General features: G+C 41.4%; 1 protein-coding gene across 2 annotated transcripts; it reads right to left on the bottom strand.

Annotated features, from left to right (window-relative positions):
- Window positions 1-5,610: 5,610 nt before the first annotated feature.
- MICU1 (mitochondrial calcium uptake 1) lies at window positions 5,611-208,913 on the bottom strand. Of its 2 annotated transcripts, none has more exons than XM_061635302.1 (12): window positions 208,755-208,913; window positions 175,813-175,974; window positions 148,646-148,829; window positions 144,534-144,696; window positions 133,913-133,956; window positions 111,852-111,966; window positions 98,770-98,852; window positions 94,471-94,668; window positions 67,540-67,677; window positions 49,936-50,044; window positions 12,580-12,669; window positions 5,611-6,732 (listed from the first exon to the last, which is right to left on the bottom strand). In XM_061635302.1, the coding sequence occupies exons 2-12, from the start codon at window positions 175,971-175,973 to the stop codon at window positions 6,572-6,574; spliced, it is 1,446 nt and encodes a 481-aa protein (XP_061491286.1). In that variant the 5' UTR covers window position 175,974; window positions 208,755-208,913; the 3' UTR covers window positions 5,611-6,571. The 2 variants fall into 2 exon arrangements, with proteins under 2 accessions (XP_061491286.1, XP_061491287.1); XM_061635303.1 differs by lacking the exon at window positions 208,755-208,913 and adding an exon at window positions 200,865-200,949.
- Between the last annotated feature and the right edge of the window lie 60,638 nt (window positions 208,914-269,551).

The raw sequence follows: 269,551 nt of genomic DNA on the forward strand, positions 1-269,551 counted from the left end.
AAATGCTATTGTTTCATAATAGTTTCAACCACTAGTGGTTGGAATGATAAGAACGTTTAGTCCACGTCTTTTCTCAAGCTGCAGAGGTGAGAATCCCCCAAGGAGGCACAAACAGTTGCTGGAGAAAGCAGGTTTCATGAACAAGTGTTGATCAGTAGTGACATTTGTTGCTGTGGATAAGACATGAACTTCACGCATGTCACTCTGAGCTCTTACAGAAAGAGTGGGATTTTAAAAAATGTAACAAATAAAGAAGCCTAACTCCTCCAATACAGAAACAGGATTGACCACATTAAGAAGTTAGATTATTCCATTTAGCAATAATTAATTTATCACATGCTAATAGAAGAAACAGCATTCTACTACAATGGTTTGCAAACTTTAAGTCTTCAGTAAACACTGTCCACATCAGTTTTGTCTGCTGAGGTAGCATTATATAGCTGTCCTGGAAACCCTGTGCACTGCAGAAGATTCTTGGAAGAGGTGTGTTCTGTGGGGTGCACAGTCAATTCATATGAGGGGCTAAGTCTATTGTGCCTCATTGTTTCCCTGTGTATATTGAAAGGCTGCCCTACGCTACAGCACAGGTGGGCATAAGGTAGATCTGGATCTATGTTGGCCACTGGGGAATTCACTGTAGATCAGCAAGGATCTGACTCCCAACTGTTTCACAGCAGCAGCAACAAAATGACCCCCCAAATTATACTGCTGAAATGGAAAAACTTGAGCTAACCAGACGTGATCTTTTATGTGGAAGGACTCTGAGCTCCATTTAGCGATGGTACTGAAAACAAACTCAAGAGTCCCAGATTATGGTCTGAAGGCACATGAGGCCAGCACCCTGCTGAAGCTAAGCAGGGTCAGGTCTGGTCAGTGCTTGGATGGGAAACCACCTGGGAATCATATGTAAGCCGCCTTAGGTTTCTATCATGGAAAGGCGGGGTATAAATGTAATAAATAAATAATAAATGAATAAACTCCTTGGCTCAGAAGTCTTTGAGACTACTAGAGTATGACTCAGGGTTCTAGTAAAACACAAAATGGAAGCCTGTCCCCTCCTTTCCTAGAACATATCTCTGTCTCCTGTGGCTGCACGTGGCAGATTGATATTGGTGAAGCTGTCTTTCATCACAACTGCATGCCTGCCATTTCTGATCTTCAAAAGAATGAGAGCTTAATTGCTACTCTAGGATCAAAATGTTTAAATATGGTTCCTTTGTTTTACTTGTAGGATCTGCTGGCCCATCCTTTTTTCCAGTCCAGTAAGTATACCTAGAGGACTATGTATATGTATATAATTCCTTGAACAAACTCCCCTGGTTACATCTGTTTTCTTTTTCTAAGAAATACACTAGGCTACACACAACCTTGTTGCAAGACTCTCTGTTCAGAAGAACTGGAATCAATTAGCAGTATAAGGATCTTATTAGAGATGAGCTTTGTTGAAGTGGGGAGAAAAAGGCTGCTATAGTAAGAATATCGTCAAAACGGACAAAAACAGTGTTTTATCAAAAGAACTTCAGCTCCCTGATGGCTGAAAGCGGCATTTGTCCAGAGTGTCTGTGTGCTTTTTCAAAGGAGGCCTGCAAAGGTCAGCCCTGCTGGAGGGATAGCTGCCAATAATTTGCTGTAGGTAAACAGATTCACCTTGCAGAAAAGTGTGTGTCGTCTTTGTAATCACGGAGAAAATTCAGAAGCCCATGTTTACAGACACGCAGTAGTTTATTATCTGCATCCAGTCCAACTTCCTGTCAGGGAGGAGGGCAGAAATACTGTCGGAGGCAGAATGCTTAGACATCTTACTGACTTGATTCACTAAATGCCGTTACCATGTTCTAAAGCAGTGGCAACTCTGGCAGTCGGCAAGTTACCCCCGTGTGATTTGAGTCTCCTATCTTTCTTAGCCAGCATATTTTAAATGCATACCAAAAGGGACAACTGAACAACAGTGATACTCCTGTGCTATGGGGAAGCAGGCTTACAGGTAGCACACAGGGAACTATTTTTAAATGAGCCTGCCTAAAGATCATTTGTTGGGAGGTAAGCAAAGCCTTACAGTTAAAATGCAACCCTATGCATCAGGATTGGGGAGCCGCTTTCAGCTTTTGAGCATCTCCTTCTGGGCAACCTTTCAGGGGCCACATGCCAGTGGTGTGCAAGTGGTGTGCAAACATCTGTGGAGTTTTAATGTAATGTTCAGGAGGGTGTGAAGCAGGGCTAGTAGGGGTGTGGCTGGGGAGAGTCCCAGGGGTCACACAGAGCAGCTTGGGGGGCTATATGAACTGAGGCTCCCCACCCCTGCTATATACAATCAGAAACAAGTCCCACTATATTCAATGGGGCTTCCTCACAATAGGATTGAAGCCAGAATCTATTAATTTGAAGGTTCATTTGCACCTGGTAGTAGACTCTAACTTGGACCGAGATATAGCCTGAGGAAGAATTCTCTGCAGGCCATCCAGAGGAGACACCTGCAGGACAGGCTATTGTATTTGAGACAGACCTGGCAAAGTGCCCTTTCGTGGGCCCCCTCCTGTCATTGGGCCCAGGTGAGCATACCTGCCTGGGATAGCAGTGGTCTGAGCAGTGCTAGCTGGCTGGGTGTAGCTACTGGGCTGCTGCTGGAAAGGCAGGATATAAATCAAATAATAAATAAAGTAAAATAATACTCCTTTACATTTCCCACAATTCCTCAGGAGTAGCGCTAGATTGGAGCATTGTGGGATATTAAAATGGTGGCTGGCTCCAATGACCTGACGCTGCTCAGAATGCCAGGCAAGGAAAATCAAAGGGAATCCAGGACAGGAATCAGCAGTGGTTCTTGCTAGGGTCCTGGCAGATGCCAGGTGCTGACAGCAGCCTTGGAAACTTGCCTGTTTCTCTGAGGTTTGGACTTCAGATTCCTCAAATGAGGAACCAGAATTCATACCTTTACCATGTTCCCAATTGCTTCAGGCTCTTCACGCCTTTGTAAGTTCTTGGCAGAGGAGGGAGAGGTGCAGGTTGAGGCTGCCCAGTGATGCTTGAGTTCCAAGGTTCAAGGCAGAGGGCTGCCTCTAAATTCTTGCTCAGATCCTTGGAAAAGCAAGTTCCATTGCTCTAGGGAGTTTGCCTTGGGAGTTGTTCCATGTCCTGCCCTGCCAGACTCAAGTAACTTTAAAAAGAAGATGAGGTGGACTGAAGTTATCAAAAGCCCCAGCCGATCAGTGCTGTGCAAAATCACTTTCTCCGAAATGGAGAGGGCACCTCTGTATACAACATGGCGAATGCCCTTCCAGAACAGCTCAACCAAAAATCCTTTCATTGACCTACCTGGATAGTTGCTGCTGGACTCATGTTATAGACTGATCTTCTGGAACAGTAGAATAGGGAGAGATCATGCTACAGAACCATCTCCCCAACGACGACAGTGACATTTCTCTTAATGTCATCATCTCCTTGGTTACACATGCAGGAATCAAGAATGGAATGGTCATCCTGAAGAAGTGCACATGAGGAAGATGTGTGCATGAGGGAAAGTAAAAGGCCCCAAATCTTTTCAGTATTCTGGAGTGCAAGCCCAGGCCCCTTGTTATTTTGTTGTTATTTTGCAGTGGGGGAGAACAGGAGAGGAACAGGTTTTCCTTCTTTTACCATTTCTCTCCTCTCCAGCCATTCCTTGCTCTGTAACAGCAGTTCCAGCAACCAGCTGCTTCCTTTTCTATTTGGGTGTCCAATGCCATTCACGAAAGGTACACTTCCTTCATATAGGAAATTACCTCCATGGGAGACCTGAAGCAGCTAAGAACCTCCTGACCTGACTTGGGTTGGTGCATTGGTGTTTGGCTCCGTGGAGCTGAGCCTAGGGAGACTTGCTGCAGCAGCTCCAACTGCTTGAGTTGGGCACTGTTCAGCTTGTGCAGATGGTGTGGTTCTCTGAACCTGGCTCTTGCAGACCTGGCTGCCAACACAGCCGCCCACTGTGCTAAAACTGGATTGCTGAGGACATGTTCCTGAGGACATATGTCCTCAGGATTTCATCCCCTCTGCATTTTAGGCCCAACACTGAAGGAATGCAAGCAGCAGATCCCATGTTTCCTTCCGGCCTAGTGTTCAAGGCCAGCTAGTGAAGGAATTCAGAAATGCACGGCTCACTCTCTTTGCTGCCAACATCCAGAGGTAAGAAGACATTGAGCACATGCAACCCTCATTCCTAGCCAGCCACTTTTCACTTTTGGGGAGAGGCTTTTTTCTTTTGAAGGAGCAGGGCTTTTTTTTTTTAGTACCTCATGTTTCTCACCATGTCTGTGGGTACAGTCTTGCCCTCTCGTTCCCCTTGTCCGTGTGTCCGTATGCAACATACTCATTTTCAGAATGCAGGGAATGATCGAGAGCACTGAAGCAACAGAAACAAACATTTCCCATCAACAGCCATGGAGGCTATTGAGAGCTGCCACGCTGCATCCCTCAAGGTAAGAAATACACGCCAGCTAGGTGGGTCACTCAGTCGAATGGCCAAAAGGGCACTTTGAAAATCAGGCCACAACTGAGCAGCTGGAATGTGTAGGGCATGGGTAAGGACCACAGCCGAACGGTAGAGCGTCTGCTTTGCACACAGAGGGTCCCAAGCTCAGTCCCTGGTGTTTCAAGGTAGGGCTGGGAGTGACCCATTCCAAAAACGCTGGAGAGCTGCTGCCAGTGAGTGTTGATAATACTGGACTGAATGGACCAATGATCTCACTCAGTATAAGGCAGCTACCTACATTTTCAATGATGAACCCGAGTTTTGCCATGAGTTGGCTGGCCTTACTCTTGAATTATCTCTGCAATCACTAACAGTGTCTGAACTGAAACAAACTGCAAAATAATAAGGACAATTTTCTCAGGTAATGAAACTGAACACCCTGCCCTACTTGGCTTTAAAACAAATGGGCTTTTTTCTCCAGCACAGCTTTTGTGGTTCTTGCCATCGCTCCTGCAATGGGGCACAAGAGCTTTTAAAGCAAAGCTTGAGGACAATGCTCGAATTTATATAGGCTGAAACACATCTTTCATACATCTAAATAGGTGATCATGGAGCAGGCCTTTGAGTCTTGCCAGCCTTTCAAACGAGCATGGGAATGATAGACAGGTTAATACAGTGGGCAGGAAGGCTTAGATTGCAAAGATGAATGAAACCTTGAGATAACTGACTAGTATTCAACATTGCATTGATAGTATCAACCCAACTGTTTTGAATGAAGGAGACATTCTGTGCCCATAAATCAGAAACTGCTTCTGAGACTATAAGCCCATTCTATTGCAAAATGCTACTAGCAATTCTGGCTAGATCTTTACTGTTGAAGGTTTTTGATGAGGGATGTTACAGACTCAAGTTGGAAATATCAGAGTTTTTGGTATTCCAAGGGTCCTCACAAAGAAAAGCTCATCGTCTCCTGCCTTTCTGATGAAAATGGGATTGTTGGTTGATAAACCCAGAAAGCCATTGGCTGGCCTTAAATTGCCCCTCCTCTCTTTTGCATTTGGCAGCAAGACAACGGCATTTTATGGATTTGCTGCCGACAGACAGTCAAACCTGGTTAAATTCATGAGGCTTCCCAGAAAGAGAAAGATGACATAGGAACACTTGACTGTTTGTTAGGAACCATTATAATTAAAGTAATATTTTACAAGCTCTCAAGAACTCTGTCAAAAGCAGCTACATGGAAGAATAAATCACAAGGAGCAAACACCCTCAATTTAAAGGGGGGAATTTACAGATGGGGGAATATACATTGGATTGCATGTTCCAGTCGGGACTCTTGAGGAAGAGGTTGTGGGGAAAAGTCACAAATGCTTACTCAGTCCTTTAAATGTTTAAAAGAAGATGAAACAAGGGCTATCCCACTCTCGTGTTTTCATACTCTTCTTCTGTATAGCATGCTGAGAAAAGGCTGACATTCTTGCAGAAACAGGCCTGTTACAGACCCCCCCTTTCTTAAAAAGAAAACCAAAACACAAAATAAACCCAGTAACTTCAAATCAGCTTCAGGATCAGGACAAGAAGAGTACTGAGTCAATCTGACGGGCATTATTTGCCCCAACAGTACTTAAAATTCTAACTGTTGCTGATGCAAGCGCTATTGTTGTTAATTTGAAGTATCCATGCTCAGCTGTTTCATTAGAATGCAGGAGTTTATTCTAGCGAGACAGAGAGAGAGGCTGCCATATTCAACACTAATTATTCTGCTGGTCTGCTCAGGTTTTCTTCCTGAGACAGAAAAATTAAGGAGAAAATGTGAAAACAGTGTGTGGATGTGTGGTGGCAGGGGGGGAGATGTGAAGCAGTTGCTGAGACAGAAGTCAAAGGCAGAGTGCACTCAAATGTCTGCATAGATATTTTTAAGGGAAAATCCTCAGTTGTCAACAGTCTTTGCCAGGGTTTGTTTTTTCAGCACAGCAACAGAATGCTGTCATTCCATCAGCGGAGGCCTTCATTCAGGGAGTACTAACATGACGGTATGGCGACCACTTATCTGGAGGAGGCAGCACAGCAGAATTCACAATCCTCATTTGTGTGTGTTGCAGCCAGATCTTCTCTCCTGGCCTGTGGCTATTGTTTGGGCATGGCGAAATCCCACGCTGTCTCCTGTGCACATTTCCACATAGCCCTCATGAGCCGCGTAAACCCCATGTCTTTTGGTTTCTCCAAGCCTCTCATAAGCCTCTGCTTCATAATGGCAACAAACTCCTTATTGCTTAGTTCTCCATTCCCTATTAGAAGAAGGGAAGGGGGAATCAGTTAAAACAGTCTTAAACAAATTGTTCCAAAAGTCTCAGAGGGCAACAGATAAAAAGCTTTGAGATAATTATTATAGGGCTTGTCTATAATGGTCACTTCAAGACTATCAATATTTTGTGAGAGGGATTCAAGCACATACCAGAAATTTAGGTTTGTGCAATGAAAGTACGTTAATGCACCAAATCTACTTTAAAAAAAAATGGATTTTTTGTGGTTACAAAAGTGATGGGGAAACGCATGATAAACAGGGAAGGCTTTTAAACACTGTACAAGCAGATCAGGATAAATGTTTACTGTTATATAATCTCTCTGCAACCAAATCAGAACGGAGGCTCAGTAAAGACCAGACATAGTCTACCTTCTGCATAAGCTATGTGCAAGCAAATCAGGATGAATGCTAAATAAACAGGTCATCTGGAGGTGCCCATTGACATAGCTACTAGACATTTATTCCACTTTAATATGGATTTAATTGCACATCTTACTGATGCCTGAAAAAGCCATTCGGGGTGGGGGGAGAAGAGACTGGCATACACTTTCAAACCTTCCTGGAGGTTTGATGTTCACTGAAAGCAATCAGCACTGACAGAAATTTCATTTAAACCCAGGGAAGCTGTCTATCATGTCTTCCCTCTGTTGTCTGGGTCTAAAAGACATACTGACCTTCTGGTTTGTGGGTTTATTCTCTTATGCAGATTGTACTTTTTGGCTGTTGTGCAAATGTGAAATTCTTGTTAATATCAAGGAGAGAAAAAAGGGGGAGATGTATTTAAAAGAGCAACTGGCAAGTAACCCTAATATATGCAGACCTGCGGGGAAGAACTAAGATACAGGTGTTTAAGATGATTCAAGGAGTGTCTGGCCCTTTAAAAACTACAAAGTGTTCAGATTTCACAAACTGAAATGTAGACAAGTTCTTTAATCAAAATAATTCCCTATAAACATGGAAAAGGTGTTATTACACGCAACAGTTAAGCCGGACTAAAGTTTTTGAAAACTCTTAGCTCACGGCCCCCACCATAGAGTTAAGCAGATACATTAGAAGCCATGTCCAATTTACTTTCCTCATTTTTCTAACTCCACTCAGAAGTGAGGATGGAATTCCTGACTGGGCTGAACATGCCAGTAACTTAATTCATCTACATCTTCATCTTTACTGTCTACATAGTAAGGGATTACCCCAAACACTCACAACATAAACCTTACTGAGGCATTATGGAAATGTGAAAGTGTCACATGAAGGGGGACAATGGGAATGAGTTTGCTAGCTCTGCCCCCCATGTGCCCTTTTTTTGTCACCTTCCACAAGTTGAAGGGCAGTTGTCTCCCTGCACATTTTGGAACCCTGGGTCCCAAACCAAAAAATGTGTATAAAAATGCACGTATTGGGGGAAAGTGTGCATTAAAATGTATGTATTAGTGAAAACAACAAAAAGCTGCATTCTGTCAGGGGAAGTTGCTTGCAAAAATGTGTATGTTTTTTGTGTCTGTGTTGGAATTGCTTTTTAATATGTTTTTAAACAATATGTTTTTTAACCTTTTTAAAAAAATGTCTTGAAAGCATTTAAAAATGTTTTTAAAGATGTTTTGTTTTAATGTATTTTAAAGTCTGTTTCTATGATGTTTTAAAGTGTTTTTAGTGCTTTTGTTTGCCGCCCTGGGCTCCTGCTGGGAGGAAGGGTAGGATATAAATCAAATAAAACAAACAAACAAATAAATATGTTAGGAGAAAGGTGCACTAAAATGCTAAGAAATTATTGTGAGGACCTTTTCAGAAAAAAATGGCAAACTGGTGTGGAAATGAAGCAGACCTGGCGTGACTCCTGAAAGGTCAGGAAGGGAAAAGTATCTCTTTTGCAACAGTATAGCTATTAAAACAGAAGTTTCAGGACCTACTGAGATCAGCTGCTACACAGCTGGTGCCCCCTCAGCACAGCTCTTAGTAGGATGGCAACTGGTAGCACTAAGCTTTGAAATCACAAGTTTGAAAATAACTTCTGCTTGTGTACATGCATAATTCAGTTTACGGTCTTTTAAAATAAAGCATGCTGAGCAAAACAGTTGCATGATCTCATTTGTAGCATTTATTACCCATCAGAAGTTATAGTTTCTGCACCCTTTTTGGACAAGTCCAGTCACTTGTTTTTAGATATACACTTGGTTCATTGAGCCTGTTATCTCAGTGGCACTCTGCTATCTTAGTCAGAAATACGTTGGTTTGGATAACAATCATGCATTATGCAGGTAGCAGGTTATTTAGAAAGCAGCTTCTGCATTCCTGAGCTGGATGCTAGACTGCATGATCATTAGAAGTACAGAACAATGTATATCCCAGGGAAAGGTGAGCCTCTTCTCCGCTGCTGGTCCAATGCCAGCCCCTTTTAACAGTATAGATTGGTAAGCCAAATCCCACACACCTTGATTGGAGGGATCAGCAGTCCTGCTATCAAGGCCATTTGGGACACATGCTAACCAGTTTTCCCAAGTCATGGGTACTTACACCACAAAGGTGATATGATATTTGCTACCATATTTCTGACGCAGCTTGGGAGCAGAAAAACCTTTCCTATTGTATAATGGCCCAAGTAAGTTTCTATATAACCAGTGGCAGGCAGGTTTTTATTTCTGAAATTCTTTATGAGCAAACTCTTTTTATGCTCTTATTTGGACACTGGGATGGCCAGAAAGAGTGCCCTCCTGTCTTAAGACCAAAATGGATTGGAAAGACATTCTAAAATGAAATTAGAGGGAGCAATTTCCAAAGCTTGGGGGAGAAGGAGGAAAGGGGGGTTTGCTGTGATCTTGGAGTTCTTTAGTATTTCAAATACTACAAATGGATAGACAAAGGATGTTAAGCTAAGGAAGGTTTCGGAGGTGATTAAATGAGGCATAATAATACTAGGAAGTATCAGCTTGAATGTATATTATGTTAGACTTGAACTGTTTGAACAAGGCTAGAATTCTGAGACAGAATTTAATCGATTTGTTACATTTTCCCTAGTCTTTACTCATAACAAGGATGCTGCAGGCTTCAGAACAGGGCAAGACAAAATATACAAGGGTCTTTTGGAAGGGAATGATGATTCTTTACAAATCAGACATCCATTTTGTCATTGCTCCCTGAAAATCTTTGTTCATGTACAACCCAATACAGCTGTACTTTCTAATCACAGATAGTTCTTTAGCTCAGTGCAAGAAGTCCTTTTGAGAATTTAGATTAAATTCAAAAAGCTATTAGCTGAGTTCAAATTAAAGGCAACACACATAATGAAATGGTGGGTCCTTTCTGGAAATTGTAATTTTCTCCTTCCTACTATAAAAATGGAAATGGACTGCCCTCAAGTTGATCCCAACTTATGGCAACCCTATGAATAGGGATTTCATGGTAAGCTGTATTCAGAGGGAGTTTACGATTGCCTCCCTCTGAGGCTAGTCCTCTTAGCTGGCTAGGGCCTGCTCAGCTTGCCACAGCTGCACAAGCCAGCCCCTTCCTTGTCCACAACTGCCAGCTGGGGGGCAACTGGGCTCCTTGGGACTATGCAGCTTGCCCACGGCTGCACAGGTGGCAGGGCACGTAACCCCTGAGCCACTCACTGTGGGGGTGATCTTTAGCTGGCTCTTGACACCCAGGAGACATGAGCGGGGATTTGAATTCACAGACTCTGGACTCCCAGCCAGGCTCTCCTCCCCACTGTGCTATACCAGCTCTCCCTTCCTACTGTACCTATGTAAATATACCCTATGCAGCACTGCCTCTTGGGCATGCAAGAACAAACAAGCTGGAAAACCGAATCTGCAAGACAGCTTTCAAATGAAAAGTGCCTGCACAACAATGGCGACACTTTATTATAATGAAAGATTGGAAACAGCAAATGCAGAAGTTTCAGCAGGAGGGATGCAGCTAGCACAAAAATAATTTAAGGTGAGGCAGAAGGCATACCATGTGTTGATTTCAATTATCTCCAAGATTGGGAATTGTTCCTTAGTTAAGTTTTACTTGCAAAAGATTTTAATGGGGGCAATTCAATATTTCTCATTCTAAGACAGATGAAAAAGTTACCAACTAGACAAAACCCATCATGCATTGCTTTTGTCATCCAATGAACTGCTCTGGAATCTGGTCTTTGAAATCCCACTCCAATTTACTATCACTTTTCTAGACATGTTTCCTTCTCCCAGGCCTCTTGACAGGGAAAGAAGATACAATTTGTGTGCCCTAATCCCAGTGCTTTTTGCTCATCACTTGGAGTCTCACCTAAGAGGCAATGGGCTATGTAGCTATCTGAAAGCCGACCCTGAAAGGCTGAGCCGCTTTGAATGGTCTCCAAATTGCTCACTTCCATTGTGTCTTCCTTGACTTAACATGTATAGAGTGAGCAAGAGACCTTTTGCTGCAAAGAAATAATTTGGAAGACAGTTCTGCAGTATCACTTAAATCTTTGCTGCTAACTTCTCACCCTGTCCAAAGATAGTTTCAACTAATCCATTTATTCCATGTGTATTGGAAACCTAGAAATTTATTGTAGATTTCAACTTCTGTCACAGAGAAGCTAATGCTACATGTATCTTTCAAAGGATGATCCATCCTCTTGACCCAAGCACACTTTCCTGTAACAACTTAAAAACATGGCAGAATTAAGAAATAGCTCCAGATTCAGAACATGAACAAGCCAAAGAAAAACTCAAGCACTGCGATGCTGGACTAAAAGGTATAACACCTAATCCTATATAGCCAGATGTCATCCCTGGCAAGCTTGCAAGCAGAGCAGAATGGCTACAGCCACCTCATTTGTCCCTGATCCATAGTATACTGCCTCTGAATGTGAAGGTTCCACTGCTAGCCATTATGACTAGCAAACAAAATGTATTTTTCAAAATAAACTGTAGGAAACTCCTCAGAACCTCCTGGAGAGTTCTCTGGCAGGTCTCAGATACCTCTTTTGTGAATGAGCACCCATTGCTTTGGGACGCAAATACTGTATGAGGGAAATAACTTAGTTGGGATGTAGCGGTTCGAGTGTTTAACATAAGAAGAGCCTGCTGGATCAGGCCAATGGCCATCTAGTCGAGCATTCTGTTCTCACAGCGGCCAACCAGTTACCCATGGGAAACCTGCAAGCAGGACCTGAGTGCAAAGAGCACTCTCCCCTCCTGTGGTTTCCAGCAACTGGTATTTGGAAGCATATTGGCTCCGCCTTGCCATTGATAGCCTTTTCCTCCATGAATTTGTCTGAACATGTTGGCTAGGATCTGGGTGACCATGAAGCTCACTGAGTGGCCTTGGATCAGTCACAGTCTCGCAGCCTAACCTATCTCACAGGATTGTTGTAAGGAAAAATGGGAAAAGGTACAAGCATGTATGTCACCTTGAGCTTCTTGAAGGAAAGGTGGGATATAAATGTGATAAATATTAAGGGATCGGTGCCAATTTAGTTCTCTGCCCATCTTTCCAAACATATCTAGATAAATGAAGCTGACTCGAACATATTGCAGAGCACTCTATTAGAGAGATACAGTGAAATGAGTCTTAGCACAGATTAGAATCCTAACCATGACAACTCAGAGGTAAGTCCCACTGAATTCAGTAGGGCATACTCCCAGTAAGTGGGGTTAGGATTGCAGCCTTAGCCTATGTATATTTACTCAAAAGGGCTTACTTAAATTCATAGAGCTTACAATGAAGAGAGTGTCGACATTCAATGGAGCCAAAACCCAAAGCTACCAAATTAACACTTGCTATAGGCATCTTTCCTCAGCCAGTACCCAATAATATGGAAGAAGAAGAAAGGGAAGCACTGAGTTAAATGTAAAGCACTCACCATCACAGTCGAAAAGAGCAAACACCACATCGCACACATGGTCTGACAGCTCCACTTTTGCCACCGTCTTGCCTACCTGCTGCATGGTATCTGAAAAATTAATGAGAACAAAGTGCAAATCAGATGACAATACAGGAGAGGAGATGGAAGGACCACTGCCTGACCTGGCCCTACTGATATCTCTGGTCACTTTACCATTAAAGACAACAGTCAGGATTTTCTGTCCCCCAACCTACCCACCCATCCCCCACTTTGTCCTGAAGTGACAAGTACTCTTTATACTAAATGCACTTGGTAGCTGGCAAACGTGCTGAAACTAGCATGTAATTTCTCATCCAACTGCACTGCTGAAGCCAGTCCTACCAGATGCTGCCTGCCTGTCGTTCTTCTGATGGGCATTTCACTACAATCCATTGGACATGGCAGTGGAGAGAAATTGGGAGAGTGATGGGTGAGTCCAGCAAAGACAATGAATTAAAGCTTTGTTAAATTTCAGAAATATGCAGGCAACACCCCCCCCCACCTTGTAGTTCAGCAGGCTACAGATGGCTTGTTCCTAGAAGACCTTCCCCTGTCAGCTAGCTTAACTGACATGAGTGGGAGCACCCCAATACTCCTGGCGCAGCTCCAACTTGTTTGAATAAGAGCTGCACAGGAGGCAATCTTGATGGATTACACCCTGTGTTAACACATAGACATCCAACAGCATACCCCTAACAACTCTTTAAACCTCTTTAAATATGTAGCTGCCATAGATGAACCAATATATTATCTTCCTATATAATATTTTTGTAAGTGTCATGCTACACACTATGCGAGGTGTGATGCAGCACGGCACAGCGGTGGTGGCAATGCCACTACTGCGTGCATCAGTCACCTGGTGGCAGCGCTGAATTGCAAGAAACGCACAGTGATGGCGGTGTGTGAATTGACTGATGGTGGCGTAGCATGAGTTGCCTAGTGGCGACATCACCCAGAACAAACAGATGAACAAGCGAGTGGGTGGGGCAGTGGAGGTGAGCGAGGTGCCTGGCAGTAGCTGGCCCTGGCCCTTGGTGGGTGAGTGAGTGGGGGCCCTTGGTGGGGGAGGGCTGGTGACCCTGCAGGGGGGAGGGGGAGGGCTGGTGACCCCAGCAGGCAGGGTTGGCAAGTGAAGCAAGCAGGGGCAGAGCCCCCAGTAATCCAAACAAACAAGACAAAACTGTATGTCAAGGATAGGGAGAAAATAATAGATCCTCATTAGCAATATGACACCCCACTCCAAGGATTGTATTCAGTGTTGTCTCACTCAGAGTAGGCCTAATGAAATTAATAGACATTAATTTCATTGGGTCTACCCTAACTTGGCTGGATGCAACCTCAAGTGTTTATTGTGCATATACACATAAACTCATCTGATGACAGATTCTCCTGCTCCTTTTTTGAAATTCTGAGAGAATTTCACCCCAAACGTCTAAGGCATAATAATGAAAATGAAAAATTAGAAGTGAAGCCTATTCAGTTCTTACTGAACCCATGAAGGAAAAACAGAAGTGATCCCCAGGGAAATGAGAGCACACAACCAACAACTTTCATAATGTTTGCAGTTTGTACCATTGAAGGTTGTAACTGTAGATCTAAAATGCCCAAAGATAGCTAAGTATGTTCACAAACAATTTTGCCAGGAATAACTGCTGTGTAAGAAGTGGAATATATTTTATGATCAATACTGAGATTCAGTAAAGATTTCATATGTCATTTTTTAAAAATTGGAATCCATAAAACAAGATAGCACATCTAAGACATGAATGAAACATAAGTCTTCAGCTACTCTGCAGCTACTTACTCTGCACATTGGTAAGTTATCTATATGACCCTTTCCAGACTACATATCAAGTAAAGAGTAAAGTGGGGCTGAGCCTGCTGGCCTCAACCCCACCATCACATCTCTTCACCCTTGCTATCCAGGGGATGGTCTGAAGAGGGGAGCCTGCACTATGCACATCATAATTCTGTGCTGCGGTGGCTGTTGCTGATTGGGACTAGTAGGGCTGAAGGCAGGAAGACCAACTATTGGTGGGGCCAGTGCCAATGACAGGCAACGCCAAGTAATTCTAGTTTTGTCTCCCTGAGTTCTACAAGGGGAAGACTGAGACTAAAGAAGGAAGAAGCTGGTAGCCAGTGCCATTCTTTAGATGGGTATGATTCAAAAGGCAGGCAGGTGCGGTCTGGCTGCGGGCAAAGTGAGGTTGGTAGGACAGTGCCCCATTTGCCCTAATGGACCAGACTCGCTGTTCCTGCACAATCAGGCTTCTAAATCCAGGGGAAGCCTACATGCATTAGGCAGGCTTCCTTCTTCAGATCTCCCTCCCAAACACATGAACAGGGCTGGGAGGAAGTTGTTATTATTATCTGTTAAATGTGTTCGTGGCTTGTTACCCAAAAGTCCCCAAGCAACTTACGACACTGTTAAACAAGTACAGTAGGGCCCCGCTTTACGGCATTCCGTTTTCCGGCTTTCCACTGATGCGGTGGCTTTCAATTAGGGGAAATTCCCTGTTTTAAAGCCGATTTTGCGCTTTTGCGGCATTTTCGCGCAACGCGACCCATTATAGTCAATGATTTCTGCTTTACAGTGATTTCTGCTTCATGGCGGGGGCCTGGTCCCTAACCCGCCGTATAAGCGGGGCCCTACTGTATATCACACCATAAAACAGAATAAAAAACACCCCCACAACAGCCACAGTAAGCTGTTACAGGGACGAGAGAGTGGGGGCAGAGCCAGCAAGTGCAGTCTTCCCCATCTGGCAATGCTAATCGTGAGTGGGTAACATCCAAACAAGGCTCATATTAGGGCTGATCTTAAACAGTGTGGGGCTATTCTTAAGTAGCTTTGTACTGTGCCTCACAGAGGGCTTGTTCTGTTGGGGTAAGCAAGCTTGCTTTAGTAGGGAGATATCCTGTCTAGCCAGAATTTGGGGACAGTTTTCTGCTTCTTTACTGTGATGTAACTTCCTGTTGACAGGTGTTACTTCCCCCTTCTCTTCCTCTTTTTTGTTAAGAGTTGTTCTCTTATACACATCCACTGTTAAGCCACAAGAGAGAGAAGCTTCCAGAGCCTCTCTCTCTTTCAGAATATGCCAATCATGGACTAAAACCTACTACCTACTTCTATCTTTTTCTCTCCAAGCTAGAACCTATGTTACCTGCACATGTGAAAGGTTGTGTGTAACCATTTTAAATACTTTTTACCACAGTGTATGTTGCTTTTATTCAGCTAGTCTGTTTGAGGGGAAGGTGGGCTGGTTAATTCTCATTCTGCTTTGCTAAAATACTCTGCTAAGAGATAGAACTACTAAACTGTTTCTCTCATTTAAGCTCAACATGTTCAGGCAATGCTTCTCCCTTGGAATTATATCCAGTGAAGAACTGCAATGGGCTCATAGGCTTCCTTTGCTGCCCCCTCCTCTACTCCCCCCCGTGCGGAGAGAAGTGAATGAAGTCACAGGTAGATCCCTGTCACAAGTTCAATGTAGTTTACTCTGATGTGGGATCTTCCCAATTCATTAACTGGCTTTTTCCTGCTCTGAGGGAATGGAATGGGAGAAAACAAGCATGACTTGAGGCCCACTCTCAGGCAGAAAGCCAAACCATGGTTTGTTATGACAATGAACAACACTCTTCACTTCCACTGCAGGAGTCAGGATCCCAAACCAGGATCCATCTGTCCATCTGCAGTTTCTCAGAACTATGGTTTGCTGCTAAGTGGAAGCAGAAGCTTCTAATCTTCTCCTCTTACATACAAATGAAGGGGGAAGGAGAGGAGTGTAAGCATGAGTCGAAGGCTAGCTGCTTTCCCTCTCCCTTTTGTCCAATAAAATAGGTTAAACTTTAGAGGATCATTTGAATGTGGTCATTGCCTCTCGAGGTATAAGCTCCCCCCCCCGGCAATCCTACCAATTCTCAGACAGCTCTATGTCTTTTTTAAAACTAGCTAGCTAATTACTTTTAAAAGAGCAAGGAAAGCTCAATGCCGGGTTAATTGCTAATAGCTGGTGGATGAACCAACTGTCTACTTAAAGTAGTTTCTTATAATGGGAAAGATTCATGGTCATATAATCTCAAAAGATAATCTCTTGAGAAATGCCTATTCAGGATTTTTTTTTGTTCTACCTTCACTTTCCCAGAATTGCTCTCATTAGTTTTCTTCCACCCACACCTGTGCTAAGGAGACCAGAGACATGCTGTTTCTTAACAGGCTTCATCACAACAAAAAGCAAATCCCTGCAGAGCCAGCCATGACCTAGCCTGTTTTGGTTTCCTCTTGTTCAGTGGTGTAAAGCAGGCCAGTTTCTTCCTTGAGCTTAAGAGCCTATAGACTGGGCCCCTTGGTTGGCAAGGAGAACAGGCAACTTGCTATTTAATAGAATGGAAACCCTTAACCTGCCAGGAGCACCAATACTAACGTTTAAAAGCAGGGCTACTGAAGAAAAACAACACATCCCATGGTCACATTGGTGGTTTTATCTGAGTCCTGTTTTCAGGGTAAATGAATAAATTCGTTTGCAATTCTTCTGCTACATTCTCCAGGTAGGCCGCTCATATCACAGGGTTTTCTAACTTTTATTATAGGGGTGGCAAACCTGTGGTCCTTCTTATGCTGGACTACAAGGGTTGCCAATCTGTTGCCTGTGGGCACCACAGTGCCCGTAGAGGCCTTCAGTGATGTCCCTAGCAGCTAGCCCAGAATTTGAGCTTTCATTTGAAAAAATTAGTCTAGCCCTCCTAAAAAGACAGTTATGGAGCAAAATGTGGGGTTACCCTTCTAACCCATTTCTGTGAAATGAGTCAGCCTGGCTACTCCTGCCTGTCAGTGTTATTAGCCAATGAATGCAGTCATAGCTGTGATTGATAAGCGAGTTGTTTGGACATCAGGAAATAGGAATCCCGTTCAGGTCTTAAAAAGCTGCTGTTTTGCACTTTACCTGCTTCTGCCTTTTTTTGTAGTCACTGGAATCTCCATAGTTTGCCCTTCCTGTTTCCATAGCAACCAGGATGAATATTTCCTGTGCTGAGTCCACCCAAGAGCAGGTAGCACCTAGAAATTATTTTCTGCTCTTACTACTACACAATAAATGTGAGTGAATGTTAAAGAATCCTCCTCTCCCCAAAGGACAAATGTGAAAACTTTGCAAAGAGGCTCAGGCATGTCTCCTGCTTTGCAAAAGACCAGGGACTCATTAAGAAATCATCATATACTTAAATTATAGTACAATGGTATATATGTCTACTCAGAAGTACATCTGTGTTTAAATGGGCTTACTTCAAGGTAAGTGGGTACAGGTTGGCAGTGTAGGCTTTGGTTTAGGGTTGGTATTGGGGAAAAACAGGGTTCTTGTCCCTTTAACAGCTGTATGGCAGGCAGAAATTCAACAGGTCAAGCATCTTCTAGTATGGAAATACAATTATAGGAAAAGCTTCCCTATAGATACTTTCTAATTTTGTGTTAGGAGCAGCCATTTTGTGAGAGGTGCCCCCAGCACTCTCTCAAAATTTGAAATGTGTCTTCTGGTCTAAAAAGGTTGGCGACCCGTGGACTACAACTCCTATCACTCCTGACTATGGCCATGCTGTCTGGGGATGGTGGTAGCAGTAGTCCACCAATATCTGGAGGTCAAAAGGTTAGCCACCCCTGCTTGTTTAAGTCTGGTCTAGATTCACATTCAGTGGAAGCATATATATCCAGTGGCCAGACACACATTATCTCCACAACTATTGTCAACTGAGGGTAAAGTTTGAGGTCATCATCATATAGATGGTGTTGGGATAAGCAAGCTTGCAAGCTTTAGTAGGGAGATGTCCCTTCTAGCCAGAATTTGGGGACAACTTTCTGCTTGTCTACTGTGATGTAACTTCCTTGCCCAAGTGGTATTTCCCCCTTCTCTTCCTCTTCTTTATTAAGAATTGTGGTTTTCTTATGCATGTCCTCCATTAAGCCACAGGAGAGCGAAAACTCCAGAGGCTCTTGTGATGTTCCTATATATTAGTGTATATATGGTAAGTGCTGGTTGTTTAGAGTATACATGGTAAGTAGTGAAAGAGGAAGGGGAGTGAATGGGCAATAGAATGCTTGATGATTGGCTGAATGTTTAAAATGGCTGACAGTATAAATGAAAGGATGACAGGTAAATCTGGGTAAATGTGAGGTGGTGAATTGTGGAATCTGGGGGGAGAAGAGAAAGAGTGGATTGCTTGGTGGGGTTTAGAGAGTTGTTTACCAGGAGGGAGGTGGAGTTCGGATTAGTATTGAGTAAAACCATATGCTTATGTGCCTTAAGAAGAAATCTTGTTAATCTTGTTAGCTTTGTTATCTGTAATAAATACTTAATTTGGTTCACCAAAGGCCTGATCCTTGGCTGGGGTTTCACAGACCAGAAGGGAGGGTAAGGTAATGACCAAGGCTGAAGGGGAACTGTAACAAATGGTGGCAGCAGTGAAGAGAATAACAATACCAGTATTCAGAGTCTCTGGGAATACTAGTATTGGGACGTTACTGGTGGTTGCCTAGCAGGGGGATCTGTTGAGATCTGTGCTAGAGCGGGGAGAGAAATCATAAGAGAGAGCGGTCTGGACTGGTGGAGTCCCTGGTGGTGCCTAGAGACAGGCAGTAACCACGAGCAGGTAGGAACCTGACAGGGAGAGCCAGGGAAGGACGCATCACAGCTCTCTCTCCCAGTACATCCCAATCATGGACTAAAATCTACTTCCTACTTATTTCTTTTATCTCCAAGCTAGAGCCTATGTTACCTGAACATGTGAAAGGCTGTGAGTAAACATTCTTAATACTTTTTACCAAAGAAGACTGTCTCTGTTGTTTTTATTCAGCTAGTCTGTATGAAGGGAAGGTGGCCTGGTTAGTTCTCATTCTGCTTTAGTCTGCTAAGAGAGAGCTATTAAACTGTTTTTATCTCATTTAAGCCCAATAGATGGAGCCTCACCCAAATTGTAAGACAGAGCACACTGAATTACAACCTCTTTTTACAATGCATAACAGGACTTCACCTTTTCTAGCAAAGGCAATTAAAATACATTTTGAGAGAAAGGATGCAGTCCTTACTACACTTGCAGATGCATAGAAAAAACCCTAAACATCATGCTTCACCTCCCACCCGACACCCTTTGGCCAGTTTCAAGACAAAAGCAGTTGAATAATCAGTGTGTGTGACCCTTAGAGGCTACATCTCTTTTTTAAAACTGCAAACATGCTATCATTACATCACACCCATGTTTAAAGATAAGAGACAATATCACCTCCATAGCATCCCTTTCCTCTTTTGTCAAGAGAAGAGGTGGAGGGAGGCAAGCTCTGGAGGTTGTACTTTCCTCACCAAGACAAAGACAAGTAATTCACCCACTGCTTCTTCATACATATTTAGGCACGGAAGTGTCATGGGTGTGCTTCTGTGCATTTCGGACATAAGGCTAGGTACAGCCCTGATGAAGTCACCTGACATGACCCTCTAAACGTTTGCCACAATTCAGAAGACCACAAGCTGCACGGCATTTCTGTTGTCAGCTATGGAAGGGCAAGTGGAGGCAGATGGGTGACAGATCACATATTTTACATACCAAAGGTCTCAGGTTCAATCCCTGGCATGTATAGTTAAAAACCAGCTGGTGATGAGAAGTACCTCTGCTTGAGACCCCAGAGAGCAGATGCTAGTTCCCATAGACAAATTAGACTAGATGGAGAAACAGTCTGTTTTAGGCTAAAGGCACCTTCCTAGGTTTTTATTCCCTAGCTGAAAAGTGGGAAAACCTAAGAGGTACTTACAGTTGTGCTTTACTTGCTGCACTGTGATCTATTTGTTTTTGACCTTCAGAAAAAACAGGCTCTGAATGCTCTAAATCTTTTCTCCTTAAGCCCAGGTAAAGGTCCTTTATATACAATCAGGAAGAAAGAAAGAAAGAAAGAAAGAAAGAAAGAAAGAAAGAAAGAAAGAAAGAAAGAAAGAAAGAAAGAAAGAAAGAAAGAAAGAAAGAAAGAAAGAAAGACGCCTCCATTGCATATCCCCTACAGGCTCTTTAGCATATATTGATATATTTGTGAATGCTTGTGAGTGGGCAGACAGTGTGTGTTAAAAAAAATTCTGGAAGCAGAAAAAGAAAAAAAAACTTATTTTCCAAGTAATTTCTGTAGAAATTTTGGCTCAATTGGGCCAAAAAATTCTGAATCAAGACTTTTGCCAAGTGAACAGCAGGGAAACCTCATTATGCATAACCAACGCTCACATGGAGACACATGGTACATTGTGCTGCATCATTCAAGGTTTCAAGGAGAAAACATGTACATATACATTGAGGGAAACACCCAACTCCATTTACAGCTTGCCAGTGTTTTAAGCTATTAAAAATGATAGGACATGCACACTTGATGTATCTGAAAACATGCCTTTCATTGCAGTGCTCCCTTAGGCAAAAAACATACTTGGATCATGGCAAGGTATTTGACTTGAAAATGAACTATAATTCAAGAATGGATGCACCAGATGAAGGCAATCAGTCCTACAAAAAGGAATCAGCAAATAGCCTTTTGTGACACAATCCATTTGCACACACCTCAAACACCCATGAATCATAATTAAATTAGAGCTTGTTTTGTCTTAGATCCTCTGTGGCGCAGAGTGGTAAGCAGCTGTAACGCAGTCGAAGCTCTGCTCACGGCCATCAAATCTCCGGTAAAAGGGGTTGAGGTCCACTCAGCCTTACATCCATCCATGGTCGGTAAAATGAGTACCCGGCATATGCTGGGGGGTAAAGAAAGGCCAGAGATGGAACTGGCAATTCCACCCCATATATACGGTCTGCTTAGTAAACGTTGCAAGACGTCACCCTAAGAGTCGGAAACGACTCGCACTACAAGTGCGGGGACACCTTTACCTTTTGTTTCTCTTCCCCCCCATTTATGTGGTAGTCAGTCAGAGCCAATTCTTGTCAGTTCTTGCATATATTGCCACATAATCCTCAGTCAGGTTTCACCTTCCTATTAAAGTTGATAAGAACATGCCAACAACAGCAGACAAAACCAGATAAAGTGTTGATGTTCTTTATGCTCTAATCCTCCTTTCCACAGTGCCGCTGGAGCACATGAGCAAAAACAGTTTGTTACTGTCCTGATGCCTTAATGAATTTTAGGCCCAAGCTGACACAAAACAGATGGGATAAGCACACCTCTGCATAATATTGTTGATGACCTTCTATTCACAGCTAATCACTTGCCAGAGACTTGCTGCAACCACTGCTCTTGGGATGGATTTCAAATTCTACAATTTACAAGTATCCTCTGTACCATCTAGCGATGCCTAGGACCTAGCGATGCCTAGGACCTGAATTTCAGGTTAATAACATGCTACTTAAAGTAGCCTGCATACATACCAGTCAATTCATGCCCTAGAGCCAGGATGCAAAAATTAACCTGAGTTGTTGTCCAGGATCTAAAGAACTGTTTAGGCTCAAGCAATTAGCTTCCACCAGCACAGTGCAATTGGCATTTTTGAGCAGCTGAATTCCATGCCATAAACTGCATTTGAAATGCCCCCGTTTCAAAGGAGCTTGTCATGTGTTATATCAAAACAGCATTTGAGAAAAACCAAATCCTTCAGGGCTCACACAATGAATGTGATGGTTTGGGGGATCCCACCCAATCCGCAATATAAATGCAATGTATATTTATGCCCATGTACTTAACAGGTCCAGTGGAGTGTGGCAGTTAAGAGTGTTGGACTAGGGCCAGGAAGACCCAGGTTCAAATTCCACTTAGTCATGAAGTTCCCTGGGTTAGTCACTAATTCAGTCTGTCTCACAACGTAAGAAGAGCCTGCTGGATAAGGCCAGTGGCCCACCTAGTCCAGCATCCTGTTCTCACAGTGGCCAACTGGATGCCTATGGGAAACCCACAACCAGGACCTGAGTGCAAGAGCACTCTCCCCTCCTGCAGCTTCTGACAACTGGTTTTCAGAAACATACTACTTCGGACTATGATGGCAGAGTACAGACATCATGGCTACTAGCCTTATCCCCCGTGAATTTGTCTAATCCTCTTTTGAAGCCATCCAAGTTGGTGGCCATCACTGCCTCTTGTGGGAGTGAATTCCAAAAATTAACTAAGCACTGTGTGAAGAAGTACTTTCTTTTGTCTGTCCTGAATCGTCCAACATTCAGCTTCATTGAATGTCCACGAGTCGTAATGTTATGAGGGAGAAAAACTTTTCCCTATCCACTTTTTCCATGCCATGCATAATTTTATACACTTCTATCATGTCACCTCTGACTCACATTTTCTCTAAACTAAAAAGCCTCAAATGCTGCAACCTTTCCTCATAGGGGAGTCGCTCGATCATTCCAGTTTCCCTTTTCCAAACCTTTTCCAACTCTACAATACCTTTTTTGAGATGAGGTGATGAGAACCATATACAGTATTCCAAATGCTGCCACACCATAAATTTATACAACAGCATTATGATATCAGCAGTTTTATTTGCAATACCTTTCCTAATGATCCCTAGCATGGAATTTGCCTTTTTCACAGCTGCCGCACACTGGGTTGATATCTTCATCCAGCTATCCACTATGACCCCAATGTCTTGTTCTTGGTCAGTCACCATCAGTTCAGACCCCATGAGTGTGTATGTGACATTAAGATTTTTTGCTCCAACATGCATAACTTTACACTTGTTTACATTAAATTTCATTTGCCATTTTACCACCCATTCACTCAGCTTGGAGAGATCCTTTTGGAGTTGTTTGCAATCCCTTTTTGTTTTAAGGACCCTAAACAAGTATCATCAGTAAACATGGCCACATCACTGCTTACCCCTAACTCTAGAACATTTATGAACAAGTTAAAAAAGCACAGGCTCCAATAACGATCCTTGGGGGACTCCATTTTCTGCAGACCTTTATTGGGAGAACTGTCAATTTATTTGTGTTCTCTGCTTCCTTCTACTTAACCAATTCCATGACTGCTAAGCTTACTCATGCTGGCTCTGCTTCAGCAAGGCTTGTTCTTCTATACACTTGGTTAATTTGTCTTTAATAATACTTCCTACCAGTTTTCCCAGGGCAGACATTAAGCTAACTGGCTTGTAATATCTGGGATCCCTCCAGATCCCTTTTTAAAGATTGGCATTACATTGGCCATTTCCACTCCTCAGATATGGAGGCAGATCCGAGGAACAAGTTACATAATTTTGTTAGAAGATCAACAATTTCACATTTGAGTTCTTTGAGAATTCTCCGGTGGATGTCATCTGAACCCAGCGATTTGTCAGAACCCTGGGAGACAAGGGTTCGAATCCCCACATAGCCATGAAGCTCACTGGGTGACCTTGGGCCAATCACTGCCTCTCAGCCTCAGGGAAAAGGCAAACCTCTGAATACCACTTACCATGAAAACCCTATTCATAGGGTCACTGTTAGGTTGGAATCGATTTGAAGGCAGTCCATTTCCATTTTAAGCCTACAGCTTAATCTCTTGTCACCATTATTTGTTTCAGTTCCTCAGACTCCCTTCCTGCAAATGTTAGTTCAGGTTCAGGGGTCTGCCCTATATAATCTATTGTGAAGACAGATGCAAAAAATTCATTTAGTTTCTCTGCAATCTCCTTATCCTGCTTTAGCATACCTTTATCGCCGCCCTAGATGGTCTCCTGCTTTGAATGTATTTAAATGTTCTGTTGTTGTTGGTTTTTATGTTTTTAGCAATGTGCTCCTCAAATTCTTCTTTAGCATCCCTTATTGTCTTCTTGCATTTCTTTTGCCAGAGTTTGTGTTCCTATTTATTTTCCAGACAAGACTCCCATTTTTTGAAGGAAGCCTTCTTGCCTCTAATAGCTTATTTGACTCTGCTTGTTAACCATGCTGGCATGCTTTTGGCCCTGATCTGTGGTATACACTCCAGTTAAGCTTCCATTATTGTGTTTTAAACAACTCCCAAGCATTTTGGAGTTATGTGACCCTCTGGATTTTCTCTTTCAACTTTCTTTTTACCAATCCCCTCATTTTTGGGAAGTTTCCTCTTTTGAAGTCAAACGTGACTGTGTTGGATTTTCTTGGCAATTGGCTATTTACATATATATTTAATTTAACAGCACTATGGTCACTTTTCCAATTGGTTTGACAACACTGGGTGCAACACAATGTTGCAAGGATAAAATGGGTAAGGGGCAAACAGATTGTGCTGCCTTAAAACTCATTGGGAGGAAAGGCAAGTAAAACATACAGGAATTATCCACACAATCATCCAAAGCATTGCCCAACTGCATTTTACCCACTCCCAAACCCTTCTGCAACAAATTCAAATTTTCTTTTACAAATGCATTTTATCCTACCTGCACAACTGCAAACTAAAAGCAGTAAGTGGGGTGTTCCCCTTGGCCTTTGGATCGACTCGCTTCTGTTCACTGTTCCCCTATCCTTCTCACTGTCGTCCACCCCCCCCTGCAAATGATTTAGATTCACACCCAAACTATGTTGCAGCCATGACAGTAGCAAACAGAAAAAAAGACTGGGCTTTGGTTACTGCAGATTTCTCAAGAGGCTGATAAAAATTACAAGCATGTCCTGTAAATTGGGTCACTGTGTTCTCTGAGCGCTCTTGCTAGGCTGCCCTTGGAAGAGCTGTTAAGCTTTTCTTCACATGATGGCTTTTATAATTAATTAAAAGCTAACATGTTTTCAGCTAACCCACACTAATGAGCTTTCCTCAAGATGTTGAAACAGAAGCCAGCACAACAAGTGAGCTGATTTGGGGAATGCCCTTCAAAGCATTAACAAGCAGAAAGTTGCTGTGTGCTTGGTCAAGTGTTAGTACTGTAGTTTACAGCTTTCCTTACTCATGGCAAAGGAAGCAACAGCTTTGATATAGCTATTACAACTGCAGAACATTTTCAGAACTACCAACTTGAAAATCTGAAAGCAGAAGACTTGGGGCTAACCTGGAGAGATGCACTTTTGCCTATAAATAGATGCTGATAGGATGTTGCAAAGACTGCATAGGATCTAAACTGCTTTGCTTTAGCAAGCTCTGATCTAAGATTAATCCTTATAATAATGTTACTGCCAATTAATATGAAGGTAAAGCAAAGTCAAAGTCAGGAGTTTAAGAGTCTGACTGCATGTAATGCAAAAGCAGCTATGAAGACCACTGATCCAGACCGCAGTACAGGAAGAGCGAGGTTAAATCAACCCCCCATGCTATTTTTCTGTTTAAAATTGCCCCAGAAGCAGGTGTTTCTTAGAAATAGCAACTGGGTGATGGTGGCTTGATTTTCAGTAGGAAAACCACATGGTGAGGGGTTAACCCTTTCCCCTCTGTGCAACAGTTCAAATTCAGATTAGCTTTGCATGGCTGCTTTTGCTCAAGAATGAGTAGACAGTTATAAGTATATGTTTAACATAACATGTAATTTGGCCCTCAAATTTCAAAGCAGAAGGATGATAAGGCCTAAAAACTCATTTCTCCTGCTGAATCCGAAAGAATGAGCAAGTCAGCATTTTTGTAGTAAATAATGATAATGGACAGAAAGATATGCTCCTATTTCACATTATCTACAAAAAAATGTTGTTCCACACACATTAACAGTGACAAAATTACCAGGTAAACATACACTTGCTGCCAAGGATTGTATGAAGTGGGCCTAAGAAATCACAACAAACCGGTGATATTTAATTATTTTTCTAAAAAAATTATTCTGATTTACAAATGGAAACACACTTATCAAGACAGTCTCGAATAGACTATCTTGAAAATTATTAAAGAGTCATTGTGCAGAAGACATGGTGAGATCACAAGCTCAGAGAACAAACATGTTATCAGCTGACAAGTGTAAGTGGCTTGAGGAGCCACTGTGTTTCTTTAGGCTGCTTAGAGCAGACAAAAACAGAGACCATTTGGAAATATGCGACTCTGAATACAAATACAGGCAGTCTACTAAAGTAACCACTGGTTGCTGATGAGCACTGGATGTGCTAAATGGTTGCTTATCAATGTAGTTTGTTATCAGTATTCAAGCCCATGGTCTGGCCAAAGTATGTTTGGCAGCACACAAGCTGAATCTTTGTGGACTCAGGCAGAAAGGAGGAAAACTACACAGAAACCAGTCAAATCAAGAAGGAAGGCTCTTAATAGCAACAGACTAAAGTAGGTCATGGGGTATGGTTTGGCCCCTACAAAAGCTTCTAGGTCAGGCTTGCTAATTGGTCCCACCAACACAAATATTCTATTGATGTTCCCTTTTATGATAGTTCATACCACTTTAAACAGTCATGGCTTTCCGGGGAGTGTAGTTTCTTAAGGGTGCTGAGGATTGTTAGGAGACTACTTTTCCACTCATAGAGTTACAATTCCCAGGGTGGTTTAACAGTCAATCCCTCTTTCCATAGAACTCCGGGAATTGTAGCTCTGTGAGGGAAATAGGGGTATCTTAATAAATCTCAGCACCCTTAACAAACTACAATTCCCAGGGCTCTTTGGGGAAAGCCATGACTTTAAATTGGTATAATACTGCTATAAATGTATGGTGCAGATGGGGCCATAATCTTGCTCACCATTCCTACAAATTCAGCAGGAGCTGGGTGCAACAGGAAGTGCATAGTGAAGCATTACCTCAAAACGTATCCAATTCTCTGCCAGTTAATTTTGTTCCATTATGGGGGTGGGAAGGCGGGAAAAGATGGAAAAGGGAAATTGTCTGCAAAAGCGCACTGAACACACAGAAGGCCTGAAGAACTATGAGGGATGTTTTAGTAGGCCCAGATTTCCGCAGGCAGAAAAACAAGCCCATTCTAGGGTCTATAGTTGTCAAGCAAAACCAGCAATGAAATTAAATGCTGAAATTAAGAGTGACCTTGGAGTATTTTTGTGTTATTACTTTTGATGCAAAGCCCTTTTCAGTTATGGCAAGCACGATATAACCATCTTTCTTTTCACATACAGCGGTGGTAGTGGTGGTTGAGACTCTTGAAAATATTTCCAACTAACCTAAATGATTTTAGGTTTAGCCTAAATTAGATTTTAGCCTGTTCTAAAGGAGGTTGATGAATCCCCTGCCCACAGAAAAGCTATCTGGAAGGTTAAAGGGACATTTGTACAACAGGAAGCAATCAGTTAAACACCACATTACACGCAGTTTTGTACATTTCTGAATGCTCGAACAAAATTCCATCTGTCTCCATACACACATTTCGTGCCTGCTCTCACTTTATTCAAATATAAAGTACAAATACTGGTACAAACAGAGAAAGAACAGCTTAGCCAGGATATTCTAAGTACAAATGTCTTTCATCAAAAGCCCTGTCTGAACTCCATCAGCATGTAAAACACAGAATGAAACTCAACAAGAAAAAACACATCAGTGCCTACAATACCCGAAAAAGGCCTCATTCAAGCAAATGTACGTTTAGTCTTCATTCAAGAATCAATAACATTTCAAATAATCCAAATATTAATGTAGTGAAAGTGCAGATGTTAAATCATACACTTTGCCAATATATATGTGCTGAGAGTGGAAGTAACTAGTTACAAGTAACGAATTACTTGTAATTCATTACTTTTTTGAGTAACGAGTGGGTAATTCCTTTACATTTTGATTGTAATAGAACTAGGAGTAATTTTAGTACTTTTGTGGAGTAATTGTAACGTTTCCAGAATTACTTTTGGGCATTACTGGGGGGTGGGGAGCAGGGGAAGTCTTCTGCTCCTCTGATTTGTGGATGAAAATCATGTGCCTCAAACTGGGCTTCTGTGCAGTGTCGTTCTTTCCTCATGCTCTGTGGATGGGCAGGAGGCGACGGAGGAGGCGGAGAGTGAGACGGGGTGGAGTGGAGAAAACAAGTATTTAAAAAAACTGATAGTGGTGGTGAAGAATGGAGTGAAGGAAAAAAGGATCCAGAGGTCAAGAACATGGATAAAGGAGGAGAAGAAGGCAGCAGCAGAAGGGAGATTAAGAAAAAGGTGAAATATGACAACATGTGTGAGTGTGTGTGTGTGTGTGTGTGAGAGAGAGAGAGAGAGAGAGAGAGAGAGAGAGAGAAGAGAAAGAGAGAGAGAGAGAGAGAGAGAGAGAGAGAGAAAATACTGTGTTTGCACTTGGCACACACCACCCTCTCTGGCTACTGTGGTGCATTTGCAGTATTTTAACTTTTTTGCATCTCAGGGGAAAATGTTTGCTTGGGTGATTGTCCCTTAGTTGGTGGCAGGGCAGGGTCTGGGAGGTGGTTAAGAGACAGAGATTATGCTGGCTGGCTAAGTGGGGTTGCACTTGGTTTGATGTGCAAAGATCTGAGTAGTGGCCTCTGCCTTCCTCCCCACCACCCTTACCAACGGAGAGACCACCATTGCTATCTTATGAATAAAAAGAATTATTCTACTACCTCTGTATGTGGTTGTTTATTTTTAATGTTGTTTTAGGCTACTCAGATGTGCAGCAGCCAAGGCCAGCACCTTGTAGGCGTTTTTCTTAAAGTAACTGAATTGTAATTGTAGTGATTACTTTGGAGGAAAAGTAATCAGTTACTTTCAGAGCAATTGTAATTGTAATGGCAATTACTACTTTTTGGGCCATGTAACTGTAACTATAATTTATTACTTTTTAAAAGTAATCTTCGAAGCTCTGTATATGTGATATAAATCAAAGCATTATAAAATCACTCTTGGATAACTTTATGTCAGGGGCAGAGAAGCTGTGGACTTTCAGATGCTGTTGGATTCCAAACTCCCATGAGCCCCAGTCAGCATGACTGGGATCTTGGGAGTTGCAGGCCAACAACATCTGGAGGGGCACAGTTTTCCCACTTCTGCTTAAGCTATAGTCCATTCCATACGATGGTTAATAAAATTCAGGAGTTGACAAGCTCAGTTCAGTAAAACTTCAGCCCAAGGAGTCCTAGAGAACAGAACAATGCCAAACCGGCTATTGCTATATAATATAGGTTTCCTTTGATCCATAACTTGCTGCTTATTATCCTACGTAGTTGCCCAAGTTAAGATATTCACTTACTGAAAAGCAGGTGCAGACCTATCTCTAGTCTGGTCATCCTTCAGAGCATAGCCTCCATTAATACAACAGGCTTCATGCTCTGTATCTGGCTCTGCCAATGTTCAGGGAGTGCAACTGTATATAAGGCTGGTGGTTCCCAAACTCCTCCCCCCCCCACGGACCACTTGAAAATTGTTGAGGGTCTTGGTGGACCACTTAATGATTTCTGCCTGTTTTAGCGTTTGTAATGCATTGTGCTAGATGCTGTAGGCTTTTTAATTGTATTTTTATTGCTTCTTTTATTTCTTCTAATATTGTATTTTATTGCATTACAATTTGAATTCCATAGAATTCAAATTGTAATACAATAAAATACAATATAAGGAATCAAAGAAGCAATAAAGATACAATGAAAAATCCATATGAATATTTAATGCAATGATGTGCCATCTCCTGTCTTCAACCACAAATCCAGACACACCTGCAGACTGCCTAAATGAAGCTTGTGGACCACTGGTAATCTGCAGACTACAGTTTGAGAACCCTTGGTATATGGTAAGAGTTTCTGAAGGGTACAGAGAGAGAACTCAATGGACCAATGAACTAAGACATTGAAGAGCCACTGCTGCCTCAGTGCTTGTGCCACGTTAAGGCAGCAAAACACTTATATTAAGAGGTCAGGGGGATTTTTAGGACTCTAGACCATTCAATCCCACTTGTCAGGGACAGGTCACTTAGGCTACTGTGAGCTGTCCACATTTGTGTCATGCAACTTTAAAGTGGTACAATATAATCAAGCTGTAAATTATTTGGTATAGCAGAATGAAATCATTAATTGAATAAAATTTCAGTAATTATAACTCACACTTGTTCTGCTGAGTTTTCATTTCCGCTTCTCAAATGTTGTAGCATGTTGTTTGATTTATCCTTGCTTTTAGTCAATGTGAGTTTATTTTATTTTCACGGTCATGGCTTTCATAGCTTTAATTTGTACTTACCGCAGTCAATTACAAGAGCCTCTCTTTCTTATCTATCTGCAGAAGATTACTTTTGCTTGCTTTTGGCATTTATTAATTGATACACTTCCATACTTAGCTGTAAGGCTCACAGAAATCCTTCTAGCCTCTCCCGAGTTTCACTCAATTGCTAAAATATTTTTTTGCCCATTTTCTTTCCCAGTCTATTTACATTCTTCTGACAGCTTTGTTATTTCCCCCCCTGATCAGCAATGATGAATCCCACAGCAATTTGATTTTACCTTTTATGCACACTCTCTAAATCATGCAACATTCTTGATAGCAAAGATAAAATTAAAGGGAGCCCTGAGACAGACAGAGGGACTTTCAGGATTTATGCAACAAAATCAGGTTTCTCTAGAGAAAGGTTCTTCATAAAACAAACATGTTCACATTTAAGGTTTCATAAGTACAGCGTCAATCTTTTCATACAAAAGCCAGTTTGAATCTTAAGCTATTTACATTTTATTTATTTATTGGATTTCTTAGTCGCCCATCTGGCTGGCTAACCAGTCACTCTGGGCGACGTACAAAATAAGCAAAATAGCACAAAATGACACATCAATACAATAACATTAAAATCTAAAAGCAATGATGTTAAAATCTAGCCCACCCCAAAGGCGTGCCTGAAGAGCCAGGTCTTCACGGCCCGGCGGAAACTTGTTGTAGAGGGGGCCTGGCGGAGATCATTTGGAAGGGAGTTCCATAGGGTGGGGGCCACAATTGAAAAAGCCCTTTCTCTAGTTCTCACCAGTCTAGCTGTTTTGACTGGTGGGATAGAGAGAAGGTCTTCTGAGGCCGATCTTGTTAGGCAGCATAGCTGATGATGCTGGAGGCGCTCCTTCAGATAGGCTGGGCCGAAACTGCGTAGGGATTTAAAGGTCAAAACCAACACCTTGAATTGGGCCCGGCAAGCAACTGGTAGCCATTGCAACTCTTTGAGCATTGGAGTTACATGATCTCGCATTCTGTACCAGTTGCAGCTTCCGGACCATTTTCAAGGGTAGCCCTACGTAGAGCGCATTACAGTAGTCAAGGCGAGAGGAGACCAGGGCATGTACCACCGATGGGAGCAGATGATTGGGAAGGTAGGGGCGTAGCCTCCGTATCAGATGGAGTTGATACAGTGCTGCCCGGCTCACAGCCGAAACCTGAGCTTCCATGGACAGTTGGGAGTCAAGAATGACCCCGAGGCTGCGGACCTGGTCTTTTAGGGGCAGTTGTACCCCATTGAGCACCAGGTCCAAGTCCCCTAACCTTCCCTTGTCTCCCATGAACAGTACCTTGGTTTTGTCAGGGCTCAGTTTCAGCTTATTCCTTCCCATCCAGGCACTCACCGACTCCAGGCACTTGGACAGGGTTCTACAGCCAACCTCAGTGAAGATTTAAATGAGATAGAGCTGCATGTCATTCGCATATTGGTGACACTGCAGCCCCAAATCTCCTGATGATAGCCCCCAGTGGCTTTGTATAGATGTTAAATAGCATCGGGGAGAGGATGGAGTCCTGCGGCACCCCACAGGTGAGAGGCCAAGGGTCCAAAACCTCATCCCCCAGTGCTACTCTTTGGTACCTATCAGAAAGGAAGGAACGGAACCACTGCAAAACACTGTCCCCTATGCCTAACCCCTCCAATCGGTCCAAAAGGATACTGTGGTCAATGGTATCAAAAGCCGCTGAGAGATCCAGGAGGACGAGGACGGTGCATTCACCCCTATCAAACGCTCTCCTCATATCATCCACCAAGGCTGTTTCAGTCCCATGTCCAGGCCTGAAGCCCGACTGAAATGGATCCATTTTGTTCTAAAGCCTGTATATTAGAACTTACTTTCCATCAATGACTAAACATGTTGCCAACATGTGCAGTGCCTGATTTTACAAAGAAGCATACAATCGTAGAGTTGGAAGGGGCCTATAAGGCCACTGAGTCCAACCCGCTGCTCAATGCAGGAATCCAAATTAAAGCATACCTAATAGGTGGCTGTCCAGCTGCCTCTTGAATGCCTCCAGTGTTGGAGAGCTCACCATCTCTCTACGTAATTGGTTCCATTATCGTACCACTCTAACGGTTAGGAAGTTTTTCCTGATGTTCAGATGAAATCTGGTTTTCTGTAACCTGAGCCCATTATTGTGTCCTGCACTTTGGGACGATCAAGAAGAGATCCTGGTCCTTGTCTTTGTGGCAATCTTTCAACGACTTGGGACCAGGATACCTGAAAGACCACCTTATCCCTTAAATACAGAGTTGATCACTGCGCTCTGCAGGTGAGGGCCTCCTGCAGATACCATCTTATCAGGAGGTCTGTTCCGCGCAACATAGGAAATGGACCTTTACTGTAATGGCGCCCCTTAAATATTAGACAGACACCATCTCTGTTATTTTTTCGGTGCCTACTGAAGACCTTCCTATTTCAACAAGCCTTTTAAGTAGAGACCTTATCCCAGTCTGCGTCTGTGTTGGAAATGCTTTTTAATCTATTTTTAAAGCTTTTAAAAAATGTTTTTAAAGCTTTTAAAAATGTTTTTAAAGCTTTTAAAAATGTTTTTAAAGATGTTTTGTTTTAAAATGTTTTTAATGGTTATGTTTTAATATATTTTGAATGACAGATGCTCTTGGAGTCGCTCATTCATAGGATCACCATAAGTCGTAGTCGACTTGGAGGCACATAACAACAACAACAACAATATATTTTGAAGTTTGTTTTTATAATTTTTAAAGTGATTTTGGTGCTTTTGTTTGCCGTCCTGGGCTTCTACTGGGAGAAAGGGCGGGATATAAATCAAATCAGATCAATCAGATCTCCCCTCAGTCTTCTCTTTGCAAGGCTAAACTTGTCCAGTTCCTTCCGTCTCTCCTCATAGTGCTTTATTTCTAGTCCCCTGATCATCCTCGTTGCCCTCCTCTGAACTCGTTTGTCTGCATCCTTCTTAAAGTGTGGTGTCCAGAACTGGATGCACTACTCAAGATGAGGCCTAACCAGTGCCAAATAGAGGGGAACCAATACTTCGTGTGATTTGGAAACGATAACTTCTGTTAATGCAGCCGAAAATAGCATTTGCCTTTTTTGCAGCCACATCACATTGTTGGCTCATATTCAGCTTGTGATCAACAACAATCCCAAGATCCTTCTTTCATGTAGTATTGCTGAGCCAATTATCCCCCATCTTATTACTGTGCATTTGGTTTATTTTTCCTAGGTGTAGAACTTTGCACTTATCCCTGTTAATTTCATTCTTTTGTTTTCAGCCCAATGCTCCAGCCTATCCAGATCCCTTTGAATTTTTTCTGTCTTCCAAGGTATTAGCTATTCCTCCCAATTTTGTATAATCTGCAAATTTGATAAGCATTCCCTGCATCTCCTCATCCAAGTCATTAATAAAAATGTTGAAGAGCACTGGGCCCAGGACTGAGCCCTGCAGTACCTTGCTCGTTACTTCCCCCTAGTTTGAGACGAAACCATTCATAAGCACTCCTTGAGTACGATTCCGTAGCCAACTGTGGATCCACCTGATAGTTGCTCCATCCAGCCCACATTCAGCTAGCTTGCTAATCAGAGTATCATGGGGCACTTTGTCAAAAGCTTTGCTGAAGTCGAGATATATTATGTCTGTAGCATTCCCACAGTCTACGAGAGAGGTTACCTGATCAAAAAACGAGATAAGACTAGTCTGGCAGGATTTGTTCTTGATAAATCCATGTTGGCTTCTAGTAATCACTGCATTGTTTTCAAGGTGCTTTCAGATTGACCGCTTTATAATCTGCTCCAGAATTTTCCCAGGGATTGATGTCAGCCTGACTGGTCTGTACTTCCCAGGTTCCTCCTTTTTTGCCGTTTTTGAAGATTGGGACATCTGTGTGCATTGTGAATCTATACGTACTGCATTTTGCCTCCTTCAAATTCTTATTGTAGCTTTAAAGCTAATACTTCAAATCTACTGTATACACCTTAGAAGATTCTAACTACATCTTAAGCTGTTGTTAACAGAAACTACATAGTGTGACAGCTGCTAATTGCAGCAGGTTTTATCTCTCAGGGTCAGACAGTAGTACTGCAATACCCTGGGAACAAATTGGCTATTAATTTCTCCAGCCAATTAACGTGTAATCATCCTGCCTATGTGAAATTTTCAAGTACAAAGTATGAATTTCAGTATAATTCCCACTGAAAGCCAATGCAGTGTACTGGTGTAGAGGAAATTAGTTTCACTTTTATCAGTTGGTCAAGTAACTCAGTCAGTTCCACATTTCTTCCATTCTACCACATTCATACATATGGTTATTTAAATAAATAAATAAAGACTAGTTCCAAAGGCCTAAAGATCCAATTAGCAAACAGCCTGTTTGCTTGGATGTGTGCGTGCACACTCAAGTCTGTCATGCAGTAGGAGGCATCCCCAATATCTTCCCCTTCATCCCCCTGGTTACCCTGTTTTTTTGGGTAATGTCATTTGAGGCATTGGAACAGCCACCCTCCTCTGAGCCAGGTGTAGATTCACAAGTCACATGGTCAAGGGAGGTCATATCTTTCATAAAAGGCAGGCCACTCCTACTTTTGAATCTTCTTTTATGATTGGGAGTTTAATCTGTTCCTGCACTGGGAAAGTTTCCCAATTCTTGTTTTCATTGGTCAAATCTTTTCTGCCTGACCAATGATTAAGGTTTTCACTCCTAAATAATATTTTAAATTTGAGCATTTTTCAAGACCATAAGAGCCCTGCTGGATTAGACCAGAGACCTATCTAGTTCAGCATCCTGCTTCCCACAGGGACCAATCAGATGCCTGCGGGGAAGCTCACAAGCAAGACATGAGGGTACTTGCCCACTTCTATGGTTGTTCTCCAGCAACTGGAATTCAGAGGCATACTGCCTCTGATCCTGAAGGTGGTATGCAGTCGTCAAAAAGTCCTCCCCAAGTGAAGCTTTGTCTTGCCTAGAGAGTTTAAGTGTGTTCCAAATGGAGTTGACTACTTGAGTGTTTATGCCTTGGTTCTGAAAAGGAATGAGCTCAACTCCATTCAAAAAATTCAGTGAAGAAAAATATGTTTTGTGAACCTTTTCCCCTTTTAATGCGATGTAAACTGGTGATTTCCTTCAATAAATTCGGTTTTACTTTTGTAATAATGTTTTGTACCAGTCCACCCATGCCATACCAACTGGTGACTAAAAGAGTTTACTTCCCATATATGTTTAGGATTAAAAAAAAATTTTTTTTAAATATCTTGAGTATTCTTGCACCTGCACCCTGTTACTAATAATCACAGCTGGCTGGAGTGCTGGACATGAACTAGAAGACCAGAGTTCAAATCACTACTTGACCATGAAGCTCAACAGACAAAAAACCTTAAAACTCTTATGACCAATAACCACAGTTTGTCGCTTTTACCACGGTAAGTTCCTAAACATACCGTGAAACCATGGTTTAGCTTGCCTAGATAAGTCCTGCCTTGCAGAGAACATATTTGGGGAAATACCAGTGAGACTTGCTTGTCACCTTGCAAGCAAGAGACTAGGGAGGCAGGGAAACTGCTTTAACCGTGATTTGCATGGTTTAGCAACTCGCCTCAGACTATGGTTTCATTTTTTAATTTTCAGCCCATCTATAACCATGCTTTAGGTATTCAAAATATTGCTCAAGTCAAGTTACTGTGCTTAAGTAACGCATCTATATATGTCTTAAACAGCCTTGGGCAAATCATACTTTTACACTAACCAATCTCAGATGGTTGTTATGGGGATAAAAAGCCCTAAGATTCTTGAAGGAAGGCGAGATACAAAAGTGAAAAATAATTAAAGTTCTGACAAATGGAGTGGACTTTAGATTGTCTTCTGGAGCAACACTGTTTTCTTGATGCTGCTTCAGGGGAGGAAAAATATCTTAATTTATAAAGAAAAATGTACTCTGGCAGATCACACAGTGATCACTTCCAAATTGTGAGCCCTGGTTGAGCTCTTTGCAATACTGGATGCCAAAGGTTAAACACTCAAATTAATGTGACCTGATTTGTCATGCTGCTGGGCAGATACACAGCTAACAAATTCAATGTGCACTCAGCAAACCAGAAAGTTAATTAGGATTTTCAGGATTTAAAATGTGTAATCTGACAGTAATATTTAAGTCTATAGGCCAGTTTTTTTAGGCTTTTAAAATTAGTCGATTATACCATGAGATTCTGTTCCAGACAGACCCAAGTTTAAAAGACAGAAACTACTAAAAAAAGGAAAATATATTTAGGGCTAAATTGAATTTTTGTATCCCAGCATTTTCACATCAAATATTGCTCTTTTGATGAGGTAGGAATGAAAAAAATTCACCATACACCCAAATTCAGCAAAAAAAAAAAAGGGGGGGGGAACCTCTGTTTATGCTATGCAAAAAATGTCTGTAGTGGTTTCAGCTCAGCCACAACAACATATGCCTCATACACATTGAGCTTGTGGGAAGTTACCATAAAGGTTTCTACAAGAAGAAAAAAGTTAAAGCAGATATTGTAAAAAAAAAAAAGGGCTGAGACAAATACTGCTGTGGTCTTCCTCTTTTTAAACCACAGACTGGACTCATTACTGATTCCAGGGTAGGGAGCAAAATAAAGAATTCTTACCAACAGAGATAATTTTCAGTTTGCTAAGAAAAAATTAATTAGCAAGAAGCTCCTTCAAGGTCACTGATTAGAATGGTAAATGCATTACCAGCAAGGGTTTTGGCTATCAGTCTTCCCTCTGTATCCCCAGCAATTTTAGTCCCCTGCAGCTGCAATCCAAACCTTACATTTTCCTCTCTAAAGGAACTGTAAGAACATGAGTTATGACTAGCATTAGTGTTTTCTAGCAAATGTTCAATTGTCCTCTCAGCTTGTGATGGGTTATGACTATAATTCTATGTTCACTAGAGCTAAAGACAGAAGAGATCCAGCTGTGCTCTGCCTGTATCCTGCAATTGTGGCAAAAATATTCCTCCACAGGGTACTGCCAGCCTCCCTCAAGAAACAAGCATCTGTCAATGCCAGTTATGAGAAGTGTTGCTCAAAACAGCTAAACATAACAAAATAGATGGCATGGAGTGCTACATTTAGGCATGGACACAAGAGTGTGCTACATTCTAGGATGCATTTGTGCACACCATGTACAGTCACGCACTACAACACTAATTTTATTAATCACAAAAAAACTTGGACAAAAACAGCCGCAATGTGACATGGAATGCAGGATGCGTCTCCTCATGATCTGGAGTGCCGTGGCTGCACACAGAGCCTCACCATCAGAATCAGCTGTTGCTAAGGGGGTGATTGGAAAACAAGTTAGATATAGGCCCCTGATTCTTCCGAAAGTTGTTGAACAGCTTCCCAATAGGCTGCATGCTTAATTAGACACCGTGCTTTTGAATGCAGCCATCTTCCCAAGAGTCAAACCTTTGTAGTGTTTTGGCCAGCTGGTTCTCAGCATATATTCCACATCCTCTGACTTTGCTTATTACAGGGTCAAATGATGGCTAGAGATTATTGCAGTGTCTGCTGTATACTGAAGGGCTTCAAGGGTTCTCCTGTCATATCCAACAGAGTAACAGGCGAGTAGCTGTATCTCAGAGACAGAGCGCATGCTGTGCAGGCAATCTCCATTTAAAGATTCTTAGGTGGTAGGTCTGACAAAGACGCATAGCTGAGATATTGGAGAGCTTCTACCAGTACTGGATTAGAAGGACTTAGCCCAGGGGTAGGGAACCACCAGATGTTGCTGTTGATGTTGGCGGTTCTTGCGTGACACAGCATACGTTACTTTGGAGTTAAGTTGAGCAAGAAACTTCTCAGATGCATTAGATCAGGTTAAGAGTCTTTATTAAGACATTAGGGCCAACAGGCTTAAGAGTAAATACATGTAGAGTTTCTTCAGTCACCCCCTCTTCTGGCACATCTCTCTCCAAAGGTAAACACAGAAGACAACCTCTCAGTTCAGAGGCAATATACAGAAGAACACAACTTACAGACTCTGTTAGAACTTTCCCAGTTGCTATCTCACGTTACCATGACAACGGCTGGCCTTGGAGTGTCTGCTCTCAAGCCAGCAAAGACATAACAGTGTTACTTCTCCAAACTTACAGGCTTTATGGAAAACTACTAGAGACAGTAATGCCTATGAGTCAACAATCCAACATACCCCCCTTTTTTCCATTAAGACTGCATAATACACATAATGTTTAGCAATACATCTCCACAATATATTGGAATACAGTAATATTTTACATTGCATCATACATATCCAAATTACATCTCAATACATTGCAGTACATTTCAGAACATCTCTGTACATTTAGCTAGAACTTTATTCAATCAAATTTCGGCTGAACACAAGTCAAATACAGTGTATCAGGATCCATTTCAACTTGTTTATGCATACCTGGGCTGGTAATTACCCCCACAGTAAATCTTTCAGGCGGTTTCCCTATGTTTGATCTTGTAGAACGTCTTAAAGGCACTAGGGCTTCTGCTCTCTCTGCCCCCCCATTTGAGCTTGTGCTTGGCACAGCGTGCCCAGGATCCTCCATTTCCTCAGCCTTACGTTTCTTCGATCTTCGTTTCCCACAAATGAGTTCATTTAAAGCATCCCTGAGAGGAATTTGTGTGCCTTCCACTTTTATGTCAAGATCTGGTTTAAATGTTTGCGCTTGTGTTTGTGTGTCACTTGACCCTGTGATAATGACTGTTTGCCTTTGATCCCAAGGCTTCTCTGCAACTTTAATGCTTCTGCTCAGGATTAATTGCTGTGTTTCTGGACACCAAACTCTGAAATATGCATTCTCTTGTGCTCTAGGTGCACGTTTGCCACGTCTCTTACCCTGTGGCTTGTAAACTCGGCTGCGTGGCACTCTTTCAGGCATCAGCCTGACTGCATTACATGAAGATTCCATGTGAACAGTAAACACTGACTGTGCCTTTTACAGCTGTCTTTTTACAGCTCTGACCGTCATTCCCTTTCCGCCCCATTAAACTCAAGGCATCAGCACACTTCACACCCATGGACATTCTAAACTGCCCCTGTGTCATGACTGCCTGGCAGACAACTTTGCCTCTTCTCTGCACAAAACATTTTACTCTGTCAAACGTCACAATACCCAGAATTCACCAGTTTTCTAACTGACAATACGTTATGAGCCAATTCTGGTACAAATAAACAATCTGACAGTATTCCAAGTTTATCAAATCTCACCAGTCCTCGAGCTTCCACGTTCTTACGCGATCCATCCGCAAGTAAAACAAAGTCCTGCACATCTTCTGAAGTGTAAAACAAACTCCTGTCTGTGATTAATATATGGCTCGCCCCGCTGTCAAGAATCCAGTTAACAGGTCCTAAATCTTGAGACTTCTGTTTACAAACAAAGTTCACACTTCCCTGTTTCCAGCCTCCGTCCTTGGTGTTTCGCTTGACTGCACAGTCTCTCTGGAGATGCCCACGAGCTCCGCAACCATAACAAGCCTTTAGCTCCTGCTTGCTCCCGGCTGCCTCCTTCGACACGGCACTTTTCTTTGCCTCCTGCCTCCGCTGCCATTCCTGGGTCAGCTTTTCTTCAATAAATTCAACGTTCAGGCCTCCATCAGGCATGGCCTTGATTCCCATAACAAAATTATTCCAAGTCCCATCAAGTGAAGCCAGGATCAAATAGGTCTTCTGAAGGACAGAGTGTTCCATGCCTCGAACCTGCAACTCAGCAAATAGGCGCCTGAATTCCGTGAGATGCTCACTCATTTCGCACTCACCCGTGAAGCGCATCTGGTACAGCTTCCTTGCCAAACACAGCTTAGATCCCGCGGTCTGTTGCACATGAATGCCTTCCAACCGGTCCCACATCTGTTTGGCGTTTGTAACATCTCTCACGTGTAGAAGTTGAGAGTCTGATAGAGCCAGAATAATAAAACCTTGAGCTCTCTCATCGTTCCTAGTCCAAGCCGCTGTAAAGGGTGCAGGGGGTGTTCCATCAATAGCTTCCCATAAATCCTCCTTTACTAGGAAAGCACGCATCCTTGGCTTCCAACTGCCATAATTCTTTTCATTAAGTCGTTCCATCGGCAAACCTCCAGACATGTTTACAGCAGCCATCCTGCTCACCTCTGTCTGGCACAATCAATCAAGCTGCCCTCTCTGGAACTCCGTCTGCCGTTCAGACCAGCAACATACTCTTGTGTAACACGCTGTGGATCTGGGCCCATAACCCTGTTGACGTTAGCGGTTCTTGAGTGACACAGCATACGTTACTTTGGAGTTAAGTTGAGCAAGAAACTTCTCAGATGCATTAGATCAGGTTAAGAGTCTTTATTAAGACATTAGGGCCAACAGGCTTAAGAGTAAATACATGTAGAGTTTCTTCAGTCACCCCCCCCCTTCTGGCACATCTCTCTCCAAAGGTAAACACAGAAGACAACCTCTCAGTTCAGAGGCAATATACAGAAGAACACAACTTACAGACTCTGTTAGAACTTTCCCAGTTGCTATCTCACGTTACCATGACAACGGCTGGCCTTGGAGTGTCTGCTCTCAAGCCAGCAAAGACATAACAGTGTTACTTCTCCAAACTTGCAGGCTTTATGGAAAACTACTAGAGACAGTAATGCGTATGAGTCAACAATCCAACAGTTGCTGGACTACAATCCTACTATCTCTGCCCTTTGACTATGCCATCTGGGCTGATGGGAGTTGAGTCCAACAACATCCAGAGGGTCAAAAATTCCCCACCCCTAACCCAGCCTGTCTGAGGCTTCATACACATCATACATTTAAAGCACATGACTTCCCCCAAAGAATCCTAGGAATTGTAGTTTATTCCTCACAGAGCTACAGTGCCTAGCATCCTAACAAAATAGAGTTCCCAGGATTCATTAGGGGGAAGTCATGCGCTTTACATGTAAAGTGTGTACACAGCCTCACTGTAAGAGCACTTTCTTTTAACTTGCCAGTGGAGAGAAAAATAACAGCAGCAAAAGTGATGATTTCCAGGGATCCCTTCCCTCACTGAGATTGTTCCTAATACTCCTTCCTGGAAGTTGCAGTGTTTCTTGCTGGAATTATTTCTTGATTTCAGCGAACGGGGCTATATTTTATCACAACAATCAAAATCGCAGAGGGTGGAATGAATCAACACAGCATTTGGTGTTCTTCATGAAAAACACAATGCATACTGGTGCTACAAGATGGGAAAATGGCCAGATTCTTGCTTTCTTCAGACTTAAACATCTTTGCACTTGCTTTCAAAATACAGATTCCTTGCCTCGCCCCCGATATTTGTAGAAATTATTGATTCACACTCTAATCAGACTTCTCTGAAATACATGTTAGTTTTTTGCCCCAGAAAGGCTTTGGAAATGATGGTGTTTTCAGCCCAAGGACTGCATTCCCTTGTGGACAACCTTTTGAGAGCCACATACCAGAGGCAAATGTGGACACAGTGGATGACAGCAGGCTACCTTCCAGCCATACAGAAACCAGAGGTTTTCTCTGTAGCCCCACCCCCACCCCCAAACCTCTTCTCTCCATCCAGGCAAGCAAGATACATTATCACAGTTCCAACCAGGGGCAGGGTTGGCAAGAGGTGTGGTCTGAGGAAGAGTGTAGCACAGGCAGAGTCCCAAGGCTCTGACAGAGAGGCCTGGAGCACCACATTTGCGCCCCAGGCCTGAGGTTCCCTACCCCTGCTCTATGGTTTTCAATGTCTCATCCAAAAGAGAACTTACCTCTCCTTGCTCAAGAAATATGTGCAAGTTTCTAATGCACTATTAGCTCATACATCTGTCCCTGGACGGTGGAATGATATACAAAAATGCTATTTCAGACAAGCCAGAAGTGTGGAGATACAAAGCATGGGAAAGTCACCCACAACAGTTCATCATGTATATTTTTGTTTGGAAATTACTTGCTAGCAATGCTTATATTACAATTCTAGGGGGGGAAACTTTTTTTTTTAAAAAAAAGCTAAACCAAGTTAGTGGAGTAGATCCCAGCAACCCAAGTTTCTGTTTTTATTTATTTAGTATGATCATTCATCCATCTTATTGGTTGTTAAGTCTACCAAGTAAAACAGGACACTTTGGGGATGGATACCTAATGCAAGCAAATACTTTGCAAGGCATAATGAAGACTTTTTTTCTTTTAGAAACGTGCATGTCTTTTGCATAAAACTGGGTTGCAATTAAGAAAGAAATGCCAAAACCCTGTCATAGCAAAAAGGGCTAGAGGCAATCCAGAGTGTATATATGCATCTGGATTTTACTGAGTGTTTCTTTCTGGAAAGCTGCTTCCATAGAAAGCCCAGCTACTTTTTAAACAAAAAACAGAAAGGGGGAAGATCTGTTTTGTATGGGTAGTAGGAATGGAGAAGTAAATATATCATGTACACTGGCAACATTTCTCCTTTATACAAGTTTGTGTTTCTGCAGAAATGGGGTGGATGGTAGAGTTCAAAGAGCAGTTTGGTGGTTCTGCAACAGGAAAGAATCTCTCAAAGAAATTTACATATGTTTCACCTGTCAAGATCATGACCCTTGTATTCAGAACTGTAGCACTTGAAAGGTAAGATGGTTCCATATATTTAGAACTATATACACCAAACTCCATTGACTTACCAAAGGTATTTGCTTTTGAAGGGTGGTTTTTTTTTAATGGTGGCTATTTCATTGTTGGAAATTATACCTAAAAGATTTAAAGAACTGGACTGGCATATTATTTTATTCCTATGTATATATTTTTTGTTGGGGTGGTGGTGGAAAAATATCAGTGATTATGGCTAAGGGAAGGAAATGGAAAGCAGGCAATAGCATTTTATACTATTTATTTCCCATCCACTCTTTTCAATTTTCAATTCTAAATCTTCACAAATAGAGCATACTACCATGGGTCTGGGAATAAGAACGAATGCATTCCTAGATTGTATTTAATGATCAAACAAAAAAACGATCAGACAATTAACGTCTTATGTTATTTAGATACGTGTGTGAGAAACAGCAACATAGATTTTCCTTTATTTAGTGGAACTGATGATTTGTTTGGGTGATCTCATTTATAACCTTGGATAAATATACGATGTCATCAAACTGAGTAGAGCTTGCCTGAATAATAATTACTATTAATCCTCATCATAACTGTCCCCAATTCTGATCATCACCATCAAAATTGCCTTTCCAAAATTGCACCCAAATCCAACTTCCATTTTCATAAGATTGAGCTTTCCTCTGTTATGCCCACATCCACTGACAACATGGAACACTCGCACAGAATTGGGACAGTGTAAAAAATTAATGTTTACATCAGCATGAAGTGCTCCTACTGGGAAGAAGGGTGGGATAAAAATAAAATAAATAAATAAATATTGGGTTTTTTATATTTATTTATAACCTGCCTCATTTCTATTTCCACTAGTATCATTCACTGTCTGAAAATCTTGCAGCAGCTTTGGGAAAGTTTAAGAGAATCTGCTGTAGCATACTTTAGCACCGAAAACAAGATGTGCAGTGAAATTTAAGTTGATCTGCAAATGACATCACTTTTTTTATAAAGTCTGCTGCAAACATTGTCTGCATGCCAACATGTGATGTTGGCTGGATAGGAAATTAGCACACTCTACATTTTATAACAAGTGTTGCAACAAAAAAGGCACATCCTCCGCAAGTGGGAGTCCAGCTGAGCTGGGTGATGACCACACAGAGCACTGGGAGAGAAGCATCTAAATGCAGCACTCCCATAGTCACCCAGAGATGACAATTATTATTATTATTATTATTATTATTATTATTAGTAGTAGTAGTAGTAGTAGTAGTAGTAGTAGTAGTAGTAGTAGTAGTATTACACCCTTCCTGCCAGTAGGAGCCCAGGGCAGCAAACAAAAATACTAAAAACACTATAAAACATAATAAAAACAGACATTAAAATATATTAAAACAAAACATCTTTCAAAACATCTTTTTTAAAAAAAAAAACACTTAAAAAACATCTTAAAAAGAAATTCCAACAGACACAGACTGAGTTAAGGTCTCTACTTAAAAAGCTTGTTGAAAGAGGAAGGTCTTCAGTAGGTACCAAAAAGATAACAGAGATGGCGCCTGTCTAATATTTAAGGGGAGGGAATTCCAAAGGGTAGGTGCCACAATACTAAAAGTCTGCTTCCTATGTTGTGCTGAACGGACCTCTTGATAAGATGGTATCTGCAGGAGGCCCTCACCTGCAGAGCTCAGTGACTGACTGGGTATATAAGGGGTAAGATAATCTTTCAGGTATCCTGGTCCCATGCTGTATAGGGCTTTGTACATCAAAACCAGAACCTTGTACTTAGCCTGGTAGTTAACAGGCAGCCAGTGCAATTCTTTCAGCAGCGGAGTGACCATTTGCACCACTGCATTTTGCACCAGATGCCGCTTCTGGGCAAACCTCAAGGGCAGCCCCACATAGAGCACATTACAGCAATCCAACCTGGAGATTACCAGGGCATGGACAACAGTAGTAAGGCTATCCCAGTCCAGAAATGGCCACAGCTGTCTTACTAGCTGAAGCTGGTAAAAAGGTACGCCTAGCCACTGAGGTCACCTGGGCCTCTAGCAACAAAGATGGATCCAGGAGCACCCCCAGACTACGAACCTGCTCTTTCAGAGGGAGTAAGACCCCATTAAAACCAGGCAACTGACCAATTATCTTAACTCAGGAACCACTAACCCACAGTGCCTCCATCTTGTCAGGATTCAGACTCAGTTTATTGGTTTATCCAGCCCACTGCCGAGCCCAGGCACTGGTCCAGGGCTTGCATGGCATCTCCCGATTCAGATGTTATAGAGAAACAGACCTGGGTATCAGCATACATCTGACACCTCGCCCCAAATCTCCTGATGACCGCTCCCAAGGATTTCATTTCAATGTTAAACAGCATGGGGGACAAGATGGTACCCTGCAGCACACCACAGCACAACTGCCAGGGGGCCGAAAGACAATCACCCAATGCTATTCTCTGAAAATGATCCTGGAGATAGGAACAGAACCACTGTAAAACAGCGCCTCTGATACTCATCTCACCAAGTTGGCCCAGAAGGATACTATGGTCAATGGTATCAAAAGCCACTGAGAGATCAAGTAAGAATAATAGGGTCGCACTCCCCCTGTCCTTTTCCTGATAAAGGTCATCCATCAGGGCAACCAAGGCCAATTCAGTCCCATAACCAGGCCTGAACCCAGATTGGAATATGTCAAGATAATCTGTTTCATCCAAGAGCACTTGCAATTGCTGCGCCACAACCCTCTCGATCACCTTCCCTGATAAGGGAATATTTGCGACTGGGCAGTAGCTGTCACAAACCAATGGGTTCAGGATGAGCTTTTTCAGGAGCGGTCAAATTACCGCCTCTTTCAGGGTGGCTGGAACCACTCCCTCCTGCAACAACATGTTGACCACACTCTGGATCCACTCTGTCAAACCCCCTCTGTCATGAACTTGCAAATTTGTTAACCTAGGTTTCTTGTAACATGGCTCAGATACAGGGAATTGTGGGAGTTACATCTTGGAAGGAGACAGGACTCTGTGAGGAAAATTTTAAGTTTCGTTTCCAGCTGCAAGCAGTTGGGAGGCCTGAACAGAAACACCTGTTTATCTCTGCTAATCTGCTGGGAGCCTGGTACTCAAGGCCATGCGGGCCTGAGAAGGTTGAGATCAGAGAAGGGAGGGGGGCCTGCAAGGCGTGAAAAAATGAAGTAGCTTCGGGAATATGATTGCATCAGAAAGCCCCCTGATTGGCTGATTCATCCTGAACCGTTGTGTGCCTTTTTCCTTAAGTATAGGGGGAGAGACCCATAGCTTTTGTTCCCCTGGGCGTTCTTGGAATGTTCCCCTGCTTGTTCTTTGGATGCCATGTGGGGTTCCACTGCTTCTTACTATGTTGGTGTCTCTCTGAGGAGAGATGAGATTTACCAACAACTACCTCTTCATTAAGTAGAATAGGCTAGTTAGTTTATGATTTTCTGTTATGTGTTGAACTCTCTTATGTTATACCTGAACCCCTGGTTGGGTGTGGTTTTGAGGAATTGTTTTGCTGCTATATATTAAATGTGCACTTATATTTTTATTAAAGCTACTTCTTATTATCCTTGTGTATTCATTGAGTGCGACCAATTTGGTTCTGAATCCAGTACCTTGACCACTGACCATAACTACCAAGAAGAAGGGATTGATTTTGGCTTTACCAGAGGCTTCTGGACAAGGAGTGCTTGTTTGGCTCTTTAGGAATCCTTGGTTTACCTATTTCTGGGCTCTGGGTTCCCCTAAACTCAGAGTGGAACCAGATGAAGGGGTGGTGGCAGCCTATCTTCTACCTTGCAGGGTTGGTGTTGGTTTGCACAGCCTTGGCAAGGGGAAATTGGGAATTGGGTTCCAGATCAATTGCCCAAGGTGGGGGAATTGGGTCTGAAGCATGCACCCCTTGGCTCCTGAGGGGCCGAGGGCATACCCTTGGGAAGCTTTAAAAAGCCAAGAAGGGCAAGGGTCGAGAGGACACGTTGCTGGCAGCATTGTCACAAGCACCCTGTCTATGTCATCAGGCTCATCAACTGAAATCGATTCCAAGAAGTTGCAGCAGACATTGCACTGGACACCTCATTGGGGACTACAGTAGATGTGGATAGGGCATCAAGATGGTTACGGTGGTGAGCAACTTTACCCTCAAAGTGCCTTGCAAACAATTCACAGTGGGCCTCCAAAGGGTCTAAAACTCCATTTCCTGGAGTTGATGTCAACAGACCCCTGACAATATGGAAAAACTCCACAGGACGGCTACCTGAGGATGCGATAGTAGCAGAGAAGTGGGCCTTCTTCGCTGCCCTCACTGCCACACAGTAGGCACAGTTATGTTTTACTCGTGCCAAATCAGCCTCACAGCACGTCTTTTGCCACTTGTGCTCTAGTCGTTGTCTAGCCTGTTTCATTGCCCTTAGCTCACTGGTGTACCAAGGTGCAAACTGGGCTCCACCATGCCAGAGAGAGCACACAGGGGCAACCGTGTCAAGAGCCCAACGCGTCTCGTTGTTTCACAGTGTGACAACAGGTCATCTGCTTTATCAACTGGGAACTCCCCCAAGGCATTCAGGAATCCTGTGGATTCCATTAGTCTCCTGAAGTGGACCATCTTAATCTGTTCACCATCCCTGGAAGAGAGGATTGGAGCCTTAAGTCTAAAGTTCACCAGGAAGTGGTCTGACCATGACAATGGGGTGACATCCACTCTCCCTATCTCCAGACTACCCCTTCCTCCATCTGGAGGAAAAACCAAGTTGAGGGTGTGCCTGCCAGGGTGTTGGGCCAGTGACAACTTGAAACAGCCCAATGGTCATCATGGAGGCCATGATATCTGAATCTGGAACACTAGAGGCAGCCTCAGCATGGGCACTGAAATCACCCAGGACCATCATTCTGTGCTCCTCCAAGCACATCCGAGACAGTCTCTGCCAGCTTGGCCAGAGAAGCTGCCAGGCAGCAGAGTGAATGGTACACTAGCAGCAACCCTAGCTTACTGTCTCCTTGGCCTGACATTAGGTGCAGGCCTTCACAGCCAGCTCCAAGATAGAGTGGTTTCCTGGTGACAGAGATGGAAGTTCTATAGACTACAGCAATCCCTTCCCCCCACCCCCCAGCCCTGTAGCATGCGCTGGTGTTGCACCGAGTACCCAGGTGGGCAAAGCTGTGTCAGATCAACTTCTCCCAGCTTACCCACCCAGGTCTCGGTAATGCACACCAAATTAGCATGATTGAATCATCAATAAGTGTGGTCTTATTGTGTACTGATCTGGCATTTAGCAACAGTACACACTGGCCAGTGGGCATGGCAGATGGACAATGAGAAACCTGCTAATGGGAGGAGAGGAAGCAAGGAATAAGGTGTAGATAGCCTTGCCTTTGACTTCTATGGTAGCTCACTACCTTCCCATGGCTATACCTTCCTCAATCCAGGATCACTGAAATTGGGGTGGCATCACCCATGCCCCTCCTTACTAAGACTCCTCCTAAACACTTGATATGGACCCAGCAAGAGCCCACCAACAAAACCTACCTGAACCAATTATCCCAGTAGGTTTCTGAGAGAACTGAGAACAGTCAGACCCACTCATTATCTTCACACAGGACACATCTACTCCTCCCGCCCCATCTCAAACACAGTGAAGGCCAGCCTTCTGTCAGTTACAGACTTTCACTCTGAAGGCATCCGGTGACTTTCTCCTAACATTCAGTTCAATGCACAGGGTCTCACCCTGCACATGAATTACACCCTCCCTACTACCAGTCTCCTCTAGATTTTTTTCCTTTAAAAAAATAGAAGGGGATAGCGGCCTCGCCCTCAGGACTCCTCAAGAGACAACTCCCTTTGGTGTCACTCCTTTGGTGGCAGACCTGTCGGTGACAGACCCACTGCCCAATGGCAGTCAGGCTTTTATGCCCAGCCAGGAGCTGATGCAAGAGGCTGCAAGACTGACTGTAGCCTCTCTCTGGATTCAGGGTCAGGTAGGGGGTCCCAGTCCTTGCAGCACTTACCAGGGATCTCAGCTGTCTTGAGAGACAGCAACCCAGAGGAGTGAGTAAGCAAGCACCCAGAAGCTTAAGTACGCACTCCCAAGGCAGGTCAGTCCCTCAGTGCTGCAGCTATTTGCCATATGATCATAACTATATGGCCTCCAGCTAATCTGGAGATGCTGAGGGCTGAGTTGGAGCCTGGCTCGTCCCAAATCTTTAAGAGGTTAGAAACTAGGATGAGCATGTGAAGATGCTTTGTAAAACTTCCTTAACCTGGATTATGACATAACTAATTACTGCTCACTACAAATTCATGAGGTACAGTCTTTCCTAGAGTGTACCACTTTAGACTGTAGGTAAGAAAACTAAAAAAAACCAACCAGCTTTTTACTTCCTATGAGTACTTCCTATCTTGGTTCTCAAAAGAAGAACTCATTTTCCAACTAATTTTTGAAGGTTGGCCTGCAAAAGACAAATCCCAGCATGTATAAAACTAGCATATTAACAAGATGGGTTGCTCTCTCCCTGATCTGTTTTCTACATGCAGGGAGCTCATGTGTAATGTCACCTCCAGCGGTCACTAGTTGGGAGTGCTGAGAGATCAGAACAGGTAGCCTGCCAACTGTTGCTCTATCAAGACTAAAGTTCTGCCATCCCTGTTTTAATACGAGCCTAATGATGATTTCCAGAGTTTTCAATACACTAAACATCACAAATATTATAATTTAAGAAAGGTGTGGTAATGTGAGCATGTACATGTGGCCTTCTGTTAAAGAAATGAAAACATCAGGTGCATAAAATGTTCAGTACCTTTATCAAGAGATGCTCCAGCCATGTGATAAAAACTTAAAGCAGTATCCACATCATTTATATTTTTCAGGAAAGTGAAGAAGTTCTCGACCTCCTCAAATGTCAGTCCCTGCAATATGAATGAATATGCTTTCAGTTTAGGATTTAAATAAAGAGAGAGGATAGTGAAACTGTTAAGTGTTTTCATTATCATCACAGGCAAGGAGTGGCTAACCATTTTTCACCCTGTCACACACTACTAAAGGGAAAAATAAGTTCTTGGAAAAACCAAAGCTTAGCATGAATGTGGGTCATAAAGTAATTTCTTTAGAGGGGAAAAGCAATATGAAACAGGAGGATCAAAGCTACAAAGAATGAAGAAAGAAATAAGATTTTTCTGATTAAATATTTAGTTATTACTATTTATTAAATTTCTTACTTGCCTTCTACAGTATCAAGGTGACTTACAGATGATATTTACAAATATTTAAACATCATAATATAATGTAATGTAACAACAGTATTTATGTAAATATTTATAAATATACAACATTTATAAATTATACAACATTTGTACTTACAAGGATAACCAGTGTGGTATAGTGGTTAGAGCAGGGGTAGCCTATATGGTGCCCTTCAGATGTCATTGGATCAACCAGCCCCAACCAACATGGCCAATGACAGATAATGTTGGGAGTTGTACTCCAGCATCATATGGAAGGCATCACATGGCTACTACTGTTGGAGTAGGACCTGGGACACCAGGGTTCAAATCCTAACTCAGCTATGGTGCTTACTGGATGACCTTGGATCAATCACCATCTCTCAGCCTAATCTACCTCACTGGACTCTAATCACCTGAAAAAGCTCTAATAGATAACATCAATGGTATGCAACAAAGGTGGAAAGGAAAGATTTCTTTACTGCCTCCATTCTCCCGAGCAGGCATGAACAGCAACATTCTCCACTGTTCGGCTGCATTCATTGGGTTTTTTTAATCTACCTGAGCTCAAGCTGTCTCCCAGCCTGCTTCATTGCTCTTAGCTCCAGGATATCACATGGAGCTCTCTAAGTTCTGCTAAGTGACAGAGTATGCTCAGGAGCAACTGTGTGAATTATCAGGGTCATTCCACAAGACTTCTGGCCAGGTTTTCATCTGGAGAGCCTGCCTTATCAGCTGGAAAATCCTCCAGAGCCCTCTGGAAACTATTTGGATACATTAGCTTCTGGGGGTGGACTATCCCAATGGGTCCTCAGAGCTGATTTTTTTTTAATGGTTATGGTTCCTTTAGACAAAGGAACCAGTGTAATCCCCTCCGTTTCCAGATCACACTCTCTCATCCCAGCCAAGAAAATCAAATCCAGGGAGCGTCCCAGTGCATGTGATGGTCCAGTTACATGTTGGGACAGCCCAATGTCTGTCATGGCATCCATGAATTCCTGAGCCACCTCAGACAAGGCAATCTTGGCAAAACTGTTGACATCACTCTAATAAATAACCTGGGGGTCCTCAACACCACATCAAAGATTATCTGTCAACTCAGGTAGGGAAACTACTGGGCAGGAGGATGGCTGGTAAACCAGCAGTATCCCCAATTTGTCCCAACACAAGACGCAAACATTTGAGATTGAATTCCTAGAGATCACAGTCGCATGCCTCTCCCTGATGCTGAACTGAATAGCCAAGTGGGCACAGCTGAGAGAGACTTACTCCCTTGCTAACGCGCCCATGTCTCAGTTATACGTATCAGGTTGGCCAACTGATCCACTATCAAATCATGCATGAAGGAGATTTTGTTATAGACTCTAGCCTGGCATTCAAAGCAGCATCAGAGACCCAAGAGCTGGTTGGGTGATAGGACAAGCAACAAATCTCCAAGTGGGGGAAATCATTAAGGGATTGAAGCAAAAGAAGAAATATGCTGGTTACAAGCATTTTGTACACATAGAGCTCCGAGGCAGGCAGATAACCATAAATGTTAGCATGGACAACCAAATCCAGACAATGAGCGGGAATGACAAGCACTATCTGTAATAGATGGCTCCTCTAATTTAATTATTGTATAACTCTGCAAAAAGCTGTCAAAAGTTTGCTATGTGATGGTAAATACAATTGGCTACTCTTGCATTTGTGCTAAAGTCCATTTCAAAGAACAATTTGCCCCAGAGGTTACTAATGAAGTGGCCTTCTAGTATACGGCCTTGAACATTAAATATTTGTTCTTCAGTCTTGGATGTTATACAATTTATAAAGAGATTTCTTGTAAAAGCAGCCCACTTTGACTATCTCACACACACAGTGACAATGAGGGGCTGCTGTGGACTTGTCCATTAAGATAAGTTTTACTAAACACAACAGTAGGATGGTCATCTCTCCAATGACAATTGAAAAAGTTTTTTCTTTTTTGAGGTATGTTGGTTTTCACTCTCTTTCAATGAGAGATGGAACTTGGCTGCTTATTAGAGGTCATACACTTGCTTTCCTAGCCCTACTCTCTCTCATTCCACCCCACCCATACACATACACACACACAAACACCTCAGTGTTATATTAATATAAATTTCACATAACACAAACCCAGGGGCACAGAAAACAAACCATGGCTAAAGTCACTGAGATGTCATTACCTAACCATGGTAAAGAGGCAGAGGAAATCTATTTTTGAGTGGGGAGGCGTTCTCTTAACCAGGATTGGAAAACCTGTGGCCTTCCAGATATTGTAGGACTACAACTCCATCATCATTAATCATTGGTCAGGATGGCTGGGCCAATGGGATTCAGAGTCCAACTGGAGGGCCAGAAGTTCCCTATCCCTGTTCTTACCTCAACTCTTGGCCAAACTAGCAACATGACTACAATGGTCCTGAGGGCACTAACAGTCACACGTTACAAAAATATCAGGTATGCAACGAAGCAGAAAAAGGGTAAAAACCTGGAAGAAAGCGAGAGCTGTTCTTTGTAAACAAAGCACACAATTGCCCCAATAACTGAAGCATTAGGGAGAAGCGGAGTCATATACAAAGAGAGGATAGAGCTTCCTGGCATAAAGCATAAAGCAAGCTCACAAAAAGAAACATTAAGTAAGGGCTCTGGCTAATCCAGAGAGAGAAAATGTAATAGCAGGGATGACTTCCAGATATTAGCTGATAATGAATGAAATCACACATGCTTTCATAGTTAAAAGCAGACAAGACCTCTGAACAGTCCTGAAAATACCATGCATTAGTTGCTCAAGAAGACATAGTCCTTCCTACAAGCTATTAATGAACCACCATTCCAGTCAAGTGCCAAGAATTGGAGAATTACTGGAGAAATATTTTATTGATGCCATAAAGCTAAATGGACCTTCTGAAGAACTGAAGTCATCACCGACACTGAGACTCTTCCAAACAGGTTGGTTAGCTCCAGTTTAGAGAGGTACATTTTTTGCCTTGTAGGCTTCCCTGCAAAACCATTCAAGCCTAGAGATGCCAGGAACAGTATATTTCAGGCATCATTAGCCTCCACTAGCTTTATAGGATGATCCCCAAGTGACTTTGCTAGTACCGGTATTAGTTCAGTAAAATGCAGCCTGCGCTTGCAGAACTGTTTAGGCAATGATGCCATATAGCCCAAGGTATTTTTACTTGGCACCAATTAAATTTGAAGGAGTCTTAATTTTGCCTGTTGTACAAAAGGCTTTGGCAAGCTTGCTTGTGCCATTGTTTCCTTCAGGCACTTTTGATGTGTAACTCTATATAGCAAGTTATGATTAGAATATGTAAGTTAATCTTTAGGGGAGAGTGTTAATGTGCAGAGGAGGTGCAGCTTGGTATGTGATTAGTTAACACATGCCCTGTTGTAGGGTCAGGGGTTTTCAATCTGAGTACCAGAGATCCCTCATTGAAGGATTATGTAAGGGTGGAAAAAGCTTCCCTGAAAGGTCTTGCCTGAAGTTGAAGTGGAGGCTTGGGCTCATTCTGAGTGCTCTTAGTGGACAGATGATGATGACAACCCAATATAAACTGAGTCGGTGTCTTAGAATATTCCCCAGAAATTCCTTGGCATATATGCTGGGTATTCTCAGCAGATAAGTTAAGCAGACAAACTTTTTTGCTTTGAGCAAAAAGTTTGAAACCCACTATTTTGGGGCTCATCTACATGGTTTACTGTGTATTTGGTCTACTCACACCTTTAAATTTGCATGGTTCACATGACGTTACTGTCATGGCGTCTTCACCCCCACAGGGCACAGAGACCATGCTTCAGACCCAATTCCCACCCTTAGGGCAATTGTTCTGGAACCCAATCACCACAGTCCCCTTGCCAAGGCTGTGCAAACTAACACCAACCCTGCAAGGTAGAAGATAGGCTGCCACCACCCCTTCACTGGTTCAACTCAGAGCTAGGGGAACTCTGAGCCCAGAAAAATAGGTAAACCAAGGTCCTATAAGACAAGAGCCAAACTTACATTCCTTGTCAAGAAACCTCTGGTAAAACCCCACAAAATAGAATTAGGCTTAACTCCTTTTTCCTTTGGTAGTTGCGTAGTCGAATGGTCAAGGTGCTGAATTCAGAACCACCCTTACCCTCAAAGAACACACCAAGTTAAATAGAAGTAGCTTTATTCAAAAATATAAGTGCACATTAAAATATAGCAGCAAAACAATTCCTCAAAACCACACACCCAATCAGGGATTTAGGTATACACAGAGAATTCATACACACAACAAGAAAATAATAACCTAACTAGCCTGTCTACTTACTTAGGAGGTAGTTGGTTGTAATCTCATCTCTCCTCAGAGAGGATAGCATCAGGTACAAAGCAGTGGAACCCTACTTAGGTGGCCACCAGCAAGATGGACACCCATAGGCATCATCCAGGGAAACCCTCCAGAGGGAACAAAGGCTATGGGTCTCAAGCCCTATACTTAAGGAAAAAGAAACCCAATGGTCCAGCATTAATTAACCAATCAGGGGCTTACTGATGTAATCCCTTCTCGATGCTTCTTCACTTTTTCACGCCTTGCAGGCCCCCCTCGCAACTGTGTTCTTAACCTTCACAGGCCTGCATGGCCTTGAGTACCAGGCTCTCACTGATAAGCACAGATAACCAGGTGTTTCTATTCAGGCCTCCCTAACTGACTTCAGCTGGAAACGAAACTTAACATTTTTGCCTTTCCAGAGGCCTGTCTTCTGACAAGATGTATCTCCCAGAGTTCTTTGCACTGAGCCATGCTATTAAACATCAATTTAACAATTCATAGAAATACACAAGTTCATGACAGTTACCAGCTAACAGAAGCTATCACATAGTTTCCCCCCTGTAAATCTGTACTAATCCAATCCACTGATAATACAAAAAGGGAAGAAAAAATGTCTTCAATCCCTTTCTCTAGTGCTTGCAGATGCTTTGCTCTTTAGGTGGGTGTGTCAATTGTTCCCCTCTCCACACCCATTCCTTCATTTTATTTCCTGTAGGCTGACAAGCAACTCTCCTCCATTCTACTGGCCTTTTTTATGTTGCTGCAAACAGCATCTTTATTTTCTTTCCCCCCTAACTTGTGTGCAAAAGTATAACATTGCTCAAAAAAAGATTTGTATTTCAACTGTATCGTACCAGGGAAAACACATATATTCACACTTCTGGGTTGTTTTTAAAGCAACCTACTGCAACTGGTAGAACAGATGGAGCAGCTCGGTCACTTTAGCAATCAGAGGGAGTGGAAATGTATAATTAGAGGGTGGGGCCACAAGGCAAAAGAGACACTAATCCTCCCCAGAGGAATACCCGCTTGTGTGAATGGGAAAAAGCGATTGGCAGCTAACATTGAGCAGGAACTGTCGACAATGCAAATGAAAATCAAAGGTAAAATTTCCTACAAAGAAATGTTCTCATGTAGATGAGCCCTTGGAATAATTCCCAACCTTCTGTTTCGTTTTTAGGCAGCAATTTTACGCACATTCACTGGGAGTAAGACCCACTGAATACAGGGTGATTTAATTCTGAATAATCATGAATATATTTGCTCTGCTAATGAATTCAGTATTTATGTTGATATACTCAATGATTCAGCTGCCTTCTACCTTCTCTCCTTAATCTCTTCCTTTGGTTTGAAACTTGCAGCAATTATCTCACTTGTCACCATGGTTATTCTTTTCATCTTGTTGTCTCCAGGAACCACTCAGACCTTGATCTCCCTACTAAAGATCTTCCCCTTTCTGACCATTGCTTTGTCACTTTCAGTACTGCACACTCTCTGTTGTCCCTGTGCTCTGCTTTCTATGACCTGCAATATATCAATGCAGTGGCGTTCTCTGAAATACTGTTCCCTCTGATCTCCTTTGCCACTTTCAGCTTCATAATCTCAACCTTTGACTTGTTTGCCCAACTCTCCCATGAACTGTTTGCTCCGGTAGTGCCTATCCTTGGCTTACCACCTCCACTCAACATCTCAGTTCATGCTCTTGAGCTGCTGAGCACCTTTACAGGAAACAAAAAGATCAGGCAAAAAAAGAGAGATTTGTTATCTCTTCCTTCTCCTCTGCCATCTAACTGGCCAAGCACCATCACTACACCATCCAGGGTGCACCCCATTCATTTGAACAATAGGGGCCTTTTCTCTACCTTTGATATGCTTTTATATTGTACCAAGGCCTACTCTTCCACCTCCCTCTTCCTTACTTTTGATCAGGACCCCACTGCCCTTTCATTAATAAAAATAAAGCTATCCATATTTCTCTTGCCTCTGCAACAAATTTATGTGGTGGCCTTAGGGTAAGCTGCTATTTCAGGCCTTCAGCCTAATCTCCTGAATCTTCAATAATTCTGACCTAGTTTGCACACAGAGCTTGGAAGATTACTTTAAAAAAGTAATAAATTACAGTTACAATTACATGGCCCAAAAGTGTAATTACTGTTACAATTACAATTGCTCTGAAAGTAACTGATTACTTTACTTTCCCCCCAAAGTAATCACTACAGTTACATTTCAGTTACTTTTTAAAAAAACAATGCCTACAAGGTGCTGGCCTTGGCTGCTGCACATCTAAGTAGCCTACAACAACATTAAAAATAAACACACACGTACAGAGGTAGTAGAATAATTCTTTTTATCCATGATAGCAATGGTGGTCTCTCCGCTGGTAAGGGAGGTGGGGAGGGACGCAGAGGCCACTACTCAGATCTTTGCACGTCAAACCAAGTGCAACCCCCCCTCAGCCAGCAAGCATAATCTCTCTCACTTAACCACCTCCTGGACCCTGCCCTGCCACAAACTAAGGGACACTCACCCAAGCAAACATTTCCCCCTGAGATGCAAAAAGGTTAAAATACTGCAAATGCAGCACAGTAACCAGAGAGGGTGGTGGAGGCCACTTTGTGTACCAAGTACAAGCACACACATGTTGTCATCTTTCACCTCCACAGTTCTTTATCTCCATTCTGCTGCTGCCTCCTTCTCCTCCTTTATACATGTTCTTGCCCTCTGGCTCCTTTTCCCCTCCACTCCATTTTTTTAAACAATTGTTTTCTCCACTCCACCCTGTCTCACTCTCCACCTCCTTCCTTGTCGCCTCCTACCCACCACAGACCATGATGATAATGAAAGTTAAAGAGTAAAGCACAAAAGCAGGACTATATAGCTCAATGTCAAGAAGACTAAAATAATCACAATAGAAGATTTATGTAACTTTAAAGTTGACAATGAGGACATTGAACTTGTCAAGGATTATCAATACCTCGGCACAGTCATTAACCAAACTGGAGACAATAGCCAAAAAATCAGAAGAAGGCTAGGACTGGGCACGGCAGCTGTGAGAGAACTAGAAAAGGTCCTCAAACGCAAAGATGCATCACTGAACACAAAAGTCAGAATCATTCAGACCGTGGTATTCCCGAACTCTATGTATGGATGTGAAAGTTGGACAGTGAAAAAAGCTGATAAGAGAAAAATCAACTCACTTGAAATGTGGTGTTGGAGAAGAGCTTTGTGCATACCACGGAGTGCGAAAAAGACAAGTAATTGGGTGTTAGAACAAATTAAACCAGAACTGTCACTAGAAACTAAAATGATGAAACTGAGGTTATCATACTTTGGACACATAACGAGAAGACATGATTCACTAGAAAAGACCGTAATGCTGGGAAAAATAGAAGGGAGTAGAAAAAGAGGAAAGCCAAACAAGAGATGGCTTGATTCCATAAAGGAAGCCACAGACCTGAACTTACAAGATCTGAACAGAGTGGTTCATGACAGATGCTCTTGGAGGTCACTGATTCATAGGGTTGCCATAAGTTGTAATTGACTTGAAGGCGCATAACAACAAACAAAACCAGCAAATTCAGGTCGCATAATTATAATTGATTGGGAGGTCTGGTGCAACAAACATGCTCCCCCACCAAAAAAAATCAGATCTTTTGAGGAAAGTTATGGGAAAATGCACTGGAAAAGTGTGGGAACACACTTGCTTTGACAGAACATTATCCCACTTTCCTGCAAATAAATGGGAATGAACATTGTCTAATTTCACTGCAAACAAATTGGGATGAATTCTCAATAAACAGGTTGTCTGGAAGTGCTCCTGATTCTGATAATCTAGAGATGTACATTTCTGAAGTGTTGATAACTGAGAATTTACTGTATTTCTAAGAAGCATTCCATGCCAAGCTTGGAAAACCAAGGAGATATAAAATGTAGACAAAAATACTTTTGACAAAATGCTGTTTATCCTTTATATCTATAATTAACAATACAGCTGAATGATGTATGTAAAGTATTTTTTCTCTTTCCCTTTTCTTTTTTATTAGTATTGTAGAATGCCTACTGATTATTTGTTATCATTTTGGGCTGATTACCTTCAGCTATTATATCACCAAAGCTGCATACACATGATAGATTTAAAGCACATTTCCACCCCCACAAAGAAGAATCCTGGGAATTGTAGTTTGTTAAGGGTGCTGGGAATTGTAGCTCTGTGAGGGGTAAACTACAGTTACCAAGATTCTTGGGGAAAAGCCATGTGCTTACATGTATGGTATCTACAGGGAGACTCTTACGGACTGATCCTATACTTCCAGAAGTAAATCTCTATGACTCCTGTGGGAATTACTCCCAAGTAAGTATGCTTGGGATTGCAGCTTTTAGGTCATGCTTAACAGCCACCTTGTATCAAATTGAACAGATACAGTTTCACAATCAGATTTAAACACTTTAGCCACTTAAACTGGTCAGAGTGTTATTCCCTCTATTTCTGAAGCTCAGGCTGGAAGTGTTGTTGCTTATGTAGCCATGGTATCACCATCCATACCACAGCATAATGAGTATTAGTGGGCAAGACGGAATACAAAAAAAAGTGAGAGAAAAAAACAGAAAGGGGATGACTTCCAAAACAGCCCAAATGAGTACTGAGCATACTCTGTTATGGAATGCTGAGTCTCTGTCTCTGTCCCTCTCTGTGTGTGTGAGTGTGTGTGAGAGTGAGAGAGTGAGAGAGTGAGAGTGAGAGAGTGAGAGTGAGAGAGTGAGAGAGAGTGAAGAGAGAGTGAGAGAGAGTGAGAGAGAGTGAGAGAGTGAGAGTGACCGAGAGGAGAGAGAGAAAGTTTTTTATTTAAGCCACTCAGAGACTGGCTGAAGAGGAGAACGTGTTTTTTTTTAAGTTCTTGAAATTAAAATAGAACATTGCATAGGTTCACCGGGAGGGGGGGGAGCTTTCTACATATCTCAGCCTATATAGCTTAGTAACTGGGTAGATGGTGTCTAGGGAAAGGTGAAACAGGAAAATCAATCTGCTACAGATGGCACCATGAAGAGGGATAGGTGAAGGTAGAAACTGATGTTAGAGACTTTAAAGACATTTTGAAATCTAATTTGGTCTAATTAAGCAGCCTTTGTGAGAAGTTGACTTCAGATGAGAAGGAACCAAAGAGATCTAAATGCAAATGAACGCTTAGGAATTTGGTTTTAAAACAGAGCTTGGAAAAGTTACTTTTTAAAAAACTTTTTGAACTACAACTCCCATCAGCCCAGTCCAGTGGCCACGCTGGCTGGGTTGATGGGACTTGTAGTTTAAAAAATTAACTTTTCCAAGCTCTGAAAATTAACTTTTCCAAGCTCTGGTTTTAAAGGGCCAGCAAGAGAGAAAAAGCACATAAGCACAAGCAGTGGCGTACCTAGTGTATTTGACACCCGGAGAGGATCATTTTTTAACACCCCCCCCATATGACAAAAACTTCCTCCAAGTTCCTGCAGAAAAAAGCACAACCATTTATTCAATAGTATCGACTTGAATTTATTTATTTATTTATTTATTTATTTATTTATTTATTTATTTATTTATTTATTTATTTATTTATTATATTTCTATACCGCCCAATAGCCGAAGCTCTCTGGGCGGTTTACAGCATAAAAACATCCAGCATACAATTAAAAACATATATCAAACACACTGAAACAATATAACAAAATAACTAAACATAGTTAAACACATGGACACGACAGACACAGTCCTAAAATGTTAAGTATAAAAACGTATTAAATCAGTTAAAATATTAAGCTGTTTAAGATGTTAATGTTAAAATTACTAAAATTAAGATTGTGAGTGATAGATGTAGGTGCTAAAAGTAGATATTAAAATGTTAAAATGCCTGGGAGAACAAGAAGGTTTTTACCTGGCGCCGAAAGGATAACAATGTTGGCGCCAGGCGTACCTCATGAGGGAGAGAATTCCATAATTTGGGGGCCACCACAGAGAAAGCCCGTTTCCTTGTTGTCACCTTCCGGGCTTCTCTCTGGGTGGGTCCCCGAAGGAGAGCCTTTGATGTTGAACGTAGTGTACGGGTAGGTTCATATCGGGAGAGGCGCTCCATCAGGTATTGTGGTCCCAACCCGTGTAAGGCTTTATAAGTCAAAACCAGCACTTTGAATTGAGCCCGGAAGCATATAGGCAGCCAGTGCAAGCGGGCCAGAATCTGTGTTATATGTTCACATCTCCGAGTTCCTGTTAACAATCTGGCCGCTGCGTTTTGCAAGAGCTGCAGCTTCCAAACCGTCTTCAAAGGCAGCCCCACATAGAGAGCATTGCAGTAGTCCAATTTTGAGGTTACCAGTGCATGGACAACTGAAGCAAGGTTTTCCCTGTCCAGATAGGGGCGTAGTTGGGCCACCAACAGAAGTTGATAGAAAGCACTCCGTGCCACCGAGGCAACCTGTGCCTCCAGTGACAGGGATGTTTCTAAAAGAACTCCCAAACTACGAACCTGCTCCTTCAGGGGGAGTGCAATCCCATCCAGGACAGGTTCTCCCATCTGGTCAGGAGAACCACCCACCAACAGCATCTCAGTCTTATCTGGATTGAGCTTCAATTTATTCGCTCTCATCCATTCCATTACTGCAGCCAGGCATCGGTTCAGCACCTTGACAGCCTCACCTGAGAAAGATGAACAGGAGAAGTAGAGCTGCGTGTCATCAGCATACTGGTGGCAACGTACTCCAAAACTCCTGATGACCGCACCCAGCAGCTTCATGTAGATGTTAAAAAGCATGGGGGATAATACTGACCCCTGTGGGACTCCATATTGGAGGACCCAGGGTGCCGAGCAAAACTCCCCAAGCACTACCTTCTAGAGACGACCCGCCAAATAGAGCAGAACCACTGCCAAGCAGTACCTCCAACTCCCAGATCAGCAAGTCTCCCCAGAAGGATACCATGGTTGATGATATCAAAAGCCGCTGAGAGATCAAGGAGAATCAACAGGGTTACACTCCCCCTGTCTTTCTCCTGACAGAGGTCATCATACAGGGCGACCAAGGCTGTCTCCGTGCCAAAACCGGGCCTGAACCCGATTGAAATGGATCTAGATAATCGGTCTCATCCAAGGAGTGCCTGGAGTGCATTGAAGGCAGTGCATTCTCTCATTATTCAACAGTTTGAACTTTGATCCTTTGGTTACAGTCTGATATAATAATATTTTATGTAAATAATTGTCCAGTAACTAGATAAGTGAATTTTAATAAAACCGAAACATCTGCAAAAGGTACAATTTAGGCAACTACTAAATCGTAACCACTGATGCAATGTTTTATTTTCTTGATTTGTTCTTTAGTTTTAAAACAATTAACAATTAAAAAGAAGAATAAATTTCAGTTTTAAAGATATTATTCAAATTCAGTAAATGTATTTCATGTATGAACTAAAATGTGCATTTACCAAACAAAAAATATTACACCGCGCAGTTCGCACTGTTTTACGTGTTTTAAATTTTAAACACAAATAAAAACTAGTGGTCATATAGAATGACAGAATTGAAATAACTCAAGTTCTGTTTCTTCGTCTTTACAATCACTGTGCTATCATTGTTTATTTTGAATCTACTGTTTAAACGCAGGAATATGTAGTACCAACTACCACAGAGAGAGAGAGAGAGAGAGAGAGAGAGAGAGAGAGAGAGAGGAGAGAGAGAGAGAGAGAGAGAGAGAGGGAGAGAGAGAGAGAGAGAGAGAGAGAGGAGAGAGAGAGAGAGAGAGAGAGAGAGAGAGAGAGAGAGAGAGAGAGAGAGAGAGAGAGAGGAGAGAGAGAGAGAGAGAGAGAGAGAGAGAGAGAGAGAGAGAGAGAGAGAGAGAGAGAGAGAGAGAGAGAGAGAGAGAGAGAGAGAGAGAGAGAGAGAGAGAGAGAGAGAGAGAGAGAGAGAGAGAGAGAGAGAGAGAGAGAGAGAGATGGGGAAAGCTTGCCATCAATCAAGAGCTCAGAGTGATTCATCATACAACAGATACACATTGCTATGTTTAGTCACTATATAAATGGTTTCTCCCCACCACCCTAACAGGAAGAGAGGCGCTAAAGGAGTGGACCATTATGAGAGAAGGAACAGATTTTTCCAAAGGAATTTGCAGCAAGGGAAATGACAAGGGATGGTGATTTGTGATTAAAGTTCCTCACCAAGGGCTGAGGGAGAGAATCAAAGAGAGCAGAGGCCCCTTTGACCCCCTGCCTTAACACTGCCTCTGAAGGCAGCACTTTGTGGGAAGTAAGACCCACTGGACTCAACTGACTTACTTATTCTTTTTTTGAGTTGACACATACAGGATTGCACCGTAAACACAGACATTAATGTGATTTCATTGTGAGGATGTTTTGGAAGCTATTTTAGGGGCTATAAAGCAAGGTAGAGTTTATTCTGAAAAACCTTGAAATCATGATGTTATTGCCAAAGCTGCAGGAGATACCTGCAGGAATACTGTATGTGTTCAAGCTACAAAGGTTTGTTGGAGTGGGGAGCAGAGAAAATGACTGGAGACCATTGCTGAAGAGGAGGAATGAAGTGAAAATAAAAGGCAAACTCAATAGTAAGAAATGTTGGATGTTGTATCTGCGCAAGCAGATGCCCAGGATGCAGATCAGTATAGTGACAGGCTAGATGCCAGTTGAAGCAATGAGCCGGACAAGCAATAAGTTTTAAGAGTTACTTTACTGACAATATATTACAACTCTCTCTGTACAAACTCCTCGACCCCCACACTCACAAGTGTCTGCTGGCCCTCTATAATAGATAAGGCCCAGCTACCCGAGCCTAGGTTGCTTAGCAACGTGTCCTTGAAGATGGCTCGAGCTCTGCCAACTTTCGCTTCTAAGTCACGTAGCTCACTTGTGGAAATTTAACCTCTGCTTTCTCGGTTTAATAGCCAACAAGAAAAAATGTCCCTTGATATTGCATCCAAGACCAAGTCCTTGAGCATTCAAGGTCTTGCCACTGAATGTAAAGAAGGTAGATTTTTTAAATTAAAACTAGGGAAGGCTTTAGACGTGGTTTTTGGACTGAATGAAGGCACAGAACCAGCTCAGGAGCCCAAACTTAACAGGAAGCCTTTCCTCAGAATCCTAAGTAGGGTGAGAGGTTAGTCATCGTTACCCGAGAGGTAATCTGCACATGCTCAAAGATACTCCTTAACATTATTTATTAACTGTAATACTATGCTGCCCCATAAATTAGAGTTATCTGGATAGTGTATACAAAAAATTGTTCATAAACAAAAATTAGCAATAAAAATTAATTACATTATGAAAAACAGTGCAGCCAAGATGAAGCAATTAAATTAAACTCAAAAACTGGTCTTTTACAGCTTTTCTATTTTTTTAAGAAAGCCCAGACCTTAAAATTCAAATGCCCCAATGCTGGCACAATAACCAACATTTTTAAACCTAAGCTCTGGTTCACACTAAACTTTGAAGGCAGCAATGCCTAACATAGAAATGTAGACAGTACACATGCTAAGCCTGATTCTGGAGTATACGAGGAATAGCCTGGCAAGCGTCAGAGGCGAAAGGGGAGAAACTCGAGAGAGTGCTAGAAGGAAGTCCCTGAAGAGGCAGAAGCTGCTGGTGAAATAGAAGTAGGCTGTCCAGGATGGGCTCATTTCCTTGGGCAAGCCTGGCAAGTGTGCAAGTTTAACAGACTAGATCAGCCACACAGGGCCTTCTCTCAGTCCCACCAACGAAAACAGCTAGGTTGGTGGGGACTAGAGAGAGGGCATTCTCAGTGGCGGCCCACTCTCTGGAACTCCCTCCCGTTCGATCTCCGCCATGCCCCTTCCCTGGATACATTTCGCCGAGCCTTAAAAACCTGGCTCTTTGGACAGGCCTTCGGGATCCCGGGGTGGGCTAATTTTTCTACGATTGTTTTAAATTGTTTATTGATTGCCCTACATTGTTCTATACTGCTGCTATTTAAAATGATTATGGTTGACTGCATTGTATTTTATTCTGTATTTATATTGTATTTTATCAATTTCAATGTGTACGTCGCCTAAAGTGGCTTCGGCCAGATAGGTGACACAAAAATTAAATTTTACTTACTTACTTACTAAAGAACTGGGGACGGGGTGGTCGTGTGTGCCAGTGGAAGGAGGGCGTGTGGAACTGAAGCTGGTAGGAATAACGTCCAAGTCAGTGCCCAGCTGGTTTCAGACTAGCATTTCTGAGCCACTGAGAAGCGCGATACAAATGGATTCAGTACTGGTGGTGGGACCGAAGCTGGGGGACGGGACGGTGGACGGTGGAGAAGCGTGTTTTAAGGCCACACTGGACGAAGCGGAGCTTCCTTTTGAATAAAGCTTGTGCACCCAAAGAATTGCGCCTAGGGGAACAATCCTGTACACACTTATGAAGGAGTAAGCCCCACTGAACTCAGTGGGATGTGAATTTAGTAGGCACGCCTAGGAATACTGTGTTCAAGAAACTGTTTTTTTAATGAGAGTGGAGCTCTGCTGCACCAGATGAGCCGCTTTTGCAGAACAGAGCTAGAAAATGCGGTCATCACGCAAGCGGGACAGGGTGCCCACTGCTACCAGAACAGAGGGCATAAGTCATCCAACAGTTATCTTTGAGCCACAGTCATAGGGGATGGGCGGCGGCGATGATGATGGGTGGTGGCGGTGATCGGTGCAGGGGGATGGGCGGTGGTGGCAATCAAGGTGCTGGGGGGATGGGCAGCGGCGGCAGCCGGAGGTGCTGGGGGGGAATGGGCGGCGGCGGCGATCAGAGGTGCTGGGGGGATGGGCGGTGGCGGAGGCAATCGGCAGCAGTGGGGGGATGGGCAGCAGTGGCGATTGACGATGGCAGCAGGGGGATGGGTGGCGGGAGGGATGGGTGGCGGCAGCAATCAGTGGCGGCGATCGGCAGCAGCGGGGGGATGGGCGGGGGCGGCGATCGGCAGCAGCGGGGGGATGGGCGGGGGCAGCAATCGGCATGGGGGCCAGCAGGATGCGCAGAGGACAGCAGGACACGCAAGGGGGGTGGCAGGAGTTGCGGGGAGCACGAGGGGGGTGACAAACAGGGCGGCAGGACACATGGGGGGGCACACACACACACACACACACACACACACACACACACAAGCACACCATCATCACTTACCTCCACAGCTCTTCACCTGCATTCTGCTGCTGCCTTCTCCTCCACCATCCATTTTTTTTCTCTCCAGCGCTCCGCGACTCCCTGCCTCTTCACCTCCTCCCTCGTGCCTCCTGACACAGAGCATGAGGGAAGAGTGAGGCTGCGCAAAAGCGCAGTGTGAGGCACATGTCTTGTGTCCACCAGTCACAGGAGCTGAAGACTTCCTCTTGCTCCCACCCCAAGTAACGTCCAAACCTAACGCTGTAAACGTTAAAGTCACGGCTGAAAAGTAGGGAAATTACTAGTCGTTCTATTACTTGCAAAACGTAATGGAATTACCCATTCGTTAGTTTAAAAAGCAATAAATTACAAGTAACTCATTATTTCTAACGAGTTACTTCCAAGCTCTGTTTGCACATCATGCTAAGCCAAACCACAGTTTCGCATGAATGTGTGAGTGTGCAAACTGCCAGAGAGGAGATTATGGCCACTTCACTCCTCCCCTGTCATTTTGCTTCTGCATCATGCTGAGCTAAACTATGGTTTAGCCTAGAACATAAGAAGAGCTCTGCTGGATCAGGCCAAAGGTTCATCTAGTCCAGCATCCTGTTCTCATAGTGACCAGCCAGATGCCTGTAGGAAGCCCACAAGCAGGAGTATAACAGCACACTCCCCTTTCGTGATTTTCAGCAACTGGTATTCGGAGGCATACCACCTCCAATATGCTTGTTGCCCAAATCTGGGCTCATGGTTTAACTCTCTAAGCCAGCCTTTCCTAACCAGTGTGCCTCCAGATGTTGTTGGTCTACAACTCCCATCAGGCTCAGCCAGCATTGCCAATAGCCAGGAAAGATGGGAATTGTGGTCCAACAACATCTGGAGGCACACTGGTTGGGAAAGGCTGGTCTGTAGACTACCCACAAGGCGTAACTAAGGTTTGTTCTTGGTTTATAGCTCATGGTTTGTCCAGGAGAGCGAAATCATATCGGGTGCAGATGATAAACTAAGCCAAGCTATTGCTTAGCTCAGTGTGGAGCAGCAGCAAAACAACTGGGCAACAGCAAAGTGGAGGGTTGTACTGACCAAATTTGGGTTTCATCTTAATATATTATGTCTCTGGCATTGGATTAAAGCAAAGGAGGAATAAGAAATGGTTGCTGAGTCCAGAAATAGAGGTCCTTAATCAGTTCTCATTTGGTTTTAATTGTTATGCCCAGATAACGGTTAATCAGAAAACCAGTACTATTGTCATGACATTCTTGCAGCCATAACTGAGTACCTTCATTAGCAGATTAAGAGATGTCATTTCACTTTTTTATTCAAAATCTCTTAGTATGCATTCTTTTGCAGCAGCTCAGTTCTTTCCCCCTTAAAATTATGAGTCTAGTTTCCATAATTTATTTTCCCCATGGAAGTTCATAATGTATAAATGACAAATCACCCAGTCAAAATGGATAATTAATTCAAGATCACATCAGTGGTTATGCATCTTTCCCTGGTTAACTCAGGCAAAAAAAGACCAAGGGGCTTAGTGCTATGTAGGAGTGTGAGCTTTGAAGTCCACATGTTTGCAACCTTCCATATTTTTTTCCAACTGCATGGACACATTTTCTTCTGGCATGGTATGCCCATATGGTAGTTATCCATAGGTGGTGGTGATCTGTTCCTTGCATACATTTCAGTCAACAATCCAAACATTATTCATCATCACAAAAAGTTACAGCCTATCTCCATTTCACTGCCCAAAGGCTACTCACCTCTCCATCCTGGAAATGCTTTTTTAGTTGCTTCAGCATAAGAGTGAGCTTTTTTGATTGTACTCCACTATAAGCCAGAAGCATGCTACCAAACTGACGCTCTGTGATCCGGCCATTTACAGGATCATGCCTTTCAAACTGGAAGAGAAAAGAAATAAGATAATCAGCATTCAAATTCACACACAACATCAACAATGTTCATTCAGAATCCCTTTTCCATATGAAAGAATACATCAATCAGAAGAGGTAAAGGCAGGTAAAACATAGCTTCTGCTAGAAGGAATTATAATAATGGACACCACCTTCAACATCACTATAATTTAATTTGTAGTACTCATAAGAGCTGGCACATTTTACCTTCCTTTCACCTTTTTGGCACTGTTTTTGCATGTGGCCATAACTCCAATTTTATCACTGCTGCTATAATTAATGCACTCTTTTATAAGGACTTTATTTTCCAAGAAAGCCTTTAGAATACATTATCCTCAAATGTCTGAAATTTTAACCACATTATGGGTTAAATGAATACTGAGAATCATTATTATACTTTAAGGAAAGAAAACATTGTGATTCCTACATTGGGCTACACCGTTTACGGGTATTGTATGTTAAACATCAGTTACGGATTTGCCACAAGAAGATACAGGGGCATTACTGAAGACCCTAACTAGGCTTATGTTAATACTTACCACTTCATATAGTCATAAAACGAATAATTTTAATACAAAAAGGGGTTTTCTAATGTTGCCATATTTAATGTTCTAAACGAAACATTATGACTTTTATAGGTAAAGCTGGTTACTTGTCAGATGTAACTTAATTCTGCTTCTCCTGCTATACAGTAGGGCTCCGCTTTACAGTGCTTCGCTTTATGGCGGTTCGCTAATGTGGCGGTCTCAATTAGACGCAATTAGACTAAAGCCCCACTCATACAGCACTTGTTCCACTTTTATGGCGTTTTTTTTGGGTTGCATGCCATTCTATTCAATGCGTTCCACTTTTCAGAGGTTTTCACTTTTCGGCGGGGGTCCAGAACGTAACCCGCCGTATGAGTGGGCCCCTACTGTACTGTAAAGCGTTCAGTCTCATTAAGGGTCAAACTGTATATTGCAGTAAGCAAATACCATGCTAGGACTACCCTCTTTTTTCACAAAAATTAGCTGGAGGACCAAAGGGGTAATCTTTTCCCCTTGTACAATTTTCTCACTGAAAATTGGCTCTCAATAGTGGTGCAAGTCTCACACCAAAAATAATCAAGCACAGGTGAGAGTGCATAATTGTGTCTACTCTGTGGCAGTAACAGCAGCGAAGAAAGCTTCTGTGCCACCATTGCATCCTCAAATAACCATCCTGCAGAGCTTTTCCAAGTGAATGGGCTAGTGGGATCCTCCATTAAGTCTGCAGAAGCCTGCTGTGACAAGATTTGCAATGCACTTTGAGAACACAGTTGTTTGCATTCAGGCTGAGCTTGTCTTCGCTGTTGATTGATATGGGTTAGGTAGAAGTATCTCAGATGCTTTTATGTCCCGTTATTTGGGATTTACTCCAATTGCAGTGGCCCATTGACAAGACCAAGATGTTTGCAGGGTGTGGCCTACTACTTGTAACCTTGACCCTTGCCCACCACGGCTTTTAAAACCTAGCCAGAGAGGATTGACTGGGTAAGCCCAGGGAGTGGTGGCTGCATCATTGAGGGAAGGAGTGGTGGCACCAGCCTTGGAGACTGCAGGATACCCCCTCCTTAAGAAGCACTCCCTGGATCCAGAAATGTGTGATAGCTTTTACCCAGTTGCTAGTATCCCCTTTTGGGGCAAGGTGCTCGAGATGGTGGTAGCTGGTCAGCTCCAGGCAAGCTTGAAGATAGTCAATTATTTAGACTCATTTCAGTCCAGCTTCAGACCTTATTTTAGCACTGAAATGGCTTTGGTCACCCTGAGTGATAATCTGTATCAGTAGGACACAACAAGTGCAACCCTGTTAATTCTCCTTGATCTTTCAGCAGCTTTTGATACCGTTGATCATGATATCCTCATGGACAGGCTCTGTGGGTTGGTAGTCAGAGGCACTGTACTATGGTGATTCCACTTTTACCAGCAGGACCAATTCCAGACAGTAGCTTTGAGGGATGTTTGCTCGGCCACATGACAGTTGTGCTGCAGGGTCCTGCTGCTGCACGGATCTCACCTGTCGTCCATGAAGCCATTGGAAGTGATCATCAGGGGATTTGGGATGAAGTGCCATCACTATACTAATGGATCCCAGCTCTCTCTCTTTCCCTTTTCCATCAGAATCAGGTGAAGCTGTGCACATGTTAATCAGTGCTTGGGAGCAGTAATGGGCTGGATGAGAGCCAACAAACTGAAGTTGAGCCCTGATAAGATGGAGGTGCTCTGTGTAGTGGTTCCTGAGTTCAAGAACTGAGTGATTGGCCTCTTCTGGATGGTGTTGCAAATCTCTTGGAGAATTAGGGGCATAGTTTGGGGAAACTCCTTGATTCCACCTTTTTGCTGGTGGCCACAGTGGCATGGGGTGCCTATTTCCAGCTCTGGCTGGTTTGTCAGCTGTGACTATCAGTCCTGGAAACTGATAGCTTGGCTACAGTAATCCATGCCCTTCTAACCTGCAGGCATGACTATTGTCAATGCACTCTATTTTGAACTGCCACTGAAGTCAACTTGGAAACTGCAGTTAGTGAGGAATCCAGCTGCAAAAGTGTTGTCTGGCACAGCTATACAAGACAACATGACACTAGTCCTGAATGTGCTACACCAGCTGCCTGTTCACTACTGACCCCCATTCAAGGTGCTGGTGTTAGTTTCTAAGCCAAAGACACGGTTATCTGATTCCCGCTATACTTTTCAGCCCATGAATTGAGATCCGCTGGGGAGGCCTGTTTAGTCACACCATCACCTAGTGAAGTCTGGACAATAAAAACTAAGAATAGGGCTTTCTTGGTGGTGGCACCCCAATTGTAGAACAGTCTGCCCACAGAAATTAGGCTTGCATTGATGAATTTTTGGCACTAGGCAGACACTGTTTTTTGCCAGGCCTTCTGAAGTTCAGCTTGTTTTATGATAGTTATTGTGAGAGATGAACATCTGGATTGATTTTAATGAGATTCTGCTGTATCTGGATGTGTTGGATTTGTTTAACGTAATGTATCTGTTTGGGGGATTTATATCTCACCCTTCACCATTAAATAGTCACAGGATCGGTCACAACAAACACAACATGTATTTGTTTTAAATATAGTTATGCTGCCTTTCAGGGAAAAGACTTTTCAAGACAGCCTGTGTACAAACATAGATAAAAAATAAAAACTGAACTCCTTGCCCCAAAGATGCTACTTGCAGCAAATGGCACCTTTCAGGAGGCTGCTTTTCAGTTAGAGCATCTGCCTTGCATGCCGAAGGCTCCAGGTTCACTCCCCAGCATTTCCAGGTAGGGCTGGGAGAGACTGCTGCTTGAAATCCTGGAAAGCCACTGCTACCCTACTCAACAATACTGAGCTAGATAGGCCAATGGTCTGACTCAGTATAAAGCAGCTTCCTATGTTCCTATGATAAAGGAATGCAAGTTTTAGCTGTCACCCACCCACACTACAGTTCCAATCCAGACCGGGGGCCTCTGTCATTGCTTTTTATAAAAGAGTTTATATTTGTGAAGTGTTTGCATACTGTATCATGTCATATTAATAAGACAATGTTCTTGTAAGAATCTTAAGTTGGGGAGAGAAGAAGAAGCCTAACTTCCCACCCACCCTGTTCATTGCTCAGAGCATATTTTAAATCCTGTCTTACTAATTTGTGAAGGTTCCATAAAGGTTTTCATTCAATATACAAAATAACACTTAAACTCTTAGTTTAATAATATAAAAAGTCTAATTTAAGTATTAACGTAAACTTAGTTAGGGTAATGAACAAGAAAAATAAAAACACTACACAAGTCTTTGGCAGTACTCCTAATCAGTGTTGCCAGGTCAGAAGCATCCCAAACCCTTAGATTTCAGTGGCGTGCTCTAGTGATGTCGTAGGGGCGGCCCTTGTGACATACGGTAATTAAACATGATACATTAAGCATCAATCACAGTTGCTTGGAGCGTAGCACACAAACAAAAAAGAAATCTCTGATTGGAAATTAAGATAGAAATCTTAGCTAAATGAGGGTGCTTCCAGGTCCAGTTGAAGTGATGGGACCATTCCTTCTCACCTGCTTAGACAGCCTGGGTAAGGAACATTTAATCTAGCCTACTTGCTTCTAGCAAGAAAGGTTTAAGTGCCCCCAGGCCAGGACAGTCACCAGAAGGCCACTGTAGGAAGAAAACCTAGTGTTGTGGAGATGTTAAATGGGAGCACTCAGAACTAAAGCAAAACTAAAAAATCCTGGCAGCCAGTTAGCCAAGGTCAAAGAAATCCCCATGCAGCCCGCCTGACCTGGGGGCTGCAGTTAGAACAGAATTCTGCGGCACAATTGCTGACATGAGTGAGACCCTATCAGCACATAATACCTCTGCTCTGAAATCTGCACTGGTTCCCAATTTGCTGCCAGGCCAAGTTCAAGGTGTGCTTTCCATGTTACGGGTTCGATATAGTACTTGTTCTGCTCTTGTAAGAAATTGATCCTTTAGGGTGGCAGTACCTATGCTTTGGAACTCCCTGCCTATTTACATTAGGCAGGAGCCTTCATTGTACTCATTTTGGAATGTGCTAAAAACATTTTTGTTTGGGCAAGCCTACCTAGGCATGTAGAAGCTATTACGTTTTTTACTTGTTTTTAACTCATTGTTGCTCTTATTATTTTGAATGTTTTTAAATACTGTTTCTGCCAATAATTTTATTATTTTAACTCATTCTATAAGCTGCTTTGAGGATTTTTTACAATGAAGCGGTATATAAATGTTGTAAAGAAAATACATAAATAATTTTTGGAGTCACTGTGGCCCTTGGGTCTCTTTCCTCTTTTAGGCACAAAGGAATCTGCCTTATAACAGGCCATTTGATACTATCTAGCTCATGACTAATGACATGGGCTAGCATTGGCTCTCCAGGATTCTAGGCAATAGTCTCTTCCAGAGATTGAATTTTGGACCTTTGCATGCAAAGCATGTGCCCTACCACTGAGCTACAGCCCTGTTTTAAAAAGTATCTTTTAAGATTGTTCTTCACAGTTCACAGCATAGCATACCAGGGCAGATTCACACCATGCATTTAAAGCACATTCAACATACATTTGAAGCACATGATCCCATCACATAATCATAGGAACTGTAGTTTGTTAACGGTGGTGGGATCTATAACTAAGGGGAAAACTACACTTCCTAGGATTCTTTGGAGGATGTTAGGTGCTTTAAATGCGAGTGGGATGTGCTTTCAATGTATTATCTGGATCTGCATTACTTCATAAACTTTGCCTGCATGTAAATCATTTTAATTGCTAAAATGGAAATAAGCTACAATGTTTACTGGGTGACCATGGACTACACACCATCTCTCAGGCAATCTGCCACTCAAGGTGAAAATAACAGAGGGGGACCATGACCACTCCAAGGAAGAAGAGCACACTTAAAATGTAGAGGAAATAATAATTAGGAAATAATGTAAAGTAATGCTCAAGATTCTACAACAAAGGCTCTTACCATATATGGAGCAAGAAATGCCAGATATTCAAGCTGGATTTAGAAAGTGAAGAGGTACCAGAGATCGTATTGCTAACATACATTGGATAATGGAATGGACTAAGGAATTTCAGAAGAAAACCACCCTGTGCTTTATAGATTACAGCAAAGCCTTTGATTGTGTAGATCATGAAAAATAATGGAATGCTTTAAAAGAAATGGGGGTACCACAGCATCTGTTTGTTCTGATGCGCAACCTATACTCTGGGAAAGAGGCTACTGTAAGGACAGAATATGGAGAAACCAATTGGTTCCCCATTGGAAAGGGTGTGAGACTGGGGTGTATTTTATCACTCTATTCATTTAATCTATATGCAGATATCATACGGAAAGCAGGATTGGACCAAGATGAAGGAGGTGTGAAAACTGGAGGGAGAAATATAAATAATTTAAGATATGCAGACAGTACCATACTACTAGCAGAAACTAGTATTGATTTGAAACGAATGCTGATGAAAATTAAAGAGGAAAGCGCAAAAGCAGGACTGCAGTTGAACGTCAAAAAGACTAAAGTAATGACAACAGAAGACTTATGTAACTTTAAAGTCGACAATGAGGATATTGAACTTGTCAAGGATTATCAATTCCTTGGCACAGTTATTAACCAAAATGGAGACACTAGTGAAGAAATCAGAAGAAAGCTAGGACTGGGGAGGGCTGCTATGAGAGAACTAGAAAAGGTCCTCAAATGCAAAGATGTATCACTGAAAGCTAAAGTCAGGATCATTCAGACCATGGTATTCCCAATCTGTTTGTATGGATGTGAAAGTTGGACAGTGAAAAAAGAAGATAAGAGAAAAATCATTTGAAATATGGTGTTGGAGGAGAGCTTTGAGGGTACCATGGACCGTGAAAAAGACATAATTGATTGATAGATCAAACTAAACCAGAAATATCACTAGGAGTTAAAATGATGAAACTGAGGCTATCATACTTTGGACACACAATGAGAAGACAGGATTCACTGCTGGGGAAAACAGAAGGGAGTAGAAAAAGAGGAAGACCAAACAAGATAGATCAATTCCACAAAGGAAGCCACAGACCTGAACTTACATGATGTGAAAAGGGTGGTTCATGACAGATGCTATTGGAGGTCGCTGACTCACAGGGTTGCCGTAAGTCGTAATCGACTTGAAGGCACATAACACACACACACACAATAATTTACAACCATAGTGTGATATCAGATATGTATCAAGACACAGTATGAAGAAATATATATATAAGCATGAATGTCAAAGATGTTCATTATTTACACAACTTGTAAAGATACTTATAGTGCAATCCTATGCATGTTTACTCAGAAGCAAGTACCAATGTATTCAATGGGGCTAACACAGACAGAGAAGCATGCATAGAACTGCAATCTCAAATGATAAGGAACTTCACTCACTCAACTCAAAATTTAGAATCATGCCACTTTATGCTGTTTTGCAAATGTTTTATACTTGTTTTATGATTATTGAATTTTAAATGGATTTATTTCTTGTTGTGAGCTGCCTTGATTTCCACCCAACCTCAGAGGGCTGTTGGAAATATTCCATATACACACACACTGGAGTTATAAAAATACATACACCCCATATAGTAGTTTATTGTCAAAACCAGTTGGTTATTGCAGAACTTTTTTAAAAAAAGTATTAGTTTCCTGCCAAATAAAAACAGCGACACCTAAGTAAGCCCTGCCTAACTGCTTTTTTTTAAAAAAGGATTGGGGGGGGAGAGAAAGATTTACAACACAATCCTTTTCTATGTTCACTCAAAAGTCCCATTGATTTTCAGCACAATTCTAACCATGTCTACTCATGTGGAATTAGCATAGCAGCTTTACTCCCAGAAAAGCTTCATATCTGGAAGGTTTTCAAAACAGATTATTATTTATTTATTTGTTTATTTATATCCCACCCTTCCTCCCAGCAGGAGCCCAGGGCAGCATGAATAAGACAAATAAACTGCCTTCTTCAACAGTCCAGTAAATTTAAACTTGTTTGCTCCTTAAACAATGCAGCATGTACACTGTTTAAAACTTCTATTCAAAAATTATCTGAAAGATAAAATGTATAATATGCCATTTTTGCAAGTAATTAAAAAAAACCCTGCATGCACACTTTTATTATAATTATAACTAAAACTGATTACTGTGAATGCCAACCAAGATCCTGCTGTGTTCTTCTGTTGTAGTGCAATCCTATGCATGTTTACTCAGAAGATTCTTTCTGCTGCTGAAAGCTATAAATTTACTGAATTCCTGATGTGAGACAAGCAGGAAAAGGAAACTGTTCTCACAACTTGAAATCGGATTTAGGTATTGCCAGGGATCAACAAATCTTGTCAATCACAACCCTGACTTCACATATTAGCTAAATCGTGAAAGGGCAGGAATTAGAGCAGCCGGTACTAACAGAAGTTGGGGGAGGGGGAGCTGACATTTTGGTTTATATCTTTTGAACCAGACCATCTAGAAACTTTTTTTAAAAAAATGAAAGGTAAGGGTCTGGAGATTAAGGTGACTCACCCGGAGATGACCCCCCAAAACCGGAGTCTCTGGGCAAAAACCGGACACCTGGCAACCCTAGCCCTAATGGTTACTGGTTTTCATCCTAACATCTGGCTCTCTACAGTAAACATGCATATTGCAAGTTGAGGGCTTATCAACACTGTAATTTCAATTGAAAAAATGGGAGCAATGTAATGGGAAATCATTCACCAATAAACCACACCTTTTAATGCCCTTTCACTTTTGCTGGAGCAGTGTCAGAGAAAAGTCTTGATCTTTCAAAATGAAAAAAGGGAGCAATCTACATTTCTCAATGATTCTGGAAAGGAACAATGCCTTCACAATTCCCAGCAGCCATGTAAAATATTCATTTCAATTTTATATCCAGATTTCCTAATGGTGTGTTGCCATTAGGTCTCGATTACCCTCACACCTACAACTATTATTTTCTCCTAGTATATTTTTCAGGACGTAAGGCATTATTTTATTAGCATACCACAATGGTCTTCAAAGCTGGCTGGCTGGACTTCGAATGGTGGAACATGGTTTTCTTATTGGTTTTGGTTTCTAAATGCATCCAATATTTTCATTAATGCTAAAAAACTGAGAAAGTGCATACGTTTCTTTAATCTTATAATACATTGCTCACAACAAGCCTGAAAAACATAGCATTCTACACATTAATGTGAAAGGGGTGGTCAGACACAAAAACTTATTCTGTCTTAGTATCTACAGTGTTAGTCGTATTGAAATAATGCTCCTGAACTCTAAAACTGAACCAGATGAAAGAGGAAGATACCAGAGGATTACCTCCTTCCACAGTATGCTGCCTGCTCTCTAAGATCAGAAGGAGAAGCCCTTCTCCACAGCACACCCAGGTGAAAGCAAATATTGCGCCCCAGGCACAAGGGGAGTTAGATCAGCGAGAGGAGTCAGATGAGGAGGAGGTCCCTGGGAACATTATAGGAGGGGGGGCTCTGTCAGCCCGCAGACTTCCTCGCCCATCCCTCTTGCCAAGGCAGATCCCGCCCTGTCTGAGCCATTGGGAAGCGCCCCACCACATGCGCCAACCCTGCCCACACCGGAATCCCCGCCTGGCACTTCAAAAGCTTCCCTGCCAACCAGCTTCCCACTCCCTGAGGTCACGCAGTCACCTAGCGAAACCCCACTGTCTGATGGGGTGTCAGAGCTTCGCCCCCCCCTCACCTTGTGCAAGAAGCGGGACTCCCAGAGGGTGGAACTGCGGAGGAGCCATCGGTTACAGGTGAAGACCTTCTCTACTTAAGCAGGTGCCCACCCAGACTCCAGTACTGAGTGAACTCTCCCCACATGCTGCAGAGACTGTTTAGGTAGCTCAGCTAGGGAAGTAGTGAGCTAGAGTAGACAGGTTTGTGAAGTGCACTGCTTTGGATCTAACCATCAACCTAATAAAATGAGAATTAAACCAAGCCTCACCTCCGTCTTGTGTCTTGGGCTCTGGGCAGGACAGCAAAGTTGATAATGACAACAAGAGATAGGGCTTTCTCAGTGCTTTCACCAATACTGTGAAATATCTCACTTTCTGGTAGAGATGCTTTTGTTCTGGCAAGCTTAAATTTATCTGTGAAGGTCATTTATTTTTAATGTTGTGCATTTTATGTATTCTTACTGGTGTATATTTTTGTTTTTGTTGTATGCTGCTCTGAGTGGTGCATAAGCACTAGAAGGGCAGGACAGCATTTTTTATATAAATATTTTTGGAGCAATCTCTTACAGCCACTAAAAAAAAATACAATACAGACACTGTGGGTTGTATTCATTTAAAACCTACTCAAAGTAGGTTCATCAATTTCAATGGGTCTAAGTTAGTTACGTCTATTAACTTCAACAGATCTACTGTTGAATACCACCCCCTAGGGCATCTCCACTTCCTCCCCTTAACACAGAGGCAGACTGCATAAAATTTACCCAAAGTAACATATTTGTTTAAATCATTTACATTGGTGTACTTAAACACAAATGCCAAGATTTTGTTTATTCCATTTAAATCCCATCTTTTGAGAAAAAGACAGTTGGGGGCAATTAAAAAAATGCCTCCAGAGTCTTTTTTAAAAGACCTTTAAAAGAAAAGAAGTGGGGGGGGGAGAAGTTACAGTTCTGGTATTCTTTCCTGGTCCCTTCTTCAATCACAACCACAAGCTATTACTCTGTTTATACTAAGTTGTGGTGTAATGTAGTTGTTAGTGCCTGTAGAGCAAAAGCAATGTCCTAGGGTAGCCTATATCACCCAACTATGTCTTAAAGTAAACTATAAAATAAAATAATGCAATCCAAAACATACGTTTCACACAGTTCCTTCAGCTATATGAAATATAACTCATTAATGAAGACATAAGCCACAGAAATATAACAATCCCAATGCTAGCCTGACAAGTGGCTCTTCAAATATATCCCTTCATATTGTCAGATCCTCTCTAGAATTCTGCTGTATCATAAAGACAGAACTGCAAAACTGAGAAAGACTGCAGTAAGCATGCTGCATTTATGCCTTGTGTAACTGGTAGCCGTGATGTACTCTGTATTGACATAAAAAAATATACAGTTCTCCAGTATTTGACAGGAGAAAGCTAGAAAACCCCTTAACAGATACCATGGATTAGAATTCTGTAAGTATGGGAAAATGTGACTTTTTTTTACCATATCCCTACAGCCAGTGTGGCATAGTGGTTAGAGTGTTGGACTATGACCTGGGAGACCAGGGTCCAAATCCCCACACAGCCATGAAGCTTACTGGGTGACCTTGGGCCAGTCACTGCCTCTCAGCCTCAGAGGAAGGCAATGGCAAACCCCCTCTGAATACTGCTTACCATGAAAACCCTATTCATAGGGTCACCATAAATCGGGATTGACTTGAAGGGAGTCCATTGCCCTTTTACAGCTCACTAGGACAGCATAGCATGGATGTCTCAAAAAAGAAATCTAGGATTTAGGAGTTCACCTGACCCTTCTTCAGTTGCTGCATAAAGACAGGCAATACTTTTGCATTACCCAAAATGTATAAAAAGGCATAAATGCTGAGAACAAGTATTCTCCAACACTCCCAATCGAGCTCTGCTGCAGGAGAAGAAGAACTGCTTCTGGCTGTCTCTGCCTGCACCCACAACCTCTACTCCTGCTGCTCCATTCTGGCACAGAGCTCCTCCAGACAGCCTGTTTATTCAGCATTCATCCTGATTTGATTCCAAATAAGGGTTAGCAGCAGTAGTTAGATTATGTTCAGTCTTTACTGAGCATTTCTTCTGATTTGTTTACAGACTGGTTATATGGCAAGGAGAATTCATCCTGATTTGCTAGCAGAGAGTTTGCACCTGTACACATGAATCATTTGTTCATCCCACACTTTTCAATGCATTTCCTCATCACTTTCGAAACCACAAAAACTCCAATTCTTTTTTAAAGTGGATTTGGTGCACCAGGGCAAAAGTGTGCTTCAGTTTTATTTATCTATTTACAAAAGGATTTCTATACTGTCATATCATAAAATGTCAGGGCAGTGTACAACAATAAAATATAACATGCCACAGGGTTGTAATCAACTAGGTATAACTGAAACTTGGTGGGTTGACTCCCATGACTGGAATACAGCGATTGAAGGATATTACCTGTTAAAAAAGAACAGAAGGAATAGAACGGGAGGTGGAGTCATGCTCTATGTTAAAAATATATACCCCTGCAGAGAAATACAGGAGGATGAGCTGCACTAAGAGTATCTAGATTAAAATAAATGAGGCAGGGAATAAAAGGAACATGGTGGTTGGAGTCTACTACCGACCACCCAATCAAGGTGAAGATGAAGATGAAACGTTTGCAAATCAAATTGCCAATGTTTCGAGGAGGCATGATGTAGTAATAAATGGGGGACTTCAATTACCCTGATATCTGTTGGGAGATAAATTCTGCCATACAAGGCCCCTCCAAGAAATTTCTGACTTGTGTTGGAGATAACTTTCTCCTACAGAAAGTGGAGGAAACAACTAGAGGATTGGCTATCCTGGACTTGATTCTAACCAACAGAGATGACTTGGTTGATGAAGTGGCAGTTAGGGTAACTCTGGAGGGAAAGTGACCATGCCATACTAGAATTCTTGATTTTAAAGGAAGCAAAAGCTGAGAGTAGCCATACTTGTACCCTGGACTTCAGAAAAGCTGATTTTAATAAACTCAGAACAATGGTAAGTAAGGTTCTGAGGCAAGCGACCCTGATGAGAAAAGGAGTCCAAGATGGGTGGGAGTTTCTAAAAGAGGAAATTCTAAAGGCACAATGGCAAACACTTCCGTCAAGGAAAAAAGGGGGAAGACAGCAGAAGAAGCCAATGTAGCTTCACAGAAAGCTTAGAGATGACCTGAAAACAAAAAAGAGCACATACAGAAAGTGGAAGGAAGGCCGGGCCACAAAGGAAGAGTACAAACAGGTAGCACAGAATTGCAGGGATGGTCTCAGGAAGGCTAAAGCTGAGAATGAGCTGAGGTTAGCGGGGGATGCTAAAAGCAACAAAAAAGCTTTCTTCAGGTAAATCCAGAGAAGACAAAGAAAAGAAATGGTGGTACAGCTCCTCAATGAGGATGGCAAAATGCCAACAGATGACAAAGAAAAGGCAAAAGTGTTCAATTCCTACTTTGCCTTAATCTTCTCCCAAAATAGGGTCTATGACCCTCCTGGCAAACATGAAGTTGAAGGGGCAGGTTTGGAGCTTGAGATTGATAGACAAATGGTCAAGGAATACCTAATTACTTTGAACGAGTTTAAGTCTCCAAGGCCTGATGAACTGCATCCTAGAGTATTGAAGAACTCTCGGTACCACTGTATTATTTTTGCGAAATCGTAGAAGATGGGTGAAGTACTGGACGATTGGAGGAGGGCTAATCTTGTCCCAATCTTCAAAAAGGGCAAAAAGGAAGAACCTGGGAACAATAGGCCAATCAGCCTGACATCGATCCCTGGGAAAATTCTAGAGCAGATTATAAAGCGGCCAGTCTGCAAGCACCTTGAAAATAATGCAGTGATTACTAGAAGTCAACATGGATTTATCAAGAACAAATCCTGCCAGACTAGTCTTATCTTGTTTTTTGATTGGGTAACCTCCCCCGTAGACTGTGGGAATGCTGCAGACATAATATATCTCGACTTCAGCAAAGGTTTTGACAAAGTGCCCCATGATATTCTGATTAGGAAGCTAGCTGAATGTGGGCTGGATGGAACAACTATCAGGTGGATCCACAGTTGGCTACAGAATCGTACTCAAAGAGTGCTTATGAATGGTTTCTTCTCAAACTAGGGGGAAGTAACGAGCGAGGTACCGCAGGGCTCAGTCCTGGGCCCAGTGCTCTTCAACATTTTTATTAATGACTTGGATGAGGTGATGCGGGGAATGCTTATCAAATTTGCAGATGATACAAAATTGGGAGGGACAGCTAATACCTTGGAAGACAAACAAAATTCAAAGGGATCTGGATAGGCTGGAGCATTGGGCTGAAAACAAGAGAATGAAATTTAACAGGGATAAGTACAAAGTTCTACACCTAGGAGAAATAAACCAAATGCACAGTTATAAGTTGGGGGATACTTGGCTCAGCAATAATACATACGAGAAGGATCTCAGGATTGTTGTTGATCACAAGCTGAACATGAGCCAACAGTGTGATGTGGCTGCAAAAAAGGCAAATGCTATTTCAAGCTGCATTAACAAAAGTATAGTTTCCAAATTGTGTGAAGTATTGGTTCCCCTCTATTCAACACTGGTTAGGCCTTGTCTTGAGTACTGCATCCAGTTCTGGACACCACACTTTAAGAAGGATGCAGACAAACTGGAATGGGTTCAGAGGAGGGCAACGAGGATGATCAGGGGACTGAAACAAAGCCCTATGAGGAGAGACTGAAAGAACTGGACATGTTTACCTTGGAGAAGAGAAGATTGAGGGGAGAGATGATAGCACTCTTCAAGTATTTGAAAGGTTGCCACACAGAGGAGGGCCAGGATCTATTCTTGAGCATCCCACAGTACAGGACAACAATGGGTTCAAGCTGCAGGAAGCCAGATTTCAACTGAACATCAGGAAAAACTTCCTAACTGTTAGAGCAGTACAACAATGGAAACAGTTACCTAGGGAGGTGGTGGGCTCTCCAACACTGGAGGCAATCAAGAGGCGGCTGGACATCCACCTACTGGTATGCTTTAATTTGGATTCCTGCATTGAGCAGGGGGATGGACTCAATGGCCTTATAGGCACCTTCCAAATCTATGATTCTAAGTCCTACTCAGACCCATTGAAATGAATGAACCTAAGTTAATCATGCCAATTAACTTTAATGGGTCTACTCTGGGTAGAATACCACCCTAGTAACCCACTTTAAATGAACACACCTGAAGTTCCAGTATGCGCTGGAATCCCTTCTGCAAAATGTGGAGTCTGTAGGCACTCAGAATGAAAGGGTTGCAAGGTACCTCTTAAAGCAGGAATACTATGACACAGGACACTTACACTGGTCAAGATCCTACACAGAGACCTGGACAGTAGCTTCAACAAAAGAGCTTTGGCTATGGGGCGGTATACAAATGCAACAAACAAACAAACAAACAAGGATCAGACTAGTACACTGCCTAGATTACAGTTTAGGGGTACAGCACATGCTTTTATGCAGAAGGCCCTAGGTTCAATTACTCACTGAAAGCTTTTCAGGTAGTGGGGCTCGGAGAGACCCTTGCCCAAGACCTAGGAACATCTCAGAGCTCAAGGGAGGAAGGTGGATGTGATAATGCAGTAGCAGGCGTGCATACAGAACTACCCTTCAGAGGGGCAGATGTGTTAGTGGGAACCCAGGACACCAAAGACAAAAAAAAATAATCTATGAAATGATATGCATTTGTGCTTATATCTTCTCTTCCCCCCCCATTTCCCCTTTTGTTGCCACCAGTTGTATTGCTTCCTTCTTCCGGAAACTTAAGTCAGTCTGTTATATACCTTGCCACCTCCACAGACAGCTGGTAAATTCCTCTGAAGTCTCATGAAGCCTCAAACAGTTGAGAGAGGCAGAAGCTCAAATTAAGTCTTTCAAAGGCTGCTTTGCAGAAAGGCCCTTTCCATGTGGAAAACTGCATAATTCTAAACATCATCCTGTGCAATGAATCTCTCTCCAGCCCCCTCTCTCTTACCAAATTAGGCTTCCTACTACAAGTACTCGGAAAAAGACATGCTTATGCTCTGCACATGGGATGAGTTATATACAGGACTCGCACCATGTAAAACATGTTAGAATAAGCAAATTTGCATGTTCCCTTTAAGAGATATTTGGGAAATATCCCATGTACCTGTTTACCAGTGATGTAATTTCCTAAAGGGTGGGGTTACCTGGCTTTCTCTTCCTCCTCCTTTGTCTGGGTTTCTTGCATATTCTCCATTAAGCCTGAGGAGAGTGAAGCATGCACATGCTCCTCTTCCAAGATGACCATTATCATGGACTGCGACTTCTTTTCTATCTAAGCTAGAGCCTATGTTTCCTGAACATATGAAAGGTCGTGAGTAAACATTCTTTATCTTTTACCTAAGAAGATTGTGTCTGCATTTGTGTCTGAGGGAAAGGGTGGACTGGTTGATTCTCATCCCGTTGCTTGTATTTATATCTCTGCTAAGAAACAGGACCACAAAACTATTCCTATTTCACACATATTTTTTAAAATACCAAAGAAAGCATGTGTCTTGTGTGACATGGTCCTCAAGGGTGTAATCCTAAACTTACTAAGGTTGAAGACCTATTTGACTCAGTGCAGTTTACTTCTGAATAAACATGCTTAGGATAACAGTGCAGATTGTTTATAAACAAAGCACTAGAAATTTGTGTCAAGGAGAAGCCATGAAAGAAGTAAGAGCAGCCCATGATTGGTTTCACACACGTAAACATTCTTTAACATAGAGATTGAAAGGAGAGTTGTTGAAGTTTAAAATTAATCTAGCAGAACATAATTTCAATATGCAGAAGGCAAATACATCAGAAAAGCACTTAAATATGTAATAAAAATGGCTAGTTAAAACATGTCGCTATGGATGATCAAATCCAATTTATTTTCTAAGATAGTATATCTTATTTCAACTACTTGTCTTCCTTTTTAGTTGTACCCTTGTAGGAATGTAAAACACACACACACACACCTGGAGATCAAACGTACTTTGAGACTTTAAATAATAAAATGTAGAGATCAGGGATAATGCCTTTTCACTGAAAGTCTTCCACGGCTATTGAATGAGAGACATTAAGGTGTTTTCTAGTTTTGCACAAGATAATGGTGATGAGCCAAGGCACAGAACTAAACATGTTAGAACAGTATTATAATAAAATTGTATTTTTCAGTGTCACTTTTGTCATTTTCTCAATTGCTTATCACCCAGTGGGCAAGGACACTTTCAACAGAACAAGATAACAAGCTGGAAATCTATGCTTCCTCCTTTTATACGCTGGCAACTCTTCTCTCAAACCTCTGATTACTGAGAACACTTTTCCTGAATAAAAATGGAAGGCACACTGAACTCTTATATGCTCAAAGGTTTGCTTTTCCAGTGGGTAAGCATAAGAATGACTGAACCTCAGAAAGGCACCCACTTCCTATGCTTCTGTGAAGCTCATTTCTTTAGACTGGAAGCAACTGACACAGAGATACAACAGACAACTTCCTCCAAGGACACCTAATTTTTACTCACTACAGATGAAGAAATGTGTGGCTCAATCATACTCAGTATAGATGTGCAATATTATTACTTTGGACATATAATGAGAAGACATGATTCACTAGAAAAGACAATCATGCTGGGAAAAACAGAAAGGAGTAGAAAAAGAGGAAGACCAAACAAGAGATGGATTGATTCCATAAAGGAAGCCACAGACCTGAACAGGGTGGTTTATAACAAATGCTATTGGAGGTTGTTGATTCATAGCATTCGCCACAAGTCGTAATCAACCTGAAGGCATGTAACACACACACACGGGAAGACTTTAGGCTTGCAGAATCTACTTTTCTGTTTCCCCCCCACTATAATGTCAATGTTCACTAAGAAGAGCCAGATACAAAATGGTGGCTCAGTTAGCTACTGCAACCTATGAGACATACACTGGGGATGACTTGCATATATAAGTACAAATCTGCATCCAAGGTACTATTGGTCAGAGAGGCTAGTAGCCTAAATGTGTGTGTGTACGCACGCTTCTTCTATTGCTCTTGTTGAACAATTGGGAATCAGAATCTCTTGCTGATCTACTGATGGCCAAAACATACTGTTCCAGACAACCTTTAAATTATTACCTGTGAGGATATGAAACTGTTTTCAAATATATATTTTTGTTTTTGTTTTTTAAAAAATCTATTCATTTATTTGCCACACTGGGATCCTTTGGGAGGGCACAAAAGAAGTAACGACAATAATCTGAAAATCATTCAATAATCTATCTTCTGCCCACCGCTGCTGAAGAGATACTGCAGGCAGCCTGTGTGTGGATTTGGGGCTCATGGGAGCCCTTAATTATTTTAATTCCTTGTGACATTCTTGAGCTCCCAGCACCGAACTGAGGAATGACTACAGCAGCACACCCATCCTGCAAAGACTGTCAGCATACCTGAGGGAACAAGATTTATTATTGTCTTTTGCTCTTGTCTATTTATAAGGAACACAGACAGAAAAGACCCACTTGCACACACATATTGGTTAAGAAAACATAAGCTATTTTACTCTAAAAATGTGTTTGAAATAATAATCTTGGAAGTTTGCTGTGCCAGGGGAAGTGGGCCTTGAAGTGGTAGAAAATAATACTGGCAAAAGTACTAAGAATGATGGATTCTGTTTAGATGTACAAGCATCAGCATTTTTGAATGTCTCCTGTCTGTTCTGATCATTATAAAACAGCAAAATCAGGGAAAGCTCTTCATAGCTTGGACCAGATCTACCCTATAAAGCAAAAGAGTTCTGCCCCAATAGCTCCTATTTCAAATGAGAACAACAGAATTTCCAGGAGCCCGGCTGCTGTGAGAAGATGAAATCCAACATAGCACTTGGGTGACTGACACTTAATTTGCTTTATATTCCATAATGTCAACAAAAAGAAAGGGAGACAAAGGGGGGGAACCATCTTGAGCAAAGCAGAGCAGCCTGGAAAAGCATTAAGCCGGCAGTGGTGCTTTGCGGATCTCAAAAAGCAGCTGAAAATTCTGGAGCCAGGCAATGCAAAGTAATAAGATGCCCCAAGGACACTTGCAGGAACATTTCAAAGCAACTGGATCTACCTACTGTCACTTCTCACACTGTGCTAGGGTGGTAGAAAGGGGAAACCTGCAAAAACAAAAATAAATTTTCATTATTTCCAGCTGCATAGTGATGTCAGAAAGCAAAGATGAAGAAAAAATCTCCTGATAAAGCCACCACTTGATATTTCAGAGGCATTCATCGCCGTTGTAAACTGTTCTATTGAAAGTGATGGGAGGTGGGAACAATAAAGCAATGTCTATTGTATGAAGACCACAAGCCTGAGACTCAAAGAGTATCCAATGACGTTTTCCCTGTCTGTGCAAGGACTTGCGCAATGGAATTTCTCTTCTTTCTCCTCTTGTTGCAACTTCTGTTTTGGAGTTTCCCCTCTAACCCTCTGGAGCAATTTGTGGGCGGTGCATGGGGAGGGGAGAGAAGAGGGAGGGGAAGTTCCATTGTGCGGGGAGAAGTCTTTGCACAAATGGAACAACTTTGCTGGATACAACCCAAAACGTTTGCAGTTTTCCACCTGGGGAAGCCGTAACATGAGACTATAATGTGAACTCCTTGAGAGGGCTGTTATGGCCCTGAATAAAAATACTTAAATATAAAACAGAAATTCCACAATATTCCCTATATGCCACTTCGTAAGCATGTCTTCCCCTTACCCCTACTCCAAGAATCTTTATGGCATAGGCCAATTCACTGCCATGCATCCTCCCAAACTAATGTTTGAGGTGATGCCATTGGTCTGAAGCAGCAGATGCAAAGCTCCAGAGTGTCTATAAATAGTGCAGCCATACTTTCCAGTTCACCTACAGAAAGACTGCAGACGCCTCAAATGAACGTAAGAAGCTCCCTTACACCAAATCAGACCACTGGTCTATCTAGTCCAGGATAGCCTACTCTGATTGAAGCAACTTTCCACACTCTTGTGCAAATATGTTTTTGAGCTCTTCTGTCCAAGATTCTTTAACTGAAAAGTCCAGAATGAACAAGGACTATTGCACTCACGTCCTACCTGTGGCCTTCTCGTAAGAATGGGTGGCCACTGTGGGAAACAGAATGTTAGGCTAGTTGACTCCTTGGTCTGATGCAGCAGGGCTCTTCATGTGCTTAATGTGGGGCTTTATACCAACACAACATCTACTTTACCACTAAGCTACAGCTCTTTGTTAACATTTTCTAACTTACAGACCTGCTGTACTCTACTCCTGCCAATTGCATGCACTTTTGGACAGCTCTCAGTTTTAATTGCATCTGCACAAGAATAACTTTTGACAGTGAAAGACTAATTAAATTATTTCAACAAGTAAAAGATGTGAATGTGAAACGTAACAAATCTACATAGAGACTTTTTTTTCAAGCTAACATTCAAACTTGTTGCACCTTAAGGAACTATCATTTATTGTAGCATAAGCTTTCATGGACCAAATCTCACTTTGTGAGATATAAGAAAGGCTGTCCTTAATTGGTAGAAAAATATACATGGGTACAGAGAAGGAAAGATGGAAGAACATTCAGGAATAACACCACCACCTCCATTTGCACTACGTTCCTTCTCTAGGTACCCACATATATACATATCTGCCAACTGAGGATAATACTTTGTGGATCTCATGGAAGTACAAGACTTAGTTGTCTTTACTGTAGTAGACTAACATAGTTTCCCCTCTGGATTTTTTTTTTTAAAGGTTACTGCTGAACACATGAACTATGAGGTTTGATATTTTGCAGCTGGAAATGTGCACAATCTGTTAAGTCCCTGCAGTTTCTAAAGCTATGTCAAGTTTGTCAACACAACTTGTAGTTTGTGCCTAAAAATGCTGTAGCTTTCCCTGAATGCAGTATCAAATGAAGACTGAAATGTCAGGTTCTAATGCAGACCTTATAGATGTTTTTAAGGTAACTCGGCCACACACATACTAGTTAAGCATAGGCTCCTTTTTTCTGCCAATGAGATGGGCTAGCCAAAGAAGCACAAGGACATTTAATTTGTAGAGAAATGCATAGAAATGCATGCCCTTTGTCTTTTCCACCCAAGAGTTACCATTTAGAAAGAAAAAAAGCTAGTGACAAATCTAATGCCAAATCTGTATGTGCACAAATGAGATGTTAATAAGCCGTCAAGGAGATTGGACACGCTGAATTTTTGTGTTGAGAACTGAATTTGGAATGTGCAGTTCTGATTTGCAATATATGGTCCTGAAAGAAGAAGAATTTGTTGAAGCACTATTTAACATGCACTAGCACATTATTTATTACAATTCTGAAACAGCTCTCTGGACTGTTGTAAAGTTGCATGAAGTGAGGGTTTGTGCAAGGCAGAGAAACGGAACTAGGAACTTGATGAAAAGTAGTGAGGACAAGATAAGACAGCTAACTGATACCAAAGGTGGGTGAAGCTGGATGGATATCCAGTGAAGGTTTTGTTTTTTTAAAAAAGACAGTTTTGAAAAGGAAGAGGGAAATGATTTGTCACATATCTTTCTGCTATCTCCAACATTTCCATATCTACTCCTAGCTCCTAAAGACCACTCTTGTTAAATTAATGGACAGTAACAGGGTTAGAAAGTATGTCTCCTGGACACAGCAAGATCCTCATGAATGACAGGTGTCTGATATTTTTGACATACCACTGCCCTTGCAAATGCATTGCAGTCTGGAATGGAATGATAGAATTAATAGCAGCTTCTGGCAGTTTCCAACACCTTAACGAGCGATTTAAAAGGTTATGTAAAGAAGCATTGCACTTTTAGCTTTGAAGTCATGCATGAAAGTAACTTAGTCTGCAAGAAGTAATCCAGAGGTTTTTTTTCATCTGCAAGCTTCTTCTCCTGCAGCTCTAGTTAGAGAAGCAGGGCAAGAGTTTCTCAAGATGGGAAGAAGTTACAAGTGAGGATTATGAAAAAAGATATGACAGAAAGCAGAGTGCTTCTGAAACACCAATTCATATGCTTGTTTGCAATGGTCTCCTATATGCTAGTCTAAGTGATTCATGACTTAATCTCTATTACTGTTACATAGGGATAAATGACGAGAGGCCCTCCAAGTAGCGCTTCAGTTGCCACTCCAGATGTAAGAAAAGTTTGTGGAGCAAGTTGTGGCTGTGGCCAGCAGTTTCAAACTGGCTTAATATCCTACCTTGTTCTGAAGCTGAATCATAGCTTCAGAAACTATGGCTGATGAGAGACTTCTTGGCTTGACTGCTTGCCCCACAAAAGGAGGAATGAAAGGACTGTGTACATGAGCAAAAAGATTCTTCATAAGTAGAAATATGATTGTCTGAAGCAGGCCAATATATGTTACAATCTCTTTCCCCCATAGATATTCCACAAGCTGTACATTCATACAAGGCATCACTATGTAGAATGAAATCACATACAACTTTCTCTCTTATCTGAAATTTGTCACTATCAGAAAAATGGCATAGTTTTCATATTCAAAAAATCTGCCAACAGATGAAGAAAATGCATCTTGCACAGATGGAGCACTTGATTTTAAGAAATGCATCCCAAGAAGGATAATGCCACATGGGAAGGGGCCATATGTATGTTTCCTAAAATTAAGGTAAGTGTTTGGCAAAACCACAGAAGTTGCTCAGAACATCTGTTTGCTGTGATATATATTGGAAACAGACCATCAAAAATTGAAACCAGCTATTTAGGTCTGCTTGTCTGCATAATCTTATACGGTGTCAACCTAAAGAAAACTGAAAAATACAACATAGCTCTATAGTAATCATAATTGCCCACTAGTTCAAGTGTGCAATGAAAGTTGTGCATTCTACATGAATCCATTTAAAATCACAACCAGCAACATAAAGGCTTTGAGAAACAATAATCAACCAACCTAAACTCACCATTGAGTTTAGATTTTCTCACTGTATGGGAGAAGAAAACATTTGTTGGCTCAATTCAAAACTGAAAAGAATAAATTAATCTGCACACATCTGCAGGATTGCGGTTACTTTCCTCCTCTCTCCTTTCATTTGCAAACACTAAGCTCCTTTGGGAGGAAGGGCAGTATAGAAATTGAATGTATACAATAAATAAAATACCTCAATTATATTTTTCTTTGCCAAGGTCAGTTTTTCTAACCCATTCATTGAATTGGTACCCCTTGAAATAAAGCCACACACTTTACACACAAATAATGTTTAATATGTAACTTCAGATTTATTGTGGTTTTCATTGCAACAGCTGGGGCATTTTCCTATTCTCTCAATTCTGTTTCTCTGTTTTGTCGGGGACACCGTCAAAATTTATATGCATTAATTATTGATACATTTGGGCAATTCTTCTAATATCATGTTTAACTTTCCAGTTTCAAAACCTTACATATTTCAATTAAGATTTGCTCAAACATTAATCCATAGTAATCAATAATGACACAGAGAAAAACAGTTAGGTCAATGTGTGTGTCTGTACTTTATACCTATTGAGAGAACGCAAATAAACCAATGCAGCTTTAAAGATACTCTTAATTATTTAGATGAGTCCTGATTAGCTGACACAAGCACTCACTCTGTGAAATGAACTCTGGGCTTTGTCAGCAATTTCCTTGCCTGAACTTAAGGCAGACGTGCCCTTTGTAACCAATTGTCATTCTAACATATTGATCTAAAGTTCAAGCAATGTTAAGTTTAAGTTTCTTGGTCTGCAATCCCATTTATTTATTTATAAATATATTTGAATACCGCTATTACATTAAAAACATCAAAGTGGTTTATAACAAGTTAAACACAAAACAAACAACCATACAATAAAAACATTAAAGTTAAAACAGAAGGCACCTGCTGAATCTCTGTTGGCAAAGCATTCCAGAGAACTGAGCAGATGACACTGAAGGCTCAATTCCGTGTTGATGTTAAATGAGCCTCACCAACTCAGAGGATGGCTAAGGACTCTTCCAGATGGTTTCAGTAATCGATCTGGGATATAAGAGTTCAGGCAGTACCTAAGATACCCTGAACCTAAGTTGTTCAGGGCTTTGGTAAAGTAATACAAGGACCTTGAACCTGGTTTGGAAGTGAATGGGCAGCCAATGCAGGTGTTTTAAGAATGGTATTGCATGTTGTACACCATATGCTCCCATCAGCAATCTGGCTGCCACAATTTGCACCAGATGGAGCTTCCGAATCAGAGCCAAGGACAGCCCCACACGGAGAGCACTGTAGTAATCCAGCTTTGAGGTTACCAACGCATGGACAACAGAGGTCAGGCTATCCTTGTCCAGGAACAGCTGTAGCTGGAGAACCAGACAAAGCTGGCAAAAGGCACCCCTAGCCACAGAGGATGCTTGGGCCTCTAGTGACAAAGGGGAATCAGGAGTACCCCTACGCTATGGACCTGGTCCTTCAGAGGCAGCAATACTCCATCCAGAACAGGTGAGTTGCCTATCTCTCGGACATGGGAACTACCTACCCAAAGAGCCTTCGTCTTCCAAGGATTCAAGCACAGTTTACTGGGCCTCATTCAGACACCAATCCAAAGCATAAGAACAATCTAGCTTTCATTTTATTCTCTTTTTACTCAACATTTTTGTTGACTTTGTTCAGGATTTGAAAAATCTACAACCTCCCTTAAAAGAACCTTCCTGACTTGCTTGGTTGGGTTCATGTTTAAAAAGGCCTTATGTCCAGAGTATGGATGGGTGGCTTTTAACACCCTGGGAAAGATATTCTGAGGGGGATCAGATTGTCCCTACCTTTTGGTAGGCCGCTACTCACTCCCCTCCTCCCCTCCCCCCCCAATCCCCACTTTCGGCCTCTTTGGGAGAGCCCTGCTGTCACTCCAGCTCACAGTTCTTTTTAAACTTTTCTCCACAAGGTGAAAAAACTCCTTGGAAGACCTGCTAAAGGCAGCATAATTACTGCATGAAGCCATCTGGATAACTTCCACTAGCATATGGATATGCTTTTTCCTTGACAAACATAATGCATGGCAATATAATCTTCTTTTCACAGCATCTAGAGATGAACTGGTATATTCTTGATTACATTTCACAAAAAAAGCAGGATTAATTTCAGACAATTATACGCTAAGTTGTACATGACAACCCATTTTAATTAACAAATATAGCACTAAATTACAACTATCATATATAGCTTGAAATCTGATTAGCATATGCTCTTTTTGGCCCTGTGAGACTTATGACTATATTAAGAGAATATTGATTTAGACATAAACCAGAGACTACACGTAATACAGATTTCTGTAAAACCCACTCAGCCACTTTCGACTTGACACATCCCTTTTGTGTATAAAATCGAGCAGGTTTTGAGCTCATGGGGGGGGGGGAAGAACTATAGTTTGCAGACACTTCTGAAATCTGGGTTCAGGTGGGGCAACTAAAAACAAGGCAATCCAGAACAAGGCCTTATTAACACAACTGCAAACCAGAAATCTTTCTCTCATGATGAAACTCCACCCTACTTTCTTTTAATTCGTACCCATGACATCCCCCCAGCATCTACCACACAAGCTATCTGTATTTTCAACAGCTGGCCCAAAACAGAATGGGGTGTGGGAAGAAAGATGAAAAAATTGCAAGATATGCAAAAGTTGTATTTTCAAAATGGAAGTAGGCAGGGGAAAATACTAGGGATGTACTTGGCAGATATGTCAGAGGTACCACCCAATAGGTGCCTGCCAGCCAGATCCAACTACTGCTCTACAACCTACCAAGGAGGTGGTGTCTGGAAAGCAAAGACAGCAACTGTGAGGAAGCACCAAAAACAAACAGAAGCTAGGGGAGGAAAAAACCTCCAAGACCATGGACATACCACTAGTAACCTGATTTTTTGGGCTGTAGAAAACATTCACAGTTCTAAAGATAAGGTCTTACTGCAGAGAGAATTGTTTTGGATTCTTCAACGGAAAAGTTTATCCCCTATTAGTTTGAATTTGCAACTTTGCTGTAGTGTGTCTCCTTAGAAAATATGGATATTTTTTGCAGTTATATTATGAAAATAAAATCCTCAAAATAATGCCTCAAGAGTGGGCTAATATTGAATGTATTTCTCATGCGTATGAAGACCAAACGAGATGGACTGATTCCACAAAGGAAGCCACAGACCCGAACTTACAAGATCTGAACAGGGTGGTTTATAACAGATGCTATTGGAGGTCACTGATTCATAGGGTCGCCATAAGTCATAATTAACTTGAAGGCATATAACAACAAATGCCTGTCTTTGGGTTCAAAAATGTTTTGGGCTCACCATGTCTTTCACTATTACCAAAGTTGAGTCACTTAGATCAGCTTCTAAAGTATTTAAGAATCTTTTCTGAATTGGAAGCCTGTTTGTACTCCACCTGCATATCCTGGAAGGAACAACTGTCAAGGTTTTAAGGTATTTTTTTTCTGGGAATACTCCCCCCCTTCCCTTTTTAAAATTTGTACGGGTTATCTCCTCTATGTTGTGTAACTTGATTGATAAGCAGTTTGTAGAGTGTTGGCATATAAGGAGTATTTAACAATATGTATTGTTGGTTTTGTAGTTATTTAAACTTTTATGGTTTTATTATTTTATGGTTTATTAATATAGTCCGTATTTGATTGTATGTTGCCTTTGAAGAAGGGTCTGGTTGACCTGAAATGCGTTGGGCCTGAATAAACATTTCAACAGTTTACATTCTTGCTGACTTCTGCTTCTTGTTTGACCGTGGCACCTTAAGGTTTTTTCTGGGTGTCTGGAAAGCATCTCTGAGCTTTAATACATGTAAACAGGAGCACATACAATGAATTGGTCCACTCGTTGCCTAAGCACTTATGTCACTGTGTCATAATACTGGGCTCCTACTGGGAGGAAGGGCGGGATATAAATCTAATAAATAATAATAATAAATAATACAAAGAAAGAGCCATGTTTACTAACCACAGTTAAAGTAAAGTAACTGATGGCCAAAGCCACAGTAAGATTTGTAGTGGTAGTGGTGATGGTGGAAAGAGGTAGTATTCACAGATCATATTTCAAATTAAAGCAGAGCTCAAAGTAATCTGGTTTGTCAATGCTAGGTTTTGCCCATGGGACAAGTGCGGTAATGACAAATAACGTCCGAGCATGTCGAGTGTAAAATGTCCCATTGTCATAGCTAGTTCCAGACATCTGGAATTAAGGCTTCCTGATTATAGAGTAATAGGATTATAGAGTAAACAGGGCCCCAGTGGGCCCTCCAGCTTAACTTGTGGCAACCACTATTTCAGCATCTGGAAGTCAGCATTTTCGTTTCCCACAAAACCTCTGATGTAGAATCACACTGGGGAATTGTGGGAAATAGCTGCTGGACTCAATCACTTTTTAAATGGGGGGCCCAGGACATGTACTGGGGATGGGCCCTGCTGGGATACTGGGGACACAGTAGCTGCCCAAAGATGCCATGTATTGACACTGGGCCAGTAATTAAATTTTGGCTCCTTTCCTTTTCCAAAACAGAGCACTGGTTAATGTACCCCAATTAAAAATATTATTCATGGTTCAGACACTAACCTCAAGTTTCAGGATGTCATGCTGAAGTTTGCGCTGGAAATCCAAAAAGTGAGAGATGGTCAGTTTCCCCTTCAAATCAGCCCCAAAGAAATAAGTAGTCAATGCAGAGCTGAAGCCTGTCTTCAAGGTGTTCCCTGTAGTCGAGCGGTCCCTATGACGCATGCCCATGCTAGTTTGGGAGCGAATGATGCTCTGAACCTAAGAGATTGCAAAAGTTAACACAGATATAACAAAGGAGACTGTATCACATACCCCCAAATCATCATTCCCACATCATGACCTGATGAAAAACAAAGCTCTTATTTAACTTTCCCCACACTTATTGTGCAGCTGAATTTCTTTAAAATCCTCTAATGTTAATGCAGGGGTGGCCAACTTCTGTATTCACGGGAAGCATTATCTTCTCTAGAATGTTACCCAGTTGGTAGTGAAAGGGTGGCAAGGAAACTTATTGTGTTGCACAAACTGACCTCCTCACATGTGATCAGCCTACATAATATAGCTAGCATCATGTCTAAGAGCTTCACAGATATACATATCACAGCATTAAATTCAAACTTGTGCATTTATGTTAATGCATGGTAAGTTACAAAAACTACACGTTTTTAAAAGTATAGAGTACCTCCTATTACCTATAATTTGAACGCATTGTTCTTTGCCTTTTGAATGAGACTGTGGACAAACCTTTTACTATGCCTTTATTAAAATTTGAAAGGGCTAGCAGGGGCTTGACAGAATTGTTTCAGGGGTTGGGATTTGCCAGTTGGCCACCCCCTGTTCAAATGCTGGAGCTTTCAAACTTTATCCCAGGAATAATTCAATGCTCAAACTCATCTGTTGCGTGACCTTAGCAGATTCCAAAGAAAAAGGATGGAAATGCATGAGATTATACAAGTGTCCAATATGCCTTCACAAAGTCCATGAAGAAAGGACACGAGGAAACCAAAGCTTTGTTAAAAGCAACCCCACAGAACATAGCATGTATCATCAGCCCAGAGCAGCAGTCAACATATATTAAGCTTAAGGTCTCTTCAAGACATATAGAAAACCTGGGCAGGCATACTGGAGGTCACATGAAGGGCTCATTTTTCCCCACAGCAAATGTGTTCCTTAAGAGCTCTTCTAACAAAATCAAAGCATATAGGAATATATAATCACACAAAAGCAATCATTAAGGGGGTACAGAGAATTCTACAATTGCTGACAAGCCACATGCAGGGAAATGAGCAAATGTTGAAAAATTATTCTTGTCCTCAGACTGTAGATCTCAAATCTGATAGTAGGTCCCAGTGACAAAAAACACCAGGTTATTGACAAACTTTAGATTATCATTGACTAACAACAACAAAACGAGTCAAATCCTGCCTGCTAGCAAACTGTGTAGAATCTAGATACCAACAGCAATCATATTTAATCACCAGGATTAGAAAACACAACCTGCCAAAAACAAGCTGCTGCTCCTCCCCACATGTAGTTTCTAGTTATCCAGCACTTAAGATTTACAGAAAAGGGGATGGATGGAGAAACAGCTAGGCTGAAAAGCAATTAAAGTAACTGCCAAGAACAGCTAAGTTGGCCAAGGTAAAATGGCTTAGCCCTGAGGAACTGTGGGGAATATCTTGTATGGGTTTCTAGGATGCATTAAGCTGGGAAAAATTACGGCATCTCATACAATTCAGCTACAGCTCATTAAGGCTGGAAGGCAGCTGCATCTTATCCATAGTGCCTGGTACCCAAGGTAAGAAGGCCTGAATAGCTGTAAATCTGTAGAGCTGTAAATAGCTGTAGGCTTGCCCTTGTGGTGAACTTCTGGACTATTCCATCACCAAGAGGTGTCATGATTGGCTAATTGGCCTTCTTATTGTTGCTGGGCAAATTCCCATAAAAGAAGGGCTGTCCTTCTGCTAGTTGCCCCATTCCACCCTGACTTACCTGCCAAGGGGGCAGGCTCTTATACTTTCCTGCTTGTGAGTATTTAGCTTAGGTTAAGTAAGCTTTGTTATTTTGTGTTTTTGTTGAACTCTCTCACTATATTTGTGTATGGGTGTTGCTCATGTCTAACCTGTTTAAGAGTGGTGGGCTTAAAGGAATTGTATGCTGCCCTTTCTATATGCACTTATATTTTTAATCAATAAGCTACCTCATATTAACTGTTATGTGTTACCTGAGAACAGGTGGCTCAATCCAGCACTTTGACTACAAAGCTACTGACCTCTGAACTGGGTTTGGCTTGAGGCTCCAGAGCAGTGAGTGTGAGGTTTTGCTCTTTGGAATCTATGCCAGTCTATAGGCACTCTGGGTTTCCCCTTGAACCAGAGTGTATGACCAAGCTAAGGAATGATAGCAGTCTACCTACCTTACAGGGTTGGTGTTTGGCTTAACTCAGCCCTGGTAAGGGAGGCACTGGTTGTGCCTGACCAGGATCAATTACCCTGGGGTTGGGGACTGACCCAGCAGTTTTTGACAGGAGCCAACACATAGTCATAGTAGGGACAATGCATCAGGTCCTGGCAGCATTCTTGGCCAACTTTATTAAGGGGTTCAGCAGGGAATTCTTTGGCATGTGATCTATGTGATTCTGTGATATGTCTTATTTTGATTCTGTCATACAAATGCTACCTATCCTTTGACAAAGGAATGGCTACAATCCTAACAAAGAAACATCTCCACCTGTGTGCTGACTGCAGTCTCATCATACCATGGGGAAGACAACTTTCCATATTGGTCAGAGGTGTCTCAATTTTAAAATGTTCTAATGCCATGGAGATCATTTTTAGTAAGCAGCTACAATACGCTACATTCTCCCTGTGAGAAACGAGACACGCTACAACTTTGAAGGGAGTATTTTGATAGCTAATGTCATTATATCATCTGAGTAGGAGGATTGGGATAATACACAGGAGAAGGATGAAAGGACCAATAAAATCACAGGCTTGTCTGCTTACTTTCAGACAAAAGCTACCCAATTTGCATTTTTCATCTTTTTAAAAAAAGATTGCCTTGAAAAGACACTGCTGAACTTCTCCCTACCCAAAAATATTTTGCCTAAGTGCAGAAACTAAGAATGAATGAAACACAGATACCTCATATTGAAATACATTGATTAACAAGATGAGCCCCATCCATTTATCTATTTTGGTTGGTTTGTTTCTCACCTGCACACTTGGCAGGCTTTCTTACCCACTTATGAAAGAGAGTAAGCTCCACTCTCTTGAACAATCATTCCCTCAGACAGCAAACTCTGGTAGTGAATGCTGACTGGATTAGAGCCAAACGAGTGCCATTGAAAACAAGAGTGAGGTACTGGTATGCTTAGAAGAACCTTGCAGAAGTACAACAACAAAACCTTTTTTAAAGAAACCCAAAGGGTACAAACCATCCTCCCACAAAATTGCCCAATGGGTACAAAACATGCTTGGTAGTCATGAAATGTTGATTTTCAGTTTGAAAAGAAAAAGAACTTTGGAGATGGGACGGTGAGACAGAATGGAATAGCTTGCTGGGAACACCCAAGCTGGAAATCTGAACAAGAGCACTTTCTAATGGAAGGTGAGCCTATTGTTTTGTTTTGTTGCAGAGCCCGTTAACTGATCCTCTTAAAAGGTTTTATTGAATGTGAGATATTACAACAACAGCAGAAACTGGAAAAAAGTAGATAGAAAATCTCATTTAAAATTATCTATTGAGGGCTGGCCTAATGTCACTTAAACCCTGCAACACATACTTATATTTATCACAGAAAAGTATTTCTCAGTGATGTAAATATGTATTTCCTAGGTATTCTTACCCTTCCCTATCTGATGTTGCATCTTATATGAGACTTTTCATACTGCCTCAAAGGAGTCTGTGTGGAGCTTGTTCATATGAAAAACATGTAACTTTCATTTGATCGCTCATGATGTACAATGCACTGAGCATGCCCTAGTTTTGAATCTGAGCAATAAAAGTCACTATGCAGCGGGGAGATAGCTGTGAATTAAGAGAATGGAGAAAGCTCTGTTTTTTAGGTAAATTATGGGGGAAATTGTCAATCAGTAACAGAAAAAAAGGACAAATAGAAGAGTGATTGGTACACAAGTCCCTAGTTACAGGGTATTCTACCACAATGTGAGGCATCCATCTAACTTTCCCCAGAAGACTCTTTAATGGAGTGAGACACTCAGTCATGACTTTGCAGATGATATATGTGCTTTTAGATAACGAAAGGGTGCTACATATAATATAAGAAAAAGAGGGAATGGTAGCATCTACATAAATCACTATTCTGACAAGGTAAGGTTCCAGGGGGAAGGGACTTGCCTGTTCAAACTCTTCCATATCCACTTCTCCATCCCCATTTAGATCAAACATCTTGAAGGCAATTTCAAAGTTCCTCTGAGGCGCTAGAGAGAAAGAAATACATTATATATCAAGTGTTATGAAGAAATAAGGCAGCAAAATAAGCTTGATCTAGGAGTTGTATCTATTAAAACATTGATTGTTAATGATTTGATTGTTAATATATTTGCCAGTACCCGTCTTCAATATGTTTCTTGTAAGGACTTGCTTCTCCTCCCGGAATTATGCTCTTATTCATTCTCATTCTAAATTAAAGTCATGCTACATTTGGACAACTCTAGTTACTTATCCATACACAAAATATTTGATGCAAACTCCCACCAAAAGGGAGGTGGTTAGAGAAAATATAAGAAGGAATGAAGAACCTTCTTTTGCTAAACAAAATATATTGAATAGGAGCATGAGAAAAATTGTGAATGGGCAACTGGTACAATGGCATATAATAAAACAAAAAGGGAACAACTTTTAAACAAGACATAAGCACATGCATAAAAATATGACAACCTAAATCTAGTTACTTGGAAGTAAGTCCTACTGAATTCACAAGGACTTACTTCTAAATAGGTTTTATAACCTACACCTCTGAAAAGTGACAGATGAGATGCAGTACAGACTATGCCACCTCCTCCCAAAAACATAATTAGTGTAGTACCAAAAAACTCTGACAGTCTTGGACATACAAGAATAAAAAGGCCTTTTTCTCACTTCTCTACATATCTAAGTAACAGTCCGAGAGGAAAAAAATGGGGGAAATTCCCTGTAGGGACTAGTCCATTATAGCAGGCAACTACTGCTACTCGATTAGGGCAAAGCGTCTCTACCATCTGTACCATGACTTTCCTAGACAAGGATTTTCTTGGAGGAATAAAAATTAATGCCCCCTAGCATTCTGCTGGGTGTCATATCTTGCATAAAAGCTGGTATTTGTATTCTCACACCAATCATCACCATATACCTTAGTCCCAGTGAAAAATATTTGCCTTAGGATTACCATCTGGATGGCTTCAAACCAGCTGAATGAGGGGGCTTTAACAGCCCCAACACTTGTTTGTAACTAGGCATTTTAAAATTGGAGTCTATTTGAGTTTAGTGTTTTTTGTCCACCTGTCCCTTTCAGAAAAATGGCAAGCCTAGCTTGCCTCCAGCACCATCGGTTTTGCTGTTGAATGTAGTTAATGTTGTGCATTTATCAACTGAGAATTCCTGTTTCTGTTGGTTAGTCTTTCAAACAAATCATCCATCACTGAACTACAAGAATACAGAGTTATGTGTCCCAATAGGGCTTATTAGCACCAAGCACACACACAAAATAACCCTGGTGTCTGTCTACCACTTTATTTTCTATTTTTCTTGTTTGACTTGCCAGGTTTAAGCAACAGTGCTTTCAGCTCCCCTGTGTACTGTTAAATTTCCTGCTTTTATATGAAATGTGAAAGCAGTAAAAGAGCAAGTATAATACAGTTCTGAAGTCAACAAACAACCGTGACAATTAGCATTAGCAGCATTGTGTATTTTCTCCTCCCCTTTGGGATCAAATGCCCTTAGCCTCAGCAAGTACTTCAAATTCTGAGTTCACTTATTGGCCGCAAACCTGAAAGGGCGGCGTTAGCTACAAGCTCATTTAACAGAAGTTTCAGGGGTGTGTGTGACATTTTGGTGTATATCTCGAGAACCAGACCACCTAGAAACTTAATTGTTTTTAAAATGAAAGATGGGAGTCTGGAGTTAAGGTGACTCACCCAGAGAGGACCCCAAAAATCTGGAGTCTCCAGGTGAAAATTTGAGACCTGGCAACCCTAATTCTCACCCTTTTAGATACAGACTTGCAATATTAGAGACTAATTTTTTAAAAGAAATACCTGCCAAACAGCTTTATTTGCAAACCAGTACTTAAAGGAAAAATTGTTTTGCATATGTTTGAACAGAGTTCATGGCCTGCTTGTAACAGAGCACTGGCTCCCAGCAAACCATAGTTTGCAGATTGGAAGCCGACCCTGCGAATGCATGCTCTCTCTCTGCCCTTCCCAGAATAATTTTCTCCCCCAAATCCATCATCTTCTGGGGTTAACCATGATTTCATGTCACACGTATACAGATGCAAATCATGGTTCTCTTGTAAACCAGAGATTGTTACCATGATTTGAGCGGGATTATAAACCATGGTTAGCATGAGATTTCAAGCTTAGTTTTTCTTGAAATAACTTTATGTTCACCAGCTAGAGCACTGTTCTTGAGCCTTGGGTCCCCAGATGTTGTTGGACTACAATTCCCATCATCCTTGACCATTGGCTAAGCCAGCTGGGGCTCATCGGAGTGATAGTCTGACAACTCTGGGGACACAAGGTTGAAGAACAGTGAGCTAGAGCAGCCAACTAGACTATTATGTTTTTTTCTTGAACTTTCCGTCTCTAATTTTTCTCACTTGTCAAATGCCTGAAAATGTCTGATTCCCTTGATAAATGCACTTTTAAAAAAATGTTTACACCCTTATTCTGTGCCTAAAAGGGTTTTAGACTGCCCTCTAAATCTACCTGTCCCCATGCTCAGCTTCAGCCCCATGCCCAGTTTTGGGAATATTCCTTAAAACTAGGAGAGTCCTTTGTTAAGTGTCTGTGGTTGGCTACCTACACATCTTGGGATTTGCTCTTGGGTCTTGTCGTGGAAGTTACTGCACTGACTAAAGGAAAATGGAGGCAGTTGGTTCATTAGTTTTTGGACAGTGTTTTGTGCTTTAAAGGGATGCCCTGGTATCCGGATACTCATGCATGACTCAGGGGCTTCACACCCATATTCACAAAACTGATGGCTGATTTGCAAAACTATGGTTTGTAATGCTGGCATTTGCATCGTATCTTATAGCAAGGAAAAAACTAAGGTTACACCTGCGATATAGGAGGAGGAGTACAGGGAGGGAAACAGATAAGAATTTTAAAATGGGATTTGGACTTCTCAATTCCAGTCTGCAAACGCAGGTTCCTGAAATGATTCTACAATTACTATTTATAGTATGTTTTTAACATACAAGGGACTTCACAATCTTCATTGTGTTTAATTTTTTATTAATTAATTTATTTATTTATATCCCACTCTTCCTCCCAGTAGGAGCCATGGGCAGCAAACAAAAGCACTAAAAAAACAACACTATAAAACACTGTAAAAACAGACTTTAAACAGGCCATGCATATTTGGTACAATTTACATGTTTTAGCTGTTTTTACGATATATTTGTAAATCGCCTTGAGATGCACGTGAAGGGAGATTTATACATTTTTTAATAATAATAAAAATAATAATGACAATGTAGCCAGGTAGGCTAGCAATGCATATTAGGTCTCCATTATGTGGGTTGCCTGGGTAAAGTGGGCAATTCTCCTTTATCAGGGTTGCTGAAGTTTCTGTGGGAAGCATCTAAACTATAGATCAGAAACCTGTTGGAATAAAACTCTCATCAGGCCCAGCTAGCATGCTCAATAATCAGGGATGATGTGACATGTGGTACTACAACATCTGGAGAGCCACAGATTCCCAATTTCTGGTATAAACCTTCAAAAAATAAATATTTGACAGGGAAATCCATACCAAATATTTTTCTAGCTGATATCAGTTAGGTCTCTGCAACATAGGGAACAACTATCAGCACACTAACAGTCCTTAACGTATCCTGGGCTCTGTATATTAACACAAGAACCTTGAATCTGGCCTGCTAGGGTATGGGCAGCCAGTGCAGATGATTTATCAGAGATGCCACATGCTATTGGCCCTCTGCCCCTATCAACAGGCATTCTGCATCAGCTGGAGCTTCCAGACCAGACCCAATTAGAGTGCACTGTAGTAATCCAGTTCTGATGTTACGGATGCATGGACAACAGTGGCCAAGTGGTCCAGATACAGCCATAGCTGGTATACCAGACGAAGCTGGTAAAATAATACAGTCTATGTGTGGATTATATGTTCTTCAAAATGGTACAGATCTTTGATACAAATGAGACACAGGTAAGACTACAAAGCCCTACATGGCTATATATTTCCTTCCTCCTTCTAAAATGTAATAGAACATGGTTAGAGGTTTCTGGTGAATATACTGGATTTACAGGACAATCCTATGCATGTTCATGCAGAAGGAAGTCCCATCGAGTTCAAGGGGACAGATTTACCAGTAAATTAGTTTAGGATTGTAACTTGAGTCAGAATTTTCTAGTACAGTATCAGCACTTCAACAAACATTAACTCCAGAAGAAAAAATAGATCAGCACTCCACTGGTTTAAGAATCTGAGCAGTACGAACAATTTACAGGCATGTATAATACCGTATTATAATTTAAACAGACAAAAAAGATAAAGGGAAAAAGACAAAATTGTTTCTTTACGGCTCATCCTTATAAAGTAATGAGATGTAAAATTCCATTAAAGGAACTTTAAACATATTAGACTTCCCACCTCCATATTCAGAAAATAATCAATTCATATTAGCTGGCATATGACACTTTGTCTTATTCAGATTTATATGCAAAATGCCCTTTATGGAAAAAGCAAGAGCAAAGCACCTTGAAGTAACAGAATTATCAAACTGAAATTCCAGATGAAAAGATGGGTTAAACTGGCTGCAGCAAGGCAATCCCCCCCAAACCCCACAACCACTAGGACTCTTTACAGTCCAAAGCACTGGTGGCCAGACTTCTTGGCCAGTGTGCCACTAGTCAAATCCAAATATTATATAGTGTCCACCTTCAGTGCACATGAATCCTCATTTGTTTTGCTTTAAGCATGCAAAAACACTGGATCTTCTAAAATAGTAAGTACATGCCCAGAGCCACCCTGAGAGTCTCGTCAAACTTACAAAGATTCCAGATTCTGCATGAAATTCTCTTCCAGAACTGAAGACAGTTCTGCTATATTCCACTGAAACATTTATGGTTAGCTCAAGTGGACTCTTTCATGGGCACTCAGGTCCAAACTACATCTAGTGCCATTCAGGCAACTGGAACAAATGGGAGCTCCCCACCTTCATACACATAGCAAATCCAGATCAGTTCCACAGTGGAGGGAGGGCAAAGAAACACTAGCCCCCACATCAGGGCCAAGGGCCCTCACACCTGCAATTTGCTTTCTAAAAAGCCATTGCAAATTGCATGAATGCAATGTAATTTCATCTAATTTGCTCCTCAGAAGAATCCTCAGTGGCTATTAGTTAGCTATGGGATTGCCATCTCCTGGTGATCATGCTGGCCATGTTGCATTTGACGAAAACCAAAACCCCATTTGGAGGCAACATAAAACATTTTTGTTTGTGCATACATTTAGTGCAAATTATTTTTTTTTAAGATATATTTAAGAATACAAAGGAGATACCAGGTTAAATAAATGGCAATAAATTGGGGTTTTTCAAGTGCCAATGATGAATACAGTTATACTTATCTTACCTTTGCAATTTGAAGAATTAAGACATAATATTTAGAAGAGAGTACAAGGCTTATCTTTTAGGAACATTATATCAGTTATAGGCCGACGTTCAATGGACAAAAAACAAAACACAGACAACAACTTCTATAGTAAACTCCATGCTCAAAATGAAGTCTTGACCCAATTATATAAATTGTGATTCTGAACTTGGCTTGCTAGAAGGCTAGAATCTGTCAGGCTGGCATGATAAAGATTACATTATAAAGGCTTCATGTTATATAGAATAATTGCTATGGACTCACAATTACTTTGTGTCCTGGAACTGCAATTACCATTGCCAGTGATTTGGCAGATCACCATTTATGTTGCATAAAGCATATTACTGATATGTGGTAACTGCTGCATGTACCAAAATCCTCAGTGAAGATGCCTTTGAGATATTGAAAGAACTTCCAATTTAGAAAATGCTTCTGTTCCCATTAGAAGAACAAACACCTTTTAACATTTCCTTTTTCATTATCCATTTGTGAATCTATCCTGACAATATGCCAATGACTGAGGGTAGAAACACACTCACTGTTCAGCCAGTTCCAGTGTGTCTCCACCTCTCTCTTCTGAAAACGGGGACACAAGACATTAGTCAAACATGCTCCTTTTTACTGTAAAACCTGGTGGAAGCAGCTTGAGTGCATTTTTTAAAATTAAACTTCAAAGAGATTTTGCACCTGATCAGCAGATCAACTTGTTCCCCCTCCAGGTAATGTAAATGCTTTGATCTGGCAACTAGTGTGTTTACAGCCTGACTTCCACAAAACCCTGGTCATACAAATGTGCAGGGTTTGTTTATTAATTTATACATTTTGCTCAAACCAAAGCTTGATGGGAGATCCCCAGTTGGAATCTCTCACAATGTTTAAGTTTTTAAAAAGCTGCTGCAGAGCCCCCTGAGGCATGGTGCTATGGGAGTGGGGGTTAACCCTTTCCTTCTGCAACATTTTCCCAGTCTAAATCCTATTTGTCTATTTGTCCCAATATAGATCTCAGTATGTTCTCACAGAATTAATAACTGGTGGTGGTGGTGGTGGAGAACTGGCTTTGTTGGATTAACATAATGCCCTTACTTGCAGCTTCACCAGTCAATGGCATTACCAATGAATCAGATTAAATTGAATTGGCTGATTACCAATGAATCAGATTAAAACAAGTGTTTCTCTGGTCAGAAATACAATCCTATTCAATACCATTCAAGTTTGTACACACTGGTACACAGCATCTTCGTTAATTCTCATATAGTAATTAGGTTAATGGGAATATTTATGGAACATATCCAACTGTACAAGAAAAGATGGGGGGAAGTATAGATAGGTACTAGGAATTGATGTGGGTAGGTAGAAAAGGGCTTCTCAGGCTAATGGGTCTTGTCCATCACTACGAGTGATACAGAGCTTTCTCCACATGGAACTCTAAAAGGAAAAAGGGCCAAGGATCTCCAACAGAGAATTCTCAGCATTTTCTACAATTACAAATAATCTGGATTTATTGGGAGGATGGAAGATACACCATGGCTACTAGCCAGTTAAGCCATGGTTTAAATCTGTAGTGCAACTGCTCACTTTCATTTCTCTTTTTCTACAGTAGAGAGCATCAGCAGAAACCTATTTAGACTATCTGCCTTTCTTCCACTTCTCCCATTAATATGAACTATGGGAGACTAGGACATGGCTTGATCATAGAATGGTAACCTAACCTGGCCTTAGAAGTTACACTAGAGGGCTACAATCCTAAACATCCTTACTTAGAAGCTACTTAATTGATCAATGGGATTTACTTCTAGTAAATATGGCCATTTTAAAATTACAGTGTTTTCCCATGGTGGCTATACCATTTTAACAAAATTTAAAACCGTTAAGAAAAGCAACAGACCTATATTTTTCTGTTGATTTTATCCGTGTCAGATTTCCAGTATCACTTTGCTACTATCACTTTCCCAACAAATATATCCATACATCAGTTTGAATGCAATTTCTCCCAACATATTTTTAAAGAAGATAAAAAGGAAACTCCATCTCATTTTGTTCAACTCTAGTATCTCATCAGTAAGGAAATTTGAACCGTGCTGATAAACATTCAAACTGGGGAGCAGCTGAAGCAATGAAACTGGTGCAGCAGCATCCTCCAAGCTGCTTTGCTACAGTGTTCATTTAACACAAGACTAGAAGATATCAACACAATTCTATATGTTATTTTATTATCAGTTTTTGGGGTGTGTGAAGGAGAATCATAGAAGCACAGAGCAGACTAGGAAACAGACTGCATGAGAGCAGTAAATTACTTATAAATAAAATATGGTGACAGACTTCGTTTTCAATGCAGTAGGCAAACAGCTCCCTGCTTGTAAAATGCAAATGAGTTTTATTTAACATTTGGCCAGCTGATGGGCCCTGTGGTAATAAAAAAACCCTAGAACACATTTTCTTGATTTTATTGGTCTAATACTTCATAACTCTACTCTTGGGGTTGCAAAGGATATCCACTTGAGAGACCAATATACTTAAAAAAAAAAAATTCCTGCAAAGGAGCACAAAAGAATGAGAATGGACTGATATTTTGAAACAGAAAGAAGTGGAATTGGCAGAACAACAACTGCGGATAACATCAAATATCTTAATTTTGGCACTTAATTTTCCTTGCTTGTAATTAGGCTTTCAAAGACTAGCATAGATGCTTTGGGTAGTGCCAAAATGGACAGAACGTAACTAATTAAATCTGAATTAAAATATAGCTGAGACAAGCCCCATTTTTCATACCATCTATAGAAGCATTTCATGATGCTGTTCCACTAGTTTTGATTACATATATTCTCACTTTACCAAGGATTCCAGCTCCACTGAGTTAAATGGATCTTGCTCCCAGGTAAGTGCACACAGCATTGCAGCCTAAATATGTAGCCATCTTCTAAGCATATTTATTGTTATTTTAAAACATTTTATAGGTCACATTTACGAGTAAAAACTCTCTCAAGGGTGTTTCTATCATAAAATATTAAATAAATAACAATGATCACACACTAATAAAACCAGTGGGAAAACAAATGCATCCCACCCAAAACATAGTAACGGCCAGACTATTTGTTTTTGAACTAATTTGTGCTCTTTAAAAACAGCTAAGATTCTGCAATTATAATTACACATAAGTAGTTTAACATTCTATTACTTAATAACATTCCATTTTACTTTTTCTTAATGGCTTATTTTATTTACATGCAGTAACCAATTATTTCATTAGAGGCAGAAACTAATTAAGTTCTCACAGTTCAAAACTAATTAACAGGAGCTATGGAACAAAGAAGATGTCTCAAGTCAGAATTCATGCCAAAACATGGTTAAGGAAGCTAAAGGATACAGTCATAACTGTGCCAGCCCCATACCACGACTCAAACATGTAACCCTGGCACAACTGGGTAACGCAGCCTCGCTGTAGCAGTCATCATAGACAACAGCAGCATTGCACAAATCAATAACATGAAAGGGCAGAGATAAAATGTATGTAAGAAGGGCAAAATAAAGATACAAAATTCCTCAAGCTTTGAAGAGAATTCAACTGCATCACAGAATTCACATCAGGATGAGAAATTAAGCCCGAGTTAAGGGAAATAAAAAGATTCTGGCTTGGATCTTAGACAATGACCTGCTATCTACCAGTCTAGTACTGAAACAGAGCAGTTCCTAGCTCAAAACTGAACGCATGTGTGCAACTGAAATATGGAGGCTGAATAGAAGAAAGTATGATGTCTTAGAGCTCCTACTGGGATATCTGAGGTGAGGATGACTACAGTTATAATACTTCTCGTTAAGTGCAATATAGAAAACCTAGTCGCCTGAGGACAAAGTTGTGGCCAATCTACATGTTACATTGCTAGACTTCAATGTTTTTAATACTAGGCACCAGCATGTTCTTGTCTCCAGGTCATTGCGTGGACACTTAAACCTTCATAGACCTGTATCAGCATAGAAAATGTAGTAGAAAGAGTAGTAGTGAACAAATCATATACTTTAACACTTCAATAGGCTCCAGGCAGAAAGTCTTTCCTGCAAAAACATGCTTCATAATTTGTTTGCAGCTTATTAGCTTCTTAACTAATCCCTCTAGCATTTCTTTTCGGTTCTCCTATTTACTCTCCTTCTACCTGCTCACCTTTGCCCTGCGCATGGTGACTGTGCGTTTCTGAGACTATTATACATGGAGGGTTTGACTACAGGTGTTTTATGTCTGCATATGAGATGCAAGAACTTTTGCATTTAGCATCAAGGTAGATGTTTATGAACATTCCATGACAACATGAAAATTAGCCAATCACCACAAAATCCCTTCATTCACTATAGACAATGTTTCTTAATTTTATGGATAGCTCTACAGAATCCATATGCCCCTTCAGTAAGGAAAAAGATAAATGTTACAACAAAAATAAAGTTGGGTTGGGTGCGGAGAAAAACCAAAATAGCATAATTAAAAACTCAGTTCATAATTATTCATTGACAACATGGTTCAGGGATGGCCAAGCAATATCTTAGGCCTAAGCCATGTCTTATTTTGTTCAGCCTCTACCACATCCCTAGACCACTTGTTGCTCCTCAACTGACAGGCTCTCCTTCCAGCAACAAATAAGAGGAAACCTCTGAAGCTTCCATGATTGATTTTTTTGTTTTTCACTTTTTTTAATTCAAGTGCTCATCGGGTTGATTCAAGTGCTCATCTGCTTGATACTGTTATCTGAAATAAATCCCAAGTGGCATCTATACATCTCCCATTCATATTATTAATTTTTATATCTGAGTTACATCCATGGGATCATGGTGGGCAATGGAAACATCTAGTGGCTCATCAAGCATCAAAAGAGTATCCGGGGGGGGGGGGGAAAGGATAGAAAAAATAAAACAGCCTTTCCTAGTTTATAAAGTAGCTACATATACTGTGTGAGGTAATCCAAAAGCCCATTTACACTGAATTCTGCAGCAAGTTCTTGATCATTTAGTTGGACAAACTACAATTTCCCTCTCTGCACTTTCCTGGGCAAGAAAAAAATTAATGTGGAATTGCTATTTGATGCCTCAGCATTTCTCAGTAATATGCTGAAAGTGCGAACTAATAGATATGTATTATGCACAGCAGAGAATGGGGAAGAAACTGTCATATTTATAGATTTGCTTTTCTTGCCAACAGACTATAAACTTAATAATTTGAATATTTTGAAACCAAAGAAAATTTCTAACACACATTATTAGTACAGACGGTGTTTGTGTATAGGGGAAAGATTCAGGCAAACATCTGCCAGCTCTTCCACTGAATCAAGTTAGCCTAGTTTGATCTGAACTCACCTCCTGCTACTTTTGGGAATCAAATCTCCTCCCTTCCTGTTCAGCGACTTGGCAAGATGAAACAAAAGGTCACAGTTTAAGCCTGAATATCCCAGTAGAAAGTGGAAGGATAGGAATATAGATTTACATGCAGAAGTTTGTCGGTTTAATCCCCAGCATCTCCAGGTACAGCTCCATTGTCAGTGTGTGTAAGACAAACTGAGCTAGACTGACAATAGTATGACTTGGTGAAAGGTAGCTTCCTATGTTTCTATCAACACAATCTATGGCACTTTCAGCAGCAGCAACGGGTTATGAAAGTGTTTTTGCTCAAATCCAGACATATGGATTGATGTCAAAAGTAATCTGGGACTGACCTACATAAACCCACTGATCAGATGTTCTTGATGAGTTACTTATTTATTATTTTATTTATTTAAGCCATTTCTATACCACTTAATATATATAAAAATCTCTAAGCGGTTTACAGACAATAAAACAACAGCAAATATAAAAATATACAATAAAGCCACAATACAAATGCATATGTAATACAAATTAACAAATAAATATTAAAACAATTGCCTTGCACTTCTCCACTCAACATCTCTCAACCTCCTGGCTCTCACCCAGGACTCCACCCATCCACTCTGGCTCTCACCCAGGGTCCAACACACACAAATCGTCTCCAAAGTCTTACAGGCTTCCCAGGGGATCCCAAAAATGGTGAACAGAAGGATGCGGGGGGCAGCTGGAGGCCTAGGCTGCCCCTGCGCTGGAAGGCGCTGTTGACAAGGACGCCGTTCTTGCCAAGGCAGCGTAGGTAGAAACTACTTACCTGTGAACATTCAGATTTGTTATACAAACTGACTCTCTCTGCTAGCATATTCAGAACTATGTTTCTAAAGGGTTAGATACTATTAATTACTGATGGAAGAGATTAGTCTTCCAGACCCAAAATAGTTAAAACAGACAATTGTTTGAAGAACATAAGAACAGCCCTGCTAGATCAGATCAAAGGTCTATCTAATTTCCCACAGTGGCCAACAAGATGGGAAGCCCATAAGCAGCACGGGAGGGCAACTTCTTCTGGTGTTCCACAGCAAATTGATTTTATATATCTGATTGTTGTTGTTTCTCAATTGTTACTATTGTTAGTCAAAGGGCGGATCAGGGAATAGGGATCCAACTTGTGCTGGATGGGGTTACACTCCCCCTGAAATCACAGGTTCGCAGTTTGGGAGTTCTCCTGGACTCGGCCTTGAACCTGGAGGCACAGGTCTCGGCTGTGGCAAGGAGTGCCTTTGCTCAACTAAGATTGGTACGCCAACTGCGCCCGTTCCTTGACCTGTCAGACTTGACTACGGTGACACATGCCTTAGTTACATCCCGATTGGACTACTGTAATGCGCTCTACGTAGGGCTGCTCTTGAAGACTGCTCGGAAACTTAAACTGGTACAAAGAGCTTCAGCCAGGATGTTAACTGGAGCTGGGCTCAGAGAACATACAACCCCGCTGTTGTACCAGCTCCACTGGCTTCCAATCTGTTTCCGAGCACAATTCAAAGTGCTGGTTTTAACCTATAAAGCCCTATACGGCTTAGGTCCAGGCTATCTGTTAGATCGTGTCTCCCTCTATGACCCTGTCCGAGCTTTGAGATCATCTGGTGAGGCCCTGCTCAATATTCCATCTTTCTCACAAGCTTGCTTTGTAAAAACACAGAAAAGGGCCTTTTCAGTGGCTGCCCCTAGATTGTGGAATTCCCTCCCTAGCGAGGTTCGACTGGCTGCCTCACTTTCATCCTTTCGTGCCCAGGTTAAGACTATTTTATTCAGATGGGCTTTTAACTAATATTGTCTTTTTTAACTTTTACTGATTTAATCTATTTTTAATTGTTTTAAACTGTATATTGCTTGTTTTTAATTGATTATGTTTTTTATTTGTAAGCCGCCCTGAGTTCCTTGGAAAAAGGGCGGGGTATAAATATTTTAAATAAATAAATAACAATGACAACAACAACGCTTTGTTTTATATAGTGATCAAAAGTTTTAATCGGATTTTGCTGTTGCTCTACAACATCAAATAAGAACTCACTAGAAAATGCTCTTGTCAAGTAGCTTCAAGTATCATATTTGACGCAAAAAAATCTAAGAACCTCTAGTTTAAAGGATTGGATAGACACTCTAAGAAAGAGTGAGTCATGCAAATGTACATTGCCATCATTTAAGGATTTTTTTAAAATAAAACCCATGGTGTCAATTAAACAATAAGGACAAACATGTACTTACTGGAAAGGACTGTAGTGAGGAAGATATAGTCAGAAAAGGAGATCAGACCACATTCTCCAAGTGCATAAAATATGCTGTCTTCATCTGCAAACTTTTCACGTTCCTGAGAAATTCTCTATTTTAAGAAATCGAAAGCACCACGATCCCAAGAGAAGAAAAAACAAACTCAATTAAAAAGGCCAGCAGTAAAAACAGGACCACAGTTTTTACATTTTTAATACTGTTGCCTCTAACCATCCATTTTCCTAAATATATCCCCCCTATTACTATTCCATATACCTTTGTGGCCTTTAAATCTATCAATTGTTTCTTGAAGATTAAAAAGATCAAAATCAAACTTTATTCTATATCTTGCAACACAGTTTTCAACCCAAAAGAGTCAACTCAAAAGTTGCCTCCTTGGACCTTCCACCAAGCTAATAGTTAGAAGAATGATAAGGTATTCCTAGGGCTCTTTATTGCCATTTTTTTAAATAGTGACCACAAGGAATTTCACTCACAGTTTTGTGTTTCCTTCATTTTTAAAAAAATTGCAACATACTAGTACTTGGAATTTTCTGCTTTGAATAAGCTAAACAGCAACATTTTCAGCAAAGCTTCTCACTGAAGCTATATAAAGCAGTTACTTCGGTTGCAACATGGGCAAAGTATGGATCCAATGATACCCATTTCTTAGCCATGGTAAAGAAATGGGAAGCAAGTTGCAGTATGGTTAATAATGTTTTTGGGATACATGTACATTGATACAAGCCATGTTTAATGCTAACCATGGTTCCCCTAAAACTAAAAGTTGTAACTATGGCTTGAAGTAGATTTGCAGACCATAATATCATGAGTTACTCAAGTCTCAGTTTGTGTCAGTGCACGTACAACAGAAAACCCTTGTTAACACTAAAAATGGAATGGAGAGTAGAAGTTGCTTCAAGAGGAAGAAGAAGTGGGATAGAGAGCATTAAGCCTATGGTCCACTCCTAATCTCAACACCACAGTTAAGGTATCAGCAACATCACATCCGCATTGGACCATGGTGAAATAAAGCATGCTTATAGTCATTGTAGTGCAGACAGGAACCTTTTAATTATCTGACCACAAGACTGTTCTCCCTTTACCCTACAACACACACAGGATGAAGTGCTCAACTCAAGAACATTAAATCATTTTGACATCTGAAGATTTAAAGGCCAAAAAGGATGCACAAAGTGGGTTAGAGGTTGGGTTCCAAGTTTTCAAAATTGTGAACTAGTTCAGAAGTATTACTAGACATATCACACAAAGACACACACACACGGGAAAAAATATTAAAAGGACAAGTGGAATTGTTAATCTGTATGAAATCATGCAGCCACAGAAGCACAGAAATTGCAAGCTTAAGTTTTAGGAGGAGTATTAGGGAACAAAGAAAGACATCACCAACAGCACACCAGGGTCCAGTTATACAACTGTCTCTTATCTGTTACCTCTGTCTAGCGAGGATCCCATCATATACAAGATAAAGGAAATACAATTTGTTAAGTAATGACACTTAAAGCACATCAAAAGCACATTGAAAACATCATAGCATATTTTGTTCTGCTACATTTGAAGACCCAAGGGAAATCTGGAGCAATTAACTAGTTCTGGTTAATGTATGTTCCTAATTAAGATATGTGGACAAGTGCACCATGAGATATTGCCTCCAGGGTCCTCATCCCATTTCTGTCTTATAAAACACATTGTACTTAAATTGGAGAGTCCATTGAATTTAGATAAAAGCTAGGCATTATCTGGTTCCCAAAGTTACAATGGAAAACAGTAATTACCCTGATTGAAAACTGCAACTTCTAATTAAACCCCAAATATATGAGCCTTACACAAATGTGCACACAGTTCTTATTTTGTCAAAGAGAGACTGTCAAAATGTCAAATGAGAGATCATTAACAAGAATCTGAAACATTTATCTGCGCAAACACTTATAGGGAAGTTCAGAAATATATCCTAATGCTAAGAAGGGTGCCTTTTCAGTAAACAAGTGTTTTGGTCTTGCCAATCCCATTTTGATATTGTTTTGTAAAAAAATAATGTTGCTGAAGACTTTTTACACAGCATTGGTTCAGAATAGCTTCAGGCTACTAATTACATTAATGTTGCATATTTATCTCTCTACATGAAGTTCCTACAGCTATGTCTGTGTGATTTTGCATCTTATAACATGTATTTAAGCAACCAATGTACTCATTATGATCAAGGGAACCACATTTTAACACCAAATGTAGATGAAGACTGAATGTGCCAGGTCTGGTATGTGCTATCAATGATATCTGGGAATATATTCACAGTACAACACATTTGGTCTGTAAGAATTATATCAAGAAAAAACCCGCTTTTTAAATGGCAGATCCCAAGGCATTTCACCAACTGCTTCTGAAACTCCCTTCAGTTTCAAGCAAGGTTTAATATGCAGCATGGAAGCCTGAAATTCAAGAAACTCTTCCAATGTCTCCTTGGACACATAGAACTAGAACACAACATTCCTTAGATCTAAGGCAGGAATTTAAGCCACCAAGATTTCTTAGCCTTTGTCACTGCAATTCTCTTTAAAGAAGGATCACATCTGTATCCAGACAGATGGGAGGGAAATAAAAGTGGAGGCCCCTTAACCTCAAGAAAATGTAACTGGACCTCCCATTCTTAGATCAGGCTCTGGGCAGATTTCCGACTATGCCATTCTCCTCATTCTCCTTCCAATATATCTAAATGACTCAAGAATTTAGACAGTTGTGATCCTAAATGCATTTAACTTACAAGTTTCAGTTCCAACAATATATTTCCCATAGAGAGTGGGTTTGTTTTGGCTGATTTAGTGATACCAATTGGGTAGATGTTGTTTTTAAGGGGGGGGTGTTTTTAGAACAAAAGCACTAGAAATGCTTTAATGTCCATGCTGTGTTTTTAGAAAGTTAACATAAGAAATAAAACACAAGAGAAAACCCCACCAATAATCAGAATGTACTTTCTTGTTCCAGAAAACTTTTAAAAGACACATGGTATGTGAGGTGGGAGAAGTCTCTTAGGAAACCATTAGACTAGTAAAAGAACAATCTTCACCCATAAATATTAAAACATTTCTTATGTCACACTTTCACTAGAATTAGTTATATATATTTTCCTTGCACTCAGAGCAACAGCTGTTGATAGACAATTAGTATTTAAACATGGTCAGAATACAAAATGCACATTTGTCTATAGACCTGAGTATCACTGAGTGAGCTTCCTGTTCCCTCTGCAATTCTGTAAAGAGTATTAATTCTACAGGTATAAAATCAATCACTCAAGCACACTCCATTAAAATGTATTTTCTCTTGTGTATAAAACTAAGTTCTATGAATCTCAATGCCATCTTCCCCTGATTGTCTTTGCTGCTGTTTTATCTTGCTTTGCTGCTGTTTTATCTTGCTGCACAATGCATTATTACACTTCAGAAATCTAATGCAAGGTATTGAAAAAGCAAAATCAGCATGCAAATTGTGATACAAACAAAAGCAGTAAACTGTATTCTTGTTAGTGTTAATATACTAGCTTCTTCTCAATATACATGAGGGTTATCCTTACCATCAATAAAATAACTTCAGCACAATCCTCATATTGCAGGCCCTTTTTGCACCTGGATGCTAAATAAATTTTCAGTATCCAATGCCAATTTAGTTTATTTGTCTAATTAAGAGACGAGTAAATACTTCTGTATATACATAGCTTCCACTTGCTTTTGGGATGTTGCTCCAAATGGGCCCTGGCTATGAAAGGCAGTTAAGCCGACTTAAAAATTTTGGATTTTTGATTTGGAATCAAACCAATATGGCCTCTTCAGAGTATTGCCTGAAGTTCACAACACAGCCACTGTAAGTTAGGAAAAATGAGCAATCCGTTAGGAAAGAGGTTATGTACAATAACATTTCTGGAGATGAGATGTCCTGTTAGACACCAGGATACAAGGCAAGCATACAGACATATACATACTTTAGCTGAATATCCATTCATTGTATATAACAACACAAGCAAGAACGTATACAGAAGAAAAGGTGAACAATTCCATTTCCACCAAATAGATTTAGACCATCAGCTCAGTGAACAATCAAAGCAATGCTTCTTGCAGATGTAGCTGTACATGGATCATGCAGGAAAAGTGAATAACTAAGACAGAACAAAACTAAGACATCTGTCAAAAGGAGAGCAAGTAAGACTGCAAATACACATTTTGTCCAATGGGTTAAATAAATCATGGAAGGCAACATTTTGAAGTGTCTACATTCTAAGGTACTATGATAATGTTGCATCAAATACAACAGAAAAAACCACATCTATGCTCTTGAATTCATTTCAGAAAGTCATGACATGAGAAAAATGTTGTCGGAACTGGCCCTCTATGAGAAGTGAGGTTGGATAAATGTTTTTTTCCCCTCTGCATTCCTAAGTACTTCAAGTACAGGAGTCCTTCTAGCTTCCTGTTGATGACGGAAGAAAGAAATAGCAAATGCACTGTCACAATAGCAGAACTCTAAGGGTAGTCCCAGGCCCTGGGCATACCACACCACACAATCATAATATCAGGCTTACTGGCTGGACCATTCAAGTCAAAATTCCAGTCCTATACTGACAAGAGCTAGATATTTACAAAAGTGGAAATATACACCCACCCAAATATATCTGGAATATTCTGCCTTACTTCCTGTGTAAAATTAATGAGTAAAATTAATTGACATTACACCACGTCAGACCACTGGTCCATCTTGCTCCATATTGTCTAGCTGCATTGACTGGCAGGGGCTCTCCAGGGTTTCAATACACATATATTTACTGGCTAAACAAACATGTGTAGAGATGCTTTATCTTTCTGTTCATCTGGCTGTTGGAAGGTAAGATATGTACACTTGGATAAAGAAATATTATTTTTTACAGATATAACTGTACAGAGGGTGGTATTCAACGCTAGGCCTATTGTCAGAGTAGACCCAAAGAAGTTAATAGGCATGACTAACTCAAGTTCATTAACTTCCATGGGCCTATCTATGTTGAGTAGGAGTTTGTTGAATACAATTCTAAGTGCCCTCTGTACCAAGGAAGAAAATGTACGAGAATTTCAAAGCTAGTTTAAAGCAGAATTGCCACTTTTTTACTCCAACAAATTATGGACACCAGGTTCATCTTCACATAAATGGAACAAAGTAAGTAGGATCCCCAAAGGCCTTACTGTAAGCACTGTCATGTGGTTTGAGTTCTCTGAATTACTGAACACTGAGTAAGAAAAACACTGCTTACCAATGTCTAAAGGTAATTATAGTATTTTCTTGCACAGCAATTTCAGCTTTCAGAATAGGTATAGCATGATATCATGAATGAGCACAGCATTGCCCAATCAACAATTTACCCTGATTAGTTAGAATTTTAAAAGCCATACTTGGTAGAACGTAAGTTTGAAATGGAAGGCATAACTGACATTAATTTGGGGGGCCCATTTGGCCTTCAGAGAATACATGTGTAGAACTCTGCCCATAATATGTTTTCAACTCATTATGGGCAAGGTTCCCAAATATGAACACATAAAAATTATGAGCAGTGGCAATCCTAGTTCAAAAGTCACTAGCATGAATTTTTAAGAGCTTGGATAAACCCACAACTGTATTATTTGACACTTAAAAAAACCCTGTTTAACAGCAGTTGTGCACCTCAGACAATTTTATTTCTGTAAAGTCATGTAAAATTGACCACTGGTTCTGCAACATGAAAGAAGGAGGTGAATGTTCAGCGATGTTATCCATGCCATTAATGTTTATGCTTCAATACCATTTGTGTGTGAGAGAAAAAGTATGATAATCTTAAGCAATCACTGCATAGCTTCCTTCTCCGCATCTAAACAATATGTGCTATATATAATTAAGTGGCAAAAATTATATTCCGTTATTTCTATAAATTGAACAGCACAGATGTTTCCAATCCGTGATAATTTGGATCTCGGACAGCTTCACTCTACAGTACTCTGTGCATTATTTCTGATTGTAAAAGCTGCATAACTATTGAAAAATATGAATGCTTAAGATTGTGTGTGTTTGGAGTTTGCTGTAATGCCATTTTCTTTCAGTCCCCACTGACCACTCTAAACAGTACATACACAGAATTCAAAATTATTTCCTTTTCATTGGCAGCTAAGGGCAAAGTCCTCAGCATATACTTGGGAGGAGGATGCATTCAACTCAATGAGAATTGCACCTGAGTAAATATGCATAGGAGTAGGCTGAGAAGTTCAGAGACGAAGTAATGTATTTTAAAAAGATTGACTGGTTCAGTTCTGTGAAGACTTGCCAGGAAAGAAGGATTCCAGTTTTTATACGAGAATTTAAGGAGACACTGCATCTTCACTTGTACCTCTTTATCACTATCCATATCTTCTTGCCATTTAGCAAACACTTTATTCAAGCAAGGTATACAGCTATCCTTTTCCAAGATGCTTAACACATTTTAAATTAATACATTTTATGATTTAGTAGTTTCTACAGACAGAAAAGAAACACAACACCATTAAAAATTCCTTTCATCAGCTCTGTGATGTGAGGTTTTAATGGGTGTTAATTAAAATGTGTTTCACTAAATATTTTAAATATTATCACCTGTATTTCTGGTCTATTATTTTATTTATTTTATTTCTGGTCTAGACTTTACTTAAGTCTAATTATAGCTTATAGTTATAGCAAATGCACATAAAGGTTGCATTTGGATATCATTATAAATGATGGTTTTCATGAAGGAATGAGTCCAAGCAAGCCTCAAGCTAATGCACTCTCCGCTCTCTCTTCCAGCATGGTCGTGAGGACAAGATTGGAAGCTTTTGCTTTCAATTTCAATTAATCATAGTCTAGTGCAGCCTGCTTCAACCTGGTGCCCCCCAGTTGCTTTGGATCTCAACTCCTATCAGCCCCAATCAGCATGGTCAGTGTTCAGAGATGATGGAGCTGTAGTCCAAAACAAGTGAAGAGTATTACATCTTGCTGGGAAAAAGTCAGTTGCATAACCTAAGGTTTGGAGCTGGCTTATTTCAAAACAAACCATAGTTAAGATTAGTCACAGTTTGTCAGAACTGGACAACAGACCAAGTTAAGGCAAAGCAAAAATTAAAACAAAAGCTTTCAAACACCTCTTCACAGTTAGAAGGGGAGAGTATCCAAGGCTGAGGCTCACCTAGGCTTGTTCCCGTCATTATAAATCACAGATATAGTGATGTCTAAATGCAGCCATTATGCATCTTGGTTTATTGTTCAGTCTGAACTCAGCCTTTAATTATGTTCAGACGATCGTATCAGCTTAATAAGCCGAGAAGCAAGCAAGCATTTTGCTCATGCACGCAGACCTTCTGTGGCAGAAACAATTGCAACCCATTTCTCATTTAATCAGAAACAGGAAACTATGGTTCAGAACAAGCAGGGATATTAAACCAGCATCAAATTGGCTTGAGATCATCCAAACAGGGTCATTCTCTATTAATATTGATCAATATCTATTTAAAGTTGTTTCAAAGGTGATAAAAATAGCTGGAGGCATAACAAAGCTGTCAGGTTCTTAAACAACTTATCTGAGCAAGTACCTTGCTGTTTTTTCAAAAAGGCAGGCAAACCTTGTGTGTTCTGATAACATTAACGGGTCTAGGTTGCTGTAGTAGTTTTTAGAGGATGCTCTAAAAGAAAACTTGTATCAGATTGTTGCTGTGATTTTTCTAAGATTGTATTTGTTGTTTTATGGTATAATTTTGATCTTTTAATTGTTGAACACAGCCTTGATATTTTGGGGAAGGGCAGGATACAAAATAGACCAAGTAAGTAAACTTATACTTATTTAAAAATATGATTACTTTAGATCAAGGATGGCTCTTTCTGAAGGTCTATCAGAGGTAGTTCTTAAGAAATGCCATAAGGAATTTCTATGGAATTATGCAATTAAAAAAAATTCAATGGTTCTGTGACCAAGACATTTAATTTGAAGATATCAAAGGCAGAACCACCACATCAGGAAATGTAACCTTGCATCTAATTTTAAGAAATAAAGAATCCAAGGTCTCTGCTGCTAAAATTGGCTAGAGAGGTTTGATGCAGTAAACAAATCCTTAGGGACTCCCAAATGTAGAGATCCTATTGCATCTTACACTCCCCAATTTTTTTCACCATAAAAATATTGCATAAGAGTCTACTGCATTAGGCCGGTGGCCAATCTGGTCCAGCATCCTGTTCTTGCAGTGGCCAACCAGATACCTAAGGGAAGCCCACAAGCAGGATCTGAGTACAACAGCACTCTCCCCTCCTGCGGTTTCCAGCAACTGGCATTCAGAAGCATAGTGCCTTCAACTGCCCAATCTGCCCAAAGTATTTTGCAGATTCTCCTCCTCAAGTATGAACCTTACTCTGCCTTTCCCTTATACCACTGAGTTCACAAAAGGGTTAAAGCAGAGCGTGGTCTACTGGTGGTCTTCAGAGGCTAGAAAGATAAATGTACATGCACCCTTTTATAGCAACAGAATAAGTATCCATCACCATTTAAAAAAAAAAGCTGCACCTGAAATGCAAGACTAGTATTCTACAGTCAAGAGGAATAACAAAACAAGACACCAATGTCCCAAGACCCTTCACAGGCAGCAGGAACCGAGCATGCAAGGGCAGAACCCTTGCAAAGAAAGCAAGAAGGAACAGCCTCTTAAAAAGGGACAGAATATATTTTGCATTCCCCATTACCAGTCTCTCTGAGTAGTCACAAATGGTTCTGGAACTTCTATTCAAACAAATTATTTCATCTAAAGAGTAACTTGTGCCATCATAATACCATAGTTTATTCATTCATTATACATTCACTTCATTTGCTCACAATGCCAGATACACGTTCAAATCTAAAGTGTGCTTAAAAAACAACATGTGCAATAAAGGCATTTGAAATATAGAGAACACTGTCCACATGGTTTCTTCTGAAATTAATGTATTTTTATGTGTCCGAGACTAAAAGGTCAATGACAGAATTGTCACTGAGCTTTGAACATCTCAGAAAAAGAATGAATAATTTACTTAACAGTGAAATGTAAGAAAACTAGCTGCCTCCAGTGCTCTGTTCCAGCATGAAAGATAGCCACATTACATTTCATGTGAGGCTGTGGAGAAATACTATGTGTCCTGTGTTTAAAGAAATGTTATACTTCACAGAAAGGTCTCTGTGACTGCCACAAGGCCTTGTGTTATTACATTGTTGCAAGCCTGCTTGGCAGTGGTTGCTTGGTGACAGGTTCTGTGAGGTGAGAGACACAATTGCCTTAAGATTTTATTAGAAGGGGCCTGGGAAAGGTGAATTCTTTTTGATTGGCTGGTGGTTCCAGACAGTAGAGAGTTAACTGTCAGTCAGGTTAGAAGTTAGAGAGAGGAGTTGGTGTTGGTGATGTCAAGAATGCTTGAGTTCTAAAATGCCTCAGAGGCAAATAATTGTGGGGAAATCATCTTGCTTGAAATGGAGCCTCTGTGAAGGCTATGACTTTGTAGTTTTCATAGCTGCAGCTAGTTTATTAGGCCCAAGCAAGAACACCTGCTTAACAGTGGAGAATGGTACATCAAGGCCACAGGCCTGGGAAAGTTTGGGGAGTATGTGACCATTAGGTGCAAAAACTCCAGAAAAATTTCATCATCTGAAAGCCCCCTGATTGGTTAACTAATTCCTGGCTGTTGCTGGGGATTTTCCCATAAAAATAGGATTCAGATTTGTTCCCCAATGTCCCTCAGGGTTTGCTGATGCTACCTGAGTGGGGTTTCACTTTACCATTTGCTATCCAGGCTATACATCCCTGGGGAGATGTGGAACCACAAAGCTATTTTGCTGTTTATCTCTTTGATAGAATAGGCTAGAGTTTTGTTATTTTTGTCTGTGACTATAATTCTCTGTGTTGTACCTGGCCCTCAGGGGTGTGGGCTTTAAGGAACCAGTTTGCTGCTATATTTGTGACTTATATTCTATTTAATAAAGCTACTTCTTATTTACCAGTGTGTGTTCATTGCAGGAGTAGTGTGGCTCTGAATCCAGTACCTTGACTACTTAACCACATACTATCATATAACTGGATATTTTGCCTAAGGTTCCAAGACAAGGAGTGTATCTTTGGCTCTTGTATTCTGGAATCCATGGCAGGTCTATTTCTGGCACTTTGGGTTTTCCCCTTGGCCCAGAGTGGGTGACCAGGTTAAGGGGTGGTGGCAGTCTACCTACCTTACAGGATTGTTGATGGCTTACTCAGCCCTGGTAAGGGAAGCACGGGTTTGTGCCTTGCCAGGATCAATTGCTCTGGGTTTGGGAATTGAGTCCTGGGACTGAACTGGAGCTGGTTCATGACAGGTGATAGTTGGAGCGAGGAGTTAATTGGTGAGAATAGCTGAGGAAAGCCTAGATATCGTTACCCACAGTGTCATTAATAATTGTCATCTGGTGGAGATCAGAAGGGAGCTGGCCACCCTGAAAAAAGGTCTTGCCAGAGGGAAGTGGCACAAATGGGGGTATAACATTAGCTAAACTGTCCAACAGCCAGGGGCACAACCAGAGCACAACCAGCTTTGGGGCACACAGGCAGATTAGCTCCATTAGCTGGACTGGGTTGTGGAAGTAATAGGCTTGGGTGGAGATTTAGGGAGACTGGCCTGGAGGGAGAGCCACTTAAAAGGCTGGTGACAACAAGGGTGTCTCTGGAGTTTTTGGAACCCATCAGCAAGCACCTTTAAAGACCCAAAATAAATAACAGCATTCCCTTTTGTAAATAATTTCCCTTTAATAAACCAAGAAAAATAGTTTAACAGTTATACTGTCTCTCAGTGGTGGCATTATCTCATACCTAAAGCCTTTCATATATGCTCCTAGGAGAGTTGGAAAAGTATTCCATGTGAACTGGTGGTAGCAAAGAGTTAAAGAAGCCTGTTTTTACATGAAGTGAGGCTGAATCCCTGACAAAGGCTGCTACAGCTGTAGCTGACTGCCTGAGTGAAGTAAGGCCCATGAATCAAGAATTACGCTCTGTGTTTTGATGCATTCTCCATTTGCCTAGGGAACAATGGCTGGCCAGATCACCAGCAAATGATTGCATCAGAGTGTGGTAGTATCTACAATGGCCACTGAGGAAGAGCTCTGTCTCTCTTTCATACCAAGATGTCTTTTGATGCGGATTTTACTAAGGCTGTAAATCAGTTACCTAGAAGTAGTAGTCTAAACTTCCTGCTTAGACAATGGCAATGCACTGCACGTTGTGCTGACTTTAGAACAGCACAGTTGGTCCAGAACAAGACTTGAAGATGAAACTGGGACCACACCACGCTTTGTCTTATAAGTTGCACTGCCCCCCAGCTGGTTTACACACCTAATTTAAAATGCTGGTTTTTACCTTTAAAGCCCAAAATGGCTTGTGACTAAGCTACTTGAAAGACCATATTTTCCCATAAGTATCTACCAGAACCTTAAGATTCTCTTCAGAGGTCCTGCTGTGGATGCTCCCCTCCAATGAAGAAAGGCAAGCAACCACCAGGGAGAGGGTCTTTTCAGTAGCAGCACCCAAGTTATAGAATAGCCTTCCTAAAGCCTGGCACAATATTTGTGATCTTTTTGTCTCCGGGTGAAAACCTTTCTGTTCACCCAGGCCTTTTAAGTAACTTAGGTAATCTGTGCCTGTTTTTTAAATCTTTTTAATTTGGGGGATATGTGAAGTTCTGTTTTTTTTGTATTTATATACTTCTCTTTATGTAAATTTTACTTTGTATTTCAATAGTTTCTTACTGATTTATTATAAGCCACCCAGAGATTATGTCATACTTACTATTTAAAAATAAAGTAAAATGGAAATGGACTGCCTTCAAGTCGATCCCAACTTATGGTGACCCTATGAATAGGGTTTTCATGGTAAGCGGTATTCAGAGGAGGTTTCCCATTACCTTCCTCTGAGGCTGAGAGGCAGTGACTGGCCCAAGGTCACCCAGTGAGCTTCATGGCTGGTGGGGATTCGAACCCTGGTCTCCCAGGTCATAGTCCAACACCTTAACCACTGAAAAGTAAGCTCCCCTGAAAACAATGAAGCTTGTTTTTAAGTAAATCTGTATAGGACTGCACTGTAATTGCTATAACTGGATACAGAAAAGAAGTGTTGAACTTCAGTCTTTTGGTCTTGCTTCTTTCTCACATATGAGTAAAACATGACAGATATCTGCATTGCAGCAATCTTCCAGACTAGATAATAAATTAAACTTAGTGGGACCTTAGCTGGCCTATAGCAGGGGTAGCCAACATGGTGCCTCCAGATGTTGTTTACAACTCACATCAGCCCCAGCTGGCATAGTCAATGATCCAAGATTATGGGAGCTGAAGTCCACAACAACTGTAAATATATCTGAGATATATGTTAAGCTAACCAGCATGTAATTTCCTAAATCTCTATTTAAAAACTGGTGTTACATTGGTACTAGTTACTTGCCAGTCCTCTGGTACAGAAGCTGATCTTAGGGATTTTGTTACAAGATCAGCAATTTTACATTTCAGTTTTTTAAGAACTCTTGGGTGGATACGATCAGGACCCAGTGATTCATCTGTTTTTACTTTGTCAACAAGGCCTTGAACTTAGTGTCTTGTCACCACTATTTGTCCCAGTTCTCAAGACTCCCTTCCTGAGAAAGTTAGTTCAGGCACAGGGATCTGTCCAATGAAGACAGATGCAAAGAATTCATTCAGCTTCACTGCTCTCTCTTTATCCTCGTTCAGTACACCTTTGACTACCTTGTCATCCAAGGGTCCACCTGCCTTTCTAGCTGGTCTCCAGCTACCAATGAAGGTTAGAAAAAATGTTGTTGGTCTTTATGTTTTTAGTAATGTGCTCCCTTCTTTTTTTTTGCATACTTTTTACCAAAGTTTGTGTTCCTTTTTGTTTTGATTCGGACAAGGCTTTCATTTTCTCACTGCATTTGTAATTGCAATTCAGCACCTGTCAGTACAGATGTTCAATTGTCAGAGAATAGATGAGCTTCTCACAACAGGCCTTTTAAAGTCTTCAAATGCTACTGAAGATTGCCCTATTTGCTTAGGACAAAATCCTTCGTATTAAAAGAGGGGGATTCCTTGGGGGAATGTTTTGTCACTGCTCCTTCTACAACATGCACATGTGTCAAGTGAGGCAACTCATGATACTGCTGAATTTCAAAACTGTGCAGCCTTATTTAAGAGAATTTGTCAGCATGGCGGACTCTTCTCTCTTGAAAATACCCCAAAGCGTTAGAAGAGCACTGTAGGCATAAACATCAGCAAATGTCAGAGCTACAGAGCTTTATAAGATGATCACTGCATTTAATTAGAAACATATTTTGTCATTATCCTGCTTTTTCTTTAATTCCCTCAGTACCTTTCAGTTAAAATCATGAGATGAGAAGCATAGGGAATGCATTTTAATAAGCTAAAGTATTAAATTTGCAGCCAGACAGGCTTTAGCACTTTATTAACCTAAAGAGGATTGTCCTTGAAAACTACACTATTGATTACACTGAATACATTATACAAAATAGGTAAATAATACATCTGACTGGATCACTCTTCATTCATGTAGCGTGCACCTTTCAAGTTACACTTAACTGTCTCCCTTCAGGGTTCAGAAAAAACTCTCATTATGCTTGATGAAAAATTCTGCACAGCTTGAAAATTCTTATGGTCCAGTCAAAGTTATCACCTTTATGACTGCTTGTCTTGAAATTTACACAGATTCACACAGTAAATCTAAAGCCAGCTTTATCCTACCTTTACATTTATCTGCAGTTAATTTTCTACATACTACATACAGATATGTTCTATATTTTAAACAGTTTACACAATCAACACTCAAGGGTGGTCTCAGGGTAGCTTATTTACATTTTGAAGCCCAAAATAACATGACCAAGACCAATTCCATGAATCTTTCCCACTGGATCACCACCTAGTCAGATGGGAAAGACCCCCACAATCAGCCTCATCCATGTGATTCCAGACTTCTAACATTAATGAAACTATAGATATGTGGGTCCTGAGCTGCTATGGGAACACAGGACTCTGGGATCATGTCCCGGGATGAAGAGAAGCACATTTAGGGCTAAACTAAATGTTCAATGCATTATTGCATTTAACGTGCAGGTGTTTTTTTAAAAATGCAAGTTGCACAAATTGGGAGGGCTACTCATTTTTGAGATCACAGCAGACAGGAAGGGAGAATTTAATCCTGTCTGTTGAAGCTGGTACCTACGTTGGGAAGAAGTCCCCCATTGGCACCAGTTCAATACCGGCTTCAGAAGTGATTTTGCTGAGGACTGTAGCAGAGGAGGAAAGTGTGAAATTCCCCTTCCCTTATGACATACACCCCCAGCTGCTGTTGTTTGCATTTTTTTAAAAACTGCACATTAAATTTAATGGCCACTTTTGCATGTAACACTGGCCATAAGATAAAAGAACAAGGAAATATAAACCCAACCTACATAAATAGATAGCAATACAGAATTGGGTTCAGGTATTCAGATATAAAAACTACTGATACCAAAGTTAATAAAATAAATAACTATATCCAACTTTAATCTCGAATAGTATATATATATATATATATATATATATATATATATATATATAAATACAGTATGTATGTGTGTGTAACAAATAAAATCAAATATCTAAAAGCTAATATATCATCAACTAATTTTTTAACATGTTTCTACCCTAAATGGGTGGTCAATATCCATACAATCTATGATTCAATTTTGTCACTACATGCACAGTTCGCTGTTGTAACAATGCATAATATAATTACCTATAGAGAGAAAAAGATAATAAAGAAATCAATAAACCCACCAGAACTGGGGGGGGGGGGGGAAATGACTAAAAAAACTAAACTTGTTTTTATACTATTCACCTATCTATTCGTAAGAATATATTTGTATCCTTTAATGGATCTGGATTTATCATGTAGTTTGCCTAATCTGAAAAACAGGTATTAGCTGGTACAAAATTGTCCAAATTGTATGTGAGATGATACATCCAAGTATCTTACCAGTGGACACTCACCATTCATACTTGTAGGGCCTTTTCCAAATTCTCTCACAGGTCAGTCAGCAAACACTATGTAGGGTGGCTCAAGGTTTACTTGATATCGAGCCCAAACCAGGTGTTACACTAAATTTTGCCCTGTCATTTTTAAAGGACTATATTCCTGAAAAAATAAATAGCCAATCCTAATCCTGCAGATACTACATGTACAGTAGGGCTCCGCTTTACGGCACTTCACTTTACAGCAATTTGATAATACAGCGGTCTCAATTAGACGCAATTAGACTAAAGCCCCACTCATACGGCTCTTGTTTTGCTTTTATGGCGGTTTTCGGGCATAGTGCACCATTCTATTCAATGAGTTCCGCTTTACAGTGGGGGTCCGGAAGGTAACCCGCTGTATGAGTGGGGCCCTACTGTATATATATTCAACTTAATATATATGCAAAGCATATTTCATTCATTACATAGGCCAAGAAAAAATTATATCCCTTGTCAATATATTCTTAGATATCAAGTATGAAGTTGCTGATAATTTATCACATCACTGTCCAGCTGATCTCTTCATTAAGTCCATGTGGTGATACTGTACTTAATGTATATATCCAGTACAGTTCAACCAGGGTTCGAATCTCCGCACAGCCATGAAGCTCACTGGGTGACCTTGGGCCAGTCACTGCCTCTCAGCCTCAGAGGAAGGCAATGGTAAACCCCCTCTAAATACCGCTTCCCATGAAAACCCTATTCATAGGGTCGCCATAAGCCGGGACTGACTTGAAGGCAGGCCATTTCCATTTTCTTTCTGCATAGGTTTCTGATGTAACTGTTGTCTTTTTATGTTTATCTTTTCTAGACAAACAAACTGTAGAGCCTCCTGGACATGTCCAAGTTCTTAAAAGTGTTGGACCATGGGGTATCCTTCTCCTCCTTATGCAGCTTTAATGTTCAGAAATCCGAACTTTGATGGCTCTTGTGCTCATTCCCATGTAAACTTTCTTACATGGGCATAAAACAGCATAAAGCACCTCTTTTGTGTTACAGCTGCAAAACTGTTTACAGATATATCGTTTGTTATCACTTGGGTTTACAAAGTACTTTCCCACTAAGAGATATTTACAAACTGAACAATGTTCACATTTAAAATTGCCTTTAACTGTATTACCTGATAGGGTCTTATTTGATGTGTTAGATCTACATGTGCTGTGTACCAGCATGTCTCTAAGGTTTCTCTCTCGCCTATACTCATACAAAGGGCTCACAGAACATCCAGGTACGTCCTTCAGCAGATGCCAATATTTATTCATCACATATCTTATTTTATTAGTATAGCCATCAAACGTTAAGGGAATCACCATGTTGTTTGTTGTTGTTGAGGAATTCTTAAATTGCAAGAGTTCTTTCCTGTCTCTATGTAATGCCTTATATATAGCTCCTTCTACAATTTTTTTGGGGGGTATCCCATATATGTAGCTGTTCTGTAAATATAGCTGCCTGCTTGCAAAAATCTCTTATGTTACTACAATTTCTGCATCAATTCAACATTTATGAGTATGGTAAATTGTATTTCATATGTGAAGGATGAAAACTATCACATTTAAAAAAAGAATTAACATCTGTCTTTTTCTATACAAATTGGTATTAAGGAGCCCATTGGACATGCTGACCTAATCTAAATATATGATAGCTTACGTTAAATTTGATGGTGTCATGTCTGGTATTGATGTCCAGAAGGAACTCTTTAATGGTACTTCTGGACCCTTCCATACCATAAAAATATCATCCAGGTATCTCTTGTACATAATAATATATTGTCTAAATCTATTGTCTTGCTGTAGTACATGAGTTTGTTCAAATTTGTCCATAAGCAGATTGGCAAGTTCAGGGGCAAATCAGTATCCTATTGCTGTTCCTGAAGTCTGCCAAAAAAATTCTTCCTGAAATTGGAAAAAAAACTTCTTGAGGGCCATCTCCGCTAAAGAACACAGAAAAGATGTTGGGGGACCACTTTCGCCTACTCTGTTGTCTAAAGTATATTCAATCACCTCCATAGCTTCCTGTTGAGGAATGTTAGTATACAGTGAATTCACATCCATGGTGATCAACCATGAGTTTTCTGTATCCACATTCAGATAGTTATTAGTTGACATTATGATATATTAGCTTTTTTTTTCAAGGGGGTTACCCTTGAAAACGACCCGGAAATTACAACTTATACAGAATGCAGTGGCGCGCTTACTTACCAACAGCCGCCGACGGGACCACATCACGCCAGTATTATTTGACCTACACTGGCTGCCGGTTGTTTTCTGGGCCCAATTCAAGGTGTTGGTTTTAACCTTTAAAACCCTGTACGGTTTCGGCCCAGCTTACCTGAAAGAGCGCCTCCACCACCACCAATTATGCCGCCCAACTAGATCAGCCACACAAGGCCTTCTCTCAATCCCGCCAACCAAAACAGCTAGGTTGGTGGGTACTAGGGAGAGGGCCTTTTCTGTGGTGGCCCCCACTCTCTGGAACTCCCTCCCATGTGATCTTCGACATGCCCCTTCCCTAGATGTATTCTGCAAGGCCCTGAAGACGTGGCTATTCCAGCAAGCCTTTGAGGTCATTGGGTAAATCACCATGATTCTGTCCTTTATCGTATGTTGTTAATATAATTGCTTTTATATGTATTGATGACTGTCCAGTATTTTACCTATTGTTATTAATGTGATTACATCTGTTATTATTGTATTTTATCTCTTTTAATGTACGTCACCTAGAGTGGCTAATTGCCAGATAGGCGACAAACAAATTAAATATTATTATTATTATATTATTATTTTAGATATTTGATTTTATTTGTTACACACACAGACACACACACACAATTTGTTTGAGATTAAAGTTGGACATTTTTATTTATTTATTTTATTAACGCTGGCCATAAACCAGTTTTCCCCAACATGGTGCCCTCCAGATTATTTGGACTACAACTCCAATCAGCCTCAGCCCATATGACCAATGACCATGCTGGCTGGGGCTGATGGGAGTTGCAATCCAAAGCATCTGGAGGGTACCAGAGTGGAAAAGTCTGCCACAAACCATAGTCTGGAGAGAAACAAGCTACACACACTGGTTTGTGAGCAATGCTAAACCAGCTGCTCTGTGGTTTGTTTCTCCACTCTATGAATGGAAGAGCAAAGTGGAAAGTGCTCCAGCTGTGTACACCAGGATGCAGCTCACGTACAATCTGATTTCCCTAATCATGGTTTATGACTAGTGCTACACGCTAATATGGCAATTATCATATCTAGTTCAGCCCAAATTCACCTCATCTTGGAAGATGTTGATGCTTTCATAACTCAATGAGAACCAGCGACTCATTCTTAGCAGAGGTTGCTATCTCAAGGAAACTGATAACATAAACTGGTCCTACATCACTCAGTTATGCTGAACATAATTCAGCCACCTGTTTCTTCTTTAAACAGTTTAATGGTAGATAGATGAGATGACAAAACGGTAACTTAATAACGTAGGCAATAAGTGGCTAGCCTCCATAGGCATGAAAAGAATTAGTTTACTTATAAAATTTGGAATTTGAATTTAAATATGGACATAAGCCAATATCTCCCATTCACAAAAGATATAAATTAAATAGTTGTATAAGGCAGGGTTTTTTTGCATCTTTTACCACAAAAAAGGTAATTGTTTGATTTTGTTACACCAAAATAGAAAATCAACCATTGTTGCTTAGTAAAGAGCAATCACAAAAATGAGAAGAAATCTAGTTGCTTTATAAAATGTAGGTAATTCTGCATTGAAATGGCTTGATATTGAACTCTTGCTACAACTTTTTTTGAGGGAAAGTTACGTTTCCACATTTTAAAAATAAAGCCCCTTTTATATTCCAAATTATGAAAGCAAACACTGTTTATAAGGTAATGGCGAAAGAGAATAAATATATACTGTCCCTTTTAAAAGGAGGTGCACATGGGATCTGAAGCACAAATTGGTTGAAGCACATGCTGACAAGTCAGTACCTGCCAAAAATCCTGATGAGGGGAAAGGTTAGGAAGAAAGGGAAGAAAATGAGCAAAGGTTTGGTTAAAAAAAACAAACAAAAGTTAAAACAAAATAATCACAAATTGTACATTGTAAGAGGAACCGCAGAACAAAAAAAATCAGTGTTTCAGGAACAAGACACTGCTGCACACCTTAGAACCAAGAAATAAAAGGAGGCACAAAAGGTCAGTAACATTTAGGAGTTACCTGCCAAAAAGTTTAGAAAAATGAAATTAGTAGTTACTAAATAAGGGAAAGAAAGGAAAAGACTTCTATAATAATTCCAGTTTGTGCTAACAAAATCAATATGCACAAAGCTTTGATAAGAGCTGGGAAGCGGTAGAAGGCAGGCTGTTCACAGATATAAAGCATCCTTTGTACAAACGGGGCAGTGTTTCCCACCAACATCACCTATAGTATTCTTATATTGCAAACATAAACCCTTAACCATACATTTTCTTATATTTAAAGGGAGGAGTCTTCCCTGATGCGTAATATCTGTTCTTGGACTGAAGCATAAACCAATTAACCATTGCACTTAAAAATTAACAGCTAAACCCAGGTTAAAGTCTAAGATCTAAATATATCACAGAAAGCTGTCCAAATCCTCATGCAGGACTAACTTATTAGAATGACTGTTAACAGCTGAACTTGAAGTGGGCTGCAAAGAGCACAGGCACATTTTATCAATAGCTACTTTCCCCTTAAAGATATAGTGGCCTGGTTCACATGCAACACTAAGCCAAAACATGGCTTAGTGTGATTGCATGACTGTGCCAGGTCCCAGAGAAGATACTGCAGGCACTTTGCTCCTCCTCCAGTCCTACTGTTGTAAGGGAAGCCACGGTTTGATTTAGCATGTCGCCCAAACCCAGGCTTAAGATTTGACTCACTCCAGACAAGCCACAACCTGTAACGAAGGTTTGCTCTTGGAGGAGAAGCAAAGTGCCTGCAGTCTCCTCTCTGGGAGGTAGTACACTCATGCTAAGCGTTACCTATAAACTAAGCTACAGAAGCTGAGCGCTACATGCTGATCTTTTTCAAGTTGCTGTATATTTAAAAGAGAACAACAGCAGTTTTATACAGACAGACACACACACACTATTCACAACTTGTATTCTGGATTTGGTTTTTTTCATACCCAAGAAGCCACCCTAACTAAATCAGAACAATTTATGGAAGCAAATTACAGAAACAAGCAAAAAAAGAAGCCAAGAAGTGAGTAACTTTGATAGAGAGAGGGTGAGCAAGGGAACACAGAAAACTCTCTGTATATTCCTTTATGAAAAAAATATGTTATTTTAAGTAGTCCAATGGAATCTATCTCAGGTTAAGTTCTTAACAGTTTGAATTTTCTGTCAGTCAGCTGCAGAGTAGTACCAATAAATAAATCTGTAAAAAAAAAAAGATCATCAAAAAGATCTGAAACTATTCTGCAGCAGAAAATTCAAGTTATCTGAATAGATTCAGACATATTTCTCATGCTATAAGAAGAACTGCATTATAAAAGCACCCATAAAAAAAAGATCTGCAAGAAGATTTTAAATTTCAGACCAGTCATGTTATTGCTAATACAAGAAAATAAGCTTATTACATATTGCTGCAATGTGAACTAGACACTACATCCCCTTGAAACATATCCTTGTCAATGATACCATAAACAGCAGGGTAGACTGTTGCATTCAATGGTCTAATTCAAAACATTAGTCATAAATGCAGCTGGTGCCTCTTGATCAGGTTCCAGGATGACCAAGAAATAGAAGACGGTGCAAATTAAGGTGCGTGAGCATGCAGAGAGGATCACTGCCCAGTTCTGCAGGCCTACCCATAGCCTTTCCATCACTGTAGTGCCTGGGAACAGCTTAAAGTGAGAGCACCTCAGTCTAAGCCACTGCTAGTATTGCCAAGTCAAAACAGTCTTTCTTCCATCTTCAGCTGGAGAGGACCAGAGGCAGAAGATACCCACATGTGCAATGAGTAGACTAGGATGGGAGGGAAGAAGCACATTCCACACCACACAGCTGCACAGCAGAAGGCTGATTTCCCTCCCATCCCTTGGCAAGCTGGTGGAAATGTCAGTCCACCTCCAGAATGAGCAGAGTGGGTCTGCCTTAGAGGAACAGGGAGGGAGAGTGACAAGCCGCATTCTGTAAGTCAGCTCTTAAAAATACACCAGCAGTACTGCAGTTCATTAAAGTGACAGGTCAGCCAGTACTGAGATAAAGCAGGAAAATAAAGGTAGTAAGCAAATTTGCTCGCCTGAGAATGTTACCCAGTAAGATAAGGAACAAGGTGGAGGGAAAGCAGGTGAACACAACTTGGAATTCTGCACCTCTTCCTTGCATGTAGTGAAAGCAGTTAAAAAGTGACCAGGGGTGGCAAGGAGAGAGAGTCCCATCTTCCCATTTCAATTTTTAAGAAATAAGGATGATTTTACATGCTGTATTTCTCTGACAGAGAAAAGACACACATGTGAACTTATCCTGAATGAGAAAGGCATCAGTTTTGCAACCATGTGTTTGGAAGCTGCAGGTGTTTAGGAAAAATGTTGTGCATAAAACAGCCTGAAGAGTGGAGGAACATAAGTATGTAAGAACAGCCCCGCTGGATCAGACCAGAGGCCCAACTAATCCAGCATTCTGTCCTTACAGTGGCTAACCAGATGCCTATGAGAAGAGGTATATTTATCATTTTAAAGTATGAAGATGCTACTACAGTCCTGGTACTATGCACGCTAGGCCAAGAGAGGCTGCTTAGAATATAAGATTTAGTTACCTTCTTCATAGTGACCCATAAACCTCTGCCATCAAATCCCTGCTATAATCACCTCCAAAATTAACACAGCTTTGCTTACTGCTAGACAGTTTCACAGAGAGAGGCAAAAAGAAATATCCCCTTAGTAGTTAAAATGGCAATTAGCATGCACCCACAGGTTTACGAATCTCACCTTCCCATCATAGCGTTTCACCACAAACTGATCAAGGCCAAGATCTAAAAAAAAAGAAAAGTTTATACAGTATCACTTGAATAATATGACATAAATTCACAAAGTTAAATACAGTTTGTAAACACTATTGAAAACGCTCTAGCCAACCATAACACAGAAAGTATAGGAAAGCTTAGCTTAAAGTAATTTTATTTTATATCCTATGAAATATTTACAGATCTGGGGAATAATATATATATCTGTATCAACACATAATGGTAGTGCTATATCCAACACCCTACTTCACCAGGACCTTAATATACAAGTTCTCTCTCTAGCCCTCCATATTATCTCTATCCTTCACTATCCATATTACCTTAAGCACTAGATGCCATTAATAGATTTCAGAATTGCTTTCAATCTTTAAGTAACATTCATTTTATACAACTTGAAAGCAACTGATGTTCTATGATCTCCAGACTAAGTGGGTAGAAAAGGTACATTTGCAGGATGCTGAAGGGAAAAAAACAGTTATTACATAAGGAGGAGAAACCACAGAGCAGACACGGCTGTAGATAAGGGTACTAGAGATTATACAGTAACCTGTCATCTGCCACCATGAAGTAGAGCACAAGAAGATTGGGAGGGGGGCAGGACAAGACCAAATATGTTATATTCACTATTCACAACCCTGAAGCTTCCAGCATAACCCAATCCATTAGACCAGTGTTCCAGGTGCAGCAACTAAGCTGAGAAAGAACCCACAAATGACACTTTCCCTGCACTGTAATAAAGTTGCAATGGATTGGAAGCTGAGAACAATGCAAGGAAGAAAATAGCTGCTAACATCATTCCACAAATACTATCAAAAAAGTTTGTGCATGAATTCACACAGTACTGCAACAGGTAGGCTCTATAAGTCAGTCTCTTGCTTTCACTAGAAGTTGTTCTGCTTGTACAACGGGGCCACAGCATCTTTGGATGTAGTTTCACATTTTCTCATCAACAATGTAGATGTAAAACAGCCTTCCATAAGCAGAACTCCACAATAGATTATAAGCAGTTCCAAATGTTTGTCACCAGAAGGGTGGCAAATGGATTTATTCTTCAGATTTGAGGGTGAAAAAAGCTGCTTGGACATATACAAAATCTAGCTGAATTTTAAAAAAAGAATAGTTTTTCTTAGGATTGAACCCCAAAAGGACCAGAAGCCAGAATTAAGTAGAAAGCTTTGAACAAAATACCGTATGATGAAATATTTGAGCATCTCAAAAGCAGACATAGTTGTTCAGAAAAGCACACATAATTATTTGTATTGAATTTTGAACCAGGAACCGGGGTGGGCAGAAGGAGAAAGAAGACTTTAAACTGATGGGAAATTCTGACATTGTCTTGGTTTGGCCACATAACTACTTTAATAAGCTGAAAGTTGCTAAATTGTTATTCCTGTTTACTACATTACACCCTGTTTGGCACGACCCTAAGCATTTCAGATTTTGTCAAGGTGAAAGACCCAGCAAGGATCAAGCTTGAAATACTGTAGAAGAAGGAAATTTATGGAGAGGTTTCATTACCAAAAACTTAACTCTACAAACCCACACAAATAGCTGCAGTTATAGAATGGTTTAAGACAAGACGATTACGGAACATCAACGAATCTCTGTAACACTGGAAACTAATTCCATCCATGAAGGGAAGAGATAAAACAATTCAGTAAAGATAAACTAATCCCACTCCAAGTGAGAAAAACAGAGCATAGTCTGTTTATAATTTGAGAATACGATCTGCATACTTAGAATAATTTGATTCATGTGTAATACTTGCATATGATAAAATAGACCAAAATATGCAGGGCGGTTATCCACGTTATTATTGCCTACAAAATTAGACATTTCATTACTCATAGGTGAAAGAGAAGAAGGCTTGTATGGATCAACCAAATTTATCAAGATGCTTGTTAATTACCATTTGACCCTCAAAATGTCTAAAATATAGTCTGTTATTAGAAAGGGAAATGAAGATTTTAAAAATAACTGATGGGCAAGCTTTACACATCTAGAAACAAAAATATAACTACGGTATATTCTTGAGATGTCAAATGATTTTCGTTAAAAATCAAATTCAAACACACAGCAGTATAAGATAATTCATCAGTGGTATTAAGTCATCCCAAAAAAATCTTAACAAGATATATATAGAATGAACATAAAAGGCTGTTGAAAAACTAATATTGTAAAAGTAGACTCTTCCATTTATGGTGGCTATGTCTTCCAGTTACTTTTAGTTGTCCTCTTCTATTTCTATACAATAACTATTGTAATAGTTCTCTTTGTCCCTTTATACTAGTCACTGTATTATTGCATTTAGAGTTTTGACTGTGTTTCTGTCTCCTTTTGCTTTTGCTTTCCTTCTTTCTTTAACCATTTTAAGAGTTTCATCAGACATCCATTGAGGTCTTTCTCTCTTTTTAACTAGAGGTATTGTCTTTTTGTATTCATCCCTGATAACGTCTCTGACTTCAATCCATATTTCTTCTGGTTCTCTATCAACTAAGTTTAAAGCCCAAAATCTGTTCCGTATTTGATCTTTATATTCTTCTGGGATGTTATTTAAATTGTATTTGGTATTATAATTGCTTTGTCCTTCTTTAGCTTTACGCTGATTTTCAATATTACCAGTTCATGATCTGTACTACAGTTTGCTCGTCTGGTCTTGCTTTCGCAGAAAGTATGGAACTCCTCCATCTTCTGCTCCCAGTTATATAATCAATTTGATTCCTATATTGACCATTTGGTAATGTCCACGTGTATAGTTGTCTTTTCGGTTGCTCAAAAAATATGTTTGCAAGAAACAAACTATTGGCTTCACAGAATTCAGTAAGTCTTTCTCCTGCTTCATTTATATCTCCTAAACTCCATTTCCCCACAATTTCTAGTTGTTCTCTATTCCCTACTTTTGCATTCCAGTCCCCCATGATTATCAGCACATTTTGTTTTGGCGTGTGATCAATTTCTTCCTGTACTTCTGTGTAAAATCTTTCCAATTCCTCTTCTGTGTTTCCCGTAGGAGCGTAGACTTGGATGGTGGTTATGTTAATAGGTTTCCTGTTTAATCTCATTGATATCACTCGCTCAGACTTTGCGTTATAGCTCCTAATTGCTTTTGCTACATCACTTCTCACTATTAAAGCAACAGTTTCTTTTTAATTTCTCATTTCCTGCATAAAATATTTTGTAGTTGCCTGATTGAAAGTGTCCCATTCCCGTCCATTTTAATGCACCAATGGTCAGACTTGGTATAAGGCAGGAGATTCTCTCCTAGTCCTGCTTGGAGGTGCAGGGGGATGAACCTGGGATCTTCTGCATACAAGGCAGATGCTCTACCACTAAGTTATGGCCCTTCCCTCATGCAAGATGCATTTCTGCTTCTAGGAGGCACTGACATAAGAGAAGGAAGGAGGATTCAGTGCCTTCTCTGTTTGCGTACATAGTTGGTGAATTTGTTTGTCCTTTTGACTAGGCCCCAAAGGATTAGGAGAGGGAGAACGTACAACACCAAAAAGGCAGAAACTGATAGTGATAAAGAAAACGCAACTTATTTAATTTCATGTAGCATTCATTGAGCCTTGGCTCTCCTGCCCACTCCTTTTCTATGCTCTTTCTATGGAAGTGAGTGCTTTATGTCTACTTAACACTGTAGGGGACTGGAGGAGACATAATAATTTTCTTTGTTGTACTTTTTAAAAGATGGTTTTAGATGTTTTATTGCTTGTGTTTGCCACCTTGGGCTCTTTGGGAAGGAAGAGTAGGATATAAATTTAATTAATAAATAAGTAAATATATATAATGTTGATGGTTTCTTCTGTTTTTATTGTTTTTTACCTGCTCATAAACTGGAAAAACCAAAGAGATGCTAGGTTCCTTACAGTTCAGCAGTTTGTAGCTCAATTTGTAACAAAAATATTTTAAAGAAATTAGTAATTACTGTCTGATAAACTAGACTTTTAATATACCAAACACGATCATTTTACAGGCAAACCAAGTCATACATAATACATTTTATGTTCCTAAAGTAACAAAAGGACTTTCAATCTGTAAGAGATGCTAAAAAAAGTATTGCATGTTTTCCATTTTTCCTAAAATTTTGTTTTTTTCCTGGAAATTTTGAAGCCATTAGTTTCTCCACCATGGCATCACAATTTCAAGGAATTTTACATCTCTAATCCCAAGACATCCCTAAGATTGATTTTCGCATACACTCACCTGTACAAAGGCTCCTTGCTCCCTCAAAAGTCGTCATACTAAGAAATTATTATAATACAAAGGAAAATGGATGTACTCTATATTTTCATACCTTGACTTCTTTATTGTTACTGTTAGACTTGTTTGCGTAAAAAGCTTAAACAAAATATTAAAAGTGACTTCAGACATTCTACCTTGCTGCCCTTTATTTATTACTACATTTATATCCAACATTCCCTCCAAGGAGTCAAAGTTGCATCCATAGTTCCCCCACTCTTCATTTTATCCTCACAACAACCCTGCAAGGTAGGTTAGGCTGAGAGGCACTGACTAGCCCAAGGTCACCCAGGGAGCTTTATGGCTGAGTGGGAATTTGAACCCTGGTCTCCAAGTCCTAGTCCAACACTCTAACCACTACACCACACTGGCTTTATGTCTATCTGGAACTAGCTCCGTGAGGTGATCTGTCTTGCTTGAAACCCACCTTTACAGCACAATCCTACACATATCTACTCAGAAGACAGACCCATCAAGTCCAATGAACATTCCTCCCAGGTAAGCATGGAAAAGGTTTCAGCCTTAATACATTTCCCTGAATATTCCTGGGTTTCAATATGACGCCCGACAGGGTAATTGGAAGAATAAATAACCGAGTATCATAAAGCCACGTGTACACAAAGTTCTGCAGAGATTAAATTTCTGTATTCTACTATCAAACAAATTCTTAAGAACATTTATATAATTTATATAATTTATATAATTTATATAAATAGCTACTTCTGCCCAAGATATAGAGTCTTCAGGAGATGTACATAGTTAATTTAAAGCATGCTAAACAAAAGAACTGAAGTCAGTCAAAATGCATTGTTCACACATTGCACTTTCATTCTTTAAAAAAAATAGCAGCAGTAACATCGGATATTTCGGTATCTCCTTAGAAATACTTAAGTAGAGCTCAAGAGGTATAGAGGAGGTTTCAAAGAAATGGCTTGCCAACGATCCTTTCACAAGGGTTATTCAAATCCATCAGACAGTAACCCTAGGTCACTAACAACCTGCATCTTCCATAGTAAAGAGCCTCTCACAGTTCTTAATTACTTCCCGTAAGCATCCCTCTCTTCCTATTACATGCTCCCTCACATTTTCTCTTAAGTATAGCCCGCCATTATTCTGCAATAACTTAGCTTTAACCATAGTTGCCCATTGGCAACTATCTAGATGACAATGCTGTGATTAGTAGGAGCCAGCATGGGTTTGTCAAGAAAAAATCCTGTCAAACTAATCTCATCTCTTTTTTTGATCGGGTCACTAGCTTAGTAGATGGTGGAAATGCTGTAGATGTCATCTATCTAGATTTCAGCAAAGCGTTTGACAAAGTCCCCCACGACCTGTTGATTAGCAAACTGGTCAAATGCGGACTAGATGGAAATACTGTCAGGTTGATTCACAACTGGTTGGAAAACCATACTCAAAGAGTGGTCGTCGGTGGCTCTGCTTCGGACTGGAAGGAGGTTTCGAGTGGAGTGCCACAGGGTTCTGTCCTGGGGCCGATACTCTTCAACATTTTTATCAGTGACTTAGATGACAGGGTGGAGGGAAGCCTTATGAAGTTTGCAGATGATACGAAACTGGGAGGGATAGCTAACACAATGGAAGACAGGAATAAAATCCAAAGGGACCTGGATACACTAGAAAATTGGGCTGAAATTAATAAAATGACATTCAATAAAGACAAATGCAAGATTCTGCATTTAGGCCACAAAAACAAAATGCACAGGTACAGGATGGGAAATACCCGCCTTAGCAGTACTGTGAGAAGGACCTTGGAATTGTAGTGGATCGCAAGTTGAACATGACCCAGCAGTGTGATGCTGCAGCAAAAAAGGCAAACGCGGTTTTGGGCTGCATAAACAGAGCTATAGTTTCCAGGTCAAGGGAAGTAATAGTCCCACTATATTCTGCATTAGTCAGGCCTCATCTGGAATACTGCGTTCAGTACTGGGTGCCTCATTTTAAGAAACATATAGACAAGTTGGAGCGGGTTCAGAAGAGGGCGACGACGATGATAGCCGGTATGGAGAACAAGTCTTATGAGGAAAGGTTGAAGGAACTTGGCATGTTCAGTCTGGTGAAGAGAAAGGCTGAGGGGTGACATGATTGCACTCGTTAAGCACCTGAAGGGCTGTCACATAGAGGAGGGTACAGATTTGTTCACTGCTGCCCCAGAGGGTAGGACTAGGTCTAATGGTTTTAAGTTGCAGGAGGGTAGATTCAGATTGGGCATTAGAAGGAACTTCTTGACAGTATGGGCAGTTCGGCAATGGAACCGACTGCCTAGGGAGGTGGTGGGATCCCCTTCACTGGATGTCTTCAAGCAGAGGCTGAACAGCTATCTGAGGGAGATGCTCTAGCTGTGGATTTCCTGCTGTGAGCAGGGGTTTGGACTCGATGGCCTACAAGGCCCCTTCCAACTCTATGATTCTATGATTCTATATGTCTGGAGCAATTGCACTGTCCAGAGACAACACTAATGTCTGACTCAATCTCTGAAGTTTTTCTTCCTTGTCCCAGAAGATTAATTTATTCAGCACTGCCACAAATCTTTAAAGACCTTCTCTCCCTGCTCCACTTCCCAAACTTCTCTGTCTCTGGACATCTTTATTATTCATTTATATACCGCCCCATAGCTGAAGCTCTCTGGGCGGTTTACAGCAATTAAAAACAATAAAAACAAATATACAAACTTTAAAATACAAAAAACAATTTAAAAACACAATTAAAAATAATAAAAACAATTTAAAATACATGCTAAAATGCCTGGGAGAAGAGGAAAATCTTGACCTGGTACGAAAAAGATAACAGTGTTGGCACCAGGCGTACCTCGTCAGGAAGATCATTCCATAATTTGGGGGGCACCACTGAGAAGGCCATCTCCCTTGTTGCCATTCTCCGAGCTTCCCTGGGAGTAGGCACCCGGAGGAGGGCCTTAGATGTCGAGCACAGTGTACGGGTGGGTTCATATCGGGAGAGGCAGTCCATCAGGTACTGTGGTCCTAAGCTGTGTAAGGCTTTATAGGTTAAAACCAGCACCTTGAATCAAGCTCGGAAACATACAGGCAGCCAATGCAAGCGGGCCAGAATCGGTTTTATGTGTTTGAACCCTCTGGTCCCTGTTACCAATCTGGCCACTGCATTTTGCACAAGCTGCAGCTTCCAAACCGTCTTCAAAGACAGCACCACGTAGAGCGCATTGCAGTAATCTAGCTTGGAGGTTACCAGAGCATGGACAACTGAAGCCAGGCTATCCCTGTCCAGATACGGGCGTAGCTGGGCCACCAACCAAAGTTGGTAGAAGGCACTCCGTGCCGCCAAGGCACAAGTGACAGAAATGGTTCTAGGAGAACCCCAAGCTACGAACCTGCTCCTTCAGGGGAAGTGCAACCCCATCCAGGACAGGTTGGACATCCACCATCTGGTCAGAAGAACCACCCACTGGCAGCATCTCAGTCTAGTCTGGATTGAGCCTCAGTTTATTAGCCCTCATCCAGTCCATTGTCGCAGCCAGGCACTGGTTCAGCACATTGACAGCCTCATCTGAAGAAGATGAAAAGGAGAAATAGAGCTGCGTGTCATCAGCATACTGATGGCAACGCACTCCAAAGCTCTGGATGACAGCACCCATGTAGATGTTGAACATCATGAAGGACAGAACTGACCCCTGTGGAACCCCATACTGGAGAGTCCAGGGTGCCGAGTAATGTTCCCCAAGCACCACCTTCTGGAGACGACCCGCCAAGTAGGAGCGGAACCACCACCATGCAGTACCTCCCACTCCCAACTCGGACAGTCTTCCCAGAAGGATACCATGGTTGATGGTATCGAAAGTCACTGAGAGATCAAGCAGAATCAACAGAGTCACACTCCCCCTTTCTCTCTCCTGACAGAGGTCATCATACAGGGTGACCAAGGCTGTTTCCGTGCCAAAACCAGGCCTGAAACCCGACTGAAAGGGATCCAGATAATCAGTCTCATCCAAGAGTGTCTGGAGCTGGCCTGCCACCACTCGTTCAAGGACCTTGCCCAGAAATGGAACATTTGCTACCAGCCTATAGTTACTAAGATTTTCTGGGTCCAGGGAGGGTCTCTTCAGGAGTGGTCTCACTACTGCCTCTTTCAGGCAGCCAGGAACCACCCTGTGTCACAGAGAGGCATTAATCACTTCCCTGGCCCAGCCGGCTGTTCCATCCCTGCTAGCTTTTATTAGCCAAGAAGGGCAAGGATCCAGCACAGAAGTGGTTGCACGAACCTGTCCAAGCACCTTGTCAACATCCTCAGGTTGTACCAACTGAAACTTACCCAAGAAATTGGGACAAGATCTTTACTCAGCACACAAGGAATTGCTTGCACTACCACTGGCCCAATCAAAAAGCTATGGCACGGCTGTAACATGGAGGCCCACCTGAAAGTAGCCGAAGGCCAACTGTTTGAGAAACACTGACTTAGAGAGGTGACTCCATGAGCTTCATTCAGGTGATCTGCTGTATGTCTGTGAAGAATAGCGGGAGCTGCAGTTGTGAACAGTGCCTTAAATATGCATATTTTAATTGTATTTTTATTTCTGCTTTTATTATTTATTATTATTTATATTACATTTTATTATTCAATATTTTCCAGATCGTATTATATGGAATTCTAATTGTAATATGAGAAAAAAATAAAAGCAGCAGGAAAAGTACAATTTAAAAATCATACAGCATCTAGCACAGCACATTACAATTGCTACAACAGGGAGAAAAATCATTCAGCAGTCTGCAAAGTCTCTTGGCAATTTTCAAGTGGTTTATGGGAAAGAATGTTTGGGAACCACTGCTCTAACCCATGAAAGTTTATATCATGTTACATCAGTTAGTATTGAAGGTGGCTATAGTAGTTAAGATACCTGAAAGACCGTTTTACACCTTATATATCCAGTCGATCACTGCGCTCTGCAGGTGAGGGCCTCCTGCAGATACCATCTTATCAGGAGGTCCATTCTGCACTACATAGGAAACAGACCGTTAGTGTGGCGGCACCTATCCTGTCGAATTCCCTCCCCTTAACTATTAGGCAGGCGCCATCTCTGTTGTCTTTTCGGCGCCTATTGAAGACTTTCCTCTTTCAACAAGCCTTTTAACTTGAGACCTACTATCCCAGTCTGCTTCTGTGTTGGAATTGCTTTTAATATGTTTTTTTTAAAACAATATGTTTTTTAACCCTTTTTGAAGATGTTTTTAAAATGTTTTTAAGGTCGTTTTGTATTAATGTATTTTAAGGTCTGTTTTTATGATGTTTTGATGTGTTTTTAGCGCTTTTGTTTGCCGTCGTGGGCTCCTGCTGGGAGGAAGGGCGGGATATAAATAAATGAATGAATGAATGAATGAAGGAAGGAAGGAAGGAAGGAAGGAAGGAAGGAAGGAAGGAAGGAAGGAAGGAAGGAAGGAAGGAAGGAAGGAAGGAAGGAAGGAAGGAAGGAAGGAAGGAAGGAAGGAAGGAAGACACTGATCTGTGAACAGAAATGTTTCAGTTCCAATCTCATGTATGCCAGGACATTGCTTAATCACTTTAGGCAAATCAGTATCTCTCAACCTCAGCCTTGACGTCTGTAATGACCTGCAGGATGGTTGTAAGAATTATTGAGATAATGTACATGAAATGCTCTGAGTCAGTGTTACCCAAACCTTTTCTTTTTGGGGTCTGAGCATTGTCTGTTTATTTTCTGTAAAATGGTTATTTTTTGGTGCTCGCAGCAGTTTCTTACATTTCTAAATGTGCCTCTAGGTTCAAAAAGATTGGGGATCTTTGGGCTAGAACAGTGGTTCCAGTTCCCTAACTCCCCCACAGACCACTTGAACATTGCTGAGGGTCTTGGTGGACCCCATAATGATTCTTCTGTCTGTTGTAGCAACTGTAATTCCATAGAATTCAAATTGTAATACAATAAAATGCAGCACAAGAAATTAAAGACGCAATAAAAATACAATTAAAAATCAATATGAATATTCAGTGTGATGGATGTGCTGCCTCCTATTTTCAACCACAAATCCACAGTCATGACACGGACCGTCTCAATGAAGCTTGTGGAACACTGGCAGTCTATGCACCACAGTTTGGGAAACCCCTGCTCTATAGTGCGAAAAGGCTTGTGGGCTCATAACCAGGTGCTTTCGAATATGCTTTTACATTGTAAAAAAATTCAATTTAGTTGCAGATTGATATAGCTTAGTGGTGCTAGCAATCATGAAGTGTTCATTTTTTTTCAAGAAAAATATGAATTACAAAACTAAAAAGTTGATTTTAAAAAACCCAATCCACTACGTATTGCTTGCATGCATCTAGATATATACACACACAAGGTCACTTACTTTCTGGTTGCTTTTCATTTGGTGTTATAGATCGTACAAAATCTTGTGGGGTCATAAATACTTCTGATTCTCCATGCTCATTTATTACTTTCAAGGTAGCAAAATATCGAAAGATTTTATCAGGAGTCGAATAGGCTCGGATCCTGTTTTCATACTCCATCACCTAAAAAGAAATATAGAACATCAGATTCCCCCACCTGAAACACCACAGCCATTTCTAAGTCATACAAGTGTTGCTTTGACACATGTATATACTTCCATATACAGCCCCTGCAAAATACTAACCAACAAAACAACTTATTTATTATATAAAGAAAAGGGAAAGATACAGAGATGGGCAGTTATTATAAAACACCATCCCTTCTTCACATTGGGACTTCCATGCTTCAGTTTTCTTTCTATTCTTTACTACTACAGTCTCTGTTAAACTCTCATGGATGATAATTTCAACAACTCTTTATTAGTAATAAAGAAGTAATTAATTCACTCAACAAGTCCATATAGAATACATCAGCAAAAAGTGTTTACTTCTGTTGCAGTAAGGTGCTGCATTTAACAACAACTACTAGCAAAATGGCCATTATGATAGGCAGGTGCTGTGTTGAGAAAGTGCTAATAGACAAAAGACACATATATACCCATCCCCCTAAGGTTATTTATTTGTGGAGATTCTGGGCCATTCAGTGGATCACTGGTTTTGCCAATATTGCAACCGCTTCTCCACGTGTAATGCTTCCCCCCCCCCGAAAGGAGCAAAAGGCAATCATCCACTTATATGAGAGAAAGAAAACAGGTACACTCAGGGAAAACAGCTAGACTGGAAGCTAAACCGTCTCCCTGATCTTGATGAGTCCAATGTCTGGGACAAGTGGCAGGTTCAGACCTCTCTCAACTGTGGCAAGATTGTGTCCAGTATGTTGTTCTGGACTGAACGTTCAGAAGTAGCTTTTAAGATGCATAGTTATAAATAAAGACCACATTCACACCAGACATTTATGCCACTTCAAACAGTCATGGCTTCCCCCAAAGAATCCTAGGAAGGTAGTTTGTGAAGGGTGCTGAGAGTCATTAGGAGGCCCCTATTTCCTGAACAGAACTACCATTGTTAGAATTCTCTGGGAAGAGGGATTGATTGTTAAACCACTCTGACAGTTGTAGCTCTGTGAACAGAATAGGAGTCTCCTAACAACTCTCAGCACCCTTCACAAACTACCTTTCCCAGGATACTTTGGGTGAAGCCATGACTGTTTAAAGTAGAATAATACTGGAATAAATGTCTGGTGTGAATGTGGCCTTAGCGAGAACATTAAATGGTGTGGTCCTTATAACCCCCTTGTATTATTATTATTTATATAATTCCTATAAATATTATATTATTATATAACTCCTGTAAATATCTGGAAGCAATTAACAACAAAAAACCATTACAAAACAATTTCATACATAAAAATTTCAAATCCTATCTCTGCTTAAAATCTCCGCTCAAAAAGCCTGTTGAAAAAGAAAAGTCCTCAAGGAGTGCCAAAAAGACAATTGAGACAGCAACTGTCTGATATGTAATGGAAGAGTTTTTTCCTAAGGCCAGCCATCAAATTCATTTGAAACAGGTATCTCCCAGCTCACTCATGGTTACTATGCTACCATCAGCTCTTAATTAACCAAATGGCCACTTTACAATACTATCACTTATGTCTACCTCCATCAGGATTCACACATTAGCTTTAAGAACTCTGATCACGGGCAGGGTGGTAGTGCTTGAATGTTTTATGGGTGGTGGGGAATATCTTAACAGGTCATTCCTCCAATCAATATTATATTTCAAAGGAATCCAATTCAAGGCACATAACAGCCCAGCAAAACAACCTGAATGTTCAGCTTATGTCAGCTTCCCATCTGTGGCATTCTTAATACACTGCAGCTTGAGATCAGACAAATCAACTGAAAAGGAAGAGAGCACTAACAACTCTTCCAGCTGTTTATCTTAATTTAGCATGGATCATACCTAGTTAAAATTTGAAAAATAAGACAGGGAAAAGCTGACACAACAATTTCATTATCAAATGCCATCTCCAAGGTTCTCTAAAGCCTAACTGTGCTTTCTACCTGCCATTAAAATTGCTTTTTAATATTTTTTAAAAAAATGCTTTTAAGACGTTTTATTTTTAAGATGCTGTTAGTGTTTTATCCCTCATTTGTCGCCCTGAGCTCCTTCTGGGAGAAACGGCAGGATAGAAATTTAATAAATAATAATAATTAAAAGCCAGATAATGCTACAAGTACACACCTTATGCAATTTGATTCAGAATATTGCTGGAATCTGGGTAAATATTTTCCTGCAGCTGTCACTTATTGCGTTCCAAGAACTCAAGATAGCTTACATAGGGCTTTCCCTGTTTTTGGCTCACAACAACCCAACGAGAAATGGTTTGGCTACTCTTTCTATTAACACAAAACGTCTGAATCCTTCAGAAAACTCATAGGAAATAAATAATACAATTAAAAAGTGAAGCTAGCCGTGTTGGTCTATAAGAAAAAAATTCCAAATCCACAGTTGGGCAACACCTTCATTGGGACTAAGGAGGGGGAGCGGGATTCAATTCAGTTCATATTTCAAGACAAATCTATCAAATGCTCACTTTCTAAAACAATACAAGAACTGAAACACGGCCATCTTTTGAAATTCATACTTATCCAAACTTTGCAATGTTTACAAACATGAAACGTGTGCTTAAAAATAAATACATTAGTGATTTTTAGAAATGCATCATATTAGGAGAAATTGCTTGCAAATATATATATATTACTTAAAACTTCATAAAAGGAAAAATTAGCACTAAAGTATTGAATTTTCATGAGGATTTTTAAAAATTGCAAATTGCTGCAGAGATGTTGAGAACTGAATTTAATATCCGGGGAAGGAATGAGAAACTGAGAGAACTGAAATTGACAGATCCTTTCATCTCTAATTGGGACCAACCAAAATGTCACAGAAGTGTGGCAAGCTTTTGAGTTCTCCAGAATTCTTCTTCAAGCAAAATGTTACATAAAGCAGAGAGCAAGCGGGATGAAGAAAAAAGAATTAGGCTGATGTTGCAGCCACAAGGTCAGTTTGTGGACTCTATTCCAAGGAATCTGTAGGTTCAGTTCCAAAATGGAGGCTGCAGACTGTAAAAGTCCCTCAGGAGAGAGTAGCCTGCAGGAACCGTGTGCTTTAGAACCCTTTGGAGCTCTGTGGCAGACCATGTAGACAAGGTTTCCTAGTGGTATAAAGTTTTTTGGGGGGTAGGGTGGGGGGCAGAAAGAGTTTTCAAAGGAGAAAGTAAAACATTCTACTAGTTCTTGGCTCATGTAACACTCACACACCAGCTTTGGTTCAGACAAAACACTGAGCAAGTGAAGTGTTACGTCCAAACAAGGCCCTGAAGAAGCTCTTTGGATTCCAGCCACTACTTCCTACTACCCCGGTATGGGAGAAACCACGGAACATCAAGTTTGTACTGGGACGAACAGAACATAAAGCTTTCTATTAATGACTGTCTTAAGACTGTCACAAGAAATGACATGCAAAATAGTAAGTTGCATTTATTTATTTATTTTATTTGTATCCCGCCCTTCCTCCCAGCAGGAGCCCAGGGCAGCAAACAAAGCACTAAAACACTTTAAAACATCATAAAAACAAATCTTAAAATACATTAAAACCAGACAGCATTAAAAACATTTTAATTTTTTTAAAGGGTTAAAAACATTAAAAAACATATTAAACAATTCTGACAGATGCAGACTGGGATAGGTCTCAACTTAAAAGGCTTGTTGAAAGAGGAAAGTCTTCAAAAGGCACCGAAAAGATAGCTGATACAAGTGTAAAATGTAGCTTTACAGCTTGGATGGGGAATTTGTGTCATTCAAGATGTCGTTGGGTTCTAACTTCCTATCAATCCCAGCCAGCACGGTGCGTAGTCCAGCATCATCTGAAGGGCAACAGATTCCCCATCCCTGCTTTACAGTTCGAGAACTGCTTCAGCAATTGAAGGGCAAAAGCTATTTCACATTCTTTGATAGTTATACTAACCGCAGTTTAACAACGGATCTTCCAGTGCAACAAGCATACATACTTTACGGTCCCGAAATCCAGAACGCTTCTTCTTCTTTCCTTCTGCCTGCGCATCTTCATCACTTGACTCTACAGCTTTCCTGTCATCATTCCCTTCATTCTCTACTTCTTCTCTGTTCTTCACCTTTTCACCAGGCTCTGCCTGTATATCATGTTTCACAGATGATGACGCTTCTGCATGTGCTCTGAGATAAGAAAACAAAAAACTTCTGATCTTTTAAAAATGTCCATGGGATTTTTTTTAAAAAAACTGTAACATTAACAAGATTTTAACTTTGCACAGTTAGCACCAATCAAAGCTTTCTGCAGAGATGTGAAAAATCTCGTTCTAGGTACCTACAAGCATCTTTTGTATTTAAGGAAAATCCAAATCCAAGTCAAAAAAAAGTGTGGCCCTTAAAAGCCAAACATAGGATTTCACAGTGCAAGGCAGGAGGATGATCAAGAAAACATAATTCTACTGTCTCCAGTGAATAGGAGCTATTATACTGGTGCATATTCTCATGGACCTCAACAGTATCCAATAGTCTCATTGAGTAAGTCTTTAAAAGTGGTGGAACAAGTTTCAAAGCAGATCTTTCATAGCTGCCTGCAGAAAGGGCCCGTTATCACCTGTGATTTCCATGGGAATCATGGGATTAAGCTGCTGAATGTAATCAACTCTCTTACCCCCCTTTCTCAGAAATGCCACAAACCATATCAGAGGATCCACAAGCTTCTTGCAGGTACTCTGCAGCATATCTGCATTAAATACTTGTTTTGATTTTTAACTGTAGTTTTATTGGTTCTTCTACTTCTTATATTTCATTGTATTACAATTTGAATTCCATAGAATTCAAACTGAAATACTGTATCACAACTAATGAAATATAATATAAAAAATGAAAAAGCAATAAAAATACAATTAAAAATCATATGGCACCTAGCACAGCACACTGCTACAAAAGACAGAAAAAAATCATTCAGTGAGCCACCAAGACTCTCAGCAATTTTCAAGTGGTCCAAGGGCGGGAAATGTTTCCTAGCCAAAGGGTATAATACAGGAGCGACTGCGCCACATATTGTATATTGTACAATCCTGTATATTACACCAGTCAAGAAAAAAAATCAATTTTGGGGAAGGGGGAATTGGTGTCTCTCACCTAACCCAAGTAAATAAACTGTATTAAAATTAATTTATTCTGTTCTTTCCAGACTACTTACTGAGCCCAAGTGTTAACAGAATTTCACACTTCTTCCTCATCTACTCTGTTGACTACTGAAAGGGAGAGAGCATTAGTGCTTTTCCCCCAGAAAAAATATTGATCAGAAAATGCTTCTCATACAAGCCTGAACATTCTTTTAACTTTCTCTGCCCCCCAATAAACAAGCAGTTAAAGCAATAAAGGAGGAATCATAAAATTGTTTTTATGAAACAAACTGCAGCATTCACAACAAACAACACCCTTGGCCTCTGATCTGCTGATTTATGTTTGATCCCCAACAAGTGATGAACTGGGCTCCATTCCTTTCCTTTATGAAGCCAGGGAGCCTGCAGTGCAAAAGGATTGATGATAACAGTAATTGAAGTTCTTTAGCCACAAGCCATGAAATCAGGGCCCAGCTGCATGGCACAGGGTTTTTTCTGCTGCACAAACACAATTACTGATGTCATTGGGGGGGGATTTTCAAAGGCTTTCACAGCATAATCCTATGCATGTCTACTCCGAAGTAGACCCCCACTGAGTTCAATGGGACTTACTTCCAGGTAAATGTGTATGTGATTGCATCCATTCTTAACCGTAAGTGTGTATTGTACACTATGATATTACAAATGACCACACACTACAATGGCCAGCTTCAGAACTGGGATCTAGATGGTTAAAAAATATGTTCTCTCAGATTAATTTTTTGAGGAAAAAAACCCATAACCCAAACTGTAAAGAGGGTAAAGGACCATAAAAATCCTAATAAAAATATCTGAAAGCACTGTGATCTTCCCCAGCTTCAAGCAATAATTTCTCATGCATACAAGAGAAACACCATATATACTGGGACTAACAAAGGTTCAAAACAAAATCACACTTACAAAAACGGTACTGGAAGCAGGCAGGCATGTTATATGCTAGCTCCCAGCCTCATACTTCTGGTCGAAATGAACCAGTCACAGCTAATGCATCACCTTTGATTTTTCCTGGAAAATAAGGAACTGGTAACAGCCACCCAGCATTTCATACTCTTGAAGACTGAGTCTCCCTAGTCAACCACTTCAACAGACAGGCCCTCACCAAGAAAGTGGTGCCCTAGCTCTCTTCCGACAGCCAGAAAGTTCATTTCAAAAATGAATCATTCCCTCCCTACCCCTTCACGGAAAGTCCCAGGGCGGAGTACAATAAGAATAAAAATGCAGTCGTATCTAAAAAAACCCAGGCTCACTACCAGAGTACCCTAACTCAGGGGGAAAAGACAGACTGGGGAGCAGGCTGTTAATGGAATGAATGTAGGCAAGGTCTTCGGTGCAAGAAGGACACCCCTATATGTATTCTATGCACTCAGCATTGAATGAAAAAGGCATTTGGTTTCTGTTTTGGCCAGATAAACTTTACTGTGCCCCTATTCTTAAGCAACTTGGAATATTTATCCTTTTAAACCACTTCAAATCCAGGCTGATGCATTAGCCCTGGCAGGATAGAGCTTTCACAGTTATGAACCCAGTTCTATGGAACTTCCAGCCCAGGAGGCCTGCCCAACTCCAACTTTGTATATTTGGGGAAAAGCAAGCAAGCAGGGGCTATTTATTACACTATAAATGTCCATGGTGCTTTGTAGAGTAACGTGAGCAAGAAGGCTCATATCCCCGTCCTGAGCAGCTTACAATCTAAAATGCAATAGAAGGGGTGCAGTGGGCAGGACAAAGAGAAACAATAACTGTGTGAATGCAAATGCATGTACCCAAGTTTAGTTTCAGGGTAACGGACTAAGGGTTTAAAACCAAACCTTCATAGAAAGGGTGGGTGTTTTGGCACCGCATAGGTGTTCTCGAAGGATACTCCAGGCAGAAACAACAGCAAGGGGAAATGGGCAGAGTAGTTTAAGGGAGCAAAATACAAGACTGGGTAGGAAGCTAGTCCTCAATGTATTGTTAAATTATAAATGTTTTTTCCGCAAATAGTTGGAACTTGCTGGATTTTCAACTCTGATATGGAGTCAACTCTGATTTAAGTTTGCTGTTTAAGCATGTATAAGATGGCAGGACTTTACTTCACAGGTGAAAAACAGCTAACAAAAACAGACACGTCAATATATACATGTGCACACATACATACATACAGAGAGAGAGAGAGTGCTGCTATTAAAACGTAACAAGATAAATATGCTCTCATTCTGAGAACACCACAAGGAAGCCATGAAGACCAAGGCAGTCTCCCAGGAATGATGGGCTCTCAAGTCCAGCTCTTTACACATATTTCCTCATTGCAAACATATGAATTTTAAACAGATCTAAGGCAAAAAAACTACGACATCTGCCTCAGAAGTAAAAGCAGGAGGCAAAACCCACACACCCATTTCTCTTCATGCTAGCTCCTGATCAACCTCTGACAGCTATTCCATGTGACAGGCTTGAAAGTACTAATAAATTTAGGCACTCTGCAGAACACTAGGGAAGCACTAAATTGTACAGAAATGCTGCGAGCGTCCTTTAAACAAAGCCAGCATTGTGAATACAAATTAACATATGCCTAGGTTATAATGATAAAACAGCAAATTATCTATAATAATGTAAATCATAAAAATTTATGAAGCTTCTGCTGAGAAGTAGTGCTATTGGCTTATAGACTACTGGACAAGCAATATAGGAGAAATAGATTTACAGCGCACTCCTTTGCATATCTACTTTGAAACAAGTTCCACCAAGTCCCAAACAAACATTAAAATGCAGCCTTAGGGTGCAATCCTATTCACAGTTTCCTGGGTGTAAGACCCATTGAACTCAACCAGACTTAACTTTTGAGTAGACATATATGGGATTGTATAGTTAATCACTTGTATTAATTTGCCTACCTATCTATCAACAGCAAAAAAAGGGGGTGCCTCTGTTTGAAACTAATATTTATTTAGGAACCTGCAATGAACTGTGTCTCTTGGAACAAAAAAAAGCTTCTCTGAATGAGTTCACTAAAACAGTAATTCCACATATGGGCCTATCTCAGCATTTTTAATACTCTTACAAAAACAACATACTTGTAATTGAAAATACTGGGGAAATTATGCACTGAATAATCAATCTTAGATTTACATTACAAAACATCCTGCACTATTGCCACCTATAAAAAAATTGTGTTGATATTGTTGCTTCAGCAAAGATGGCCCACAGAATTTGTTCTGGACTTCAACTTTACTATTGGGCATCCCTAATAATGACACAAAAATTCATTTTATATAACACTTACATAATAGCATTATTCCACTGTTTTGATCTGGGCACGCTGGAGCTTGACTCATTATCACATCAGTAGCACAGAAACACATAGAGACTTTATAGTGTTCCCCTTTATAGGTCCTATTTTGATCAGCTCTTTCCCTTGGTGGCAATAATAATGGAAGGTAAAGTATTGTTGTCTCATCATAAAGCTTATGCACTAGACATTATAACATCCAAGATCTCTCTCTTTCTGTCTCTCCCTCCCCACCCCACCCCCATGTATCTGATCACACTTACTATTTTAGATATGAACAAGGTCCAATCCTCTCTTCACCAGGTTTGGGAGAAGGCTGCTTACATATGACAGACCATTTAACCATCAATTTCTGACCCCTTCAGCTCCATCTACCCACCTGACTATATTGTTTTAGGCTCAAAAGCCTTTCGTATTTGAAATAAACTATTATTACAAGCCTGCCAACCAACCATTTCTAGTTGATTAGATGGACTGCTAGTTAATATTTACTTAAATATTTTATTTATTTCAGAATTTATAAACTATAATACATTCAGAGAATACCTGAGGTGTATAAAAACAGAAAAATAAAATGTAATACAAATCATAAAGCAATGGTGAAAACAAGAAGCCAACAAGAATTAAAAGTTGCAGAAAAAAATGGACTAATCTGAGAAGCCTTAACAAGGTAAAAGGAAAAGTTTTCAACCAACACTGAAAACCTAACAATGTTGCAGCATACTTCACTTCTAGGGAAAAAGAATTGCAGAGAAATGGTTCTACAAGGTTAAAAGAACATACTCAAGCCACAGCTGGCTTGACTGCGGAGGGTGTGGCAGCATCAAGAAATCTTTATATCCACAGATGTAAGTGGGATGCAGGGTGAGATATGGCTTCTCAAATATCCTGGTCCAGAACTGAATAGGGCTTTATACACAAGTAGTAAAACCTTGAATCTAGCAACTCCATCCAGAATCTAGCAAGTTGGCAGCCAGTTAAATGTTGGCAGCCAGGTGTAGTGTGCTGTTGATGGGTTGCTCCACAAAGCAATCGTGCAGCAGCATTTTGCACTAGCTGCAGCTTCCGGACCAAATTCAAGGGCAGCCCCAATAAAGTGCATTATAGTAATCAAGCCTAAAAGTTACCAATGCATGGACCACTATTATCAAGCTATCTGTGTCCAGGAACAGTTGTAGCTGGCGTACCAGCCAAAGCTTCTCCTAGACATTGAGGGCACCTGAGTCTTCAATGACAATGCTGGATCAAGGGAGGAGCCCCAAACTGCGCACCTGTTATTTCAGAGGGATCACAGGCAGCCAATCAATTTCCTGGACCTGGGAACTGCTCACCCACAAAGCCTCCACCTTGCTGGGATTCAGCTTCGGTTTATTGGTTCTCATTCAGCCTATTAATGAGTCCAGGCACTGGTTCAATATTTGCACAGCACCTCCCAATTCAGATGTTACCGAGAAATACTGATGATGCTGTGCTTCAGATCTCCTAAGGACTGATCCCAGGAGTGGCATACAGATGTTGAACAGCAGTGGGGACACAATAATACCCTGCAGCACCCCACAGTGCCTTTCAGCCTTCTGAGAGTTGCTATCACCCAAGTTACTCTCTGGAATTGTCCCGCCAGGGAGTTAGGTTTGAAGACTCAGAAACAAAGAGAGAACTTCAAGATGGCTAAAGGTAAAGCACCTTGGGGGTCCCAATTCTTCTTTGGGGGGAATGGACATGGGGCAGAGGATCTGCTGCCTTGCAGAAAGCCTCTACTTCTGTTCTCCTTGTATTATTTTTTGTATGCAAAGTTAATACAGTAGGGCTCCACCCATACGGTGGGTTACGTTCCAGACCCCCGCCAAAAAGCAAAACCCGCCAAAAAGCAGAACTCATGCAATAGAATGGTGCCCGACGCCTGAAAAACACCCTAAAAGCGGAACAAGCGCTGTATGAGTGGGGCCTTACTCTAATTGAAAGCCGCCATATTAGCGGAAAGCTGAAAAGCGGGCCACCGAAAAGCGAGGCCCTACTGTATTACAAAGACACCACAAGTCTCCAGCGCTCTTGTATCAAAAGAAAACAATCCTAGTAGTACTGCCCCTGTATGAGGCCTAGCAGAAGTGTACCCTCTCCTCCCTCCTAAAGCCACCTGAATTACAGGTTCCTCCCTCACTGCCAAATAAAGCCAAGCTGGGTTCCAATAAAATAATGCAAACCAAGCAAACCATAAATAATAAACACACAGCATTTATTTTATTTTATTTATTTTATTTAATTTATATACTGCCCTAAGCCCGGAGGCTCTCTGGGCGGTGTACAGAAAGATAAAAACAAGCACAATATATAAATACAATAAATACAATGAATCAAGAAACAAAACAAACAAACAATAAAAGAACCAGACAACATCCAGAATACAAAATAATGATGAAAATGCTGTTAAAACACACTTTAAAATGCCTGGGAGTATAAAAAGGTTTTCACCTGACGCCGAAAAGATAGTCGCGTCGGCGCCAGGCGCACCTCATCGGGGAGGCTGTTCCACAGTTCGGGGGCCACCACGGAAAAGGCCCTAGTTCTGGTCACTGCCCTCCGAGCTACTCGATGGGATGACACTCGAAGGAGGGCCTTAGATGTTGAGCGCAGTGTACGGGTAGGTTCATATTGGGAGAGGCGTTCCACCAGGTATTGCGGTCCCATGCCGTGTAGGGCTTTATAGGTCAGAACCAGCACTTTGAATCTAGCCCGGAAACAAATAGGAAGCCAGTGCAGACGGGCCAGAACAGGTGTTATATGAGCGAACCTTCTGGTCCGCATCAACAATGTGGCCGCTGCATTCTGGACTAACTGTAGTTTCCGAACAGTCTTCAAGGGCAGCCCAACGTAGAGCGCATTGCAGTAGTCCAGTCTAGAAGTTACCAGAGCATGAACAACTGAGGCGAGGTCATCACTGTCCAGATAGGGACGTAGCTGGGCTACCAAACGAAGATGGTAAAAAGCATTCCGTGCATACAATAAGCTTCATATACATTTTCTTAGTTATCCTTACCATACAGACCTTGTCAAGTAATCAGCCTTAGTGCCCCCATATTGCAATGGGGGGGGGAGAGATAATCTGCTAATCTAAGGCAACTTCTCTTAGCCTCAGCTAGGAAGTGGTGAGATGCAAATTGGGCCTATCTGGTTATAAATGAGGCTCCATCTGCACTATACGTTTAAATCACCATTATACCACTTCAAACAGTCATGGCTTCCCCCAGAGAATCCTAGTAACTGTCATTTGTTAAGGGTACTGACAGTTCTTAGGTGACCCCTATTCCTCTCACAGAGTCACCATTTCCAGAGTTCCCTGGGATGAGGTGTTGATTGTTAGACCACTCTGAGAATTATAGCTCAGTAAGAGGAATAGGGGTCTCCTAACAACTCTCAGCACCATTAACAAACTACAGTTCCCAGGATTCTCGGGGAGCAGCCATGACTGTTTAAAGTTGTATAATACTTCTTTCAATGTACAGTGCAGATAGGTCTCAACTCTCTTAATCTTCCTGCCAACCCCTGAATAAGTTCTTGAATAGGAATCCCCATAAAACAGGACAAGAACAATAAACATTCAGTCACCAGCCAGGCTTTTGTATTCCTTTTTTAAATGATGCTTTAATTTAATTTAATTTAATTTTAAAAATTATATAGAGAAACAGGCAAGGTGACTATGGAGGTTCCTAGGAATTGTGCCAGAGGTTTTAAATAGGAACACGGCACAACTTCCCACTGAGAGGATGTAAATTCTTCCTTTAAAATGCTCTTGCATCAAAGTGATAAAAGCCCATTAGTACATTAAAACACAAAAGCTTTGTGTCCAAAAGGAAAGTGCTCATTCTTCAAATCCAGACAGAGATGCACTTGGCTATGCTTGCCAAGACAGTTTCAAAAAGAAGCACAACGGGCCCAATTGCCTTACAAATAGGCAAGCAGAAAGGAAAGCCACTGCGTGTCAACAGGGCTCATAAAAAATGAAGAGTTGCTATTCAAATATGTTTTATTTTCTGCAGTCTGTTGTATTTAGGCTTACATGACAGGAAATTTCTAATCTGTATTCTTGAGGGAGATTCCACAAGTCAAACTCACAGTTGGGCAATACCTGTTTTAGCACGAAAATGTCACAGAACTGTATATACAATTCACTATGCGAGATCAGAGCTGGCTATGAAGCGCCTTTGGACATCATTTACCACCCCTGGGAAATGCCTTAAAAGCCAAATATTATATTATACTCCATGATTTCCTCCCCATATGTACTTTGTAAGCCTTTTTTTCCTCCTAGCAATACACATTTTCCATTTAGTTCTCATCCTAGTGCAATAGCTCAGAATGACACACAATATTTTTAATTTTAATACTGAAAAAGAATACAGCCCACAACCATGAACTGTTTTCTTATCCTTTATTACCTCTGAAAATACTTAGATCAGCAATTCCTGTAATCAGCAACCCCTTTGTATACCAACCTCTTTGATGATGTGCATTTACAATCTAGTCATGATGACTATATATTACCTCCAGGATCCAAAGCAGAATGTCTCTGAATATCAGTTGCTTGGGGAAGAAAAGTTGCTGGCAAAGAACCATTGTGCTCATACCCTGCTTTTGGGTTTCTCAGAGGCATCTGGAGGCCACTGTGCGAAACAGGATCTAGACTATAAAGGCCAGGTGTGGGGAACTTTTGACCCTCCAGATGTTGGTGAAGAACAACTCTCATCATCACTGGCCACTTGCCATGCTTGCTGGGGCTGATGGGAGTTGTAATTCAGCAACATCTGGACAGCCAAAGGTTCCATACCCCTGATACAAGCCTTTGTTCTCATCTAGTAGGGCTCTGATGTTCTTGTACAATAGAACCTCTGCAAAGGGCCATGTATTGAAGGGCACACGAGTATTTTGATGTACACACGCTAGTTTATATATGGAACACTGAGGAGGTCTTTTTGACCTTTCCGCTATCCCACAACAACTGAAACTGTGCTGTAGGACACACATAGAAATCTCTCGAAGCTGCACATTGCAAGTAAAGATCAGTAGTATTGGTTAAACTCTTACAAGGAAGCTTGCACCACTACCATCACTACTTTGCTGATCTAATTCAGTATTTCTCATGTGTCTATTGTGTGTCACTCATTGCGTCATACTTTGCCTAAGGCGCTGTTTCATTTCTCTCAGTACGCTGCTTTGTGAGGATTTGGCTCTGAATAAAATAAAATAAAACTGGAATAAAATTAGTAAATAACTGATCTACTTACCAATATTTCTAAAGAGCCAGAGTTCCTCTGATAACAGCATGAAGCCCACTGTATTAAACAATATCCTTGAATTTTGAAATCCTCTTCCCATGAGATGAGATATTAGCCATACACAGAGGTCTCCAATTTGTGACCACTGGCATCCTTTAAGGTGCATCTTTCCACCACCAGTCCCTTGGTCTAGACCCACTCACTGGTGTCAAGAGATTTGGAGGAGTCATCCCTGAGTAGCCCTACCTGCTCTTCATTGCTATTGCCCATTCACTTGCCCTGTGTCTCTCTGGACCCAATCCACATCACTAACCAGACAGAGAGGGCACACACCACATGGATGTTCCTCCTCCTTTTGCTCTTGTCACTGTTCACTCCCATGGGGGGGGGCAGCCGAAAAGCAACAACAAAGCAAGAGGAACAGTTGGTTAGAGGGCTTTGGGGGTTGGCACTGAGCTGTGAGCCTCAACAGATGCCCAATAATGATGATCCCCGACACAGCCACGTATAAATAAATTCCTCCTCCTAACATAAACATTGTTCATATTAAAAGAAATGAGAGGGAGACCATTTAAAAATAGATGCAAAGCAGCCAAGTTGTCTCCAGCTAGGAACGAAAGTGGAAGAAGGCTTTGTGGAGAAGTCCAGCTGCTGTTGTGTCAGAGCCAGACCAGATTTCCCCATTTCCCTTACCACTACTTTCAATTTACCCTAACACTTTGGTGGGAAGAACCATAACAGCTTCATTTCAGTTTCAGGCCATGCCTAATGTGATAGCTAGCTGATCTCACTAATGAAAGACAGCATCCAGCCCATCCATACACTTTCTTGGCCTATGTCTTAAGTATGTAGTGTAAACCAGTGATCAGGCTCTTGGGCAGTCTAGCTACCAAAAGTACTTAGTCAATCCTAGACACAAAGTAAATAAGATTGACACAAAATAAATAAGTTTTATTAACATCATGGATGGACAGCAAAAGAAGGAAACAGACTGGTAGTATAAAAGAAACATTACCGTTATCTCTATGTAACGTAAGCAAGGCAGGTTAACAGAATCTTAAAATTATTTGCAGGAAGCAAGGATCACCCACGATGTTCAGAAGATGACAATTTACATAGGGAATAACACACATTTTAAGTGCTGAAAACGCAGGGGAGGAGTTGATGGCAGAATTGAATCCTCCCATCAGGTTATGCCCATGTGGTTTACTTTGGATACACCTGGAGGGGCAGCATTTTTGTACGAGGAACATGACAGGCTCAATACATACACAGAGGAATATTTGGGGAGATGGGCCAATCCAGGAAGGTGCAAGAACGAGGTGAGAACTAGAATATATTCACTAAAAGGCAAAAAAAAACCCTTGCGGTTTAAGAACATACCTATAGCCAACAGACATTTCGATCAAACTTTAAAAAGGGAAATTGGGCAGTTATAGTGAATGCACCAAGGGAACAGGAGACCTGACCTCCTCTCTGAGATATTGTACTTCCCTACAAATTTGTCAAAATGCAAACACAATTTGGGTTGGTCTTTCACAGTCCAATCCATTTTCTGTGTAGCTTGAAAGAATTTAGTAACATGTGCCTCTGTGCATATAGGAAGTGGTGGCAACACCTGTAATCAGCTCAAATAAATACATGTGCTGTGCTGATCTTGTTTTAGCAGGGAGAAAGCAACAATACTAAGACAGTTGATATCGTTCAGACACTTTAAATATTTTGATTTTCTTTGCAATTTTGGTGACGTTTCCTATAGCAAATAATTTTCTTTTGCTTCTGTTTCTGTGAATATGTGAAGTACAACAACACTTTGCATAATTTACATTAAAAAAAACTCCAAAAACAATTGCGGAATAATGGCACTGCTTTTTAATCCAGGAGGTAAGAAATGGTATCCTGTGCAAGAATCCTTGTTGAAAATAGATTATTTAAATGCTTGTTGAGGTCAATGGAATTTACTCCCCTGCAATCATGCTTAGGATAGGTGAAACTGACCATGGGGGAGGAGGAGAATGGGGAGGGGGGAAAGAAGGGGGAGGGGATAGGAGGGAGGAGAAGGGGAGGGTAGGCTTGATCATTTGCATGCTTATTGAGTTCAATGGGATTTACTCTTGTGCAGTCATGCTTAGAACAGGTGAAACTGACCTGGGGAAGGGGGAGGGAGGGGGAACAGGGGGAAGGGTAGGGGTAGGAGGAAGGGAGGAGGGAAGGGAGGCATGGGCAGAAGGAAAGCCCATTTCCTTTCCAAAAGGAAAACATTGTTAACAGTACCATTGTTTTTTAGAGTTTTCCCCTACCTTCTACAGTAGATACATGTAGTCTCCCACCCAGATTTAAACCAAAGCTATCCCTGGCCACATCCACACCAGACATTTACTCCACTTTAAACAGTCATGGCTTCCCCCAAAGAATCCTGGGAAGTGTAGGATGCTGTGAAGGATGCTGAGAGTTGCAAGGAGATGCCCTATTCCCCTCACAGATTTACAGTCACTAGAATTCTCTGGGAAGAGGGGCTGACCGTTAAACCACTCTGGGCATTGGAACTCTGTCATGGGAATAGGAATCTCCTACAACTCTCAACATCCTTCACAAACTACACTTCCCAGGATTCTTTGGGGGAAGGCATGACTGTTTAAAGTGGAATAAATGTCTGGTGTGGGTGTGGCCCCCGATTAGCCAAGCCAAATAGCTGTGAGTCTGGCTTTTAGAACACTGACAGTTAGTTCTTACTGAGCATGCCCAGGCTTATCACTGACTCTAAAGTTAAATTGCTTAAATTAATTAAAAATTAGCCATCCATTTTTTTAAACTTTTAAACTGCAGACGATGAAGGTCAGAGTATGCAGCAAGGTCAGTAATAGGACTACAGATACTCTGTGAACATGGCTGATTTTTAATTAATTACAACAAATTAAGACCACTGCCAGAAAAAAGTCCAACAGGGGTCTGGATTTCCCCCCCCTCTTGTTTTACACTTTGAACTCTGAGTGTTTTGTGTATTGCCATGAAAACTTAAGAGGGTTGTTAAGCAAGCGTTTCTGAGTTCAGGACTATACGTTTTGTAAGATTTTGTTTTGAAATGAGCTTATGAGAAGCAGCAGAATGGCTTCTCATAAGGCCATGAAGGGGGTATTTTCCATTTAAATGTGAAAAATTTGTGTGAATTTTTAAGTGAAAATTTATGCAGAATGTGAAAAGTCCATGCTGGCTATAGTAAACAGCCACTCTTGTAGCTATATAATTTCTAATCTAGAAGTCACGACTATGTTGGGGGGGGGGGAATCCTGCCTTGTGCACAGAAGTTGCCCAAAACATGATTTCTGTGAAATGGGGATCCTAAGCCATCAGGTACACTGGATTTTCAGAGATATGCACTTAGACTAAGGTTTTTCTTCAAAGACTTGCAGCGGTATCACATTACTGGTAAAAGAATTTATCTTACACTGTATATAAAATTGTCAAATGTGCAGTAGCCCTCCTACTCATTAGGCATTTCTAAGGTGTTTCTTGCTGACAAAGATGCCTAATCTTGCTAATACAGAGCAAGTTGAGAAAACAAAAACATTAGGTTATTATGCACAGCTTAGATGGGTCTAACACAGGCCATGAAGTTAAAAGCTTAGCTATCTAACCTTGAGCAAAAAAAGTTCCTTACTCACCTCAACTACATTATTCTCAGAAAACAGACATTATGCTGTTATCTCTGCTCTGCCCTCCCCAGTTTCCAAATGTACATTTGCAAAGCTCAACAACTAGCATTGCTGTTGACCTTCTATGAAGTGTACCTTTGGGTTGTGAGCACTAACACAGCATTAGAGAATTAAACAAAACTAGATTCATTTGAAGTTGTAGAATTAAAATTACAATTAAAATTAGAATTAAAATTACAGACTGATGTGCCACCTACTAACTTTAAAATTCATGTTTTGAGGGTCAAGGCAAAGAGCACCACTTCTCCCTTTATTCTTTTCTATTTTTTGTTTTGTACATTTAAATTCTTATACAGCAAGCCGAAGCTCTGCTCACGGCCAGAGTTCAATTCCAACGGAAGGAGGAAGTCGAAGCTCCGGTAAAAGGGGTCGAGGTCCACTCAGCCTTCCATCCATCCGTGGTCGGTAAAATGAGTACCCAGCATATGCTGGGGGGTAAAGAAAGGCCGGGGAAGCAACTGGCAATCCCACCCCATATATACGGTCTGCCTAGTAAACGAAGCAAGACGTCGCCCTAAGAGTCGGAAACAACTTGCACTATAAGTGCGGAGACACCTTTACCTTTACCTCTGCCCCAATTTCTTCTATAAGGTACAAAGAAACGAAGAATTCCAAAAGATTTTCCCATCATGGCTCAGCATAACTTCCTGTAAGATCCAGAGGAGAGGCAATTAAGGACTGCTTTCTATGCAGAAAGCAAACAAATGGATTCAACTCTAGCCAATGCTGCTCAGAATCAAAACTAAAACAAATTCTTAATCTGAAAACCTGTTTTACCCAGTGGGTAAAACCCACTGTTTTACCCACATGCAATGTCAAAACCATAGTTTAGCGTTACCCGAGTAAGCCTTGGGCTTGCACACTCTCCTTCTTTAAACACTCAACCTACTTCCTGTTCAGCACAAACCATCTACCTGGTTTGATCAGACATTACCTGAGCATGTTTGGACTACTAGGCAAGGGTCTCAGATAATTATAAGGCAGCTTCAAATTTGGTTTGAAACCAGGGAGAACAGTTTGATGCCACAACTGAACTGGTAAACTTTGGTTTGGTCTTGTCTTCCCCAAAAAGGTACCGGAAACCACATTCAAACCACAGTTTCCAAGTCTGACTTACAGGGCAAATGCAAGCTATTGTTTGTCAGTTCAGAGGTAGAGGAAACAAGTATTTAAAGTAAAAGAAATAAAATAACCAAGTACAGAAGGAAGAGGATAACATGAGCCCAAGGCTCACACATGTAACACCAGATTCACAGTGAACCAGGTCTATCTGGCACAAAGCAGCTTGACCAATGAAACGCTGAAGAATTCTTCAGTTATATCTAGTAAGATGTAAAACCTAGGACAGTGAACAAGAAAAGGAACTAAGGGAGTACCTTTGCCTGTAGCAACATAAAGGAAGGTAGCAACAGTGGAACTCAGTTGACTTTCAAATACTACAACTGGAACTTCTGTCCCTCCTCCTAAATCTATATTAATCTGACACTTGCAAATGCATAGCAGGGCCACACAGCTCATTAGTCATTAACTGGATGAACGAACACATGCTTGCTTCAGCATGATGTGTTCAATTATGCAATTATGTCATTGCCTTAAATGCCTCTGAAACGGCACTGAAGGGCTTTGCTTACACACCCACACAATAATTAGTGATGCTAAGGCAAGATAGTAAATAACTTGTCTGTTTGACCAAAAGCCAGAGGCAGTCTAGGAATTTCCTCTTTGCCTCTCTCAAAATAGGCTCAGGTCTCAACAGTACCAAACAGTGCAGGGGTGGGGGACCCTTCTTCTGTTAAGGGCCACATTCCCCTAAGGGTAATCTGTCAGAAGCTGCATGTCTTCCCTCTCTCCCTCCTCACCCAGCTCTGGTCAGAGGTCTGAACTGGTTCCTTTTGAAATGAGGCAGAGGGTTGCACACAGCCTAAGGGCCATATTTTGCCCAGCCCTACAATAGCGGGGTGAACATAACACAACCATGGGATTCTTATAATGCAGCAGTCAGGAACATTTTCTAGCCTGAGGATGGCATTCTCTTACAGGAAACTTTCCAGGGGCTGCATGCGAGTGAAACACTGAAATGAATGGTAAATAAATAGTTGTCTAATGTCACATTATTCAAATCAATGTCTTTTCCCAGTGATAGCAAAGGAAAGAGAATAGTAGAAATCACTTGCTCAACCTTCTCCAAGGCCCAACACATTCCCACCAACCCATACAAATTGTGACATATCCCAACACAGAAGGACCAGATTGAAAAACCTACACTTTGTACACTATAAGCTTATGAATGCAGATCATGTGATTGTCTCCTGAACAGAAAGAAAAGCCAGAAATATTGTGGAGAGGTAAACCCAGGTGCCAGAAATCAGGAATAAATGTGTGGACTGTCATAGCAGAAATAAGAGATGGGAAACGCCTCAGTAAAAAAGGAAAGACAATGACATGTCCTAGGAGGAAGAATCAGTAAAGGGATGGTTAAGAGACAGATTTCCCAAGGAGGACAAAAAAATTACTAAAACTTTTGCTCTACCAGCAAAAATACTAAGACTGTGAGACCCACTTACCCAGAGCCAGGACAAATTACACAATCTTTTTTAACAACCAAAACCCCCCACAAAACAGCAGATCAAATCAGCAAGTGCCAAAGTAAGCGGGAACAAAACAAGGGCAGATCAGGATTGAACGAAGGACTATCGGAATACATGTGGACCCAGAGTGTGGTCAATGCATCATTGCGGGAGGGAATGGTTCTGGGCGCCTTGAAGGAGGCGCTGATCCGACCACTCCTGAAAAAGCCCACCCTAGACCCATTGCTTTATGACAACTACCGACCGGTTGCAAATACCCCCTTTTTAGGAAAGGTGATTGAGAGGGTTGTGGCGCAGCAATTGCAAGTACTCTTGGATGAAACAGATTATCTTGACCCATCCCGGGGTTCAGACCTGGTTATGGGACTGAATTGGCCTTGGTTGCCCTGATGGATGACCTTTATCGGGAGAAGGACAGGAGGAGTGCGACCCTGTTAGTCTTACTTGATCTCTCAGCGGCTTTGATACCATTGACCATGGCATCCTTCTGGGCTGACTTGGTGAGCTGGGTATTGGAGGCACTGTTTTACAGTGGTTCCGATCCTATCTCCAGGGTCGTTCTCAGAGAACAGCATTGGGTGACTGTCTTTCAGCCCCCTGGCAGTTGTGCTGTAGGGTGCTGCAGGGTTCCATCTTGTCCCCCATGCTGTTTAACATCTATATGAAGCCCTTGGGAGCAGTCATCAGAAGATTTGGGGCGAGGTGTCAACAGTATGCTGATGACACCCAGCTCTATTTCTCTGTAACATCTGAATCAGGAGAGGCCGTGCAAGCCCTGGACCGATGCTTGGACTTGGTGGTGGGCTGGATGAGGGCCAATAAACTGAGTCTGAATCGTAGCAAGACGGAGGCGCTGTGGGTTGGTGGTTCCCGAGTTCAGATAATTGGTTAGTTGCCTGCTTTGGATGGGTTGTACTCCCTCTGAAAGAGCAGGTCCGTAGTCTGGGAGTGCTCCTGGATCCATCTTTGTCGCTAGAGGCCCAGGTGACCTCTGTGACTAGGAGTGCCTTTTACCAGCTTCGGATGGGACAGCTGCGGCCATTTCTGGACCGGGATAGCCTAACCACTGTTGTCCGCTGTAGGCTGGATTACTGTAATGCGCTCTATGTGGGGCTGCCCTTGAGGTTGGTCCGGAAGCTGCAGCTAGTGCAAAATGCAGCGGCAAGACTGCTCACTGGGGCAAGGTATCGCCAACATGCCACCCCGCTGCTGAAAGAACTGCACTGGCTGCCCATTTGCTACCGGGCCAAGTTCAAGGTTCTAGTTTTGGTGTACAAAGCCCTATACAGCTCGGGACCAGGACACCTGAAAGACCGTCTTACCCCTTATATACCCAGCCGATCACTGCGCTCTGCAGGTGAGGGCCTCCTGCAGATACCATCTTATCAGGAGGTTCGTTCTGTACAATATAGGAAATGGACCTTTAGTGTGGCGGCACCTACCCTGTGGAATTCCCTCCCCTTAAATATTAGGCAGGCGCCATCTCTGCTATCTTTTCGGCACCTTTTGAAGACTTTCCTCTTCCAACAAGCCTTTTAAGTTGAGACCTATCCCAGTCTGCGTCTGTGTTAGAATTGCTTTTAATATGTCTTTTAATATCTTTAACCCTTTTTTAAAAAAGATGTTTTTAAAGTTTTTTTTAAAATGTTTTTAACGTTGTTTTGTTTTAATGTATTTTAAGGTCTTTTTACGATGTTTTAAAGTGTTTTTAGTGTTTCTGTTTGCCGCCCTGGGCTCCTGCTGGAAGGAAGGGCAGGGTATAAATAAAATAATAAATAAATAAAATAAATAAACTAGACAGCAAACCCCATCCCTAGGCTGAACAAACTTCAAAGTTGCTGCAACTTCTTGGAAACAGTTTGTTGATGTGGCCCAATGATGTGGACAAGGTGCTTGCGATGATGTAGCCAGCAACGTGTCCTCTTGACCCTTGCCCTTGTTGGCTTATTAACGCTTGCCGAGGAGGTTTGACTGAGTGGGTTCAGGGTGTGGTCAACGCATCGTTGTGGGAGGGAGTGGTTCCAGCTACCCTGAAAGAGGTGGTGATTCAACTGTTCCTGAAGAAGCCCACCCTGGACCCACTGGTTTGTGACAACTACCACCCAGTTGCAAATACCCCTTTCTTAGGAAAGGTGATTGAGAGCATTGTGGCACAGCACTTGCAAGTACTCTTGGATGAAACAGATTACCTTGACCCATCCTAGTCTGGGTTCAGGCCTGGTTATGGGACTGAATCAGCCTTGGTCACCCTGATGGATGACCTTTTACAGAAGACCAGGGGGCCTGCAACCCTGTCATTCTTACTTGACCTCTCGGTGGCTTTTGATACCATTCACCATGGTATCCTTCTGGGCTGACTTGGTGAGATGGGTATTGGAGGCACTGTTTTACAGTGGTTCCGATCCTATCTCCAGGGTCATTTTCAGAGAATAGCATTGGGCGACTGTATTTTGGCCTCCTGGCAGTTGTGCTGTGGAATGCCACAGGGTACCATCTTGTCCCCCATACTATTTAACATCTATATAAAGCCCTTGGGAGACGTCATCAGGAGATCTGGGGCAAAGTGGCAGCAGTACACTGATGATACCCAACTCTTTTCCTCTGTAGCATCTGAATCAGGAGAGGCCATGCAAACCCGGGCCAGTGCCTGGACTCTGTGGTGGGCTGGATGAAGGCCAATAAACTGAGTCTGAATCCTAGCAAGACAGAGACGCTGTGGGCTGGTGGTTCCAAAGTTCAGCTGCCTACTTTGGATGGGGTTGTACTCCCTCTGAAAGAGCAAGTCTGGGGGTGCTCCTGGATCCATCTTTGCCACTAGAGGCCCAGGTGACCTCAGTGGCTAGGAGTGCCTTTCACCAGCTTCAGATGGTAAGACAGCTGTGGCCGTTTCTGGACAGGGATAGCCTGACCACTATTGCCCAGTCACTGGTAACCTCCAGTCTAGATTACTGTAGTATGCTCTATGTAGGGCTGCCCTTGAGGTTGGTCCGGAAGCTGCAGCTGATGCAAAATGCGGTGGCAAGACTGCTTACTGGAGCAGGTTATCCCCAACATGTCATTCTGCTACTGAAAGAATTGCACTGGCTACCTATTAGCTACTGGGCTAAGTTCAAGGTTCTAGTTTTGGTGTATAAAGCCGTATACAGCTCGGGACCAGGATACCTGAAAGACCGTCTTATCCCTTATATACCCAGTCAATCACTGCGCTCTGTAGGTGAGGGTCTCCTGCAGATACCATCTTATCAGGAGGTCCATTCTGCACAACGTAGGAAAAGACCTTTAGTGTAGTGGTGCCTACCTTTGGAATTCCCTCCCCTTACATATTACACAGGCGCAATCTCTGTTATCTTTTCGGCGCCTATTGAAGACCTTCCTCTTTCAACAAGCCTTTTGAGACCTTATCCCAGTCTCCATACGTGTTGGAATTGCTTTTTTGTAAACTGTCCAGAGTGCTTTGGCTATGGGGCAGTATATAAATACAATAAATAAACAAATAAATAAACAATATATTTTAAACCCTTTAAAAATGTTTTTAAAGCTTTTTTAAAAAAGTTTTTAAAGATGTTTTGTTTTAATATGTTTTTAAGGATTGTTGTGTTTTAATATATTTTGAAGTCTGTTTTTATGATGTTTTAAAGTGTTTTTAGTGCTTTTGTTTGGCGCCCTGGGCTCCTACTGGGAGAAAGGGTGGGATATAAATCAAATAATGAACAACTGGCTTGTCTTATGGCCACGATTATTTGTTATCAGGCTCACAGTTTCATGAACCCTATCTGGCTTCCATAAGGAAACTTTTTTTAGCAGTACAAAATATGTTAAGAGATCTTACCTGGACAGAGTGGACTTCAAGCCCTTGAAGTTTTCCTCTCCCCATGGCTCAGTAGGTGCATAGCGAAGGGCCAGTTAGGGAGGAACTGGGGAAGGGAAAGGAGTCTATTGCCAGGCAGAGTTAGGAGTGGCGTCATTTTCAATGAAAGTGCAGGCAGCAACTGAGCAATGCTAAAGGTTTGCTTTCCCAGCCACTCTTGCCTAGCAGCCCTGTTGCTCGTTAGGTGAAATGGGTGGATCAAACAAACCAGCCACGGTTAAGGACAGGTAGAGTGGAGGGTTCACACTTAACCCTTAGCCATAGTTTAAACAAGCCAAGATTCATAATTCAACAGCAAGCTATGCCTTTAGATCGTGGTTTCTTATTTATTTATCCTGCCCTTCCTCCCAGCAGGAGCCCAGGGTGGCAGTTAACCACAAATAAGCCGCTGGGCAGGGTTCACTCACAACGCTTGTTAAACTATAGTTTAATAGCTTAGCGTTGTGCGCGAACCACACCTCTGTGTTCTTTTGTAGGGCTTCCAGCTTGTCCAGCTTCAGTTTCCATTCTCTTGGGCTGTATGTTCACATATAAACAAATAAATGTTGCTAGTAACTTTACACTACAATTTTATCATTGGCCTTGCCACATATTATTCTGTCACACAGCCAGGCAAGCAAAGTGTCTGCAAAAGCCATATAATTATTCACGATGTGTTGACAGGTTGTTTCCTGGATTATTCTGGAAAAATGCAATTAACCTCACAAGGCCAGATACGCATGCCACAGGACAACACAATTAAATGCAGGCAGCTGTAAATGGCCAATTGTTTCAGTAGAACAGATGCTACGGATACCCACTAGTTGATCAGATCTAAATCCTGTTATGCTTATGCACGTATTACAAGCAAACATTATAATTTTAGGAGTCGCGTGGATAAGAGCAATACATGGGTTTTTACTTGCAAACAGCCTGTCACTTCAGCTCCCCAGTTACATAATAAAAATCTAATAAAACCACCAAAAGAATAAATTCGCTATTTTCCTGGAGGCTATATGCAAATGTTAAGAAGCAATGCGGTTGAAATAAATGCCAGCCATCTGCAGAATGGCTGGGATGCACAAAAATTGGTTGCCAACACTGAAACGGGTTACAAATACTCAAGATTCACTGAAATAAATGCATCTTATGGGTGAACAACTGTCTGATTGCACCTACTGCATATTTATTATGCTTTGATCAATCTGGATTTTTTGTTTATGAGCCTTTTAGTCACTCAGCTTCCCTTGGCAACTGGAAACGCACAGCTTCCTTTTAATAAGCAGAAGACCTATGTGACAGGGACACAGTGACAGACGATTCATGGTAGAATGTCTATAGTACACCAAGACCATAAGCATATTTTCCTACAGGTCAGAGTGCAACAAGCTTGACTCTATCCTTAGTATTACTATTCAGAACAAGAACAGCAGGCTGAAACGCAGAGGAGGAAAAACTCCTCTGGATTGGAAGACAGTAGGTCAAAAAGGGAAATAAGGATGAATACATTTTGTGAGTACATTTCCAGGCTTGATTGAAAAAGACTTGTTAAGTAGCATAAGGGTCTTCTGGAATGATTAACATTTAGTACTACTGGGTTTATGGGCATTATTTCAGCTCCCTAACAGTTGACCTACACACACTACTTTGGAAGCTACACCCCATGCTCTCCACCAGAGGGTGCCCGTGCTGCTTTAGAAAAACCAATAGACAATTAAAAGTGACATGTACGAGCTTGAGTTCTGAGTTCAAAGAAAATTCATTTGTGGCTAATACATGGGGCATGAACATTTTCGTCTTCTAATTACTTGCAGTGGTTTCCCGCTTCAAGTAAATAAACTGGCATGGCCTAATTACCACACCTTCATACTTCATTCTAATAACAAAACACCAATGATGCTAGTGATTTCAGAATGAGTCATTAAAACATGCACAACCATAAATATTCAAATGCACCTAGTAAAATTCCTCTGCTGACAAGGAATACCTATCTGTTGAGTCAGATGAAATTGCGCTACACACTAAGACTTCTTGTTTTCATTTGGCAACGTACAAGTAAGTCTCTCGCCCTCAGCTAACAGAAGCTAAGTCACCAGCAAGAGATGCCTTAGAGTTTCAGGATGCTCTTTGATGCTCTCTGAACCCTGAGCTCCAGGAAGAAATGATAAAGAAAAAGCCTGAATCAGCTGCTATACTTTTTAACAGATTTTGCAAAGCCTGCTCACTTTTCTATTTATTTTGGAGACGAGGCAGAGTATTTACTCAAGATTCAACCGTGTAGCAAGTCTGAGGAAGCCCCAGGCTGCCAATTCAGGGCAGGGCCAGAATAAAGCGGATGCTAGACTCTGCAGATGCAGGACAACTTTACGAAAATAGAGGTGTCCACAAACTGTATCTGGAGGATGTCAGCAAAGTTTCAGGAAGGGATACAGACACAAGGGCCAGTTCACACAACACCTTGTGAAGGGAAGTGTCTGTAAACCAGGCTTGAAAATAGCCAATGGCCCAGGTCGCTTGTGATAAGGAAGAATCACCTCGAGGCTGGGTGAGCTGGCTCTTTTGTTCTCTCAGGTGATCTATATGCCACAAGTTTAACATACATAGGTACATGCAGCCAAGCAAGTCTGGAATGTTTGTGGGCCAGTGAGAATTTCTTTAAAAGGCAACTAATAAAGCCTATGGTGGACATACTTTGAGCAGTCACAATCTATTATTATCATTTATTAAATTTATATCCCGCCCTTCCTCCCAGAAGGAGCCCAGGAAGGCAAACAAACACTGAAAACACTCCAAAACATCTTTAAAATAGGCCTTTAAAATATATTAAAACAAAACACCTTTCAAAACATCTTAAAAAAAAAAAAAAGCTTTAATCTAGCCAGCCTAGTGGGGTATGTCCACTGAATGCCATTCTTTGTTTATAGGACAACTCTGAAAATTTTGTTCACTAAAAACAAAACTAAGAACTGGAAAGGCAGAACATCCATCTGCCATGCAACATGTGTATTAACATTCAGACAGAGGCTGAAGGAGTGAACATGTGTTACAGTGAGAAACAGAGCTAGGCAATTAAGAGCAAGTACTCCTTAGCTGCAGCAGCCCTAACTCTTGAAGAAGCCCAGGAGCAGTGAAGATAGGGAGAGGGCATGGAATTGAAGAAAACCTAGAGCAGTAGGCACTGCACTGAGGCAAGGCTAAATGCCTTTCAGCAACGAACAAGCAATATGCAAGACTAGTATACCTGTATGTGTCCAGGAGCCTTAATTCACATTTATAGAAAAACTGCCCTCAACTGTAAAAGTGTAACTGCTCTCACTTCAGACTCATAGCTGCAATAACAACTGGCTTGGGATTTCTTTCTCTCTTGTAAAAGTAGGTCCCTCAATATCCATATTCCTAGGTTATTTCTATTGCCATTATGAAACCTCAGGGGGGAAGATCATCCCTGCATTATGTGCCCTCTGCAAAATCACTTCCATTACTGAAAGGCAACTTCCATTTCAGCCAACTAGAATATCAGAAATGCACAGCAAGTGTCATGTTGTCAGTAACATCTACTCCCCATCAACAGACCCCATATTTGTAGCTGGTAACGATCAGGCACCACACATCACCATTGATGCAACAGCTGTCTATGTAGAAAGCAGTCTAGGAAAAATGTATAAAGAGCATCATCTCTTTACTTGCTTGCATTCCCCACCTTCAGCCTTATCTCCTAATTACTATCCTACAGCTACGCCTTGTTAAGCCACAATTGGGAAATAGTTATTGTTTTGCCTGATGCTGAAAAGACTCGGAACCCAAATGCTGCAAAAAAAAAAACCCATGCCCAGCCTCCCTAACCTAGGGTGGAGGAGGTTGCACTCTCTTCTGAGCAACCTTCTCAGGGCCACATGCCTATGGTGAGTGAGGCCAGTTGTAAAAGTGGACAGAGCAACTAATGCAAATTTTACCTTTGTACAGGAGGCTACCTTCTATGCATATACACACACTCCTATCTATACTCCATTCAGACAAGAAAGAGGCATTATCAGACTTCAAGGACACATTCCAGCCAGGCAGAAATAGTCATGGTGTGAAGCCAGGCCAGTGAGGGATGTGACCTGGGAAAATTTCTTCACATAGCAAGGCCCGGAGAACTACATTCAACCCCCGGCCCAGAGGTTCCCCACCCCTGCTGTATGCCATTGGTCTTCCAGATAGTCGATCCCCTGCTGGCTCACAGCCTGACGTAAGGTGGATCAGAATAGTAGCACTGCCACCGTAAAATTATATGCTAAAAAGTTATTCAGCTAGTCCCCAAATGCATGTCCAGGCTGGAAATGGGTGTGCTACTCAGTTAACATAGCTCTCTAGCATACCAGCTGCATTGATGCAAGAGTCCAAATTTTAACTCTTTCTTTAAGTTAATGGAGAGAGCTAGCATACGGCAGGAAAGCAAGAACGTGCCCAGAACTGGGGAAATCCCTGGCTCAGGTCTCACTCGTGCCATGTGCATGCTGCACTCTCAGCCTCAGCCCCCCACTACATGAACATGGAGTTCATCATAATGGCCTTCTACTGCTCACAGGGTAGCCATAAAGACTATTGAGAATGATCCGGTAGCACATGAGGATTTTGGAAAAGGATGTATAAGTATTACTTCTTAAGTGGCCATGCAGTAAGCTTCACTGTTCCTTAACCATCACACAGATTTTTAAAGTTGAACCCAAGTATTTTCACACCAGGCACACACGTGCACTATGAAATGAACACCCCCCCACCTGCTGTGGTTATTGTCAAAAATAACTGAAATGAAACTAACAAAGGTGACCTCTCACGCTAGTTGAGATTCGATTTGTACTTCTCGTAAATTATTATTTCAAGACAATCATCCACCCAATGGGAGAAGCGTTTGAACACGCAATTTTTAAATTAAGAATTTAGTATCAAATTTAACAAAGAAGAAAAAGGAAAAACAAAGAAAAAGAGGGGGGGAAGGGAAGAGATACAAAAAAGAGACAACCGACAATTCAAACAGGGCAGTCACTATTGTGACACTGGGTGCTTCTAGACAGGGAAGTACTCTGCAATTGGGTAATTGGCAACAAATATCAGGGTTGCATTTGTTTACATATTGGGTTTTCCTTGGAAAGGGTAAATCCAGATTAAATAGGGAAAAATACAGGCCGACATTTTTATGCCTACAGTGTTACATGGCGGGTGCAAAAAACCTGCATGCATGAGGAGCATAGATCCCACAATATATACACTTCTGGAAGCACCCTCTGTTTGAGATTACAAAAGTCAGGCACCCAAAAGTTTGCTCCCATATTGTGCTTTATCTCTGGGGTTAGAGACCACAACTGTTAACATGTGAAAACGCATGTGTGGCTGAAGTTAATTCCTATTGTGAATACAATTTCTGATTCAAATTAACTAGTAATACTAACTCCTGGGAAGCCCATAAAAAAAAAAAGAAAAATACACACAGCACCTTCCAGAGTGGTTAAATGTGTTTTCCCCAAGAAGCTATGAAGAGCTGCTGTAGAACAGCCTGTAAATCTAATTCATCTTCAGCACAAAGGGAGCCCCCTCCTCCGCCCCAGCTGACAAGGATGACTATCATGGGCCTTCTCACTGAACTCTTGATGAAATGCCACAACTCTAGAAATAGACTATTCAAGGTTAACTGGAATATTGAAAGCCACATGCTCCTTATTAGTGTCACATATCATCACAGACTGTGCAATGCAAGAGAAGCTTTGAAAAAAGAAAAAACAACTCACTATCCTCCCACTCCTGAGGCTGCAGCTTTGCAGCACAGCAAGGATTCATACACAAATGAAAGTATATTTGCTTAACTGATTGAGAGAAAACAAGCCCTGTTTTATCGCCTGTGCAATGGGTGAACTTCCCTGATAGAATATTTATGCAAAACCTCACTTTGAATTAGTTACTGTTCCCAATTAGAAGAATCCCCCTCTGGAGGATAACCCTGAGAGCTTCTGACTTTACCTTCAACTGTGTAAACAAGTACTTGTGTATTCCATTTTATTATTCCAGTGTTTTCAGTGTTTGCCTCTGTCCCATCATGGTCTCTAACACAGACAAGGAACACACTCTTAAACATCTGTCAAATCAAAAGAATACAGAGGGGTATTTTTATAGGCTGCCCAGCTATGGATTTCCCTTCTCTTAAAGTCACTGAGGCTGCAATCCTAAATACACTTACTTGGGGTAAATCCCACTGACTCAGCAAGACTTATTTCTGAGTAAACACGCATAGGACTGAACTGAGAGTCTTCTAGAAAGGATGAAATATCTTTTTAGTCAAACTGGCTTTTATGACCAGGCCTGTTAAAATAAATGACATTCAGACAACTAGTTTTCAGTGGATCACTTCAAGGAGAAACTGGGGGGCAACAGAAGAGCACCTTGGCCCCTTCCTAACCCACAAACAAAGTGTCATGCCTGCACCTTCCACTGCCAGAAACACCATTTTCTCCACAACTCTTTTCTAAGTTGGAAACTGGAACTAAGTACAGCCTTTGAGGGAGGCATATTTGGCTCAAGGGCTTCACTGATTTCAACAATAACCATACTGTTACCCAGACAAGTTACAGAAGGAGCTATTTTCAAGGGAAACCACCAACATTATATGTACTTAGATACTATGCAGGTAAGATCCGATGCCAGACTGCAGATGAGACAGGACTCCGGTACTTCTCTTTGTCACACAAAAGGGGACATATGTAAAAGTGCGGTAGTCCTGGCAAAAGCTTCACTTCCAAGTCTATGCAATTAACTAGTAAAGTGGCTTATTACACAGGCAATCTGGCAACCCTAACAGAAGACCAGTCCTGACATTTTTTTAAAAAAGTTATCAACTCTGAAATATATTTTCTTTAAAATGTTTGAACTATAGAGGGTAATCTATCTATCTATCTATCTATCTATCTATCTATCTATCTATCTATCTATCTATCTATCTATCTATCTATCTGTCTATCTGTCTATCTGTCTATATCCCGCCCTTTATCCCAGTAGGAGAAATATAAAATACCACTAACACACGCACACCATACAGCTAGCATGTAAAAGATGGATTGTGAAGAATCACTGGGGATATAGAACACAAGATACTCAGGAGGTGCTTTCTCTTCCTCATCTCAAACAGAACTATAACAGTGCCAGCTACATTGTGCAATAAAGGAGCAAGGTTCATTCAGAAACAATTTAATTACTATTAGACAATAATTTATTATTAAACCAACAGCCTGGCATTTTGTTTTAAAGCTAAAGAAAGCTGCAGTGACAGTTCAAAGCACTTACCTTTTCCAAAGAAGTCCAACACTTGCCGTTATAGCTGTTGTTCCTGCAAAAGCCACCATCATTAGCCTACGCCGGCCACGGAGGGAATGTGCTGTCCCATAATGACGCCTAGAAATGACTGTTAAACCTGCCACAGCAGGAAGAAGACGGGAGCGCAACATCCTGGGGAGGAAGCAAAGAGTACAGTAAGGAGGGCACCACAGAGGAGGCTGAAGGCTTTCATTATAACTGTCCAGTTGCCTTTCAAGAGACAAGTAACTGCATCTTTCACCCACTTGTAACTCCATGGGCTGGCAGCTGAAGACAAAGCAGATGAGAAGTTTCAGAACCTGCCACTGACCTTCCTAAAGGTTAGAGCAGGGCTGTGGAGTCGGAAGCAATTTTGGGTAGAGTCGGAGTCGGTAGAAATGTACCGACTCCAGCTTCAAAATAAAAACTTTCATAGGAATTTAGGAAAGTTTTCTTGTTCAGAAATTTTAATCAAATAAATATATTTTATGTTCCGTCAATCTAGCCTGATGATTGTGCTACCATTTTACTACAGTAAATTTGTTATTACTAGTTAATATACATTTGCCATTTATAAAGGAGTCGGAGTTGATCAGTAGAAAAATAGAGGAGTCAGAGCCGAAAGTTTGGTGTACCGACTCCACAGCCCTGTGTTAGAGCTTCCACTCTGGCTCAGGGCAAAAAGTGCATGTAACTACTAGCTGTGGACTAGGGAACCTGTGGTCCTCCAGATGTTATTGGGTCTCAACTCCCATCAGCCCCAGCCTGTGTGGCCAAAGGTCAGAGATGATGGGAGCTGTAGTCCAACAGCCTCTGGAGGCCCACAAGTTCCTGCCCCTCCTCTAGGCTGTAGGCAGCCAAAAACATAGAACCTGAAGTACAAGTCATCACAGCACTGGGAACAGACTTAGATGGAAATCTGGGGAAGATCCAGAAGAGGAGTCAATCCTGAGGTAAAAGCAACCAGAACCTGAGGTCTGGAACATGAATTCCATCTAAAGGATGGTGGCTGGGTTGAGGAAACAGGCAATGCTACTCTAGCACTGCTGGCACAGGAGCAGCAGGAAGGCAGGCTGACAAGCAGCTTCATCTGGGACAAGGCTAACAAGGCATAGCAAGGCCAGATTCTCACACAGCGGCCCAGGCTGGACCAGAAAGCATGAACAGACAAGACAGAGGAGCACTGCCTCAGTGCATAGCTTCAAAGAGGAGTCATTGGTACACAGTCCATGAGGCTCCCGATTTGAATCTTGGCAATATGAATCTTTAGCCTATATTGCACAGTCACGGGCTGCAGCATCTGCTCTGAAGTAAGAAAGCCTGATGCCACTCTAGTGGCACACATTTCTATCTAGCACTCACGCCACGACCCTACTATTACAATGGTGTGTTGTCTTGTCAAGCACATGACAAGGCAGGAAGAGGCACTGCCTCAAACACATCCATCTCCCAAGATGGAGAGACAAGACACTGGCATGCAACTATCAAGTCTTTGTCAAGCCTCCAGCCCTCAGGAGCCCAGAGCCTCAACAAGCGTCACGTAAGGGCACCAGCACTTGCAATAACTCCACTCTGGGGTGTGCTTTTTCTTTCATATTGCAGATTTTGACTCTCAAACACACTTTTATTTTCATTTTGCATATGATATTCTTTTAAAGCATTGAAATACATAGTGCAAATTAAGGAGGGTAATTTTGCCTAAAGGACAAAGTCCACGTAAGAAAGAAAATCCATCCATTCAGTTGAGAGTGTAAAAACATAACTGGGTGGTACTACTCTGTATCAGGATTTATCTGTAATTAAGATTTTCTTTTTATAAAAGCTCACCTTTTATAACCAACAAAAATTTGCTCACTGGCCATATACTGTATAAAGAAAATTAGAAAGTCAGCTATTGATCTAAGTGGTACTTAAATATTAAATCTTTAAAGTGGAAACATCATGTCCAAGCACAAACAACAATCTATTTAAGAGGCACCTGTGAGAGCTGCAAAAATGGAAACAGTTGAAATAATAATGACTCCAATATGTAAGCACCTTTACCATGAGACATTGTGTTTCCATCTTGCTGAATACCCATAGGTGCCAGCCTTTTAAATAGCAAGGCCACCATAATGCACTCAGCTTACTAAAATTCTTTACACAGTAATCTCCTAGGGAATTTTACAGACTTTTTGGAATAAAGCCTCTTTTTACTGAACAGAAAGTTTCTCAATATTTCCAATATAAAAATGAAGCCACTGCCATACCCTGAGGCCCAGTATGCACACAACGTTTCCTAACATCTTAACCATGTGTAAGAGATTAGAAACAAACAGTGGGTGTGCACAATCCATTTCCTTCTTGCCCAGATTCCCACCTTTCCCCTTTTCATCATTAACCATAACTGGAATTACCATCACCAGCATCTAGATTAACACTATCCATTACTAACTTTATTAATCAAATTTGCAAGCCAGCTTCTAACCATGGTCCAAACCCTATTTTTAAAGCTAGCATTAACTTTGTAGTATGAACCTTGATGCGCATTACACCATGGTTAATGCTGAAACAGGATGGGAAACTTGGACAATGAATAGGGAAAGGGCATGTGCAAGCCCACAGGGTGTTTCCAATCTTTTTTATCTGAACCGCTGACAGCTAAAGCAAGATGCAGATGCAACACTGTTGCACATAAAGCTAACCTTCAAAGATTAACAAGACTCTTATATCGCTAGCTTTCTTATGGTAGAGCACTATGCACAACAATGCTCTCCCACCTAAGAGATGAAGAAACATTACATCTGCACTTCGCACCAATTCTTTTTTGTACCCCCCCCCCAAAGTTGCACCTACAAACCCAAAATCTACCACACATACCTCTACGGTATGAGTCTGCATTTCGAAGGCACAGCATTAGCCAGCGCGTTCCTTGCCGGTAACGTGTAGATCAAAAAGACTAAGAACCACCAGTTTTTTAAACATACAGACATACATCCAACTAAATATCATGATCTGTCTGAAGGTCTTGGTGCAAATTAGACAGACAACTTTAGCTATGTCTCCCTACCCAGCCACCCACAGACAAGGGAGAATCAATGATCAAGCAAAATACTTGAAGTAAAACGGTAAGCTAAATGGAGACAAATACTGGACTCCCGACCTCAAAGCTGTGAGAACGAGGGAAATTCTGAGAGCTACTTGAAGGAAAGGAAAAGCTATACAATTCCACAAGTTAAATGGGGGGGGGGGGAGATGGACACCTGGTAGAAGTAAAGAAATTACAAGATGAGAGAAAGGGGGAGGTAAAAATGAAGCAACACAGCAACTCACAGCTTTCAAACTGTTCACGTTTGCATCTGGAACACTACTCTTTTTCCCTTTGCACCAAATCTATCTTTCATTCTGTTCCCTTAAACCCCACTATTCTCCTACCGTTTAGGTTTGAAGTGGAGCAGGGTGGGAACCTGGAGGCCCTCTGGATACTGTTACACCCCCACTCCCGTCAGCCCCAGCCAGCATGGCCAATGGCTAGGGATGATGGGAGTTGCAGTTCAGCAACATCTGGAGGGCCACAGGTTTTCCATCCCTGCAGCAGAGCCTTAAAGATCAAGTTCTTGTGTTGAATGAAATCTATGACAGATGGGTTTTAATTATAGTAGGAGGAAAACAGAATTTTAAGACGGCACCACCTTTTTTGTAGTGAGGACCAGTTTGTTTTTTTAAAAAAATGGCAAGCCTCTTAAGCAGGCAATAATAAACTAATAAACTGAGACTCAATCCTGACAAGACTGAGATGCTGTTAGTGGGTGGGCTCTCTGCCCAGATGGTTGATGTCCGACCTACCCTAGATGGGGTTACACTCCCCCTAAAGGAGCAGGTCCGTAGTTTGGGGGTCTTATTAGATCCGCTCCTGTCACTGGAGGCTCAGGTAGCCTCGGTGGCACGGAATGCGTTCTACCAGCTTCGGCTGGTAGCCCAACTACGACCCTATCTGGACAGGGAGAACCTCACTACAGTTATTCATGCTCTGGTAACCTCTAGATTGGATTACTGTAATGCACTCTACGTAGGGTTACCTCTGAAGATGGTTCGGAAACTTCAGCTGGTGCAGAATGCTGCAGCCAGAGTTCTTATTTGGACTAGAAAATCTGACCATACAACACCTGTCCTGGCCCAACTGCACTGGCTACCAATATGTTTCCGGGCCAGATTCAAAGTGTTGGTTCTCACCTATAAAGCCCTTAACGGCATCGGACCGCAATACCTGGCGGAACGCCTCTCCCACTATATACCTACCCGTTCGCTACGCTCGACGTCGAAGGCCCTTCTCCGGGTCCCAACTCATAGGGAGGCCCGGAGAGTAATAACTAGATCTAGGGCCTTCTCAGTGGTGGCCCCCGAACTATGGAACGCCCTCCCTGATGAGATACGCTTGGCGCCTTCTTTGTTATCTTTTCAGCGCCAGGTAAAGACCTACCTCTTTGCCCAGGCATTTTAATTTTCATTTTCATTTTCATTTAATTTCTATTTTAAATCTACTGTAATTATAATTTTATTTGAACTTTGGTCTTAATTTTGTTTTTAAAATGTTTTATTGTTGTATTGTATCCACTCTCACCTGTATTTTAATGTGGTTTTATCCTGTTGTTCACCGCCCTGAGAGCTTGTTGCTAAAGGGCGGTCTAAAAGCACAATAAATAAATAAATAAATAAATAAATAAATAAATAAATAAATAAATAAATAAAAGAGCTTAGTCAGTAACATGCTATTTTTAAAAACAGTTTTATGAACAAAAATTTATTCACATGCAGCATTTTTTAGCAGACCTCTGTCTCTCTTCAGTTTGCTCATTCTTCATCATAGCTCTGACAATACATTATGTGCTCTTGGCCTCTTTAGCACAGCAACTTGGCAGACAGCTCTGCACTTTATAAGATTAAGCCTTCCAATAATACCAAAGCCCATATTGACTTTGAAGTCAACACTGGCAAGCTATGTCAACAAGAGCCTGAAAATTACAAGACCATCATAAGTTCAGATAAAAGTAACCCAGGTACGCTTTTTATCTGTCAGCTGCAGACTCAAATTTCCCTTTCAAAATATGCCTGTAATATAAGAACATAAGAACATAAGAAGAGCCTGCTGGATCAGGCCAGTGGCCCATCTAGTCCAGCATCCTGTTCTCACAGTGGCCAACCACTGTGTTTGTATGTATGTGCTCATGTATGTACACAAGGGAATACTATAGTCAATATTGCTGACATTTCTCCAAAATGTTCACAATCATGTTGGTGTCCCTGGGAATAAGCAGTCTTCTCCAACCTGGTGCCCTCCAGATTTTTTTAAACTAAAACTTCCCAGACCATTGACCATGCTGGCCGGTTGTGATGGAAGTTCTAGTCCATCACATCTAGAGGACACCAGGTTGAGGAAGGCCAACCGGGCACAGGATGTAGCCACCTCGCTGAGGCTAAGAAGACTCTGGGTCTTGTCAATACCTAGGAATCCTATGTACACCACCTTGAATTCCATGTTGGAAGAAAGGTGGGATACAAATGTGTCAAATATATCAATAAAACATCTTGCCAACCTGCTTAGTCAGGTTAAAAATCCTGAGTGGGCTACAGCACTGCTTGATCCTTTTCCTTTTTTGGGAGGACTCATTTTCTCCTGCAGAGTCTGGCCAGACCTGGGTTCCTGCTTAAATTAGGATCTGAAAGTAACTGTGGTGTCAGATTATGGACTAAGCAGAACTCTGGTTAATTAAGTGCAGTTAACATCAATGCCATGTAACAGCTAACCGGTAAGGACCTGCAGGGTGAATTTGCACTCCACATGGGTAAAGGAGCATGTTATCTTGCACCCTGTACCCTATGATTAAGCAGTCAGGCAGCATCACACCCGCACTGATTTTTGCCAGTTGCATGCATCTAATACACACACAAGGTCATTATGAAAGCCCACCACAAGTAAAATTACCATAAGGAGATCATGAAGAAACTGAACAAGTTAGCACAAGTGGCCTTCCTAAGGGAGGAAGGCAGGAACGAACGAACACAGGGGTACAAGGAAAAAGCTGTGGAGAGAGCCAAGAGTTTGTGACGGAGTGGAGCCCAGAGATGCTAGAACAGGTCCTTTGAATCTAAAAGGCAAGAGTTCTCTAGGAGCAGCTGGTGTGCTGGTTGCTAAAGAGGTAAACAACTGAAGGGAGCTCCTCCCTGCCCATTGAGCAGCTGTTGAATTCTTTTGCTTCCAGCAAGGCTTGTGCCCTGCACTGCAGCTTCTGCAGGCAGCCTTGTTTGGTCAGCCCCAGAGATCAGGATTTTAAAAAACAACACACGCATATTACAATGGAGCAAATTAAAGCAGCTTCTCCGATGGCTGCTTTCTCCAAGGAAGAGAAAGCCATGCATAAACTAAAGGCTACTGCATTCTTGTCCTCAGCAACTTCTTCAAAGCTGGGGCATACAAGGGTCACCAGAAGCTGCTTCTGATGGGAAAGCGGGAGGGGGGGGTGGCAGTGGCAGGGAAGAAAAAGAAAGGAAGTAACTTTTGCCTGGGGCTTAACTCCTGAAGAAGCAGAGATGCAGAGCTCAAGTCATACTCACTGACCATCAGGTTCTTCCCTGTGGTAATCAGATATAGGGAGAGGACTTGTGGTTACTTGGTGGCCTGTTTTCAAAGGCTCTCTCCATTTATCATTTATCATACGGTGGGGGGAGGGAGACCTCTCGCTCACTTGGCCTCCCCATTTGGCTTGCAAGGTTGTTTTGGGCAAGTCACACCCACCTTCCCTGCACCTGACATCATTCATGCCATCAGGCATGGGGCAAGTAAAGGTGGGGCTTGGCCAAAAGAGGCTTTGCTAGCACTGCTGATTGTGCAGCATTTCCAAGCCCCTGACAACCAACGGACTGTTGGGCACTTGGGACATGCTGTGCCTAGCATCTTGCCAGCCCTTGGTGCTTGAGAAGTGCTGAGCAAAGGACCGGCAAAGCTCCTTGCCCAGCAGTGCCTAAGGGCCTGACAATCAGCTGGTTGCCGGGTGCTTGGGAAGCAACACTGCACAAAGCACTTTCCAAGCTCGGGGCATAGGGGAGGCAAAGTCCTTTACACTACAGTTCCCAAGTGCCTGAGAGCCAGCTGGCTCTGGGGCATTTGGGAAGTGCTGCACAGAGGACTTTTGACAGGTGGGTGGGACAATCCACCTATCAATCAAAGTAGGCCCAGGGGGATGGACGCAGATAAAGACTTGGCCCACAGGACCAAAAAAGTTCCCCACCCCTGCTGTAGAGGAAAGCCATGCCATTGAAAACCCACTCTCGGGCTTAGCCATGCTGCCACGGAGGCATGCAAGTTCTTTTTATTTCATTTGTATCCTATCCTGCCTCCAAGGAGCTCAAGGTAGTAGCTATGGTGGTAACCCAACTGAGAGGGGCTGTGGCAAGATCTCCCCACAACAACCCTGTGAAGCAGATTAGGCAGAGGTGAAACAACCCCAGGTTACCCAATGAGTTTTGCGCCTGAATGGGGAACTCATGTCTCTCCAGTCCAAGTGCAGCATTTGTAATTATTCAAATATTTATATCCCACCCTTCTATTGTGTTTGCATTATTCAGTGTAGCTTACAATTATCAAAATATCAAAATCTGTAACGTACACACAAAAATCCCCAAGCTATATGAAAAAACAAGCTTAGCAAAAAAAAAAGAAAACCTGAACAAGGTTTACTACATAAAACATCATCTGCCCAGGATGGCGAAAGCACACTGACCATCCACCAATCAATGGAAAGTGGCAAGCAAAACGGAACTATCTACACCAGTGAAGTAGAGGCTGTGGTCTTCCAGTTATTATTGGACTCCAACTTTCATAATCCCTAACTCTCACCTAGACTAACTGGAGCTGATGAGAGTCCAGCAATACCTGGAGGGCAACAGGTTCCACATCCCTGTTCTAGACCATACTGGATCTCTGTATTTACATGAGAAATGGAGCGCACATCAATTTTGGTGACTATCATTCATGGGTTTATCACTGACAAGTAAATTTCTATCTTTAAAAAAAAAAAGGCTCCTCATCACTGTCCTACAGAAAGATCTCCACCAGTAGCTAAGATTCATATATCCCTAAATATTAGAAACACAGCAGTGATGATAGTAGTAGAGAGAAACAAACAAGATTGCTTAAGAACCAACATAAGCTATTTTTTTAAAAAAATCCAGAGAATACTTGTACTCTCCAACAGTTTTTGCAGTATTTAGCCTCAGTCTATAAGCTGGCTGAGATCACACCAAAATCAATAACGACCTTCTGGGTAGTTCAAAATAGGTCAAGAGAAGCCTGCCCTTCTTCCTCCTATATATCAGCCACACACTGGGATTTGGGAATTTGTGGAGCAGGGACAGGAAAGAGATAACAACTGCTGGGAGATTTCAGAATGGGTTATATTCAGAATAATTGGGCTGAAGAGGTCGGGTTTTGAAGAACTGAAAAACAGGAATTAAGATTGCCCTTCTCCATGGTGTAAATAATTTGTAGCACTTCCACTTTTTCTCTTTGTTAAAGAAAGAATAGATTGTTTAGAGGAAGCTCTAAGCACTCAAGTCAACGTTTAGTGGGGAGAACAGGGTCACTCTTCACACTAGTGTGCGTGGCCCATCTCTGGGCCCACTAGATGTCATGCGTATTTGATAAAATATTTGTATAGGGCCTATGTAACAGAATAGTTTTTTGTAATTTATTTGGGGTAATGACCACATAGTTCAGTCTCACTCATCATTCTTGCCCTGGGAACTGCAACAAGTCCAACGTTTCCTCTCAGCCTTGGAGCTACAAGGGAAAGGATGGTCACTGCCCACTCCCTAAAGGTCTGAAGATGTCTGGGATTGGTCTTGGCTATGTGATCCAAAGTAAGCTGCCCCCCACTCCAGTCCGGCTCCAATCTCATGTGTGTCTGTATACATCAGAGGCATCTTGGCTTGGCTCCATGGTTTCCAAGTGCCGAACAAGCACAGAGCCAAAACAAGCCTCACTTTGCCTCCTGGATCTAAACTTGGAACTGGAGAGGGGAGCAGGGAAATGTCCCTGATATCACATTGTGCTTCATACCATCAAGGAGAAGACTCCACAGTGTGGTGGTCCACAAACTTTCAATTGCCCTTTACTCCACTAGCTCTAATATATGGATACTTAAATTGTAATACTTGGGTGGCAATGGAGAAGTTGGGTGGGAGGGCAAATAAAAGAACAGAAATTGCTGTGTCCCTCAAAAAGCTCATAACTCATTTCTACCCTTATAAAAGAGCTATCTTGTATGGCATTGGACCAATCGTCTGTCTAGCCCAGTATTATGCAACAGTAGTTCTCACAGGATATCAAACATTGGTTTTCCCCACTTGCCCTCTGCCAGAGATCTCAAAGCTACAGCCCTTTTTAATCCTATTCAAAATCCTGAATATTATCACCCATGACGTTTAATATGGCATTATATGCCCTCCTCCTTTTTAAGCTCATAACCAGTGGCAGATCAAGGAGGATTATCACTGTGCTATAGCTGCACCCAAGGGAGCTAATCAGCAATCGGGTTCCAGTGCAGTAGATGTTGTGTGTGATACACTCTTTTGGAAAGACAAATTATTGTCTCACTTAGAATTTGCAAGCCAATTACCTTCAGCAGACTGATAAGCAGAATGCATGCAATGCTATTAAAAAGCATGTTAACTCAATTTAAAGAAAAACCAAACACTGCATTAGATAAACAAACTGTTCTGCATTTTTGGATGATTTTAACTGCTTTACGGCCAAACGCAAGTTTATTCTTGAAATGCTAAGTTTCCAGAGTTTCTAGTCCTCATGGTTGGAAAAAAATGAACAAACATGGGGCCAATATTAAAAAGTCAGAGAACAAGGTGCAGATCCATTCCTTCAGATCTCTTCAAAATGCACCACTCACTTTTGAGGCCTTGGGCACTTCCAGATTGTCATTATTTTGTGAGTGGGATTCAATGGCATATCAACAAACTCAAATTGCAAAATTAAAATGGATTTGGTGCTCTTGCATAAGAAACCTAATTCCAAAAAAAAAAAACCTGGAGTTTTTGTGGTGAGGAAAGTGATGGGAAAATGCACAGAAAAGTGTGGAATAACAATTACTTGATGTGATGTCTTATAACCTCCCAGCAAATCAGGATGGATGCTCAATAAACAAACCACCTGGAAGTGACCTTTGTATGGCAGGATATGCATGATATATTTTATGTGAAGGTGGTCTGCATTGGAAATAATGCATTTGCCTGCTCTTGCTTCTTCCCAGGTTTCTGATTCTAATGTTGTGTATGTGTCCCTACATACTTCCTGCCAGTAAAGTAGCCTGTCCCAAAGGATGCATGGGTGGAGTATAACTGCGCATCAAACTTATAGAAATCCTCCCCCCCTTTTTTTTTAAAGGAAGATTCTTGTCAGTAAAGTTGACAAGCCACAACTTGGAAATCAATTTCTTTAAGTGCCCTGAAGCTGCAAAAGAGCATGAATCTCTGGATTCTCCTGCCCTACTTTCCCCCCAATCACAGGATCTACCTTTCTGCCTGGTAAAAAAAACCAACAACTTCATTTAACCCAAAGCAAATGGGAAGATCAGGATAGGAGAGGCCATGACTGCATTAGCTTTCATAGCTACATGGCTGTTAAAAAGAAATCTAGCAACCTCACTTGGCTAGATTGCCTAAAACTGAAATAGCTGCAAAATGAGACTGCGTGACCCTCAAATGAAAGAGACTACACGCCCAGCTTCAGACAGATGATATTGCACAGGTGCATAGCCTTTTGATTTATGAATAAGTATTTTTAAAGCAGAGGCGGTGGCAGGGATAACAGGCAAGAAAAGCAAGTAGCACAGCATCTGCTATACTCCATTCAACCAGCACCACGGTCAGGTCCTTCAAGGCTTGCATGTGGCATATCCATGAAGCAATCTATTTTTCAATAGTAGTCTTGGGCAGAACAACTTGGGCATGCATCCATTCTCCATTGTGCAAGTACCACATTTATTTATTTTATTTATTAGATTTTTATACCGCCCGACTAGCAATAGCTCTCTGGGCGGTGAACAACAGAAATACAATAAAATCACACAATATAATACAACAAAGCATATAAAATAAAACAATCTAAAAACAGTTACAGCAGATTTAAAACTAAGTGACTTAAATTAAAATGCCTCAGAGAAGAGGAAGGTTTTAACTTGGCGCCGAAAGGATAACAATGTTGGCGCCAAGCACACCTCCTCGGGGAGACTATTCCACAATTCAGGGGCCACCACTGAGAAGGCCCTAGATCTTGTCACCACCCTCCGGGCTTCCCTATGAGTCGGAACCCGGAGGAGGGCCTTCGTAGTAGACCATAGTGTACGGGTCGGTTCACATATGAGAAGCACATTAAATGCACGTTAAATCTGCATTCATGAGCAGTGAGGTAGCAGCCCAGAGAACCTAGTATAATATATTTGTAGAATGCAACAACGACAACAAATGAAGCCAACTGCAAGGGAGCTATTTCAACAATATTTTGGACCTCCAATATTTGCAATTTACAGTTCTCACATTCAGCACAGCAATTCATGTGAAGGTATCTGAGTGGGCAGCGGTCTGCAGGACAGACTCTCGTTGCTTGTTAAGTTGTTCAGAGCTGTCTTTTCCAGGATTGCCTCGTAGCTGCTTTCACTCATCTTGACACTTTTTCAGCATCACCAGATGAAAGATTACTGACCGTGTTTATGTTATTAATCTGAATTAGATTTCTGAAGATGATAAAATTTTGTACCAAGGCAATTTCTTTCATGGAGCTCAGGCTAATATTTCATCATATTAATTCCAACCAAGCTGGAAATTCCATTTGTTTGAGAACAGAATTCAAGCCCACAGCCCAAAAGCCATCACTCCATCTAACACGCTGCCTGATCCCCATCAGATACCCGATGCTGTTGCCACCTCACAATGAATATTTCCCAGATATTATGTGCATAGACTTGTCTCCTGTCATCAGCCTCTGCCCCAGGCATGAGATTTAAATGACAGGAGCCAAGATCTCATTCATCTTTTCACCCAGGACAACTTAATATCTCCTTGGGCTGAATGCAGTCTGCTATGGCTTTGAGGGGAGACCTTTCCTAGTGCACATATGCTGTGAAGGACAGCAACTCCAAAATTATATAAGAAAAATGAACAGGCTCAACATTTCCAGTGCTAATTCATTCTCTCTTGTTAAAGCACACCAGTCAACCAACAAAAGCTTAGGTCAAAAGACGTAAGTGAGAATACAAGTATGCTTCTCACTTGTTTTAGGCTAAAGCTATTAAGGAGCAGGTACCAAAACTCAAGATCACATCAACGAAGCAGCATCAAGAGAGGCAGGACATTCAAGTCATTATGCAATTAACATTGCTGCCAACTGTATGAATCAACCCACAATTTACTTGTCACTTACTAAAATAAAATTGTTTCAAATTGACTTACAATTTAAATGTAAACATACAATACCAAGTTTAAATGTACCAGTATATATATAAAAAATAATTAAAAGTGCTCATCCTGCAATAACATAAAAAAGATGCATTCTACCCCACCTAACTAAAATATGAATATCAATTAAGAGTAAAATGCCTGGATTAATAGGAATGCATTCATCTGGCATAGTAATGGTGCTAGGCACATCTCTCTGGGGACAGCATACCACAGATGGGGAGCCATCACTGAGAAGGCCCAATCTTACGTTGCCACCCTCTGCATCTCCCTTGGAGGGGCAACATGAAGAAGGGTCTCAGATGATGAATGCAGAGTTTGTTGTATTTCTTACAATGCCCATCTGAAATTGATCAGCTGTAGTCCAGAGTTTGCTCCCCGTAATCCCCCACTCCATTTAAAACATGGACACAGAGACCATTACTGCCGAAAAGGTTACAGCCACATTGGTGTACTCTATGCCAAGTCCATCACTGCCTACTCAGACGTCCATTCTTTAAATTCTTTCCATCAGCAATATAGAGATTAATAAATGTTGACTCATCTTGCAGGGTTGCTAAGGATTACACCTAGATAGTGCATGTGAACTAAGCACTTGAAAGCACTATACAAACACCAAGTAACATTGCACTGGGATGTTGATTAAGATTAAAATTAAACCACAGGCCTAAATGCAATTCTCATTAAAAATGCAACCGCAAATCCATTTACCTGCCTTACAGTCCAGCTACTTCTTGCATGCTGAATAATATTCAAGCAAAAAAAGATTAAATTTGCCCTATGCTTAAAAACAAGTTGGTGTTCCAGGATTGCTTCAGTATATACCAGTGCACCTCTCTGTACTGCTGATGAGGCAATGGGCCAAGTCTTCACAGTAGACCCCAACTCTATTCGCTGTCTCAGAACCATGCTTGCACCGGAGTGCCATTTTCATGTAACACTTTACGCCAAGGTTGGTCATTCCTATCAGAAACCTTCCCCTTCAAGTATACACAGCAGCCTTTCAGTATAGCGAAAACTGGTATTAAAAAAATCAAACAGCCTAACCCAATATGCATGTCTACCCAGAGATAGGTCCTATTGAGTTCTATGGGGCTTACTCCCAAATTAAATGGCTTTGGACTGCAGCCTAAATCTCAATTTCTTGCATTTTCAGTGTCAGCCATAAATCAGGATTAGTTCTGTGTCATCCTTTGCTTCTCTGTGAAAAATTAAGCCAACAACAGGTATATTTAGGGTTGCCATATTGCCCGGTTAGCCGGGTTTTACCCGAATTCTGTGCATGCCACCCAGCGCCCGGCTAGCCCCTTAGGTGGCCCGGATTCTCAGCTTTAATTTAAAAAAAAATTAAGTTTCTAGGTGGTCCGGTTCTCGAGATATGCATTAAAAAGTCAGCCGTCCCCCCGACTGTTAAATCTTTCTTTAAACAGTACTGTATACAGTACTACAGCACTTCCTAGCTTTAACCCCGCCCGTTCAGGATTGCAGCCAATCAGGGATCGTGTTTCAGTTTCACTGACCTGAGGCAGTGTCTAAAAAACAAAATGGTGGTTTCACCCCGTTTATCTGAAAATCTCATAAATTGGGTAAGTATATACATTTCAGGATTTTTTCCTCTTGTGTGCAGGAGTCAAATCTTGGGCAGTGTTTTGAAAACCTTCCCAATGCTTGCTTTTTGTAAAAGCAATGCTAATCCCATATGCCCAGAGTAAATCCCATTGAATTCAATAGGACTTACTTTTGAGTAGACATGGTTATGAATGTGCTCAAAATCAATGGGACTTTGAAGTGAATGTAAAAAAGAATTGTGTTTGTGTTCTAACTCTTTCTGTTCCATCTCCAGTCCTATTTTAAAGCAAGTAGGCAGGGCTTACTTAGGTATTACAGTTTTTATTCTGTAGGAAACTAATACTGATTTTTTTAAACCTAATACTGATTTTTCTGCAATGACCAACTGGTTTGACAATAAACTATTATATGGGCTGTATGTATTTATACATCTGCAGTGTGTGTGTGTGTGTGTGTGTGTGTGTGTGTGTGTGTGTGTGTGTGTGTAGTCTTTCCAACAACCCTGTGAGGGTTGGAAACCAAGGCAGCTCACAACAAGAAATAAAGCCATTTAAAATCCAATAACCATAAAAACAAGTATAAACAGTTGCAAAACAGCGTAAAGTGGCATGATTCAGAATTTTGGGTTGTGTGAATGAAGTTGCTTATCACTTGAGGTTGCATTTCTGTCCCTGTTTGAGTAAGCCCCACTGAATACACTGGGACTTGCTTCTGAATAAATAAACCTAGGATTGCACTATAAATATCTTTACAGTTTGTGTAAATAATAAATATATTATTTATATAGTCATGCTTATATAAATATTTCTTCATTTATCATATTTTTGGTTTTTGGTTAGGAATCCTGACTGGTTGTGAGATGCTTAGTTTTTATTTTGTTTCTGAGCCCAGGACTGGGTCTTTCATGATGCCCGGTGGGGGGGGGGGACAGGAGAGTAGCCGATAAGACAGACATCCTGGCATTGATAATCTAATTAGCAAGGTATGTGTGGGGTTGTTGCACACTTCCAGGCCCTGTTTCATTTTGAGTATAGAGGTGGAACCTGTGTAGATGTGGTTGATCAAAGGGAGAAGAAATTTTGAGTTAAGCAAAACTCTGCTTTTATAAAACCTAAGAAACATACAGATACTTTGAATGTCTGAGTGCCTGCACCAGTGGAATACTGGAGGAACTTGTAAAACTTGCTGCAACAGTATTTAGAACTGAGCATGTGGTGTGAAAGACTCCTTTTCCTAACATTTTGGCTTCTTGTTTTTCTCCACCCACCACATCTTTGAAATATATCGTATATGGTTAACCGTACTGCTGCCCTGACTTACTTTAAGTTTGTTGCTATTTTGTATTTTTATTATATTTTTATATTGATTGTGTATTTTTATTGTTTTTATTATATTTGTAAGCTGTGCTGAGCTCTGTTTTTAACAGCAAAAGGGCAGGATATAAATTCTCTTAATCAATCAATAAATACTCCATAGTGTTGGAAACTAGAGTCTAGGCATTTAAGGCTGAAAATGTTGCTTTTAAAAAAAAGATTTCTCACATCTTTCCCCAGCTTTTGGTGGTAATTCCTAGGAACAAAAACAAAACAACTGGACAATCCAAATATTAATATGCAAATATTTGCATAATATGCAAATACTTTACATAATATGCAAATTAACCTGCCCGGATTTGTGTAACTAGAATATGGCAACCCTAGGTATATTCCTTCCCACTAACTTTTTTTGTATTTAAGGAGATTAATTCACTGTAAGTATTTACTAGAGAGTCACCCAGCACATTCTATCATTTAAGAGGCTTTTACTATTAAATTGAGCCATGTGGTATCAAGACAATTAGTATGACTATAAAATGGTAAAGCTTTATTAAGACACCATTGTAAAGGGTGTCCAGATAAACTTTCATATGTGCTTGCTTCCATATTTAACAAGGGCTTTATAACATCTAATTAAAACAAACATTGTAATGCTTGTACCTTTAAAAAAATAATGCATTTGTTACCCATGATTCATTCTTCTCATCCAAACATCTAAGCATTTATTTATAATTTCATGAAGGCAGACCCAGCCAACACGCTGAAAATCCAATTATTGATTGAGAAAGAAATGTAATTAATGTACAGAATCTATACTCCATTTTCTGACTAAGCCTGGCAAATAATGGATTCGAGTTAAGTCACTAAATCTACTTATTCACAAAATCATTTTCTACCTAGAGGAAGCAAGACTTCCTCTGCAATCCTAGACTAAAAACACGCAATTTTCAACCATTGCTTCCTCTGTAAAATAGTGCAGAATTGAATTTGAAGCTTTTCCAGTATGCTTCTTGGTGGCTCAGAGGTACAGGGGAAATTATGAAAGTGACTCCAGCTGCCAGTTCACCCAGTGCTTCTCTTGTTAACGGCAGCACGAACATTTTTTTTTTAAATCGTAAAGCAAAGGAATGCCAGCCTCATTTCCAGGAGGCCTTCTGGGTCTCCGCATACCAGGAGCACACCTTTCTGAGATTTACACTTGATCTATACCTGCAGGAGAATGAGGTGAAAGAATCTTGGACTGTACTACTTCCAACTACAGGTGGGGATGTGCCATTTCTGAAAACTCCCCCCCCCCGAAACAATTCTCTGCCAGGAGCAGCTTGGACATTGTCTGGCCCAGTTCCTTTTCTGGTAGTTCTCTATTTCTAGTGATGTTGTATTTTTAAATGTAGGAAAATGTTTTTTAAAAGTGATGGCTGCACCTGTACTCTAATACGGGACAGTCCACTATTCTATTACAGTCTTAGGAGGCTTGTGTCCTCATTTCAACACATGCATAGATCAGGCCTTAACTCCTGCAACAAAGACAGTTGCACCGTTTCATGTTTTAATGATGGAATAATCAAATTTCTTTATTTACGGTCAAAGACACATATTTCGGATAAAATGCAAAGGAAAGTAATAAAATACATGGTTAAAACTTTTATGCTATATACAAAGGTTCAGGATAATTAATCAGCTAAACAGACTATATCTTTTGGATTGGCCTTTCGGAGAACAAGGTTGGCTTGTTTGGTTTGAGCTGTGAGCTGCATAGATGAATTTGGCCACTGATAGCGTAAGGTTCCTATTTGATCCATTCAATAGCTGTTTCAGCATCATATCAAAAGAATTGTTAGGAAACCGTTTGGTAAAAGAATAAAGAAATTTGGCTCGTTCAGAAGAGTATAGCGGGCATACAAATAATACATGAGACAATGATTCTATCACTCCCAAACTACAAGGGCAGTTCCTTTGAGTCTGCGGGATACTCCGGTATCTCCCTTCCAGTACAGCTGAGTTAAAGCAATTAAATCTTGCCTTAATAAAGGCATAACGGAATTTAGGTATATTTAGGAAGTCTAAGTATTGGGCGTGAGAGTTGGTGTCGAAGCTCAGATTATGATATAGCGGGGAGCGTACTTTAGCAGCAGCTGCAATTGTGCTTTGCCTGTCTATATCTCTAAGTCTGTTACCAATAATGTGTTTGGCCATTACTGGTTCTATTTGGGATAAATATTCCAGCGAGTATCCTAATTTGAAGAGTTTGAAATGAAAGGTTTTCATCCAATTGGAGATATATGTATCATTCCATATTGCTGTTAGGTATTCATTTACAGGACCACAGGATAATTTAATCCAAAAATTGAACGCACTGGACCATGCAAAGCATTCGGTCGAATTTAGACCGGCTTCAAGTCTAAGGGCGGCGTTGGGTACGCACCTTGGTAAACCGAAGAGTTTTCGTATAAAAGTGGAGAGTACTGCCTCAACTGAGGCGTTAAAGTCAACAATCCATATTGGAGCGCCAAATAGAAGTTGAGGAATTACCTTTGTTTTGAAGATCTGAATGGCTGCTGGGATGAACTGCCCACCTTTAGTGTAGTAATATCGTAGGATACGCTTCAGTGTTGTGTGGGCCGTTGCAACCGCCGCCCGGATGTGTGTGGTCCATGAGAGGGATTGATGAAAAATTATACCTAAGTATTTGTGACTTTTGACCTGTTCGATTTTTTGGCCATTTATTGTCCACTCCGCGACAGACTGAGAGTTTGAGAAGACTAATATTTTGGTCTTGGAATAGTTTATAGTAAGCTGGTTATCAGAACAGTAGTTCATAAAGACACGGAGAATACGTTTCAGGCCTATCTTGGAAAATGCTATAAGGGCTGCATCATCTGCGTATAGCAGGATGGGGAATCTGTAATCACCTAATTTGGGCGAATGAAGATTAGAGGAGGTACACCTGGGCCCTAAGTCATTTAAATAGAAATTAAAAAGTAGGGGCGCCAGTACGCAGCCCTGTCTGACTCCTTTAGTAGTGGGAATCGAGTCAGTCAGGCCACCATTTAATCCGCAACGTAGTCGCATAGAGGTCTCCTGGTGAAGATGGTGTATAAGGAGAAGTAGTCTTCTGTCAATTGATGTTTTTGCCAGTTTGTCCCATAGAATATCTCTAGAGATCGAATCAAAAGCAGACTTTAGGTCTACAAAGGCAACATGTAGGGCTTTTCCCATTTGGATTTTATATTTTTCTGCAAGGTGGTTTAGGATCAGGCAGTGATCCATACCTGATCTATCTCTCCTGAATCCTGCCTGTTCACACCCCATTATGTTCTCCTCCTCCATCCAGTCGCTCAATTTACCTTTCAAATATCCGGCATACAGTTTCCCCACTATGGAAAGAAGACTAATTGGCCTGTAGCTTGCTGGATGGTCTTTTGGGCCTTTTTTGTAGAGTGGAATTACTATGGCTTCATGCCATATTTTGGGGGTGCAGCCGGTATTATTAACTAGTGTAAATAGATTTGCTAGCAAAGGGGCCCACCAATCTTGGTGACATTTCAAAAGTTCTGAGGGTAAGTTGTCACAGCCCGGGGCTTTGCCATTTTTTAGTTTATCTATTAGTTTTAATATTTCACTCTGAGTAACTGGTGGCCATTTGGGTGGATCTGAAAAATCGAAACCGAAGGGAGGTTTCTGGGGTCGCTGGATGTCACAATCCTGTATATCAGTATAAATTTTTTCCCAAATAGCTGCAGGGATGTGACATGGTGCAGAGTTTATGGGCCTAATTTCACTCGACACTAGGGACCAGAATTTTTTTGAATTTTTGGTCTTTGTTGCGTAGATTAAAGACTCCCAACCTTTTTGCATTCCCTGTCACTTTTTAGTGGTTAGTAGGGACTTATATTTGCGTTTGATATAGTAATATTCTGAAGGCAAGGAACTGAGGTTTTCTCGGCGATATTGTTGGTACAACTGTCTTAATCGCTTCTTAATAAGCAGACATTCTTTGTCATACCAGCTGGGAATTTCTGTGTCTGAAGTGTTTCTAGGGGCCGGAGCTTTTGGGATTAGAATGGGATGTAAAAGATCATTTAGGTTGTCATAAGCATTGAGAGCCGTTTGAAAGTTATCTGTTTTGGTGATTTGCTCTTGAATAGTCAGTGCTGTGTCAGAAGAGAGAAAAATATCGAGCGTAGAAGCCAATTGTGGTGTCCAAAAGGTTCTCTTATGTGTAAAATACGCTGCATTTGCAATTGGGTTATACTCTTTAGCCACACGGCATTTCTCTTTTGGTTATACTGAAAGAACCAAGGGAAGATGGTCGCTATCTAGTCTTTCTGCTACTGTGAGTTTCACTATTTGTTGTATCAGCTGGTGTGATACTATCGCATAATCTATTACGCTGCTTCCTCTGCCAGAAATAAATGTGTATTCTGCACATGCATCCAGTATGTTAAGTCCATTGACCAGATCATGGATTCCCACAAGACGGGAGAGGCAGATTCCCGAGTAGTTGATTTTGGAGTTCCTGGAGGTTCGATCATAAATTAGAGGAAGATGTTTATTGTCCTCGCCTTTCCATAGGTTCGATGACAGGAGAGCGGCATTGTTGGGGCCGTCCTTGCATTAAGGTCTCCCATGATGACTAGTGGAGCTTTGGGATGCCACGTCACCAATTCTGTAATATAAATTTCCAATTTGTCCCATAGTTGTTCCGTGTCCTCTCTTCGGGAACAGGGCGGCACATAAACGTTGACCAAAAGAAGGGATGTTTCGCAGAAAGTCAGCAGGACTGCCATGGCAAGATCATTGCATGGATGAAGGTTATCTTGGAGGGCTATTAAAGAAGTGGAAATTAATATAGCCAACCCTCCTTTTGCTCTTCCTTTTCGTTTGTCCAGGATTGTAGCTGGTTGGAAGAGGGAGGCATAACCATCCAAACTCACCTCTTGGGTGGACCATGTCTCTTGAAGGAGGATTATGTCATGCTGCTTCAGGTAGTTGGAAAATTCTGCGTTGTTTTATTTAGCTTTCCATCCTGCTATATTCCACGATAAGATGTGTAGTGAAGGATTAGACTGAGTTATACTGACGTAAGGAGAGGAGGATAGTCGGGATGGATCTTTTGCTGCCTCATATGTGGGGATTGATTGAAAGAATGTCAGAAACTCTTGTTGATTTTATTTAAATAGCCTGTATTGTCCATATAGATTGCGCCAGATATCCTTCTGCTAGCTGCATTGTTGTTTGTTGGTTGATCTGTGATGACTGTATCAGAGCCACACACAGAAGAAGGGAAGGAAATTTGTTTTCCACTGGTAGTCTTCGTCAAATTCATGTTCATTAGGCACTGCGTAAGGTGTTGCAGTTTATTGATAATCAGTGTGCACTCAGTCGCAGGAAATTGGGAATATTGCTCCATTAGTTGAATCTCCTCCGGCTCCATCTCATGTGTTAGAATGTCTAGAGCTTGAATACAACTGGTTAGGAACGGAGGTTGCATTGTCGTTGTGAGGGTAGATGAAGGGGAGTTCCCCTGAGCATCATCTGTTGTAGGCGTCGGTGTCTCAAGGGGACTCATCTTTGTTAACTGAGAGGTATAAGTCCATAGTGGTGCAGGGGAAGCAGAATTGATATAGTAACGTTGAATAATTAGTCCATTTTCATTGAAACTCTTCCTATTATAATAAATCTGGCTAGCAATTGTCGACGAATGTAACGTGACAATTAAGCGACAGTGACCTGGTTCACTGGATATATTCACTAAAGATTTAACGTAGTTTGTCCGATGTAAAGGATGAAGGGCACGTGTGATACATTTATCCAGAAAAGGAATGCTTGGGAAGGGGGGCCAGTAGCCGGAGGCCCGCTTGTGGTATGACACTACTAATTTTCCAGGTTGTAATACAAGTTTCCATGGGAAATGGGTCGATTTATATGCTGTCATCTTAATATCCGATTGGTAGGTCTGTTGTAGAAAACTTTCTTCCCTTTCCCTGATGACTTGCTTTTTGCTGGATAATTTGTCCCCTGATTTTAGGTTGGTGTCGTCCTGTACTGCATTTTTGTCTTTAGATTTTTTGCTGTGCAGCTCATTAGGAGCATGATCCAGAAGTTTGAACAGTGGTTTAAAATTCATTTTTCTGATGGGGGAGGATTTATTGTTTTTAATGTTCTTTGATTTCTTGGTATTCTGTGTTTTCTGTTGCCTCCCAATATTTGAGTATTTTCCATTCGGATGCGTTTTCTTATTCTTATTCCTAGCTGCGCCAGTTGTGTTTAAAGTCTGAGAGGCGCTGTTGCTTGTTAGAATCACCACCGGTTTGTGTCCATGAGTACCCTGTCCTGAATTGAGTTGTGAAATATGGGGTCCAAAGGATTCTACCAGGGTGGTAAGTAGTTTATTTGTTTCGGCAATGTATGCTTTGACAAGACTCATCTCTTCAAACAAAAGTTCTTGCCAACTAGAGTATGGAGGTTTAACAGTGCTGGAAGGTGCAGAGGGTATATAGTGAGTCTCACTGCTTGACTCTTGTAACAACGGTGAGCTGCTCTTTGTCATACTATATGAATCAACTGTAATTATTTCAGAAGGAGTGTCGTCATTCGTAGTGTTGGTTGTGCAATTAAAGCCAGCGTCTAGTAGCTCCTCTGCCAGACTCTTGGCAGACATGCTGGCTACGTATGCTTTAATTGAAAACAGTTGTTCTATTGTCCATTCACGTGGATGAGAAGAGAAGCTTGCTGTTTCCTGTACACATAGAGATTGTGGAAGTGGGGGAGTTGGAGCATGGATAGGTAGAAAATAGCTCGTAATTTTGGCTTGCTGTGTGTCCTTCCCTATTTCTGCTTCTCCTGCTTGGTTGGCATATGTTGTTATATCAGTCTGTTTCAATTCCCAAGAAAACGCCAGCCTTTTTGCTAATGAGGGATGTACTTTGATGTTAGTTTTGTTACATTCATTCACGTCCTTAAGTAGGTTCGTCAGCTGGCAAGGGGGCTGAAGTGACGCCTCGTTTTATACTTGTTTTTAACAGATAAAACTGATCTCCAGGCTGCTTCAGCTTGTATATAGTTGTTTGAAAGTTGTTTGAAAGTAATTGCTATACCAATTAAGGGTTGTTTAACAGTTTTTGAGATGAAGTAAAGAGAGCTTGTAATAAACGTGTCCTACCGGAAGAAGAGTAAACCGGAAGTTCCATTCATTTTTTAATGTCTGAAGATCTCCCCTCTATATTTTACCTAATCCATCCCAGAGCTCTCAAAAGCCCATTCCAATTAGTACACCCCCTCAAGACATTCTCCCCCTTCAAAATCAGAAGGTTGGTGATCGAAAAAGACAAATTACCTATAGAGTAGTTCTACATGCACCAGCAGCAAGAAAGTTATATTTATTTTTTTATTTATTTGTTTCATTTATAGACCGCCCATAGCGAGTGGCTCTCTGGGCGGTGTACAAAAAGATTAAAATACAAAATATCAACAATACAATCAGACAACAAACAATAAACACAAGCAGCAACTAAAGAAAAAAAGAAAAAAGAAAAAAATTAAATTATAACATAAACGCTTAAAATGCCTGGGAGCATAGCCAGGTCTTAACCTGGCGCCGAAAAGATAGAAGCGTAGGCGCCAGGCGTACTTCTTCGGGGAGGCTGTTCCACAGTTCGGGGGCCACTACAGAAAAGGCCCTAGATCGAGTAACTGTCCTCCGGGCTTCTTGATGGGTTGGTACCCGGAGGAGAGCCTTAGATGCTGAGCGAAGTGACCGGGTAGGTTCATAGCGGGAGAGGCGTTCCACAAGATATTGCGGTCCCACGCCATGTAAGGCTTCATAGGTCAAAACCAGCACCTTGAATCTGGCTCGGAAACAAATAGGTAGCCAGTGCAAACGGGCCAGAACAGGTGTTATATGTGCTGACCGGCTGGTCCTCATCAGCAATCTGGCTGCTGCGTTTTGCACTAGCTGAAGCTTCCGAACTGTCTTCAAGGGCAGCCCTACGTAGAGCGCATTACAGTAATCCAGCCTAGAAGTTACCAGAGCATGAACAACTGAGGCGAGGTCATCCCTGTCCAGATAGGGGCGTAGCTGGGCTACCAACCGAAGGTGGTAGAACGCATTCCTTGCCACCGAGGCCACTTGCGCCTCAAGAGACAAGGAAGGATCGAAAAGAACTCCCAGACTACGAACCTGTTCCTTCAAGGGGAGTGTGACCCCATCTAGAACAGGGTGAACATCTTGCAACTTTTTTGACTCAAAACAATATTGAATGCCAATGGAACTTTTTTTTTTTAATTCAAATGATTTGAGGACAACCATTTCGGACAACTTGCATTTTAAAAAAATCATATGTCTGACTTACTCTTGAATTGCCTTTTTTAATTTACATTGTAATGGCCATTGGCTACAAAAATAAAAATCTGAATAACCAATAGAACAATAATTCCATGTCAATAATGAATTAAGGTTCTCTTCTGAAAGCCAGGCATCCTTGAGGGCCTTACAGGTGAGCCAATACATAAGACATTTTGGTGTCCAACCCAGATACAGCTTTCAGTTCAGTAAGGAAATCTTTTGTAAAAATACCATTGTGACTCTTCTTTAAAGACACCACTAAGCAACCTACAGAATCTATTGTTATGGCCATTCCAAAGGCTATGTTTTCAGAATATAGAGAGATGTTAAAAAAATGTGCGACCTAGACAAAGTTCCATGAAGGAAGAAACGGGATATAAATGTAATAAAATAACTAATATGTTTATATTTTGGAGGCATATCCAAATGATGTCTGGGGAACAGGAATTGACTAGGATTCTATGCCACACATATGCCTTTTGAAACCTGCATTTGTCTCCATAAAGAGCAAGCAGTCATGTTTTTGACTCTCCTGCAAACTCAGAAAGACATGTAAAAAACAGAGAGAACCTCTTCAAAGCTGGCTTGCCTGCTCTTTATGCACAGTTTACCATCCATCACACAAAAATGTCACTGAAGTTAAAGACAAGTCTTAGAGGCAATGGCCAATCTTTGCTTGAAATGGCAAAAGCAAACACCATTTATAGTAAGACTTTTCCCCTCTGCACAAAGGGATGCTGTCATTATTTCTAACAATCTGAGGCAATCCTTCACATCAAGACCCATGTAACTATTAGTTAAGGGTGGAAACAGACATAGTTAACATACTTACCTGTTCTTTGGCACCCACAAAACTATACCAAGACATCTATCCAGTTAGGACACCTACTATTTCTCTTGTGTGTGAAGTAGTAATTAAAATGCTCTGATTTCTTATTCTGAAAAGTTAACTGCCTCAAGAGTAGGTACAATGCAACCTACTTTGTCCTGTAAAAGGACTTTCACATGTGAGCTTGTCAGCACAACTCTATGGATACTTACTCAGAAGTAAGACCCACTGTGTTCAGTGGGAATTCCTCCCAATTAAGTGTGTATAGATTGTTTTGTAGCCTATATCACCTTTGAACCCATCCAATCACTTACATTAACACATTAGATATCACTGATAATGCAGTGGGAAGGCATTTGTAATACAAATGAGGATTCCAGCCAATTTAGATTTTCCATTCACTATACAAAGCAGCTGAAGTCAGAGCCATTATTGGACTCATTTGGGCTCATCTACAAGGTAGCAAATACACTGCTTTTACCTTCATAATCTGTTTGCATCGTCCACAATAAATGCTCAACACCAGCTGCAAACATGGAGATTTCCATTCGCACCCTCTATGAAGGATCAATCATGCAATTTCCTCATGACCACGCCCTCTAATTTACATTTGCACTCCCTCTGCTCAGTTTGTTATACCAGCTGCAGTAGGTTGCTTTCTTAAAAAAACAGTGTGATTATTTGTATTTTCACAGCTACGATACAAATACGATTGAAATACAAATCTTGGTTTGAGCAGTGTTATACTTTTGCACACAAGCTAGGGAGAAAATTAAAATAACGGCACTGTTTGCAGCAACATAAAAAAGGCCAGAACAGAGGAGAGCAGCCAGATGTTGCTTGTTAGCCCACAGAAAACAAAATGAACGAAGGGAGGAGATAGCTGGCATGGAGAGGGGAACGACTGACACACGTACCTGAAAACAGCAACGCAAAGTGCCTACAAGGAGGAGCGCAGTGGAGACATATTTTTCTCGACTTTTCATATTATCAGCGAATTGGGTTAGTACAGATTTACAGGGGGAAAACTGCATGATAGCTTCTGTTTGCCGGTAACATCATATCAACCATGTAAATTTAAAGGAGATGTGAGCAGCACCAAACACACAGTGAGCAACCATGTAGATGAGCCCTAAGTAATTCATCTATGAACTGTTCTAAACTACAAGATCAGATTGCCTAACCTGAAATCCTTTAACAAAAATGAACATATGATCTGTATTTAAAATTAATGTGAAAACCTCAAATGCAGAGGTGAGAGGTTGCCATAAAACACTGATATAAACATTTACATTCAAGCACTCTTCAGCATGTTTTTAATTTCCTTCCAACTTATTTCTGTGTGATATCATTAACCATTTAATTACTCATCAATGATACCAACAAAAGTTGTGACAATTGATAGTTAACTGTTAACGGCTACATCTAATATTTTTCGAGTCACTAAAAAAAGTAAGAGACAGTTGTGGTGGCCCATAAGAAAAATTACAAAACCCATATTAGACAATACCTTTACTAGACCAACCAAAATTCTAAATTAGAGAATTGTCCACCACCTGAAGATGCGACTTTACTCTCTGAGCCTGAAGGAACACTTCCACCAACTATTAGGGCAGTGGTTCCCAACCTGGGGTCCATGACCCCCAGAGGGGCTGGGAAGTCAACCTGGGGGGCTGCAAAGAGCCAACAGAGGAATCATTTATTATTATTATTTTTAAAAAAGTCTTCAGGATGGCTGAAACAAACTGAGCAGCTTCCATTCCCAGCTCCTCGCCCTGCCCCTCAAGGAGAGTAGCTGCTGATTGCTCTTCATGAGCTTCCAGCTCCTTAACTCCTTATGGAGAAGGGTGGTGGCAGCAGCAGCAAAAGCAGAAGGAGAGTGCAGACATGGCGGCAAATATGTACTGAGTGGGAGGGTGTGTGTGTGTGCGTGCGTGAAAGAGAGAGAGTGGGGGTCTTCTGGCCTTCTCGCTACCCCTTCCCATAACCCACCAATCTCCTGCAATGTGAATGACACCAAAAGAGGCATGCAGCAGCGGCAGCACACTCCCCTCCCTGTGCATATTCCTGAAGTGCCACACAGACCATTACCAGGCTAAGGGGAAGGGGGTCATGATGGGGGGAGTGAGGGAGAGAAAAGCAGGGGAGGTCACTCCTCAACTCTTTGCCTCAGAAAGAGAGGGAGAGAAAGAGGCGGCAGTTAAGGAGGATTCCACCCTCACGTTCACCATCTACTTTTCTCCCTCCCGCAGGACACCCTCCCTTTGGTGTAAGGGGACAGATGCGGGAAGTGAGGGAAAGAAGAGAACTTGGGGCTATGTGCATTTGTTTTGAGGTCTCACTGCCACCACAGGTCACTCCGACCAAGGAAGCACCTAGGATGGACACACAGCCCACTTTACTCCCTCCCCTCATGTCCCGAGTGCCCTTCCTCTTCACTCTTCCAGCCGCTACTGCCTCTTACTTGCTGCCTTCTTTTGACCCACCAAACCTCTCTCCTACCCACAACTTAACACGCCTTTCCTCCCTCTAACCCTGCCCCCTAGATAGCCTCTCTTCTGTTTCTTTCTCTGCTCACTCGCCCACCCACCCCCACACCCGGCAACCAAGTTTGCTCCTATTTTGATTTTTCTTATAGGCTTGCGTGAACCATGTGTTTAAATTTATTACATATTTATTGGGCTTTAATTTCTTACCAGGCAGATTTCTCTCTCTCTTCTGCCTCAGTTTCTCTACAAATTTGTAGGGCAGTCCAATATCTCAGAGAGGAGGTCAGGTCTCCTGCTCCCCTGGTGCATTCACTATAGCTGCCCAATTCCCCAGCTTTCTAAAGTTTGATAGAAATATCTGTGGGCTATAGGTACATTCTTAAACCACAAGGTTATTTGCCTAAGTGAATTTCCCTGCTTTTTAATCCGGGAGGTAAGAAATGGGATCCTGTGCAAGCTTGATGAGAATGGATTGATCATTTGCATGCTTATTGAGTTCAGTGGGATTTAATCCTCTGCAATCATGCTTAGGATAGGTGAAACTGACCACAGGGGATGGGGAGGGCAGGAGGAGGAAGAGGAGGAGGGATGGAAAGGCAGAGGGGAGGACTGGGATGGGAGCAGGCAGGAGGGGGAGGGGAGGACAGGTTTGATCATTTGCATGTTTATTGAATTCAGTGCGATTTACTCCCATGCAATCATGCTTAGGATAGGTAAAACTGACCAGGGGGGAGGGAGGGAGGGCTGGAGTGGGCAGGGGAGGAGGAACAAGGAAGAGGGGAGGGGAGAAAGAAGGGAGAGGAGAGGGGAAGGAGGGGAAAAAGCAGGTCTGATCATTTGCATGCTTATTGAGTTCAATGGGATTTACTCCTATGCAATCATGCTTAGGATAGGAAAAACTGACCATGGGGGAGGAGAGGGGAAGGGGGAAGGACCATATTGGAGGGGGCAAAGGAAGGGGGAGGGGAGAGCAGGTTTTATCATTTGCAGGCTTATGGAGTTCAATGGTATTTACTTCCGTGCAATCATGCTTAAGATAGGTAAAACTGACCGTGGGGAGGAGGAAGGGGAGGGGGGAGGGGGGAGGGGGGAGGGGGGAGGGGAAGGAGGGATTGGAAGGGGTTGGGGATGGGGAGGGAGGGGCAAAGGAAGGGGGAGGGAAGAGGGAAGAGGGAGGGACTAGGAGGGAGGGTGGGTTTGATTGTTTGCATACTTTTTGAGTTCAATGGGATTTATTTCTGTGCAATCATGTTTGAAAATGGAAATGGACTGCCTTCAAGTCAATCCTGACTTACATTGACCCTATGAATAGGGTTTTCATGGTAAACGGTATTCAGAGGTGGTTTTACCATTGCCTTCCTCTGAGGCTGAGAGGCAGTGACTGGCCCAAGGTCACCCAGTGAGCTTCATGGCTGTGTGGTGATTCGAACTCTGGTCTCCCAGGTCGTAGTCCAACACTGACCTGGGGGAAGGGCAGGGAGGGGAGGGGAGGGGGAGGAGATTGGGTGGGTAGGTACTGGGCAAAAGGGAAGCCCCTTTCCTTTATTTATTTATTATTTGATTTATATCCCGCCCTTCCTCCCAGCAGTAGCCCAGGGTGGTAAACAGAAACGATAAAAACACTTTAAAACATCATAAAAAGACCTTAAAATATATTAAAACAAAATGTTACAAACATTTTTTAAAAAGCTTTAAAAAATCTTTTTTTTAAAAAAGGGTTAAAAACATTATTAAAGAAAACATATTAAAAGCAATTCTAACACAGACGCAGACTGGGATAGGTCTCAACTTAAAAGGCTTGTTAAAAGAGGAAAAGTCTTCAAAAGGCGCCAAAAAGATAGCAAAGAGCAATAGGAAATTGTGAACAGTATCATTGCTTTTCAGCGTTTCCCCCACCTTTTTATTATACAACAGGCACATGTAGCCTCCCATCCAAATGTAAACCAAAGCTGTCCCTGGCCACATCCACACCAGACCTTTATTTCACTTTGGACAGTCATGGCTTCTCTCAAAGAATCCTGGGAAGTGTAGTTACTGAAGGATGCTGAGAGTTGCTAGGAGACACCTAGTTCCCCTCACAGACCTTCAATCAGAGTAGCTGACTGTTAAACCATTCTCTCAGGGGAATAGGAGTCTCCTCTCAGCACCCTTCACAAACTACACTTCCCTGGATTCTTGGAGGGAACCCATGACTATTATTTCAAGTGAAATCAAAGTCTGGTGTGGGTGTGGCCCCCTGATTAGACAAACCCAGCAGCTGTGAGGCTTTGAGAACACTGACAGTTGACTGAGCATGCCCGCCCTTATCATTAGCTTCCAGCCAAAATTTCTTAAATTAATTAAAAATCAGCCAGGCATTTTTTTTAACTTGTAAACTGCAGAAGATGAAGGTCAGAGTATGGGGCAAGGTCAGTATTAGGATTACAGGTACTCTGTGAACATGGCTGATTTTTGATGAATTTCAACAGATTATGAGAACTCTGGTCGAAAAAAGTCCAAAAGGGCTCAGGCGTTTTTTTTCTTTCTTTTTAGACTTTGAACTCTCTATTCTCTCTGACTGTTTTGTGTATCACCATGAAAATTGAGAGGGTTGTTAAGCAAGCGTTTCTGAGTTCAGGACTATAAGTTTTGTAAGGTTTTGTTTTGAAATGAACTTATGGGAAGCATCAGAATGGCACGGGGGGTATTTTCAATTTAACATTGCGGAATGTGAAAAATCCATGCTGGCTATTGTATACAGCCACTCTTGTGGCTGTATAATGAATAGATAGTTGTTTGTTTTCCTTCTATTATTCTTATTTTATTAACCTGATCTGTATGTGGGGAACCTTTGGTTGTCCAGATGATACTGAACTACAACTCCCATCAGCCCCAGCAAGCAGGAAGGGGATGATGAGAGCTATAGTTCTGCAACATCTGGACACCCAAAGGTCCCCCACACCTGATATATATGCAAAGGCTAAGGTACCACCGTCTTCCACTCTCATTTTCACTTATCTATGAAAGCTCATCCCACTATAAACAAATCCATCCCACCCCCAAAGCTACAAATTGATCACTGTTCAATCTGCTGCGAATATTTTATAGAAAGGTGGGATATGATGATTGAAAACTGTATAGTGTGGAATTAGGAGAGACCTGAGTTCGAGTACTCATTCAGTTGTTAGGCTCATTGGGTGATCCTGGGTCAACAATCACCTCTCCACCTACCCTCAGAAGGGTTCTTAGGAGAATAAAGTGGAGATGTGAGCCTGAAGAAAGGGTGGGATAAAAATACAATTAAGAAATAAAATAAATACTATTGAATTTATAATCTTGTCTATCCAGACATTTGATGGCTGAAGGAGACTGATCCTGGCAACCTGGAGATCATTGGATGAAAGAATGTTTTTAAAATGCTTTTTTATTATTTGTTTTGTTGACATACAGCCACCCTGGGCTCCTTTGGCAGAAAGGACAGGACATGAAATTCAATTTAATAACAATAATAATAATAATAATAATAATCCTGATTATTTACTACATAAGTAATACAGCTGGGAGGAAGGGCGGGATATAAATCAAATAATCAAATAAATAAATAAATAGAGATAAAACTTTTAAGAATAAAACACAGTGTTATAGGAACATACGCTATAAAATGTTCTTACTCTACTGCAGCCTCCCCAGCCTAGTGCCCTCCAGACATTTTGTACTACAATTCCCAACAGCCCCAGCCAGCATGGCCAATGGTCAGGAATTATAGCAGTTCTGGTTTGAAAGATTTGGAGGGCACCAGGCTGAAGAAAGGAAATCTGACCACCTTAGTTATATTACCATGCAATTATAATGACATAGAAAAGACAGAACTGCAAGAATCCATATTTGTTTTACTGTGGTTTAAGATAGTGCTTTCCAGCCAGTGAGTGTACAAAGCCCTTTGAAGAGTATGAAAAGTCAATATACCACAAATTGATTATATATTTGAGAAATATATCAGACTTACTAAAACGTTGGTTCTGAACTATTAAGGCTACAGTCCTAAGCACACTCACAGGAAAATTTAGTTCCACTGAACTCACCCGGGCTTGCTCTGAAGTAAACATGAAATGGACTAGGCAGAAAGCATTTTTCTTTAAGAGCAGATTATCATCTTAAACAAGTTTTCACCGATGCAAGGGTGGGAAGGCTGTTGTGAACCATTTAAAGTAGTTCTGGGTAGATGGACAATAGATCATTTAGTCTCTCCTTTAGGAAGCTAGAAAAGACCATCTTCTAGGTAGGAAGAGTTGCATTCTTTCAGTTAGATGTGCACACCCACCATTATGAAATAAATAACCCCAACTTTTAAATGTGTTATAATACAACTGGGGGGGGTAGTGTTGGAAAAAAGAAAACATGTTATGCTTATGTGCTATGTATCTTCCTTGTATCCACATCTATAGAACATACAAGATAAAACTCGAAACTAGATTACTGCAATGCACTCTACGTGGGGCTGCCTTTGAAGACGGTTCAGAAACTGCAGCTTGTGCAGAATGCAGCGGCCAGACTGTTAACGGGGACCAGACAGTCCGACCATATAACACCTGTTCTGGCCTGCTTACATTGGCTGCCTATATGTTTCCGGGCCCGGTTCAAAGTGCTGGTTCTAACCTACAAAGCCCTACACGGCACAGGACCACAATACCTGTTGGAATGCCTCCCCCGACATGAACCTGCCTGTAGACTCCACTCATCAACGAAGACTCTCCTCCGAGTGCCTACCCATAGGGAAGCTCGGAGAGCAGCAACATGAAAAAGGGCTTTTTCAGTGGTGGCCCCCGAACTGTGGAACAACCTCCCTGAGGAAATACGCTTGGCGCCAACATTACTATCTTTTCGGCGCCAGGTTAAAACTTTTCTCTTCACCCAGGCATTTTAATTAGTTAGTATATGTTGGAACTGTTTTAATCTTAACATTTTTAAATTTTAATGTTTTATATTGTTATATGTATATTGTATTTCTGATGCTGTTCTTGTTCTTGTAAACTGCCCAGAGAGCTTCGGCTATGGGGCGGTCTATAAGTTTAATGAAATAAATAAATAAATAAATAAAATAGATCCAGGAAGCAGGACAGAAACACTAAGACATAGAAGATAATCACACTGATGTATACACAAACATATTCCAACATCATACTCATTATTAAGCATTTCTCTAGCACTCAGAGCGCATATTGCTGTGCAAATCGATTCTCCTGTTTTATTCCACGACTTATTTCCTACACGGGTTTCACACTCACAGGGGAAAGGACCATCATAAAATATGTCACGCAACAAGGGGGTGGGGACAGGGCAGAAAAGTTGTGGTAAAGAAGAAAATGGGCACCGGATAAAATGTGCAAAAATGCACCTAAAAAGCACTTCTCGCTTTAGCAATGTCATTAAAAAACTTTATGGGCAATCTTTTAACAAACTAGAAAAAAACCTAGCCTATCCCTGAGGGGCGGCAGGGAGAAGCCCAGGGTATTCTGTGGCAGAAAAATATAGTATTTTGGGATTGACAAGCCAGCCAGGGTTGGGGTTAATAATTGCGGGTTTGGAAAGGTACTTCGCATGCTCATACGTGGTTCTTGTAATAAAGAAGGCAGAGAAATCCCATTGACCATGTGCAGAGTGCCTTTGTTTCTCATCACTAACAGCTCCTACACACTGGATTTGGGGGGCGGGGAGGAGTTTCCACACGTGACTTCCAATCCCATTTGAGACTCGGCTCCTCTCACGTCAGATGCTGAACACTGACAGGATATGTTAACGGAAACACCGTACAACCCAGGGAGGTCCCTCTCTTCTGTCTGTCTCTTCGGGGATTTCCTCTTATCCCATCCATCCCATCCCATCCCATCCCATCCCAGCTTTACCTGAACAGCCTATAGGCTGAACGACGAATCTCAAAGGTGTCCCTCCCTGTGACTCCGCGTAGACACCGCAGAAAGAGCAGAATGCACAGAGGTATTAGCAGGACAACAAAGAAAACCTCCTATCTGCCTGGCGGACTGGAAAACCAGGCCCCGGCTCCCTTAACTCCTCCCTCTCTCCGCCTCCACCTCCCAGCTCCGCCTCCTCTCCATCGGACGTGGCGTGATGGCATCATCAAGACAGTTTCTGAACTATTAAGGCTACAGTCCTAAGCACACTCACAGGAAAATTTAGTTCCACTGAACTCACCCGGGCTTGCTCTGAAGTAAACATGAAATGGACTAGGCAGAAAGCATTTTTCTTTAAGAGCAGATTATCATCTTAAACAAGTTTTCACTGATGCAAGGGTGGGAAGGCTGTTTTGAACCATTTAAAGTAGTTCTGGGTAGATGGACAATAGATCATTTAGTCTCTCCTTTACGAAGCTAGAAAAGACCATCTTCTAGGTAGGAAGAGTTGCATTCTTTCAGTTAGATGTGCACACCCACCATTATGAAATAAATAACCCCAACTTTTAAATGTGTTATAATACAACTGCGGGGGGGTAGTGTTGGAAAAAAGAAAACATGTTATGCTTATGTGCTATGTATCTTCCTTGTATCCACATCTATAGAACATACAAGATAAAATAGATCCAGGAAGCAGGACAGGAACACTTTAAGACATAGAAGATAATCACACTGATGTATACACAAACATATTCCAACATCATACTCATTATTAAGCATTTCTCTAGCACTCAGAGCGCATATTGCTGTGCAAATCGATTCTCCTGTTTTATTCCACGACTTATTTCCTACACGGGTTTCACACTCACAGGGGAAAGGACCATCATAAAATATGTCACGCAACAACGGGGTGGGGACAGGGCAGAAAAGTTGTGGTAAAGAAGGAATTGGGCACCGGATAAAATGTGCAAAAATGCACATAAAAAGCACTTCTCGCTTTAGAAATGTCATTAAAAAAACTTTATGGGCAATCTCTTAACAAACTAGAAAAAAACCTAGCCTATGCCTGAGGGGCGGCAGGGAGAAGCCCAGGGTATTCCGTGGCAGAAAAATATAGTATTTTGGGATTGACAAGCCAGCCAGGGATGGGGTTAATAATTGCGGGTTTGGAAAGGCACTTCGCATGCTCGTACGTGGTTCTTGTAATAAAGAAGGCAGAGAAATCCCATTGACCATGTGCAGAGTGCCTTTGTTTCTCATCACTAACAGCTCCTACACACTGGATTTGGGGGGCGGGGAGGAGTTTCTACACGTGACTTCCAATCCCATTTGAGACTCGGCTCCTCTCACATCAGATGCTGAACACTGACAGGATATGTTAACGGAAACACCGTACAACCCAGGGAGGTCCCTCTCTTCTGTCTGTCTCTTCGGGGATTTCCTCTTATCCCATCCATCCCATCCCATCCCAGCTTTACCTGAACAGCCTATAGGCTGAACGACGAATCTCAAAGGTGTCCCTCCCTGTGACTCCGCGTAGACACCGCAGAAAGAGCAGAATGCGCAGAGGTCTTAGCAGGACAACAAAGAAAACCTCCTATCTGCCTGGCGGACTGGAAAACCAGGCCCCGGCTCCCTTAACTCCGCCCTCTCTCCGCCTCCTCTCCATCGGACGTGGTGGCGTGATGGCATCATCAAGACAGTTTCTCCGGCCCGGTACGCCTTGCCCTGCCTTCTTCAACACAGGAGTGATTTTCTCCACTTCTGCTTCGCAGGGCGATTTGTTTGCGTGCGTCTCAAGGAATTTCCAGAGCTGTGGCGGACGCTACCACCTTAGGGTGCAGTCCAATACATGTGTACTCAGAAATAAGCTCCATTCGGTTCAATGGGACTTGCTCCCTGGTAAGCGTGTATTGGATTGCAAGCTTAGTCTGTGGTAGCAAAAACAAAGAGATTCTTAAGGTATATTGAAGGCTAACAAAAGTATTGTGGCGTAAATTTTTTTGGATTAGAGGTCCCTTTCATTAGATGCATTAAGGAGAATACAATCATACTTAATTATCAAAAGACAAAGTAAAATGCATTTAAATTCCTATCGGTTTCGAAATGATTTTTGCTAAAGCAGCTAGTAATTAAACATTAAAATACAATAATGAATTGGGGAGGTGCATTGATTTTTACATAATTCATTCATGCATCTGATGGATGCTAGTCTGTGAAAGCAATAGAGCTGGTAGAGTTTAAGCTGCCCCCAAACTTGTTGGTTTTGTTGTAAGGAAGTTTGTAAATACTGTCGTCGTAGCTTGTCTCTGCAAGCTCTTAATGCTGTTTCCCTCTCATATACTGAAGCTGCTTATGAAAAAAATGGGTCCTTAAGAGTCAAAGCTTCATGAAAACAATTTGTCAGAAAACCAGCCTTTTCACACTCAGCAATAATCTGAGTGAAAATGTGAAAATGTAATGATTATTATTATCCCTATGATTGTTAATAAGGGACAGAAAGCAGAAGAGAGAGACTTTAAATTTAAGTGTACATTTTAGCTCATTGGCATTAAACTAATTTCATGGTAGCCCCGACTGCTTCAGGAACCTATCTAGGCTTCATAACTGCAGTGGCCACGTTATTATTTATTGTTATTATTTTTATTTGTTAAATTTATATCCCACCCTTCCTCGTAGCAGGAGCTTAGAGCGACAAACAAAACACTAAAAACACTCTAAAACATTTAAAAAACAGACTTTAAAATATATTAAAACAAAACATCTTTTTAAAAAAGCTTTAAAAACATTTTAAAAAGCAATTCCGACACAGACTGGGATAAGGTCTCTACTTACAGGGCTTATGGAAAGAGGAAAGTCTTCAGTAGGCGCTGAAAAGATAACAGAGATGGCACCTGTCTAATATTTAAGGAAAGGGGATTCCAAACAATAGGTGCCACAACACTAAAGGTCCGCTTCCTACATTGTGCGAATGGACTTCTTGATAAGATTGCATCTGCTGGAGGCCCTCACCTGCAGAGCGCAGTAATCGACTATGTATATAAGAAGTAAGACGATCTTTCAGGTATTCTAGTCCCAAGCTGTACACCAAAACTAGAACCTTGAACAGCCCAGTAGCTAATGGGTACCCCATGCAATTTTTTCAGAAGCAGGGAGAGATGTTGGCAATACCCTGCCCCAGTGAGCAGTCGCGCCGTTACATTTTGCACCAGCTGCAGCTTCTAGACCAACCTCAAGGGCAGCCCCACAGAGAGTGCATTACAGTAATACAGCTGGAGGTTACCAGTGCATGGACAACAGTGGTCAGACTATCCCAGTCCAGAAACAGCCATAGCTGCTTTACCACCTCATGAGAAGACATGATTCACTAGAAAATAAAATAATGCTGGGAAAAGAAAAGGGAGTAGAAAAAGAGGAAGGCCAAACAGGAGATGGATTGATTCCATAAAGAAAGCCACAGACCTGAACTTACAAGATCTGAACAGGGTGGTTCACAACAGATCCACTTGGAGGTCGCTGATTCATAGGGTCTCCATCAGTCGTAGTCAACTTGAAGGCACATAACAACAACAGCCACTGAGGTCATCTGGGCCTCTAGCAATAAGGATGGATCCAGGAGCACCTTCAGAGTATGAACCTGCTCTTTCAGAGGGAGTATGACCCCATCCCAAGCAGGGAACTGACCAATAATCTGAACTCAGGAACCACCAACCCACAGCACCTCTGTCTTGCTAGGATTCAGACTCATTTTGTTGGCCTTATCCAGTCCACCATGGAGTCCAGGCAGTGGTCATGGGCTTGCACAGCCTCTCCCGATTCAGATGTTACAGAGAAATAGTGCTGGGTGTCATCAGCATACTGCTGACACTTTGCCCCAAATCTCCTGATGACTGCTCCCAAGGGCTTCATAAAGATGTTAAACAGCATTGGGACAAGATGGTACCCTGCGGCGCCCCATAGCACAATGCCAGGGGGCCGAAAGACAATCGCCCAATGCTATTCTCTGAAAATGATCCTGGAAGTAGGATCAGAACCACTGTAAAACAGTGGTTTCCACACCCATCTCACTAAGTCGGCTCAGAAGGATACCATGTCAATAGCATCAAAAGCCGCTGAGAGATCAAGTAAGACTAACGGTCACACTCCCCCTGCCCTTCTCCCGATAAAAGTAATCCAACAGGGTGACCAAGGTCAATTCAGTCCCATAACCAGGCCTGAACCCCGACTGGGATGGGTCAAGATAATCTGTTTTATCAAAGAGTACTTGCAGTTGTTGTGCCACAACCCCCTCAATCACCTTCCCTAAAAAGAGGGTATTTGCGATCTGGCGGTAGTTGTCACAAACCAATGGGTCTAGGATGGACTTTTTCAGGAGTGCTCAGATCAGTGCCTCTTTCAGGGTGGCTGGGACCACTCCTTCCCGCAAAGATGTGTTGACCAGTATGATAATGTTTTGGAGGGAGGAAAAGGAAGGAGGGAAGGAGAAAGTTGGAAAAAATGGGAGAAAATGACAAAGGAGGAAAGAGGCAAAAGAATAGATAAATATTAAAGTGGATTGCATTTTGGAAGCTAGGATAAAAGGTGGCTCAGGGTGGTGTGGAAAGGTTGCGGGGCACTGCTCTTGTTGGTCTACGTTTACTTCCACATTTCAGACTTGGGAAATGCAACAGAACATTTTGTGTAATGTGAAAATATGCTTCCTGTTTACCAACCCTCCCCCCCCCCAACAATCCCAAACTAATTTCATGGTTGTAAACTTTTTTTTTTTAGCAGAGCAAGGACTGCTAACTTTTGAACAAGCCCTGGAACTGTCCCTTTAACAGTGGCTGATTCTGCAGCAATTGGCAGATCTTGTCATGAACAGCCATGAAAAGCCTGATTTCTACAGATCAGTCCTTTCTTGAAAGCACAGGAGCAGGGCAGGCTAATTTTTTTCTGGTCAGCTGACAACCCAGCAGTTCACTGTTTTATTTATTTATTAGATTTATATCCTGCCCTGTTCTTAAAATATTGTAATTATCTCATTTTGATATTATTAGCTTCCTTGAAGGACTTTTGGCAAAAAGGTGGGCTACAAATATTTAAATAAACAGGCAAACTCTAGGTAGGACTTCTTTGCCTTAACTTGCATATTAGCCAAAAACTAATTTAAGCTTTTCCATTACTGCATGCCCATACCACGAAAAGAACAGCAACTGGATTTCTGTCTAGCATACCACTGTCATAGGCACAGGAACCTACCAAAAAAGTATCCCAAAGGTTGGCACAAAATGCTCTGGAAATTGTAACTTTCTATGCAATGAAAATTCTATTAGAGAGCTTTAGCATCTCCACGCACAGAGAAAATGGGGTTTTCAGCATCTTTGCAAATATATAGTCCCATGACACCTCGGGAGGTGGAAAGCCGTGATAGTCAAGTAGATTTCAAACTGCTTTATTTTTATGGTATGTTTCTGCTGTTAATGTGCTGACCTACAATAAATGTTAAATTGTCTTTAGAATGTTTTCAAACCTTTCACTGACATATGTGCATTTCAGTTTTTGACTCTTGAGTTTTGATCCAAAATGTACTTAACGAAAGGAAATAAAGCCATATTGGTATAACTGGAAATTATGGGAAGGCTTAGAATCACTGCCAAAATAAACCTATTCCTAGATTCATGCTTCTCCTTTATGTATAGCAGGTTGTTCAGTCCACACCAGTCTGACTTCCCCATTTTTTTAGATCTGAATGGTATTTGTTAAAACAAAAAGAATCAGTTCTTTTCAGGCAGATATTGAATCACGATGGCAGCCTTCAAAATGTCATTATAAAAAGTATAGATTGTGGAATAATCTCTCCAGGGAAATTCAGGCTACTTCTCATCTTACAGATGCATGCAGCTAAGAACTTTTTGTTCCAGCAGGCTTTTCATTTCTGATTAGTGCTCTGCCATATTTGTATTGGGTTTTTTTTCCTGCTTATATTGTGCTTTTATCATTTTAATGCTGTATTTTTATTGTTTAATTTTGTTAGTAACTTTCAATATGACATAGAAAAGCAAAATAGAAATATGGTGAACTGGAATCAGTCCCTTATTGTTAAACGGATATACCCTCAGCCATAAAACACAGCTCCAATGTATCTCACTGAAAAAGGAAATGAGGATTTCCACAACGTTAACAAAGATTTTAATCCATTACACAAAGAACCACATGTATCTAGATAGATAGACAAGGAATTATTAATGGGGTGAGAATCCTATCGTTTGTTTTCCACCAGAGTATGAAATTAGCATTGCTTACATATTGTTGTTCTTGTTTATAGAAATACTAATCATCATTACACAAAGACTTTTGCAACAAGTGGTTCATTTAGAAAGCAAGCAGCAAGAAAATGTAAGGAAAATGAGTTTGCATTAACATATAGAATATTGCTGTACATATCATTTGAAGAACTGGTTGAAGAAATGCTGCAAGGATACTGGAAGAAAAAAATTAAGTGGCAATACTCATAGGGTCACCATAAGTCTTAGTCAACTTGGAGGCACATAACAACAATAACTTTTGTACTTCATAAAGTGCACTTTGCGTCATCCCTACTGAAATGATCGTCAACTATTTTTCCCTTTGTTAAGAAGCAAGTTTGCTCTGACAATCTGCAAAATAACATTTTACTGGAAATCACATTTAAAGAAGCTCAGTGAAAGTTATTTTCTTTTATCCCTCGGCCATAGCAACTACCCGGCTGATACTCTTAACATGTAATGTTGTATTGTCATAATATTTTATAATTATGTCATATGCACTGTAGAAGGTTTTTCATAACAGCTTTTGGAAGGCAACATACAGAACATTAACTGACTGTATACAACTTAGTTATCCCACTAGATTGTCAGTTTTGACAAGTTATTTATAAACGTCTTTTTGAAGGGCCAACCTCTAAACCAGATCAATGGACCTATTTTTTTTTTTGACCGATTAAAATTTGCTTCCAATAAATATTATTTTTCTTCTTTCAGCCACCATCCTTGTATGGTTTTGCCCATGGAGCATTCTGCTTTCCAGCAGAATAGATGAAGTCATATTTTATACATAAACATAGCTTCTTCCCTGGTGCATATGGCTTGGGAACACCTGTCCCTCTGTGTTACTGCAAAACACACAGGTGCTGCTGCTTAGAATAAGGGGAAAATAAAAATAGTGCCTTTCCTCCACCCTCATTTTTGTCTATAATAAACCTAACTTTCTCACTTACTAGCTAGGGCCAAAACCTACATTAATGATTTGATGAAACAGACTATTGCATTATAGTAAGTGTTTCATGATTTGGCAATTACAAAGTATTAATTTTTATCCTTTAGCATTTCATCCTTTTGTTCACCGTGACGTTAAATAAGGCTGCAGTCTTGCACAGTTTACATATTTCACCTGCTTTAGTTGTATCTATTTATAGATACAAGGGAATTCTCTGAATCAGGTGGGAAACTTCAGGCCACAGGACCAAATGCAGCCTTTCAGGCCTCCATTTCTGACCCTCTGGACTCTCCCTGGCCACACTCCTCTGCATGCCACATCCTTCACTGGCCCTGCTTCACATCATCCTCAAGTGCCCTTGCCTGGCAAAAACATGTCCTTGAACTGTGATAATGCCTCTGGTTTGCCTGGTTCAAGGAGGGAAAAGTGTGGAGGTGTCACTTCTGACAAAAGTCAGAAAGCTTTGACTTTTGCATGGGTAGAATACAGCCTACCATACGATGGCAAGACTCATATCTGTTGGACCACCCATTTTTGCTTCTGGTTTAGGAATGGGGAAGAAATTAGATGCAGTTTGTATTGAAAGCTGAATTTATCACATTTGCACTTTCCAAAACTGAGAACTGAAACACAGCCATCCTTTGAAATTTGCACTTATATGCATTTTGCAATGTGATTCTCCAACCACGCAATGTTTATAAAAATGCATATATTAGGGGAAAGTGTGCACAAAATGAATATATTGATAAAATGACATATAACATGCATTTTGCTTGCAAAAAAGTATACTTTCATCAAAACCGCAAACAAAAATGTATTTATTAGGAGAAATGCACACTAAAATGCTAGAGAATTTTTATGAGGATTTTTTTAAAATGAAAATTGCAGAAATGTAGAGAACAGAATTTAAGATTAGAAAAATGACAAACTGAGAGAACCAAAATTGACAGATCATCCCATCCCTGCTCTGGTCCTACCAACCACTGTCATGTGGCCCCTGGAAGGTTACACATGAGGGAATACAGCTGTCAGGCTAAACATATTTCCTCATACTGGGCTTAAATAAATGATGGCATGGCAATATTTTTTTGTAGCATGTGATAAAAGTTAATGGAATCTTTCTAGTAAATAGGAAGAGAATGTGGTGGGGCCACCAGAACATTGTGTGAAACTTCTTGTGTGTTACATCCAGGCTATAAATTCCTTAACACCATGGGAAGAGTTTTTATAGTCAACTCAATAGGCTTATTCCTTGGTAAATGGGCATATGACTGAAGCCTCAGATTGTGAATTAAAAGACCATTGTTTAGAAGTCCCAATGATTTCAATAGGTTCATAGCATTCCAGTATATTTTCTATGAAATATTGGCTAGAAGTGGATGTTAGTATACCATGGATGACCCAAGGCATAACGTCTGAGAAGGGTTGTTCTGGCTTTCTTCCATTCCTTTAGTACAAGTTTGATATGCAAATATAGGTAGAGGAAGTTTTTTGTTACATATACCCTACACCAGTAGTAAGAAACCTGTGACCTTCCAGATGTTGTTGGACTACAACTCCTGTCAGTCCCAGTCAGCATGGCCAATGGTCAGGGATGATGGGAACTGTAGTCCAACAACTTCTGGAGGACTATTGATTCGCCATCTCTTATTTTCACAGCCTCACTGTGCAATCTTATGCATGTCTACCCAGGAGTAAGGCATATTGTGTTTAATAGGACTTACTCCGATGAAAGTGTGTATAGGATAGCAGCCTTAATGTTGTTGCTGATCCCTTCTTTTGCCGAATAAGAGAGGAGCGCATGTGTTGGGATTACTTTTTAAGATGTTTTTAAACCTTTTTTTAAAAAAGATGTTTTTAAAGATTTAATATATTTTAATGTCTGTTTTTATGATGTTTTAGAGTGTTTTGACCAAGGTGTCCCTGTGGCATCAGCAGCAAGGATGCTCGAAGTGTAGCTTCAATGTGCCACCTCTAAGGCTGGAGCTTGGGATAGCTGTTCCATATGCCCAAAGGCACAGAACACCTGCCAATGCTGCTGTATTTTTTCCCTAAATAACTATGAAACATGAATTATTCATAATTGGTCAAAGACATTGTGGTTATTCTTATTGTTTTGTTTTTTTAATGTTGCTCACCTTTTTCTTTGAGACAATAGACGATTTTATGCCCTGGGATACATTTTTTACACAATCTTTCAGTTTTCATATGCATATTACTCCCTTGGATACAATTGTTGCACAAAAGCTGCTCTTCAAAGTCTTTTGACCTGTTGTAAACATCAGAACAGTTTTATATTTATGTATTTGTAACAAATTGTACCTAAGAAAAATGTCAAAATATTGGATGACTAAAGAACTGTAGGACAAATCTGAATATCCCCTCTGATATTGTTCAAAGAGTGATTCAGATGTAGAAAGAAAAACCAAATAGGATTAACTGACATGTTTCCTTGTGCTGCATGTTCAGGTAACACTTAAATCGGTGAGCTTATGCCTTTGTTAATTTAAACATGTTATTATACCTGTTATAAATCATCTTGGAAGTAAGATTTGCAATTCATTTTATTCACCCCACTGTACATTTGGTACATGTTCCTGAGAATATTTATGTAACCATAGTTCCACAATGTCACATGTATAACATGTTTAATTGCATTTTTTTAATATGTTCAAGCCATATTTTATTTTTGGCCCATGGTGCTCTCTGCCTATCTGCAATAAAGATAGATGTAATCATAGGACCAGTGTGGGGAGGGGACCATTGCTTACTTCAAGTTCTATCTCCTAACCTGGAAGCCCATCTCCATTAATTCCATTTGTATGGTGTACTTGGTTCACAGTAACAAGGCTTTTTTCTTTTCATTATTAGTGCACATATTTTTGTCGGGGCTGGTCCTACCATTAGACAAAGTTAGGAGGGCCACTTCAGGGAGCAAGCTCTGAGCATAACTGAAGAACAACTCATTGTCATATATTTAATGAAATAGTATATTTTAGTGAAGAGGTGCCACTTGGATTGTAGGCCTCAAAACATCTTGAGTTGACTTCAAGACTGAGCCCTGGCACTTGGAGGTTCCTGGACTGAGACATTATTTTTGTTAGCATTATTTTACAGTGGTTCCGTTCCTTTCTCTCTGACAGGCATCAACAGGTAGCATTGGGAGATGAGGTTTCAGACCCTTGGCCCCTCACTTGTGGAGTACCACAGGGTTCTATCCTCTCTCCCATGCTATTTAACATCTATGTAAAACCGCTGGGAGCTATCATCAGGGGTGTTGGGATGCGATGTCACCAATATGCTGATGACACGCAGCTCTATCTCTCCTTTAAATCTTCACCGGAGTTGGCTGTAGAGACCTTGTCCAAGTGCCTGGAATCCGTGAGTGGGTGGATGGGAAGAAACAGGCTGAAGCTCAATCCTGATAAGACCGAGGTGCTACTTGTGGGTGACAGGGGAAGGTTGGGTGTTGCTGACCTGAATCTTAATGGGGTAAAATTGCCCCTGAAGAATCAGGTCCGCAGCCTCGGGGTTGTTCTTGATTCCAAGCTGTCCATGGAGGCTCAGATTTTGGCAGTGAGCCGGGCAGCTTGGTATCAACTACACCTCATACGGAGGTTGAAACCCTACCTTCCTATTCATCAGCTCCCACTGGTGGTACATGCCCTGGTTACCTCTCGTTTAGACTACTGCAATGCGCTCTACATGGGGTTACCCTTGAAAACGGTCCGGAAACTACAACTGGTGCAGAATGCGGCGGCACGCCTGCTTACAAACAGCTGCCGCCGTGATCACATCACGCCGGTGTTATTTCATCTACATTGGCTTCCAGTTGTTTTCCGGGCCCAATTCAAGGTGTTGGTCTTAACCTTTAAATCCCTATACAGTCTCGGCCCAGTTTACCTGAAGGAGCACCTCCAGTACCACCAACTAAGCCGCCCGACCAGATCAGCCACACAGGGCCTTCTCTCCGTCCCACCAACGAAAACAGCTAGGTTGGTGGGGACTAGAGAGAGGGCATTCTCAGTGGCGGCCCCCACTCTCTGGAACTCCCTCCCGTTCGATCTTCGCCATGCCCCTTCCCTAGATACATTTCGCCGAGCCTTAAAAACATGGCTCTTTGGACAGGTCTTTGGGGTCCCCGGGGTGGGCTAATTTCTTTATATTGTTTTAAAATTGTCTATTGATGGCCCTGTACTGCCGCTTTTTAAAATGGTTATTGTTGACTGCGCTGTATTTTATTATGTATTGTATTATTATGTATTGTTGAATTTAATGTTGTACGTCGCCTAGAGTGGTTTCGGCCAGATAGGCGACTCAAAAATTAAATTTATTATTATTATTATTTATTAATTTATTAATTGCCTTCTATGAAGTCAACTCAAGGCAATGAACAATAAAAACAATGAAAAACAGTTAAAAAAAACAACAGCAGATATATTTAAAACAAAACGAAAATGAAACAAAATGGACACTCATGGCAGAGACCCATTCATCCAGCTGGGAAAGCCCATCAGAACAAAAATATCTTCAATTGTTTCCAGAATGTGCAAATAGTAGGAGATACCAAACCTGTTCTACTACAATGGAGATGCTATATCTATGGGTTTTTCAGTACCCATACTGGCAAGGAAGGATGTGTCAGCCCAAACCAAACAGACACCCTCTAGACAAAGTTGTCTTCCAAGGCAGCATGAACAGTAGAAAGCAGACAAATGTCATGAGGTATCCAAAATATGTGCATCTATGATTACTTAACTGCCCTACCTCTAAGCATGAAAGTCTACTCAGCAGAAAGGCTACTTCCCTACTGCCCTGTTCTGTATGCAATGATAAGCCATAATTTAGCACTGTGCTCAGAAGTCTTGAGTTTGTGTCTGAGTACTGTTTGAGGGAGGTAAGGTGCAGGGTATTGTAGGGCTCAGTTCTGGACCCAGTGCTTTTCAACATTTTTACTAATGACTTGGATGAGGAGGTGCAGGGAATGCTTATCAAATCTGCAGATGATACAGAATTGGAAGGGGTAGCTAATACCCTGAAGGACAGAAACAAAATTCAAAGTGATCTTGATAGGCTGGATCACTGGGCTGAAAACAGAATTAAATTTAACAGGGATAAGTGTAAAGGCCTTGTCTTGAGTACTGCGTCCAGTTGTGGACACCACACATTAAGAAGGATGCAGACAAACTGGAGGGCAACGAGGCTGATCAGGGGACCAGAAACAAAGCCGTATGAGGAGAGACTGAAAGAGCTGGGCATGTTTAGCATGGAGAGGATTGAGGGAAGATATGATAGCACTCTTCAAGTACTTGAAATGTTGCCACACCGAGGAAGGCCAGGATGTCTTCTCGATCGTTCTAGAATGTAGGACATGGAATAATGGGCTCATGTTGTAGGAAGTCAGATTTTGACTGAACATCAGGAAGAACTTCCTAATTGTTAGAGCAGTATGACAATGGAACCAGTCATCTAGGGAGGCGGTGGGCTGTCCAACACTGGAGGCATTCAAGAGGCAGGTGGACAGCCACCTGTCAGGTATGCTTTAATTTGGATTCCTGCATTGAGCAGGGGGTTGGATTTGGTGTCCTTATACGCCCAACTCTATGATTCCCACTTTGCCACAAGCCTCTAATATCCTTCCTTCATACATCTAAAGGAAGAAGAAAAAACTGATTTGTAGTTCCACCCAGTGGTGGCTGGTGCCCATTTGGACCAACAAGAAGTGGAGCCAGTATTAATGATAGGCAATACTGAGACTAAGGGGAAGAAAGCTGACAGGCAGGGCTATATCTCGGACTGGTTGTAAGCAAGAAGGCAGGCACGTAGAGGCTGGGTGAGGACAGACTGAGGTTTGTGTGGCAGTGCTCCATTCGCCCTAATGGGCCAGCCTTTACTTTACTTTATCTGGATGTGGCCAAAGGAGTGAGTGAGTGAGTGAGAGAGAGAGAGAGAGAGAGGAAAAGTGGGACCAGAAAGGGCAGGAAAGAGTACTGATGGTTCATATATCAGCAACTAAGGCATTCTAAAAATGGCCCTCCAGATATTGTTGAACTACAACTTTCAATATCCAGGGCTACTTGGATGTGCTGTCTGAGGGTGATGAGAATCTGAGTCCAACATTAACTGGAGAGCCACAGATTAGCCACCACTGCATTAAACACTTAGATGCACCTTACATTCTTACACAAAGGTAAAAGGAAGGTGTTGTACCTAGAGGACTGCAGACAAAGGTCTGATTAGTTATTTCAAGTCACTCTGTAAATTACAGCCATATTCACCTCTGCAGCTCCATATGCACCTTCCTTCTCTGCCTATCCTGTCAAGTTTGCTTGCTTTCCCCTCTCAGGCTCTTCATAGTGGCCTCCTCATCAGGATCACTTCCTGTTCCAACCCTCCTTTCCTAAAGCCCCAGGCCTACTGTCTTCATAGGAGCCTGCTGTGGTGTTTAGAAGTCCAGTTTATGATTTCCTAGCAGTTCTACTGACGAGCATATGGAGTAGATTTAACCCAGATTTTACTTAAGACTCCTCTTTCTCTACACAAGGTAGATCTGGTCACGCAGCCCTGAAAGATTCTGATGGGCCTCAATTTAAGTTACTGTTTGATTGCAATAAAACCAAATTATACTTAGACTGCTTCTCTACACTTTCCTGAGTCTGAAAAATCTTGCACCTGCCTATAGTTTGCCAAGGCCCTTCCAACTTCCATTCCCTTCTGTAGGATCTGTGCAGCTCAGCTAATAACAGACAGAATATTTCCATCTTGCCAACAGACTCTAAGCAGTCCAGCCCCAAACACCCTGAGGCTTCACGCTTCCCATGAAAAAATTATTTTATGTATCATGTAACATGTTTTATGTAACGTGTTACAGTATACACAAAGCATGCAGTACAAGCTAAACACAGGCTAGAGCAAGGGCCCCTGGCACCCTCAGACACATAGGAAAAAACTGCGCCCTCCCAATTATTTTTAATTGAGCGTAGCTTTTTGGGGTTGGTTGGTGATGGGGTTGACTATTTTTTTAGGGTGCTGCCTGATTATTTGTGGCTGTGCTTGTTTGGGGGCATGTAGGTGTTTTACCTGTGCTTTAGGGGTGGGGTCTGAGCATTGTCTGTTTATTTTCTGTAAAACTGGTATTTTTTTGGTGCTTGCAGCAGTTTCTTAGATTTCTAAATGTGCCTCTAGGTTCAAAACGATTTGGGATCTTTGGGCTAGAACAGTGGTTCCAGTTCCCTAACTCCCCCATAGACCACTTGAACATTGCTGAGGGTCTTGGTGGCCTACTTCATGATTTTTCTGACTGATGTAGCAATTGTAATTCCATAGAATTCAAATTGTAATACAATAAAATACAGTATAAGAAATACAAGGATACAATACAATTCAATTAAAAATCAGTAAGAATATTCAGTGCAATGGATGTGCCATCTCCCATCTTCAACCACAAATCCACAGACCACCTGAATGAAGCAAGGACCACTGGTGGTAAACAGAACAGACTTTGGGAACCCTAGGCTATACAAACTCCTCAACAGTGATGAGTGGGGATGGCTTTTGGATCCTCTCTGGAAGTGTGTCATCACAAAATGATACCAAAAAGGGTATCTGGCAAGATTAATTGGATATTTATCTCATGAAGACTCAGAAGCCCCATGTTAGCCCACCTATGGGACACAGCCTCTTTAGGCTTTGTTGTCACTGTCATTAGAAAGATCAAGATTGCTGTGTGTAAAAATGCTTAAGAGACTGAAAGGCATTGTGACTTTTTTATTTGTTTGTGCAGATATTGACTCATCAATTTATATGCAAAATAACTTTTTATGGTCTCATTTCATACACAGCACACATTCTTTCACTTTTCAACATTCCTTGCCTCATAAACAAGGTCTCCTTTTTTTCTCTCTCTTTTATTTTTTTCTCCCTGCCACAAATCCTGCATCTTTAAAGAGTGTGGCATTGCAGTAGCAGTCGGTTCTAGATTGATTTTGCTTCCTTCCTTTTGATTCCTGGCCTGCTCTCAATAGGTCTGCTAAAATCCTTGAGCTCAATATACAACCATGCTGTGGACTTCAGAAATCACATGATGATTAGAAATACCTTTAGGCCAATTTATGTTGGATTTTTACAGTAAAAAAAATAATCCCTCAAGATTTATGTGGATCTCATGGACAGTGTAGAGAGAGCTTCTGTTTGGTAACAAATCTGTCATGATGACTCACTTTTATTTTGAAAAGAGGTGTTCCTACAAAGCCTATATGAGTTTTTAAAAACAAGCATACTGGTAATAAAATCAGAAAAAAGTCTTACCAGTTTGAACTGATTGATCAGTTATCAATAATCCTCTATCAGCCTTTCCTTAATGTTTAGTTTTAATATCCAGTCTGTCATTTCTGTTTCTTTTCATCCTGCTTCCTTGGATTTCTTTATTATTTTCCATTTTTAGTCTGTATTTCTGGAGATTACATAACATAACTATGATATGGGTTGCTTCCTCCCTGCAAAAACAAGATCAGCACAGCTATTTCTATTATTTAGGCTGATTGCAGGTGTTGCCACCACTCCCCATATGCTCAGAGGCACATGTTACCAAATTCTTCCAAGCTACACAGGAAGTGGATTGGACTGTGAAAGACCAACCCAAATTGTGTTTACATTTTGATAAATTTGTAGGTCAGTCCAATATCTCAGAGAGGAGGTCAGGTGTCCTGCTCCCCTGGTGAATTCACTATAGCTGCCCAATTTCCCTGCTTTTTAAAGTTTTATAGAAATATCTGTGGGCTATAGGTACATTCGTAAACCGCAAGGTTTTTTGCCTATTAGTGAATTTCCCTGCTTTTTAATCCAGGAGGTAAGAAATGGGATCCTGTGCAAGTTTGCTGAGAATGGATTGATCATTTGCATGCTTATTGAGTTCAGTGCGATTTACTCCCCTGCAATCATGCTTAGGATAGGTGAAACTGACCACAGGGGATGGGGAAGGGAGGAGGGAGGAGGGAGGGGTGGAAATGCAGAGGGGAGGACTGGGATGGGAACAGGCAGGAAGGGGGAGGGGAGAAAAAGGACAGATGTGATCATTTGCATGTTTATTGAGTTCAGTGGGATTTACTCCCATGCAATCATGCTTAGGATAGGTAAAACTGACGGGGGGAGGGACAGAGGGGTGAAGTGGGCAGGGGAAGAGGAAGAAGGAAAAGGGGAGGGAAGGAGGAAGGGAGAGGAAAGGGGAAGGAGGGGAAAGGCAGGTCTGATCATTTGCATGATTATTGCATTCAATCGGATTTACTCCTATGCAATCATGCTTAGGATAGGTAAAACTGACCATGGGGGAGGGGAAAGGTGAAGGAGGATATTGAAGGAGGACAAAGGAAGGGGGAGGGGAGGGCAGGCTTGATCATTTGCATGCTTATAGAGTTCAATGGTATTTACTTCCAGGCAATCATGGTTAATGTAGGTAAAACTGACCATGGGGAGGAGGAAGGGGAGGGGGAGGAGGAAGGGGGAGGAGGGGATTGGAAAGGGAGGGGGAGGAGGGGATTGGAAAGGGAGGGGGAGGAGGGGATTGGAAAGGGAGGGGGAGGGGGAGGGAGGGGTGAAAGGGAGGGGGAGGGGGAGGGAGGGGTGAAAGGGAGGGGGAGGGGGAGGGAGGAGTGAAAGGGAGGGGGAGGGGGAGGGAGGGGTGAAAGGGAGGGGGAGGGGGGGAGGGAGGGGTGAAAGGGAGGGGGAGGGGGAGGGAGGGGCAAAAGGGAGGGGATAGGAGGGAGGGGATAGGAGGGAGGGGATAGGAGGGAGGGGATAGGAGGGAGGCCTTGGTCATTTGCATACTTTTTGAATTCAATGAGATTTACTTCTGTGCAATCATGTTTGAAAATGGAAATGGACTGCCTTCAAGTCGACCGGACTTATGGTGACCCTTTGAATAGGGTTTTCATGGTAAATGGTATTCAGATGTGGTTTTACCATTGCCTTCCTCTGAGGCTGAGAGGCAGTGACTGTCCCAAGGTCACCCAGTGAGCTTCATGGCTGTGTGGGGATTCGAACCCTGGTGTCCCAGGTCATAGTCCAACACTGACCTGGGGGAGGGGCAGGGAGGGAGGAGGGGAGGAGATTGGGTGGGTGGGCACTGGGCAGAAGGGAAGCCGCTTTCCTTTCCAAAAGGAAAACACTGTGAACAGTATCATTGCTTTTCAGCGTTTCCCCCACCTTTTTATTCTACAGAAGGCACATGTAGCCTCCCACTAGGGTTGCCAGGTTCAGAGCCTGAGACTGATCCTGTATCTTTAGGAGAAGAGAATGTCAGCCAAATGCAGGTGTTCTTGCAACACTGTAATGGGAAAAACCACAAGGTGGAATTCTCCCTTCCCCCTGCACAACTATTAAAGATACAGAAGACCTCTTGGATAGGGTTGCCATATTCCAGTTCCACAAATCTGTGCAGGCTAATTTGCATATTATGCATATTATTTGCATATTATGCAAATTATTTGCGTATTAATTGCATATAAATATTTGGATTGTCCAGTTGTTTTGTTTTTGTTCCTAGGAATTACCACCAAAAACTGGGGAAAGATGTGAGAAATCTTTTTTTTAAAGCAACATTTTCAGCCTTAAATGCCTAGACTCTAGTTTCCAACACTATGGAATATTTATTGATTGATTAAGAGGATTTATATCCTGCCCTTCTGCTGTTAAAAACAGAGCTCAGCACAGCTTACAAATATAATGAAAACAATAAAAATACACAATCAATATAAAAACATAATAAAAACACAAAATATCAACAAACATAAAGTAAGTCAGGGCAGCAGTACAGTTAACCATTACATATACGATATATTTCAGAGATGTGGTGGGTGGAGAAAAACAAGAAGCCAAAATGTTAGGAAAAGGAGTCTTTCACACCACATGCTCAGTTCTAAATACTGTTGCAGCAAGTTTTACAAGTTCCTCCAGTATTCCACTGGTGCAGGCACTCAGACATTCAAAGTATCTGTATGTTTCTTAGGTTTTATAAAAGCAGAGCTTTGCTTAACTCAAAATTTCTTCTCCCTTTGATCAACCACATCTACACAGGTTCCACCTCCATACTCAAAATGAAACTGGGCCTGGAAGTGTGCAATAACCCCACACATACCTTGCTAATTAGATTACCAATGCCAGGATGTCTGTCTTATTGACTACTCTCCTCCTCCTCCTCCCCCTCCCCCCACCGGGCATCATGAAAGACCCAGTCCTGGGCTCAGAAAGAAAATAAATATCTGGTCCTCTTCAAAGTACTGATAAGCCTCTTGTTTTAATTAAAATAATAATTATAAATTCTTGCTCTTATCACTAATGGGAGTTAATTATCTTGCATATGCTGCTGTTGCTTCTATGGCTGTAACGGAGTGAGGTTAAAGATAAGTGAAATGCAAATAGGAAAAAAACAACACAAAAGGCAGTAACACTTTCCTAAATGTAATACCATACCAACCACAACAATATTCCTATGAGTAAGGCAGAAAACTCAGCATCCCACAACCAGTCAGGATTCATAACCAAAAACCCAAACTAAAAAAATCCTAGCAGCCAGTCAGCCAAGGTGACAGAAATCCCCATGCAGCACAACCTCACCTGGGGACTGCATTTAATGCAGAATGCTGCAGCTCAATTGCTGACATGAGTGAGATCCTATCAGCACATCATACCTCTGCTCTGAAATCTGCATTGGTTGCTGATTTTCTACCAGACCAAGTTCAAGCTGTGCTTTCCATGTTATGGGTGCCACATAGTACTTGTTCTGCTCTTGTAAGAAATCAGTCCTGTAAAGTGGCAGCACCTACACTTCTTGAGCCAAGCCTCTCCAGGCATGTGGAAGCTATTGTATTTTTAAATCTGTTTTTAACTCATTGTTGATTTTATTATTTTGAATGTTTTTAAGTATCTGTCCTTAATGCTTTTGCCAATAATTTTATTGTTTTAATTCTTTCTGTAAACCGCTTTGAGATTTTTTACAATAAAGCGGTATATAAATGTTGTAAATAATACATAAATAAATGTTGGAGTCACTGTGGCCTTTAAGTCTCTTCCCACTTTTAGGAACCAAGGAATCTGCCTTATACTGATTCAGGCAATTTCGTACCATGAATGCAATACCATACCAACCACGACAAGATTCCTATGAGTAAGGCAGAAAACTAAGCATCTCACAACCAGTCAGGATTCCTAACCAAAAACCAAAAAAATGATAAAAGAAGAAATATTTATATAAGCATGACTATATAAATAATATATTTATTATTTACACAAACTGTAAAGATATTTATAGTGCAATCCTAGGTTTATTTATTCAGAAGCAAGTCCCAGTGTATTCAGTGGGGCTTACTCAAACAGGGACAGAAATGCAACCTCAAGTGATAAGCAACTTCATTCACACAACCCAAAATTCTGAATCATGCCACTTTACGCTGTTTTGCAATTGTTTATACTTGTTTTTATGGTTATTGGATTTTAAATGGCTTTGTTTCTTGTTGTGAGCTGCCTTGGTTTCCAACCCTCACAGGGTTGTTGGAAAGACTCCATACACACACACACACTGCAGATGTATAAATACATACAGCCCATATAATAGTTTATTGTCAAACCAGTTGGTCATTGCAGAAAAATCAGTATTAGGTTTAAAAAAATCAGTATTAGTTTCCTACAGAATAAAAACTGTAATACCTAAGTAAGCCCTGCCTACTTGCTTTAAAATAGGACTGGAGATGGAACAGAAAGAGTTAGAACACAAACACAATTCTTTTGTACATTCACTCCAAAGTCCCATTGATTTTCAGCACATTCATAACTATGTCTACTCAAAAGTAAGTCCTATTGAATTCAATGGGATTTACTCTGGACATATGGGATTAGCATTGCTTTTACAAAAGCAAGTATTGGGAAGGTTTTCAAAACACTGCCCAGGATCTGACTCCTGCACACAAGAGGAAAAAATCCTGAAATGTATATACTTACCCAATTTATGGGATTTTCAGATAAACGGGGGGAAACCACCATTTTCTGGCATTGCAATGAGGTTTTCTAGAGACTGCTTCAGGTCAGTCAAACTGAAACACAACCCTGGCTTCACTGATTGGCTGCAATCCTCAACGGGCGGGATTAAAGCTACAAAGTGCTATACAGTACTGTTTAAAGAAAGATTTAACAGTCAGGGGTTGGCTGATGTTTTTATGTATATCTCAAGAACCGGACCACCTAGAAACTTTTTTTTAAAAATTAAAGCTGAGAATCTGGGCCAGCTAAGGGGCTAAACAGGCACCAGGTGGCTTGCAAAGAATCAGGGTAAAACCCAGCTAACCGGACAATATGGCAACCCTACTCTTGGAGGCCGGGCCTGGCAACCAAAAGGTCTTCTGTATCTTTAAAAGTTGTGCAGGGGGAAGGGAGAATTCCACCTTGTGGTTTTTCCCATTACAGTGTTGCAAGAACACCTGCATTTGGCTGACTTTCTCTTCTCCTGAAGATACAGGATCAGTCTCAGGGCCTGAACCTGGCAACCCTACCTCCCACCCAAATTTAAAATGAAGCTGTCCCTGGCCACATCCACACCAGGCCTCTATTACACTTTGGACAATCATTATTTATTTATTTATTGTATTTGTATACTGCCCCATAGCCGAAGCTCTCTGGGCGGTTTGCAATAACTAAAAACATTAAAAACAAATATACAAATTTAAAAACACATATTTTAAAAACAATTTAAAACACAATTTAAAACAATTTGTCATGGCTTCTCTCAAAGCCATGGCTCAAAGCCAATCATGGCTTCTCTCAAAGAATCCTGGGAAGAGTAGTTAATGAAGGATGCTGAGAGTTGCTAGGAGACACCCTGTTCCTCTCACAGACCTTCAATCAGAGTGGCTGACTGTTAACCATTCTCTCAGGGGAATAGGAGTCTCCTCTCAGCACCCTTCACAAACTACACTTCCCAGGATTCTTTGAGCGAAGCCATGACTGTCTCAAGTGAAATCAAAGTCTGGTGTGGGTGTGGCCCCCTGATTAGCCAAGCCCAGCAGCTGTGAGGCTTTTAGAACACTGACAGTTGGTTCTTACTGAGCATGCCCCACATTATCATTGGCTTCCAGCCAAAATTTCTTAAATTAATTAAAAATCAGCCAGGCATTTTTTTTAACTTTTAAACTGCAGAAGATGAAGGTCAGAGTATGGGGCAAGGTCAGTATTAGGATTACACGTACTCTATGAACATGGTTGATTTTTAATGAATTTCAACAGATTATGAGAACTAAGAGAAGAAAGTCCAAAAGGGCTCTGGGTGTTTTTTTCTCTCTTTTTAGACTTTGAACTCTCTATTCTCTCTGACTGTTTTGTGTATTGCCATGAAAATTGAGAGGGTTGTTAAGCAAGCATTTCTGAGTTCAGGACTGTAAATTTGGTAAGGTTTTATTTTGAAATGAGCTTATGGGAAGCATCATAATGGCATGGGGGGTATTTTCAATTTAACACTGCGGAATGTGAAAAATCTACGCTGGCTATAGTATACAGCCACTCCTGTGGCTGTATAGTATAGTACTTGCACTAAAGCCAATTTAATCTTTGTAATTAGGGTTGCCAGGTCGGAAGCATCTCAAACTCTTGAGATTTCAGGGGCGGGCCCTAGTGATATCATGGGGGGAAACCCTGGTGATGTCACAGGGGGAGAGCCCCAGTGATGTCATTAACCATGATACATTAAGCATCAACCACAGATGCTTGGAGCATATTACTCAAACGAAAAAAAATCTCTGACTGGAAATTAAGATAGAAATCTTAGTTAAATGAGGGTGTTTCCAGGTCCAACTGAAGTGATGGGCTCATACCTTCTCACCTGATTGGAGAGCCTAGGTGAAGAACATTTAATCTAGTTTACATTTAATCTAGCAAGTTCCAGCCAGTTTACTTTAAAAACTTTTATTATGTGTCCATTTTTCAGCCAGTACAATGCACCATACTCGAGCTTTGCAGGGATAGCTCAGAGGCTATTTTCCAAAATCTGGAAATCTCTGTTCTGGCTGCTATCAAATAAAGATTTTTGTGCAGCATCTTCCATGCATGTGAAAAAATAAACAATGCCAGTCAAAGATTTTTAGGCATGGTTTGATCCATGTGCATTGATGTTTGTTCAAAAACTTCATCCCAAAACATTGCAACTGAAGAACAGAACCACCCCATATGTATAAGTGTACCTCACAATCAACAGCCCCTGCAGCAGACAGGAAGTTATGCCACCAATATACTAACTTGACTGGGGATTAGGCTGTGAAATAGTGACTAGCCCAAGATCATCCAATCAGTCACTGAGTGGAGATTTGAACCTGGGCCTCTCCAGTCCTAGTATGACCCCAGTATAATTGGCAGGTTGCTATATTTGTTTTAGCGCATTCATATGATAGGCATGTGTTCCAACAGCGCACATATACATTTGGTGCTGCCATCAAAAGAATAAAAAAGCTATCTAGAGGAGCAGGCAAGCAAAAGTAGATAAAATAGTATCCTTTAATTGGGAGGTATTGGGTGAGGTTGTTTTTTTAATAGCTAGCAATTTGTTATTTTGTGCTTGAAATATATTTGTTTCACAGTACACTGTTAAAAAATTCACAGTTAAATCGAACAGTACACTGTTAAATTCAAAATGAAATGCAATGTATGTTTTATTGTTGTAGGAAAAAGTAGCCTGAGCAGCCTTCTGGAAAGTGAAAATATATATAGCACTTTAAAAGCGCCATTGTCTTATTTTATCTACCTCCCTACTCACTTTCCTTCCAACCCTGTTCTCCTTTTCCCTCACTGTTATTTTTATTTAGATTGTCATCTGTGGGCAGCGACTTTTGGTTATTTTATTTATTTTTCATCCGTATAGCACCTGATGCATATTAGGCATTTTATAAATAGGTGGTGGTGATGATGATGATAAATACTGTAAATGTAAAAAATGATGGAAAACCAGCTAGGTCAAAGACAATTAGGAGCAGAAAAATGGCAGGCAGTGGAAGGGTTAAATCTCTCTCTCTCTCTCTCTCTCCCTCTCTCCCTCTCTCCCTCTCCCTCTCCCTCTCCCTCTCCCTCCCTCCCTCTCCCTCTCCCTCTCCCTCTCCCTCTCCCTCTCCCTCTCCCTCTCCCTCTCTCCCTCCCTCTCCCTCTCCCTCTCCCTCTCCCTCCCTCCCTCCCTCCCTCCCCCTTCCTCCCCTCCCCACTTCTCTGCTCCAGATTGCCCCTTTTGAAGCCGCATTTCCCTGTGAAAAACACCCATTGGGCTTCTGCGTGTAACGTGTAGCTCTACTCTCTCATTGATCTTAGTCAGATTAGTCAATGCACTGGCTTGTGACCAGTGTCTTGTAAATCTTCTTACAAATGGCAGTGCCAATTAATAACTTTAACCCTCTGATCACAAAGCAGTTATCAAAGTAATCAAAGCCTGCAACAATCCATTGAGGCATTGCGTTGTTAAGATCCACACACAGGAAATCTTAGGTACAGAAAGTGTAAGTGTCTTGGCTGAAGTCATGTGATAACACTGAGATGGGAAATGGAGTGAAATGTACTGCTTATTAGATGACAGGCATCTGCTCTAATCATAGGTCAAGCACAAGATTTGGGTACTGAAACCATGCAGCAGCTGTAATAGAAAAAGCTTTTATTAAAGAAGGCAGTGTGCACATTCTATGCTCCAGCGCTGCTTTGACAGCCTATCTCTCATTACAGTTATCACAGGCCTTCTCTCAATTTTTCTCCCTCCTCTTAAAGTCCCTGACTTTGCACCAAAGGGGGGGTGGGTAAAATTGGAGTGGACTAGAGGTAGGGAACTGAGTTGATTTCAAGAGTTCTTACATGCACCACCAGAATCTTGATCTGTATACTCTGAGAGTCATTATTGTATGGCAAGCTCAATAGAATCATTATCAGAGTTCTCCAGTAGTTCCACTGAAAGTCTGGGGTGCTCAGAGAATGCAGGGTGGTGGTGGGGGAATGGGAGCATATTAATTTTGCTTGATATGCTTTGTTCTTATACAAGGTCTCTAAATCTCTCTGGGAGCTGAGCAATCAGTTCAAACCCCTGGCAAGGAGCAGCCCACTGGGTGGGGAGAGAGAAGGGAGAGGCAGAAAATGAGAGAGAAATGAGAGTGAGCCCAACCACTTTTGGCTCTGGTCCCACACATTGCTGGCATCAGTCCTGCCCACGCAGCCCCTGACAGAGCGGTTTAACAATCCATCCTCCCAGGGAACTCTGGGAATCGTAGCTCTGTGAGGGGAATAGGGGTCTCAGCACCCTTCACAAATTACCCCTTCCCAGGATTCTTGGGGGGGGAGCCATGCCTGTTTCATGTGGTATCCTACTGCTTTAAATGTATAGGGCAGATGGGCTACTCTGTATATAATGTCAAACCAGAAAGCTGCTAATTAAGCACAGCGTGTGTTATGAGAGGAGAGGGTATGCAAAGACAGGGCTTGTTCCTGCAGCACTGAACTATGAATTGGTGTGACATGTGAGTCACCCTAAATTTGACAGCCAGTGACCACTTTGCCTGCCGTTTCTACACATTAGAGGAAAAAGCACTTGGCATGTTGCCTGGCAACTGTCCAAAGGCTCAGTTGTTTGCTGGCAACCATAGAACGGATTCATCTTCTTTTCCTTGGAACTAAGAGGGATCTTTGAACCTCAACGCTCCATGTTAGTAATAATTGGAGGTCCTTTCAAAGTAACCCAGGAAAAGGCAAGACCAAGATCAGAAATGGGTTTCCCATGATCCATTGGTTCCCTGATAGTTTCTAGGCCACCCTGCCCTGTACTCACATTTTATACTCATCATTATCACTTTGATAGATAGAAAAGTGCTCCCAAAATATGTGAGCAAATGCCAGAATTATAAGCAATACAATTATCTAATAAATGAAAGAGACATATAAGTGTAAAAATTGTCAAAAAGCAGTGCTGAGGGACTTTAGAGAATCAAAGACTAGGGAGATCTCACTAATAAAATGTTATTTTCCATGCGAGTATAGTAAGATTAATGGAGCTGGCATTTTTGGACAATTTGAAACACAGACCTCGCATAACAGCTTGCCATCAAATGTAGACTTCATATGTAAAAAAACAAGTGTTTAAATACATCCCTGTTTGCTTCAGCAGTTATTAGATTATTGCACTAATATGCTTGCACCATATGGCAATAAACATTTAATAAAAAATCTTATACCTAACAGCCAGTGCAATCCTATGCTGCAGCGGTGCAAGAAGAATGCAGTTCTGCTCGGCTTACATTAACAAAGCCCTTCGACGTGCTCCTTAAGGTGTTTTGCCCCATTGCACCAGCAGCAATAAGTGAAGCAGGGTGTAATTTCCAATCACCCCTTAGAAGACCACATAGGGACCATTAGCAGCCTGGCCTCCTTATTCACTCCACATGCCCTTAGCACGGTACAATTATGCAGAGCTGCCACAGCAGCACAAATACCTGTGTATCACTCCAGTTAGAATTGCCTAGAGGCTATTATTTGACTGGACCAACCAGTAAAGCAGGCAGCCAGTGTTTTCAGGTCTGAAAAGACAGTCAACTTCAAGTCAGACAGGGCCATCATCTCCTAAAGAGTCAACAGGTTCTGTTTCTGACCTTCCCTGGCTCTATCATCAGGTGAAGCAGGCCGCAGTGCAGCTAGGTAAGTATAGGGCTGTGGCTCAGTGGTAGAGCATCTGACTTGGTATAAGGCAGCCTCCTTTGTGGGTAGTTAGACTCTGGACTAAATGGACTTAGAAGAGGCCTCCTTTAGCCATGTGCATTTCTTCCACTGTGAAGCACACAGTTAACGTTTCTATTCTCCCCACCTCCACTCCAGGTTTTACAAACGCTTCTGCATTCTTGGTATATTAAGAACAAACAAAGAACAGTTTGCCAGCCCAGATTTTTTTAAAAAAGAAACAACTCTGAGCACGTGCAGCTTCACATTTTAAAACTCACTGTGTACACACCACACCTTTAAAGCACATTCAAAGCATATTTTTGCCCCCAAAGAATCCTGAGAACTGTAGTTTGTTAAAGATGCTAGGAACTGGAGCTCTGCGAGGTGGTAGAGAGCAATGCCCAGGATTCGTACGTGTGTGTTTATATATGCTTGCGTGCGTGCATGTGCGCTTTGAATGTGGTTTAAAGGTATGGTGTGTATACAGCCTGAAATCATAGCAACATAATGACTACAGGAATAAAACAAGAGTTTGCTTCTGCTGCCCTGATGCTAAACACATTTATTTGGAAATAAACACCATTTTGCTGTAGAAAACAATATGTGTTTTAAAGTACCAATAATAAAAGCCCCCTCCAGACTGGTGTTTTATTGTAGGTGTATTCTGCAACATGTTCTTGACACAAAAACAGTGCATTAGTTGTAGATTTATTCTGCTTTCAGCTGTTCTGCGATGCATACCCAACATTATTTATTTTATTTTTTAATTTATTACATTTATATACCGCCCCATACCCAAAGCTCTCTGGGCAGTTTACAGCAATTAAAAACATTTAAGAAAAACCAAATGTACCAATTTTAAAATACAAAAAACAATTTAAAAACACAATTTATTAATTTTTTAAACAATTTAAAAACACATGCTAAAATGCCTGGGAGAAGAGGAAAGTCTTCAAAAGGCACTGGAAAGATAACAGTGTTGGCGCCAGGCGCACCTCATCAACAACATCATTCCATAATTTGGGGGCCACCACTGAGAAGGCCCTCTCCCTTGTTGCCAGCCTCCCAGCTTCCCTCCCAGTAGGCACCCGGAGGAGGGCCTTGGATGTTGAGCATAGTGTACGGGTGGGTTCATGTTGGGAGAGGCGTTCCATCAGGTACTGTGGTCCTAAGCCATGTAAGGCTTTATAGGTTAAAACCAGCACCTTGAATCGACCTCGGAAAAATACAGGCAGCCAGTGCAAGCGGGCCAGAATTGGTTTTATATGTTCGAACCGCCTGGTCCTTGTTACCAATCTGGCCGCTGCATTTTGCACAAGCTGCAGCTTCCGAACCATCTTCAAGGGCAGCCCCATGTAGCGCACATTGCAGTAATCTAACTTGGAGGTTACCAGAGCATGGACAACTGAAGCCAGGTTATCCCTGTCCAAATAGGGGTGTAGCTGGGCCACCAACCGAAGTTGGTAGAAGGCACTCTGTGTTACCCAGGCTACCTGAGCCTCAAGTGACAGAGATGATTCTAGGAGAACCCCCAAGCTACAAACTTGCTCCTTCAGGGGGAGTGCAACCCCATCCAGGACAGGTTGGACATCCACCATCTGGTCAGAAGAACCACCCACTAGCAACATCTCAGCCTTGTCTGGATTGAGCCTCAGTTTATTAGCCCTCATCCAGTCCATTGTTGCAGCCAGGCACCAGTTCAGCACATTGACAGCCTCACCTGAAGATGAAAAGGAGAAATAGAGCTGTGTGTCATCAGCATACTGATGGCAGCGCACTCCAAAGCTCCGGCTGACTGCACCCAACGGTTTCATGTAGATGTTGAACAGCATGGGAGGCAGAACTGACCCCTGCGGAACCCCATTACCAATATTTGCTGTCCAAAGGGGCGGTAGCGCAACAAAGGCAGGACAAAAACTCCCAGAACATTTGTGGTATGAAAAGCTACAGGATTCCAGTAGGAAGTTACAAAATATGCACTGATTGGAAGCAAAGCAGTATGTCAGCTCTAAAACCTTTGCAAGCACAAACAGTATTGAAAGTGGGATTGTATGTGACTGCTCTGATAGCATCAGGAGCTCAAGTCATAATGAATACAGAATGAAAAGGACGTCTGGAGGGCCCAAAATTAGCATCTGTAAGCATGCACGTGTCTGGACAGATGTCTCCTGACTAGAAAACATGCTTTGAAAATAAGAGGAAAGGAGGCTGCAGTGACCAGAGTTGGCCCTGGTGGGTCCCAGCATGCCCATGCCTGTTCAGGTGGTGACCTGTTTGCCATGGCCTATCATTTGCTGCTGTTTGAGTGGCCATTTGGGGAGCCCCACGGGCTGTGGTGTCCTGGATTTCAGCCCCGGGGTCCATCTCTTGCTGTACCACTGAAAGCAGGATATTTGTAATCAAAAGATTAGCAACTCTTAAGAGTGTATGTGTGTGTGTGTGTGTGTGTGAGTGAGTGAGAGAGAGAGAGAGAGAGAGAGAGAGAGAGGTGTTAGTGCCTGTACAAGTGGACAACACTGGGCATTTGGCCTAGAAACATATGCTGCCAGTGCACAGTGAGCATAGGATCAGAATGGCAATACATTATTATTAGTGTATTTCTGTACAATAATTTTTAAGTCTATACAGCAAATAATACACTTTCAGTATCAAATAGGATTAATCCTTAATGGAGTCAATGGAAAATGTAAAGGTGTAAACTTTTGGCTGCCAAAGTTTCTGAGTACTTCCTATGTAGCAACAAGCCCTAACAAACAGTGCAATCCTGTGCATATTTACTCAGAAAGTCCCAATGATTTCAAAAGGACTTATTCCCAGGTAATCTGTCTGTGAAGGATTGTAATCTTATACCTTAGTGAACATGCTTAGAAACATGCTGTATGACATTTTAAAAAGACACATCTTCAGTGACATTTTCGTGTACATTTATATATACAAGGAAGTGACAAACAGATGCAGCATAGAAAGAGAAGGGCTTGGTTGTTGCTAAAGGGTAAGGGTGGCTAACCCTTATAAGCAATAGGAACAATGCAAAGGACTGTCGATGTTGATATAACTAAAATAATCAAATATTATCATCAAGTTTATCATACTTGCCATTAGCCTTGACAACGTTCAAAACAAACTCCAAAAATTTCCATTATAAACAATAGAGTGACAATCAACAGGGCAATAAGAAAGTCAAAATACAATATGATTATATAAACTTTTTAACCCAATTAAACTGTTGGTAAATTCTCCAATTTGGGGATATGCAGGTGTCCAACACTTATCAGCATTGTAGTATTTTGTTGCCTGCCATTTAGGTTTATCTTAACCTCGTTCTATACATTTAGCTTTTCCCATATTTTAAAGCTAAGTATTAGGTTTTATGGATAGGAGGTGTATGAGTCAAGGAAATCCTCTCTTACTGTTAGTATTGCCAAGCGACCAGAAAAAAATCCAGTCTGGCTACTTTCTTTGCTTTTGGGCTAGGTGCCAGAAAACCAAAGGGCAAGGCTTTTTATTTCCCCTTGGCCGTTTAAAAATAAATATATCTGTACACCTCAAATGAAGAGATGTGTGTTGGGTTCCACACCCAAACCTGACCAGACTTGCTGAGCTAGGCCCTCCGGCTCTGCCATTCTAGACCCAGAAGGCCCTGCCCACCTGCTACCAGAATTGTTTATACCTAAACTTGGAAACACTGTTGACTGCTAGTCTGGCAGAGCCATAATTTATTTTGGAAGGACTATATTCTCTACAAAATATAAATCACAGTAATTAAACTTAAAAGCTACCAATAGCTTTTAATATTTTCTTTGTGTGTTCAAAAGAATGCACACGGACATAAAGTGTGTAGGGGGAATGGATATGTGGGCACGGCTCCCAAATCTCCACCCCTGTCCATTCCAGCCCTGACCTCCCCACATTGAGTGAGAAGGTGCAAAGTAGGCTTTTAAGTGCATTCAGCTAAACATGCTTAGAAGCCCGCTTTGGGGTGGAGTGGATGTGCCCAGCGCACATAGATACATTGGGGGCAGGGGTAGCACTCTCTCACACCCCCTACATATTTTATGTCTGCATATATTCTTTTGAACACATGAAGAGGGCTCCAAAGAGCTGCAAGTCATTTCCTTTCTGTCTGTCTGTCTTTCTGGTGTCTGCTTTTTATACAGCAATCTGCCCTGATTCCTTCTCTATCCTTCTTTGATATTGGTCCATTAGAAAAAATCCAAACGGAAACAGTAGCACAACACCTTTATTAAGACTAATTTTTTAAAAAATCAGAAAGTAGCTGCCAGACTTTCACTAATATTCAAGCCGAATATTAGTTCTAAAAATGAGAAGGGAGAAAAAGATGTTTTTGAGCATGCTGAAAAATTCCCATTTATCTCACCTTTCAGGTTCACAAGTAACAGAGCCTCCTGTTTCTAATATCTTAAGGTAGAATGCTGGAGGTGTTACAAGGCAATCAATCCCATGCATGTTTAAATAGCCAGTTACTTGCAGGTGAGTGTACAAAGGATTACAGTCTGAACTGTTCCTGGTGCGAAAGGTTACAGCAATGCACACTGGGTTAAAGGTAAAATGGATATTCTCCCTTTGAAAATAAATGCCAGCAGTTATTCAGATCTGTCTCCATTCCATCTTGACTCTTAGAAACACAGATCTTCATGGCTATCATGCCTAATATAATATCATTTTATCTTCTCCAATATCTTATTTTCCCCCTTTCCTCTTTCTTTTTTACTTAAAATTCAGTCAGAAGGATAGTTCTGGATGAATAGAAAGTTTTGAGCTACCTTTTGAACTTTTTAGTAACCACTTAGTTGAGTTGGTCCTAATAAAGGCGTTGTGCCAGGGCTCCTTCTGCTGGGGACAGTGACAGCAAAATCCCATGCACAGGAAGTCCTGGGACATATATGACTATCTTAAGAACTTAGGTGCCCTGGAAAACTACATTTCTCAGAGTCATTGGTGCTTAGGATCCTGTTGTGAGTCTGCTCAACTATGTCTACAGTGCAAAGAGCCATGAGGCATCCAGGGAGAGATGGGGGAATGGAGACCTCACAGACCTCTCCCCACTACCCCTGCCACTGAGAAGCTTGGCTTAAAATTCAAACCAGAGAAGAGGTGGGGGAGTGACGATGCTCAACCTGTAATGTAGCTGAGAACTGTAAGCTCAACACATTTATAATCCAGGCCAGTCCGGTAATAATAAAATATTTTGTGCGTTAAAATATAATTAATGCATGTTGAGTTAACTTGTCTATGTACCTTTGCAGGGCCCCAAAATAATTGTGTGTGTGAATGTCTGTGTTTTGTTATGTGTATATCTCATCCCCACCAACAACCTCACCTCTTCGCTGACTACTTCTAGGCTTGAATGTTCCCTGTTACTTTCAGTAAAACATTAGAAGCCACAGTGGGTTGGGGATCAGAGGAAAATGTTTCATCAACAGAAACAAGTCTAAATGGAAAAGATGGGGTTATTTGGTGGCAAGCTCACAGACAGCATTATGTATTTATAGCCCACTATTTTGTTTTTACACGCTTTGGAATCAGGATGGGAGTTAAATATTCATTAAACAATGAAATCTGAGATCCTATTACTTGACTGAAGTGTGTTAACACCACTTTCTTGCCTCCCTATCAATTGACTTTTGTGTGGGCTGCCTACAAAGAAAGGGCACACAGTGTTAAAGTACATAAAATGGGAACATTGTGGAAGAGTCTGCAGATGAACCAGATCCATTGGGAATAAATCCAAAGCACATACCCACAGCTCTTAACACCACTAGAATATTTATATTTTATTTTATTTTTTGTTTGCTCTTCAACACATTTTCCCCCCTTTCACTGATGTGAATTTTATTCTACATTTCTACAAACTGTTATTTTAGATATAGGAAATGTAGATATTTCAGATATTTAGAAAATGAATATGTGTATTGCTCTTTCACACAAACACTGTACAGACACTCTGTATGAGTGTTCAATCTAATGTGTGAATAACCCCTATATTCCTTCCTTCCTTCCTGCATTTAATTTATAACCCTTCCTCCGGAAGGAGCCCAGGGCGGCAAACACGTCAACATAACATTTTAACAACAATAAAAAAGCAATCTAAAAACAGTTACAGAAAAAAATCACTCCAAAAAGAATTACAGATAAAAACATTCTTCCATCCAGTGATCTCCAGGTTGCCAGGAACAGTCTCTTTTAGCCATGAAATGCCTCTGTAAACAGGAATGTTTTAAAAATCCTCCTGAAAGTCAATAGTAAGGGAGACAGTCACACCTCCCGGGGGGGGGGCATTCCGCAAGCAGGGAGCCACTGCTGAAAGGGCCTGTCACAGGTCAACATCAACCGGGCAGCTGCGGGGCAGCACCATCAACAAGGCCTCACCTGCCGATGGTAGAGTCTGAGATGGTTGATATTGGGGAAGGCACTCTTTTAGGTACTTGGGTCCCAAGCCATTTAGGGCTTTATATGCTAGTATTAACCCCTTGAATTGAGCCCTATAGCTCACTGGCAGCCAGTGCAACTCTTTCAAGAATGATTACACATGGTCCCATCAGGCTGCTCCACTTACTAGTCTAGGAGCCCCATTTTATTTATTTGTTTATTTATTACATTTATATACCGCCCCATAGCCTAAGCTCTCTGGGTGGTTTACAGCAATTAAAAACAATAAAAACAAATATACAAATTTTAAAACAGACACAAAAATTTAAAAACACAATTAAAAATAAATAAAAACAATTTAAAAACACATGCTAAAACGCCTGGGAGAAGAGGAAATTCTACACTAGTTGCAGCCTCTAGACCATCTTCAAGGGCAGCCCCACATACAGTGCATTAAAGTAGTCCAGATGGGAAGTCACCAGAGCATGAACTGAGGTCAGGCTATCCCAGTCCAGAAACAGGTGTAGCCGGTGAATCAGCCTAAGCTGGGCATAAGTACTCCTTGCGACAAAAGCTACTTGGACTCTTTTTTTTTTTTAATAATTTTTTATTCAAATTTTTCAAAAAACAAACAAAACAAAATAAAAAAACATAACAATACAACAAAAAATAAAAATAAAATAGTTGACTTCCGATTTGTTGCAGATCAGCTATAAGTATATAATATACATCAAACCTGTCCCTTAATATATACATACAGAATCCCTTTTCTCCATAGGCTGTCTTAATTAGTCGTCAAATCCCAGTATCATCATTTTATTTTGATCTTTCAACAAAAAGTCTAAGAGAGGCTTCCATTCCTTAAAAAATGTGTCTGTTGATTTTTCTCTAAGTAAACATGTCAATTTATCCATTTCTACTAAGTCCATTAATTTCAATAGCCATTCTTCCATTGTTGGTGTTGATTCCATTTTCCACTTTTGTGCATATAATAATCTTGCTGCCGTAATCATATATAATATTATTCTTCCATATTTCTTTTCTATTTGTTTATCCATAAAACCCAATAAAAAAAATTCTGGTTTTGACTGAATATTTATCTTTAGAATTTTTTGCATCATCCTACCTATCTGTGCCCAAAATGATTTTGCCTTTTTACACAGCCACCACATATGATAAAATTATCCTTCTTGTTGTTTACATTTCCAACAAACATTAGAGACATTACTATACATTTTTGACAACTTTTCTGGAGTCATGTACCAACGGTAGATCATTTTATAAAAATTTTCTTTAAGATTATAGCATAGTGTAAATTTCAAGCCTTTTTTCCACATATTTTCCCATTGATCCATTTGTATGTTATAACCAAAATTTTTTGCCCACTTTACCATACACTCTTTTACTTGTTCTTCCTCCATATCCATTTTCAGTAAGAGTTTATACATTTTCGCAATTATATTTTCATCATTTGTACACAATCCTATTTCAAAATCAGATTTACTTATTTCAAACCCATACATTTTCTTGTCCATTTTATATCTTTCTAACAATTGTAAATAGGCAAACCATTGAAAACTATATCCTTCCTTTATCAGTTTTTCTTTCTCTTTCATTATATATTCTCCATGTACATTTTCTAATAGTTCTTGATAAGTTAACCATTTCTCTTTTCCAGCCATTTCTCTTCTGTAAAACGCTTCTTGACTTGAAACACATAATGGTATTTTCGAATAAAACCTTGGTTTATATCTATTCCATATTTTCAACAGAGGACATCTTATAAAATGATTATTAAAGTCTACATTTACTTTTACTTTGTCATACCATAGATATCCATGCCATCCCCACTTCAAATTATGTCCCTCCAAATCCAATAGTCTTTTATTCCTCAATAAGATCCATTCCTTTATCCAGACTAGACAGCAGGCAGCAAAATAAAGTCTCAAATTTGGTAATCCCAGTCCTCCTCTTTCTTTGGCATCTTGTAGTAGTTTAAATTTAACTCTTGGTTTTTTTCCTTGCCATACAAATTTAGAGATATCTTTTTGCCATTGTTTAAAAGGTAAATCAGAGGATATTACAGGTATTGTTTGAAACAAAAACATCATTCTCAGTAGTACATTCATTTTTATCACAGATATTCTACCCATTAATGACAGTTGTAGTTTATCCCATTTTAGCAAATCTTTCTTAATCTCTGTCCATAATTTTTCATAATTATTATGAAACAACTTTGAGTTTTTATTTGTCATAGTGATACCTAAATATTTCAACTTTTTCTCTATTGTAAAATCTGTCTTGTCCATTAACTCTTTCTGTTCCCTTAAAGTTAAATTTTTCACCAACATCTTTGTTTTTTGATTGTTGGCCTGAATTTGGAGTTTTAAAGTTTAAAAACGGATGAGAGGCAATTATTATTTGATGGAAATATATTTTGGACTATTTTTCTCCTTGGACTATTTCTTTTTGGACGAATCTGCTGCTCATATATGTTACTAAACGTTTGGTGTTGGGAACTAGAATTGTTTTGCATTCTTGGACGTAGATAAGAACTGTGCTGTGCTGGCTGGACTACAATAACAGGCCTGGAATATTATCTCTTTTGTTGGTGGAGGAAAACAAAAAGAAATAGACTGCCTCTAGGTTTTGGAACAGTGATTAATAACAGAAATTAAAGGCTTCTCTTGAATATGACAACTAAAAGAGCAACTAAGGCCCAGGAGCGAAGAGGTTCTACTGAACCACAGGAAGGGGCTATACCCCCAGATATGTTTCAAAAAATAATGGAAGGGATTAATGATATAAAACAGGAAATGAAAACTGAACTGACAGATATAAAAGACTATATTAAAACACAAGTGGATGAGATTAAAGGGACAATTGGGCAAATAAAGGAGGATGCAAAAAACACTAAAGAAAAGGTACAAATCTTGGAGAATAGAACAGATATATTAAATCTGGAATTAGAAAAAAACTTGGACTATATGGCTGTGACAGAATTGAGAAATAAAGAACATTGTTTGAGATTCCGTGCAATCCCTGAGGAAACAGGTGAAGACATCAGAGATAAAATTGTTAATGCTCTAGTAAAATTTCTGGATTTGAATGAAGATAGGATGGAATTTGAAATAGACAAAGTGTATAGAATCAATTCCAGATATGCAACAATGAATAAAATTCCAAGAGATGTACTTGTTCATTTTATAAAGAAGACGACCAGAGATATGGTATTACAACAACACTTTAAAAATACCTTTAAAATTGATGGTAAGGAAATACTGGTGATGAAAGAAATTCCTACTAGACTTTTACGTAAGAGAAAAGAATATGCTTTCCTTACAGAGAAACTTAAGCAACGCAAAATTCAATTTAGATGGGATGTTCCAGAAGGAGTGATTTTTACATTCAGACAACAGAAATATAGATTGAATACTGTTCAAAAAGCAAGGGACTTCTTGAGAAAAGTTTTAAAACTTAAAGATATGGATATAATTCCTGGGGAACAAAGTCAACAAAGATATGCAGAGGAAGGGAAGGAAGATGATGGATTAAAAGGAGCATCAGGCACATTTTAAAATACACGCTTAAAGATGGATTACAAATATCTAACTTGGAATATAAATGGAGCTAATACGGCGCAGAAGAGAAAGAAAGTGTTTCATTATTTGAAAAAATTAAAATTGGATATAATTTGTTTACAAGAAACTCATATTAAGAAGAAAGATTCCAAATATTTGATTTGTAAAAATTTGGGTGAAGAATTTATTTCGGCTGGACCAAAAAAAAAAAATGGAGTTGTTCTCTACATTAACCCACAATTGCTTCCTAAATTGGTATTATTGGATGATAGTGGTAGATTTGTGGGGGTTGAAATTACTCTACAGGGTACAAACATTTTGATAGTGGGTATCTATGCCCCTAATGAAGATAAAACAAGGTTTTACACAGGACTTATGGAAAAATTGTCAGAGTTTTCATATGATCATTGGTGTGTCATGGGTGATTGGAATGGGGTAATCTCACCAAAAATTGATAGGCTTTCTGAAAAAAATATCAAAGAGACACAGGGTAAATTACCGAAGATTTGCTTTGAACTGATGGAACATTTAGAATTGGTGGATACCTGGAGATATATAAATGACAATGCAAAGGAATTTACTTATTTTTCAGATAGACACAAAACATTCTCGAGGATTGATATGATTTGGATGTCTAAAATTTTAGCGAAGGATACTTTTAAAATGGATATATTACCAAAAACTTTTTCGGATCATAATCCTGTGATATTAACTTTAAAAAAAAAAAATATTGGATTTAGATGGAGACTAAATGAATCTTTATTACAGAATGACAAAGTAGTACAAGAATGTAAGAAGAAATTAAAAGAGTTTTTTGAACATAACCTACATAAAGGAACAAGTGAAAATATCGTTTGGGATACAAGTAAGGCATTTATGAGGGGATATTTTATCAAATGTAACTCTGAATTAAAAAAAAAGAAACAACAGAAAATGCAATTAATTTTGGAAGAAATAAAACAAAAAGAGGAAGAATTGAAAAAGAATCCAACTAAAGTCTCTATTGTAAATCAAATTAAAATGTTACAGAAGCAAGTATCAATGCTGACAGTTAGAGAAATTGAAAGAAAATTAAATTTTGCTAAACAAAGGACTTTTGAATTTGCAAATAAACCTGGGAAATGGTTAGCATATAAATTAAGAAAAGAACGTCAAAAAATATTATTTTAAAGATACAAGAAGGAGATGAGACGTTGACAGATAATGTAAAAATTAAAAAGATTTTTCATCAATATTATTCAACATTGTACAAATGTCAGGAAATTCCATCTGAAAAAATAGAAGAGTATATATCTAAACAGAATTTGCCTAAAATTACAGATTTTCAGAGACAAGCTATTAATGGCCCTATTACGTCAAGAGAGATATCTGAAGCTATAAACAAAATTAAATTAGGAAAGGCACCAGGACCAGATGGGTTATCTGCAATGTATTATAAATGTTTGGAGGAAGAACTCTTACTACCTTTACAGTTTACAATGAATCTTATTTTACAAGAGGGAAAGATACCGGATAGTTGGAAAAATGCTAACATAACATTAATACCTAAAGAGGAGCAAGATTTAACTAAAACAAAAAACTATCGACCAATATCTCTATTGAACAATGACTATAAAATTTTTACAATGATCTTGGCAGAAAGATTGAAAATAATATTGCAACAATTTATTCAGGAAGATCAATCAGGGTTTTTACCTAAAAGACAACTACGTGATAACGTCAGGAATGTCTTGAATGTCTTGGAATATTTAGAACAACGAAATGATAAACAAGCAGCTTTGATTTTTTTAGATGCTGAAAAAGCATTTGATAATTTGAATTGGAAATTTATGTTTCAGGTTTTGGAGCAAATGGATTTTGGAGACAATTTTATAAAATGGATTAGATCGATTTATACATCTCAGAAGGCTCAGATAATTGTTAACGGAGATTTAACGGATTCATGTGAAATACAAAAGGGTACAAGACAGGGATGTCCTTTATCTCCCCTTTTATTTATTCTGGTCTTAGAAGTGCTGCTTAGAGATATAAGGCAAGATAAAAGAATTTCGGGATTAAAGATAAAAAAAGAAGAATATAAATTGAGAGCATTTGCTGATGATTTGATAATTGTACTAGAAAATCCTTTGGAAGGAATTAATGTATTGATGGACAAATTAAAAGAATTTGGACCGTTAGCAGGATTTAAGATCAACAAAAGCTACTTGGACTCTAGTAACAAGTTGGAATCCAGGAATACTCCCAGACTACAAACCCATTCCCTCAGGAGGAATAGAACCCCTCCCGGAACAAGTTATACACCTAATTCCCAGACATGGAAACCACCCACCCTCAGGCATGGGAACCACACACCTACAGCACTTCTGTCTTATCAGGATTCAGCCTCAGCTTATTGGCCTGCATCTTGCCCATCATTGGCACCTGTCCAACACCCTCCTGATTCAGATTGAATGTTGAGATAGAGCTGTGTGTCATCAGCATACCGATGACGCAGTGCTCCAAATCCTCGGATGACAGCGCCCAATGATTTCATGTAGATGTTAAATAGCATACAAGATAGAATAGACCCTTGTGGGACCCCACAGCCCCCAAAGCCAAGGAACAACCTCCTAGTACTTCTTTCTTGTACAGTATGTAGTAAGATATCCAACACTCTGCTTTTCCCCAAGTTTACTAATTTCCTTAAATCAGCTAAAAGGTACATGCTAAAAGGTACATGATTTGATCCCTAATTATGTTTACTCAGAAATTAGTCCAACTGGGTTCAATTGAATTTTCTCAAAAATGAGTGTTCTTAGCACAGGAGCCTTAGGACAGCCTTTCCCAACCTTTGGGTCCCCAGATGTTGTTGGACTACAACTCCCATCAGCCCCAGCCAGCATGGCTAATGGTCAGAAGTTATGGGAAATGTAGTCCAGCAACATCTAAGGACCCAAAGGTTGGGAAAGACTGCCTCAGGACATGGTCCAGTTAATGTTAGGCTGTAGTCCTATAACTACCTACTTGGGAGCAGGCACGCAGGCGCACAATCTCTTTCTCTCTCTCTCTCTGGTGTCATTTCTATGAAGCACTTTTCAGTCACTTTTCAGTCCAATCATGGCCAAACTAGAGAATAGAACACATCAAATGCATTTCACTTTAGGCACCAAGATGTCTTGGGCTGTTTCTGCTGCACACCACAGACAACAGGGAGCAATGCTTGATCCTGCCAATGCCATTGGCATCAGTTGTCCCATACACTTTGCAGAAATAGGTGCTGCATACTGGTCCACGTTACCAGCAGCACCTGGACCATCCTCAGGGATGTGACAGGATGGAAAGAGTCTTATTTTTGAAGTAGCACTGCTTGCGCCTGGTGCAGTATCTGTCTCATTACTTCCCAACCTGCACATTTATAAACAATTTGATTATGTTTTATTGCAACATTGGGATGACAAAAAGATGCATCAATGAATGAATGAATGAAGCTTAAACAACAGAAAAGAGGAGAGTCTAAAAAACTTACATACAGTGTAATCAAAGTCATGCAAAGCTGATGGGAGGGGGGGCAGTGGAGGAGGAGGTGGCAGGAAGTTCTGCGGCATCCACTCACCATTCAGGAGCTGTGTGCATGGAAAAGCAAAAGCCAGCTCTGACAAATACACCTACCGGTGAATAAGTGTTCCCCATTGAGCACCATCGTAATTATTTTCCTACACCAACCTTTTTGCCGGCAGAACTTCTGCCCAGATCGGGTCCTGTGGGAGTGCCCCGAATGCAAGTAGGATGTCACATAAGACCCTCCCCTCAGCCCCTCCTCTGCCACACCCCCAGAATGCCCCATTTTGGGGCCTTCTGCTGGCTTCTGCCGGTCCTCCATCCACTGGGCTTGCCGTCCCCAGCAGACCCCCAGCTGAGATGGAAAGGTCCCGGTGGTGCCGCAGCTCAGCCAGAACGAGGGGCTTCTGCTGGTGGAGCCTGGTGGCACTTGTACCTGTGGCTCAGCCGGGGGTCTGCCACATCCAACTCCTCCCAGCCCATTGCAAATACAAGCTGAATTGCGCCCATCATCATATGTAATATCTTCAGTATAATTATCCCAGAAATGTGTAAGCAAAGACCATTGATTTATAAACCTATATAAATTTGTTTCTTAAATAGCTTCTTGAAAAATATATTAATATTGTTAATAAAGTGATATCCTATAATTTCTTAAGTTATTTAGTAATAGTTGGAATTTGTGGGTGGGTAGGGAGGTTCTAATGGTTCTTCACATCTGGCTTTTTTCATGGTTTGTTAACCATTGTTGAGATGGAGTTCAGACATAATGGAGAGTTCTGGCTAAACAGAAGCCAGAATCTTTGTGCCACAGCTGGTGGGTGACGGGAAGGGTGGAGGAAAGGGAAAGGGGGATGTGCTGGGATCTGATACTATAGTTTATGAAGTATGAATTATAATCCAAACCAGGGCTTGAAAGTTTCCAGGATTCTCAAGCCAACATGGAACTGATCCTGTTGACAATGTCCCTAAACTTTTCACAAGTGAAAGAAATGAGCAATAAAGATTTCTAAACAATATGATAAAACAATTATGTGTTTGAGAAACTTATGCAACTAAGTCAATCTCAATCTTTTTTTCTGAAAACTTTTTGCCCCTTCTTTTCAAAACCAAGAAGTGAGACAGAACACAAGAAAGGAAAATTGGGTGTGGATGGAGAGTGGTAGCAAGTGAACAGCTGTCAATCCCAAACCCAAAGTAATTTCAACAGTGGTGTGGTAGAGGTAGCCTCAGATGCTTTCATGGAGTACAGAAGACTGGTAAGAAGACTGGTAAGAGGTAAGACTGGTAACTGTTCAGGGAGAACAGAAGACTAGTAAGAGTTCCAGTTTATGCAACAGCTCTGTTAGGAGACACTGGAAGAACTGGGCATGTTTAGCCTTGAGAAAAGAAGACTGAGGGGAGATATGATAGCCTCTTCAAGTACTTGAAGGGTTGCCACACAGAAGGGCCGGAATCTCTCTTAATCATCCCAGAGTGCAGCACACGGAATAATGGGCTGATGTTATAGGAAGCCAGATTTCGACTAAACATCAGGAAAACTTCCTAACTGTTAGAGCAGTACGACAATGGAACCAATTATGTAGGGAGGTGGTGGGCTCTCCAACACTGGAGGCGTTCAAGAGGCAGCAGGACAGCAATTTGTCAGGTGTGCTTTAAGTTGGATTCCTGCACTGAGCAGGGGGTTGGACTCGATATCTTTACAGGCCCCTCCAATGCTATTATTCTATGAACAAATGGGCTGGACCAAGGTTCTTACTCATGAAGTCAGATAGATGGAGTTGCTATGAGTATCCTTGGCTTTAATTCTTTGGGCACATGCAGTGGGCCCATTGTATTGTTCCTCAGTGGTGAAGTAAAAGAACATGTTACCCTGAAGGGGTCAGTAAGTCACCAAGAAGTGAAAATACCATGGGGACAGCGTTGGCATAAAAGTCAAAATAGAACTGAACAGCATGTCCGGGGGGGGGGGAATCCCTGGTGATAATTAGAAGATATGTTGGGGAATGATTTGGGTTCATTGCAGTGCCCTTTGCTGTGAAATTCCATGTGGGAAATAGCTATTCGGTACTGCAATAACTGCAAGTATTTTTAGTACCGTGTGAATGTTTGAGCATCGGGGTCTTTAGTATGAAATTGTGAGAAGAGCCGAGCATGTCCATCAAACTGGAACGTAAGTTCAGCATCTGAGTCTAAACATACAAATTTCTAAATAAGTCCAACATTTCCATGTGATTTAGCTGAAAAAACAAGGGGACGAGGTCTTGTAATGACAGAGAGTACAATCTGGTTTTCCTGGATACACTAATAACAAATCATTTATCTTGAGGCCAGGTAGCAATGCTCCCTTGAGCAGCTTGCAATGCTAAAGGAGCAACTCTTACATCCCTGCTTGAAACATAACATAGCCTCCTTGGAAAGGGCGTTCTGAGGGACCAGGGAAGTGCTTGCATTTTTCAAGAAAAGGGTGCAGTCTGTCAGTGCCTTTAACCTCTGAAAGCCATGTGCATAGTTACCTATGTTCAACCATTGCTGGTTCCTTGCAGATAGATATAACAGGCAAGGCTGAGGTCAGGACTAAGCAAGATGGACACATCTTGGAAGGACCCAATGAACTGATTCTAGGCTCAGCATAATTCAGAAACGGGGAACCTTTCTCATCCTGAGGGCCACATTCCCTCATAGGCAATGTTCCAGGGGCTGCCAGCAGCTGGCAGGGCCAGAGGCAAAAGTGAGCACAGCAGTGGATATGACACTTACCTTTGTGCAGTTTCACAGGCTGCTTTCCAATGATGCCAAGTTGGAGCATGCCATCCATTGATGCTTCTCTATCCAGTCAAGGAAGGGGCATTATGACAGCCCAAGGACACATGCCAGGCAAAAGCACTTGAGGAGAGCACTGATCAGGGGTGGTGAGGGGTAGAGTATAGGGAGATTCCTGAGGGTCAGTTAGAGAGGCCAGGAGAACAAATTCGACCCTGGGCCTGAAGTTCTCCACCCCGGTATAATCCCTAGTCCTAGTATCATAGAATAGTAGACCATCAGGTCCAACCCCCTGCTCAATGCAGGAATCCAACTCAAAGAATATACAACACAGGTAGCTGTCCGGCTGCCACTTGAATACCTCCAGGGTTGGAAAGCCCACTACCTCCCTAGGAAATTGGTTCCATTGTCGTACCGCTCTAATAGTTAGGAAGTTTTTCAAAGTTCAGCTGAAATCTGGCTTCCTGCAACTTGAGCCCATTATTCCGTGTGCTGCGCTTTGGGACAACTGAGAAGAGATCCTGGCTCTCCTCTGTGTTACAACTTTCAAGTACTTCAAGAGTGCTATCATATCTCCCCTTAGTATTCTCTTGTCAAAGCCCTTTCCCAGGAGCTGCCTCTTCTTTATCCACCCCCTGGCTCTCAGTTCCCCTGCATTTGGGTCTTCCCCAATTCTCCTCTGCATGTTACACCTTCTGGAGCTCCATCACGTTGTTAAGAAGACTCTTGTCACCCAACCAGGAATCCTCTGCCTTGATGGCCATGCTCCCTGGGCACTGCAGCTGCTGCCATCTCCTGCCTATGGCCAGCTCTATACATCCAGTGAGTCCAATCCAGTGACACCATGTCCAAGGGAACCACATTCTTTCCTGTTCCACACCTGAATAATGCTTTGTAGACAGAAAGCTAGCGTCCCAGGGGGTGGGTAGGGCTGGGGTGCTGGTTCATTTTCTAGAAGGGAGGAGTATGAGGAGCGTAGTCCATCTCCCTGTTGTTTTCCTGGTGCTTGGGAGAGCAGATTAAGAATCACAGAAGTGTGTTTGCACAGCAGATCGGAACTGGAATGCTCTCATTGAGAAAGGAGAAGGCACCCTTAACACAACCATCCATTATACCCAGCTGGCATCCCCACCCCCACCCCGGCAAAAGTGGACCCTTTGGGACACTTCTATTCAAGGTGTGATCCCCAATTCACATATCTTCTCTCTGTGGCTGAGGAGGGCAATGGGGACGCAGAATTAAGAAATGAGCAAGCAGCATGATTGTGTTGGGCCAGTGCTCTTGATCAGAACGGTCCCAATACTGATCGTCTTGCCTGGAGATCATGAATAAAGAAGAAGCTAAATTGGCCTTCCAGGGCCAATGCAGATAGCTTTGAGGCTGCAACAAGTGGTGGCGAGAAATGAAGGATGCCTCAGATTCTGGAAGCACAGAAAGAAACATGACATTTGCTGACAAAAAGACAAATGTTTGAAAAATCAATTTAGCTTCTCACTGAACTCCAGAATTTGAAATATAATAGAATGGATGGCTCAATATGTTTGGAACTGCTGTGCTCAGTCATTATTAATTAGGATTCTAATTGCTGAGCTGTTGCTGTCTTTCTTCTTCTTCAGCTTTGGAGTCATCTATCTTTTCACAGCAGTGAGAAGAAGGCTGGTTAAAGCTGATACTCTGCTTTATTTTATTTTTTAAAAAATCTCTGTAAAGTTGTAAGTATTTTGGGTGGGAGGAAACCTAATTATGGTTCTATAATTGCACTGTGAGATATTACTTTTAAAATATTTAGGACACGTAAATATATAGATACTATGAAAAGAATAATTTCTGGGAGGCAGGAGAAATAAGGGTGGGTTTGGAGGGAGTGGGATAATAAAAGGCATCTATTATGTCATGGCATGACTAAAAACAATGGGTAGAAATTGCAGGGAAGAAGATTTTGCCTAAACATCAGGAGAAACTTCCTAACGGTAAAAGCTACTTGGCACTGAAACAGACTTGCTTCAGAAGGTGGTAGCCTTTCCTTTGCTAGAGGTATATAAGCAGAGGCTGGGCAGCCATTTGTCTGGGATGTTACCATTGCATCCTCCACTTCATATCATACCGTGAGCAGGGGGTTGAACTAGATGACTTCTGAGCTCCCTTTCAACCCTATAAGTCAATGTCACCTGAAAATAGGGTATTAAGCAAGATATGCATGTTTCCAGCCCCTCAGCCCTTTTGCCAAACTTTGGGTCATCCTTGGGACATATTTTCTTTGTCCCACCCTTCCTCTGAGGAATCAGGATAGGGCACATGGTCCTGCCATTTTATCCATACAACAACCTTGTGGGGTCAGAAAAGATGAGGGAGATCGCATGGAAATGCTGCTGAATTTCCATGAGGAATTCTTTTCACAAAATTGCAAATTGAAGTGGAAATATGAAGAACTGAACTTAAGGGTGGAAAAATGAGAAACTAAGAGAAACTGAAATTGACATATTCTCCTGCTATTGAGATAGGTTGGGCTGACTAGCCCAGCAATATTCCTTGCTGAGCAGAGACTTGAACCTGGGTCTCCAAAGTCATAATCCAACACTGCGCCACAATGGCTCTCAGAAGACTTTCTGGAGGAAAAAAAATTATGTTTGATAGTGCATATAATTTCAAAGATCTTATATCCCCCCCACAATTATGTCACTAACGCCTGTTACTATCGAAACCTGCACTTAAGTTATTTTAACTCTGCCTGGAAAACTGGCATCATTGGACCCTCTGAGAAGAACAATCCAGTTCCTTCATTCTGCAGAGCTGGATGGGGGTGCATAGACCTCCTCTTTTCACAGCACGTGTCTTGTTGCCATGGATGAGATGGGTGAATTAGAGGTTCTTAGCCCCCTGCCGTTTCCCCTCTTTATGCCTTTATCTAAACCCAGTGGTGAACCGAGACAGGATTACATCCTCAACAAACAAAGCTCTAAGTAAGCTGTGTCTTGGGTTTATGCAGTTCCTGCTAGTTGTCATTGTTTCTTTTTTTGCACAGAATTTTAATGAGAAGATAATGAGCTGTAAGCAGCTGGCTTTCCTGCCTTCCTCCTGAATAGTATTTGCACACACTGTATTTAATGCAAACCCTCCCACTTCTTGGTTAATGCTGTTCGGTTGCTATTGAGGTTACTAATAAACATTTATCTCTGTGCATTCTCTTTAGGCCTGGCAGATCTCAGGGCATCTGTGCAAACAGCAATTCTCTCTCGGTCATTTAAAACTGCAGCACCTATGTCACTTATGACCTGGTGGAATTAAAAGCCTGCTTCAATGAATCAGCGGGAGTGCCAGCTTCTCCAACAGGTTTTTGACACATGTTTACAGGATGTGTGTTTAACATGAGTTAACAGAACAGGGCAGGGTTAAACACCCTGTGTCTCTTCTACAGGCCACACGGTTTAACTAGGAGGCCACATTCACTGTCAAACTATTTGGTTTGGTAGGGCATGAAAGTCATTGGAACTCTTCTCAAATGGATGGTTATAGCAGAGGTGGGGAATCTATGACCCTTCAGATATTGCTTGACTACAGATTCCATCATGACTGGCAATTTGTTATTCTGGCTGGGGCTGATGGGAGTTGGGGTTTGACATAATCTGGGAGGCCGGAGGCTCCCCATCTCAGATGTAAGCACTTTATGGGTGTCCCATGGATGTACACAGAAACACACAAGGCCGCTTCAAATATCAAAATAAATGAGTGCGAGTTGGAGAGGGGGTGGAGCCTCCAACCACAATGCCACTGCCTCTGCCTACATTAGGGATGGGGGAGAAATTCTATTGAGTTTGCATTTCAAGCTGAATTGATCAAATCTGCACTTTCCGAAACAATACAAGAACCGAAACACAGCCATCCTTCAAAATTGGCACTCTCCGTATTTTGCAATGCAGTTCTCCAACCAGGCATTGTTTACAAAAATGTATATGTTAGGGAAAAGTGTGCACAAAATGAATATATGGGTGAAAATAATTTACAAAAATGCATTATAAGAATTTGCTTGCAAAAATGTGTACATTAGTCAAAACTACATACAAAAATATATTTATTAGGAGAAATTTGCACTAAAATGCTGAAGAATTTTCATAAGGATTTAAATAAAAGCCCACAAATTGCTGCAGAAATGTGGAGAACCAAATTTAAGATTAGAAAAATGAGAAATTGAGAGTACCAAAACTGACAGATCATTCCATCCCTAGCCTTTATGTATTTGTTCTCCTAGTATAAATAGTTTGCAGCGTGCGCTGGGTGTTGGCAATGAGGTGTAATGGGGCCATTGTGAACCACATACCTGAACACTGCATCCGGTGTTGGGAAGAAGTGAAGTCATGAAGGACTCTGGTGTTCAGCACTTTGTTTATGTGCTCTTTCCCAATCTTTAACCTAGAGACATATACCTAATTGGAAACTAGGCCCACGCGTGGAGTACTGTTAACTGTTAAGAGCATAGTGTTTCAGAAATGGGGAGATGTCCTCCATCAACTGAGAGGCTCCTGCGGGGTGGAATCCAAAAGGATCTAAGTAGGCCTTTTTCGAAACCTTGATTATTTCTCCTTGTGCCTGAAAATAATCACATTGGCTCTGGAGCTATAAAAACTCAGCATCTGATTCGTGATCCTCCTCTTCCAACTATACTTGCCACAAGGCCCTTCAACCCCCTGTGTCTCTAAGGAAGAAATGAATCCATAACCTTTGGTGTTCAAAACTCCAGACTAAAGAGTTGGTGTGAATCTGCTAGCCTGCAGCAAGCCCTGCAGCAGAGAGAAAGCGACACAACTTGTTCTTGTGCAAATCTCAGAACTTTCTTCCTTAGAATTAAAGTTGCCAACTGACCAGGGGGGGAATGACCTATTTTTCATTTTCTGTACCAGCTGCCAGTACTTTTGTGAATAAGGTTGCTTCCAGACAACCTGTTTAACTGAACATTCGTTCTGTTTGTGGGAGAGAATAGACCACGTCGGCTATTTATAGAACAGTCATTCTGACTTGTTTGCTGAGAAATTAGATTATGTTACATCAAGCAAACGTTATCCCATACTTTCCAGTGCATTTTCCCAACACCTTTCTTATCAGATTTTTTTTCACTTGGGTGGGGAGAAGCAGGTTTGTTGCCCAAAAGCTCCAAATCAACTTTAATTGCACCACCTGAATTTTGCAGTAATAACAACAACAATTATTTCATTTATATCCTGCCCTTCCTCCCAGAAGGAACCCAGGGTGGCCAACAAAACACTAAAAGCACATTAAAACATCTTAAAAATTAAATATTTTCAAACATATTAAAACAAAACATCTTTAAAAACACATTAAAACAAAACATCTTTAAAAAACATCTTAAAAAGCAATTCCAGCACAGATGCAGACTGGTTAAAAAGCTTGTTGAAAGGGGAAGGTGTTCAAATGGCACCAAAAAGATAACAGAGATGGCGCCTTCTAATATTTAAGGGGAGGGAATCCAAAGGGTAGGTGCCACCACACTAAAGGTCAGCTTCCTATGTTGTGCGGAACAGACCTCCTGATAAAATGGGAGGCCCTCACCAGCAGAGTGCAGTGATCAACTGGATGTATAAGGGGTAAGATGATCTTTCAAATATCCTGGTCCTAAGCTGCGCAGGGCTTTGTACACTAAAACTAGAACCTTGAACTTGGACCAGTAGCTAATGGTTAGCAAGGACAATTCTTTCAGCAGCAGGTTAATATGTTGGCAATGTCCTGTCCCAGTGAGCAGTCACGCTGCTGCATTTTGCACCAGCTGCAGCTTCCAGACCAACCTCAAGGGCAGCCCCACATAGAGCATATTACAGTAATCCAGCCTGGAGGTTACCAGTGCATGGACAGCAGTGGTCAGGCTATCCTGGTCCAGAAACAGCCGCAGCTATCTTACCAGCCAAAGCTGGTAAACAGCACTTCTAGCCACTGAGGTCACCTGGGCCTCTAGCAACAAAGATGGATCCAGGAGCACCCCAGAGTATGACCCTGCTCTTTCAAAGGGAGTATGGCCCCATCCAAAGCAGGCAAATGACCAATTATCCGGACTCGGGAACCACCAACCCACAGCAGCTCTGTCAAGCTAGGATTCAGACTCAGTTTATTAGCCCTCATCCAGCCCACCAGAGTCCAACTTACAGAGAAATAGAGCCGGGTATCATCAGCATACTGCTGACACCTCACTCCAACTCTCCTGATGACCGCTCCTAAGAGCTTCATATAGAGCTCTTAGAGCTCCTAAGAGCTTCTCCAGTCGGAGAGAAGGGGAAAAAGGAAACTCCACCAATATATACAGGGAGAGAGTCAGCTCAGTCTTTGCTAAAAAGGGCAGCTTTAGCCTTCCTTAAACACAACGACAAGCTCTGTTTCCCTAGGTTAAAGAAGCGTCAAGGCCTCAGCTGACAAAGGATCAAGGCGAGTTAAGCAGCAGAGCGAGTTCAGCAGCAGGGCGAGGAGGCCAGGTCCCCCCACTCTGCCCATCTGTTCCCTGACCTCAACTAAACCGCAGTCTCCAACCCATTAACATAATAAACCTTAAACAAAACTATGCAGGTAAGAAGGCAGCAGGGGTGTGGGGGCTTTCCAGTGTTTTGCATTGCCTGCAGCATGTACGACTATCTGCCTGTTGGACAGAAGTCGTGGGTGTGCTCTCGGTGCAATGAGCTCCTGGCTCTCCAGGAACGACTTCATTTCCTTGAGGCCAAGGTGGCTGACCTGGAAAAGCTGAGAGAGGCAGAGAGGTGTGTGGAGGAGGCCTTCAGGGACGTTATAGCTGTGTCCCACTCCAAGGATGATAGCTCTCCTGCTATCATGGAGAATGATGGTCTCGGGGAAAGAGAACATCCAGCCAAGGAAGAGGGAAATGATCCCTTAGAAGGGACCCATTCCTTTGGGGATGAGCAGCTATCCTCTCGTGCCGAGGATATATCTCCAGGGGGTGGAGGGATCCTTGTAGTGGGTAATTCGATCTTTAGGAACATAGACAGTGGGGTGTGTGATGGGCGTGCAGACCGCAAGGTGATTTGCCTGCCTGGTGCAAAGATTGCGGATATCACCCATCATTTAGATAAGTTGGTAGACAGTGTTGGGGAGGAGTCAGTGGTCATGGTGCACGCTGGCACCAATGACATGGGGAAATACAGCCATGAGGTCCTGGAAGCAAAATTTAGGTTGCTAGGTAGGATGCTGAAAGCCAGGACCTCCAAGGTGGCTTTCTCTGAAATGCTACCGGTTCCACACGCAGGACCAGCCAGACAGGCACAGCTTTGCAGTCTCAATGCATGGATGAGACGATGGTGTCGGGAGGAGGGGTTTGGATTTGTTAGGCACTGGAGAACATTTTGGTTCAAGCCGGGCCTGTACAAAAGGGACAGGCTCCACTTGAACCAGAATGGAACCAGACTGCTGGCACTTAAAATTAAAAAGGTGGCAGAGCAGCTTTTAAACTGACTGAGGGGGGAAACCCGACAGGAGCTAAGGAAGATCCGGTTCGGAATAAACCTCCCCCCTGGGATAAAGACCAAAGAAATGATTAAATTTTAAAAGGGGTAGGTCTAGAAGTAGGCATTGTGAGAGCAGGGGCACAGGATATCAATTCAGATGGGCAAAATTACCACAGGCCAAACCACAAGTGCCAAAGACACTTGAAGAGAGACACTGCTTACAAGTGCCTGTACACTAATGCTAAAAGCCTCCGAACCAAGATGGGAGAATTGGAGAGCATTGATATAGAGAGCATATCGGAGACCTGGTGGAATGGAGAAAACCAGTGGGATACGGTTATCCCTGGATATAAACTATATCGGAAGGACAGGGAAGGATGTATTGGTGGCGGTGTCGCTCTATACGTGAAAGAAGGCATGATACCATGCCCCAGGAGGGATTTAATACAGGGAACAATCTATCATCTCCCTGATCAGAATGCTGAGGGAGACCTTGAGATGAGATATGAAATTGAGGAAGTATCCAAACTAGGAAATGTGGTAGTAATGGGTGACTTCAACTACCCGGACATAGACTGGCCGCATATGTGTTCCAGTCATGACAAAGAAGCAAAATTTCTAGATATTCTAAATGACTATTCCCTAGACCAGTTGGTCATGGAACCGACCAGAGGGATGGCAACCCTGGACTTAATCCTCAGTGGGGCCGGGACCTGGTGCGAGATGTAAGTGTTGTTGAACCGATTGGGAGCAGTGACCATAGTGCTATTAAATTAAACATACATGTAAATGGCCAATTGCCAAGAAAATCCAACATGGTCACTTTTGACTTCAAGAGAGGAAACTTCACAAAAATGAGGGGAGTGGTAAAAAGAAAGCTGAGAGCACACCCACCGAGAGCACACCCACGACTTCTGTCCAACAGGCAAATAGTCGTACATGCTGCAGGCAGTGCAAAACACTGGAAAGCCCCCACACCCCTGCTGGCTTCTTACCTGCATAATTTTGTTTAAGGTTTATTACGTCAATGGGTTGGAAACTGCAGTTTAGTTGAGGTCAGGGAACAGATGGGCAGAGTGGGGGGGCCTTGCCTCCTCGCCCTGCTGCCGAACTCGCTCTGCTGCTTATTTCGCCTTGACGCTTTGTCAGCTGAGGCCTTGACGCTTTGTCAGCTGGGGCCTTGATGCTTTGTCAGCTGGGGCTCCCTCTAGCTCTCTTCTCCCTCTCTCATAGTACTAGAACTCACGGACATTCAAAGAAGCTGAATGTTGGAAGATTCAGGACAGACAAAAGGAAGTACTTCTTTATTCAGCGCATAGTTAAACTATGGAATTTGCTCCCACAAGATGCAGTAATGGCCACCAGCTTGGATGGCTTTAAAAGAAGATTAGACAAATTCATGGAGGACAGGGCTATCAATGGCTACTAGCCATGGTGGCTGTGCTCTGCCACCCTAGTCAGAGGCAGCATGCTTCTGAAAACCAGTTGCTGGAAGCCTCAGGAGGGGAGAGTGTTCTTGCACTCAGGTCCTGCTTGCGGGCTTCACCCAGGCACCTGGTTGGCCACTGTGAGAACAGGATGCTGGACTAGATGGGCCACTGCCCTGATCCAGCGGGCTCTTCTTATGTTCTTAGGTTAAACAGCATTGGGGGCAAGATGGTATCCTGCGGCACCCCATGGCACAACTACCAGGAGGCCAAAAGGCAATCACCCAATGCTATTATCTGAAAATGAAACAGTGCCTCCAATACCATCTCATTAAGTCGGCGCAAAAGGATATCATGGTCAATTATATCAAAAGCTGCTGAGAGATCAAGTAAGAATAACAGGGTTGCACTCCCCCTGTCCTTCTCCCAATAAAGGTCATCCATCAGGGCAACCAAGGCCGATTCAGTCTAATAACCAGGCCTGAACCCAGACTGGGATGGGTCAAGATAATCTGTTTCATCCAAGAGCACTTGCAATTGCTGTGCCACAACCCTCTCAATCACCTTCCCTAAAAAGGGAATATTTGTGACTGGGCAGTAGTTGTCACAAACCAGTGAGTCCAGGATGGGATTTTTCAGGAGTGCTCAGATCACCACCTCTTTCAGGGCAGCAAGGACCGCTCCCTCTCGCAAAGACACATTGACCACATCATGGATCCATTTGGTCATACCTCCTTGGCAAGTTTTAATAAGCCAAAAAGGGCAAGGGTCGAGAGGACATGTTGCTGACTGCATAATTGCAAGCACCTTGTCCATGTCATCAGGCTGCATCATCTGAAACTATCCCAAGAAGTTGTGGCAGATGTTGCACTGGACACCTCACTGGGGACTACTGTAGATATAGATGGGGCATCAAGATTGCTACGCAAGTGAACAACTTTACCTTTGAGTGCCTTGCAATCAATTTATAGTGGGCTTCCGAAGGGTATGTGACTGAATTCCATCACAAAATAGCAACTGTCTGGAAGCACTTTAAGAGTCAGCACTTGGAGCTGGTTGCATGAATGTATATGTACAAATGCTGTGAGGGTTTTTTGAACAAAACCTCACAGCACTGGGCATTTTTAAAGGAATTGTTATTAGGTGTCCATTTTTTCATTCAAATGGCTTGCACGTGGAAGCTTCTCTATTGTACATAAGCGCTGACATTTGGATTGAGGTGAAAGTGGTTCAAACTTAAAAGAGGGAGGGGAGTGAATACAGCCTTGCAAATGCATTTATACAAGTTACTAACTTAGCAAAATTCTTACTAGCCTGCCCACCCACCAGTAAATGCATTAATGAAAAAGCAAAATCATCATCATCATCTCTAAAACTCTAGTTTCAGAATTTAGAAATGAGTTTGTTTCACTGAATAACATAGGAACTGCTCTTTATGATCCACGCCCTGCTGTCGCAGAATACTTACGAAAAAGGAATGACGATACAGAGAGCCAGACATCACAGTGTTCAGAGAAAGAGATTTTGTTAACATGTTTTTAAGAAAGGTTGATGGTTTGTATAAGAACTCTAAGAATGATTGTGTAATATGCCTCTATGTTCTACTGTTCCTGTTCAATTCCACTGATCTTTTATACCTCTAGTCAGTGTTTCAGTGTCTTCCAATCTGAATTTGTGTTCTTGGTTCATTGATTAATGTGTCCATTTGTATCCACTGGGCGTCCAAAAGCTAGGACTGGGTGTCCATTTGGACACACAACTATTACTTAAAAACTGCCTTGCTACAGCATCATTTTCACTGAAAGAGCACACTTCATACTCAAGTACTTGCACTGAGTAACCACATCACATGCTGCATGGGAAGCTGCAGAGTGCATTTGTGTGCTTCCTCTGCCTCCCTCTCCCTGCTCTGTTGAGCTGAAGCATGATGATGGTAGAAGTACAATATGGCAACTTGGCAATACTGGACTCACACCCACTTCCCTACATAGCTCCTTCACCCCACACTAAAACGTCAGTGCTGATTCATTCAGCCCACCAAATCTGCCATCACCAGTCACAGGAGCAAACAGACAGCTTTTGCTATCAGCTCCACTTCCACTGCCAGCTGCCAAGCTCACCTGTCCCTACCTCCACCCACTGGGCCTATAGGAGGAACGAGCATTTTTTAAACCAAAAAGTTAACAATCCTCCTCCTTCAGGAAAGTTCACTGCTAGTTGTGCGAGTTGTGTAGGAACAGAACTTCCTTTACAAAAGATACTGTGAGAAGAGGGTCAAGTGTGACTTGAAGCAGGACAGCTTTGAACCAGCATAGCAATACGAAGGACACGGAGATAAAATATTTTACAGTCCATTCTCCTGACCATAACGGCAGTTTATGTGCTATATATCTTTTATTATTTTTTACACCAGAAACATTAAAAATGGACTCTTTCTTATTGCAGTGGCTCTTGGCTGCACTCCAGGAACACAGATATAAACTGCTTCTTGACAAATGTTTGCGTCAGGTTTATAACCATGTTTTCCCTAGTAACGCCAATGTAACAGAACAGAAGGGTGTGATTTCACTTTGTATGACCGCACCCACCCACCTCCCTGTTTACACAGTAGCTATGGGAAGGGAGAAACAGTTCCATGCCTCTTTGGGCCTCGGCTACCAAGAGGTTGCTCTCAGTTCTGCAATTAGCAATTGCTGTTAGCCGGGACAAGCACAAGGAACATTGGAACCGGCCTTATACCAAGTCAAGACCATTGGGTCCATCTGGCTCAGTATTGTCTACACTGATCGGCAGCAACTGTCCAGCATTTCAGGCAGGGAACAGTCCAGCCCTACCTGGAAATACTGGGGATTGAACCTGGTACCTTCTGCATGCAAAGCAGATCTTTTACCATTGAGTGACAGCCTTTTTCCAAGTAGAAAAGGCCAATATGCTATAGGAAAGAGAAGAAGCCCTGTTTCTGTGTGAGGTTTAAAAGTGTAATCTGAAGCTTATTGGGTACAATGAACATAAAGGCCATGAACAAGCCTAGCCAGGATGTAAATTTGGCGTGAAATTTAAGAGTGACTGGCCAGGTTCCAGGAAGAGAAGGAGGTGGTCTAAGAAAGAAGCCAAAGACTTAACATAATTTTATTTGGGCCTGACCTAAGGGTAATAACTACACATATTTATTTATTTATTTTATATCCCACCCTTCCTCCCAGTGTTGTTGTTATGTGCCTCCAAGTTGACTATGACTTATGGTGACCCTATGAATCAGTGACCTTCAAGAGTATCTGTCATGAACCACCCTGTTCAGGTCTGTGGCTTCCTTTGTGGAATCAATCCATCTCTTGTTTGGCCTTCCTCTTTTTCTACTTCCTGCTGTTTTTCCAAGCATTATTATATTTTCTAATGAATCATGTCTTCTCATTATGTGTCCAATGTATTATAACCTCATTTTCATCATTTTAGCTTCTAGTGATAGTTCCGGTTTAATTTGTTCTAACACCCAATTATTTGGGTTTTTTTTGCAGTCCATGGTATCCGCAAAGCTCTACTCCAACACCACATTTCAAATGAGTTGATTTTTCTCTTAGCAGCTTTTTTTGCTGTCCAACTTTCACATCCATACATAGAGATCGGAAATACCATGCTCTGAATGATCCTGACTTTAGTGTTCAGTGATACAACTTTACATTTGAGGACCTTTTCTAGTTCTCTCACAGCTGCCCTCCCCAGTCCTAGTCTTCTTCTGATTTCTTGACTATTGTCTCCATTTGGGTTAATGACTGTGCCAAGGTATTGATAATCCTTGACAAGTTCAATGTCCTCATTATCAACTTTAAAGTTGCATAAATCTTCCGTTGTCAATACTTTAGTCTTTTTGACGTTCAGCTGTAGTCCTGCTTTTGTGCTTTCCTCTTCAACTTTCATCAGCATTCATTTCAAATCATTACTGGTTTCTGCTAGTAGTATGGTATCGTCTGCATATCTTAAATTATTGATATTTCTCCCTTCAATTTTCACACCTCCTTCATCTTGGTCCAATCCTGCTTTCTGTATGATATGTTCTGCGTATAAATTAAATAAACAGGGTGATAAAATACACCCCTTTCTCACACCCTTTCCGGTGGGGAACCAATCGGTTTCTCCATATTCTGTCCTTACAGTAGCCTCTTGTCCAGAGTACAGGTTGCGCATCAGGACAATCAGATGCTGTGGCACCCCCATTGCTTTTAAAGCATTCCTTAGTTTTTCATGATCTACACAGTCAAAGTCTTTTGCTGTAATCTATAAAGCACAGCGTGATTTTCTTCTGAAATTCCTTGGTCCATTCCATTATCCAATGTATGTTTGCGATATGATCTCTGGTACCTCTTCCCTTTCTAAATCCAGCTTCGACGTCTGGCATTTCTTGCTCCATATATGGTAAGAGCCTTTGTTGTAGAATCTTGAGCATTACTTTACTTGCATGGGATATTAAGGCAATAGTTCAATAATTACTGCATTCCCTGGGATCCCCTTTCTTTGGAATTGGGATGTATATGGAATGCTTCCAGTCTGTGGGCCATTGTTTAGTTTTCCATATTTCTTGACAGATTTTAGTCAAACTTTGGACTGATTCAGTCTCAGTAGCTTGTAGCAACTCTGTTGGTATGCCATCTATTCCTGGTGATTTGTTTCTTCCAAATATTTTAAGAGCAGCTTTCACCTCGCATTCTAAAATTTCTGGTTCTTCATCATACGGTTCCTCCGTGAATGAATCTGTCATCCTGGCATCTCTTTTATAGAGTTCTTCAGTGTATTGCTTCCATCTTCCTTTTATTTCATCTCGGTCAGTCAGTGTGTGCAGAGGTCGGTGCTGACAGCATGCCCCCCTCTCCAATGGTGCAGGAACCACCTGACCAACTGGTAGATTCCCAGCCGAGTGCCCAGCAGATTCCCACACCTGCCTAGGCTACCAGCCCCCTCAGTCGGAGAGGAAAGTTGAGGTCCAGTCCCTCTCCCCCTGTTCTCGCAGAATCTTGCGAACAGCAACGGCCGGCAGTTCGAAAGAGCAAATGCTTGCATGCAAAAGAGAAACCTGCTTAAGTGGGTGATGACAAGGAGGGGGTGCTGAGTCAACATCTGTGACCGGAGGGAAGCTTAGTCAGCACCAGTCAGGGAAATAGTTCCTAGAAAGTGTAGTTAGTCAAATGAGTCGAAAGGCTTTTAAGACTGATGTAACTTTAATAAAAAGAGAAAACCTTACTGAACCGTGTGCGCTTGTGTTTCTTGGCTCCGGATGGGACAAAACTATAGTCTCAGGATTCTCAGGGAAAGCCATGACTGTTAAAACAGTATAATAGTGCTTTAAATGTATGGCACAAATGTGGCCCAACATGCATATTTCAAGCCTGACCCCATTTCTCCTTTGCAAAATAACCAAGCACATGTTCCAGTGGAGAAGTGATCACAGAAAAAACGGTACCTGACTTAACCCTTCCCTTGCCTACTGTTTTCCAGCTCCAACTTGCCCCATCAGCTGCTTTCCCCTCTCAGTAAAGATTACAAATCCAGGCTTGCAGCAGAAACATTGGTCTGGAACCTTTGCTTGTAGAAAAATGGTTGTTTGTGTGGGCGGGGGGAGGGAGGGAGGCAGGGAAGTAGATGAGAAAAGCAGTAGAGGAGGAAAGGAGGAAAGGCCTTCCTTCCACTGAGCATCTCGAATAACACCCTTCTGGTCACACCTTGCAAAGCAGGAGTAGCTTTGAAGATATGCCATGGAGCAGAATGTGTTTCTGCCCTGAGTTGATTGATAACATTGTAAGGATTATGTAAAGGATGCAGAGGGAAGGGGGTGTAATATTGCATGCTAGAGTCATGAGCAGATCTCCATCTGCATTCCAAACTGATAACTAAGGCCTGATAAGATAATTTTAGCCTCACTCGCCTTAACAATGTTGCTGTAAGATGCTTCATGCTTGCTTCAGTCTTGAACATGTCATTTCCCCCCTAAAATACATTAAGTTATGTGTTGACAGTTTCACGACTTTAAACCAAAGTTTGATGTGACTGCTTCATTCTAAAAGAAGTGGCTGTCACATTCTTTGGGTAAAATTCACTTGAGAGATTTATAAAGACACAGTTTGCTTCCTAGGCCTTTTAAAAAATACAGATCTTAATTTTGTACTGTCCTTGTGACAAATCAGATGTGCAGACATATGCAAAGATGGTTAACAAAAGGCAGGTTATATCCAGAAATAGTACAGATCTGGGAACATGCATGGATTCTTAATGGGTGTAAGTACTGTAGCAATTTTGTGCAGACATGTCCATCCTGTTTTCATTCGATTCCTGGATACTCTCAATAGCAAACCGTACTTGAAGCTAAGTGGGTGTTTACAGGGCATCATTCCCCACATTATCTATGCATTTCAGACTTCCTTCGTCAGCTACTCACAGTTTGATTCTACCCCATGGTAACTTCCACTGGGCAAACAGAACGATTAGTGCTGCCTTATGGCTCATGGGGAGGGAGCCATAGCCCTTTGCATGTGTAAGGCATCAAACACAATCCCTTGCAGCTGTAGGTAGATCTCAATAGGGCAAGGACAGGCATTGCTAGATTAAGCAATACCATACTAAGAGATCAATGGCCTTACTTGGCATAATACAGCTTCTAGTTTGCTACTTTCCTTAGCATTGGTGAGTGGTAAATGCTCATATAATATTTAGAAAGCATGCAAATATTCTGAAATTATTCCCTGGTGTCCTAAAGAAACCCAGCCCTTTGCATATAGCAGCAAAACTGGAAAATATATAGCATAGCAAAAGAGGCAAGCTCTGTCTCATGAGACATGGATCTCTGAGGTTAAACCATGGCTTAGCACAAGTATACAGGCTCCCAGAGAGACTGTGGTCACATTGCCTCACCATGGTCACTTTGCTGCTGCACCACTGAGCTACGGCAGTTTAGCTTAGTGTGTTGTGCGAAGCTGGGCTCATGGTTTAGCTGTCTCCAGGGAGGAGCAATGCAGCTGCTATCTCCTCTTCTGAAGTCCACACACTCATGTATTGGCACTAAGCTATGGTTTGGCTTAGCATGACTTGTGGACCAGGCCACTGCCTGTAGCACCACCACTAAGGCTTGCATGCAGCAGCTATAATTGGTCTGTGGTGCTGTATTTCTCGAGCTGAAATCACAGTGCCAGCTACAACAACAACAACAACAACAATAATAATAATAAGCACTTAATGTAGTTACAACAGCCCTGTAAGGCAAACCATTATTGTTATCTCACTGTAAAGGAGGGAAAGGGGATGCTGCTGAAAGAATAATGAGTTACCTAAGGCCACCTAAGTGTGAGCAGTATGCCTCAGAATACCAGCTGCTGGGAATTTCACGTGGAAGAATGCTATTGATAGTGCTCATGTCCTGCTTGCAGGCTTCCCATAGGCATTAGGTTGACCACTGGAAGAACATAACATTGGACTCCCTGGGCCTTTAGTCTGATCCAGTAGGGTGGGTGGGTGTTTTTATGAGGGAAGAAGACACAGCCAGATTAGTAGCCATCTAGATAACGAAGCACTGTTGTGGCATACACTAGAGTCTCAGTGAGGCTCGGTTTTCTTGTTGGGAGGGAATCTGCCTGAGGAAGGCGTAAACTCCCTTCTGATAACCGTACCAAGCATGGATTGCAAAGGAGAATATTGTTGGAAGCAACAGAGGAGGATGAAGACTTCTTCCTGGTTGTTAGTGAAAGTTCCTCATCGACAACAGAATCACTAGGCTGAGAAGGAGATCACTCTTCAGGGAAGAATCTATTTCTCAAGAGCCAGAAGGAGACACTGGGCAAACTATCAGCAGACAGAAGATAACGCTAATGGTCCCTGGCTATGGTCAATAGCAGAGGGGATAAACAGCTGCTCAACTTGTGGTCTACCTCTAGGCTGTGGAGCACCTCTGGGCTCCTGCCAGGAGGAAGGGCGGGATATAAATCAAATAATAAAGAAATAAATAAATAGGCTAAGCTGTCCAGGCATCTTGACAACAGGGTTCCTTGGGCAGTATCCAGCTAACATTCCATGAGCACAGGTGCCCCACACCTTCCCCAAATCTGCTCTGGAGGGAACCCCAGAACAGATTTAGGGGGAGCACAGGGAGAAAGACCTATTGTACTAGCAGAAATGCTTGTGCTTATGGGACATGTTCCTCAGTGCTGGATACAACCCTATGCAAAGCAAATACTAACTTCTGAAGAGCCCCATAGTACACTGCCTCAGCTCCAAGACCTGCACTAAGAGAGATTTCTTCCCAACAATCCCAGAAGTCTTTTGTTACCCTTTCATTCTCTTTCCAGAATGAAAGGGAAACTAAAACCGGTAGCCTCCTTAAGGCTTTGTGCATGTACACAACAAGGGCAGCATAACCCACGTGGACCTGTCTCTTTGGCTAAACTACAGAACAGGAAGCTGACATTTTGGTCCTTCAGTGGTATTAAAGTACCAGGTTGCAACCTTGTTTAATTATTTATTAATAGCATTTGCTAGTCGCTTTTTTCCAAAAATAGGACTCAAAGCGACGTACAAAAAGGAAAACAAAAACACACTGCATATGAAATAGCTTACAGCAAGTCAAACAATGGCAAAAACAATTTCAAGCGAAATAATACAACACTAGTGGAGAAAAAAAACAAATGGCAGATATAACAGCAACACAAAAACCATACTAACACTATAAATATAACATAACACATTGTAACAATCCTATTATACAACTAGTTAATATGGCAAAGTAGAAGAGAAGGAACACAATTTCAGCTTCAACTTAGCTACTAGAACCACCCCACCCATGATGTTATTCACAGTCTCATTCTCAGAGCTTGGAAATTTTACTTTTCTGAACTACAACTCCCATCAGCCCAATCCAGTGGCTGTGCTGGCTGGGGCTGATGGGAGTTGTAGTTCAAAAAAGTAACTTTTCCAAGCTCTGCTCATTCTTGTAGTAACAAAAAAGTCCTTTTAAACTCCACCAGTCTCTGCCAACCGCCCACCGTAGCTCTTCCCTGGCGGCCCGATCTCAAGCCACAGCGTCGAGTGACCAACACCACCAGCGTGCCTCTGGGAGAGTCCTGCCCGTGAGTCTGCCAAGCAAGGAAGGCTTCTCGGTTGCCCTGGGGTAGTAGGCAATGAAGATGAATGTGGGGAGCAGGCCAAGAGCCACTGCCACCACCACCACCACCACCACCGTCTTCCCCTACACGCTGGGGACGGCATACCTGCAGACTGGTCTCCCTCGCGTCCCCCCTCTCTGCAAGGAAAAAGCTCCCTGAAGAGCGGAGTCACGGCCACAGCAGCTGAATAATAATAATAATAATAAATTTATTTTCTTCGTCGCCTATCTGGCCAATGGCCACTCTAGGCGACTTACAAAATTATTAAAATACAATTAATAAAATACAGTAATACAATAAAAACAATAGATCTACAACAACAATATTAAAACTGGGTAGGAGGCATTACAATTATATCAATTAACCCTCCCCGGATACCCCGAAGGCCTGCTGAAAAAGCCAGGTCTTTAAGGCTTTCCGAAATACATTTAGGGAAGAGGCATGCCGGAGATCTTGTGGGAGGGAGTTCCAAAGAGTGGGGGCCGCCACTGAGAATGCCCTCTCTCTTGTACCCGCCAATCTGGCTGTTTTTGTTGGCGGGATTGAGAGAAGGCCCTG

This window comes from Rhineura floridana, chromosome 7 (assembly GCF_030035675.1).
Source record: "Rhineura floridana isolate rRhiFlo1 chromosome 7, rRhiFlo1.hap2, whole genome shotgun sequence".
Lineage (NCBI taxonomy): Eukaryota > Metazoa > Chordata > Lepidosauria > Squamata > Rhineuridae > Rhineura > Rhineura floridana.

Coding starts and splice junctions, on each gene's coding strand:
- MICU1 (XM_061635302.1), bottom strand. CDS start 175,973: ATGTTGCGCTCCCGTCTTCTTCCTGCTGTGGCAGGTTTAACAGTCATT. Junction 144,697..148,645: donor CTGGATTTCGGGACCGTAAA/GTATGTATGCTT, acceptor ATTTCTTTTTAG/GTGATGGAGTATGAAAACAG. Junction 133,957..144,533: donor AAATGAAAAGCAACCAGAAA/GTAAGTGACCTT, acceptor CTTTTTTTTTAG/ATCTTGGCCTTGATCAGTTT.